The sequence below is a fragment of the Natator depressus genome, chromosome 3, assembly GCF_965152275.1.
Source record: "Natator depressus isolate rNatDep1 chromosome 3, rNatDep2.hap1, whole genome shotgun sequence".
In the NCBI taxonomy this organism is placed as follows: domain Eukaryota; kingdom Metazoa; phylum Chordata; order Testudines; family Cheloniidae; genus Natator; species Natator depressus.
Genome location: NC_134236.1, coordinates 178,357,858 through 178,605,948, shown reverse-complemented (window position 1 = coordinate 178,605,948; position 248,091 = coordinate 178,357,858). Strand labels below are relative to the sequence as shown.

Here is a 248,091-nt window from a genome sequence, read left to right as displayed (position 1 = left end):
TTAAACCTTGAGTCAAGTACTGTAGCTATCTTTAGAAATCTCACACTGGTACCTTCTTTCCGTTTTGCCAAATTTGCGGTGAAACGAACAACATGTGCTGTGTCGTCATCCGAGATTGCTATAACATGTAATATATGGCAGAATGAGGGTAAAATAGAGTCATACAGTTCTCCCCCAAGCTGTTCAGTCACAAATTATCTAACACATTTTTTTCTAATGAGTGTCATCAGCATGGAAGCATGTCCTCTGGAATGGTGGCCAAAGCATGAAGGGGCATATGAATGTTTAGCATATCTGGCATGTAAATACCTTGCAATGCTGGCTACAAAAGTGCCATGCAAACTCCTGTTCTCATTTTCAGGTGACACTGTACATAAGAAGCGGGCAGAATATCTCCCGTAAATGTAAACAAACTTGTTTTTCTTAGCGATTGGCTGAACAAGGGTGGACTTGTTGACTCTAAAGTTTTACATTGCTTTGTTTTTGAGTCCAGTTATGTAACAAAAAGAAATCTACATTTGTAAGTTGCACTTTCATAATAAAGAGATTGCACTACAGTACTGGTATGAGGTGAACTGAAAAAAACATGTCTCTTTCAGGGGGTTGGCTGACTTTGAATATCAGCTGCTGTTATTTTTAATTGGCTCAACCCTGTTGTGGGCTGGCCTTGGTAGCACCTTCAGTTCATGAATAGGGAATCTGCTTAATGCACATGTAGCTGAGTTGTAATTGCTTCTGTTCTTGTGGTGGGAAACTCTCAGACATCTTGAAAGGTAGAGTTTAACTCTTTCTTCTATCCATTCTGTTTTCTGAGATATCCCTTTTGTTCCCTCAGGGTTCAACAGGAGTTGAAATTCTGTTTCAAATGAGTCCAAACACTTCTATTTTCTGTGAAGGTCCTTCAGCTCTCAAAATAGTCTTTTTAAACTCAAAAGATTTTTAAAGTCTTTACACTTAAGTGATCATCAAAGAAGCTATCGTCTTTTTCTTTTTAGTAATCTTTGGAAAGTTCTTCTTGTCTTGCTGAGTTTGGTGAGGGGTTGCTTAGGCATTGCCAGATAACTAATGAATTTCAATATTTTTACACTCAAATGTCTTCTTACATTAGTAACCAGTTTAGAATCAAATGATCTTGCTATATTTGGACATCAAACATCTTACTATTCATACAACAATGAGGCAATTCTTATATGAAGGCTCTCATTTAGATATAAAATATTTGCAAATATCCATCTCAAAAGAAGCTATATCATTGTAAGCATTTGAGGAACAACAAAAGTTTTCACCTTTAAGTGGAAACATGAATTAGAAGTGTCGTCTACAAAACATTCCCTGACCAAAAATGTTCCCCTTAACCTTTGAAGAATAAAGTCTTTAGAGGGTTTATCAGTTTCAATAAGGATATTTCCAGAATTCTTTGTGTGAGTTTAAACTAGTGGTTTTTCTCTTTACTAAGAGAGGAGGGGTAAAAGAATCCCATTTTTAAGACTTTATATTAGTTGATAGCTCTGGTAGCATATCTTAAGCATCACTCCTCTTTAAAATATCCTGAAAAAAACAGGCTCACATTCTTTTACACAACAAGAACTCTTTCTAAAACAGAAATATCTTACAAAGTCTCTTTTCTTGAGATAAAGACCATATCTATACCAAACTGGTATCTCAGGGTATGTCTACACTACGGAATAAGGTCGAATTTATAGAAGTCGGTTTTTTAGAAATCGGTTTTATATATTCGAGTGTGTGTGTCCCCACAGAAGTGCATTAAGTGCATTAACTCGGCGGAGTGCTTCCACAGTACCAAGGCTAGAGTCGACTTCCGGAGCGTTGCACTGTGGGTAGCTATCCCACAGTTCCCGCAGTCTCCGCTGCCCATTGGAATTCTGGGTTGAGATCCCAATGCCTGATGGGGCTGAAACATTGTCGCGGGTGGTTCTGGGTACATATCGTCAGTCCCCCCCTTCCCTCCCTCCCTCCGTGAAAGCAAGGGCAGACAATTGTTTCGCGCCTTTTTTCCTGAGTTACCTGTGCGGACGCCATACCACCGCAAGCATGGAGCCCGCTCAGGTAACCGTCACCGTATGTCTCCTGGGTGCTGGCAGACGCGGCACGGCATTGCTACACAGTAGCAGCAACCCATTGCCTTGTGGCAGCAGACGGTACAATACGACTGGTAGCCGTCCTCGTCATGTCCGAGGTACTCCTGGTCGCCAGTGTGAGGTCGATCAGGAGCGCCTGGGCAGACATGGGCGCAGGGACTAAATTTTTAGTGACTTGACCAGGTCATGCTCTTTAGTCCGGCAGTCAGTCCTATTGAACCGTCTTATGGTGAGCAGGCAGGCAATATGTCCTTCTGCACCGTCTGCTGCCAGCCAAAGATGTAAAAGATAGATGGAGTGGATCAAAACAAGAAATAGACCAGATTTGTTTGTACTCATTTGCCTCCTCCCCTGTCTAGGGGAATCATTCCTCTAGGTCACACTGCAGTCACTCACAGAGAAGGTGCAGCGAGGTAGATCTAGCCATGTATCAATCAGAGGCCAGGCTAACCTCCTTGTTCCAATAAGAACAATAACTTAGGTGCACCATTTCTTATTGGAACCCTCCGTGAAGTCAACCCTGTAAGCCGTGTCCTCAGTCGCCCCTCCCTGCGTCAGAGCAACGGCAAACAATCGTGCATCTGAGTTGAGAGTGCTGTCCAGAGCAGTCACAATGGAGCACTCTGATTGGGCTAAAACATTGTCGCGGATGGTTCTGGGTACATATTGTCCGGCCCCCGTTCCCTCCCTCCCTCCATGAAGGCAAGGGCAGACAATTGTTTCACGCCTTTTTTCCTGAGTTACCTGTGCGGACGCCATACCACCGCAAGCATGGAGCCCGCTCAGGTAACCGTCACCGTATGTCTCCTGGGTGCTGGCAGACGCGGCACGGCATTGCTACACAGTAGCAGCAACCCATTGCCTTGTGGCAGCAGACGGTACAGTACGACTGGTAGCCGTCCTCGTCATGTCCGAGGTGTTCCTGGTCGCCAGTGTGAGGTCGATCAGGAGCGCCTGGGCAGACATGGGCGCAGGGACTAAATTTTTAGTGACTTGACCAGGTCATTTTTTTTAGTCCGGCAGTCAGTCCTATTGAACCGTCTTATGGTGAGCAGGCAGGCAATATGGATTGCTAGCAGTCCTATTGCACCGTCTTCTGCCGAGCAGCCATGAGATGTGGATGGCATGCAGTCCTTCTGCACCGTCTGCTGCTAGCCAAAGATGTAAAAGATAGATGGAGTGGATCAAAACAAGAAATAGACCAGATTTGTTTTGTACTCATTTGCCTTCTCCCCTGTCTAGGGGACTCATTCCTCTAGGTCACACTGCAGTCACGCACAGAGAAGGTGCAGCGAGGTAGATCTAGCCATGTATCAATCAGAGGCCAGGCTAACCTCCTTGTTCCAATAAGAACAATAACTTAGGTGCACCATTTCTTATTGGAACCCTCCGTGAAGTCAACCCTGTAAGCCGTGTCCTCAGTCGCCCCTCCCTGTGTCAGAGCAACGGCAAACAATCGTGCATCTGAGTTGAGTGTGCTGTCCAGAGCAGCCCAATGGAGCACTCTGATTGGGCTAAAACATTGTCGCGGGTGGTTCTGGGTACATATTGTCCGGCCCCCGTTCCCTCCCTCCCTCCGTGAAGGCAAGGGCAGACAATTGTTTCGCGCCTTTTTTCCTGAGTTACCTGTGCGGACGCCATACCACCGCAAGCATGGAGCCCGCTCAGGTAACCGTCACCGTATGTCTCCTGGGTGCTGGCAGACGCGGTACGGCATTGCTACACAGTAGCAGCAACCCATTGCCTTCTGGCAGCAGATGGTGCAGTATGACTGGTAGCCGTCCTCGTCATGTCCGAGGTGCTCCTGGCCACGTCGGCTGGGAGCGCCTGGGCAGACATGGGCGCAGGGACTAAATTTTTGGTGACTTGACCAGGTCATTCTCTTTAGTCCTGCAGTCAGTCGTATTGAACCGTCTAATGGTGAGCAGGCAGGCAATACGGATTGCTAGCAGTCGTATTGTACCATCTTCTGCCGGGCAGGCAAGAGATGACGATGGCTAGCAATCGTATTGTACCATCTTCTGCCGGGCAGGCAAGAGATGACGATGGCTAGCAATCGTACTGTGCCATCTTCTGCCAGGCAGGCAAGAGATGAGGATGGCTAGCAGTCGTACTGTGCCATCTTCTGCCGAGCAGCCATGAGATGTGGATGGCTTGCAGTCCTTCTGCACCGTCTGCTGCCAGCCAAAGATGTAAAAGATAGATGGAGTGGACCAAAACAAGAAATAGACCAGATTTGTTTTGTACTCATTTGCCTCCTCCCCTGTCTAGGGGACTCATTCCTCTAGGTCACACTGCAGTCACTCACAGAGAAGGTGCTGCGAGGTAGATCTAGCCATGTATCAATCAGAGGCCAGGCTAACCTCCTTGTTCCAATAAGAACAATAACTTAGGTGCACCATTTCTTATTGGAACCCTCCGTGAAGTCCTGCCTGAAATAGTCCTTGATGTAAAGCCACCCCCTTTGTGGATTTTAGCCTCCTGAAGCCAACCCTGTAAGCCGTGTCGTCAGTCGCCCCTCCCTCCGTCAGAGCAACGGCAGACAATCATTCCGCGCCTTTTTTCTGTGCGGACGCCATACCAAGGCAAGCATGGAGTCCGCTCAGCTCACTTTGGCAATTAGGAGCACATTAAACACCACACGCATTATCCAGCAGTATATGCAGCACCAGAACCTGGCAAAGCGCTACCGGGCGAGGAGGCGACGTCAGCGCGGTCACGTGAGTGGTCAGGACATGGACACAGATTTCTCTGAAAGCATGGGCCCTGCCAATGCATGCATAATGGTGCTAATGGGGCAGGTTCATGCTGTGGAACGCCGATTCTGGGCTCGGGAAACAAGCACAGACTGGTGGGACCGCATAGTGTTCCAGGTCTGGGACGATTCCCAGTGGCTGCGAAACTTTCGCATGCGTAAGGGCACTTTCATGGAACTTTGTGACTTGCTTTCCCCTGCCCTGAAGCGCATGAATACCAAGATGAGAGCAGCCCTCACAGTTGAGAAGCGAGTGGCGATAGCCCTGTGGAAGCTTGCAACGCCAGACAGCTACCGGTCAGTTGGGAATCAATTTGGAGTGGGCAAATCTACTGTTGGGGCTGCTGTGATGCAAGTAGCCCACGCAATCAAAGATCTGCTGATATCAAGGGTAGTGACCTTGGGAAATGTGCAGGTCATAGTGGATGGCTTTGCTGCAATGGGATTCCCTAACTGTGGTGGGGCCATAGACGGAACCCATATCCCTATCTTGGCACCGGAGCACCAGGCCGGCGAGTACATAAACCGCAAGGGGTACTTTTCAATAGTGCTGCAAGCTCTGGTGGATCACAAGGGACGTTTCACCAACATCAACGTGGGATGGCCGGGAAAGGTACATGACGCTCGCATCTTCAGGAACTCTGGTCTGTTTCAAAAGCTGCAGGAAGGGACTTTATTCCCAGACCAGAAAATAACTGTTGGTGATGTTGAAATGCCTATATGTATCCTTGGGGACCCAGCCTACCCCTTAATGCCATGGCTCATGAAGCCATACACAGGCAGCCTGGACAGCAGTCAGGAGCTGTTCAACCACAGGCTGAGCAAGTGCAGAATGGTGGTAGAATGTGCATTTGGACGTTTAAAGGCGCGCTGGCGCAGTTTACTGACTCGGTTAGACCTCAGCGAAACCAATATTCCCACTGTTATTACTGCTTGCTGTGTGCTCCACAATATCTGTGAGAGTAAGGGGGAGACGTTTATGGCGGGGTGGGAGGTTGAGGCAAATCGCCTGGCTGCTGGTTACGCGCAGCCAGACACCAGGGCGGTTAGAAGAGCACAGGAGGGTGCGGTACGCATCAGAGAGGCTTTGAAAACCAGTTTCATGACTGGCCAGGCTACGGTGTGAAAGTTCTATTTGTTTCTCCTTGATGAAACCCCCCGCCCCTTGGTTCACTCTACTTCCTTGTAAGCTAACCACCCTCCCCTCCTCCCTTTGATCACCTCTTGCAGAGGCAATAAAGTCATTGTTGCTTCACATTCATGCATTCTTTATTCATTCATCACACAAATAGGGGGATGACTACCAAGGTAGCCCAGGAGGGGTGGTGGAGGAGGGAAGGAAAATGCCACACAGCACTTTAAAAGTTTACAACTTTAAAATTTATTGAATGACAGCCTTCTTTTTTTGGGGCAATCCTCTGTGGTGGAGTGGCTGGTTGGCCGGTGGCCACCCCACCGCGTTCTTGGGCGTCTGGGTGTGGAGGCTATGGAACTTGGGGAGGAGGGCGGTTGGTTACACAGGGGCTGTAGTGGCAGTCTGTGCTCCAGCTGCCTTTGCTGCAGCTCAACCATACACTGGAGCATACTGGTTTGGTCCTCCAGCAGCCTCAGCATTGAATCCTGCCTCCTCTCATCACGCTGTCGCCACATTCGAGCTTCAGCCCTCTCTTCAGCCCGCCACTTACTCTCTTCAGCCCGCCACCTCTCCTCCTGGTCATTTTGTGCTTTCCTGCAGTCTGACATTATTTGCCTCCACGCATTCGTCTGTGCTCTGTCAGTGTGGGAGGACAGCATGAGCTCGGAGAACATTTCATCTCGAGTGCGTTTTTTTTTTCTTTCTAATCTTCACTAGCCTCTGGGAAGGAGAAGATCCTGTGATCATTGAAACACATGCAGCTGGTGGAGAAAAGAAAAGGGACAGCGGTATTTAAAAAGACACATTTTATAAAACACTGGCTACACTCTTTCAGGGTAAACCTTGCTGTTAACATTACATACATAGCACATGTGCTTTCGTTACAAGGTCGCATTTTGCCTCCCCCCACCGCGTGGCTACCCCCTCAACCCTCCCCCCTCCGTGTGGCTAACAGCGGGGAACATTTCTGTTCAGCCGCAGGCAAACAGCCCAGCAGGAATGGGCTCCTCTGAGTGTCCCCTGAAGAAAAGCACCCTATTTCAACCAGGTGACCATGGATTATATCTCACTCTCCTGAGGATAACACACGAACGGATGTTGCTTGAACGCCAGCAAACATACACTGCAATGCTTTGTTGTACAATGATTCCCGAGTACGTGTTACTGGCCTGGAGTGGTATAGTGTCCTACCATGAAGGACGCAATAAGTCTGCCCTCCCCAGAAACCTTTTGCAAAGGCTTTGGGAGTATATCCAGGAGAGCCGCGAATGCCAGGGCAAAGTAATCCTTTCACATGCTTGCTTTTAAACCATGTATAGTATTTTAAAAGGTACACTCACCGGAGGTCCCTTCTCCGCCTGCTGGGTCCAGGAGGCAGCCTTGGGTGGGTTCAGGGGGTACTGGCTCCAGGTCCAGGGTGAGAAACAGTTCCTGGCTGTCGGGAAAACCGGTTTCTCCGCTTGCTTGCTGTGAGCTATCTACAACCTCCTCCTCATCATCATCTTCTTCGTCCCCAAAACCTGCTTCCGTATTGCCTCCATCTCCATTGAAGGAGTCAAACAACACGGCTGGGGTAGTGGTGGCTGAACCCCCTAAAATGGCATGCAGCTCATCATAGAAGCGGCATGTTTGGGGCTCTGACCCATGTTTGGGGCTCTGAACGGAGCGGCCGTTCGCCTCTCTGGTTTTCTGGTAGGCTTGCCTCAGCTCCTTCAGTTTCACGCGGCACTGCTTCGGGTCCCTGTTATGGCCTCTGTCCTTCATGCCCTGGGAGATCTTGACAAAGGTTTTGGCATTTCGAAAACTGGAACGGAGTTCTGATAGCACGGATTCCTCTCCCCATACAGCGATCAGATCCCGTACCTCCCGTTCGGTCCATGCTGGAGCTCTTTTGCGATTCTGAGACTCCATCATGGTCACCTCTGCTGATGAGCTCTGCATGGTCACCTGCAGCTTGCCACGCTGGCCAAACAGGAAATGAGATTCAAAAGTTCGCGGTTCTTTTCCTGTCTACCTGGCCAGTGCATCTGAGTTGAGAGTGCTGTCCAGAGCGGTCAAAATGGAGCACTCTGGGATAGCTCCCGGAGGCCAATACCGTCGAATTGTGTCCACAGTACCCCAAATTCGACCCGGCAAGGCCGATTTAAGCGCTAATCCGCTTGTCAGGGGTGGAGTAAGGAAATCGATTTTAAGAGCCCTTTAAGTCGAAATAAAGGGCTTCATCGTGTGGACGGGTGCAGGTTTACATCGATTTAATGCTGCTAAATTCGACCTAAAGTCCTAGTGTAGACCAGGGCTTATAGAAGAGGGATGTGTCCTGTTCTTTGATAAAACACTTCTGTTGGTTTATGTGCCTTTTGATCAAAGCGTTTCTAGATTTGCCATACATTTACCATTTGCAATCAAAGGCTCTTAGTTACTGTGCTTTGTGTAGTATATTTAATAACACTTAGATATATCTTCTAAAACATAGTATAGAAAAAATAGTATAGAATGTTAAAAGCAAAATAGAAGTTATAAAGCTGCATTTCAGTGTCCTCTTCTTTGACACGTTTTGTCCTTTTCACTGGTTGACAGAAAGCAGATTTCCTAAAAGTTTTCCTTAATTGAACATTTAATATGATTAAATAAGCAATGAAAACATAATAATAATAATAGTAATCTCCAAAGATCCTGTATATGAAAATATAAGAGTCCCTTAAAATTCAAAAAAGAAAAGGAATACTTGTGGCACCTTAGAGACTAACCAGTTTATTTGAGCATGAGCTTTCGTGAGCTACAGCTCACTTCATCGGATGCATAGCATATTGTGGAAACTGCAGAAGACATTATATACACACAGAGACCATGAAACAAAACTTCCTCCCACCCCACTGTCCTGCTCGTAACAGCTTATCTAAAGTGATCATCAAGGAGGGCCATTTCCAGCACAAATCCAGGTTTTCTCAGTGAGTTTGTATGTGTGTCTGTGGGGGGGGGGGAAAGGGTGAGAAAACCTGGATTTGTGCTGGAAATGGCCCTCCTTGATGATCACTTTAGATAAGCTGTTACGAGCAGGACAGTGGGGTGGGAGGAAGTTTTGTTTCATGGTCTCTGTGTGTATATAATGTCTTCTGCAGTTTCCACAATATGCTATGCATCCGATGAAGTGAGCTGTAGCTCACGAAAGCTCATGCTCAAATAAACTGGTTAGTCTTTAAGGTGCCACAAGTACTCCTTTTCTTTTTTCTTTTTACGAATACAGACTAACACGGCTGTTACTCTGAAACCTTAAAATTCAGTAACGGCACAGGCAAGGTTTGTAATAACCTAACATTACAATAGCAAATTAGAATTTTATTAATAATCATTTTTGCATCTGTAGTGAGATTTATCCCCCACACAACCTATAAAGGGAATCAGTGTCTAAAGAAGACTCTGATATATTTATTTTCAAATCCCAGCCTATCCAGACTCTATGATGACGATGATTTGCAGTAAACAAACCAATTTCAATTTTACGTCTTGCAAGATTTGTAATATAAGCAATCCTATATTTTATGGGCTATCTACTCAGACTCCAGTTGGCAAAAACAGACTTGGTGACTCAATGAATAGTTATGGGTTTAATAAGTCTGAAGGTTTTTGTTTCATATATGAATGATAAGCAGCTGGGAGAAGCATAGAAAGCTTTATCAAGATGTTTAAAATCCTCAGTTCGTTTAGTGCTAAAATGTTAACCCTGTTTTTTTTTGTGTAGCTAGGCCACCTGGACTGTGTTGTACCTGGGCATATTAACAAGCTAACTGTGCACAGATGATTTACCAGACGAGATGATTTGGGGATGTAGCAGGGAACCTGAGTACTCAATATGGCTGCTTCAAATCAGGGGAATTTTTAAATGTGAAGATGGGCAGTGCTGGAGTTTTCAAAACTTGGCCTGCTCTGAGGACTCAGGCTGCCAGAGCATTGTCACTCTAGCTCCATGCTCAACCATTGGGCTTTTCATAAACCAGCTTTTCAAATGAAGCTATGATACCAAACACTTTTGCCAAATGCCACAATACCCCTTTTCTACTCTGGACCAAAAACATTTATTAAGCCAAGAAGGGTTTATGTGGTGACCAGTAGGTAATAGAAAAATCCACATAGACCCAGCAAATGTGCAGAACATCAAAAATACAAATAATTCTCAGATTGGTCAATCCCCCACCACACTATGCCTTCTCAGATTAGGTGAAGGGGAAATATTGCAGAAAAGGCATATACAGCAAATAATGGGCTATTGTAGCAAACTTTCACCCCAAAATACAATATATATTCTAAACATGTAAGATCACATTGGGAACTATCATTTTCCATCCATATTCCAGACTGACCCAAAGAACACCAGCCATGATTTTTAAAAATGGGTTCCTAAAGTTAGGCCCCCTAAATCCATATTTAATTCATGGGAGTTGCAGAGTGCTTGTCACTTTGTATAATAAAGCCATTTGTTTAGGTGATCAGACATGGGTTGCCCATTACCCAGTGGAGCATGGTCTTTGTCTGCTGAGATGAGGTTCCTTTTTCTGAATTTACTGAAGAAGAGGCTGCTCTCATAAAGTGTTATGGGGACATTCAACTGACTAGCAAACCTGAGAGGTAATCATTCCAAATAGGCCCAGGGACACATAGCACACTTTCAGTAGCACAGGGGTAATAAAAATAACCTTGTGAAGGATACACCGTGCACTTTCTTCCATGATAATGTCACAAAGGATGACTGTAGAATCTGCAGCAGCCATTCTGGACCCTCCCAGATAATTGTTAGGCCAGACACTGCAACACTGCTCCTTTTCATTCACCCACCTGTGTTTGTAGACACAGGTACAGTACATGGACTAGTGAAGATATTTGTTTCCCTCACCAGCTCCAGTTCCACCTTGACTTAAAATTGCAGTGGGAACGTGGAGAGGCAGAATGTAATTACCTGAACTGGAACTTGGCTAGAACACTAGAATTACCACCTCATTTTGAAAGTGCTTTAAGATTGCTGATGCTCACAAGTAGTCTGGACTTCTGTTTAACACCTCATGTGAAAGATGGCACCTCCAGCAGCACAGTGCCCCTACACACCAGGCTGGGACATGGGTTCCATTCAAATACTGCCCCAGTTGACAGTACTCGGTTCCTGAAGTCAGATAGGGTCACCGGATAAGGTGGTATGACTGCAGACCAAGAAAAAGTTTTGGGGTATTCAGTTGTACACCAGGGAGTTTGAGATCTACAAAACAGGTCAAATGGGGCTGGAGAGTACAAGGCCCATCAGAGAAGGATTTTACCTATATCTATAGCAGTGGTTCCCAAACTTGTTCTGCCGCTTGTGCAGGGAAAGCCCCTGGCGGGCCAGGCCAGTTTGTTTACCTGCCGCGTCCACAGGCTCAGCCGATCGCGGCTCCAAGTGGCCGCGGTTTGCTGCTCCAGGTCAATGGGAGCTGCTGGAAGTGGTGCGGGCCGAGGGATGTACTGGCTGCTGCTTCCAGCAGCTCCCATTGGCCTGGAGCAGTGAACCGCGGCCACTGGGAGCCGTGATCGGCCGAACCTGCGGACGCGGCAGGTAAACAAACCGGCCTGGCCCACCAGGGGCTTTCCCTGCACAAGTGGCGGAACAAGTTTGGGAACCACTGATCGACAGGTATATCACAGGGCCATATCTTGCATGTTTTTTTCATTTTGGTGAGGGATAGGAGCATAAACAGGAAAAAAAAGCTTATGTTTTAGAAAAAAATGAGTGTGTGTAACAGGGCATAGCAGGGCCCCCTTTGCTCATGCCTCTGCTCTGCTCCAGAAACCACTCAGAGACTTTCTGGTTCAGCAATCACCAGTGCAGTTTATTTACAGTGTGAAATCCCACCACCTTCTCACCATATACAGCATGGGAGTTTCAGTCTGAAGGACTTCCCAGCCTTTGCGGCCAGGAAAGAAGAGCTTCTACTCTCTAGTTTCCCCCTTTCTGTCTGTCTTGTCTGGCTTCCTTCCTCTGAGGCTTTTATGCAGCCTCAGGCTAATCAGGCTGGCAGCTGTTTCCCCCTTTCCAATCAGGAACAGGTTTCTCTAGGCAGCTCCAATATAACCCCTTTGATTGGAGCTCGTGTGACAGAGGGCTGGCTCAGGAGTCCCAGCCCAGCACCCTGATACAGTGCTATGATAAATTTTGTACAAAGTATACCTTGAGAGGTATCATTTGAGAACTCATAATTTGCTGATCATTATTGTCCTGGTAAAATATGTATGGCAACATAGCATGTAAAGTTATCAGATTCCTCTGTATGGTATTACTAAGACGTGTTCTAAGTCCGGTGGAGCAGCCACAAACCAGTTCCCCTGAGACAAAAGCTGGCACCTCAGCCAGGTATCAACAAAATCGAATGGACCATCATCTGGTTAAGTGGCCGTTCTTTGGTAGGAAAGAGGATGTGGGCAAAAATCTACATCTTGACAAAGAAACAGCTGGGGGCTCCCGTCCACACAGATTTTCCATCTCCTGAACCTCAGCTGGAGATGATTCTCAAAGAAGAGAGAGAACTGTAAGAAGGGAGTGCAGATGCCCCAAATTATCTCTCCCTTTCTCTCTACCCACAGAATCCATAACACCTGGAGAACAAAGGAAACCGCTTTGGACTGGGGGAGGGATGCTGACTGAAAGAATTTCAGCCACGAAGACTGCTGAAACACATGGTGAGAGAAACTTGGCTTTGAATTCACTTAGCTTGCTAAGTTAGGTATTAGTTGCATTTTATTTTTTATTGCAACCAGTTCCAACTTTTCTGTCTCATTACTGGTAATCACTTAAAATCTACCTTTCTGTAGTTAATAAACTTGTTTTGCTGATTTATCTAAACTACTGTGTTTAGATTGAAGTGTTTGGGAAAACTTCATTTGGGATAACAGGATTTGTGCACATCATTTTCTGTTAATAAAATTACGGACTTTATATGAGCTTGTATTGTCTAGGAAAGGACTGGACAGTACAAGATGTACCTTTCTGGGGAAAGTCTGGGACTGGAAATTTTCTGGTGTTACTCTGCAGTGTAATTCATGAGTGACTGCCTACAATATAACTAGGAGTAACTTACATGCTGGAGGCTGTGTGAGAGTAGGCCAGGAGTAGCAGTTATCACAGCAAAGCAGTGTAAAAGGCACCTCAGGTTGAAGAACTGAGGGGACACAGCTGTTTATCAGTCCAGATTGTACCCTGGGTAATGTCACAATAAGTGAGAAAATGTTTTGCACGTAAAGCAAAACTGGTGAAAAGCCAAGCATTTGCCAATTTCACATTGCCTGCAAATGTTTTGTGCAGCTCTAGTCTTGCAGCTTCTGGATGACAGTCTATCTTCAATCCTAGAATCACTTTAAGTCTATGGCCAATCAATCAATCTTTTTCTTACACTAGAAAATTTTGCAAACATATTCAAGTTTACCTATTAGCCAGGTGAAGTGCTTCTCTCCTGGGAGAAGAAACAGTTCATACATTTTGGTTACTTGTTGGCACTCTTCATAAGCTACCTATATAAAATACTAAAAGCTGGCAACAATGTTTGGAAGACAATGTTCTCCCTCCCAGAGAATAAATGACTGAGCAAAAACTAACAGGGTGCCAACATTCAGTGCTAAATTTAAGAAACTGTAACCCATATATTCTCCTGGTCCCCATCAGCTGTCAGATGACTCCATTATAATAGTAGATTCTTGATTTAATACATTCCATCTGAGAGGAGTTGTAATTTGAACTATTTAAATTCTCCATCAAGAATGGAAACTGTAATCAAGTCAGTAAGAGTTGACTGAAATACTTGATGAAATATGTCTCAAATATATTTCAAGATCCTGAAACACTAATGATGGCTTCTCTTTGTTGCTTTCAAGCAGAAATGGTGGGCTAATGTCATTAATGAGAATGAATCGAATAGCTTCACAATGCTGCAAAACGTATTAGCTGCCAGCCCACCTCCATTATGAACCATTCCTTTGGCAGCCCACGCTCTTTTGTGCTTGCTAGTTCTTTTGTGTAGCCTGAGCCCACACACAGCTCTAGTGGTTGTGGAAAGGGCAACATTTAAACTCCTAATTTTTCAGGAGCCAGTGGGTATAAAGAATCGAGGCCCTAATTGCTTTAAATGACCATACCTTCTTGTTCTTACTATGTTGCGTGTAAGGAGACAATGCAATCTTTAGCAAAATCCTAGCCAAGGTTTTCCCAAATTTTAATACTGTTTTGAGTGGCTGGACCTATGTCTATTTAAATCAAATGTTAGACAAACTTCCCTTTACTTTTCAATCTGACCCTTAGAATGAACATTATCATCCTTATGGTTTTAAACTGAAGAGGAGTAGATTTGGTTCCTATACCTCTCCTCTCCTACTTTGAGAGCAAGAACACCCCACCCCTATTTCTCTTTCTTCCTTTGAGCCAAACAATGTCTCTTACACCTCTGTAACCCTCCCCTTTCAAGAGGAGTAGACAAATATTGCTAGAGCATGCAGGGATGTAATCCGGAAGACCAAGGGACAATTGGAGTTGCAGCTAGCAAGGGATGGGAAAGGTAACAAGAAGGGTTTCTATACGTATGTTAGCAACAAGAAGAAGGTCAGGGAAAGTGTGGCACCCTTACTGAAAGATGGAGGCAACATAGTGACAGATGTGGAAAAAGCTGAAGTACTCAATGCTTTTTTTTTTTTTTGCCTCGGTCTTCACAGACAAGGTCAGCTCCCAGGTGCACTGGGCAACACAGTACAGTATGGGGGGAGGTGAGCAGCCGTCAGTGGTGAAAGAACAGGTTAAGGACTATTTAGAAAAGCGGGACGTGCACAAGTCCATGGGTCCAGATCTAATGCATCCAAGGGTGCTGAGGGAGTTGGCTGATGTGCTTGCAGAGCCATTGGCCATTATCTTTGAAAATTCATGGTGATAGGGGGAGGTCCCGGACGATTGGAAAAAGGCAAATATAGTGCCCATCTTTTAAAAAGGGAAAAAAGAGAACCAGGGGAACTACAGACCAGTCAGTCTCACTTCAGTCCCCCGCAAAATCATGGAGCAGGTCCTCAAAGAATCCATTTTGAAGCACTAGGAGGAGAGGAAGGTGATCAGGAACAGTCAACATGGATTCACCAAGGGCAAGTGTCAAGGTTCCTTCCCCACTCTGAACTCTAGGGTACAGATGTGGGGACCTGCATGAAAACCCCTTAAGCTTATTTTTACCAGCTTAGGTTAAACTTCCCCAAGGTACAAACTATTTTACCTTTTGCCCTTGTACTTTATTGCTGCCACCACCAAGCATCTAACAGATATATAACCGGGAAAGAGCCCGCTTGGAAACATCTTTCCCCCCAAAATCCTCCCCAAACCCTACACCCCCTTTCCTGGGGAAGGCTTGATAAAAATCCTCACCAATTTGCATAGGTGAACACAGACCCAAACCCTTGGATCTTAAGAACAATGAAAAAAGCAATCAGGTTCTTAAAAGAAGAATTTTAATAGAAGAAAAAGTAAAAGAATCACCTCTGTAAAATCAGGATGGTAAATACCTTACAGGGTAATCAGATTCAAAACATAGAGAATCCCTGTAGGCTAAACCTTAAGTTACAAAAAGACACAAAAACAGGAATATACATTCCATTCAGCACAGTTTATTTTCTCAGCCATTTAAACAAAACAGAATCTAACGCATATCTAGCTAGATTACTTACTAAGTTCTAAGACTCCATTCCTTTCTGTTCCCCGCAAAAGCATCACACAAACAGAGAGAACCTTTGTTTCTCCCTCCCTCCAGCTTTGAAAGTATCTTGTCTCCTCATTGGTCATTTTGGTCAGATGCCAGCGAGGTTATCCTAGCTTCTTAACCCTTTACAGTTGAAAGGGTTTTTCCTCTGGCCAGGAGGGATTTAAAGGTGTTTACCCTTCCCTTTATATTTATGACAGCAAGTCATGCCTGACCAACCTGATTGCCTTCTATGATGAGTTAACTGGCTCTGCGGATATGGGGAAAGCGTGGATGTGATATATGTTGACTTTAGCAAAGCTTTTGATACGGTCTCCCACAGTATTCTTGCCAGCAAGTTAAAGAAGTATGGATTGGATGAATGGACTATAAGGTGGATAGAAATCTGGCTACATTGTCGGGCTCAACGCAAAGTGATCAACAGCTCTATGTCTAGTTGGCAGCTGGTATCAAGCGGAGTGCCCCAGGAGTCGGTCCTGGGGCCGGTTTTGTTCAACATCTTTATCAATGATCTGGATGATGGGATGAATTGCACCCTTGACAAATTCGTAGATGACACTAAGCTGGGGGGAGAGGTAGATACACTGGAGGGTAGGGATAGAGTCCAGAGTGACCTAGACAAATTGGAGGATTGGGCCAAAAGAAATCTGATGAGGTTCAGCAAGGACAAGTGCAGAGTCTTGAACTTAGGAAGGAAGAATCTCATGCACTGCTATAGGCTGGGGACCAACTGGCTAAGCAGCAGTTCTGCAGAAAAGAACCTGGGGATTACAGTGGACGAGAAGCTGGATATGAGTCAGCAGTGTGCCCTCGTTGCCAAGAAGGCCAATGGCATATTGAGCTGTATTAGTAGGAGCATTGCCAGCAGATCGAGGGAAGTGATTATTCCCCTCTATTTGGCACTGGTGAGGCCACACCTGGAGTATTGCATCCAGTTTTGCTCCCCCCACTACAGAAGGGATGTGGACAAATTGGAGAGAGTCCAGCAGAGGGCAATGAAAATGATTAGGGGGCTGGGGCACATGACTTACGAGGAGAGGCTGCGGGAACTAGGGCTATTTAGTCTTCAGAAGAGAAGAGTGAGGGGGGATTTGATAGCAGCGTTCAACTACCTGAAGGGGGGCTCCAAAGAGGATGGAGCTCGGCTGTTCTCAGCAGTGACAGATGACAGAACAAGGAGGAATGGTCTCAAGTTGCAGGGGGAAAGGTCTAGGTTGGATATTAGGAAAAACTATTTCACTAGGAGGGTGGTGAAGCACTGGAATGGGTTACCTAGGGCCGTGGTGCAATCTCTATCCTTAGAGGTTTTTAAGGCCTAGCTTGACAAAGCCCTGGCTGGGATAATTTAGTTGGTGTTGGTCCTGCTTTGAGCAAGAGATTGGACTGGATGATCTCCTGAGGTTTCTTCCAACCCTAATATTCTATGATTCTATGTGAAAGATGTATCCCAGCTCCAACTGATTGCCAGCTTCAAGCTGCCAACCAAACTTAACTATCATCCTAGACTCCCAGCATGAACGCACTCTGTGATCCATTTCATTTCTTCTTTTTCCCTGGCCTGATCTTGCAACCTGTCTAAATTTGCCTTTGCTGATTTCCTGCCTGAGGGAGGTATTCAGCTGTGGAAGAAGACATGGCACAGCAGAAAGGCAGGCTGGAACTGAGGATCCTAGCAGGTGAGAGCAATGGCTGATCAGATCTCACTGTCTGGTCTCACTTCCCAGCAGCTAGAAATACTCTATTCTCCCACTTATCTATTCTTCCAAAATCACAGGAAAATAGCCAGGCCTTAAGATGTTACATACCTAATGATTAACCAGTTTGCTAAGAGTTAAAATAAAAAAGATCACCAACTTGATTCCAAAGGAACAGTGTGCTAGCTTGATGAACTCTGGCTTTTTTGTTTGGTGAGGGGGAAAAAAAGATTCCCCTGAATAACGTTTCTTGTAAAGGCTGTTTGATTGGTATCAGAGCTCATTTTTGTGGTCTGGATACTGGACGTAGGTATCTTGGACCTAAAGTTAGTTGAGTCTTTGATTCTGGAAAATAAAATAATGTTTGTGACAGGTTCCCCCCGGGGTGCCACTTAGAACTGAGATACCACTGAGCCCGCCTCTCCCACCAGCCTGGGTTCCTCTTACTCTGTGGTGCTGTGCCAGGCTCTCAAGCCCCCTTCCAGCACACACACAGGTAGAGACACACCCAGCTGCAGCTATATTCACACACATGCTGAGATCAGCTCTGAATGGGGGAGCTCAGCTAAGGAATTGCCCAGCACGCAAGTGCACACTATCCTCCAGATTGAAACCCAAAATTGCATAGTGTTGCGCTGCACAGAGAACTATACAGCGTAAGCTCATAAAATTCACCCTCTCCTCCATGTGGAGAGAGAGATGCAACAGCTTTCCGCCACAAGTATGATTTCCACACTGGTTTTTGAGACAAAACAAAACAAGTTTATTAACTACAAAAGATAGATTATAAGTGATAGCAAACAGATCAAAGCAGATTACCTTAGTAAATAAACAAAAGCCGCAAACTGATCTTAACACACTAGATAGGTAGGATATAAATCAGCAAATTGTCATCATGAGTGATACACAGGCTAGCAGATTCTTAAGGCTCAAGTTGCCTTGACTTTCCCAGGTTTTCATATGCAGGCTAAAAATCCTTCTAGCCTGGGACCATCACTTCCAACAGTTCAGTCTTTGTTCCTCAGGTGTTTCCAAGTGTGTTGTTGTAGGGAGAGTGAGGTCCCCCCATGATGTCATTTCCCCCCTTTTATATCTTCTCCCCACTTGCTGGAAAGCTCTTTCGCTGTGACTTGGGTCAAAGAGTTCCCATTGTGTAGTGTTATCACTGAGAGGTTTCTATTGTTTTCAGTTCCTGGAGTAATCCTTGTGCTTGTATGCATTTCCTCAATAAGCCATTAACATTGTTTGGCCTTTTTTTACTTGTCGTACCTGAAAGGCTGTTTGTGGGTGTTTTCAACCTCACGACATGTTTAGTAACACATATACAGCCTAACTTCACATACGACAATAGCACATACAATCCAATGAGATATTACTGTCTAGCAGATCAAGATTCTTAGAGTGACACCTCACAAGGCATACTTTGTATAAGATGTATCCTAATTACATGACAGTGCTGAATATTGGGGTATCAGGGTGTCACAATGTTATCCTTGTACAAATTGTCCTATTGTTCACAAGATGCTTACAATGTCAAGTCTTTCCACCATTGTAATGGAGTCCTGAACTGTGATTTAAATCCCTTCAGTCACTATGGCTGGTAAGGTTTATATTTAGGATTAATTACCAATCCAAAACTTCTGCCACCACCACAAACTAACTCACACCTTCTAATTCCTGTGGTTTAAGGCAAAATAATGTAATTTTTTCCATGTGCTTTTTTTCTTTCAGGGAAGATCAGTTCAAATTCTCACATATTATTTAACCACACTTTACTAACTAGGAGAACTTACTAGGCATGCTCAGAGGCCACCACCTGGATCAGGTCCCATTCAAAATCTGGCTGGAGAGCGTAGGAGGGCTATTCCCCATCTTATAACTTTTATCCCAGTGGTTAGAGCACTTTCCTGAGAAGTGGGAGACACAGGTTCAATTCTCGCCTCTCTGCCAGAGGGGGAGAATGACTGACTCTGCAGTCCAGTGGTTAGGGAACCCACCTGGCAGGTGGGAGACCCAGGCATGGCCTAAACTACAGAGTTAGGTCAACATAAGGCAGCTTACATCAATGTACCTATGTAAGTGTGGACACTAGAAAGGTGCTCCCGCCGATATAAGTCGCCCACTCAGTGGCAGATTTAGAGTTAGTGTAGCCCTGTGCACAGCTCCATTTTCAGGACCCCCCCCACCTCGGAACCCAGACAAGAAAAAGAACATTCTCTCATCCCCCTCCCCGCCCCCCCATTTTTCATTCTTTTTTTCGTCATCCTCATCCTATATTCTAAGTAATAGGAAGTAAATAAAAATAAAGTGAGGTACCTTGTTTGGGGCAGGGGGTTAGGGTGCAGGAGGGGGTGAGGGGTGCGGGCTCTAGGAGGAGGTTTGGGTGCGGGCTCTGGGTTGGGGCAGGGGGTTGGGTGTGGGAGGGAGCCTGGGGGGCAGGCTCTGGGAGGAAGTTTGGGTGTGGGCCTTGGGCTGGGGCAGGGGGTTGGGGGGCGGTGTTTACCTCAGGCGGCGCGGCTCCCAAAGCGACCAGCACACCCCTCTGGCAGCAGCTCCTAGGCAGGGGGGTTAGGGGTCTCCGCACACCATTGCCCGCAGGTGCCACCACCACAGCTCCCATTGGCCGCAGATCCCAGCCAATGGGAGCTGTGGAGTCAGCACTCGGGGCGGGAGTGGTGCAGTGCGGAGGGAGGGAGGCAGAGTGGGCAGGGAGCTGCCTTAGCCCTGCTGTGCTGCTGCTGGCACGTCTCTGCGTGTCCCTTGGAGGGAGGGGGGCAGCGGGTCTCCATGTGCTGCGGAGCTTCTGGGAGCGGCGCAGGGCCACCGGCCACAGCATGCAGGCAGCCTGCCTGCCTGAGCCCTGCTGCGCTGCCACATTTTGGGGAGGGGGCCCAGTGCCACCGCACAGTATGTTTAATGGTAAATCCGCTTCTGCGCCCACTATGTCAACCTAATAACTCCACCTCTGTGAGAGGCGCAGCACTTCCATCGATGAGTGGTGTGGAGAAAGTGAATAAGGAAAAGTTATTTCCTTGTTCCCATCATATAAGAACTAGGGGCCACCAAATGAAATTAATGGGTAGCAGGTTTAAAACAAATAAAAGGAAGTTCTTCTTCACTCAGCGCACAGTCAACCTGTGGAACTCCTTGCCTGAGGAGGTTGTGAAGGCTAGGACTATAACAGGGTTTAAAAGAGAACTGGATAAATTCATGGAAGTTAAGTCCATTAATGGCTATTAGCCAGGATGGGTAAGGAATGGTGTCCCTAGCCTCTGTTTGTCCGAGGGTGGAGATGGATGGCAGAAGAGAGATCATTGGCTCATTACCTGTTAAGTTCACTCCCTCTGGGGCACCTGGCATTGGCCACTGTCGGTATACAGGATACTGGGCTGGATGGACCTTTCGTCTGACCCAGTATGGCCATTCTTATGTTCTTAGTTAGGACGATGCAGTGTCAATATAGGCCCCAGGAAGATGTGGATTTTGAATTGAGACCTCCAATAAATTCTCCAGAAAAAAATGGAAGATCAGATTTGACATTACTGACATTTCTAAAATAAAAGGCAAGCAGGAAAAACGAACATTGAAAGAGAGAACCTTTCAGGCCTTCTTTACACATCCTACAGTAGGAAGAAAGAAAAGCATAACCCATTTAAAATTGGTCTGCAAAGGAAAATAAATTGTTATATTGAAGTGGGAAATTCACTGAGTTCTACTTTGCAACCATTATGTTGCAGAGTAGCTGGATAAAGATGGACAATTGGCTTGTCCAAGCTGAACAAATGTATCAGCCCATAGCATCCTACTTGGAGGGGTAGAGATGTAGACTGACATGATTTATAAAATCATTATAAATTATTTAAAATCTACATGCTTTTAGAAAAGGACTTTATTGGGGAGATGTAAAAAATTTAGTCTAACTGGGATCTGGAATTCCTGGCTGTTTGGCTGACATTGTGAAAGTGGGGCTACATCTATGTAAGTTTTTGCTGTTTTTATCCATCCTTGTTCAAACCCAGTAACAGAAATTATGGACATATTGTAAATAAAAATAAATTATGAAAAAAGCCTTTGTTCATTCTTTTCTAACAAGGAAATAACTCATTCCTGCAGTACAAATCTTTCCTCAGCACTCAGAAGCTGTGAAAATACTGTAATTTCCCAAAACTATAGTAGAATAAATGATACTTTCCATTTAACTATTACTTTCAGCTAAAATGGGCCTGGGTAGCAATAAACAAGATAAATGTGAGATATACATAACTTTCAGAAAGTCAGAAACTATAACACTTAAATGGCAGCTTCCTGCGTTAGGTGTCCCTCTCCCCTTGCCTAGAGGATAATGACTAAAAACAATCACTAAAACCTAAACTGTCACTAGCCACATCAGCACCAGCAACAAACACCTCTCACATAACTACATACCATTTCCTTGAGAGTAGGCTTTCCCCAAGACACTTGTGATTAATATGAGTTTGTCTGCACTTAGGGTGACTAAATTGACTGCAGATCACTCTCCCGTCGACTCCTGTACTCCACCGGATTGAGAAGAGTAAGGGTAGTCGACGGGAGAGCGTCTCCCGTTGACATTGCATAGTGTGGACCCTGCAGTAAGTAGATCTAAGCTACGTTGATTTGAGTTACACTATTCACGTAACTCAAATTGTGTAACTTAGATCGACTTTTCCCTTTAGAGTAGACAAGGCCTATAACTGCAGAAGAGGCCAACCTACAGGGAAGTGCTAATGAATTTTTTTTACTATAAGTAACAAGGATGAAATTTAGTTGTCAGATGGCAACTTTAATTATACTTGTTTTCTCCTCTTCCTTTCACTATGTCTCCTCTCTTAATTCCTGTTTCATCTATTCTGGCCACTTCCCTCCCTTTCAGCCTGTTTTTATACCTTTCTGCCCATTTGACTTCTCCTCTTCCAATACTTTTCCTTTCTTTTGGTCCATTTAAAAATTCTTCCATTTCTCCCCCCTCACCCCCATTACCACCAACATCAAAGATGGGATGAGGGAGATGAAGTGGAAGAATAGACCCCACTGTGGCTTCCCAGGTTTCCATTCTACATGATCTAATATGGGCCTATGTTTCCAAAGGAGCTCAGGGCCAAATCTTCAAGTGCTCAGCAATCAAAATTGAGACCAGATTGTCAAAAGAGCACAGAACCCATTTAGGCACCTAAATAAAGATCAGATTTTCCAAAAGTGCTCAGCATCCAGCAGTTGTAATGGACACCTATGGCCAAGTATTCAAATAGCTCAGTGCCCAACATGCTAAGCTCTTTTGAAATGCTGGTCCTGATGACTCAGGCCACATTACCAATTGCTCCCCTTCGCTGACGTTACATGCATATGGAAGCCTGCCATGTCATGAACTTGAGTGCATTAGCTGCCCCCTCATAGCCAGTCCTGGCTCCAAGAGGTCTGGGACAAGAGCCAGTGGAATTAGTATTGTCTGACACATTAGGCTGATGTGTCATAGGTTTGGTATCACAGCTATAGGGAATGAAGAAAGGAAATAGATACAAGAAATCATGTAGCATTTAAACAGGGACTTTGTGGATTTGAGATAAGCACAAAACAGGGGAAATTATGTGCAGACAGAGATCCTAGGTTTGTAACCATGTTGGAAGCAGTTTCAAACAGGTTACAGACAAACACAGTTGTAATAATACTTTCTGCAGTCACACATAACTTGATTACAAGCTGTGTTAGTAGAGTGTTCTAGAGCAGTGGTTCCCAAGCTTGTTCCGTCGCTTGTGCAGGGAAAGCCCCTGGCGGGCCGGGCCGGTTTGTTTACCTGCCGCGTCCGCAGGTTCGGCCGATCGCGGCTCCCAGTGGCCGCGGTTTGCTGCTCCAGGCCAATGGGAGCTGCTGGAAGCAGTGGCCAGTAAGTCCCTAAGCCCGCACCGCTGTAGCTCACGAAAGCTCATGCTCAAATAAATTGGTTAGTCTCTAAGGTGCCACAAGTACTCTTTTTCTTTTTGCGAATACAGACTAACACGGCTGCTACTCTGAAACCAGACACCAAACAGGCTCTATCAGTGGTTCTCAACCTATTTACCATTGTGGGCCACATATGCAGCTCTCTATGTGTTTTGTGGGCTGCATCCATACAATCTATATACTACAGGTATGGCCCTGAGGATGTCACATGGGCTGCAGCTCTGTGCTGATTGGGCCGCAAGTGGGTCGCGGGTTGAGAACTATATATTCATCCTAGCACATTACTGGGAGGATACCTGGAGTAGAATGTGCTATCTAGTCTATAATCAAACAGTAGCAATGGTGGAACTGCTAGTGTACACAGGGCTCAAGTATTTTTTACTATTGTGTCTACAGCTTCCTACAATTTTTTTTTCTGCAGAAATTTTCGAGTTTTGATCGAAAAATTAAATATCAAAAGTTTTCAGCTGAAAACCAAAAGATTTTGGCCAGAACATTTTGACAAAAAAACAAAAACAAACAAACCCCACACACAACCCCAACTTTTTCCCGCAGAAAGAAGATGCTATTATAGCTATTCATGAAAATTTTCTTTTAAGTCAAAAACTCAATTTTCCATCAAAAATGGTTTTGGTGGAAATTTGTCACCCAGTCTTAATTGTGTCATCTAACTTTGCTCTAAATTAGGCCATGCAGTGATAGAATCATTAGCCCTACTTAGTGCTCACATTGCTACCACAACACTATAGACTAGATACTATACACTCCACCATTCACCCTGTCAATAATTTGCTAGAGTGGACACAGCCTGTATTATATCAATTTTCCTTCATGGTTAGAGTTAGCATCGTTTATTTCCAGAATAGACAGGAAATTTTTAGACAACCATGCATACTAATAAAAATTGCTGTAGACTACTTCCTTACACTGCATGGGAAAAGGGCCCTTTCCCAAGAACAAATCTAAGGATCTGACTCTTAAGAGTTTTGTACGGAGTCTTATGAAACTTTAGGTGTGAATGTCTGCCATGCAGAACAATGATCTGGAAAATGTTGGAGACACATCAGAGAGCGAGTATACTCCTGAGGGAATTCTGCACCCAAAAAATAAAAATTCTGCACATAATATTTTAAAATTCTGCAAAATTCTTCAAATTTTATTTGTCAATAAATAAATGTGGAGGCTCCAGCACGGCAGTGCGAGCACGGGCGACTGGCTGCATGGAGGTGAGAGATCACCCTGCAGGCCCCCCCCTCCCGGACACGAACTCAGTGGTGAGGCTGCACCCAACCCTGACACAGCACAAGAGCTGGGGCTGCCCCAGAGGTCCATGTCCTGGGCAGGGTGGGGAGAGGGATACAGGGAGATCTCCCAGCTCCATGTAGCCAGTGGCCTGTGCTCCCCACTGCCATGCTGGAGCTACCACATTTATTTATTGACATAATTTGCAGAATTTTGAAATATTGTACACAGAATTGTTATTTTTTTGGCACAGAACTTTTAATTTTTTGGTGCAGAATTCCCTCAGGAGTAGCAGGTGAAGCAACTCATCAGGGTTAGTAGCCACGTGCCAGGCGCGGGTGGGCAGGCTCAGCATGGCAGGATCCAAGTGTGTAGGGGCTTAATGTGGAAGGATCCAGGTGTGGGGTGAGAGGGTTCTGGGGGGAGGGGGCAATCTGGGTGCAGGGAGCTCGGGGGGGGGGATTTCTGGCCTGGGTGCAGGGGTAATGGGGCACTGCAGGGGGGTCCAGATGAAGGTGGTTGGGGCTCAGTGGGGGGGTCTGGGTGTGGGGGGGTGGGGATTGGTAGGGGAGTCTGGGAGCTGGGAGAGTGGGGCTTGGAGGGGTGGGGGGCCAGGTGCTACTGTTTGGGGCTCACTGAAGTGGAGGACTGGGGGTGGGAAGCTCATGGGGTGGTCCAGGTGCATATGTGGTGAGGCTCATCAGGATGGGGGTTCAAGTGTGTGGGGCTCAGCAGAGAATCATCTGGGTGGAGGGGTGGGGGTCTGGATGCAGAGCATGGGGCTTGGCAGGGAGTGGTCTGGGTATGGAGGGTCCAAATGCACAGGGTTGGCTGGATGGGGGAGCAGCTCCCTGCACAGTGACCACTGCCCCCGTGGCTGAGGAGCGATGGGGGCAGGAAGCAGGGGGGAGGGTGCGGAGATGGAGGAGGTTTCTGGGAGTGGGTCTGACCTGGCCCCAACCCTGGCCGCTCCATGCAGAGGAAGTGTACTTTTCCCCCACCCCTAACCCAGCTGGGACTATCTGCTGAGCCTGGCATAGGGTAGGAGCCACCAACCAGGGTGAGACTGGGGAGGCTCGGGTGCGGGGAGTGGGACTTGGTGGGGTGTCTTGAAGGGGACTGCTCCAGATGAAGGGAATGAGGCTCAGCAGGGTTGGGGTTCAGGTGCAGGGGGCTTGGTGAAGTGGATTCTGGGGTATGAAGCTCGGTGGGGGGATCCAATGCATGGGGGTTGGATAGACGGGGTGGGCAGGGTCAGACCCATCACTGGTTGGGGTGTCCCTAGCCCCACCTCTGCCACAGTGATTTACCTTTCTGCCAGCTGCTCCAGGCACCCAAAATGACATGCCCGCACTGCTGGAGAGGGGCGTGTGACCACTCTTGTGGCTTCCCTTTGCTTCCCTATCAAAAAGTCATTTTTCTGCAGGGAAGCAAAGAAATCTGCACAGGACATTAATTCTGCACGTGCACAGTGGTGCAGAATCTGCCCGGGAGTAGTATATTTATATGACCCTGGGAAGACCAAAGAGCACAAAATACACTATTAAACCTGGTCTTCTTCTCTGGGTCCATCTTCTGGTGCACTGTTCAAAGACTACTAAAAATCACTTGAACTGTTTAAACTATCCACACTATCAAAAACTAGAACTACAACAAGCAAACAAGAAATCTGGTATAAAAAACCCACAAGACAATCTCTTTGAATGGGGTGAACAATCCCACACCTACATTGAGGGGACTGCATGAGGATTGAGGGGACTGCATGGTCTCTTATAACTACAGTTCCAAATGTTTGGTGCAACGAGAGTGAGAGGGCATTCACATGGTAGCAATGGCCACAGACATTGCCAAAGCTCAGCAGAATTGCAGGCTGTGGGGGTCACATTCTGCAACTGGCCACCTCAAATAACTTATTTTTGTCACTGCCGTAATCAGGATCACATCTGTTAAGAATGTGCCATTTTGATAGTCTGTTTTCAGAACAGAACTGTGTTTTAATCTTGGAGCTGCTACTGTGGCTCCACAATGAAGTTTTCTTCCTCTGTACACCAGCAGTCAATTCCATTGTGCACGTCCTCCTCCCCCCTTCAGGGTGCCACTTGGAACTGGGCTACCACTGAACCCACCTGAGGTACCAGCCTGGGCTCCCTTTACACTGTATTGCTGACGCAAGCCAGCCAAGCCCTCCCTCAGGCTTCAGATTGAACTTTACCAGCACACATACAGGTAGGGACACACCCAGCTGCAGCTATACACACACATGCTGAGATCAGCTCTGCATGGGATGACTCAGCTAAGGAATTGTCCAGTACTCAAGTGCACACCCCCTCTAGAGAGTAAGCCCAAAATTGCACTGTGTTGCGCTGTACAGAGAACTGTACAGCGTAAGTGCATGAAATTTGGCATCTTCCTCAATGTGGAGAGACATATATACAGCTTTCTGCCCCAAGTTATTTCCTCACAGACTGGTTTTAGACAAAACAAAACAAGTTTATTAACTACAAATGAAAGATTTTAAGTTTCAGAGTAGCAGCCATGTTAGTCTGTATTCGCAAAAAGAAAAGCAGTACTTGTGGCACCTTAGAGACTAACAAATTTATTTGAGCGTAAGCTTTCGTGAGCTACAGCTCAAATAAATTTGTTAGTCTCTAAGGTGCCACAAGTACTCCTTTTCTTTTTGCAAAATATTTTAAGTTATTATAAGTAAGGCTGCAAGTCTGTCATGGAAGTCATGGATTCCGTGACTTTCCATGACCTCTGTGACTTCTGCAGTGGCTGGTGCTGGCTCAGAGGCTGCCCAAGCCAGGCAACCCCTGAGCCAGCAGCAGGAGTTTGGATGTGTGGAAGGGGACTAGGGGCAGCGGACTGAAGGGTGTGTGGGGGTGCTTACCTCAGGGTGGGGAGCTCCCCCTGGCATGGCTTTGCAGCTCCTAGGCCGCAGAGGAGCCGGGGCGGAGGCCCTGCTACCGCAACTCCCATTGGCTGCAGTTCCTGGCCAATGGGAGCTGTGTAGCCAGCACTGGAGGTGGGATGGGAGCAACACATGGATGAGCCCACTCGCCCCTCCGCTGCCTAGGAGCTGCAGGGATGCGGAGCTGGGTAGGGAGCCCCTGCCGGGCCCACCAACCCTCCCCCTCCCCAGCACTAGCAGGGGTCCCGGGCCTCGCACCATGGCCTGGACCGCCCCTCCCCCCAGCACCGGGCCACCTCCCCCAGCACCTGTGGCACCCCCAACCACCACCCCCAGAGCACCCACGGCCCCCCACCCAAGTTTTAGTTAGGAGTCTATAGTAAGTTATGGACAGGTCACAGGCCGTGAATTTTTGTTTACTGCCTGTGACCTGTCCATGACTTTCTACTAAAAATATCTGTGACTAAAACATAGCCTTAATTATAAGGGATAGCAAACAGATCAAAGCAAATTATCTAGCAAATAAAACAAACAGGCAATCTAAGCTTAATATACTCAAGAAACTGGTTATAAGTAGCAAATTCTCACCCTAAATGTTTTAGGCAGATTGCAGAGATTCTTGAAGGCAAGCTGCCCTCGCTTGCAACTTGAAACTTCAGATATTCCATTCACAAGCTACACAGCCTTCTAGCCTGAGCTCAGTCTTTCTCCCCTAGTTCAGAGAACTAAAAGACTGAACTAGGGGAGAATCTCTGCCACTCCCCTGCCTTAAATAGTTTTTGCACATGGTGGGAATCCTTTGTCCCCCAGTGTGATTCCCACCTCCAGTTAGTGGAAAAATACTAGTATTATCATGGAGTCCAGTAACAGGTAACTTGGTCACATGACACTGCAGCCATAACTCAGAGGCTGTTTGTAGCATCCCCAGAAAGACTTCCCGGTGGGAGATTAGCATCTTCAAAGACCTATTGTTTTCCCTAATGGCCCTTCCCAATCAGCCATCCAAACTGATTGCATTCTGTCTAGTGGGCGTTCCCCAGGTGTAAACACATTTGTAATAGATGCATAGACAACATTCCTAACTTCAGATACAAAAATGGTACATGCATATAAATAGGACAATCATATTCAGTAAATCATAATCTTTCCAATGATCTCTCACATGACCCATCTTGCATAAAATACATCTTAGTTATGCCATAATCATATCATAACTATATCTCTATGAAGAATATGGGGGTGTATCATAGAATCTCAGGGTTGGAAGGGACCTCAGGAGGCCATCTAGTCCAACCCCCTGCTCAAAGCAGGACCAATCCCCAATTAAATCACCCCAGCCAGGGCTTTGTTAAGCTTGACCTTAAAAGCCTCTCAGGAAGGAGATTCCACCACCTCCCTAGGTAACCCATTCCAGTGCTTCACCACCCTCCTAGTGAAAAAGTTTTTCCTAATATCCAACCTAAATCTCCCCCACTGCAACTTGAGACCATTACTCCTTGTTCTATCATCTGCTACCACTGAGAACAGCCAGGATGTTTGGAACCCCCTTTCAGGTAGTTGAAAGCAGCTATCAAATCTCTCCTCATTCTTCTCTTCTGAAGAATAAATAATCCCAGTTCCCTCAGCCTCTCCTCATAAGTCATGTGCTCCAGCCCCCTAATCATTTTTGTTGCCCTCCACTGGACTCTTTCCAATTTTTCCACATCCTTCTTGTAGTGTGGGGCCCAAAACTGGACACAGTACTCCAGATGAAGCCTCACCAATGCCGAATAGAGGGGAAAGATCATGTCCCTCGATCTGCTGGCAATGCTCCTACTTATACAGCCCAAAATACTAAAAAGAAAAAAGAAAAGGAGTACTTGTGGCACCTTAGAGACTAACCAGTTTATGTGAGCATGAGCTTTCGTGAGCTACAGCTCACTTCATCGGATGCATAGCATATTGTGGAAACTGCAGAAGACATTATATACACACAGAGACCATGAAACAAAACTTCCTCCCACCCCACTGTCCTGCTCGTAACAGCTTATCTAAAGTGATCATCAAGGAGGGCCATTTCCAGCACAAATCCAGGTTTTCTCAGTGAGTTTGTATGTGTGTCTGTGGGGGGGGGGGGGAAAAGGGTGAGAAAACCTGGATTTGTGCTGGAAATGGCCCTCCTTGATGATCACTTTAGATAAGCTGTTACGAGCAGGACAGTGGGGTGGGAGGAAGTTTTGTTTCATGGTCTCTGTGTGTATATAATGTCTTCTGCAGTTTCCACAATATGCTATGCATCCGATGAAGTGAGCTGTAGCTCACGAAAGCTCATGCTCAAATAAACTGGTTAGTCTCTAAGGTGCCACAAGTACTCCTTTTCTTTTTTCTTTTTTCGAATACAGACTAACACGGCTGTTACTCTGAAGCCCAAAATACTGTTAGCCTTCTTGGCAACAAGGGCACATTGTTGACTCATATCCAGCTTCTCGTCCACTGTAACCCCTAGGTCCTTTTCTGCAGAACTGCTGCCTCGCCACTCAGTCCTTAGTCTGTAGCCATGCATGGGATTCTTCTGTCCTAAGTGCAAGGCTCTGCACTTGTCCTTGTTGAACCTCATCAGATTTCTTTTGGCCCAATCCTCTAATTTGTCTAGGTTCCTCTGTATCCTATCCCTACCCTCCAGCGTATCTACCAATCCTCCCAGTTTAGTGTAGTGCCACATCCATCTCCTCCTCCAAAGCAAGCCTGGTCTAACAAATTAGGTCGGTATAACTACATCACCCAGGGGTATGAAAAATCCACACACCTGAGCGATGCTGTTTTAACTGACCTAACCCCCAGCGTAGAGAGTGCTTGGTCAATGGGAGAATTCTCCTGTCGACCTAGCTACTGCCTCTCGGGAGGTGGATTACCTTCCTATACCAGTGGGAGAACCCATCCTGTCAGTGTAAGTAGCTTCTTCACTGAAGCGCTGCAGCTTTTTAAGTTTAGATTAGTCCTTAGGTAATACATTGCTGTCTTGCTAATTTCCCACAGACATAATGTACTGCTTTCATTTGAAGGGCCATCTTTGCTGATCTCTTCTCTCTCTCTCTATTCATATCTTTCCTTGACCTTGTCCTTCCTCAGTTACCAGTCTGACTTCATACCTCCTGTTATTGAAAGGACAGGTTACCGAGAAAAGGTGGCATGAATTTTAAAGAGGCCCTGTCAAGAAGTTTAGAGCCAGAATTTAAGAGATGTTACTATGAGATTTTACAAAAGCTTATATTAATGTTTTCATGATATTTTAAAAGAAATATTTAAATTAAAATATTTCCTTGAGATTTGGGGTAAAAATTTCAAAAGTGCCTTCAATGGGAGTTAGGTGCCAAGTCTGTGGTTTCCCTCTACAAGTGTTTAGCAACACAGGAGAAGCAGAAGTGGAAACAATAAGGGCCCAATCCAGAGCCTCTGGTAGTCAGTGGGAACATACACATTGACTTCAATGGGGTGCGGACTGGTGGAGGATGACAGTTTGTGACCCCCTGTGGAGTCACAACCCCCAGTTTGAGAACCCCTGGTTTAGAGGTCATGGTAGGAGAGCTGAGGAGCAATATGGAGTGAAAGATATGACACAGCAGAAATTCAGTGATGGAAAGGTCTGTGAAGAAGCAATGTTGAATAAAGATGAATGCAAGGAAGTGGCTGTGATTGTGGGTGGGAGAATAAATCCAAAGTTGCATGTAGAAAGGCAAAGTAATGGTGACAAGTTGGAGGTTAATGTGTCTGATAGGAAACAGCGTGAAACTGAAATCAATGAGGTTGAGGATGGGGGATTGAGAAGAGAGGAAGAAAGGTAGCAAGGTGTTCAAATTAAAGGATAACTAGGAGGGGACAGAGTTGAGGGTGGTAGTAAATGACAGCAACATGGAGATAGAAAGCTGAGAGGAGTCTGATGGAGTGGATTCAAAGAAAAAGGAGTGAAACAGAGAAAGGGAATGGTTGGAATCAGCATTGTGACAGGAGGAGATCTATGCCACGGGTACACTTTTTCTTGCTAGAAGCTTTGGCTTGTGGTACATGAGTGACAGAGAGGGCAGAATCCAATGTTTCAACATCTTTGATGTGTGAGGTGCAGGAAATAGACCAACAACATAATGGTGAAAAGCAAATTACATTTTTAAAAATTCCTCTTTTAATCATATAGGGCGACAGTCACACAGGTAAAAGATTCTTTTTGTGTATAAATGTCTGATTTTTATCTTCACAGTATTTAATTGACTTACTTATCTATTGCAACATTTTCTTGAGAAAAACAAGAACGTAGCCATTAAGATTTCAATGATGGCATTAAAATTCCTAAAAAAAAGATCTTCCAGGACAGTAAGATTAATAAATAAATAATGGGTGAGGTTCTGCCCTGCACTTGGAGTGAGAGCTAAGAGAAGTCCATAGCTGTGTACTGCTCAGAGCAGGAATAGGTGACAGTGGTAAAAACACCTGAGCTTTCTCTATAATAGTGCTTCCCTCTGTGCTAGACAAATAGTGTAAAAAGACTAAGGGCAGGTCTACACTACGGGGTTAAGTCGACCTAAGTTACGCAACTCCAGCTATGTTATTCACGTAGCTTAGACTGACTTACTGCGGTGTCTACACCATGCTGGATCGATGGGAGAAACTCTCCCATCAACTTACCTTACGCTTCTCGTTCCGGTGGAGTACCGGAGTCGATGGGAGAATGATCTGTGGTCAATATAGCACAGGGGTTCTCAAACTAGGGGTCGGGACCCCTCAGGGGGTCGCAGGGTTGTTACATGTGGGGTCATAGAATCATAGATTATATTAGGGCTGGTCACATCAGGAGGTCATCTAGTCCAATCCCCTGCGCAAAGCAAGACCAACACCAACTAAATCATCCCAGCCAGGGCTTTGTCAAGCCTTAAAAACCTCTAAGGAAGGAGATTCCACCACCTCCCTAGGTAACCCATTCTAGTGCTTCACCACCCTCTGAGTGAAATAGTATTTCCTAATATCCAACCTAGACCTTCCCCACTGCAACTTGAGATCATTGCTTCTTGTTCTGTCATCTGCCGCCACTGAGAACAGCCTAGCTCCATCCTTTTTGGAACCCCCCTTCAGGTAGTTGAAGGCTGCTCTCAATTTCCCCCCCGCCCCACTCTTCTCTTTCTGCAGACTAAATAACCCCAGTTCCCTCAGCCTCTCCTCGTAAGTCATGTGCCCCAGCCCCCTAATCATTTTCACTGCCCTCCGCTGGACTCTCTCCAATTTGTCCACATCCCTTCTGTAGTGGGGGGACCAAACTGCATGCAGTACTCCAGGTGTGGCCTCACCAGTGCTGAATAGAGGGGAATAATCACTTCCCTCAATCCGCTGGCAATGCTCCTACTAATACAGCTCAATATGCTGTTGGCCTTCTTGGCAACAAGGGCACACTGCTGACTCATATCCAGTTTCTCGCCCACTGTAATCCCCAGGTCCTTTTCTGCGGAACTGCTGCTTAGCCAGTCAGTCTCCAGCCTGTAGCGGTGCATGGGATTCTTCCTTCCTAAGTGCAGGACTCTGCACTTGTCCTTGTTGAACATCATCAGATTACTTTTGGTCCAATCCTGCAATTTGTCTTGGTCACTCTGGACCCTATCCCTACCCTCCAGCATATCTACCTCTTCCCCCAGCTTAGTGTTATCTGTGAACTTGCTGAGGGTGCAATTCATCCCGTCATCCAGATCATTAATGAAGATGTTGAACAAAACCGGCCCCAGGACCGACCTCTGGGGCACTCCACTTGATACCGGCTGCCAACTAGACATCGAGCCATTGTTCACTACCCGTTGAGCTCGACAATCTAGCCAGCCTTCTATCCACCTTATAGTCCATTCATCCAATCCATACTTCTTTAACTTGCTGGCAATACTGTGGGAGACCGTAACAAAAGCTTTGCTAAAGTCAAGATATATCACATATCCACAAAGCCTGTTATCTCATCATAGAAAGCAATCAAGTTGGTCAGGTATGACTTGCCCTTGGTGAATCCATGTTGAATGTTCCTGTTCATCTTCCTCTCCTCCAAGTGCTTCAAAATGGATTCCTCAGGGACCTGCTCCATGGTTTTGCCGGGGACTAAAGTGAGGCTCTAGATCCCCGATTTCTCTTTCTTCCCTTTTTTAAATATGGGCACTATATTAGCCTTTTCCCAATCGTCCGGGACCTCTCCCTATCGCTACGAATTTTCCAAGATAATGGCCAATGGTCACGAGCTGTCAGCCTCCATCCCAAACCCTGCTTTGCCTTCAGCATTTATAATGGTGTTAAATTAAAAAAACACTTTTTTGTATATTTATGAGGGGGGTCGCACTTAGAGGCTTTCTATGTGAAAGGGGTCACCAGTACAAAAGTTTGAGAACCACTGATTTAGCAGGTCTTCACTAGACCCACTAAATTTACCCCCGGTGGATTGATCGCCGTAGCGTCGATCCCCAGTAAGTGTAGACATGCCCTTACTGTAGTAAGGCCCTAATGTAAAGGTAGCTCAAAACAGTTACCACAGGAGGAGCACAATTGTCCTTGTCTTGCACCAAAAGGGGCATGGCCTGAATAAGTGGGCATGACCAAGTGATTTGTAAATTTCACTTATGCTGAGATACTTCAGAGCTGTAAAATTAGTATAGGGCAATCTTCTCTCTCAAACTGAAGTTAGTCTTGGGCTCCTTTAAATTCTCCATAAATCAGACACATAGGTGGTGTACCAGGAGACTGATACCCTGGCAGCTGTTCCTCAGCTCTTGCTTGCTGAAACAGTAAAAAATCAGGAACACATTGCTTAAAAAAAAAAAAAATAAGAGCATGCAGTCATTTCAAAACACCCTCCAAATTGCCTAAAGTTACTGCTATAAGGAATGCTGTCTTCATAAGACAGATGGTTCAGAGAATGACCTGACAGTGGTTTGAAGAGAGGTGCTGTAAATTTTTGTGAGAACAAGATTAACATCTCATGATGAGATGTTCAGGCACCAGAGGAAACACATGGAACACACCTTTCGTAAACTTCCCACAGCAGACTAAGTGAAGAGTGTCAATCCATGCATCGCATGGTGGAAAGCTGATAAGGCCAATGGACCTTAACAGAAGTCAAAGACATTTTGACCAAAGTGTAGGAGATAATTCTAGATAAAAGCGAAGAATGACCGTCTACTCCCTTTCGAGCTTCCCACCTGGAAAATACCTCCCACTTCATTGAACATTTATCTGGTTGTAGGCTTTCTGCTTTCTAATAGGATCTTTGACTTCAACATAATGCTTGCTCTGGTGTTCCCAGCAAATCAGAAGCAAAGCCATCAGCCTAAAAGATTTTGAATCTGGAGAAGATGAGAATGGAACACATGTTTCCAGCTAATCAACCAGATCACACACATTCTCTGATAGAGACGATAGCAGTGGGGAAGCCAAGGTGATAACAGTAGGTAGGAGGACAGCAGTCCACAAGGTCTCCATGAATCAGGAGGATCTCAGAGACAATGCATGAATGGAATAGATGCTGGTTCAGGGAAAGAACTAGTTAAAAGAGGAGGAGAAGGCGGCCTTACTGAGTCAGGTTACCAAGAAAACTCTACACAGGCATCAGGATCCATCCCTGAAAAGAACAAGACTGTCACAGCTAGTACCAGGGTCCTTAGCCTCTGAGGTCTAACTTTTGTCAGGAGGTGATTTGGTACCAAAGCCTGGGACACAGCACTTCAGCTTCTATTTAATATATTCATACAGTAAAACTAAAACTATCTCTATCCTGTCTTGCACTGAATTGCTGGTAGATGGCAGCAAATGACAGATTTTCGAACAAAGCCCGTTGCCAACTGTGTCCACATATCTATTCAGGGGACACCATCATAGGGCCTAATCACATCAGCCACACTATCAGAGGCTCATTCACCTGCACATCTACCAATGTGATATATGCCATCATGTGCCAGCAATGCCCCTCTCCCATGTACATTGGCCAAACTGGACAGTCTCTATGTAAAAGAATAAACACAAATCAGATGTCAAGAATTATAACATTCAAAAACCAGTCGGAGAACACTTCAATCTCTTTGGTCACTTGATTATAGACCTAAAAGGGGCAATTCTTCAACAAAAAAACTTCAAAAACAGACTCCAACGAGAGACTGCTGAATTGGAATTAATTTGCAAACTGGATACAATTAATTTAGGCTTGAATAAAGACTGGGAGTGAATGGGTCATTCCACAAAGTAAAACTATTTCCCCATGTTTATTCCCGCCCCCCCTCCCGCCTTGCTGTTCCTCAGACATTCTTGTCAACTGCTGGAAATGGCCCACCTTGATTATCACTACAAAAGGTTTTTCTTCCCCCCCCCACCCCCGCTCTCCTGCTAGTAATAGCTCACCTTATCTGATCACTCTCGTTACAGTGTGTATGGTAACACCCATTGTTTCATGTTCTCTGTGTACATAAATCTCCCCACTGTATTTTCCACTGAATGCATCCGATGAAGTGAGCTGTGGCTCACAAAAGCTTATGCTCAAATAAATTTGTTAGTCTCTAAGGTGCCACAAGTCCTCCTTTTCTTTTTGCGGATACAGACTAACACGGCTGCTACTCTGAAACCTGTGCTATATCAGGTTCTCCTTTTACATGACTGCAGAATCTTTGGTTCTCAAAACAAAACGGTGCTACCTTTGCATTAGCAAGAGATCTGAAATTTGTAAATGGATAGGTTTCAAATATGAAATACAACTCTTTAAATGTGTTTTATTCTCCAAGAAGTTTAAGTAGCCACTCCTGACTTTTCCCAACAAACCCCTTGACTAGGGCTGGATTTGTGGTAATTCTGGTGGTTTAGGAACAGCTACACCAGCTCTCCATCAGCTGATAACTCTCCAACACTAGTGGAATTCTCAGAGGACCAGATTTGGCTGCTTTCCAACCACTTCCTGCTACCAGAGTGATACTAACTGATTGGAACATAGGAGACTCTGACCTATAGTATGTATAGTTATTCACATATTGAACACTGAGTCTCATTCACAATCATGTTACATTACAAAAATTGTTGCACAGTCAGGGAAAACAATAAATTTTACTATAACACAATGGTATATAAGGCACAAATAAAAACGTAGGCAAATTGATTGCCTGGGTATCTAAATTAGCATGATTGGCAGAAAGTAATCAAACCTCATTCTGTTAAGGTGGGATTCACCATCTGGTACTATTACATGCAGTCTTAAGAATATATTTTTTATCATGCAATCAGCATACAGTCTTTAAAGAAGTTCTTGTATTGTTATTAGTTTTGTGATATAGTGTCTTTTTGAGGAAGCTATGGCAAATAGCAAGGGACTTTGCTCTCTGCTTTAATCTCTCTAACTCACTGGTGGGCAACTTGTGGCCCACAGGCAGCCCATCAAGATAATCTGATTGTGGGCCGCAAGACATTTTGCTGATGTTGACCGTCTGCAAGCATGACCCGCTGCAGCTCCCAGTGGCTGCGGTTCACTGTTCCCAGCCAATGGGAGCTGTGGGAAGTGGTAGCCAGCACATCCCTGCGGCCCACCACTTCCTGCAGCTCCCATTGGCTGGGAACAGCGAACTGCAGCCACTGGGAGCTGCGGAGGGACGTGCCTGCGGACGGTCAATGTCAGCAAATGTCTTGCGGCCCGCAGTCAGATTTCCCTGATGGGCCACATGCGGTCTGTGGGCTGCAGGTTGCCCACCACTGCTCTAACTAGAGTCACTTCTTGAGGGAGAGAAACCAGCCGGTTGTGTTTGAACTGAGCTCCATGAAAGAGGGGAGTGTATGCAAGCAGTTTGTGACTAACTCTGTTCAAGGGCTGCTGTATATAGTTTAAAATAAGCAAGCTGTACTAAGAATATGCCAAGACAGCACATCACTGATTTCTTCTCCCACAAGGCCCTGACGTCTACTACTGCTTCGTAGAGATGCAACAATACTGTGGCCTGTGGATCTCTGGGGTTCTGTAGAGAGATGGCTATTCATAAGGTGCTAGCTCTTGTTTCTACCTGCTAAATTGCATTAAAGAGACAAGGTGGGTGAGGTAACATCTGTTATTGTACTAACTTCTGTTGGTGAATGAGACAAGCTTTCTGTGTAAGCTCAAAAGTTTGTCTCACTCACTGGCAGAAGTTGGTCCAATAAAAGATATTACCTCACCCACCTTGTCTCTCTAATATCCTGGGACCGACACAACTACGTCAACACTGCATGCAAACTGCATTACAGATAGATATAAATACAGTACAATGTCAGAGTTACGAACACCTTGAGAATGGAGGTTGTTCGTAACTCTGAAATGTTCCTAATTCTGAACAAAATGTTATGGTTGTTCTTTCAAAAGTTTACAACTGAACATTGACTTAATACAGCTTTGAAACTTTACTATGCAGAAGAAAAATGCTGCTTTTAACCATTTTAATTTAAATTAAACAAGCACAGAAAGTTTCCTTACCTTGTCAAATTTTTTAAAACCTTTTTTTAGTTGTGTACGTTTAACACAGTACTGTACTGTATTTGCCTCTTTCTTTTTTTGGTCTCTGCTGCTGCCTGATTGCATACTTCCCATTCCAAATGAGGTGTGTAGTTGACTGGTCAGTAGGGCTGTCAATTAATTGCAGTTAACTCACACGATTAACTCAAAAAAATTTATCGCGATTAATCGCACTTATAACAATAGAATACCAATTTAAATGTATTAAATATTTTTGGATGTTTTTCTACATTTTAAATATTGATTTCAATTACAACACAGAATACAAAGTACAAAGAGCTCACTTTATATTATTATTTTTGATTACAAATATATGCACTGTAAAAATGATAAAATAAATAGTATTTTTCAATTCACCTCATACAAGTACTGAATTGCAATCTCTTTATTGTGAAAGTGTAACTTACAAATGCAGATTTTTTTTTTGGTTACATAACTACACTCAAAAACAAAACAGTGTAAAACTTTAGAGCCTACAAGTCCACTCAGTCCTACTTCTTATTCTGCCAATCACTAAGACAAACAAGTTTGTTTACATTGACTGGAGATAACTGCTATCTGCTTCTTATTTACAATGTCACCTAAAAGTGAGAACAGGCGTTTGCATGGCACTTTTGTAGCCGGCGTTGCAAGGTATTTACATGCCAGATATGCTAAACACCCATATGCCCCTTCCATGCTTTTGCTACCATTCCAGAGGACATGTTTCCATGCTGATGATGCCCGTTAAAATAATAATGTGTCAATTACCATTTGTGATTGTATTCCTTGTGGGGCGGGGGAGGGGAGAGGAGAGAAAGGTATGTCTCCTGCTCTGTTACACCCGCATTCTGCATATATTTCATGTTATAAGGGTCTTGGATGATGACCCTGTACATGTTCATTTTAAGAACACTTTCATGGCAGATTTGACAAAATGCAAAGAAGGTACTAATGTAAGATTTCTAAAAATATTACAGCACTTGACCCAAGGTTTAAGAATCTGAAGTGCCGTCCAAAATCTGAGAGGGACGAGGTGTGGAGCATGCTTTTAAAAGTCTTAAAAGAGCAACACTCTGATGTGGAAACTACAGAACCCAAACCACCAAAAAAGAAAATCAACCTTCTACTGGTGGCATCTGACTCAGATGATGAAAATGAATATGCGTCAATCCCCACTGCTTTGGATTGTTATCAAGCAGAGCCCATCATCAGCATGGAAGCATGTCCCCTGGAATAGTTGTTGAAGCACAAAGGGACATATGAACCTTTAGAGCATCTGGCATGTAAATATCTTGCAACGCCAGCTACAACAGTGCCATACGAATGCCTCTTCTCATTTTTAGGTGACATTGTAAGCAAGAAGCAGGCAGCATTATCTCCTGCAAATTGTAACCAACCTTGTTTGTCTGAGTGATTGGCTGACCAAGAAGTAGGACTGAGTGGACTTGTAGGTTCTAAAGTTTTACATTGTTTTATTTTTGAATGCAATTTTTTTGGTACATAATTCCGTATTTGTAAGTTCAACTTTCATTATAAAGAGATTGCACTACAGTACTTGAATGAGGTGAATTGAAAAATTTATTTTTTTTTGTTTTTTACAGTGCAAATATTTGTAATAAAAAATAAATATAAAGTGAGCACTTTACACTTTGTATTCTGTGTTGCAATTGAAATTAATATATTTGAAAATGTAGTTAACATCCAAAATATTTAAAATAAATGGATTCTATTGTTGTTCAACAGTGCGATTAATCGCAATTAATTTTTTTAATCATGACTTTTAATTGCTTGACAGCCCTACTGGTCAGTTAGTAACTCTGGTGTTCATAACTTTCTCTAAGGTTCTGCTGTACCTTAAATATTTTCCTAAAGTTATTTTCAATGTTAGCAATTAACACAGATATGTTACCTGATCACAAATGGAAAAGGACATGAGACTCTATAAAGGTGTGGTCCACCCAATGAAAAACAATTGAAGAGCCTGCCCCGAGTCTCCTTATTGACTAGAGAAGTTGAAAGGGTCTTTGCCCCAAGCCCCCTTGCTTCCTGGAGAGGCCAGGGAAGGGAGAGACTCCCCCATACATGCCCTTCCCAGGGGTCTCACACACAGTTATTTGCTGTGGCCTGCCAAGCTCCCCGTGCACCCCCCCATGCACCCCCTCAGGGTGGAGTGGGGGTGGGAGCGGGGGCAGCGGGGTGGGGGCTTTTGTGTCTTTACATGAAAAGGTGTCAGTGATGCAGCCCTCGGGCCAACGTACTAGTCCTAATGTGGTCCTTGTGGTGATTTGAGTTTGAGAGCCCTGCCCCATCCCAAATGTCCGCACATGGCCTGCCCTGACACTCCTCACCTTTTCCAGATGGGGGAGAGAGTTCTTCAGGGTGAACCCGAAGTTGTGTTGGGGGAGAGGACTTCCTGGGAGGGCCAGTGGGTCTCTCCCTCTCCTGGATGTCCTGGGGGGGGGGTTCTCCCGCTCCTTAGGGGGTTGTCTCTGGGGTCAACGGTTGGGGGAGAGTCCCCCAGGCTGGTTTGGGGGGAGGGCTCAATATTGGGAGATCTCTTCCCCTGCCGGCAGGGGGGGTCGAGGGGTGTCTCAGGAGTTAGGGGCCTCCCCCACCCCGGTCGGGGTGAACAGCCGCCCTCCCTGGGGGGGTCTCTCCGCGCGGGCTGTGCCCCGGTGCTCGGGCAGCGCTGGGGCGGGGCGCGTTCTCCCAGCTCCCCGCACCGGGCCTGGGCAGGGAGCTTCGGGCCCGGCACAGGCTCAGCCTGGCACGCGGCCGCTTTTCCAAGAAGCTTGAGCCCCGCGGGCTGCCGTCCAGGCCCCGCCAGCCGAGCCCAGGAGGTGAGGGCGGCGCGCCCCAGCTCCGTAGGTCCCGTGCACTCCCGCAGCGGGTCGGAGCAGGCCAGCTCCCTCGCCTGCACCCCGCCATGTCCGCCCTCGCCAAGGCCTCCGGCGCCCTCAAGTCGGTGGACTATGAAGTGTTTGGCCGGGTGCAGGGTAAGTGCGGGGGGCGGGCGGAGCGGCTCCTCGGCCGGAGGGGGGGCGGAGTGCACGATGCGGCTGGATGCGCATGCGCGAAGCTCCTGGGTCGGTCACTGCGCCAATGCACTTCGTTGGCTGGGGCCTCAGGCCCCTGCAGCAGGGAGCCCGGGGAGCAGGGGCTGGGTAGGGGGCCCCGCTCTTCCCACCCTCCCCCATGAGAGCGAGAGGGAGCGGGGGGTTCGGCCCCTAGTCTTTCCCTAGTGACGGGCAGGAGTGGCCTCAGCTGGGCAAACGTGTTAAAGTTCAGCATGCGACTGAGGTCAATGTGTGAAACAGGTCTTGTAAAGGTCCTGTTTGTGCTCGTTAAACGTGCATTATCCTTGGTGCATCTAGGCAGTAATCCTGCTCCTCCCATCCATATAATTTTTCCAGAGGGTTGCATAAATGGGAGGTGACTCTGGGAAGGAGTACGGTGGAAAGGGATCTGGGGAGTCGTAGTGGATCCCAAGCTAAATATGAGTCAAGAGTGTAACACTGTTGCAAAAAAAGCGAACATCATTCTGGGGTGTAGTCAGGGCCGTCCTTACCCATACGCAAGTACGCAGCTGCATAGGGCACCAGGAAATCTGGTGCCCCAAATTTCCTGATGCCCTGCACAGCTGCATGCTGCTCCAGCCCCTGCTCTGGCTCTTCCCCAGAACCCCTGCCCTGCTCCGCCCCACCCCTTCCCCGACCCTGCCCCCACTCCCCTGAGCTCAGCAGCCGGGCTGGGCCTGCACTCACCTGCAGCGGGAGTGCAGTGACCCGGCCCCAGCCGTGCCACCGGTGAGTGCTGGGGGTTGTTCCCCTCTGCCCCCCAAGCCAGCCCTGCTCCCCCTGCGGAGGCCTGGGGCCCACCTCCCCACCCACAGAGGCCTGGGGCCAGCCTCCCCGCTCCTCTCCCATGGAGGTCTGCCCCACCCCCGTGGATGGCTGCGTAGGGCCGCAGAATTGCTAGGGATAGCCCTGGATGTATTAGCAGGAGTGTTGTAAGCAAGACATGAGAAGTAATTCTTCAGCTCTACTCTGTACTGATTATGTCTCAGCTGGAGTATTGTGTCCAGTTCTGGGCACCACATTTCAGGAAAGATGTGGACATATTGGAGAAAGGCCAGAGAAGAGCAACAAAAACAATTAAAGGTCTAGAAAACATGACCTTTGAGGGAAAATTGAAAAAAATGGGTTTGTTTAGTCTGGAGAAGAGAAGACTGAGAGGGGACATGATCATAGTTTTCAAGTATGTAAAAGGTTGTTACAAGGAGGAGGGAGAAAATTTTTTTTTCTTAACCTCTGAGGATAGGAGAAGAAACAATGGGCTTAAATTGCATCAAGGGAGGTTTAGGTTGGACATTAGGAAAAACTTCCTAGTTGTCAGAGTGGTTAAGCACTGGAATAAATTGCCTAGGGATTCTCCATCATTGGAGATTTTTAAGAACAGGTTAGACAAACACCTGTCAGGATTGGTCTAGATAATACTTAGTCCTGCCGTGAGTGCAGGGGACTGGACTAGATGACCTCTCAAGCTCCCTTCCAGTTCTATGATTGTATAAAAGCTTCAAACTCTCTCCGAGTTTGAAATTTGAGTGCTTGAGTTTCACAGCCATACGCTGCCGAATGAGGAGGCTGGATTGTCTATGAAGAACAGAAGCTTTCCCAGAGATGTGCAATGGCGCCCCTTTACGATGAACTTGGAGGCAATGAAATTTCATGAGCAGTGATGCACCTTGAAAGCATCCTATTGATCGAAGCACCTTTTGCAAATTGTAGCTCCACCAATGGAGTAAAGTTGTTCGGGGAGGGAAAGGCTTTATCCTAAAAGAGGTCCACAGCATTAGTAATTAGGTGAACCGGCATAATAAACAGAAAAGTTTAAAGATGTTAAAAATTGATAATTAGAAGCGCACTGCTTTGAAGTGATTTCAGGAAGCCCGTGATATAGTTCTGTGGGGCAGACCTAGCTTATTCTAAGAAATAAGGATGTAATAAATGAAGTATGTAAATAAGTACAAAATGTACTTAAAATACTATATGGTCAAGTGTAGTCTAAATTATTTTTATTTTCATTCAGTGTGTGTGAAAGTTAGATAAGAGGTTCATAGAATATCAGGGTTGGAAGGGACCTCAAGAGGTCATCTAGTCCAACCCCCTGCTCAAAGCAGGACCAATCCCCAGGTTGATATCTTGAAGCAGATAAACCTAGAATGGAAGTTTCAGTTCTTCTTCAAGTGTGTGCTCATGTCGATTCCATTCCAGGTGTGTGCGTGCCCATGTGCACAGTTGTCGGAAACTTTTGTCTTAGCGTTATCTGTAGGGTTGGCTGTGGCGCCCCCTTGAGTGCCACATTCATGCGTTGGTATATTAGGCGCCGCTGACCCTACACCCTCTTAGTTCCTTCTTACTGCCTGTGGCAGTTGGTTGGAGTGCCTCATCTTGCCTTCAGCAAGAGTGTTAGCGGTTCTTCATAGTCCTTTGTTCTACCTAATCTGTACATAGTTAATAGTAGTTAGTCTTTGTAGTGTTAAGTTAGAGTACTTAGAGTCCCGGCTGGGACTTTGTCCCCAAGCGGGGCATGCCCCACTCTCCTGGCTCCAAACTGTGTGCGTCATGCAGCAGGTCAGTGTTGATCAGTGACCCCCCCACAACAGCTGCCTGAAGTGTTTGGGGGAAGCCCTTAGAAAGGTCAAGTGTCGCATTTGTAAGAGCTTCCGTCCTTGTACAGAAAAGGAGTGAGGCTTCAGTGTGAAGCGCACTGCCGGCACCAGGCTCCACCTGGTACTATTCCCCCTTGCTGGTGCCGAAGAACCCCCAGAAGAAGAGGAGCCCCTCGGCACCAAAGGGCAAGGGGGCTGTGGGCAAAGGACCTTTGTTAGGCCATACGCCCACTGTGGGGTTTCACAGGGGTACTGCTGAATTCAGACCCCCCAGCCTGGTCAGGGATCCACCCCTGACCCCGGGAAGTAGCAAAGGTCGCTGGCCTCTGCCAAGGCCATCAGGGCCCGAAGCAGTCCCGGTGGCCAAAGAGCAAAGCCAGCCGGCTTAGCAGGTGCCACACCAGGTGATTGTCTTGGCTATGACCCCAGCACCAAGGGGAAGCCTCACAGGAGGGCGGAGCACCCCTGATCACCGGACCTCAGGCACACATTCCCATCTCTGCGACCTCGGACACTGGAACCATAACGTGGCTCTCCAGCTAGACGACCCAGGTCCCTAATGCGCTCCCCGCCTACTAGGCGCTGGATGCCGGAGCCGCGATGCTGTTCCCCGTACCGCAGGTACCGGCGAACTTCCAGCCACAGGTTGCCTAGGCCCCGGTCACCCTCCCCCAGGCAGTCTCCAAGATGTGGGTCACCGTCCTGGAATGGCCGCTCAGAATCATAGCGCTGGTCCCAGTCGCCCTGGTACTGCTCCTCCAGCAGATGTCACTACTTGCCTTCACCTCGTAGATCACTGTCCGAAGTCAGCAGGCAAACCTAGGCCTCGACAGCTCCACCGTGATCGCTGGAGGGACAGTGGTGTGGGTCGGACCAAGAATTTAGCCTTTACCCCAATAAGGGAATTCTTCTTGACGTGGGAGACCATTGCAGCACTGACCACAGTGCCATCGCAGCAAGGGCAGTGGCCTACCCAGTGGCCATACTGGAACCCATGGGGAGTGCCGGTTATGCCGGTCACGTATTCCCAGCCCTCCCTGGCTGCCTCGGATAAGCCGGCCATGGCACCGCTGGCGCCACAGTCAGAACACGGTACCGAGGCAGATGCGGCACCAGCGCACCAGACCCCAGCACCAAAGGAGCCTTCCCCGGACAAGGAGGGGGAACATGCTCTTCCTCAAGCAGGACAGTCCTCGTCATCATCCCCTGATGAGGCGATGGCTGGGCCTTCCCACTCCAATAGTCCCCCGGATGACTTTAAGGAGCCTTAGGCCCTCCTTAATGGATGGCTGAAAACTTAAAGCTCCAGGTCAAGGAGGTCAAGGAGGAAGCCGACGACCTCTTCAATGTCATTTCGGCCACCACTCCTGCTCGGATCGCATTGCCCCTCCAACTGGGGGGTCCTTAAAATTGCCAGGTCACTGTGGCAAACCCCCTCTTCTATTCTGCGACCTCTAATAAGGTGGAAAAGAAATACTATGTCTTGCAAGGGGATTTGAATGTCTCTATACACATCCCCCTGCAGCATCACTTGTTGTGTCTGCAGTGAATGAAAGGTACAAACAGGGTCAAGTTAGCCGCACACCGAAGAACAAAGCGGCCAAAAGACTTGATTTGTTTGGCAGAAAAGTTTATTCGATGGCTAGCCTACAATTCAGGGTCTCTAATCACCAGGCCCTGCTGGGATGCTATAATTTCAATCTGTGGGACTTCCTGAATAAATTCAAAGAGGCCCTCCCACAAGATCATGCCCAGGAGTTTGCTGCGCTGGTGGACAAAGGCACGTTGGTCGCCGGGGGAGGGGATGTCCTCCAAATGGCCTGGGACACTACTGACTCGACAGCCAGGGTGGTCACATCTGCAGTGGCCATGAGATGCAGCAGTCCCCTGGGCTGTCCCAAGAGATGCAGGCCATGATCCAAGACCTCCCTTTCGAGGGTACCGGGGTCTTCTCCTAGCTCACGGACTCAAGGCTCCACGGCCTTGAAGACTCCCGAGCCCCTCCATTCCCTGGGCCTTCATACCCCGCAACAGTCTAGGAAGCCTTTCTGTCCTCTGCCTCCTCCCCATCAGCAGTCCAGGTCCTGGGGAACTCCAAGAGCAGGCTCCTGCAGGAGAAAGGATAAAGACCAGGGGCATAAGAAACGATACCTGTCATCTTCCTGCTTGGCTGCACAACCTGACCATCCCTGAGGCCAGGGAGGCTAAAAACAGTAGTTTTGAGGGTGCTCCTGAGCCAGTCTGATGGATCCATCCCTCCCCTTCCTCAACTGCCGCCGCCCTTTCTGGTCGGCCTGGTCCTGTATCACCTTGGACCGTTGGGTGCTCAGTACACTTTCGTCGAGCTATACCCTGCAGGTTATCACAAACCATCCCTCCCACCCCTCTTCCCCATCACTCTTCAGGGACCCTTCTCACAAGCAGCTCCTCGTTCAGGAGGTCAACAGCCTCCTCTGTCTGGGGGCAGTGGAGGAGGTCCCTTGGAACATGGAAGGAAAAGGGTTCTACTCCCGTTACTTCCTAATTCCGAAGGCAAAAGGGGGCCTCAGACCCATTCTGGACCTGCCTCAACAAGTCTCTCAAGAAGTTGAAGTTTCACATGTTCTCTCTGGCCTCTATCATCCCCTCCCTGGATCCGGGAGACTGGTACGCCACCCTCGATTTAAAGGATGCTTACTTCCATATTTCCATTTTTCTGGGGGCACCGGCGCTTCCTCCATTTCATGCTGGGACAGTGCCATTTCCAATTCATGGTGATGTCCTTTGGTCTCTGGTCAGCCCCAAGGGTGTTCTCAAAGTGCATAGTGCCGGTGGCTGCTTACCTGCAACATCAGGGAGTCCAAATTTATCCATACCTCGACAACTGTCTAATAAGGGGCCGGTCCCGAGACTAGGTGTGGAGGCATCTCGAGCTGGTCTGTTCCACCTGTCACGACCTGGGGCTGATAATAAACGAGCAAAAAGTCTAAAACCCCAGTGCAATGCATAGAATTTATTGAAGTGGTTCTCAATTCCATTCAGGCCAGGGCCTTCCTCCCTGAGACTTGGTTCCAAGCCAAGGTGGATCTCATCTTGTGTATACAAGCCCATCCGTTCATCACAACCCACACATGCTTGAAACTGTTGGGACACATGGCGGCCTGCACATACGTGGTCCGGCACACGCGGCTCCACCTCAGGCTGCTACAGGCTTATGGCTTATGTCCCCAACCAGCACAACCTGGATCGGGTGGTCAGAATTCCAGACAGTGTACTGTTATCTCTCACCTGGTGGCAAGATTCCACACTGCTATTGGAAGGAGTCCCTTTTGTGGCTCCGGCCGCACTGATGACCCTCGTCTCCGATGCTACGGACCTGGGGCGGGGAGCCCACCTGGGCGATTTCAGTATGCAAGGTCATTGGTTCAATTACAATTGCTCCTTGCATATCAACGCCAGGGAACTCAGGGCGGTTTGCCTGGCTTGCCAAGCCTTCCTACCTCATATACAGGGAAAAGTGGCTCAGGTACTTACAGACAACACAGCAGCTGTGTTCTATATCAACAAGCAAGGCAGAGCCAAGTCGACAGCCCTCTGTCAAGAAGCCCTCAGGCTCTGGGACCTCTGTCTGCAGTATGGTATACATCTCATTGCAGCGCACTTTTTAGGGGCCAAGAACGTCTTGGCAGATCGCCTCAGCAGGACCTTCTTGTCTCACCATGAGTGGTCCCTCCATCCAGAGGTGGTCAGATTCATCTTCCACAAGTGGGGAACTCACTGGTTGGACCTGTTTGCATCCAGGCAGAACAGGAAATGCCATGTCTTTTGCTCAATGAGAGGCTTGGATGGGGCGGGGGGCCCTGTCAGATACTTTTCTACTCCTGTGGTCGGGGGCTCTGATGTACGCCTTTCCTCCAGTGCTGTTGCTCCCCAGGGTCCTCTCAAAGATCAGGCAGGACAGAGCAAGAGTGATCCTCATAGCACTGGCTTGGCCACACCAGCACTGGTACAGCGTGCTGCTGGACCTTTCAGTGGCGATTACATTCCAGCTGCCTCTCAGGCCGGACTTGCTATCTCAAAACCACAGCAGTCTTTTGCACCCAAATCTGACGGCACTGCACCTGATGGCTTGGCTGCTGCATGGTTGAACGAGCGGGAGCAGCAGTTCTCGGCAGATGTTCAGCAGATCCTGTTGGGAAGTAGAAAGCCCTCTACCAGGGCAACCTACCTGGCCAAGTGGAAGTGGTTCACATGTTGGACCTCGGAGAAAGGCGTCTAACCCGAGCAGACCTCGTTGCATTCATTCTAGAATACCTTCTGCGTCTCAAGCTCCAGGGTTTGTACCTTTCATTGATCAAGGTCCACCTGTCAGCCATCTCAGCATTCCATCTGCCGCTTGAGGGCAGGTCTTTGCCCAGGACATTCCTCAAGGGCCTTTAGCACCTCTACCCACATGTCAAGGATACTGTTCCTCTGTGGGACTTGAAGCTGGTGCTGTCGTGGCTCACGGGTCCCCCTTTTGAGCCTTTGGCTTCCTGTTCTCTCCTTCTCTTGTCCTGGAAGGTTGCGTTCCTGGTCGTAGTGACTTCAGCCTGTCAGGTCTCGGAAATTTAGGCGCTCACCTCGGAACCGTGTTATATAGTTTTCTACAAGGACAAGGTACAGCTGAGATTACACCTGGCTTTCTGCCCAAGGTGGTCTCTCACTTTCATTCAAGCCAGGACATTTACTTACCGGTCTTCTTTTAGAAGTTGCATAAGTCAGAGGAGGAGAGTAGGCTGCGTGCCTTGGACGTTAGAAGGGCTCTAGTCTTCTACATTGACAGGACCAAGCCATTCCCTAAGTCTATGCAATTGTTCGTCGCAGTGGCTGACAGGATGAAAGGGCACCCTATATCCTCCCAAAGAATTGCCTCTTGGATCACCGCCTGCATTCACTTCTGCTATCATCAAGTGAAGGTGCTGCCCCCGGCGATTGTCACCACCCACTCAACCAGGGCACAGGCCTCTTTGGCAGCTTTTCTGGCCCAGGTGCCTATCCAGGACATCTGCAGGGTGACCACCTGGTCATCCATCCATATGTTTATGTCCCACTATGCACTGACCCAGCAGGCCCAGGACGATGCTAGCTTTGGTGGGGCAGTACTGCAAGCTGCGAAACCGTGAACTCTGAGCCTATCTCTGTAGATACTGCTTGTTAGTCATCTAGAATGGAATCAACATGAGCAAGCACTTGAAGAATTAAAAAACGGTTACCTTTCGTAACTGTTGTTCTTCGAGATGTTGCTCATGTCCATTCCATTATCCGCCCTCCTACCCCTCTGTCGGAATTGCAAGCAAGAAGGAACTGAGAGGGCACAGAGTCGGCGGCACCTAATATACCGATGCATGAGCGCGGCACTCAAGGGGGTGCCACAGCCAACCCTACAGATACAGCGAAGGCAAAAGTCTCTGACAACTCTGCATGTGGGCATGCCCATACCTATAATGGAATGGACATGAGCAACACATCTTGAAGAACAATAGTTACGAAAGGTAACTGTTTTTTCTGCATAATTTAACTAAGACAGCTTGACTAGAGAGGGGATGTTGGCAATAGTACAAGACAAACTACAAGGGCATTGCTTAAATTACATGAATATCTTTAGACAGAGAAGGTAGGTGAGGTAATATATTTTATTGGACCAACTTCTGTTGGTGAACAAGATAAGCTTTCAAGCTTACACAGATCTCTACTTCAGGTCTGGGAAAGGTACTCAGAGTACCACAGTTCAGTTGGTCAAATAAAAGATATTACCTCATCCACCTTGTCTCTCTAATACCTTGGGACAAACATAGCTATAGCAACACTGCAAACATGACTATCTTTGTAAGTTATCTGGCAAGTGCAGGTCTCCTGTTTGGTTCTGTTATATTGTAACTCTATTTAAAATACATTATTGTTAGCTGAAAGTATTGACAACTTGCTCAGATTGTCAGAATATGCACCACAGATAAATCAGCAATAGAGGATCAGCAAAACATTATTTAGTTCTGCGTTAAAATTTTTTATAAAAATCACAAACCATATTACCTGGCAGCTGATGGATCAAATTTACCATGGAAAAAATGGATATAATACCACTTACTTTGATGGAATTGTATCTACCTATACCAGTGATAAAGTTCGCCTGATATCTTTTTGATCATGCTTGAGTAGATGGTGTGAAGGAAGTCTATGGATTATATAGTTGTAAACAGGAATAAAAATACAAACATCATAAACTGAATGAGAGAGATCCATGTTACTGCTACTGGTTTGTACAATGTCTAGCTCAATGGGGGCTGATATTGGTAGGGGCCACTAAACACTGCTGTAATGCAAGCACATAAAAATAGAATTCTTGTTTGTTTGTTTAATGCATGATATAACTCTTATCTATCCTGCATAACTAAGGACTCAGTACTTTCTCCATGAAGGTATAAACTGACTCTGTTCAGATAGTGTTCTGTAGTTTTCTAAAAATAAATGCATAAAAGGTTATATATATTCTACTTATATATGTTCTCATACATAAGTTTAGCCACCTTAATTTTGTTGAGGGAGTAGGCCACCAGTTGGGTAGCTAAAAGCTTGGAAATATGTTTTTATAATATAGCATTTATTTCATACTTGGAGGCTCTTGACATTCTGCGTTCTCTAAAGATACTATCCATGCAGGATTTTGACTACAGATCTTACCTCCTTAGCAGAAGATGATGGAACTCTTCTAGTTTGTGAGTCTTGAGGGCAGAAGTAGTGGGATAGGGGATATGGCTTGCACTCTACTTGTCCTTGTGAGCCTTCTGAACATTCCACTCAGTTTCTTCAATGGTAGGCAAAGTTCACAGAAAGAAAATGCCAATTCTGGATGTTCAACATGAGGTGTTTATTTAAAAAATAAAAAAAGAGGAGGGGGGGCTCCTGAGATGAGATTTTCCTGCAGAAAAATTAAGTACATGATGAAAGAATCAAGGGGGCCTGGCTTATCTTCTACGTTCCTACGGTTGTCCTCAAGGATTAAAACCTGAAGCTCTAGGAGTGTTCTTCCGCTATATTGCTAAAAAGTTAAGGTTAGGGATAGAGAATCCTTCAAACTGATATATTCAGAGAAGCAGGATTACAAGTAAGACATTTTCTCTGTCATTATTTGTCCTAAGGAAGACCATAATAAGTAGGGCGGTACCAAATTAATGGCCATGAAAAACGCGTCATAGACTGTGAAATTTGGTCTCCCACCGTGAAATTTGGTCTTTTGTGTGCTTTTGCTCTGTACTCTACAGATTTCATGGGGGAGACCAGTGTTTCTCAAATTGGGGGTCCAGACCCAAAAGGGAGTCGCAGGGGGGTTGCAGGGTTATTTTAGGGGGATCATGGTATTGCCACCCTTTCTTCTGTGCTGCCTTCAGAGCTGGGTGGCCGTTGAGCGGTGGCTGTTCGCCGAGAGCCCAGCTCTGAAGGCGGCGCCTGGCCAGCAGCAGCAGCGCAGTAGTAAGGGTGGCAGTACCATACAACGCCATCCTTACTTCTGCGCTGCTGCTGGTGGCGGCTCTGCCTTCAGAGCTGGTCTCCCAGCCAGCAGCTGCTGCTCTCCAACAGCCCAGCTTTGAAGGCAGCACCGCCACCCGCAGCAGTGCAGACGTAAGGGTAGCAGTACCTCAACCCGCCTCTACAATAACCTTGTGACACCCTCCCTCCCCCAACTTCTTTTTGGGTCAGGACCTCTACAATTACAACACCGTGAAATTTCAACTTTAAATAGCTGAAATCATGAAATTTACAATTTTTAAAATCTGATGACCATGAAATTGACTAAAATGGACCGTGATTTTGGTAGGGCCCTAATAATAAGGTCAAAACATGTATGTATGTATGTATAAACCTAACTCCTAAGTCGCTATCTGTTTTTAGAAGTGTGATAAATAGGTATAACCATTCTTTAAAGTTTCATAGAAAATGACTAGAACAAACCTCTAGTACTCAGTTTAGTTTACAGACACACAAATTAGGTAAAGTTGTTAGCAATGGCATTAATTCTGATCAAATTAATCTCTTTTCTTTTCATTTTTTTCTAGGTGTTTGTTTCAGAATGGTAAGGCAGCGTGCAGTGTGCCAATTTTACATTACAACAGTGTAATATTTCCAATGCTAAAAATATCGTAGGAGGCCTATAGTAGAGTACAAAGGAATCCAGCTGGCGTTTTCAGTCCTTAGCTGGACAGTTAAGTATTGTGTGGTTTTATTGTTGTTTTTTTAAATCATAGGTTCTTTTTATAGTAGATACATGGTATAGAATAATCCTACTATTAAAGTAGAATTCTTTTAAGAAAAGTTTATTCATATTGATGTTATTGAATTTGTTTGTATCATAGTAATATCTAGAGCAGGGGTCTCAAACTCAAATGACCACGAGGGCCACATGAGGACTAGTACATTGGCCCGAGGGCCGCATCACTGACACCCCACCCTTGCTGCCCCTGGACTCCACCCCTTCCATGAGGCCCCGCCCCTACCCTGGCTCTTCCCACCCCTTCCCTGCCCCCATTCCAACCCCTTCCCCGAAATCCCCACTCCAACTCCGCCCCCTCCCTGCCCCCAGGGGGTGCAGGAGGGGTGCGGGGTGTGGTGGGGGCTCAGGGCAGGGAGTTGAGGTGCAGGAGGTGTGCAGCGTGCGGCAGGGGGCTCAGGGCAGGGAGTTGGGGTGTGGGGTGCAGGAGGGGTGAGGGGTGCGGCAGGGGTCAGGGTGCAGGGTGCAGCAGGGATTGCAGGAGGTGTGTAGGGTGAGGCAGGGGGCTCGGGGCAGGGGGTTGGGGTGCAGGAGGGGTTTGGGGGGGAGGGCTCCAGCCCGGCGCGCACCGGGAGCAGGGCAAGCTCCCTGCCTGCCTGCCTGCCCTGACCTGGTGCCACTCCGGGAAGCGGCCGGAACCTGGGGGAGTGGGGGCAGAGGGCTCTGTTTGTTGCCCTAGCCGCTCCTCCAGGTACCTCCCCCGAAGCTCCCATTGGCCGCGGTTCCCTGTTCCAGGCCAATGGGAGCTGCGGGGGGCGGTGCCTGGAAGCAAGGGCAACACACAGACCCCTATGCCCCCCCACCCCCAGGTTCCGGCCACTTCCCAGAGCGGCGCGGGGGCAGGGCAGGCAGGCAGGGAACCAGCCCTGCCCCTGGTGCACACTGCGCTGGAGCCACTCTAGGTAAGCCCTGGGGGGAAGCGGGGGGCACGGGGAGCTGGCAGGCCACAGAAAATAACCCTGTGGGCTGCGTTTTTGAGATCCCAATCTAGAGGCTTCAGTCATTGAATTTAAACATCATAAAGGCCTGACAATGTGTTGAATAGAAAACGTTAGTTTTGAGCTACTGAAGCAACGTGTATTCTCTTTTTATTTTTCTTCATGAAAATAAAAGTGCAGTGTTAATTCTTCAGAGAATTAAAGAAATGAATCTACAGTGCTTATGATTTTTTTTCTGACAGATGATGTCTAATAATCACATGATGTGGAAGTTTGGTCTCTGCAGCTCAGATCCCACCCAAGCTTCTCCACCAGTTCTGAACCTGCAGCAGGAGCATTACAATTCAAAAGAAAGGCAGAAACTCAGAAAACAAGAGGACACGTTTCACAGAGTGGAAATAGCTAGAATACTGTATTTTCTGAAAATATTGACCTATGTTTAATATTAAACATTAAGCTTTTTCAATATATGGTTATACTTGTAAAACAGCTGAAAGATGAAATGGCTGAAGGACTTAGAGTATAACATATGTCTTGAATTTAGTGACATCATTCATTCTACCCAGTCAGCTCTGGTCTATCCCAGGTACTCTGGGCTCCTGTGCTGAGTTGCCACTCCATCAGATATATGGTCCATTGCTTTATGCTAAGTTACTGTTAACTTGGAAGTGCGAATCTATGTCTGTGTGTGATTGAAAGTCATGACATCCTCCCATGCCTGCTTTATATTTAAGTGGAGAGAAGTGAGTATTGAGTGTTTTGTGTGAGGAAACAACGAGTCTATGCCTCTCTTATATTTTGATGCTTTATCTGCAGGCCAAATATAACCAAATAGACAATTTAAAAATTCTCTTTGTTACAGTTTAACAGATTTCAGAGTAACAGCCGTGTTAGTCTGTATTCGTAAAAAGAAAAAAGAAAAGGAGTACTTGTGGCACCTTAGAGACTAACCAGTTTATTTGAGCATGAGCTTTCGTGAGCTACAGCTCACTTCATCGGATGCTATGCATCCGATGAAGTGAGCTGTAGCTCACGAAAGCTCATGCTCAAATAAACTGGTTAGTTTAACAGATGCGACTGAAGACAGTAAAACACTGAAATTGTGCTGATAGTGTTTAAACAGGAACAGTTCTCCAGTAAACTAATCAATAATGACTTCATTCATAGCAGCCTAGGCCAGCCCAGTTGAGTGTATATGAAGTACACTAAAATGTAGTCCCCAGAGGCTAATAGCCAAATCTGAGTGCAGTATATGCAACTGGATAAAGATATATAAAGAGAGAGCCTCTATGCATACTCTGGTATATTAGTGTATTATTGAGCCACATGTAAAACAGAATGGAAAATTTTCAACTATATCTTTGAAAACTGCATTAAAGTTTACAATTGTGGTGAGTCTGACTATACTCTGCAGTGCAGCATGTAAACATGAAATGCATGCTTGCACACAGATTGTTTCTCCTCGATTGATTTAGAAAAGATGTAGACAGTTAAAATACCTGTGATATCTATATTTATACAACTGGTGTCTGAGAAGTAGACAAACATGTGTTGGTGAATATTGATTGACTTATTCCACCCAAAGAAGAAAGAGTAATTCTTAGCTGGATTTCAGAGAAGTGGACTTCCTATTCTGTGCAGTTTTGTGGTTTTAAAACATGTATATTTAAAGATACACATATGTTACTTAAGTTTGAGAGAGACAGATAATACAGAATGGCAAAACTTAAAAAATAGTGGAGATAAACTGAAGTGGCTGAAGCCAGCTCAGGAAGTGAATAAGTGACAAACAATCAGCATAAATTCACAATAATAATGTATTGCAAAAAGAGTCATATTAACAACCTGAACAATTAACTGGACTTCAATCTTTATTGCTACCACAATTCCCTCTTCTTCAAGTGTTTTGTTCTTCATTTACTTCTCAAGGCAAGTTGCTAATTATTTTGGCAGTTTGCTTGAAGATGGGATGTCACAGCTCCTTAAGGAAGTCTAACAAATTCAGAAGTGCTTTAACAAAAGATGAAGTTTTTACAGGCTTTTGTTTTTTGTTGCCAGTGTTATTTCTTCAAAATGGCAGCTATGGGGTGATGTGGAAGACCCTTGACCTCTGCACAAGATGATAACATATGTTGAAAATTCTTAAAATGGAGAGTGTAGATTTTTTGTCTTCTCCCCCAAATGGAACCATCAATAGGTTCTGACATAGCATGAGAAAACTATCCCAAAGAAGCTATACTGCTACTTGACTGATTGTCTGCAGTGTAACTTGGAAGTGGCGTCAAGGGATGATGTTATGATAAACACTGATAAGCACAAGGGGGATAAGTCTCACTTTCTTGTTGAAAAATTGTCTGCTTCTGCTGCAAGTCCAGAACCGGCAGGAAAATCCTGATGTTTGGGTAGGTGCATTAATATCTACAGATACTTTTTAGGAAGAGTTGGTTTTAAGAAAGTTGTGGAAGTGAAACTGGGGCTTTAAGACTACTCATGCACAACGTGTGTGTGTCATAACTGCTGGTGCTGAATATACTATGTGTATTTTTTGTTTTATTTTCCAAATCAGTACACAGAAGATGAAGCTAGGAAAATGGGAGTAGTTGGCTGGGTTAAAAATACCAGACAAGGGACTGTTACTGGCCAAGTTCAGGGCCCAGAAGATAAAGTAAATGCGATGTAAGTACTTCTGTGTCAATGTGTGTTAGCCTCATTAACCTGTCAAATTTGTTAAAATGATTCTGAAGAGAATGTAAAATTAGATTTAAGTATCAGTGACTTACTATAACAATAACAAATCACGGTTGTTAGAAACATGACATCTTGACTTCTGAGCAATAGTTAGCCTTCTGGTGTATGGGAGAACTGGGAAGAGGAGCAAAGAGGAATATTAAAAAATAGAAAAACAAAAAAGAGACTATGAAGTGGGAAAAACAAAAAATTAGAAGGAGGAAAACAGAATAGACAAATTAATAGGATCAGAAAGAAGGAAATGGACAATATCAGGAAAAAACCACCAATTGTGCCAGGACATAGGATGAGGGAAAATGGTATTGGTGTTGGGGAGGAATGTGTCTGCCTATATGTCCACTGTAAGTAGGGCCTTCCCCTCCAACAACAACAAAAAAGACTGGGGACCACTGCAATGTAATAGTATTTTCCATGGGTCTTCTGTGAGCGAGTGCCCTAAATGATACCATTTTTACCAAGATGTCTACCTCCAGCACTAAGCTCTGAGATACTATTTTAAATTTAAAACTTTTTAAAAAATTTAAAACTGTATGTTCTTGGTGACAAGTGCTAATCCTGTTAGCTTTCATACTGCTTGGATGAGTAAAATAGACTTACTTTTCCTCTGATTCTTAATAAATTATTATGAACAGAGTAGTAGATACCATTATATGGAGGTTGCCTAACCTCAGTATACAAACTTTTCTGACCTGTTTTTCAAGGATTCTAGTTCCTCCGTAAGTTGTAGCAGAACTTCACAATTTTCCAAAGGGTAGTCCTCATATCAGAGACTTGCCTTTTGTTGTCCACATGGAAATCCATTCAGATCTGGTTGAATTATAAGATGTCAAAATTGCCATTTGCAATCTGTATTATGCCCAGCAGAGGTTGCTGAAGGCTCTCTGCTAAAACTTTTCAAGATACCACATGTACGAGGCATGTTCCCCAGTATCTCGTTTTAGCATGGCACATGTAGCTGTGTCTCCAGATGGGAATCAGACAAAATAGATCCTCTTCCTTGTCCTACTTGCCCTGTCAAAGTACACATTGAGCTAGGGACATTTGCACCAGGCTAGGATCAAGGAGACCTTACACTCATGTTTTCTAACTGCTGTTGGTAATTCAGTTCCTTTCACAATACTTGTCATTGAGCAAGGCCTCATACCACCCTGAGAAGCAACAGAAGCTGAAAATAGAATACGGCAGACAAAAGTCTTATTTCATTAGCCACACTGCCTCTTTTTAAGAACCTCCCAAATCTATGTATCTGATTATGCTGTAGGTAAAATGAGGCTACTCATGCATATGTAATCATTGTTTCAGTATGTTGTGCATTTCCTAATAGGTGGTCCACAAATGATTACAGCCTACTCCTGCTGCCAGTTACTGGAGTTACTCCTTTCACTGTAGTGAGTGCCGACTGTGCTGAAGGTCCAGAGTTCAAACCCTGATGATGATGGATTGGGGGTGGATGAGTTACAGTTGCACATAATGTAATTTGCTTACCTCACACAGTTAAGTGACACTATTATAGTTTGGTATTACAGTAGTGCTTACTGCCCTCTACTGCGATTGGGTTCCTATTGTGATAGGCACTCTGCAAAAACATAGAGAGATTCCATATCCAGAAGAGTTTACAATCAAAGTAAGACAGAGAGATGACGTAACTTGCCTAAGGTCATATAGCAGATAAGTGACAAAATCCAGATTTTCTGAGTCCAACACCCTATCCCCTGGGCCACACTAACATTGCTACAGTTTTGTGGGGTTTGGGAGTGTTTTTACTTTTATATACTTGTCAAATGTGTGAGACATGACAGATGATACTGGTGTTGAGTTTAGTGATGGAAGACAAACCAAAAGAAGTCAGGTGTGTGTGTGTGTGTGAGATGGCAGTTGCTTGGTATAAAGAAAAAAGGAAGTTGTATTAGGCAAGGACAATGATTTAACAAAAGGCAGAGTCATGAATGGCAGAAAAAAGTCTGAAGGGAGTGTTCAGGAACTTGTTCATTATTGATGTTCAAAATTTTCTCAGGATGTTCTGGCATTTAAAACTAAACTGAGAACACTTGTTTGCTGCAGCTCAACAGAAATGGCTATCTCTGTTGCTCTCAACCCCTGGTTTAGGCAAGACCTAAAGGAAAAGGTTTTTAAAAAGAAAGATAGTTTCTGTGGCAAAAAAACCTGTCACTTCTGTCACATGTGCCCTTTAATTCAGAAACACCCTTGCTTCTCAAACAAGATTACCGTCCCCAAAGAGAAGCAGGTGATAACTCTCAAATTGGAAGATAAGGAAAGTGGACAAAGTGACTCCAAAAAGTGTTTGCTAGCTTATTGCAGAGTACTACCTACTGTAGATGTGTTTCATAGGAAACAATCGGATGGGTGGCAAGCTTCTTATTTTCCAGAGTGTGTGACAATATGCCACAAAATATTGCTCATCCATCGCATATTTTGGATAGACCTTTCCAGTGTTTTAACTCACATTTGCTATTGTGAAACATTTAAAAAGAAAACTACCTATTTTGCTCATTCCAGAAATGTGAAGTTCTTAAAGATTAAGCCAAATTATTTGTCATAGTTATTACTTAATTTATTCCACTTTCAGGGGCTTTCCTAACACATATAGTCAACATCTACATTTTGATATCTGTCCCTTTATGCAAGACAGTGTCATGCCAGTGGAGCTGAAATTTTGTATGGAAACTGCTATAATACACTTAACAAATGATATAATGCAGCTCTGATGGTATTTTATATGAGTTTCCGAGGTAAAGCTTATTACAGTAACTGTAGCTTGTTTTAGTTATGAGGCATTATGAAAGCAGTATATGATTGTACATACTTTATTTGCTGTAGCACCAAATCACAATAGGTAAAGTTGAAGACCTAGAGCTTGCCTACACACAAAAGTTGTACCACATAGAGGGGGAATAAGCTATACCAGGGTAAATCACCTTTATGTTGTTAAAACTGCATCCACACTAGAGGTTTTACTGGTATAATTTCAGTAAAAAAATCACACACACCCCCAACCAAAATAGTTATATGGTAGAAAAACTGTGTGTAGGCTTGGTCATAGCTTCAAACGTAATCCTACAGAAGCACAGACATTTCAAATTTTGATTTTATGTGCATTTCATTGTTATTAGTATTTTAATGTCAGGAGTATCAAAACCAAAAAAGTAGATACTTCTATAAATCATGGGCTGTTGTGGAACCATTTTAGTAGATTTTGATTGTGTACTTTAGGAAATATTTTGCATGGTTTTATGACACCGTAGCATATAACAACCATTGTTTCATTAGAAAGATTTGTGTAAAGATTTGTATAACAAAGTGTACTCTGGGTTGGGTGCATTATAGTGTAATGTTACTGTGACAAAGTTCCTCCTCTGCCTTGGTGGGTCCAGCGCTTATTGGCGGATTTGCTCGCCTCAGAGGTTCACAGCAGCCCTCAGTTTGACCACTTTCGTGGCTCAAATCTGCCGTTCACTCAGTTAGCCTCATCACTGGCCAGCATGGGGAAAAGGAAGAAGAACAATCCCCACAGTCTCTGCTGATCCACCTAGTGGATCGGGGAACAGGCCAGAGACCTTCCCCTCTGGTGGAACCCACAGTCCAGTTCAACTCCTCCAGTACCAAGTAGGGAGTTGCGGGGATGGGCGGAACCCGGGCCCGCCCTCTACTCCGGATTCCAGCCTAGGGACCTGTGGATTGCAGCTGTCTACAGTGGCTCCTGTAACAGCTGCGTGACAGCTACAACTCCCTGGGCTACTTCCCCATGGCCTCCTCCCAACACCTTCTTTATTCTTACCACAGGACCTTCCTCCTGATGTCTGATAATGCTTGTACTTCTCAGTCTTCCAGCAGTATGCCTTCTCACTCTCAGCTCCTAGTACCTCTTGCTCCAAGCTCCTATCACACGCACACCACAAACTGAAGTGAGCTCCGTTTTGAAACCCAGGTGCCCTATTAGCCTGCCTGTCTTAATTGATTCTGGCGGCTTCTTGATTGGCTGCAGGTGTTCTAATCAGCCTGTCTCCCTTAATTGTTTCCAGAAAGTTCCTGATTGTTCTGCAACCTTCCCTGTTACCTTACCCAGGGAAAAGGGACCTACTTAACCTGGGGCTAATATATCTGCCTTCTATCACTCTCCTGTAGCCATCTGGCCTGACCCTGTCACATTACTTATTAGGTAATTTGTAAAAAAGTAACTATACTGTATATATGCAGTTGTAGTTCTATCTGGTACTTATATTTTTAATTAAATTATTTAAATTAGGAGTATGTAGTGTAAGTAAATTATAGAGATATATACTAAAATTTTACATAGCCATATTGGATTTTGTATTTAACTCACATATGTATAAAAGGTACTTTGCCCTTTAGTTGCTTTTTAAACCTCTGTATCTTGACCTTATTTTCCTTTGATTAAATATCCAAATCACTAGTCGATGTTATGGAATAGCAAGGTTACATTTCTTGTTTTATTTTGGACATTTTTGAGGTACAAAGATAAAAACACTTTTTTCATTTGGTAAGCTGGTAGTTGTGGAGGTGTGTTCACTTCCTATAATGTAAAACCTTTGTACTTTTCCTAAACTTTTAAAAAATAGCATATAGGCTCAGCCTATATTAATTTTTAGCCTAAAGCAATGTGTTAAATTTTTTATATGTCCTTGAAGAATCATGATTTTTAAAAAATGGAACATTGGCAAACCGTTGTCTGTTGTAAATGTATTTTTTAATTCCTGTGAAATAGTTCTGTGAAGAAATAGGCTGAGGAACTTTCTAGGATGCTTGTTGAACTCATATTTTTTTAAAATGGTTTTCATACAATATGTATGATAAGAAATCAAAACATATAAATCTGGATTTCAAAAAAGGCCTGCAGTCTCTACCATCAGGAAATGAAAACTTCAAATGCTGCAATGTCTTTAAAAACATGGGTGTGGCTTTTCTTAAGGTTATGGAAATCTGGAATACAGCAGTGGCTGTCATCATTAGGAGCGCTGCCTGGAAGCACAGCAGTCCCTCTGTGTTGTTCCCAGGCCAGCTTTCAGGGACATTTTGTATGTGTGTTGTGTTTTCTTTTTCTCCTTCATTGCCTCATTCTTGTAATAAGGATGATGGACGGTGAAAGCTTTCTTTTGCAAATTGCATTACATCTAGCCAATTTGAGATGCAGCTTCTGACAACATTTTCTTTTATATGAATAGTTTAAAAACTATTGTTTTGTTAAAGTTAAATCTACTTTTTGCAAAGTAAAAGAAAACGGAAAAAGAATGTTACATTTCCTGATAAACCATTTAAATGTTGCATCTTTAGGGATTTAGGTGTGATTAACTAATATGACTGCATTATGCACAGTAACTATGGTTTTTGTCCTGGGGATTTAATGTCAAGTTGATTTTTTTGGGTTGCAAGATACATTTTTTTGGGGTTGCAGAGATTGTCCACATCTATATTAGCAATTTGTTTAACAGATGAACTTTGCACTTATTTTCATGAATAGTTTTGTTAGGTTAAATGTTGTTATAATTCAAATGTAATATTTAAGGGGTGATTGTGTAGCTAACTCACAGTGCTTTGCACTACTATGCAAGAGGCCTGGGTTTCATTTTCTATTCAGAGGCAGATTCTCTTTTCACATAAACTGGTGTAAATTTGGAGTATCTCCACTGAAGTCAGTAGAAATACTCTAAAATTTACACACAAGTGTAACTGCAAGCATAATTTGGCCCCTGATTATCTCCTATCCTGTCAGCTGCTAGTGGTCCTCAGAATGCAATTGGGAGAGGGAATGCTCTGTGCCACCTAATGTCACCGTGCCTCAGTGGGTCACAGCTGAGAATACCAGATTCAGGACAAACTGCTGAGAAATAGGGCAGACTCACCCCCGAACTGGTGGTTATTCTACCATCAGATATATGAAGCCAGTAACAAAAGTAAACTTCTGTCTCACCACACTGGTTAACAAGAAGTTAAAAATGCAGTCATCCTCGCCCTTGCTTCATCACCCAGACACTGGACTCTATGATGAGTGGTTATTGAAAACCAATTTCATCACATATAGGGTCCTCTAATCCCAAGATATCAGCCACATAGCCAGGTCAATATATAATTCAGATTTTACCCAATAATCACGCTGTTGCCAATTCTTTAGTATCTAATATCTAAAGGTTTATTTATAAGAGAAAAGAAAGAGGAGAGAGTTAAAATTTTTAAGGAAGTCATGTACATACAATCATTGTAAAGTTCTTGGATCAGGTTTGTAGGGCTGATGTTAAAGACTGCTGGCTTGTAAAGTCTTTGGTAACTTCCAAAAAATTGGACGCTCCTCAGTCCATAGTCAGTATGCTCTTTTTAGTGTTAGTCCAGAGATCAGAGCAGAAAAGAGGCAAAATGGAGATGGTTCCAGGGTTCTTTATACCTTCTCTCATATGGAGGGATTGCTCTCAGTCTTAGTTTGTGGAAAATTACGGGCACAAGATGGAGTCCAGGATCAAATGAGGAAGGTCTCACTGGATGGTGACAAGCTTCTTCTATGACTCATGAGAGCTAAGTGTTTTTTAATGGACCATCATCTTGAATAGCTCATTCACAATGTGCTTGCCAGACTAGATGTAAATTACCTGGTGGGTGTTACCCCAGAGCAAACACGTTTGAAACATAAATCTATATGAGCTAGTGAACAGGGGACTGCAAACAGGGGAGTCTGAGAGGGAGTTTGTGGGAGGGAGACGTAATATAATCACTATGATTAGGAAGGGCCGCATCGCCAGCGCTGCTCCTGTCTTCTCCACCTGCACCTGTATCCAGACAGACAACCCAACCCTGGATGCCTCTACCCAGATCCTGGTGTGGACTTGCAGAGACTGTTGCCTCCATTTCCTACTCACAGAAAGCCAGGCTGGGAGGACCTTCCAGTGTGAAAGGTGCCTGCTGGTGGAATCTCTCAGGAAGCAGGTGGGAAAGCTACAGGAGAAGGTGGCTAGGCTGAGCAGCATCTGTGCCCATGAGGAATTCCTTGAGAGTATTCATATGGAGGCATCCAAGGCTGAGGAAGCTATCCAGCTACAGAGGACTGCTGTCACACCACCGGGGGAAGAGGATATGGCTCTGTCACAGGGAGGACACTGGCCGCTGGTTACTTCTGACAGCAGGCAGTGCTCAACCCCTACTCCCAACTCACCCACCATGTTCATGGAAAACCGATATGCTGCCCTGGCAAGAAGTGATGAGGAATCACCTTCAGAGGTGGAGTAGGAGAAACCATGTACCCCCAAGACTGGGAGGATCTCAGCCACCACGCCCAGGAGGAAGCGTAGGGTAGTGGTGGTTGGTGACTCTTTTCTGAGGGGGACGGAGGCACCCATCTGTTGCCCTGACATGGCATCCCAGGTGGTATGCTGTCTGCCATGAGCCAGTATCTGAGACATTACAGAGGGATTGTTGAGGATCATCCAGCCCTCTGACTACTACTCCATGCTACTCATCCATGTGAGCACTATTGATACTGCAAGGTATGACCCTCAGCAGATCAGAAGTGACTACAAGGTTCTGGGAGTAAGGGTGAAGGAGTTGGGAGTGGAGGTGGTGTTCTCTTCGATCCTTCTGGTCAAGGGTCGGGGCCCAGGCAGAGACAGATGCCTCCTGGAGCTGAATCCCTGGCTGCGAAAATGGTGTCATCAGGGCTTCAGCTTCCTTGACCAAGGGATACTATTCCAGGAAAAAGGACTGCTAAGCAGAGATGGGATCCACCCGTTGAGGAAGGGGAAGGGTATATTTGGATCCAGACTGGCTAACTTAGTGAGGAGGGATTTAAACTAAGTTTGAAGGGGGCAGGTGACCAAAGCCCACAGGTAAGTAAAAAATATGGAGACCTGGGAGAAGGGTCGGAATTTGCGGGGAGCATGGGCTGTTACAGCAAGGATAAAAGAAAGACAAGACAGAACTGGGGCAGGGGCGAAATCGAATCAGTATCTTAGATGTCTGTATACTAATGCGAGAAGTATGGGGAATAAACAGGAAAAGCTAGAAATGCTAGTAAATAAACAGAACTATGACATAGTTGGCATCACAGAACATGGTGGGATAATACGCATAACTGGAATATTGGTATAGAAGGGTACAGCTTACTCAGGAAGGACAGGCAGGGAAAAAACGGTGGAGGTGTTGCCTTATGTATTAAAAATGTATACACTTGGACTGAGGTTGAGACAGACTTGTTGAAAGTCTCTGGGTAAAGATAATAGAGGTAAAAAACAAGGGTGATGTCAGGGTAGGGGTCTACTACAGACCACCTAACCAGGAAGAAGAGGTGGATGAGGCTTTTTTAAACAACTAACAAAATCATGCAAAGCACAGGACTTGGTGGTGATGGGGGACTTCAACTACTCAGACATCTGTTGGGAAAATAACAGAGCAGGGCACAGATTTTCCAGCAACTTCTTGGAATGTATTGGAGACAATCTTTTATTTCAGAAGATAAGACTCATAGACTTTAAGGTCAGAAGGGACCATTATGATCGTCTAGTCTGACCTCCTGCACAACGCAGGCCACAGAATCTCACCGACCCACTCCTGTAATAAACCCCTGACCTATGCCTTTAAACTCGTGGTTTAAAGACTTCAAGGTGCAGAGAATCCTCCAGCAAGTGACCCGTGCCCCATGCTGCAGAGGAACGCGAAAAACCCCCAGGGCCTCTGCCAATCTGCCCTGGAGGAAAATTCCTTCCCGACCCCAAATATGGCTATCAGCTAAACCCTGAGCATGTGGGCAAGACTTACCACTTCCTGATGCCCAGTTTATATCCATTTGTTCTTGTGTCCATATTGGTACTGAGCTTAAATAATTCCTCTCCCTCCCTGGTATTTATTCCTCTGATATATTTATAGAGGGCAAATCATATCTTCCCTCAGCCTTCTTTTGGTTAGGCTAAACAAGCCAAGCTGTTTGTCTCCTTTCGTATGACAGGCTTTCCATTTCTCGGATCATCCTAGTAGCCCTTCTCTGTACCTCTTCCAGTTTGAATTCATCCTTCTTAAATATGGGAGACCAGAACTCCACACAATATTCCAGATGAGGTCTCACCAGTGCCTTGTACAACGACACCAGCACCTCCTTATCTCTACTGGAAATACCTCGACTGATGCATCCCAAGACCGCATTAGCTTTTTTCATATCACATTGGTAACTCATAGTCATCCTGTGATTGACTAGTACTCCGAGGTCCTTCTCCTCCTCTGTTACTTCCAAGTGATGCATCCCCCAGTTTATAACAGAAATTCTTGTTATTAATCCCTAAATGCATGACCTTGCACTTTTCACCATTAAATTTCATCCTATTACTATTACTCCAGTTTACAAAGTCATCCAGATCTTCCTGTATGATATCCCAATCCTTCTCTGTATTGGCAATACCTCCCAGCTTTGTGACATCTGCAAACTTTATTAGCACATTCCCACTTTTTGTGCCAAGGTCAGTAATAAAAAGATTAAATAAGATTGGTCCCAAAACCAATCCCTGAGGAACTCCACTAGTAACCTCCTTCCAGCCTGACAGTTCACCTTTCAGTATGACTGGTTGTAGTCTCCCCTTTAACCAGTTCCTTATCCACCTTTCAATTTTCATATTGATCTCCATCTTTTCCAATGTAGCTAATAATTCCCCATGTGGAACCGTATCAAATGCCTTACTGAAATCAAGGTAAATTAGATCCTCTGCATTTCCTTTGTCTAAAAAATCTGTTACCTTCTCAAACAAGGAGATCAGGTTGGTTTGGCACGATCTACCTTTTGTAAAACCATGTTATATTTTGTCCCAATGACCATTGACCTCAGTGTCCTTAACTACTTTCTCCTTCAAAATTTTTTCCAAGACCTTGCATACTACAGATGTTAAACTAAAAGGCCTGTAGTTACCCGGATCACTTTTTTTTCCTTTCTTAAAAATAGGAACTATGTTAGCAATTCTCCAGTCATACGGTACACCCCTGAGTTTACAGATTCATTAAAAATTCTTGCTAATGGGCTTGCAATTCCATGTGCCAGTTCCTTTAATATTCTTGGATGAAGATTATCCGGGCCCCCTGATTTAGTCCCATTAAGCTGTTCGAGTTTGGTTTCTACCTTGGATGTGGTAATATCTACCTCCATATCCTCATTCCCATTTGTCATCCTACCATCCTATCCCTAAGCTCCTCATTAGCCTCATTAAAGACTGAGGCAAAGTATTTGTTTCAATATTGGGCCGTGCCTAAATGATCCTTAACCTCCACTCCATCCTCAGTGTTTAGCGGTCCCACTTCTTTCTTTGTTTTCTTCTTATTTATATGGCTATAGAACCTTTTACTGTTAGTTTTAATTCCCTTTGCAAGGTGCAACTCTACATGGCTTTTGGCCTTTCTCACTTTATCCCTACATGTTCTGACCTTAATAAGGTAGCTTTCCTTGCTAATCCCTCCCGTTTTTCACTCCTTGTAGGCTTTCTGCTTTTTCTTAATCACCTCTCTGAGATGCTTGCTCATCCAGCTTGGTCTACAACTCCTGCCTATGAGTTTTTTCCCCTTTCTTGGGATGCAGGCTTCTGATGGATAAAGCTACTAGGGGAGAGGCTGTTCTAGATTTGATTTTGACAAACAGGGAGGAACTAGTTGAGAATTTGAAAGTGGAAGGCAGCTTGGGTGAAAGTGATCATAAAATGGTAGAGTTCATGATTCTAAGGAATGGTAGGAGGAAGAAGAGCAAAATAAAGACAATGGATTTCAAGAAGGTAGATTTTAGCAAACTGGGGGAGTTGGTAGGTAAGATCCCATGGGAAGCAAGTCTAAGGGGGAAAACAATTGAAGACAGTTGGCAGTTTTTCAAAGAGACATTATTAAGGGCACAAGAGCAAACTATCCCACTTCACAGAAAAGATAGGAAGTATGGCAAGAGACCACCTTTGCTTAACCAGGAGATCAGAAAAGACTCCTTCAAAAAGTGGAAACTAGGTCAAATTACAAAAGATGAATATAAACAAATACAAGTAAATAGGGACAAAATTAGAAAAGCCAAGGCACAAAACAAGATCAAACTAGCTAGAGACATAAAGGGTAACAAGAAAACATTCTACAAATACGTTAGAAGCAAGAGGAAGACCAAGGAAAGGGTAGGTCCATTACTCAATGACGGGGGGATAATAATAACAGAAAATGTGATAATGGCAGAGGTGCTTCATGACTTTTGTTTCAGTTTTCACCAAGAAGGTTGGTGGTGATTGGATGTCTAACATAGTGAATGCCAGTGAAAATGAGGTAGGATCAGAGGCTAAAATAGGGAAAGAACAAGTTAAAAGTTACTTTGGCAAGTTAGATTTCTTCAAGTCACCAGACCCTGATAAAATGCATCCTAGAATACTCAAGGAGCTGATTGAGGAGATATCTGAGCCATTAGCGATTTGAAAAGTCATGGAAGATGGGAGAGATTCGAGAGGAGTGGAAAAGGGCAAATATAGTGCCAATCTTTAAAAAGGGAAATAAGGAAAACTCAAGGAACTACAGACCAGTCAACTTAACTTCTGTAGCCGGAAAGATAACGGAGCAAATAATTAAGCAATCAATTTGCAAACATCTAGAAGATAATAAGGTGATAAGTAACAGTCAGCATGGATTTGTCAAAAACAAATCTTGTCAAACCAACCTGATAGCTTTCTTTGAAAGGGTAACAAGCCTTGTGGATGGGGGGAAGTGGTATCATAGAATCATAGAATAACAGAGTTGGAAGGGACCTCTGGAGGCCATCTAGTCCAACCCCCTGCCCAGAGCAGGACCAATCCCAACTAAATCATCCCAGCCAGGGCTTTGTCAAGCCTGATCTTAAAAACTTCTAAGGAAGGGGATTCCACCACCTCCCTAGGTAACGCATTCCAGTGTTTCACCGCCCTCCTAGTGAAAAAGTTTTTCCTAATATCCAACCTAAACCTCCCCCACTGCAACTTGAGACCATTACTCCTCATTCTGTCATCTGCTACCACTGAGAACAGTCTAGATCCATCCTGTTTGGAACTCCCCTTTCACGTAGTTGAAAGCAGCTATCAAATCCCCCCCTCATTCTTCTCTTCCGTAGACTAAACAATCCCAGTTCCCTCAGCCTCTCCTCATAAGTCATGTGTTCCAGTCCCCTAATCATTTTTGTTACCCTCTGCTGGACTCTCTCCAATTTTTCCACACCCTTCTGGTAGTGTGGGGCCCAAAACTGGACACAGTACTCCAGATGAGGCCTCACCAATGTCGAATAGAGGGGAACGATCACGTCCCTCGATCTGCTGGAAATGCCCCTACTTATACACCCCAAAATGCCATTGGCCTTCTTGGCAACAAGGGCACACTGTTGACTCATATCCAGCTTCTCGTCCACTGTCACCCCTAGGTCCTTCTCTGCAGAACTGCTGCCTAGCCATTCGGTCCCTAGTCTGTAGCGGTGCATGGGATTCTTCCATCCTAAGTGCAGGACTCTGCACTTGTCCTTGTTGAACCTCATCAGATTTCTTTTGGCCCAATCCTCCAATTTGTCTAGGTCCCTCTGTATGCTATCCCTACCCTCCAGCATATCTACCACTCCTCCCAGTTTAGTGTCATCCGCAAACTTGCTGAGGGTGCAATCCACACCATCCTCCAGATCATTAATGAAGATATTGAACAAAACCGGCCCCAGGACCGACCCTTGGGGCACTCTGCTAGATACCGGCTGCCAACTAGACACGGAGCCATTGATCACTACCCGTTGAGCCCGACAATCTAGCCAACTTTCTACCCACCTTGTAGTGCATCCATCCAGCCCATACTTTAACTTGCTGACAAGAATACTGTGGGAGACCATGTCAAAAGCTTTGCTAAAGTCGAGGAATAACACGTCCACTGCTTTCCCTTCATCCACAGAACCAGTTATCTCATCATAGAAGGCAATTAGATTAGTCAGGCATGACTTTCCCTTGGTGAATCCATGCTGACTGTTCCTGATCACTTTCCTCTCATCTAAGTGCTTCAGAATTGATTCCTTGAGGACATGCTCCATGATTTTTCCGGGGACTGAGGTGAGGCTGACCGGCCTGTAGTTCCCAGGATCCTCCTTCTTCCCTTTTTAAAAGATGGGCACTACATTAGCCTTTTTCCAATCTTCCGGGACTTCCCCCAATCGCCATGAGTTTTCAAAGATAATGGCCAATGGCTCTGCAATCACATCCGCCAATTACTTTAGCACTCTCGGATGCAACACATCCAGCCCCATGGACTTGTGCACGTCCAGTTTTTCTAAATAGTCTCGAACCACTTTTTCCTTCACAGAGGGCTGGCCACCTCCTCCCCATGCTGTGCTGCCCAGTGCAGTAGTCTGGGAGCTGACCTTGTTCGTGAAGACAGAGGCAAAAAAAGCACTGAGTACGTTAGCTTTTTCCACATCCTTTGTCACTAGGTTGCCTCCCTCATTTAGTAAGGGGCCCACACTTTCCTTGGCTTTCTTCTTGTTGCCAACGTACCTGAAGAAACCCTTCTTGTTACTCTTAACATCCCTCGCTAGCTGCAACTCCAGGTGTGATTTAGCCTTCCTGATTCCATTCCTACATGCCCGAGCAATATTTATATACTCATCCCTGGTCATTTGTCCAATCTTCCACTTCTTGTAAGCCTCTTTTTTGTGTTTAAGATCAGCAAGGATTTCACTCTTAAGCCAAGCTGGTCGCCTGCCATATTTACTATTCTTTCCACACATCGGGATGGTTTGTCCTTGTAACCTCAATAAGGATTCTTTAAAATACAGCCAGCTCTCCTGGACTCCTTTCCCCCTCATGTTATTCTCCCAGGGGATCTTGCCCATCAGTTCCCTGGGGGAGTCAAAGTCTGTTTTTCTGAAGTCCAGGGTCCATATTCTGCTGCTTTCCTTTCTTCCTTGCGTCAGGATCCTGAACTCGACCATCTCATGGTCATTGCCTCCCAGGTTCCCGTCCACTTTTGCTTCCCCTACTAATTCTTCCCGGTTTGTGAGCAGCAGGTCAAGAAGAGCTCCACCCCTAGTTGGTTCCTCCAGCACTTACACCAGGAAATTGTCCCCTACAGTTTCCAAAAACTTCCTGGATTGTCTGTGCACCGCTGTATTGCTCTCCCAGCATATATCAGGATGATTGAAGTTGCCCGTGAGAACCAGGGCGTGCGATCTAGTAGCTTCTGCGACTTACCGGAAGAAAACCTCGTCCACCTCATCCCCCTGGTCCGGTGGTCTATAGCAGACTCCCACCACGACATCATCCTTGTTGCTCAGGCTTCTAAACTTAATCCAGAGACTCTCAGGTTTTTCTGCAGTTTCATACTTGAGCTCTGAGCAGTCATATTGCTCCCTTACATACAGTGGAACTCCCCCACCTTTTCTGGCATCCCTGTCCTTCCTGAACAGTTTATACCCATCCATGACAGTACTCCAGTCATGCGAGTTATCCCACCAAGTCTCCGTTATTCCAATCACATCATAATTCCCTGACTTTGCCAGGACCTCCCGTTCTCTCTGCTTGTTTCCCAGGCTTTGTGCATTTGTATATAGGCACTTGAGATAACCCGCTGATCGCCCCTCATTCTCAGTATGAGGCAGGAGCCCTCCCCTCTCACATGCTCCTGCTCATGCTTCCTCCCGGTATCCCGCTTCCCCACTTACCTCAGGGCTTTGGTCTCCTTCCCCCGGTGAACCTAGTTTAAAGCCCTCCTCACTAGGTTAGCCAGCCTGCTCGCGAAGATGCTCTTCCCTCTCTTCGTTAAGTGGAGCCCATCTCTGGTAGACGTGGTATATCTTGACTTTAGTAAAGCTTTTGATACCATCTCGCATGACCTTCTCATAAACTAGGGAAATGCAACCTAATGGAGCTACTATAAGGTGGGTGCAAAACTAGTTGGAAAACTGTTCCCAGAGAGTGTTTATCTGTGGTTCACAGTCATGCTGGAAGGGCATAACAAGTGGGGTCCCACAGGGATCAGTTCTGGGTCTGGTTCTGTTCAATATCTTCATCAGTGATTTAGATAATGGCTTAAAGAGTACACTTATAAAGTTTGCGGATGATACCAAACTGGGAGGGGTTGCAAGTGGCTTGGAGGATAGGATTAAAATTCAGATGATCTGGAGAAACTGGAGAAATGGTCTGAAGTAAATAGATTGGAATTCAATAAGGACAAATGCAAAGTACTCCATTTAGGAAGGACATCATTTGCACACATACAAAATGTGAAATGACTGCCTAGGAAGGAGTACTGTGGAAAGGGATCTGGGGGTCATAGTAGACCACAAGCTAAATATGAGTCAACAGTGTAACACTGTTGCAAAGAAAGCATACATCGTTTTGGGATGTATTAGCAGGAGTGTTGTAAGCAAGACACAAGAAGTAATTCTTCCGTTCTACTCTGCGCTGATTAGGCATCAACTGGAGTATAGTGTCCAGTTCTGAGCACCACATTTCAGGAAGGATGAGGACAAATTGCAGAAAGTCCAGAGAAGAGCAACAAAAATGATTAAAGATGTAGAAAACAGGACCTGTGAGGGAAGATTGAAAAAATTGGCTTTGTTTACTCTGGAGAAGAGAAGACTGAGGGGGGACATGATAACAGTTTTCAAGTACATAAAAGGTTGTTACAAGGAGGAGGGAGAAGGATTGTTCTTCTTAACCTCTGGGGACTGGACAAGAAGCAATGGGCTTAAATTGCATCAAGGGAGGTTTAGGTTGGACATTAGGAAAAAATTCCTAACTGTCAGGGTGGTTAAGCACTGGAATAAATTGCCTAGGGAGGTTGTGGAATCTCCATCATTGGAGATTTTTAAGAGCAGGTTAGACAAACAGCTGTCAGGGATGGTCTAGATAATACTTAGTCCTGCCATGCGTTCAGGGGACTGGACTAGATGACTTCTCGAGGTCCTTCCAGTCCTATGATTCTATATAGCCAATATTCATAACTTCAGATACAAAAATAATACATGCATATAAACAGATTCATCATACTCAGCCAATCATAACTTTTCCATTGACACCTTACACGACATGCTTTGTTCAAGATTTGTTGCAATTTTCTAACAGTGGCTGTATCAGTGATATGAACAGTCATGTTTCAATCATACAGCATGACACCTAATAGTGATTTTCTTCTAGTTAGTAAGTGGGTAGTATTGATAGAATTTGATGGCATCCTCATTCACTCCTAGGTCAGAAATATCGTGCATTTAGTATGGGACATCAACCCTGGAAGATTTAAAGGTGGGGAAAATGAGTCTGGTCCTGAAAGCTCTGACAGATTTACAGAAGACTCCAGTGGAAAAAGAAACCCATTGAGGTGTCATTCAATTCTGAATAGTGACAATAAATCCGAACTGTGACAGTAAAAAGAAAGCATTGTGGGCTTTCATGTTTATTGTGTTGTCTGTGATTTTCAGAGCAAATATACTCATTTTACAGGTGAGAAGTTGGTTTTCTAGCCGTCAGCCCTACAACTCCAATCTGGAAATCAAGCTGTGTTCTTTCTGGATTGTGTATCATCATATCTTAAGTGTATTGTAGTAAAATACAATATGAGCTATAAAACTTGAGGTAAAGAGTATTAAATTGGACCTCTGTTATCAATTCTGTGAGTGATGCATGAACCAAAAAAGAATTCACCTTACTCCCACAGCTGCATTGGCTCTGCTGTATTAAAAATATAAAAAGTAGTAAACTTGCTTTTGTCACGAAAGTAATCAGATATGACTTGGAATGTGCATGGGAAAGAGATCTGTGAAATAAGGAACAGCCATTTTTAAATAGTCCCTTTTCTGATCATAACTGCACATTAATGTAAAAAGAAAACATTAAAGTAATGCATTGTTGGCTTTTTTTCCAGAATTTTCAGCACTTTTTTTTTCAGGCCCCAAAGTCACATTCTCCTGGGCCTTTACACGTTACATGTTTTACAAATTAAGGTTTTTGACAAGTATTGTAAAAGAAAAGGAAAGAAAGAAATGCATACTTCTTCTTCAAGTGGGCTGACCATCTGAACCTGGAGGGACTTCCCCTAAAGGCATGGCTCCTTCATGGTTCCATCATAATGAACTAACCTGTTTTGAACAGGTTAAACACGTATTACTAAACAGTAGAAGACCAACCACATGCAATGCTTACCTTCAGAAATGGAAAAGATTCTACATATGGTGCCAAAACAAACAAAGTAATGCAGTTTCTGCTCCTTTGCCCATGATATTGGATTATATCTTGGAACTGAAAAAATCTGGGCTTTCCATTAGTTCAGTCAAAGTACATCTCACGGCTGTTGCCGCCTTCCCCCACAAGATTGATGGGGCATCGCTATTTGCACACCCAATTACCAAACGTTTTGCACACCCAATTACCAAGAACGTTTATCCCAAAGTACGCACACCCATGCCACCCTGGGACTTGAACCTAGTATTATGCTGCCTCACTGGGCCTCTGTTTGAACCCTTGACATTCTCTGACACACCTATCAATAAAGGTAGCATTCTTAGTGGCTATCACATCAGCTTGTCATGTGGGTGAGCTAGGGGCATATATACCCTAAACCAACATTTTCAAGGACAAGGTCACCTAAGACTTCATCCAAAATTCCTACCTTAAATATCTCTTCTTTCCACATAAATCAGCCAGTTCATCTCCCCTCATTCTTCCCCAAACCACACAAGAGTATACAAGATTCAGTACTACGCACTCCTGACATCAGGTGCGTGCTAGCATTTTACCTTTCTCAGGCTTTTCATTTCCACTACAGAACATTCTAAAGGCTCCACTATCTCTACACAAAGACTATCAAAATGGATCTCCGGGTGCATTCACCTCTGCTATCAACAAAAGAACCTAAAACCCCCACTGGGGATCAGAATTCACTCTACCCGATCCCTTTCAACTTCAGTAGCCTTTCTCAACAACATACTGATCATGGACATATGTAGAGCAGCCACTTGGGCCTCTGCACACACATTTATGAAACTATGCAAATGACCAGAGCTCAAGATCGGATGCACTGTTAGGTATAACAGTGATATCATCACTTACTCAAGCAACTCCGAAGCCCATTCCATCCAACCTGGGGCACTGCTCTACAATCACCTGAAGTGGAGCACCCAAAGGAACGTCACTTGAAGAAGGATCTTTAGCCAAATGGTTATCCTTCAGTATTGACCCTTATTGATCCAGTGGAGTTAACTCTTTAAATAAGTGTCTTTTATGACTCCTATAATTTTTTTATTAGATACAGTTTAAGATCATGATCCAAAGCCCATGGAGGTCAAAGAAAATATTCCAATTGACTTCAGTGGGCTTTGGATCAGGCCCAAAATCTTGAATTCCACCATACAGTAATACAGGAGGATGAATATAATTACTTACAGTCACTTTTATAGATAATGACCTTCTGTATACTTCATTCTGCCTAATATAAGTAGACTTATTTTTTCCTCGTTTTATTTTGTTATACTGTTCACTACTTTCCCATAGAGACTCAAGTGTATTACAATGAATAGATTGTACCATCTATTGAGTCTTAGTAGAATGAATTTTTTGTGATTCCTCTCTGAATATGAAATTAATATTTTTGGAACTCTGTTCTCCAGTATGCTATCTTCCATTGAATTCGTATGTCAATCTAGGACAGGAAGTGAAGGAAATTGCTATTGACTGATGAAGCTTTATTAAATTTTACAAGGAGCTCTGGTTTCTGATTTCCTCAGGAGAATGAGATAGGAGTGCTCCGCAGGCCTTGTGCTCAGTCCTTGTGGGGATGGAGCATCTTGCAGTTCTCTTTAGCTTTCTCTGGTGAAATTTAGGTTGTGTCACTGAATATTCCACTCAGCTTCCCAACCTGGAAAAAACAGGGAGGAATTTAGTTTTTTAGAACTCTAGAGGCCCCCAGAGGATCTAGTCATAAAAAGAATAAATCTTTCTTTTTGCACGTCCTCTCTCAGTCTTAGTTAAAGTTGATTGTAGTTCAGCAGAGATGAATACATCTAAGAAAAAAATTTAAATGCAAACATCAGCAAGTAGAAAGGTATGATAGCATATGGCACAAGAAGGAGGTTTGGGAGTTGTCATAAGTGTTAGAATCTTTATTCCAGTCTGGTGCTGCGAAGGAAGTAGATAGAATGCTGAGTAACATTCCTTTGGGAAATGGAGTACAATAAATCAAACAAAGTATAATTGCTGTCGTGCAAGACTGATCAGAAACACAATTTTTTGGTAAAAGGGTTAGATTTCTACCAAATCCATTTAAATTATGTAATATTTTTATATAAATTATGATCCATCTCTTCTAAATCCTAATCTCTGAAACAATAATCTGTATTTTGGGGTGTTAGTTCACTTCCTTTAAGTGCTCTGCTCTCTTTGAAGCATATGAGCAAGGTAAGAGAACCACTTAGAGGGACTAAGCTAGTAGATTCTGCAGTGTGAGAGTAGTGTAAGCAATGTTCCTAACCCATAGTGCAGAGGCTGGAATTGTGATAACAGAGAGAAAGGAAAATGAAGGGAAGGCACCTCAGAGAAATCTGTTTATGTGGATGAAGACTAAGCAGAAAAGGAAGGGAGAATAGTAGGAACACAGTGCGGTGAGGAAATGATTGATGGTCAGACAGCAAAAGGCAGAAAGAAATGAGAAGAGGAGGGAGGCAGGAGGAAAATGTGGCACAAGAGAAAGAAGATAGAGAAAGCAAGATGAAATGAGAGAAAAGATAAGAGAATGGGATGAGAGCTCAGACAAGAGACCAAGTGAGAGAGGATAAACAGGGGGAAAAAAGCAAAAAGGGGCAGAGGTGAGGGAGTTCAACCAGGCAAGCTGAGAACTTGAAACTAAGTGCCAAAGCACAGTTCTTCATTCCACCTTGGTAGACATATGGTTTGTGTAACAAAACAAATATTTGCAGTCCTAAGACTATGCAGAGGCAGTGACATTGTAACCCTGGGGTTGAATTCCTGTATACTGTTGGATGCTGAGATTCTAGAATAGGGAAATGCATGAGGAGGATAAACTCTTAGTTTAGCTAGATGTTGACCAGAGCCAGTATAGTGTTGGGAAGGAAGTTCTAAACTAAGGAGAGTTGGAGATCTGAATATCCCTTAACTTTCAGAGTCTGAGTGGGGTGAAAGCAACTTGGAGAAGATCTGGTTTGAATACCTGAGGACTAAATAATTGCTGGAAGGTCTGGGTGGCTAAAAACACCTATCTGTAGGTATTAAAGAGAGTTTTTCTTTTGTATTTAGGGGCTGAATGTGTATTGGATATTGGAGTCTGTTTCTTATTTGTATGTCTTTGTTCCTTGTCCATGTTTGTAAACATGAGTGTAAATACATTTCATATTTAATGTTATCCAATAAGTTGCTTAAAAGTGAAGGTGTACAAGGGGTACAATAGCTTTATTTGGTCTGCCTCTGAGAAACACTGCATTAAAGAAAGAAGCATGAGGGGAATTCATGGAGACACACTGTCCTGAGGAAATGAAGCACGTGCTGCTGGTGGTATAAAAACAAGTTATTAAAGAAACTGACCAAAAAGCATGTTAGACTCATAGACTTTGAGGTCACAACGGACTATTATGATCATCTAGTCTGACCATCTGCACATTGCAGGCCACAGAACCTCACCCAACAGCTACTGTAATAGACCCTTTACCTCTGGCTGAGTTACCAAAGTCCTCAAATCATGATTTAAAGACTTAAAGTTACAGAGAATCTGCCATTTACACTAGTTTAAACCTACAAGTGACCCTGTGCCCCATGATACAGTGCATGGTGAAAACCCCCCAAGGTCTCTACCAGTCTGACGTGGGGGAAGATTCCTTCCCAACTACAGATATGGCATTCAGTTAGACCCTGAGCATGTGGGCAAGACCCACCAGCGAGACACCTGGGAAAGAATTCTCCATAGCAACTCAGAGCCATCCCCATCTAGTGTCCCATCACCGGCCACTGGAGATATTTGCTGCTAGTAGTCGCGGATCAGCTACATGCCATTGTAGGCAGTCCCATCATACCATGCCTTCCATAAACTTATCAAGCTCAGTCTTGAAGCCAGTTAAGTTTTTTGCCCCCACTTGGAAGGCTGTTCCAGAACTTCACTTCTCTGAAGGTTAGAAACCTTTGTCCAATTTCAAGGCTAAACTTTGGTAGCTCCAAGTAGATATGTCTACTAGTATGTGCAAGAAATGTGCTTGTCTTTAAAGCTATAAATAGGTAGGCAGAAGATACAAGGGCATATCTAGATTTGTTTTTAGCTGAATGGAAATATGGCAACCATAAAATGTTCGCATAGGGTTTTTTATTGTACAGCCATGGACGGTGAGTATCAAAGGCCATGGGATGCTAAGCCGCCCCTAACCCAAGCTGTGACCCTGCCCACACTCTGCCCCGAGGCCCCGCTCTCACTACACCTCTCCCCTGAAGCTGGTGGAGGCTCAGCTCCAGCCAGTGGCCTGGAGCTCGGGCTCAGGCCTAGCCAGTGGCCCATGGTGGGGGATCAGGCTAGCCGGCGCAGCTGGGGAAGAGGTGGGAAGGCCTCGGGGCTCCGGCAGGCAGGGGGTGGGGCCTCGGGTGGAAGGAGTGGGCCAGGGGGGTTCACCCTCCGCCCATGTGCACAACAAAAGTGGGACAAATACAGCCATCTTTTCTATAGCTTCAAAGAGCCCTGCGTAATCAACCCAACCTGGTTTCACTGTGTAAACGGATGGGGTCCGAATGTGGGGAGAGCTGTTGATGCTGGGGATCCAGTCTTGTTTGGATGCACGTACTCACCTTTGTGGGTATTGGCTGTTCAGCCACTCTGGCTTGGGAGGAGGATACTGCCTTCTTTGTACATCTCCCCAGGGCCTGGTGTTGCTTTTTGGGCTGTGCATTAAGGTCTGGATTTGCTCCTAATGGCATGGAGATAATACCATTTCCCTAAAGGTGTGTTACCAAAAGTCTCTAGAATGACTTTTGAGTTTTCCTACTTTTAAAATGAGCACACAAAAACGCTGCTCTTGGATGTGTACACATTGCTCCAACTGAAAGGACAGGTCCAGTGAGGGTTCGAGGGAGACGACGACATCTCTGACCCTATGTGTTTCTGAAAAACACTCTCTGGTTGCTTAGGACATTTATTTTTATACATTTAAAATTTAAATTCTCCCACTGAAATGTCAGGATTTTCTCCATGGCATTTTTTGCCATTTGTATGATGCAGATATGGAAAATCCATTAAAATTAGTTATGAAAAAAGTCTTTGCAGTACCAGTGTAAAGGAGTTTCTCTTTACTTTTTTCCCTAATTTCTTATTAAATTTTAAAATGATGACATACAGAACAGGAAAGTTCATATAAAGAAACAAACTTTGAGACCAATGTGACAAATGGTTGCTCCTGCACAATGGCACTTCTCATGGGTGTAACTGCTTGCAGGATCAGGTCATTTAACAGAACTAAGTGAAAATAAACAACTGTTTTTTCAGGTCCCCATTACTACAAACTCTTGTGCATGTGCTTAATTTTAAACATGTGAGAAGACCCAGGGTATTCAGTTGGACGATTCATTTGCTTAAAGTTTAATATGTGTCCAAATCTTAGCAGGATTAGGGCTTTAGGGCTAAATTCCTCCCTGTTTTACACCCTGTGAGTGAAATCCTGGCCTTATTAAAATCAGTGGTGAAATTCCCAGGATTTTGCCCTGCATATCTTCGCTGAAATCTGTGGGATTAGCAGGGTGTGAATGAGGGCAGGATTTTGCCCTTCATACATTATTGTAGTTTGATCATCTGCATTTATTTTCTGAGAATTACATTTTAAAAAATTCTCAGAAGAAAAGGATTAAGTAATTTCTATATTTTCAGGGTAGTGTTTAAAAATGTACGTATTTTACAAATATATTTTAATTTACGTGGAAAACCTTACGAACCATTTCTAGAGGGTAATATACCAAAAAGTTATATCATTGGGTTAAATATTTGTGCAAAGTATCCTTGAAAATAAATATTTTTATTTATTTTTATTATTAGATAACAGCATTTTGTATGATATAAAAGGCATCTTTGTTTAACACTAGCTTTTATTGTAGTTATAGGTGCATTGGCAGGTTTATAGAAGTCTTGTACCTAAGACCCTGCTAATTGTACGTTGGTTCTTTTATTGAATAATGCCTACTTTTTAAACTCTAGGTAGAGCTTTTTTGTTTTGTAGATATTTGTACTTTTCACCTGTTCATGCTTCGTTTGAAATACTGTAAGGTATTTTTAGACTATTCTATAGAATCTCTTCTGTTAGTTAGGGGCTTTTTCCCCCACTGTATTTTATAGTCCTGTTCCCCCGTGTTATTACATGTCCACGTGGACAGCATACCATTACCCTTCGTCACGAAAAGCTTCATTTCACAGAGTTTTCACCTGTCATTGAGCCTGTGAATCAAGAATAGTAAGGTCACTTTCAAAGCCAAGTTAGACCTATAGCAGTGCATAACTGAGACACAATGTTATGCAGTATTAAAATAGATTGAAGGATTTCCTACCAGTCCAAAATATGTTATTTTAAAAAACGAAATAAAACATCTCTTGTTCCCTTTGCATAAAAGAGAACTGTATAAACACAATATTTTTCCTTTCAGTATCTTGTGATCCTTCTCCTTTATTCCTAAAATGAAGCTAAAGTCTTTATAGACATTGTAGTTGTTGCCATAGCAACTTACAGTGACAGAATAGTTATTCTTTTTCTATGTGGATTTTTTCAAGTTTGAATTCTAACATTACTCATTTGCAATTATTAATTTACAAAAAAGGAGTAAAGATTAGCATATGTGGATGGCTAAACTTAATTTTTAATAAATTCTATGACGCCTTGTTAAAGTAGGTTAAAGGAATTGACAGGCTCCTAAGAAGTAATACCTGAAATAGATCTGAGTGTTGGTTGAAAGCCACTGGTTATCGTTTTTATGAAGTGCCATACTTAAGCCATGAATGAGTTCCATCACCGTGTGCAAAATATTGAGTAAATAGTTTAAATCTAATCTCCAAATTTACGTAATATTAATTTTCCTAAATAAGGCAACATCTCCGGTATTAATTCAGACTCATATTCCTCATTTGTTTTAGTTGGAGGTGTAAAATGAAGTGAATGGAAATTCCAATGTATATTTTGAGGCATTTAGACATTTTTTCTTAGTTTTAGAAGGGCTATTTTTATCTTGAGCTCAGTCTAAGAACAGATAGACAATTATGGGAAGAGGACCAGTACTAAGGTATTTTATACACATCAGTTAAGTTTGCTGTAGGCCTGAAGGCAGAAATGGGACTTTAAATGGAATTTGTGTGGACAGGGGAGGGGCTGAAATGAGTATAGGAAGGTTGTATTTTACATAGGGAAGCACATGGACGGAGGCTCAGAGGTGATTGTTGAGAAGCTGACAAATGAGTGAATGAGGGTGGGAATGTAAATAGAATAAAGGGAGAAAGAGGTGTTGGTGGGGAGGGAGGGGAGACAAAGCAATTTGAGCTTGACCAGGGAGGATAAATAGGGTAATGTGATAAAGGATGGGAAACTACTTGATTCAAAAAGGGGAGTGAGTGACACAATCAAAACAACAGGCAAGGAAGAAGACTTTAGTGGCTATAATTTATGTGGACTGAAGGGGGGGGCAAATGTGTTTGTCTAGGAGGTCAGAAAGGAGGATATTTCAATAGTCAAGGTGTGATATAGAAAGGAACAGAATGATAGATTTGGTTCTGAGGATGGAAAGTAAAGGGTGGATTTTGAAGATGTTGAGGAAGAGAATCAGGGTCTGGAGATAGCCTGGCTGTGTGGGCAAAGGAGAGGGAGGGAGTAAAAATAATTTCCCAGTTGCGAGCTTGAATGACAGGGAAAACATCAATGGCATCAACAGAGATGATAGAAAAAGGGGGAGTGGCAGTGATAGATGGAGGAGGACGAGGTGCCACAAAAAGAGACGTTAGAGGAATAGTTGGAGAGACAGGCGAATCGGGAGAGGAGATATCTTATAAGCTCAGTGAGGATAACATGTCAAAAAGGAAAGGATGATCTACAGTGTCAAATGTAGCAAAGAGCATTTGGCAAGGAAAAGATTATATCGTCTTGTATAAGTACTTTTAAAGGACATTTTCAAGCAGATTGTGAGAAGCAATCTTATAATTTTGCAAAACTATATGCAATTGTCTTAAAATAGCCTTAGAGTTTACAGGTGTGTGTATCGTTTATTAAAATTATACTTTAAAAATTGGAAAAATACACCACAAATGATTTATTGAACATGTTTGCTGTTTACTGTACCCCATGAACCTGCAAACAAGTGAGCATCTTTTTGCTGTATTTTATACCCAAGTCAGAAAGGGATGGACTGAGATGAAAATAAGAGACAATCTGTAGTTGAGTGCAGAAGCATACAGACTTGAAAGAGAAGTTGCAAGTTATACTTGGTTTTCAGTTAAAATAATTCCATATTCATGCCTGCTGTTTATCACATGAAGCATAGGGAATGTGTTCATTGTATTTACCATTGATACTGAAAACTCATCTAGTTTTTACAGATTTTACGGGGTAATGAATATTTCCTGTACACACATTTTCCATAATGTTATGATAGTTTATTTACCAGCTTGTAGTGCACTGAACTATTATTTCATATTACGCTTCAACTATATATGGCTTGATAAGGAGTCAACATTCTACACTAGCATACAATAGATCTTGTTCCAGAATAACTTGGAAATTATATGGGATGAAGGAAGTGATGTTTTTGAAGGAAAAGGAAGGTGGAGGTTGAATACATGGTCTTTAAGCGTTCTTCATTTTGGCCCACACACCCCTTTCACGCAGGAAATTTGGGGGCCCCCACATGAGTGCTGGAACCTGGTTAGCAGTGGGGGGTCCACCGGCACCAGAACTGTGGCCATGCTCCTCCTCTTTCTCCTGGGGCCCTGCCCCCTGGCCATGCCAAAAGCCAGAGCCGGGCAGTGGTAAAAGCTGACCAGGGAGACTGGGCTGCTGTGGGGAACCCCAAACCCTCCACCTGCCCTGGGTGGAGGTTAGCGTGCCCAAGAGCAGCTCCCAGCCCGTGTCCCCATTCCCCAGGGCATGCCACTGCCAGTGGGCCCTAGGGGTGAAGGCTCTGGTTCAGCATCCTGTCCTCTCCCTGGGGCCCGCAGAAACGCTCTGCAGGGAGAGGAGGTCCTGCCCCAGCCTGGGAGGAATTGAGGAGCCCCGGGAAGGTTACAGGCAGCGAGGAGCCAAGAAGGAAGGACTCCTCAGGCATAGCTCCCGCTGCTTACTGGCCTGGCCTCAGTGGCTGCTTCATTCCACCTGGGCTCGCTCAGTGGCTATGTCCGGCTCCCGCTTCCAGGCTGCCCTGCTGGGTCTCACTATTGCCAAGCTGCCCCCCCTGCTGGCTGAGCTTTGTCCCCAAGGCAGCAACCATGTGAGGCACTGTTCCTCCTGTTGCCTTTGGCTCGAGGCTTGCAGTTGTGGGGGGCAATGCCATACAACACCCAAACTACACCCATGCTGCTGCTGTTCTGCGGCTGCCCAAGGCTACTGTGCCCATGTTAAAAAAGTGGGTGGGCATGACCCTCTCTGGCCCCCCGTGGTTCTGGCCCCCCCGGGATCCCAAGGTGTGGAGGGCCCAAATGTTCTTTGTGCCCAGGGCACCAATAAATCTTAATCCGCCTCTGCTTTCACACCCCACATAAGGACCAGCATTTTTCAGCTGAGGATCGCAAAGCATTTTACAACAGTCTAAATCTGGGTTCTGTTCCAAGCTCTGCAAGACTTTGGTTCTGTGGTCTTGGGCAAGTCATTTAGCCTTTGTGCTTCAGTTTCCCCAGTTAAAATGGAGATAATACTTACCTTATAGGGATGTTGCAAGAGTTAATTAATTAATTTTGTAAAGTGGTCCTCAGCTGAAAAATGTTGCAGAATTGTGAACTATTATTTTTTAGTAGTAGTCACCAGCTGAGCAAATAACATTTAGACCACCCCATTTCTATTTCAGAGTTAAAAGCAATTTGTACTATAAGGCTGAATCAGACTGTTCTGTAAACAATGGATAATGCAGCTGTTCATCTGGAAACTGGATTTAGAAAATTTCTCAGCTAATTAGAAGGGGTAAATGTTTTTTTTTTAACCCACACAGAACATCTTAAGATACTAATTTCAACAGTTAATAAATCTCTAAACCCCATTAACTAGTTTAAAGTTGAGAACTCCCTTAAGTTTTGAGAATTTATTTATATAAAATATTTATATAAAGCTTTTGCTGAACTTTCAAGTGGCAGATTTACAAGGCACAAATGTCAGTCAGGCTCCTAACTTCCACTGAAAGCCATTTGTGCCTCTGAAAAATCTTCTTTACAGTTGATACATTGCTGGGACCCAATGTAATGCTTCTGGGTCATGTTTTCAAAACATTCTGGAACCATTTGAAGATGTTTTGTTAGCACTCATACAGTAGGATGTAGATCAGTTCAAGGCCCTTACTGCTGCTGCTTGCAGGACAAAGATTGTCTCTGAAATATTTTGTGCAACAAATACACCCTTTGCCTAAATAGTAGTGAGCAACAGTTCAGTTTAAAATGTTGTTTTAAAGGAGTGATTCTTAATCAAATTTCTACCACAATAGTTGGATTCGGACGGTAGTTAGGTTAGTTCTACCGTTGGAAAAAGAGTAGACCTGAGAACTGTATGTTGCCTCCTTGGGACACGCTATAGAACCTATCTTTGACGAAGCTGCATGGGCATTTAAAGTACCACATAAAACAAGTAGCTTTTATTAATGTGAACATTCTAAATATGTTTGTCTGATAAAATATGCATTAGTTAGTTGTCTAGATCACAGAGTTACTTGCTGAGAAACCTGTTACATTGATCGAGACATAGGAATGAATAAGGATAAGCACTCACTATATATATCAGAACCAAATATATGGAAACCCTGTCCACAGCCTGCATGTATCAATTTGCAAAGTTTAAAAAACATAACAATAAAAAGCAATTAAGTTGTGCTGCTCTTACAGTGTTTCAGAAATATACCTATGGTACTTTCCATGTTGCTTTTCTGGTATAAGCTTAATGTTTTCTTTCTGAAGTCTGTAGGGTTTCTCCCCAAAAATGCAGATATAGGGATTCTTTGATTTTACCGTAACTGCTTGAAGTTAGTATAGAGTTGGAAACATAGGAAGATTGTGGTAGCGATGCTAATTCACTATTTGGAGTTCAGCCTGGAAGACACATCAGAAGGAGAGTTTGGGGTCTCTGACTCATTGACAGTGATACATGATACAGAAAAGAAAGCAAACAAGGAATCCCATATTCAGGTTGGAGTTTCTAGCCAATCCTTGTCTCTGAAGGGCATAAGAGATGAGAATTAGCAAATACTCCAACATGCTAGAGAGAAAACCAGTGTCAGTTTCCTGAGGCAACCATGTCCAGATGAGAATTTGATGGTAAAATGTCTATTTAGATGTAGGTGTACCTAAGTAGTACTGTAAAAGCGGCAAAGAGTCCTGTGGCACCTTATAGACTAACAGACGTATTGGAGCATAAGCTTTTGTGGGTGAATACCCACTTTGTCAGATGCAAGTGGGTCACCCACAAAAGCTTATGCTCCAATACATCTGTTAGTCTATAAGGTGCCACAGGATTCTTTACCGCTTTTACAGATCCGGACTAACATGGCTACCCCTCTGATACTAAGTGGTACTGCTAACTTTAAGTTGTTAGGTTGTACACTCTTGTGTATACTATATTATGTTAAAAGAAAAGGAGTACTTGTGGCACCTTAGAGACTAACCAATTTATTTGAGCATAAGCTTTCGTGAGCTACAGGTCACTTCATCGGATGCTCACGAAAGCTTATGCTCAAATAAATTGGTTAGTCTCTAAGGTGCCACAAGTATTCCTTTTCTTTTTGCAAATACAGACTAACACGGCTGTTACTCTGAAACCTATATTATGTTATTGTTTGACTGTGTTCTGCTCTTGTTTTATAATCCTCCCATGTTTCTTGCACATAGCTCATGAATAATAAACCTGATTTTTTTTTTTTTGGTGTTTGTGTCCCCTTTCTTGGTATCTGTTGTTTTATATTTCTGAGAACCAGTCATTAAATAGGGAGGGAACAAGCCTCAGGTGTCCACTTCTGAATTCTAAAGGATTAGAGGAGATTATCCTCAGCCAGAGACGTATTTTTAAATTCCCAGTAGAAAAGCAATATTAAGGTGGAGTTAAAGTTGAGTTTAAGGGGAAAAATCACAATAATGTTATCATTATTCCAAAAACAAGCATTATGAACCCAGGAAATTCAGAGTTAAGGTTAAATTGGTATAATTGGTACTGGAGTCCATGCACCTTGTATGAGACCAGGTGGAAACTCCTATCATTCAAAGTTGTTATATTTATTATGGATATAGTGACATAGATATGCATTTGTCTTTATAGAAATACAGAGATCTTACAATTTAAATATGCAACATACAGACAAAAGGTGAGAGGGAGGAAGGTATATCACTTAACATAAGACCTTGTTATATTTGTTCCTCTTTATATGGATGTATTTAGTCATTTAACTCTTAGACTTTTTACAGATCTGAGGCATTAGCTCCAGCAGAGGGGGCATTATATCCCTTCTCTGTGGTAGAGTTACAGCACCTCCTAGGGCTAACAATTGTCAATTTTTTTCTGATACAATCTGTGTTTAATGCTAAGACATTCAGTTTTACTGGGTGATTTTTGATTATCTGACTCTGGACAGATTTGGTTATTTTTATATTTCCCCCATAACTCCAGTCAGATCAAGAATTCTCACTGGCAGTTGCATAAAGTTCAGTGATCCTGGAACACTAAAGATGGAAATATTAATGCTTTAATACACACAATCCATTGTAAAGGGGAAAAAAAATCCTCTGAATCAGTCCATCAAGACTTAGGTACATATGCAAGAATTTTATATTATGTGTCTGAGAAAACATCAATAAATGCAAAAAAGTAAATATTAAATTACTATCCCAGTGTGGAGCTTTTGTTCAGACAGAAGTGCCAGTCCACAAGGCTTATAAGTTTCCACATTTTGGTTGTGGAGAAGTGGATTTCTCATGATACTAGAAGATTTGTCTAGAAGAGTGGGAGGGAGCCAAAAAAAAAGTGTGTGACTCCAAACAGCTTTTTGTTGCAGAGGACAAACTGAAATCTTTAAAGTCTTGGCAGCTGTGTTGTCATAGGAAAGCCTGCTGATAAAGATTATTTGTAAGGCTTAAAGGATAAAACAAATATAATTCAGAACAGTATATTCCACAACATTTACTTTTAAAAAATAAATAAAGCTTGATATTTAAAAATGTAAAAATGTATTTTCTAGTGTAAAGAAGTCAAGCAAAATCACAAACTCAAGGGCATTATTATTTGCCAGAAGAATAGCATGGGATTCCTTAACCTTTTATACACATAGCCTTTTGATTGATTAATACTTATGGAGAAATATAAGAAAATTATAAACAGTTCTTTCATGATTTCTACCGAGATCTGTAGTTTTCTAATAGCTGCAAGATGTAACATATTTCATCTGCTCTTAAGAATGTTTATTGGATTGCTGGTTGGCATTACCCACTCATGAAGAGTAGCATATGGTACAATGATTCTTAGTGTTTGTAGATATTTTTACCTGAGTGAAAATCATTGTTCTTAATTTAAGAGAATTTGCCTCCAAAAACAAGCTTTGTTTTTTTAAATTATATTAGTGGCATCTTTTCCAGGATCACAGAGCTGGTTTTGGTTATATATTTTATATAGAACTTATTGTATGTTGCCAAATCATAGGATGCTTTTTAAACAACATGACTATAAAGTGATAAAGTATGTTTCCATTCCAAAGAGTTACAGTATGTTAAAAATATCTAAGTAGTCAATATTTAATTTTCATTTAAAAAGCAAAAAAGGCAATGATTGCCTACATGTGCTGGTCAAGGTAAGCAGCATGAGAATCAAACTCCTATAGTCAATCCCATATTTATTGAAAGATTTGCCTTATACAACTTTATGGATTTTTACTCTTCCGGAAATATGTTTCCATAGACATAATGGAAATGTCACCCTCCCAAAACCCCTTAAAAAACAAGCAAGCAAACAAATAAAACCCCAGTTCACTCAAAGAAATCTCATTTCACAGCAAGGATTTAATGAAGACGGGGACCAATATCTGCAACTCCTCTCTGCTAAAGAGCTATCTTTAATTAAAGCACTCTGAGTCTAATCCAAAGCCCACTGAAGTCACTGGAAAGACACTTGTTGTTTTCAACAGGCTTTGGATTGGGCCCTGTGGGCCTGCTGTAAACCTCCATCAGCTGATAATAGTTTCCAAGGGACTGTCTGTCAGCTAGGGATTGCTAGAGCACGGCACATTCCTGCCATGCTCTCTGTCTGTCCCTGATACAGTCCCTAACTGGGTTTGAAAGCAGAGGAAAATGTGGCAGAGGAGCCAGTTATACTGGTCCACATCCAAGTGAAACAAAGGGAGCAGAATAGACCAAGGAATCTGAATTCTTTACCGTTTTTCACTAGCTAGGGTGACCAGACAGCAAGTGTGAAAAATCGGGACAGGGAGTGGGTGGTAATAGGAGCCTGTATAAGAAAAAGACCCAAAAATCAGGACTGTCCCTATAAAATCGGGACATCTGGTCACCCTATCACCAGTGCACAATTACTACATTGTTAACACTGTCAGGCTGGAAATCATATATATTATTTAAAAATATATTCTTACGTATGCTACAAATACCATCTTAAGAATATTAAACCTGAAGGATGGTAAAAATCTTACTTGCTGTTCCACGTTTATGATGTTTGTTTGCTTTTTATATTTAATTCAACTTCAACAATAGAAACAGGGCAGCCAGTTTCACTTATTTTTCTTGGTTTCACTTTCTACTTTATTCATTTCCTCTCTAAATTAAACAGTCCTATGTTTTGTTTCTATGTCATGATTAAGATATTCACCTGCAGCACAGTGCTAATGCATGAAAATAAACAGGGATATGATAGAGGTATATAAAATAATGAATGGTACAGGGAAAATAAATCACGTGTTCTCAGTTTACTCTTTCTCATAATACAGGAATGTGGGAATAGTCAATCGGATTGAAAGGCAACAAATTAAGTGATAGAAGGAAATACTTTTTCACACAATGTTTAATTAATGTGTGGAAATAAGGGCCACCAGATATTTTTGAAGCCAAGAGTTTAACAGGATTCAAAACAAGGATTAGACATTTATGTGGATAATAAGAACATAACAGTTACATAAGATAGGATAAAAATGTACAAGAATTACAACTATTTATGCTTTAGGTCATTAGCAAATGACTGTCTGTCTGGTGTTAGGAAGAAACGTCTATGGTTGGTCTATGGTGATTTTCTCTAGTATCAAGGCCTGCCCACTGCCGGAGAGAGGATACTGGACTAGAGGAAACTCTATTCTTAGCTGATATGGCGATTTCTGTTTTTCTAAATCTTAACAATAGTTTTCATTGAAAGAAAGCATTTTCATGTAATGTTTAGTTGTGTACAGCTTTTTTTTTTAAATACAAAAGTTAAATTTGTGTGAAAGTTTCTCCTTCTCTAACATATTTCTCAATTCTCTTCAGTTTGGGCCCAATCCTGCAAGGTACTGAGCTGAGCCATTGGGAGCTAAGGGTCCTTCACAGAGATGGACCCTTAATATTTAATCTTGTGACATATTACTAGGATTCATTCCTGATTACCATTTACCACCCACAAAAAAACCGAGGAGTACTTGTGGCACCTTAGAGACTAACAAATTTTTGGGCATAAGCTTTCGTGGGCTAAAACCCACTTCATTGGATGCATGCAGTGGAAAATACAGTAGGAAGGTATATATACACACACAGAGAACATGAAAAAATGGTTGTTGCCATACCAATTATAACGAGACTAATCAATTAAGGTGGGCTATTATCAGCAGAAGAAAAAAAACTTTTGTAGTGATAATCAGGATGGCCCATTTCAAACAGTTGACAAGAAGGTGTGAGTAACAGTAGGGGAAAAATTAGCATGGGGAAATAGTTTTTACTTTGTGTAATGACCCATCCACTCCCAGTCTCTATTCAAGCCTAATTTAATGGTGTCCAGTTTGCAAATTAATTCCAATTCTGCAGTTTCTCATTGGAGTCTGGTTTTGAAGGTTTTTTTGTTGGAAAATTGCAACTTTTAGGTCTGAAATTGAGTAACCAGGGAGGTTGAAGTGTTCTCTGACTGGTTTTTGAATGTTATAATTCTTGACATCTGATTTGTGTCCATTTATTCTTTTGCGTAGAGATTGTCCGGTTTGGCCAATGTACATGGCAGAGGGGCACTGCTGGCACATGATGGCATATGTCACATTGGTAGATGTGCAGGTGAACGAGCCTCTGATGGTGTGGCTGATGTGATTAGGTCCTATAATGGAGTCCCTTGAATAGATATGTGGACAGAGTTGGTAATATACCACCTTAATTGATTAGTCTTGTTACAGTTGGTATGGCAACACCCATTTTTTCATGTTCTCTGAGTATATATATATCTTCCTACTGTATTTTCCACTGCATGCATCCAATGAAGTGGGTTTTAGCGCACGAAAGCTTATGCCGAAATAAATTTGTTAGTCTCTAAGGTGCCACAAGCACTCCTCGGTTTTTTTGATGATACAGACTAACACAGCTACCACTCTGAAACCATTTACCACCCAGTTAGCATTTCTCAGAGGGAAGTGCTTTCTAAATCCTGGTGCCTTAATCTCTTAATATTAGAACACCATTCTTTTCATATATATTAACTGAAGAAAGCTTTGATTATCTAAATTCTATCTTCCATCAGAGAAATATAGTTCTTCCAGATGGAAAACTGCATTTTTATGGGGCTCATAATACTCCTTTCATATCCAACAGAAAGGACTGTTGTTTGCTGGGATGTATAAACAGCTGTAATATGCAAGAGCAAAAGCTGGATTGCCTTAAGGAGGCACTACTGAAAGGAATGTGATGGATGACAGCACTTTTCTGAAATTGGGGTAAATTGGCAGCTGCTTGGCCTGTGAAGGTTGTCATCAAATTCACTTTCTCTCTGGAAATTAAACTCTTTATGCTGCTTTATCAACAGCATCCATCCCCACTTCCTCCGTCACCCTACACATACCATCCATGCCACTCCTTAATCAGCCAGAGGGATTGCTCCTGAGCAATGGTGTTAAACTTCAGAGAGAGCAAAACACATGCTCACTGTTTCCTGTTGTTTGTCCCAGACAGGCATTCATGTGTTAAAGTCCGTTTATCATAAAACCTGTTGTCTACGCTAGATATGCTCAGTTTTTTAAAGAGCTGTACGCAAACAGGGTTACAGTGAGCCTGTGCAACAAACTGCATTACATTTGTCTGCTTTTCCAGATCTCTCTCTTATAGTATGACTTGTCATATTATCCCAATGCCCTCAGAAAATCTCAGTAGTAATCCTCACAACATGTTGTCTGAGACCTACCAGTGGGAGCAAAGCTGATCAAATGGAGTAGTCCTAGTGATGAACTCTGCTAACTCAGTCATTATTATTCCAGTAGTTGTTTCCAGTAGCTTTAATGAACTGTTTCTCCCTCTCACCTAGGAAAAATACTGAATATTGGCATGAATGAAATGAGGAAACTCGCTGCTCAATATTAAGAGCAGAGTAGTTAGCATGCTAAGAGTGACAGGTCATGAATCAAGGTCCTCTGAAGTAGAGAATCTAATTCACTTACACATTAGTCTACCTACTACCCCAGCACGTTTTCCTTGCTTAAAGTGCCTTCGTGATCATTAGCAGAGTGTCACAGAGTGGAAGTCTGGATCCTTCCCTTTAAGGCTAGAAAAGTGTATATTTTAAAAGAATAATACATATTCCTACTAAATAATAAACACAGATTCACTTGGCTGGTTATAAAGACAGAGGCTCAAATGAACCAGGGAATATAAAAAAGCCTCAAATTCCACCTTGTCAATAGCCTCTTGAAATATTTTCCTTTATTTTTTTAAAGTTCACTTGCCTTCCATATGGTTTTTCTGAAGGATTTAATAGCAAGAGACATGAAGGAAACAGAGGTTGAAGTACAGTTGTAAGTCTGTAGTTCTTCTAGCTTGATTAAGCTGTCTGATGTAGCTGTTTTGGATTTGTGGAAGAACAGAGTGCAGTCCCATCATTACGTAATGGTCTCTAGCAGATTAATAATTAAATTAATTGTCTGTGTCTCCTGCCCTTTAGGTCACATAATTAATAAATGCTTTAGAGGAATCAGTAGAGGAAAGAGGAAGGGAATTTAAAAGGGAAAAATTATAGCACAAAATTAAAAATTATTACTAAAAACACAGTGGGCTTAAATCTAAGTCCCTGCTCAAAGAGTGTAGGAGAGAGATGCCTTTCTGAGTAAGTTGAGTGATAAAATGTTTTTTTTCAAATTCCTTTAGAGGAATTTGATTAACTGGTATAAGTGGCTCTTGTATCTATATCAAGTGAGTGACCCTATAAGGATAGCTCCTCTGGTGTATGCTGACTGCTGGTTTAAACTATTACTGACTGGAATCTAATCTGGAAACTTGCAAACCCTTCTTCTGTGGGTGGGAGTTTCCAGGATAGGGCTGTTTTCCAATAATTTCAGAATTCAAATGCTGTATCCAAACTTTCCTTAAATAAACTAGCAGTATTAATGGAAAATCATTAACAAGAACATGATGAATTATATTTTATGATCCAGGTTCTGCTTGCTGACCTATGCATGTGATCTCTTAGCCAGGCATATAACTCCAGTGGGGCTCTCAACAGGCTTAGGTGGCTGCCTGCAAAGATCAATGTCCGGGCCCACATCTGTAAACACAGAAAGAGTATTTTTGACTCTATTTATTTACTGTACTTATTAGAGCACAAATATAATTTATGTTTGGTTTTTTTATTTAAAATTTTAATGGTGCTGGGTTTGATTCTTAGAACCCCAGAAATATTTTGTATATTTATATTTTCTTTGAAACAGATTGCTAAGGAATATTTTTGTAATCTGATATTTAAATCCCTATTACAAACATTAATTAAAGCTCGTAACGACCCTGTGAAGTAGCTAAATATGTGTTATTTCCATTTTCTAGATGGAGAAACTGAGACACAGAGAGGTTCATTATTTGAATTGCTAGTATCACACAGCAGATTTGTGGCAGAATTAGGAATAGAACAAGAAACTCCCGACTTCCAATCCCATGCTCTAATCACTAAACCACAACTCCTTCCTTAGCTACTTCATAGGGTTGTGAGGATTAGTTAGCTAATGTTGGTAAAACACTTGGAAGATTAAAAAAATTTTCTAGAAATCCTAAATATTATTACTACTATTAAAAATATATTGACTTAAGTTACACGATGTAACAACATGTTTATTCATCTGAAGCTTTCAGTAGTACATTGGTTTATCTGTATCAAATTAAATTATCTTTGCATTATTATATTAGCAGTGTATTGTCTGGGTTGTTTTGAGTAATGATAAGTTTGGTGTTTTGGTACATTTGGTACAAGTAAGAAAACTGTTTAGAAAAATACTATTTTCATGTGAAAGTGGGGGAAATAGACATAAGAGTGTGCTCTAGTTCAAATATACCAGAATGCCCTAACACTATTGGTTTCTCATAGTCCTCGTGATATGTCTTATTAATTTGTATTGCATTTAGTGCTTAAAGGCCCAACCAAAATCAGGGTATCGTAGTGCTAGGCACTGTACGAATTCATAAGAGACAGCCCCTGCCTCAAAGAGATTATAATCTAAATAGACAAGATGGACAAGGAGTGGGAGGTATAAATCTCATTTTACAGAGGGGGAACTGAAGCACAGAGAGATGAAATTAGTTGGCCAAGGTCACATAGCAAGTCTGTTGCATGCATGTGAATTCAATCCATATCGCCTGAATCCCAGTCTAGTTCCTTAAACACAGGATCATCCTTCCTTTCTTTGCACCTATCCTCAATTATATTAGAAAATATAAGCATTTATCTGTATTTGAATATCTATCCTGAAGAAACTGAATGCCTTTTTAATGGTCTTACATGTATAGTAAGTAACAGATATAATTCAGTTATGAACTGTATAAAGGGGTTATTTTTTATGTATACCAGATGGCAAATTTTTCATTTTCCTTGTTATCAAACACTAACAAGTCATAATAACAAATCTGATAATAGCATAGAGAATTTCATTTGTCTGATAGTGATGTGGACAGTATTGGGAGTAAATTCTGAACCACAGCAGTTTAGAATGGCACATATGAGCAGTTAATCATTTCAGTGAGTACTTGTAAACAGGGTCAGCTCAGCAGGCATTCAGGAGATCTCTTATGAAATGTGATACTGTCTTAATTAGCCTTTTTAAAGGGCCTTGGTGTAGAACCCAAACAGCAGTCAGGATTTATCTCTGCCGTGCAGTTGTCTGTACAGCAGATTTCTCACCGTTGGAAACCCCTATATAAGTTACCAACATTTGAAAAAACAAAATTCTCATCCTTTCCTGGCATTTTGAATGATGCCTAATACTCTATTAGTTATCCTTGTGCCTGCATTTAGGGGCAGCTTTTCATCATGTTTATGTTAATGAAAAGTCTGTTAAAATAATATTCAAGTGCGTTTTCAGATGGAGTTTAGCTATTGGCCCCAAGTCAAGTAGACCCCAAGAGAAGGATCAGGCCCTAAATGATGAATCATACAAGTTTTGAAAAGCTGAAAGTAAGTCACAGGCTTTGCCTCTTCCTTTGGGGGTGTGCTGTGGTGTATGTAAATAAAGTTACACATTATCTATCACTTAAAAACTTTCCAGCTGTCAGGGATGAATACCATGCCTGCTGGACCCAGCTTGACATCATGAAGCAGAGCATACTCCTCCTATGGTAATCATACTGCTATTGGTTGTCCTCCTCTGCCTCTCCATGCTTCTAAACCCCCGTACCATACGGGGTAGAAGGTGTGGAGGAGTTAGTGATTTTAGAGTGAAGTTCTGCATGGAAATATGTCTGGTCCCAAGGGGAGCACTCCATGAAGAGCATCTACTCCCTGCAGAAAACCATGGAAGAGGGGCAGTGCTACAGCAGGGTTTAAAAACAGATCTTTCTGCAATGGTTTAAATATTGTTTCCTGGCTAATATGAATACTGCATTCTGTGAACCTAATCCTGCAATGGGATCTTCATGGGTGGATCCTTACACCAGTGTGAAATCGAGTTGACTTTAGTGAGATTCTGCACAGGCATAAGGGCCCCATCCATGCTGATACCCATTGCAGGATCAGGGCATTTGTTTTCATGAACCATTGTAAAACTGTGTAAATAGAAACTAAAGGTATTTGCCTTAATCCGTTCATACTTGCTGTTCAAACCCAGTGCCATAGGAATGGTGAGATGTGCGGTGTGGGATATTGTATCTAGGACAAACTTTCCCATTCTTTCTGGTCATTCTGTGTGATAGACCATCTGACCCAATTAAAAAAAATGAAACAGAATTCTCAGAACACAGAAGACAAGAAATACCAACTCACTGTGATTAATGTAAGCCAGTGTTTCAAATGCTGCGAGTAGTTGCACAGAGTATTATTTGTTTGCAGCAGCAGTTTCCCCTAATAGGCAGCCAGTTGTTATTGGCCCCAGAATAGGCTCAAAGGACAGAGTCAGGAAGGACAGAGAATTTATAGTGCTTTCAATAATGCACTGATGTCAATAAAATAGTTTAGCCATATCTGATAGGAAGCAAGTGTTAATTTTAAACAGCTGCCTTTAGGTGGCAATAAGTTCTCTCATCTGCAGCTCCTAAAATGCAATCCAGAATAGTCATGTTCAGCAGGTCACAAGATTAGTTTAGGCAAATTCTCAAGTGAAACTTAGGAACAGTGAAATAAACACGAATAGAGGTGACAGAGCCTAGCCTGGGGGTGGAACACACAGTCCTTTCCAAGTTCAGGTTAATGCTGGTCATTTAAAGCATAGTAGACAATACCCCTTACCCCGTCTCTCAACCATTCCCTTTCTCTCAGAGTGAATCAACACTAAATATCAGTGGCTTTTGGAACCACTTTCAAGGTCACATCTAAATGCAGGACTCCAAAATGGCAGGGCTGTCTACCATCTATTCCCAGCTATCAGGGGAGGCACTGTGTTCCATGGTTCAAGTTTATGGAATAATGTTTCAGTTTTAACACCCTTAGTTGTAGGACCAATAACAACGTGTTGCTCTTGCCACATATTTAAAGAGAGCCAAGAGATATGCCTGGCAAGGTAATCTGGGGCTCTTACCTGGGTTTAAAATGCATACATTTAATACTCCTGAGGGCATTCTGCACCAAAAAAATTAAAAATTCTGCACAAAGTATTTTAAAATTCTGCAAAATTCTGTAAATTTTATTTGTCAAATAAATGTGGAGGCTCCAGCATGGCATTTGGGAGCACAGGCCACTGGCTGTACAGAGGTGGGAGATCACTGTGCAGCTCCCTCCTCCTTGGGACATAGATTCAGCGGTGAGGCTACACCCAACCTTGACACAGTGCAAAGACCGGGCCTGCCCCAGAAACACCCCAGGGCCCTGCCCCTCCGTGCCAGCTGCACCAGGTGTGGGCAGGCAGGCTCAGCAAGGCAGGATCCAAGTGAGAAGGGGCTTAGTGTAGGAGGACCTAGGTGTAGGTTGAGAGGGTTCTGTGTGGGACAATCTGGGTGTGGGTGATTCAGTGGGGGATCTGGGTGGGGGGGATCTGGATGCACAAGGGCTTGTTGGGGGGTTCTGGGTGCAATGGTAATGGGACTCTTCAGGGAGGTCCAGGAGAATGTGGTTGGGGCTCAGTGAGGGGGTGTCTCGGTGTGTGGGGGGGATAGAGCTCGGCAGGGGGTCTGGGTGTGGGGAGCTAAGTGGGGGTGGGGTTCAGATGCTGGGGGAGTGGGGCTCAGTAGGGTAGGGATCCAGGTACAGCTGATAGGGCCTCGGTAGGATGGGGGTGCGGGTGGCTCATTGGGGTGGTGCAGGAGCAGTGGGGTTTATCGGGGCAGTTCTGGGTGCAGGGGGGGTGAGGCTCAGCAGGAGGGTCTGGTTATGAGGGGGTCTGGATGCACAGGGGTTGGGTGGATGGGGGAGCATCTACCCTTACAGTGATCCCTCCCCCTGCACCTGCGGAGCGATGGGTGCAGGAAGCGCGGGGGGAGGGTCAGTTTGCAGAGCTTCCTACAGCAGCGGGAGGTATCTGGGGGTGGGTCTGACACAGTCCCAGATGCTGTGCAGGGGAAGAGGAAGTCCCGTCCTCCTCACCCCAGCTGCGACTAGCAGCTGAGCCTAGCGCGGGGTAGGAGGCACCAGGGGGGTCTTTCCCAGTCCCACCCTCTGCCCCACAGTGAGTTACCTCTCTGCTGGCTGCCCTGGGCATCCAGAACATACTTCTTGGGAGGGTCATATGACCGCTCTTGTGGCTTCTCTTTGCTTCCCCATCAGAAAGTCATTTTTCTGCAGGGAAGCAAAGAAATCTGTGGGGGACATAAATTCTGTGCGTGCACAGTGGCGCAGAATTCCCCCAGGAGTAATTTAAAGCAATGATTTGAGTCCACAATTTGAACAATATTAAATGAACATTCATCATGTTTATATTATATGTAATTTGACTGGCACTTGATGGTGATGTTGCACATAAAGGAAGAGATTGTTGCCCAGATTCTCTGGACCAGTCAGGTTGGGCTCAGCACAGGTGCAAGTTGGTTGTGAGAGACAAAAATGCCAGTTTTGCAGCTCCCTGATTCAGCCTACTCCTCAGTGCTAGGTAGAGCAGCCTGAAGGCTGCTGTATCTCACACTAGTTGGCAAATGGCACCCTGAGGCCATTACAGCAGACAAGGATCACCAAAGTATAAGGATGCCCCAGCCATGCCCTCGGCACCTGAGGCAAAGTAATGGTGTCAATATCAGCAATTCATCATCACCCAAAAAATTCTTCTACGCAGAGGAAATCCTCCCATGACAAATGAGGCCAGGGTTATGGCTGCTTTGTGCCACCAGAATGGGACCAGGTGACCAGAGGCCACTAGGAAATCACGCTGTATGAATTCAAACTATTTAGGCATGTACTGTATCTTTTAAAATAATTATATCAAATTAATAATTTTCCAATCAGCATAATCTCAGTAAGAGTATTTATTCTTTTAAGAAAAGACAGAGAGGGACATAAAAAAGCAATTTGTATCGGTTCTTGTTTTGTGTCCCCCACAATGTTGTAGAATAAGTTGTGTTCCAGTATTGTGAGTGCCTGCCAGTGTGTGTGTGATACATATAAGAGCAGAATCTAACCTTTCATTTTTAAAAAAATCAAGTTTCCAGCCTTCATGGTTGCAAAAATCACCATCCAAATATGAACCAAGGCAGTGCTGTCTTCATAAGTCTGCAGAGAGCATGAAACAGTAACTCTGAGAGGCATGTACTCCTCTACCCCCATGTAATCTAATTGGGATGTTTACTCTAAAGTGTGCTGGTGACATTTTAAATATCAGGACTATTTTAAAGTGCCTTGGGTTTCAGTGAGTTGAAAGCGGCTAAAGAAATATCAAATACGATTAATAGTAATAAATGCAGCAAAATTGTTACACTAAATGTCTGCATAATAAGAAGCAAAATACAAACATTTGTAATTTGATTAGTAAACTGTTCCATTTATTATTTATTATTTTGCAGCACATAGGGCTCCTTACAGTTAAAATAGAAAGACTGGTCTCTGGCCAGAAGAGCTAACACTATAGATGTGAGTTGGTGAGTGAAGGTAATAACAATAGGGAGGGGAGAAGAATGTCATGGGTAACAATAGGTATGTGCATATCTTTGTGTACTCTCTCTCTCTCTCTCTCTCTCTCTATATATATATATATATATATATAGTATATATATGTATAATTTATATCATAATTATTGACTCATTTGGGGCCATTGCAGAAGATGTGAATGCAAAGAAAGGACTTGGATAAACAGAGGGTAGTAGCTTGGTAGACCATCATTGGGAGTGTGTTCCAGGAGTTAGGAGGCAGTCTGGAAAAAAGCACAGAGATGATTTTAGGAGACAAATGACCTCAATTATTCCATTTCCCCTCTTATTCTCAAGGGGGGCGTATGTGGGAGAGGGGGAATGAGGGTGAGCATGGGATCAGAAGGAAATAGAGAAGTACGTTTATCTCTGCAATGAGACTGGCATAATTGAAGACATAATAAGTGTAAGAGTATATTGGAGCCAGATTGTTTAGTTCTTCTTTGAGTGCTTGCTAATGTTGATTCCATTCTAGGTGTGTGCGTGTCCACGTGCACAGTTGTCAGTATTTTTTGCCTTAGTTGTATCCATAGGACTGGCTATGTCGCCCTCTGGAGTGCTGTGCTCATGCGCTGGTATATTAGGCGCTGCCAGCCCTATGCCCTCTCAGTTCCTCCTTACTGCCCTTAATGGTGGGTCAGAGAGCCTTCCCCTTGCCTTACAAGTGGATAGCGGTTTTTCCAGCACCTCTTGCCTTCTCTTTGTACATAGTTGCTGATAGTAGTTAATTAGTAATTAGCTGCTGAGTTGTTAGTGTTAGTTTAGCACTCTAGAGTCCCAGCAGAGACTTTGCCCCAGGGTAGGGCATGCCCCGGTCCCTGGGTTTCAAGCCTTGGTCAGCTTGCAACAGGCCTATGCCTGTCAGCGCCCCCCATAGCAGCTGTCTAAAGTGCTTGGAAGAGTCACACTTAAAAGATAGGTGTCAAATTTGTAAAAATTTTTGGCCCAGGACTCAAAAGGAGCACAACATTCGTTTAAGCCTTCCCACTCCGATTCTATGCCTAGCACCTCAGTGTCAGTGAGGAGCACACTGCCAGCCCCAAGTTCTGCCTGGCACAGTTCCCCTTCACCAGTGCCTAAGAAGCACCTGAAAAAGCGAGGTTGCCCGGCACCGAGCAAGGAGGGACAAGGGGTGTTGGGCAAAAGACCCAGTTCTGGCCACCCGTCTACCCCGGAGACTCAAGGTGGTATCTCTTTGGCTGGTCACCACAGCTCCCCCAAGGATCCGACTACGATTCCTGGGAGCGGCAGGGGACCACGGCATCTAGTTGTGCCTTTGACGCCCAAGCCCCTGCAGGCAGCTAGGGGCCCAAGAGCCCTTCCGGTACCATCACCACCGTGTACAGCGCTTGTTACGACTAAGGCGCCCCAGTCCAAAGGCAAGGTAGCCAGGGGACCACATCAGATAGCAGTGAAACGCCATTGGTCCCCGTAGCAGAGGCATTGTTCCCCAACTCCACAACCAAGATCCCTGACTCAGCAACCCCGGTCTACGGCTAGACAGCCCAGGTCGCCGGCACCGTGCTCGTGGTCTCCACTGACGTGGTGCAGGTCGCCCGCAGCGAGGCGTCGGTCTCTGTACACTTGGCACCGATACTCCTCTTGCCAGCTGATTCCCGGATGCAGGTCTCCATCAGTACATAGACCCCCGCCGGTGCAGGACTGCTCTCCACCGCAGTACCGATCCCCACATCCCTGGCACCAGTCTACGAAGGGGCATCAATCTCCACACTCAAGGCACCCGGTCCCCGGCACCTAGGGTCATCCTCCAGATGGCCCATGGCTCCACTTTGGTCACCGGAAAGGGACTCATCAGGGTTGGAGCGGGACTTTAGCCCCTTGTCACGGCAGCAGCAACCATCATGGGCACCTGAGACTGGCTCAGCTTCTGCGGTGGCGGCATGGCAGCAGAGCCAGTGGCCAGCCCAAAGACCCTGTTGGAATGCATGGGGCATGCCAATGATGCCACTGCCCTTCTCGCACCATTTCTCCCAGGCTGCTTTGGAGAAGCAACCACCCACACCGTCGGCTCTGGACGCGGTGCACAACACGGACTCTGACACTGGGGTAGAGGTGCGGGTACCCACTCCAAGGGAGCCCTCCCCTGTGACAGGGGACAGTGTCCCCTGCCCCCCCCCCCCGTGGTACAGTCCTCATTTTCGTCACCTGAGGAGACGGTAGCGGTACCCTCACATGCCAGCCTGCCTGATGACTTTAAGGAACACCAAGCCCTGCTTACAAAGGTGGCATCTAACTTGAGCTTGGAGGTGGAGGAACTGGCAGAACAGTTGGACAACCAGTTCGATGTCCTAACTGCGGCAACCCCATCACGTGTGGTGCTGCCTGTCCCTGAGGGGGTACTAAAAATAGCCAAAGCCCTGTGGCAAACTCCTTCCTCTATTTTTCCTGCCTCCAGACGGGCAGAAAACAAATATTTCATCTCAGCTAAGGGGTTTGGATATTTGTATACCCATCTACCCCCAGGGTTGCTAGTCATATCGATGGCCAATAAGAGGGGCAGGCAAGGGCAAGTAAGTTCCACACCAAAGAACAAAGATGCTAGGAAGCTGGATCTTTTTGGATGTAAAGTTTATTCGACAGCCAGCCTTCAGTTTCAAGTATTGAAAAAAATAGCCTTGTTGGGGAGATATAATTTTAATTTGTGGAACTCCCTTAAAAAGTTGAAAGACTCCTTGCCTCCGGACATGGGCCAGGTGCTCACTACCATCCTGGAGGAGGGCACCACTGGAGCCAGGGACTCTCTCCAGATGGCCTGGGATGCAGCCGATTATGTGGCTAGGGTCGTCACCTTTGCCACCGTTCCTGGCTCCAGCCCTTGGGTCTGTTCCAGGAAATGCAGTCCTCCATCCAGGACCTTCTGTTCGAGGATAATGGGCTCTTTTTTGGAACAGACGGATGCGAGGCTGCATGGACTCAAGGATTCTCGAGCCACACTTTGCTTGCTGAGCCTTCAGATGTCGCAAACAGCGAGGAAACAGTTCTGCCTGCCCCCGGCTCCTCTCAGCAAGGCTTCTTAGGAGAAAAGAAAGAGACAGAGCAATATTGCAAGCCCCATGACTGTGAACTGAGAACCCACCTCCAGGGATACTACTTGTGAGTCACCTGGAATGGAATCCACATGAGCAAGCACACAAAGAAGCAAAAACGGCTACCTACCTTTTCGTAACTGTTGTTCTTCGAGATGTGTTGCTCATGTCCATTCCATTATCCACCTTCCTACCCCTCTGTTGGAGTTGCTGGCAAGAAGGAACTGAGAGGGCGTAGGGCCGGCAGCGCCTAATATACTGGCGCATGAGCGCAGCACTCCAGAGGGTGCCACAGCCAGCCCTATGGATACCACTAAAATTCTGACAACTTTGCACATGGGCGTGCACGCACCTAGAGTGGAATGGGTATGAGCAACACATTTCATAGAACAGTTATGAAAAAGTAGGTAACCATTTTTATGAAGCTTTATAGCTGGGGAAAGCTAGAAAGTAAATAGAAAGATGGTACCAGGATGTGGTCTGATCCTGCCTTCTAGCACCACAGAAACTGTCCTAGACTGCATTGTCTATGGATCCATTGTGCCATTTATTTGAATTTTTTCCACTAACAGCCTTACAGTCCCATGCAATAGAACTATTTACAACATCCTCTGTACTTCCGGACCTGAGAGGTCCAGAGATTTCCATTCCCTGTAGGCTCTAAGAGACTGGGTTTAGCCAACCCTGTTCCTCTATCCTGTGGTATTTGCTTCCCGAGCTGCTGTATCAGCCTCAAGCTGATGGGCTAATTGGCTCATCCAACCCACCATCCTGGTTAGCTAATTACCTGTAATTACCTCAGTCAGCTTTCTGTGGGGGAATTAAAGAGTGATCAGGTGCAGGCTTACCTGTTAACTCCCTGCACTCTGCAACAAAAGGAAATTTACTTTTAGGTGAGTAATTATAAGGACGTAATTGATTAAAAAAATCTGCTAGTGTCATGAGGATCCTCAATGACCACTCTTCAGACATTTTTGTACCATTTAAATCAATGGCAGCTTTGCCTGAGTAAGTGTTCAGTGATCAGGCCCTTTCTGAGAGCGTTACCAACTCTCACAATTTTTTCATGACTCTTGTAATATCTCATGATTTTCTTAAAAGCCCCAGTTCTTGGAATGACGTTATACTAGGATCTTGGCTTTCATTTAGTTTCTAGCCCTTCTGATTGCAAAGAAAAGCTGAAAACATGAACACCAAAGCCTCAGAAGGCAAATAAAAAGAACCCCAACCTTATTTTGTTTAAATCTCATGGGTTGTTGTTTTTTTTTTTTAGCCAATCTCATGATTTTTTGGCACTAGACTCATGATTTGAACTCTTGGAATTGGCGGTACTATTTACTGAAAGAGGAACATGTATACTTACTGTGAATGGGTTCCAGCAACTTAGAATGTTTTCTTGTTCTGTGCCATTTCTGTCCAGAGCCATAGCAAGATGATCAGAACTCTGTTGTTCCTAACATCTTTTGACACCTTTTTAGGGCTAGTAAATAAAAGGGTCGACAGTGAGTAAAGGAGATAATATGTGTTCAGTATTAAGTCATCTAAAATTATGTTTAGGGAATAACAATCCTGACTCACGGTTTTTTTTGTTTTAAATTAGACCCTGTGTAATTCTTGAGTTAATGTTTAGATTTATGAGGGTTGTTTTTTTAAAGTAGTTTTGACTGAATTTTGAATTGTTCTTCTGGGATGTAATGAGGCCAGTTCAGCAAGTGCTGCCAAACCTAAAGCTGCAGGGAGGAGGCAGGATGAACTGATAGTGTAATGTTTACTGCTCATGCACCAGTATAGTATGGTGTGGAATATATACTGATTCATGATTTGAGCTCTAGGTAGATACTTAAGTCCTCAGAGGGAAAAATACATGCACCACTTGTGGACACATTTTTGCCTCATCTACCCAGTGGGATTTAACTACAACCATTACACATGTACACAGCACCTGGCATAGTTCTGAAGTATTGTAGGTAGGAGAAGATTGCACAAAAAATCATGGAGGTGGGGAGAGGGCTCAAAGGAATGGCTTTGCAACAGAGTTCAGATCACCTTAATTTCCTGGTTACTGTTTACCCGAGGAAGTGCTTATGGGTAAAATTGTTCCTTTATTAATAAAATCCAGCTGAATATATTTAAAATAAAAATATTTTAAAAGAGTTAAATGATATCCCTTAAATTAGGTGAGGTTGTGATTATTGAAATTATCGTGTGATCATCTGATTGAACAGTTAATTATGGTTATTTTTTTTTCTCATGTAGACCCAGCCAGATATAGAAACTAAAGCCAGGACTTTAAAAGCAGATAACCTTTATTCTTCTTAATTCTAATAAATGGGAAAAAATATTATCCTCCTTCCTTCCCCACACTAACATTATTTTGCACTGTAGAAATCTTTGACATCAAAATGGCACCCTGCAGCACCTTTCTCCCAGGCTGTCTAGAAATAATTTTATTTATGGCATTCGGGGTTGTTTTCAGCCTATAGTTGTTACATACAAAATCTCCTTTGATTTTCCACGCTTAATTTCTGGACCTTTCTTTAGAATGCAAATCATAAATGGTTATCTGTGTATATACAGCATCCTGATGTTAGTGGAGATCTGTGAGCATGGGAGCTACTGTACATGGAGAATCAGAGAAAATCAGTCAGAGCCATACTGATCTGGTTCAAAAAATTAACTTTATAAGTAGGGCTGTTGATTAATCGCAGTTAACTCACATGATTAACTCAACAAAATTAATCGCGTTTAAAAAAATTAATCATGATTAATTGCAGTTTTAATCACACTTAAACAATAGAATACCATTTGAAATTTATTAAATATTTTGGATGTTTTTCTACATTTTCAAATATATTGATTTCAATTACAACACAGACTACAAAGTGTATAGTACTCACTATTTTATTTTTATTACAAATATTAGCACTGTAAAAATAAAAGATAGTATTTTTCAATTCACTTAATATAAGTACTGTAGTGCAGTCTCTTTACCATGAAAGTTGAACTTACAAATGTAGAATTAAGTACAAAAAATAACTGCATTCAAAAATAAAACAATGTAAAACTTTAGAGCCTACCTGTCCACTCAGTCCTATTTCTTGTTCAGCCAAACACTCACACAAACAAGTTTGTTTACATTTGCGGGAGATAATGCTGCCCGCTTCTTATTTACAATGTCCCCTGAATGTGAAAACAGATGTTAGCATGGCACTTTTGTACCTGGCATTGCAAGGTATTTATGTGCCAGATATGCTAACCATTTGTATGTCCCTTCATGCTTTAGCCACCATTCCAGAAGATATGCTTCCATGCTGATGATGCTCGTTAAAAAAAAAGCGCTAATTAAATTTCGAACTGAAGTCTTTGGGGGAGAATTGTATATCTCCTGCTCTGTGTTTTACCCACATTCTGCCATATATTTCATATTATAGCAGTCTCGGATGATGACTCAGCATGTTGTTCGTTTTAAGAAAACTTTCACTACAGATTTGACAAAACTCAAAGAAGGTACCAATGTGAGTTTTCTAAAAATAGCTACATCACTCGACCCAAGATTTAAGAATCTGAAGTGTTTTCTAAAATCTGATCAGGATGAGGTGTCGAGCATGCTTTCAGAAGTCTTAAAAGAGCAACACTCCGATGCGGAAACTATAGAACCCAAACCACCAAAAAAGAAAATCAGCCTTCTGTTCGTGGCATCTGACTCAGACAATGAAAATGAATATGTGTTGGTTTGCACTGCTTTGGATTGTTATCAAGCAAGACCCATCATCAGTAAGGACGCATGTCCTCTGGAATGGTGGTTAAATCCTGAAGGGACAGATGAATCTTTAGGGCATCTGGCATGTAAATATCTTGCAATGTGCAATCAATTTTTTTAATCACATGACAGTCCTATTTATAAGACATTACTTTTGCAGCTGTTTAGGTCACTTCATCAACTCTATGTAGCTTTCAGAGTGTGCAAGGCTTCTTAGCTGGAGTCAGTTCTCATTCTATACATATAGGGAATTTGCTCCCAAGATCTGGCAAATACACAAGAGAACAGTGGTTAGATGTTGATAGATGTTTGACTGTGTGTGTGTGTGTGTGTGTGTGTGTGTGTATTCCCTCTGTGTGCCGCCCCAGCCCTGCGCAGACCCAATGAGTGAACCACCCAATGACCACAAGATCATTCGCTAAAGGACGAAGGCACCCAGCCAGGTTTATTGTCGACAAAACATGGTACTAGTATCCTGAAGACTCTACCGGACCACTAATACATGTATGCCCATAACAATGGACCAGCTCAGTGAACGGCAGGACTTTCCATTCCTCCCTAAGGCTAGACAAAGATATGCCCTCTGAGATACATCTTTATACCCTGATACAAAAAGTTAGGACTGCCCTTTTGACATAGTTAGTTACTGCCCTCTGTCACTATTTATCACCCATCATTTTGTACATGTTGGTTCAATCAAAACATCTCTACTATGTACTGTCATCCTGACCTTATCTTTTAGGAGGAGTCAGTGTGTTCCTGTTATCCTTGGGGAATGTTTTTGTACCATCCTTGATATCGGGATGTTCTGGTACCACTTGATATCAGGATGTGTTTGCATGAGTACTCTGTGACGAGCACTTCTTAGGAATATGCATTTCTGCAGTATCAGTCCTGTTCTTGCCAGATTCTGTGAGTAGCTCAGGCCTCATACCAGGCCTCTGATACAAGGGCTTATGTCCCAGGCTCTCTTCCTACTACAAGAACCAAGATTAATGTTGGGTTTGTATACGTGAGTAATTTTTCACCATTTCTCTTGTTTCCAAAGTAGTTATCCTGGATGGAGAGCAAGGGTTTATTATCTGATTTGTGTTAACTGACATTTATCCAGTTAGTTTCATATTGTTGTAGCGTTAGTAGAGGAAAAGGTTTACAAAAGTCATGTTTTTTTCTCAGTTTGTGCTCCCTTGCACGGATCCCAGGTTCCTAGGGGAACAAAATTGGGTATATCTGGAGTTGGCAAAGTTTTTGCTGTTGAGTAATCTCTTTTTAAATTTTTCTTTAAAACGTTGTAGGATTTAAATTAAATAGCCAAGAAACTGTTTTCTGGTAGACTTGCAGTGTGTAAATATAGTTAATGTCAGAAAAGTTTTACATCTTTTAGCATGTGGGCTCAGTTTTCTGCTCTGTACCCTTTGAAAAATGGCACTGAAAGTATTTGTTTATTTGATTTACTAAATGCGCTTATGATTTCTAGGTCAAATACTGTAGTCATTACACACTTTTTACTCATCAACCAAAACTCCCATACTATAGAGTCATCAAGTGTTTTCCTGAGTAAAAACATAAGGATTTGATTGCATATGCAATATTAGAAACACATTAATTAAGCTGTCAGTTTAATGGTTGAAAAATTGAGTCAATGTCAAACAAAGAAATCAAAATCATTTGCCCTAAAAATAAGAAATCTAACCCCCCCCCTACACATCACTCATTCAGGCAAAAAGCATAATTAAATATCTAGGGCATCAGGGAATAACGAAAGAACTAACAATTTTGGTTTCTTGCAGACCAGCAGGAGGAGCGAGTTCCAGAGTCGAGGGATGATAATTTAAAGTGTTGGGGGTAGTTTTTGTGTTTGTGTGTGGGGGTGTGTGTGTGCATGCCTGTGCGCATGCAACAGTACAACCAGCTGATTGAAAACCTCAAAGAAAAAGAGAAGTGATCCATTAATATATTTGTTTAAACAGCCAATTTGCTCTTAGAGGTTTAAAAAAAAACCTTAACTGAGTTGGCTGAACCAGCTTCCTGATGGTTAGTCCTCAGTCTAACTCTTAAGGGGATTACCCAAAAAGAAAAGAATGAACATTATTGAATAGCAATTTCAGAAAATAACAGCATGTATATTTTTCCAAAAAACACCCAAAACATAAAATATTTTATATTATTTTTATTTGTTTGATTTTTTTAAAAAGAGCTTGTCTTTATACTAGGTATTTCTATGAAAGGTAAAACAACAATGAAAGTAGAAAATATTGAGCTCAGATTAGAAGGCCAGATGCTTATGTCTTTACTTGTGTTGAACAGTACTTTTTTTAACTCAGTGGATAGAATAAGGGGCTACACAGTACAAGTAAGTGTATTGGAATCTGGCCCTTAGTGAATGAGGGTATAGTCAGTGGTGAGCTGGAGCCAGTTCGCACCCATTCGCGCGAACCCCACAGTTGTTAAATTTTGAAGCCGGTTTAGAACCGGTTGTTAGAGGGGTGGGCAAACTGTGGCCTGCAGACCACATGCAGCCGGCGGGACCGTCCTTTCCATCCCACCTGAGCTCTCAGCTGGGGAAGCTCCCCTGAGAATTTTTACTCACCCAGCAGCACTCCGGGCCTTCGGCAGCACTTCAGCGGCGGGTCCCTCACTCGCTCCGGGCCTTCAGCGGCACTTCAGCGGCAGGTCCTTCAGTGCCGCCGAAGACCCGGAGCGACTGAAGGACGTGCCACCAAAGTGCCACCAAAGACCCGGAGCGACTGAAGGAACCGGTTCTTCAGCTTCTGGCAGCTCATCACTGGATATAGTGAATAATAATGCACATGGTATATTTGACTTAACAGGATTGTACTGTTTCACCTACCCATTTAAATCAATGTGAATGCATTTATATATGCTGGTAAGGCAAGCAAAAAATAATGCATCATATAGGGTTTTCATTTTAGATGTAAACTAATATTTGCAACTAAAGGTCTGCCAGATAGAAAACAAACTTGTAGTAAAAATTAAATCTATTTAAATCCAACAAAATATTTCTCACAGGGGTCCTGGTTTCCATGTCAGCCCACCCACTGGGCTCCTGTTTCAACTACTATATGCAGTGTTGTAGCCATGTTGGTCCCAGCATATCAGAGAGACAAGGTGGGGGAGGTAATATATTTTATTGGGCCAGCTTCAGTTAGTGGGAGGGACAAACTTTCAGGCTTCACAGAGCTCTGAAGAAGACCCATAAAAGATATTACCTCACCCATGTTGTCTCACATTACTACTAGTCAATTTCTCATTTCAGTGTGGACTTTCTGTGGGTGGCATAAGAAATAAATAGCCTTTTAAAACTTCACAACTAGTTCCTGTAATCCTTACCCAAGCAAAACTACTAGTGAAGTCAGACTATTTCTCATGTGGGTCCTTAGAATATTAATTTAAAGTTTTTTGCCAGTCATTACTAAAAATAAAAATAAAGCTTAAATCCAAGTCCATAGTTTGTAATTTGCTTGACCATGTTCATTCTTTTCAACTTTCAACTAGTTGTGAAACAAGATCCTTAGCATCCTTGTAGAGGGGAAAATACCAAAAACCCTGATCACAATAACATTTAATTTTTAAAAAAAGGAACTACACAAGAATGAGGACATTAATTAGATGGAAATTAAAAAGAGCAGTCACAAGGGTAAAATGTCTACAAGTAGCATGGAGATTTCTTAAAAACACCATAATATAGGCTCTATACCCCTAATCAAAAAAGACAAAGAGGACCAAAAGAATGCCACCATAACTAAACAGCAGAGTGATGGAGGCTGTTAGAGGCAAAAAGGCATCCTTTAAAATTTGGAAGTCAAATCCTAAAACTTCCACCCAACATGCAGCAGAAGTCCAAAAGGCTAACAGTATGTAAGGGGCTATTAGAAAAGTGATAGAAAATAGGAAAGAAAATATAATTCCACTATATTAATCTATTCTGTGGCCAGTTCTGGTCACCCCATCTAAAAAAGGATATAGTAGAATGAGAAAAGTTTCAGAGAAGGTCAACTAAGATGATCCAGGGTATGAAATGGCTTCCATAAAAGGAGAGACTAAAAAGATTAGGGCAGTTCAGCTCAGAAGAGAGATGACTAAAGGGGATATGATAGAGGGCTATAAAATTATAAATGATGTGGAAAGAGCAAATAGAGAAGAACCAGGGGTCACGCGATGAAATTAATAGGCAGCAAGTTTAATACAAAGAGGAAGTCCTTTGTAACACAATGCACATCTAATCTGTGGAATACATTTCCAGTGGATGTCGTGATGGCCAAAAGTATAATTGGGTTAAAAAAAGACCTGGATAAATTCATGGATGGGGGGTCCATCAATGACCATTAGCCAAGTTGGTCAGGGATGCAACCCCATGGTTGAAGTGACCCTAAACCTCTGACTACTGGAAGCTTGAAGTGGAAGACAGCAGAGTATCCCTCCATAATTGCTTTGTTCCCTACACTTTGCCTGAAGCTCTGGTATGAGCCACTGTTGGAGACAGGAAACTGGGCAGGATGGACCATGGTCTGACCCAACATGGCAGGTCTTATATTTTTATGTTAAGATTTTTTGGACTCAGAAAATATTTTTTCATGCATAAAAATAAAAATAATTTTCATCGCTTTCTATAGGCATTCAAGCCATCTCTGTATTATTTATTAGGATGCTTTTTTTAAAAACTGTGGCTACAAAGTAGGCATTTTATTAACTGTGTGTCCATTACTGGTTTTGTGGATTGTTTGTGGGTTTTTTAGGCATATACTATCAGCCTTTAATTTGGTGAAAAGCATCTGCTTTCCAATTTTTACACCGAATTTGAGCCATAGTGTATTTAAACATTCTAATTGTGTTTACATAGTGTTCAGTCACACTGCAGAAAATACCAGCCAAACAAGGCTCTCAAACATGAGTGGGGACTCAAATAAAGGGGTAGTCAGCTGTCCTTTCAGAAATTCAGTATACTTAATCCAAACTGGCTTTAGGAGAAAATGCAACGGCTACAGGGCCAAATCTTAGTATTAAAACAGTTAAAAAGACATCACATGAATCATAAGCAGGTTGAGAGTTGTAATATGACTGCACTTCGGTCAGTTAGCCTTTAAAAGAAATCCTAAGACGTTGGGAATTATTTCCTGTGAAAATTACTCACATCTAATTGAATCTCCTCTCAGTATGCTTGAGTTAACTTCCAAATAGACAGGAATTCTTTATAATATAATTATTCCTCAGCTTGCAGTTTAAAAAGTCCCAGACTACATATAAAGTGCTAAATGGGAGTAGTAAGTGTTCAGAACCTTTCAAGGTTTGGGCCAACTTTGCATTTATATAGTAAAATCCTTCATCCCAAGTATATTAAAAGAAACTGTAATTATGCTGAAAGACCCCCTCCAAATCATAGTTTTTAATATTTAGTACAGATAAAACAAAGATGAAACTAATAGAAAATCCACAGTCCTTGAGGGAACTGAAAGTTCTAAGAGTAAAACTTCTGGAAGGTTTTGCCAGTTTTCTGATTATATTTGCAGTTTTATTCTGCCAGTTACTGAGAACTCCTCACCCCGAGGTTTATTAAATTATTTGGCAGACATCTGATACTGTTTCGACAATGTTGTTAACAGCCTCATTCATTCTAAGGTGTATAAATCCATTTAATCTCTCTTTAAGAAAGACCATTCATAGAATTTTACTCTTTTGTCCAGGTTGTTGCTAAGGTGTGGTCAAAGATCTGTCATGAGATCTGAAATATAGTTACCAAATAGTATGCTACTATCAATAAAAAGAAACAATGGGAAAAATAAGTATAATTAAGCTGCCTTTAAATTGCTAAAAATAACAAAAATAGTTAGTCATTAACGTATTACCCTTTTGTTTCATCTGCTTTAATCCATCATCACAAAATAGAGTAAAACAACCAAAAACTCATTACTAGGCCTTAAATCAAGGTTAGTAATTCTTCAGATCACAGTAGTCAACACTAATCACAAATCATCCTTCATGTGTTTTGACAGTTTAGGCCCAAAACATTGATCATTTTCTCCTCCTCTCTCAGCAAAAAACACTACTGCTATTTTTTTGTGTGAAGGTCAGAGAGTTATGCACACAGGCATACTCCTTCTTTCCAAACCCGCAGATCTAGTATTCCTGAATCCAAAGTTGAGGTTTTAAAAGCTCAGTTTATAAGCTCATTGATTTAATGGGGGAACATAACTGTCAAAAATACCTCAGAATTGTTTTATGGCCCTTGGTAGCTGTATAACTACTAGTTCCAAACAACAATCATTCCTGCTGTGCTTGTCAAAACCTTTCTGCAAGACAAATAGCTTCATGTTTAAGTGCCCATTTGCACGTACAGTTCCTCATTTTGGGTGCACGTATGTGGGATTTAGTGGGTACATCTGTTGAGCACATTTTTGGACATTTGTCCCTTATCTGTCTGGGACTATAAAGTGAGTTTTTTACCTGATGCCACTGAAGGAGTAAACAGACCTGCTGAGCATGCTGCTTCTCTGTCCTTTTTACCACTTATATCCTAAATGTAGTAAAATGCATGCAAATCAAATGTATCAGTGCTTAACAAGGAAAAATACTTCTTGCTGACATGACTGAAAACAAATGGAAAATTCAGGACAAAATCAGAGGCAAGGAGGGAGAGGGGAAAAAAAAGGAAACCAGTTCTACAAACTTGCACATACTGAGGTGGGAAAATCAGAATCAAGAGTAAATAAAATGGCCAGGAAAATCTCTGCCAGATTGACAATGGTGTTGGACACTATGCTGGAAAAAATGGAAAGTAGTATTGACATAATGGGTGAGAAATTGTCAACTTATTATTGAAGGACATTGCAGTCATGGAATAAAACTTCTCAAACTTAAAGCATGTGTCAAACTGAAGTTATAAAATAATGATGTCAAGATTACACATCTGTTTTACTGTTAGTTTACAAAAGCAAAAAAATAGGAATGATTAAATCTGTACAATGAAAAATACTGAGAGAGACAAAATTTTGTCATGGAAGTTTCCAAGATACTAGCAGGAGGAAAAACCTACAGACTGATATAAAAGAGAAAACATACAACAGCTGTGTAGATTGTAGTATCACAGGGATTGGATTTAAAAAAATCAAGGACTAATTACTCAGAGGGAGAGCTATATGGAGCTTTGGATCTATAATAAGAGACCTCTAATCATCCCACCAACCAAAAAAAAATCCAGCACTCTTCCAAGAGACTAGCTTGTCTCCACAGGTAAACATCTAAATACAAAATTACAAAACCCCCTTTAAATAGGAAAAAAACCCCAATGTTACAGATGTGATCCAGAATGGGTTAAAAGGGCAAGTTAACAAAATATATACAAACTCCTTGGTTAGTCAGAGGAACACTCAGAGGAAAATAGCAGTTACAACATATGCACTAAATGACAGTGAAAGTAAACCTTGTGTTCACTTAGCATAGATTGCCTCCTTCGATCATGGGGTTATGTGTGCTAAGGAACATATGAGCCGTGTGTAGGGATCTCTTACAGCCTCTCCTCAGATCCCTTTCCCACATATAAACCAAATGAACTCAAGATTCTTAGTATTGGTAAATAATTCAGATAAGAAATGGCTACTGCTGAATTTGGAACAATAGAGACTCGCTGTTTTGAGAGGAATCCTGCAAGTGGCACAGAAGTGTCAGTATAGTGAAAAGTTGTTAGTAACAGGTTACCAATTATTAATTATAATGGAAGTGCCAACAGTATACTTGGCACTGTAGAAGGCACAAAAGAAAACATGATCCCTTCCTTGACACAGATTTTGCCTGGTTCCTGTATGGGTGCATGTGACAGGTTAGATCACACAGAACCCCTTTGGGACTGCCAACTGATGTGCTGAGACTACTTCTAACCCGTTTTCCCTGCCAGCTTGGGACTCCAGAACCTTGCCTGTTTGAGCCAGACACGCTAGCCTGCTGCAAACACAGACCCAGGTCTGAACCATGTCCCCTAAAAGTTGCAAGCTTAACTGAAAACAGTTAACTGAAAACAAAAAGCTTATACAGGGTAAACTCATAAATTGTTCGCCCTCTATAACACTGATAGAGAGATATGCATAGCTGTTTCCCCTCCCACCCCGTATTAATACATACATAAAAAGTGATTTTATTAAATACAAAAAGTGGGATTTAAGTGGTTCCAAGTAATAAAAGACAGAACAAAGTGAATTACCAAGCAAAATAAAATAAAACATGCAAGTCTAGCCCTAATACATTTAAGAAACTGAACACAGATAAAATCTCACCCTCAGATGTTTCAATAAGCTTCTATCACAGACTGGACACCTTCCTAGTCTGGGCACAATGCTTTCCCCTGATACAGCCCTTATTCCAGCTCAGGTGGTAGCTAGGGGATTTCTCATGATTGCAGCCCCCTTTGTTCTGTGCCACTCCCTTATATATCTTTTGCACGAGGCGGGAATCCTTTGTCCCTCTCTGGGTTCTCACCTCTCCTTCTAAATGGAAAAGCACCAGGTTAAAGATGGATTCCAGTTCAGGTGACATGGTCACATGTCACTGTAAGACTCCAAGCCCTCATTCCTCCCAGCCTGACTCACAGGAAGGCCTGCAAGCAAACAGAGCCATCCACAGTCAGTTGTCCTGGTTGATGGGAGCCATCAAGATTCCAAACCACCATTAATGGCCCACACTTTGCATAACTACAGTAGGACCTCAGAGTTATATTTCATATTTCTAATTTCAGATACAAGAGTGATACATTTATACAAATAGGAGGACCACACTCAGTAGATTATAAGCTTTGTAATGATACCTTACAAGAGACCTTTTGCATGAAGCATATCCCAGTTACATTATATTCACACTCATTAGCATATTTTCATAAAATCATATAGAGTGCAATGTCACAGTGCATATGGGGAAAAGAGGGCACAGTATCCTCTTCTCCCTTTGTATCCCCTGTACACTGGCTTGGTACATAGGGAGTCTTTGCCACATATGAGGGTTCTGCAGATTTAGCTCTCTGGTTAGCACTTGTCTCTGTAAAATGGGTGGCAAGGAGGAGAGCTATGGCCAGGCTCTTCCCTTCTCCATTGGCTATGAAATGGATGAATGTGGAGGGGAGTGTACACTGCACCTTCTTCTGGAGCTCTTGGATGCAGAGTGCCTCTCCAAAGCAGGGCCGATGGTACTCGTATACTGGGGCATAGCCACTCTTTACCAACCACAGGGTTGTGCTTAATATCACAACTTAGGGCTCAGTTCAAAAAGGAGTTTTCTGTCTAAATCCGTGTCTCATCTGTCAGCATAAAACAATACAAATACAATATATTATTATTGCTGTGCTGCTGTTATGCTAAATTGTTATAACCCACAACTGAAACGGAGGCCTGTACAACAGAGACAATGCTACACACGTATACAATTTAGAATTTTGTTAGAGAATATAACTGTAAGCGTGTGTGACCGTCCCTTCGCAACCATGCCTTCTCACAGTCTGGTCTGCTAGAGTTCTCTCAAAAACAAAGAAAGAGGGAATTAGGGGTACTCAGTAGGCCTCGGCCTTCAAGCAGGGTGGTGCTGCAAACAGTCTGGGCTCTGGCCTGCAGGCCAGCAGAACTGTAGCAGTTTATGTGCCCATCCTTCAAGTAAGGCGGGGCAGCAAACAGTCTGGGCTCTGGCCTGCAGTCAGGCCAAGCTGCAGCCCTAGCACAGTTTATGGGGCCCCAGCAGAGATGAGCACCAAGCATACTCTATGGGGCTAGGGTTGCCAACTTTCTAATTGCAGAAAACCGAACACCCTTGCCCTGCCCCTCCCCTGCTCTGAGGCTCTGCCCCTGCCCTGCCCCTTCTCCAAGGCCCTGCTCCCACTCACTCCCACCTTCCTCTGCTGCTCGCTCTCCCCCACCCTCACTTTCACCGGGCTGGGACGGGGTTGGGGTGCAGGAGGTGTTGAGGGCTCCAGCTGAGGGAGCAGGCTCTGGGGTGGGGCTGGGATGAGGGATTTAGGGTGCAGGAGGGGGCTCTGGGCTGGGGCCAAGGGGTTCAGAGTATGGGAAGGGGCTCAGGGCTCGGGCAGGGGGTGAGGGTGTGGGCTCTGGGCGACACTTACCTTAGGCGGCTCCCAGAAGCAGCTGGCGTGTCCAGCTCCTAGGCAGAGGGCCCAGGGGGCCGTGCGCACTGCCTGTGCCTGCAGGTGCCACCCCCACAGCTCCCATTGGCCATGGCTCTCAGCCAATGGGAGCTACACAGCCAGTGCTCAGGGTGGGGGCAGTGCACACAGGCCCCATGGTCACCTGCGCACCTAGGAGCCAAACATGCTAGCCACTTCTGGGAGCCACATGGAACCAGGGCAGACAGGGAGCCTGCCTTAGCCCCCTGTGCCACCAACTGGACTTTTAGCGACCCAGTCATCAATGCTGACCAGAGCCACCAGGGTCCCTTTTTGACTGGACATTCCAGTTGAAAACCAGATGCCTGGCAACCCTATGTGGGGCTCCAGCAGGGGTGCCTGAGGAGCACAGGCCTCCTGGCCTAAGGAGGGGGAGTACTGCCACCCCAGAGGTGGGGTGGCAGGGGTAGTGGGATGTGGACCCACCCAACTCCACTGCATCCCAGCCCAGGGCCCTAGCACCCAAGGGGGAGTCATCCTCAGTCTCTCCGGGATACACTGCCAAAGGTAGCAGTAGCAGCTCCTCAGCGTCGGGAGTGGCAGGGTTCTCTGGAAGCTCATGCAGGTCCTCGGGGCAGCAGCAGTTCTCCTTCGCGTCCCACTCCAGCAGCAGGGAAGAAGGGTCTGTCTCCTTCGGCAGCTCCCTCTCAACTGAGCTGCTGGGCTGGCTGTTTTACTTCCTCTTTCCTGTCTTGCCCCTCTGCTTCCGGTATGCGAGGGGTGGCCCTCCTAGTTCCACCCATCAAGCGCCTCGTGGCATTCCCTCCGCATCCGCCTCTGAGGGAGACCACACCTCCTCGCTACACTCCCTAACAATACCTTATTTTATATGCAAATAGATGTGGGTAAATTAATTGCATTAAAATTAATTGCAAGACTCAGGCTGACTTCAGTGGATTCGGGATTTCATCCTGTGCGCACAAATTAGGCAGTGTGAAAGTGTATCGTTTGGCTCATGCTAACATTGTATGTATAAAATTATAGGTGGCTCCTGTGTTTAAAAAACAACAAAACAAAACCAAAAAATGCTAAAAGTGTTAAGCAATGGAGTTGTATGTTTCCATTCCTTGGTCTTGATGTAAGTAACAATGATCGTTGTATTTAAATGTCATGCCCATTGCATCGTTTTTTGTATTTTCCTTGAATATCAACAACAAAGAAACACTCAATGTCCATTACCATTTTCAGGGTGTTTTATGAGTATGGAAGCTGGGAAAAGTAAATCTCTAGTTGTGAGAAGCATGGATATACAGCTGCGACTATTATTAGCAAATCTCACTAAACTGTATCAAAATTCACAGAAGCAGATCTGATATTTAAAATGAATTCTTAGAGTGCTTTCTAGGTACTGGTAATCTTAGAGATTTCCAAATATAAATCCTGGTCCCCACTGCGACCAGATGTAAAGAAAATTCACAAGATGTATATAATGTGCATTGACAAGTGATAAAGCGACTATGTGGTCATAATTAAGAAATTTCAAGGTCTCACACAGTGAGTTCTCTCCAGGAGAGTTACAAAAGACTAGCGATATTGTGTGTGTTGCTATGTGGTAAGTCATTATTGTCGCTTTGTTAGAGGGATATTCTGTGCAAAATATACCAGACTTAAAAACAAAAACAAAAAATCCAAAAGGAAGGGGAGGAAACACACAAATACAGTTGACTTAAAACTGCATATTATCAAATCTAGTATCCTGAATCTTGTCTTAATTTTACAGATGTGAAAGGTTTCTTTTAAACATTTTCAGCACATGAGATGTACGGATGATGTAATTATATATGGCAGAATCAGGCATAACATGACAGAAACCTAGTAAAAGTTCTGAGAGGACTACTTGATGATAATGTATTAATCAGCTAGGATAGTTATGAATTTGGTGGAACTGTGAGCATGTGAACAGGTCCGTGCAGCTGGAGTAATGTTGATTTTTACAGTCATTAAATACAGTCACTAATATTTTCACCAGCTACTTGCAGATTCCCTGAATATCTGTTCGATATCTCAACTGAACATCACACTAAATAGTCTGTGTACAGGCAAGGTAGCCATTTGCCCAGCTTAAGTAACATGATGTGGTATGTAAGACTCTGAATGGGAAACTCTGCTGCATGGGAACTTAAATAAGAATCTTCTTGGCCATAAGATTTAGGCTTCCTTGTAATCGTTTCTAAAAACACCATAGAGTTGAAACATGGGGAAATGTCTATGTTTTAAAGCGCTATAATTTTTAAACTAATGTAATCATCCTACTTTGTTTGCTGTATAGAACGTGTAGTTCTCTGTTTTCACACTAGATGTCAATCTACTTGCATATGTAGCAGGTAGTGTGCATTCTAGATTTTTCTTTCACTCAGTGGACTGTCTGCTATTTCCCCCCTAATTTGGAAAGGGATTTAGATCAGTATGCAGAGCAAGGGTTGAATCAGAATTTAGAATATGCATCTTTGCTGGCTAATATTGAATATGATGTCACTTTTTAGCAAGACAGCTGTCACCAGTAGTTGGTTCAGAATTGCAAAATGTAATTAAAGTATTTTCAGTAAAGTTGGTTGGAGAATTTTGATTAAAAATTAAATTTCAGCATGAAATGGAAATTAAATTTTGAAAATTTTTTGTGAACTTATTTTTCCATTTTCTGACCAGCTGTAATTTTCAATTTCATGTTGAAATCTATTCCTGATAACTTCTTCTTGCTATGTGAACACAAAGAATGATAAGATGAGCAAAATGGACAAATCTCTATTAACAGTGTCCTGTTGGCCTCAGAAAATCTTGGGTTTTCAAGAACAAATTCTGGATTCTCATAAGAACGTAAAACTGGCCATGCTGGGTCAGACCAATGGTCCATCTAACCCAGTATCCATCTTCCAATAGTGGCCAGTGCCAGCTGCTTCAGAGGGAATGAACAGAATGGGCAATTATCGAGTGATCCATCCCCCGTTGTTCAATCCCATCTTCTGGCAGTCAGAGGTTTAGGGACACGCAGAACATGGGGTTGCATCCCTGACCATCTTGGCTAATGCCATTGATGGACTTATTCTCCATTAATTTATCTAATTCTTTTTTGAACCCAGTTATACTTTTGATTTTTCACAACATAATCTGGCAATGAGTTCCACAGTTTGACTGTGCATTGTGTAAAGAAGTACTTCCTTATGTTTGTTTTAAACCTGCTGCCTATTAATTTCATTTGTGACTTCTGGTTCTTGTGTTATGTGAAGGGGTAAATAGCACTTCCTTATTCACTTTCTTCATGCCATTTGTGATTTTATAGACATCTTGCATACTCCCCCTCAGTCATCTCTTTTCTAAGAAGAACAACCCCAGTCTGTTTAATCTCTCCTCAGATGGAAGCTGTTCCATAGTCCTAATAATTGGTGTTACCCATCTCTGTACTTTTTCCAATTCTAATATATCTTTTTTGAGATGTTGGGTGATGATTCAACAGCATGAAAGCCTGGCTAGTTGGTATCTTTATGATGATAGACATGTTACCCCAGCTCTCTGTTCTGCCCCTATTGGCAAACGGCCTGTTCGACGGACTAAGGGAGCTGGGGCTGGGATGCAGCTGAGGGTGTGACTGGGGCCGGGAGCGGGATCGAGGCTGGGGGCGGGGCGTGGGGAGTGGAGCCACAGCTGGGCTCGCAGCCAGGTGCAGCTCTACTCCTCGCCTTGCCCCAGCCTCGGCCCCAGGCCAGGAACGAAACCATGGCCAGCAGCTGGGGTCTGGCGTGGGGCCGGGAGCGGAGCCGCACTGAGACTGGGGACAGGGACAGGCATGGGGCTGGAAGCCAGGGACGCAGCTGGGGGCGGGACCAGAGCAGCACTGGGGGGCGGGGAGGGGCTAGGTGGCGCTCCCTCCCTGCCCCATGGGGGCTGGCCTGAGCCCCATTGCACCTCCCAGACGTTCCTCCATGCCCCCCTAGAGGGTCGAGCCCCACACTTTGAGGACCTCTGATACAGTACTTTTCATTTCAACACTGGCAAATGTCTATCAAGAGCATTTTAAATTAGCAAAACAAGTCAAAACATTAACTGTTAACATTAATTAATTTACTGTAAGAATGGCATGGCATGGTGTATTCCCACCCTCACTTCTGCGCTGCTGCACCCAGCCCCCCCACCCAGAGACTGCTTCTAGCCCCTCCCCAGACTGCCTCCCCAGCCAGGGAATGCCCCCCTCCATGACCTAACCCCCCTGGACTGTTCCCCATGTACTGGCTGTATCCTTGTTTCCGTGTCCCAGTCCCCTGTACCCCCCTCCCTACGCCTGCTGGTCTTCTACCTTGACTGTACGTAGGTCAGCCGTGCAGCCTGCCCTGCCTGCCAGCCACTGCGATCCCAATGCTGGGGAGTCTGCTCCAACCAGGGTCACTGGACCGACCCACCGTCCTGCGGGGTGGGGGAGATGCTAAGCATCCTGGCCTCCCCCGCTGCTGCTAGGCCCGATCCTGCCAGGGAAGGGCAGGGCTTATGCTGGCCCCAATTCTGCGCCACCCATTTTTGCACCCCCCCACCAGCTCTGCACCTGGAACAGGTGCCCCTCCTGCCATGCCCTAGTTAGAGTCCTGAGGATGTCACGTGGGCTGCAGCTGTGTGCTGATTGGGCCACAAGTGGCCCACAGGCCACAGGTTGAGAACCACTGCAACAGATCTATATTCATCGGATCTGATGAAGTGAGCTGTAGCTCACGAAAGCTTATGCTCAAATAAATTTGTTAGTCTCTAAGGTGCCACAAGTACTCCTTTTCTTTTTAAGTATTTTCTGTGGGAGCATTTGCTCAATTACCTTAAAATTCATGATTTTTCAAATTTTTCTTTGAATAGATCTTGCATATTCCACTGTGTATCAGAGTGCCTACCCGCTGGCTGATGTCACAGTCTTCTATTGCCATGGTCCATTGCGAGCTGAAGTCCACCCTTTCTTCCCCCAGCTCCAAAACAAAAATATAAGATGAGCTTCAACCTGTGTATTTCAAAAAGGACATCAGGGATTTAAAGTCTTGAAACAGCATTGTTTGTCTAGTGATTAGCATGCAAAACCTTTATTGCTGTTACCAGAGCTGTGACAGTCAGCGTCCAGACACCCAAGGGGAGAACAGCCAGTTTGAACCCCAAAAAATAACCGTTAAAGCAACTGATTGAATACTGTATTATCATACTATAAAAGTATATTGAGTAAGGTCTTTTATTAAAGGTCATAATATTCTGAACTCAGTGGTCTTTATGAGATACATACACAGACTGTGGTTATGAATTTATGTATTCATGTATATAGAATGCTTATAATTTGTGGTACAGTCAGGCCGGGTGGGTTGCCTCCCCAAAGAGATGAGCCTAGCTCCAAGCACCTAGCGATGTACAACCCAGGAAAAGACAAATGATGAGCCATTAGAGTTAATGGGAAGACACTGAGACATGCTAGCAAGAATTTTCCCACCCTGAATAACCATGAGTCACCATGCCAGGAGCGGTTGGGGGGAGTGAGGGGGGGCGGGATGAAGAAGAAAAGGAAAAAGCCCTTTTAAAAATGAGGCTTGAAACTGAAATTTGTATTCAGAAACTGAGGGACAGTTACTTGGTGAGTGCTGGATCCTTGCTATGGCTAGGGGTATGCTGGGAAACTGTGCAAAGGCAATAGGTAACTTGTATTAGAAAAGAGATTTTATCTAATGTAGAAGAGTAAAGGCCGTGTCTTTATTTTCTGTCTCACTTGTATATATTTGCTTTCCCTGCTAATTCATGTTTGAACCTGTGGTTTTTCTATTATATAAACCTGTTGTTTATTTTTACCCCAAGCAGTCTCTGTTGTGCAAATTGTGTGGAGCTTGGGTTCCAAAGTGAGTTGGTAACCAGGGGGCTGGTTTCATGCCTCTGAGGATGATGAACCAGAGAGGAATGGTCTGAGTGTCTGGTATTTAAGAACTCAGGGAGGATGGATTTGGTGAGACTGAGGAAGGGCTGTTGGTGCCACCCTGCATGGAGTAAGTAAGCTGGTATAAGCCAAGGTGAGAGCATGTGCTTGTGGGCAGGTTACTGGTGTCAGGGATCTGAGCCAGAGCAACACAGCATTAAGGTACCCCAAGGCTGCAGGGCAGGTAGTGACAGAACCCTTTACTGTTCTGGATGACCCCCAAAATGTCACAATAGCCAATCAGCTTGGGTGACCAAAGCGAATGAATAGAGTAACTTTCAGAAGACTGTAAAGGATCTCAACACATAAAGGAAAAGGAAGTTGTCATTATTTAATATTTATAGTGCAATAACATCCAGAAGCTCCAATGAGGACCCGGGCCGCTTATGCTAGGCACTGTACAAACTTATGCAATGATCCTCTCCCAAGAAGTTTACAGTATTTAAAACATGCAGACACAATGTCTGCTTCATAGTTTTCAATGTAAATATTATTAAATTGTGATTTGCAACAAAATTCTCAGTTAGGCACTTCAAAGTGATTAAGCATCACAAAGATTGTGGGCCTGATTCTTATTTACACTAACGGACTGCAAATTACATTTGCAATCACTTTAAGGCCTCTTCACAGAGTCAGTGTACAAAGTCACTTTAGTTTAATTGGGCCATATATAGATAAAAGGTAGATATAAATATACCCCAAGCAGTCTCTGTTGTGCAAATTGTGTGGAGCATGGCCATTAAAAGTCCAGTCGGCGGCGCAGCAGGACTAAGGCAAGATCCCTGCCTGCCGTGGCTTCGTGCGGCTCCCAGAAGTGGTGGCATGTCCCCCCTCTGGATCCTAGGCATACAGGCAGCCAGCTCCGCAAGCACCAGCTCCGCAACTCCCATTGGCCACTTTTCTTGGCCAATGGGAGCTGCGGGGGTGGCACCTGCGGACAGGGTAGCATGCAGAGCCACCTGGATGCACCTCCACATAGGAGCCAAAGTGGGGACATGCTGCTGCTTCCAGGAGCTGCCAGAGGTAAGCACCACCAGGAGCCTGCACCCCGACCCCCTCCGGTGCCCCAACCCCCTGCCCCAACCCTGAGCCCCCTCCTGCCCTCTGAACCCCTGGATCCCAGCCCAGAGCACCCTCCTGCACCCCAAACCCCTCATCCCCAGCCCCACCCCAGAGCACCCCCAGCTGGAGCCCTCACAGCCCAATGCCCCAACCTCCTACCTCAGCCCTGATCCCTCCTTCCCTCTGAACTCCTGGGTCCCAGCCTGGAGCACCCTCCTACACTCCTGTCAAGGTTCCTTCCCCACTCTGAACTCTAGGGTACAGATGTGGGGACCTGCATGAAAGACCCCCTAAGCTTATTTTCACCAGCTTAGGTTAAAAACTTCCCCAAGGTACAAACTTTGCCTTGTCCTTGAACCCTATGCTGCCACCACCAAGCATGTTAAACAAAGAACAGGGAAAGAGCCCACTTGGAGACATCTTCCCCCAAAATATCCCCCCCCCCAAGCCCTACACCCCCTTTCCTAGGGAAGGCTTGATAACAATCCTCACCAATTTGTACAGGTGAACACAGACCCAAACCCTTGGATCTTAAGAACAATGAAAAATCAATCAGGTTCTTAAAAGAAGAATTTTAATTAAAGAAAAGGTAAAAGAATCACCTCTGTAAAATCAGGATGGTAAATACCTTAAAGGGTAATCAGATTCAAAACATAGAGAATCCCTCTACGCAAAACCTTAAGTTATAAAAAGACACAAAAACAGAAATATGTATTCCATCCAGCATAGTTTATTTTACCAGCCATTAAACAAAAGAAAATTTAACACATTTCTAGCTAGATTACTTACTAACTAACAGAAGTTCTGAGACTGCATTCCTGATCTGTTCCCAGCAAAAGCATCACACAGACAGACCAAACCCTTTGTTTCCCCCCCCCCCCACCTGATATGAAAGTATCTTGTCTCCTCATTGGTCATTTTGGGTCAGGTGCCAGCGAGGTTATCCTAGCTTCTTAACCCTTTACAGGTGAAAGGGTTTTGCCTCTGGCCAGGAGGGATTTTATAGCACTGTATACAGAAAAGTGGTTACCCTTCCCTTTATTTTTATGACAACTCCAAACCCCTCATCCATGGCCCCACCCCAGAGCCCGCACCCCCAGCCCTCACCCCCTCTCACACCCCAGCCCCTTGAGCCAGCCCGGTGAAAATGAGCAAGTGAGTGAGGGTGGGGCGAGAGAGTGACAGAGGGAGGGGAGATGGACTGAGCAGGTGGCAGAGCCTTAGAGAAGGCGCAGGGCCTCAAAGGAGGGAAGGGGCAGGGGTGTTCAGTTTTGTACAGATAGAAAGTTGGCAACCCTAGGTGTAGGAGATTGGGCTGAATCTGTAATGACCCTATGACACACCCTAAAAGGTGCTTTTTTGAATAAATCCCTGATATCAGCTTGCTTACTTGTCTTCTGCTTCTTCTGCATAAAAGTAGAGCGCAGAATGTGCAATGCATAACCTCCTGGGCAGAATACTAGTCCTGGTTACTAGATTGAAGATTTGTATTGAGAGATATCAGAAATGCCGCTTAATAGAGATTTCTGGTTGATAAAGTGCCGGATAACACAGCTTTTACTATAGTGAGATTTTTCACAAGAACTGGGGTGAGATTCTGTGCTGTGTCACTAAGATACACAACAGAACTCACAGTGTAGGAAAAACGGTCTTCAGTAGTGCCTGTGCCGGGGAACTCTACCCTTGCTGTAATTGGGGACTTAGGGCCCCTTTATGCCACCCTGGCCCTCTTACCCAGTGCAAAGAGGCCAATGTAGGGGTGAGAGTACCCCTGGTCCTTATTTAGGTGCTAAAATGGGAGCTGAGCGCTTTTGAAAATTTTGCTCCACCTGTGTGCATGCTGAGCACGTGAAAATCTGGCACTGTGTTACTGGTTTAATGGCCTGGTCCCACAAAAGGACTTATTGTACACATTGCAACACTGAGGGCCCTAAACATTCTCAGTCTCTGATCCAATTGTTATTTAATTAAACTGGAATGACTTCAACAAGAGAGACCTGTATCAGAATATCCATTACTCAGTAGTTAGGGCACTTGCCTGAGAGATGGGAAACCCATTTGCAAATCCAGTCTTCATATGAGGCAGAGTGGTACAGGGGGCTGTCTCCCACATTCCAGGTGCATACTGTAACCACTGGGCTAACAGCTGTCTTCTCTCACTCTTGCTTTTCTTCCCTCCCCACAGCTGTCTTATGTGGAGTTACGCTCTGAACATGCCTACTGGATTGAGCCTCACAGGGAAGAAAGGTGGAGAAATGCCTATCTTCGCCTGGTTTGAAGATTGTGCTGGGGCTGAGGTGTGAGATAGGCATCAGGACACCTGCCTGAGGCAGCAGTAGGCATGCCCAGAAGCAGAAATGTAGGTGCCTATGGAACTTTTACAGCAAAAGCTTAGGCACCGAGTGAGTTTAGGTGCCTACAGGTTTAGGTGGCAGCCCAGCAGGAGTTTTGTGGATCACAGTGATACCTAAAACTCAATCCCATTGAGCCTTAATCTCATTCTCAGGTGTGCTGTGGAGATGGTTTTCTCAGCCTCTGGGGAGAAAGAGAAATCTTGCATCGCTCAATGGAAACGCTTCTAGCTGCTAAGGAGTGGTGTTAGTTTTGTTTCAGGCCTATCTTTCCTTCAGAGACTAAGATCAGATACACCTGAAGACTGTGAAAGTTTGGATACGGGTACTTACTTATTCAGACTTTGCACTTTGAGCCAATCTCTGTTGTGAGCCAACGCTCACTGCCAGAATGATGGTGGCTGCACTGCAAGTTAAATCTAGTACAGAGGGTATATAGCAGAGTAAAATGGAGTAATCTGCAGGCCTCTCACAGAGATATGTAGACTCTAATTTTTGGAAGGGGGAAAAAAAGAAGAATGTAAAGGTCATTTAAGCATTATCACTTTTCTCTCTTGTCTGAGAGTGACAGATTAGTCCTTCCTAGCAAATGCACCATTTAGTATCTTAACAGCATGGTACATTGCACATCCTAAAATGGATTGAACTATTCTCAGAGCTTTTCATCCACTACTTCCAGCAGAGAGTATGTGCGTGCACGTATTAGAGAAGAGAAGCAAGAGTCAGAATTCATTAAAGAAAGACAATACTACTCAAAATCCTGCCTACAAAGTTCATTTTCTCACCAAGAATTTTTAAACCTTTCTTTTTTTGAAATGCTGATTGTAATAGGTTAGCTTTTGTTAAAAGGTTAAGGAGTGTGGCATCTGAGAAGATCTTTGGGAGGTAACAAGGTGTTTGTGTCAAGGTTTCAGTAAAAACATTGCATTTTTCAGTGTATTTTGTTTAAATGAGGCAGTAAGTTGACAGTTTATGGACACCCTTTGTGAAGGCAAATCTCTATAGGACCATCAGTCAGATACCTCCAAACTTCCTCTTCCTATCTTCCCCCTCCCATTTGGTTTAGAACATTAGTGATATACATAACTGACTTTGTCCAAGCTTTTCATTAACTGCTGGCATTTTTAACAGCAGGGCGGTTAGACCTGTTTTCAAGGGACTTGCATGACACAGTGTTAAAAATGCCAGTCTCTGCACCTGGAATACTCTACTGGTGCTATCAATTCCAGAAGACCAAGGATTATACTTTGACCTGTAATTTCCAGCTCGAGGAGACAAACTTACATTAGCTCTGATCAAGCTGCAGTGTAGAAGTGTAGCCGCGATGTCATGAGGGACAGGCGGGGCTAGCCACGCCACGTACAAGCCCATCTGAAATGCTAGGTATGTAATTGGGTAGCTAGGGCCTCCTGCCACCTATGCTGCTGCAGCTGCATTGCTATTTTTAGTGCACTAGCTCAATCAGAGCTAGCACAAGTATATCTACTCAAGCTGGAAATTACACCCTCAGCTTGAAGTATAGATATATCCTTGGGCTCCTAACATCAACAACCCGGCATTAGTAATAGTAGGACATTTTTAGAAAATGTTCCTAGTGTGGAGAGGGCCATAGTGCAAGAAATGCTTTCCCTGGAGTGTCTCCACCCAACTGGAAGCAGATAGACAAGAAATCGCCAAAAAATAAAAAAAAGCCACTTGCCATGAGATTTCTTGTGCAAGTTTGGAGATTCAGATAGAATCTAAATAACAATATTTGCTTGTCTGTCTGACTTGAACCACCAAGCCTTTAGAGGTTTGCTTATTTCTGTGTCTTCACAATAAAAAATTTAGAATTGCATTTCAGTGTCAGGACTTTAAAAACTGTTCATTATTCCAGCTTGCATCTAAAATTCAGTCTCTACTCGCACCTGTAAATAGTATTTATCATGAAATTAGCAATAAAAGTTCCATCAAATGCTACTATGAAAATTCAGTACCTTATAATTATGCTGTAATTATGTACACTTAAGGTACGCAAACAACCTTAACTCTGCCCTGTAGTGAGGCCATAATATAACCATATAATGATTAAGGTATTTTAGTGCTGTTGTTCCACAATAGACAAAACTAATTTTGAAGACACAATAGAGTTTGTTCTTTTTTTTATGCCTTTCCATACCTCAATATATTTGAATTTCTTTTAAATGTAATCCTGACTCTGAATTTCCTGGGTTTATAATGATTGGTTTGGGTTAATTACAACATCCCTGTAATATACTTATTCTTAAATTGCTGATATTTACCTTTAGCCTTATCTGTATCTTAATATAGCTTTTTGTCTAAGAATTTCCGTGGCTTTTTAATAGTTATTAAAAATGTCATGTATGTCTAATGATTTGAAGATATGTTGTATAAACCTTAAATCAGGTAAACAGATTTTTTTACAAGCAAATTTACGAGTACACCAGGGCAGTTCAAAGCAAGCAGAGAGTACTGTTGAATATGACTCTTAATTTCAAATTTACTTATTGGTTTAGGGGGTTGAGTAATAGAAATTGGCACTATGTAAAGGCTTATGTTTCTGCACTTTAAGGGCTTCCTCTTAACTATGCTCCCATCTCAGCTCCCCTGATAATACTACCTCAGTGCACAGCAGAGCAAAGGCAGAGTGACATTGGAGTCCTTCCAGCCACTGACACCCAAGTTAATGTGCACACAGAATATTTAAAGTGCAATGACATAGACCAAATATTCTACAGGTAAGGACTTTTGACAAATGTGTCCAGTCTCTCTCATAACATTAGTTCATTACAGTGAATGGGATAGTTGGATGCAAATAAGCTGTAGAAGAAAGTTGGTGATTGTAACCTTAGAGATTAGGACCAGTGTCCCTAATTACTTGAGCTGCTGATCTGACTCTGTGTGTAGCCTATATAATCATAACACTTAGATACAACAACAGTAATAACTTAGCTTGATTATAACCCACATTCTTTAACTATAACCCATGCACAAGATTTCAAAGAATTATAACTCTACAGAAAGCTTGAAGAGTCTGTGTTACTCAGTTATTAAAATAATTTGAGATTAAAGAAAGACCAACATGGATACTAAATTTATTAAAGAATTTAATTTTAAATAACTTTAACTCATCAATTTATTAATGGATTTGCTTGTAAACTCTCAGAAAATTCATTCTATACTCAGAGAGAAAGTGCTGTAAATTTGGAAAGGATATATTATATTTTTCATACATAACAGAGGTTTAATTCCCACTTTAAATGTAAAGTGGAACTCAACTATAGAGCTTCAACTGGTGCCTTGAGTATTATTATTATTCATTATGTGAACAGCATCCAAAATTTTGGAAGGTGCCTCACAAGCCAAAAAGTCAGACATTATCCTTGTTCCAAAGAGCATAGAACCTAGACTATACGCATATCGCACAAGAAAAGAGGAAAAAAACAAGTAAAAATGTGGGGGAATGAGGAAGTACAGAGCTATATAAATAAAATCATGCAGTGACTTGGTTGGTTTATATATGCTCCTTGGTGTCTAATTTATATATATATATATACAATTTTAACAAGTTCATTTCCTGGCAGAAGTTCCATAACTTCATGACTTTCATGACCTCATACTCATAGTAGTAACCATTATGCTCAGTAGTAAGTTTTGCAGAATTGTGCCCTAAATTACACCAACAAAAAGAGTTCTAAGATATAATATGCCGCATTGCTGGATGAATATCAAAGCTGTGCAGTTTTTTTATTTAAATCATATTTCTTGTTGTGTTTTATTTTATCTGTGGAGTTTAAATTTCTACCTATGTTATATCTGTAGCATTTATTATCTTACACTAGCTGTCTCTTGGAATATCTTTATATAATATCTTGGTGTGACTAGTTCAGGGACCAATAACTCTGTCAAAGTGATGCCTTCTGATTACTTAACAGGTTTGAACTACAAAGCTGAATACTTAAAATACTCCTGAGGCACCATTCTGGCACTGTTATAGGTGCCCTGAACTAACCTCACAGAGATATAAAAGAAACCAGTTGTGAATAGAAAATGTCTGGAAAGAGAAATGAAACTTTCCTCTTGACAGTTTAAGGCTAAATAACACAGTAGTTGTGGATTTTTGTTTTGTTTTAGCAGTAATCCCTGGTACCCACGAATACTAATCAGAATACCAGCAGATTGAAACCATTGCACTGAGATATCCTTTTGAGAAAGAGAGTCTTTTAGGAACTCAGTCGCTCATAATGCCAACTCATCAGTGTTTCTGGAATTACTACCACATTTCCAGAGGTACCTGAACATTTCAGAAATGCTTCTATTCACCTCCTCGCATAAACCCTCCCGTGTACTTACTGCTCATGGTATGTTGAGGGTTTATGTATTCTTCTGTTATAAGAAGGTTTGACTTGGAGCAGAGATCCCTATGTTAAAATATTTAAATAAAGAAATGGGGAGAAAATCCTGCCACTGTTGAATTCACTGGCAAAAATTCCCATTGACTTCAGTGTGCCCAGAGTTTCACCCATTTGATTAATAAGTGTGGGGAGGAGACAGTGAAAGTTAAAATAGTTTCCATATCAAACATTTACCATTTGATCCTTGTTTGTGAGATTCCTAAAAAAACTGTATGCAAACATTTTCAAGTGATATAATAAATACATTAAAAAACTTTAGCAAGTTTGGGCCCAATGCTACAAACACTTAGATATGTGAGTAACACTTTATTAATGTTACTAGACCTATGGAGCTCAATGAGTAACTCATGCATGAGTATTTGGAGGACTGGGCCCATAGGCCCCGATTCATCAAGGTGCTGAAGCATTTGCCTAACTTCAAGCATGTCAGTAATCCCATTGATTTAGACACTAGATATGCACTGAATGCTGCAAAGTCTCCTCCAGAGCCCTTTCTCATTCACTGCCTGCCTTACAAAGATATGCCTGGTAAGGTTTCAGAAAAGAAGTGATAATGTATTGTATAATGTATTGTATTATGTGACAAATAATATGTGACGTTATCCTTAAAGGGCTTGATCCAAATCTTTTGGGAGTTTTTCCATTGACTTCAGTAGGCTTTGAATCTGGTCTAAAGACTGCATCATAATGCAGATGCAACGGGGGGAAACGTAAGGTTGCATATGCACTGTTGGGCATTTTCTAACTTTTGAGTGCTGAATGGTACCTGTAATGTTCTCTCAAAATAGAAATTCTTCATTTTTTATAAAGAAATTCCACTTCTGTAACTATTTGGCTATAGCCACCCCTACAATGGCTGGTTCTGTAAAAGTTGCTGCTGCATAGCTCTGCCTCATTCGTTATTAATGTTACTCTCTGAGGCACTTCAGACCCCTTCAGATCACCCCTCCAGGTAAGGAATCTACAGGCTCACCAGGGTTTCTTTTTGGTTGACCAAAGGGAATGTAGTAGGAAGAAAGCCTGAGACATAAGCCCTTGTATCAGAGGCCTGGTGTGAGGCAGGACCTGCTCACAGAATTTGGCAAGAATAGGGCTGAAATTGCAAAAATACACATTTCTAAGAAGTGCTACTCACAAAGTACTCTTGCAAACATATCCCGATATTAAGCGGTACCAGAACATTACGATATCAAGGATGGTACAAAAACATTCCCCAAGGATAACAGGAACACACTAACCCCTCCTAAAAGATAAGGTCAGGATAACAGTGCATAATAGAGATGTTTTAATTAAACCAACATGTACAAGGTGATGGATAATAACTAGCCATGTCAGAGGGCAGTAACTAACTATGTCAGAGGGGCAGTACTGTCTTGTTTATATCGGGGTATAAAGATGTATCTCAAAGGGAGTATTTTTGTTTGGCCTAGGGAGGAATGGAAAGTCCTGCCATTCACTGAGCTGGTCCATTGTTACAGGCTTACGTGTATTAGTGGCCTGGTAGAGTCTGTGGGATACTAGTACCATGCTTCGTCAACAATAAACCTGGCTGGGTGCCTTCATCCTTAACGGATCTTGTGGTCATTGGGAGGTTTCCTTGAGGTCTGCCATGCCACTTATCTGCGCAGGGCTGGGGCAGCACACAAAGGGAACATGCACATGCAGCCAGACATCTATCAACATCTAACCACAGGGGAACACTATTGAATGATCTGTGGTGCTGCCTCTGCTGTTCTGTCAGCTCCTTCTAGCCTAGAGGGCGAGTGTAAAAATCATGTTGGCCACATTCCATGGATGCCTACCACAAAAATCTCTTTTGAACACATGATTCATCTAAAATAAATTTGTCAAAAAAGACCAAATATTAGAAAATCCAAGTAGCAGATATTCATAAAGCTATTCATGCAAATTACATTTCCACTTTCAAAAACTGAAATTGTTTTAACCCATAGCAGACAGCACAGTGCAGTTTCATCATTACTTGAAAAGATTTCTGTCAGGAGTTAAGAGTTTTGTGTTCGCAAGCAAACAGCGGTGCTTTTGAAATTCACTGATATGTCTGTTAATAACATGTAATTTCTTTGCACTTGGAATCCTTCAATTTACTAATTGCTTAAAATGTTTAATATGCTTTTTGAACCTCTCCAGGTGTTTATATCTCTTTAACCAGCACAGTGCTGCCAGATATTTCTTCATCAAGAATTGAATCTGTGGATCTGCACCCTTTGGAGCATTTCACTTGGTGCCATGAACTTGGAACCATCTAGAAATCAATTACTATTGCAGCTACATGTGTTATACCAATAAAATAAAAACCAGCAGGATCTTATTAAAGGGAAAAAGGCAAAATACCACATTTATTGTGAATACAGAAAGAATCATAGTAAGCAGTTAGTTATAGCTATAACATTCCATTCAATCTCATATTTATTCACACATTCATTCATACAAACACACACACACAGGTTCTGCAAGGTTGTTATCATAGTTACCAGCCTTAGAGATGCTCATGCCAAGCCACTGGCCAGGTGGCCTGGACATGAGGAGGGAGCAGGGCCTTGTCAGATGCTCATCTGATGCTCCTGGAAGGTGGTTTGCAGAATCAGACCCCAAAGTTTTCACTTTTTAGAGTCTATTTTTATAGGAATTTCTTCCTATGCCAGTCTGTGGGAATTGCTTCATCATGCTGTTGCTGAATCAATCAGCAGATAGCACATTCCTGACGGCTCCCTGCTGCTAGATGTTATCTTGTTCTTTGGTTCTCCCATTCTTGAGGCTGTTGGGTGGATTCCAGTCTGCCCTCTGGGGGTCCTCTGGTTATTTCCACTTGACGCCTTCTTCAGCCGATGGACACTGGATTCTTAGGCTGGCACCTCCCTGATCATTCAGTTATTATCCACACCAAGCATCCATCCACATACGTCCTCTATCTCTATTTTAATCACAATTGTTAATACAACAAAAGGGCGGGGAGTCTCTGGGTGCTGTTTCTGTTGTTAGAGTATTGCTTTGAGTCTCTCTCTCTGTGAATTGCTTTGAGAACAGACTCTGTCTTAGAATGTACTAACACAATTAGCAGCTTGCAAGTTTCACACAGAGAGGGAGAGAAACAGTACCAAAAACCAAGAGACCTCTTCATTAGTAATACCCTGGAATTTAAACTATGGGGAATCAAACTCATTTGTGATTTTAATACAGAACTTCTTTAATATGATCCAACACATGAATGACTCTACTCAGACCCAAGCAGACCCAGCAGATGCCACATAATTCATTATAGACAGTGTTTCTCTCTCACAGTGCTGATCTAAGTGTTCTCTGTTGTGACTTTGAGCTTGGAGAATCAGCAATCTATGTGCCATTCTCTACCGCAGACCTTCATTGCTGGTCTCAGTTCCATCTATGATTGGGTCTGAGTCTCATCCTGGAGGCTCTCAGATTCATGAGTCCACTCTTGAGCCTATGTCCGACTCCCAAAGAAGGGCTCATTCATCATCACCTGACACTTCAGCTATAGATTCTCCAGATTACCCTGGGGATGTTTTGCCTTACAGTTCCGCCATTATGGGGTTCCACTGCAAGTCTGTTATCCTTATGGGTTTTATACATGGTTATCTTATGTTTAACCATGTAGGGACCACCCAGTTGCAAGATTATCTGTAAAGCCACCTAGATCTCCACCTCAAATGTTTGAGGGAGAGGTCCTCTTTTGAAGGGATTCATATCCACCATTGCTCATATAGATTATGATCTCTCTAAGAGACAGTGAAGAGGGAAGAGATGATGAGGGAAGATGCTGATGACTGTCAGGGTGCCCCTGTAAGTTTGTTCCCTCTTTCTTCAGTTTTGCTCTTACTACGCTCATCAGTCCTATTTGTCCTTTCTTATTCACTCTCATTTCTCTGACCCTTGGCAGCTCTTTGCCACATTTGATTCTGTTTAAAAACACTTCCTCTTGTGTTCCCTTCCTTCTCTCTGCCCAGGATCTACTCCCTCTTCTGGCCTCTAGAACTGTGGACAAGCTTGGGAAAAAGAGAGGTATGCCTGGTGCATCTTTTTAACACAGTGATTCCTGACTGCCAAAATTGCCCCTTGGTTCCACTGGCAGTCAGCGTAAACTAGATCAGCCTTCATGCAGCTCTAAATTGTGTTGTGGTACAGATTAGGGCCAAGACAGCTCTAAGATCAGTGAGAGGCCACTTTTGTACACCTACTTCTGACCTGTGCCAAATGCTTCTTGGGTGCAGCTCAGGATATAGGTCAGTATGTGCGTCTGTTTACCCAACCAAGCTCCTGTGAGAACAGTCATGGTTCTTCACTTTAAACCTAGTGGCTTTGTGCACTGTATATGGCTTATAGTAAGGCAACATAACGATTCACACCTCTTAGATCTCTCTTGCTCACAGCAGAAGTAATTTTTGCTGAGATGGTGCATAGTGTCCAGTGCTAGGGTTGGCAAGTTATATATTAGTATGTATGAGGTCTACTCCCCTTGTCCCCTGAATTATATCTCTCCACCAGCTTGTTTCTGAAACCCTAAAGAATTTCTGCATGTGTTTCAGAAACAGAATTAAGTTGGCTATCTTCCACCAAGCACCCTGCTGCTGCCTGGCTTTGTCTATATGTTTTCTATTTGGTACATACATGCACTACCACTGCCATCAATAATTCGACTTTATTTGGTAGAAATGCACAGCATGCCTTTTCTGATAAATGTATGTGCTTTTGAATTCTGTGAGAGGAGAGAAAACCTGTGGTTCCCATATTCAGTTATCAAATACAATTGACCTTTTGGTACATATAGGACATATTTGCTACTATTGGAGTCAGACAGAACCAGCCTTAGCATTTTGGGCTGTCCTCCCGCTCCTCAAACATAACCTGTACAGAGCAGATCTAAGGATTAGCAACATGATAAACTGAAGACTAAATTGGCTGTTTTACAATTTGTGTATAAGTGGGGGAATCTTTAGATTCCCCTCGGCTTCCTGCTGCATTTTGGTCATTAAAAAAATTGTTTTACTGCTGCTGATGCAAAGTAGTAGCTATTAATATTTAATTGAATTAGGCCCTGCCAAGTCCTAGCTGTGATCATGTAATTTGCCTTGTCTAGATTAAAAAGGGTGTTTCCTCTTCATGTCCATGTTTGGTTTCTTTGTCTAAGTAGCTAAATCCAAACCTTGCACATCTACTTACTTAAGGCACTTACTATGTCAATCAAGTATGCCATAAATATCCTACCAGCAGCATAGATACTTTTGTAATGAATCAAGCTCTAGAATTATAAAGTCCTGTAAATTAACACCTGAAGAGGACATTAGTTAAGTGGATTCTAACCCTTCATAACTATGTTCTGTATCTGTTACTTGAACTCATCCTTAAAAGATTTCACAGATGATGCACTGTTAACAGTAATCACTGGAATGGAAATGGGTGCAGTATTTATTAATTTCTGGCTTTGTCTCGTAAGCTTAAGAATTTTACATCATGAATAAAAGCATAAAATTATAATACTATTGTCACATTCTGGGTGCAGTCTAGACTAGTGAGGGGTTGTGTCCGCCTGCCCTGTAATCCTGAATGCCTTGAATGCACTGCTTCTATGGCTCACAACCTGGACACCAGCAGCCAGCCTACGAGCCTGCAGTACATGTGCACAGTACATCCCTGGATTAGCAACACTAACTCCAGCAGTCTGCCTTCAGCATACCAGCCCCACCCTGGCTTCCACCTGCTTGGTTACTACTTTCAGATTGACCCCAATACACTCCCAGTCCTGAATTTTCCCGAAACTGTGTGCCCTGAAGAGTCCAGCTCTCTCCTGGAACACTGAGATACTTTAAAGAGACAAAAGCAAATTACAGTTTATTGACTTAACAGGGGTAAATATACCCTTCCCTTCAAGCACAGCACTGAATTGGTTTATTGTAAAAATAAAACAAGTTTATTAACAAAAGGACATATGCTAAGTGATACCAAGTAGAAGGATTCAGAGTAACAGCCGTGTTAGTCTGTATTCGCAAAAAGAAAAGGAGTACTTGTGGCACCTTAGAGACTAACCAATTTATTTGAGCATAAGCTTTCTGTAGCTCACGAAAGCTTATGCTCAAATAAATTGGTTAGTCTCTAAGGTGCCACAAGTACTCCTTTTCTTTTTGCAAGTAGAAGGAATAAAGTTAGAAAGGGTTACAAACAAACAAAAGTAAAAATATGCTTTCTAATGGCTAAGACCCAATTTAACAAGCTACAGTCTTTGCTTAGGGTAGTTCCCTTATGAATCTTCCATTACCAAAGACTTCAGTCACTTTGTTGAAGGACTCATTTTTCTCAGCGTGCAAGAGCTCTGGCCCCTTGTGCCAGTCTAGTGATGGATAACTTACAAGTTCTCTTTCCTTGCTTATACAGCATCTTCCAAACTTCAATTACCTTGTTTCAAGAGGCAGGATGGTCTCGTGCTGTTCCTCCCTTCCTGTGATCTTCTCATCCCTCTGCTGATTTGAATATAATTGGGGCTCTTATTGTTTCTGGTCACACCTTGCTTAATTTCATTAGAGACAGGTAGATAGCCTCTTCCCTCCAATCTGGGAGGGAACCTCTTTCTCCCTGTGTTTGGTCACAGACTTTAAAACATAATATCATTAAATATCTATATTTCCTCATGTAGTGTTAATACATACATTTCACAGTGATATGAATCACCAGTGTGTCATTAGCTTTCATAAAAGACCTTATTTGATACACTTTTATAATACAGTAATATTGTATACAATCAGTTGATTCTATTGCTTATCATTTGAGGTTCAGACCCCCTGTCTTTACAACCCAGATAAAGTTTCTCTTTCTCCTGGGATGTAGACACCATGGTTTGTCCTCCCCCACTTATTAGCTTGATAGCTTTGTTTACCTTCTATGTAAATGGACTTTCATTGTTTCTGCCTGAAGACCAAGGTGGTCAGAAAAGCAAATACACATTCCTTTGTTTGCCTTAGACTGTGCTTATGCATTGCTTGCCAAGCACATGTTAAGAATATGATTCTAGCACATATTCATAACAGGGCAGCTGTAAATTGCATCAGCTAGCTACATATTCATAACACCCTGTGCATACATCATACAAGAATATTAATGATCAGTGAGTTATTAGTTTTCCAATATCATCTTGCATGCCCCTTTTTAGATACAGATTATGACAACAGTGTGCTAGGTATAGTGAGTATGTCAGGCTTAATGACTCAGAGTAGTGAACCACAAATGGACCTCTATGTCACAACCATGAAAACAAAAGAAAAATTATGGGAATAAACACCTTCAAGATAGAATGGAAATGTCTAAAAACCATTCCTGCTCTGCTTCGCAAAAAGAAAAAAAATAAGAGCATTTAAGGAGTAATGGACTCAGGACAGAGTCAGGTTATATTTCTTTTATGACACAGTATCTGCATGAAGAGGCAACATTACATAAATAAATAAAGGCTGTTCTTCCAGTAGGAATACAAAGGAAAATGATGTAATCAGAGCAGAACACTTTTACCACAATAATAAAGCACTTGCATTATAAACTTACTTTTAGAGGTTTGTAACTGAGCCACAAAATATTTTTGCTGGATTATAACTTCCTGTACTAGGTTTTAAGACAGAAAAGATTTCCTTTTCAAAATAAATGAGAATTCTTTTTGCCATTTTGAATTATAGAGGGGAATGTTATGATCCCATACAACAAAAATGGATGGAAATTTTTAAAGTTATATTTTTCAGGCAACTTGTGCATAGTATAGATTATTCTCTTACTTTAGATGTTATGTTTGTTCTGCAAAAGAAGGGAACAATAGGGCTGAATTAAGAATGTCATGGCAACCAGTTTAGAATGTCATTGCTTTTATTAGTTTGTAATTCAGCTTTATTATTTTAAGATTGTTGTACAGTATACATGGTTGAGATTTTTTTACAGTAGTGCAGGGCAGTTAGTCATATATTTTACTTTAATTTTAATGGAAGATGTGTAGCTAAATCCCCTGAATTTCTATGAAAATATACATCTATGAATAGAGTACAGTTATACACTAAATAGTTTATAGCATTATGTAGGTATAGAATAACGCCTATTAACAGAATCAGCATTATTCAACCCCATTATCTAATGAACTGCCAGCACAAGTTCCTCTTGACTGGTTCCTCTTGCCTATTGACTTATGATTATCAGGGCTTCCAATTTTCCTGCTACATGTGGTGGGGCCCACACAGTTCAGATATTTGGGTATGTACTCTGTGGGTCAGAAAAAAAGGATGGTCACCTGATTAAGGTAATGGACTGAGACTCCAGCTCTGGGTTCATTTGTTGGCTCTGTCACAGACCTTCTCTGTGACCTTAGGCAAGTATCTTAATGTCTGTGCCTCATTTTCCCATCTGTAAATTGGGTTTAGTAATCCTTCCTTTCTCCCATGCTGTGTCTGTCTTGTCTTGTAAGATTTTCAGGGCAGTGACTGTTTTCTTATATGCATATGTATTGCTTTGCACAATGGAGTCTAATCTCAGTTGGGGCTTCTAGATGCTACTGCAATACAAATAATAGATCACAGTCTTCATGTCTGACCCTTCTGCTGCTCAGGAGGGGAAGGTGCAAAGGATGCTTTAAGCCACTTTCACATTTCCTCTGCTCTGGGGCTGCCAATACCACAGGGCAGTTCTAAGTTGCACCAGCTAGCTACAACTTGGAACTTGGACAGCTGACTTGGGAGGAGTAAACAAATATTGCTCAAGCATGCAGGGGTGTAATCAGGAAGGCCAAAGCACAATTGGAGTTGCAGCTAGCAAGGGATGTGAAGGGTAACAAGAAGGGTTTCTACAGGTATGTTAGCAACAAGAAGAAGGTCAGGAAAGTATGGGACCCTTACTGAATGGGAGGCGGGAGGTAAACTAGTGACAGATGATGTGGAAAAAGCTGAAGTACTCAATGCTTTTTTTGCCTTGGTCTTCACAGACAAGGTCAGCTCCCAGACTTTTGCACTAGGCAACACAGTACGGGGAGGAGGTGAGCAGCCCTCAGTGGTGAAAGAAGAGGTTAAGGACTATTTAGAAAAGCTGGACATGTACAAGTCCATGGGGCTGGATGCAATGCATCCAAGGGTGCTAAGGGAGTTGGCTGATGTGGTTGCAGAGCCATTGGCCATTATCTTTGAAAACTCGTGGCGATCAGGACGATTGGAAAAAGGCAAATATAGTGCTCATCTTTAAAAAAGGGAAGAAGGAGAATCTGGGGAACTACAGCCTCACCTCTGTCCCTGGAAAAATCATGGAGCAGATCCTCAAGGAATCCATTTTGAAGCACTTGGATGCATAGGTGGCGAGATATATGGGCCCATGGCGCCTGTGCTCCACCAATATTCAGGAACTTGGGCCCGGCTCCACCAATGTTTGGACGTATATTTAATCAGAGCCGTCCTGTCCATAGGAAGGACCAGGACATCCGCCCCAGGCCCTGCGCTTTGGGGGGCCCCACACTTCAGGAGGATGTGGGGTCCAGGGCAGCCTGGGGGGCTAGGAGGGGGCCTAGTGCCGGCAGCAGCATGGCTCTTTTTCTGACTTGGTGATTCTTAATACGTAATTCAGAGACAAGAAGAACATATCTACTAAAAGGGAATTCCTTGGTGTTGTCTTTTGGTTCTTACTTTTGTTAAGAATATTTCTGTCTTAAATAAAAAAGTATGATTGACTCAAAAACATTGGAAAATATTTTTAATGCAGGATTTCTACACCTTCCACAGAAAATCATTTAAATAAAATCTTTGGGGTATATTTTCCTTTAAGCATGCAAATATTTGCTTGTGTAATTCCCCATGCATCAAAATGAGAATATTACTCTTTTACAATATTCTCTAGACTTTTAGTGAGGCATATTAGTGTTGCCTTTTGCAGAGCACAGTATTTGCAGAGGCAACCTAGTGACAGAGGATGTGGAAAAACCTAATGTACTCAATGCTTTTTTTGCCTCTGTTTTCACTAACAAGGTCAGCTCCCAGACTGCTGCGCTGGGCATCACAGAATGGGGAAGAGATGGCCAGCCCTCTGTGGAGATAGAGGTGGTTAGGGACTATTTAGAAAAGCTGGACATGCACAAGTCCATGGGGCCGGACGAGTTACATCCGAGAGTGCTGAAGGAATTGGCGGCTGTGATTGCAGAGCCCTTGGCCATTATCTTTGAAAACTCGTGGCGAACGGGGGAAGTCCCGGATGACTGGAAAAAGGCTAATGTAGTGCCAATCTTTAAAAAAGGGAAGAAGGAGGATCCTGGGAACTACAGGCCAGTCAGCCTCACCTCAGTCCCTGGAAAAATCATGGAGCAGGTCCTCAAAGAATCAATCCTGAAGCACTTACATGAGAGGAAAGTGATCAGGAACAGTCAGCATGGGTTCACCAAGGGAAGGTCATGCCTGACTAATCTAATCGCCTTTTATGATGAGATTACTGGTTCTGTGGATGAAGGGAAAGCAGTGGATGTATTGTTTCTTGACTTTAGCAAAGCTTTTGACACGGTCTCCCACAGTATTCTTGTCAGCAAGTTAAGGAAGTATGGGCTAGATGAATGCACTATAAGGTGGGTAGAAAGCTGGCTAGATTGTCGGGCTCAACGGGTAGTGATCAATGGCTCCATGTCTAGTTGGCAGCCGGTGTCAAGTGGAGTGCCCCAGGGGTCGGTCCTGGGGCCGGTTTTGTTCAATATCTTCATAAATGATCTGGAGGATGGTGTGGATTGCACTCTCAGCAAATTTGCAGATGATACTAAACTGGGAGGAGTGGTAGATACGCTGGAGGGGAGGGATAGGATACAGAAGGACCTAGACAAATTGGAGGATTGGGCCAAAAGAAATCTGATGAGGTTCAATAAGGATAAGTGCAGGGTCCTGCACTTAGGATGGAAGAATCCAATGCACCGCTACAGACTAGGGACCGAATGGCTAGGCAGCAGTTCTGCGGAAAAGGACCTAGGGGTGACAGTGGACGAGAAGCTGGATATGAGTCAACAGTGTGCCCTTGTTGCCAAGAAGGCCAATGGCATTTTGGGATGTATAAGTAGGGGCATAGCGAGCAGATCGAGGGATGTGATCGTTCCCCTCTATTCGACACTGGTGAGGCCTCATCTGGAGTACTGTGTCCAGTTTTGGGCCCCACACTACAAGAAGGATGTGGATAAATTGGAGAGAGTCCAGCGAAGGGCAACAAAAATGATTAGGGGTCTAGAGCACATGACTTATGAAGAGAGGCTGAGGGAGCTGGGATTGTTTAGTCTGCAGAAGAGAAGAATGAGGGGGGATTTGATAGCTGCTTTCAACTACCTGAAAGGGGGTTCCAAAGAGGATGGCTCTAGACTGTTCTCAATGGTAGCAGATGACAGAACGAGGAGTAATGGTCTCAAGTTGCAATGGGGGAGGTTTAGATTGGATATTAGGAAAAACTTTTTCACTAAGAGGGTGGTGAAACACTGGAATGCGTTACCTAGGGAGGTGGTAGAATCTCCTTCCTTAGAGGTTTTTAAGGTCAGGCTTGACAAAGCCCTGGCTGGGATGATTTAACTGGGAATTGGTCCTGCTTTGAGCAGGGGGTTGGACTAGATGACCTTCTGGGGTCCCTTCCAACCCTGATATTCTATGATTCTATGATTCTATGATTATTGACCAACTGACCTCAAACATAATTTTAGCAACTGTATCCCTTTAGGAGTTTGCTCTCATTATCTGTTTATGTGACTAGAGGGACAGAGTGAGGACACTTATGAAAGGGAAAGCAAAACAGTGAACATTTAAAAGATTCATTTCCTACATTTGCCTGGGAGAAAGTAGTTTTATTTTCATTTATTCATTCATACACAACTAGACTGATGCTGACTGTTGACCCATTTATCCAAACCGCTGTTTGATCTAGTATCTGGAAAGTTGCTTATATACACACACAAGGTAATTAAGGGCAGTTTCAAACAAGCAATCAAAAATCTGGAATATACTATAAATCAGAGGGACTTAATCTTGTGCTCTAGTGGGGACTAATCCCACATTTAAAATACTATGCATAGTTCTGGTTATTTGCCATATCAATTGTATCTTTTTTTAAGGAAAAGTACAGCCAAGAGTCACCAGAATGACCCAAGGACTTGAAATTCTTTGACAAACAAAATCTTTATTCTTTTGTTCATTGTCATTAAAAATCTATTCTTTAGTTCTTCAGTTCAGCATACAAAATTTCTTCTGTCATGAATGAGGAATTGAGACAGGATATTTTATGACACACAAAATATTGTATGACCTGCAACTTTATTTATTTTAACAAGTTTGTTATTAGTAATGGTATAGCTATTTAGTCCTTGCCATGCCAAATTAAAATTTTATTTCCAAACCAGCTAGCATATCCTCCCTGCAGGATCCAAAACCACTGTCAAGTCAATGAGGCCCTGATCCCTATTATTAAGTCTCTCTGCTACACTCTTTGTCCCAGCAGTCATTTAATGGGCCCTCCTCCAGGGAGCATAGTCCTCTGTACAGATTGGTAAAATGCACCACAGAGAGTTTCTGTGAACTTAGTGACAGGAAGGTGTTACTTATCAGCTCTGCATTCTTGGGGAACCAGGGCGCAGTACCCAGCCTGTCTGACTCACAAAAGACCTCCCCCACCCAGCCTCTGCTTGAACCAAAGCCAACCAGAAGAAAGACTTATAAAAAGCAATGAAAAGGCAGTGGAAGACACACCTAAACCCCTCTGGACAAGGGTAAAAGGATTAAAGAAACTCCCCTAGCCTCATTTGCATCGAAGATGGGACAGGGAGTCATCTCCATGGGCATAGAGAATGGAGAACAGAGACTCCAAGGCAAGAACCACACGGAACTCTGCATCAGTTCCAGTGGGACTTCATCTTCTCCTGACCGATTGTGCTGGGGGCTCTGCCTGTCTCCAGCACTCCGGACCCTCTGGGAACCCCAATTGATTCAAGCTTCTTGGAGTGGTGAGAACCCAGCTCTCTCTCTCTCTCTAGGTATAGCCTTCTGACCCTGACGTGTGTGCTCAGTTATAGTTTTCTAAACCTGACTTTTATAATCAAGTTGAAGTTAGATTTAATATTATAACTGGTTTGTTTGGCTCCTCTTGTATGGTTATTACCTGGCAATAAATAACTTTCATGGTTAAGCTGGTTGCTTCTCTCTCTCTCTCTCCTCCCTACCACGGGTGTTTTTTGGCTTCCCCATTTGCTCTGCAGCAACATTCCTCGTACCTAAGCTAAAGATCCCTGCAGTGCCCAAAAATCCTGTGGGGTTTGCTCATCAAGTGGGTTACTACCAGAACAATTGTAACGTGAACATGGGGTTAGAGACATGCTGAACCTGTGGCATATGAGCATGGCAGCTTAGAAGTGCCGTTCGACCCAGCCTGCCGAGTCCAAGGGCATATAAGGGTGGCAGATTGAAAGTGCTGCTCAGCCCAGCCCGGTGCCCATGGCATGTGAGGGAGACAGCTTGGAGGTGCTGCTCGACCCAGCCCACTGACTCCAGGGACATATAAGGTGTCAGCTTGGGAGTGCTGATTAACCTGGTCCTCTCAGACATGCTCTGTTAATGTCTCTGTGTGTGTGTTCGTCTGATTCTGGGGCTGGAGGAACCCAGCCCTGGGGAATCTAGGTCCTGCAGGAGAGCTCCACTGGGAGGGAACTTGCAGCAGGGAGAAGTAGAGCTCCGTATGAGACCATGACACAAACAGTACATAAATAGAATTACAGAACCCAGAAGAGTAACCCTAATAAATGAGCATACCCCAAAGTAAGGGGCACATCTGGTAACAAGGGGATGGGTGTCTTACTTATTACAATCCCACCTCAATGAAACCAACTTTCTCCCTAATCATACCCAGGGTTGCAATGGTGGGCTAGAAATGCTGCATATCCCTGTGGAGTGTGTGCCCTTCTCCCTGCAGCTGGGGTTGTATCCTCTTCCCCCGACCCCAACTTCTGGGGCAAGAGCCCAGAGTGGGGCAAACTAGACCGTAGAGGGATAGGGCCAGGGTAACCTGCCCTACCAGCAACAGGTCTCTGTCCACAGGCCCCAGCTGCAGGGTGCCTATGCTTGGTGGGGGGAGCCAGTTTCAGGCCAGGTGGCCCTTTCCCTCCCAGATGCAGAGCGTCCTCTGAGTTGGTCGGTGTTGAGCCTGTGCTGGGGGCTCTAGATGGCAGGTCTGTGTGGAGGGAGCTGGGGACACTGCAGCTAAGACCAGGCAGGGTAGCACGGGGGCCATTGCTGTCAGGAGCCCAGGAAAGAGCCAGAGATGGGTGATATTAAAAGCTGGGTGAGACCAGCTGGACAGTATGGACCCCCTGCCTGGTGAGAACAGGTAGAGGAGGTGGGCATGGGACAGGCTCTGTGGGCTGTCACCCTTCTCCCAAATCTCCCCATTACACCCCAGCTCCCGCTTTCCCCCGACCCTGCTGGTACTCAGCTGCCCCAGGGCTCCTCACCTCCCCCTACATCTTTTGTAGTGACCTCTGCTACCTGGCTCGAGTTACCTGCCAAGTAACAGAGGTCACTACAAAAGGTGTATGTGGAGCTTAGGCCTCCTCCATAGGAAAATTCTAGCTGCACCCATGATCACACCCCTCTAACACATTTTGCCAAACTGCACAGACAAACCCACTGTCTCACCTCAGTGAAACCAACTTTGTCCCTAACATATATAGACAGATTTCAGAGACAGAGATACAGTTGTGTGCAGTGGTGTAGTGGATCTAGAACATGCCAGAACACTGTTCTGCACTTTTGCGAGGTCATGCTGTGCAGAGGATGCCATTTTGCTATACAAAATGGCATCCTCCATGTGGCGTGAGGTCACACTGGCAGGGGCAGGGTCACACCGTTCCAGTACCTGCAAATTCAGGACTACACCACTGGTTGTGTGGATGAAAGCCGTAGCAGAGCAGGTTTTGAGCAGTGGTGGTGAGGGGTGATGGGTCATTGATGGTGCCACCATCAGTTATATCTATTGGCTTGAAAAGGCCCCACGTGTACACCTAAAGTCTGATGGGGGGGAAGTCTACCTCCCCTCCCATTGGTTCCATCACTGAGATTGAATTATCAGGTAGAAAATCTACTGTAATCATCCTTTCTAAAGACTGTGGTGAACAGATATCATCTATCCTAACATAGGTTTGGCAGAATTAGAATTTTTGTATAATTTCTGTGGATAATATTGGTTTATTTTTAAGATTTTTCAATCTATTTAAATTTTCACAGTTGTGCAAAATAATGGGTTTTAAACTTTTTTTATTTTTATTGATTTAAATTTTCACAGTTGCAAGAAATTTAAATTTTCACAGTTGCAGACCATGGGAGGGTCAGACAATTATTTAATGACAGTAAATGTAGCGATTCAAAAAGTTAAAGCTTTAAAACTTAAAATACAAATGGTTACTATCACGTTTTAAAATAGCCAATGTAAATAGCCTTCAATCAAACTGTAGTTCTCAAGCAGCATTTTTCTTACTTTGTCTATCTGTGAATTTTGATTATTATCGATGGAAATATTTTTTCATCAGTTTGTCTGTGTATGGTCAAACCGATGTTTACTGACATTTACTGATAAAAATCTAACCCATTTATGCCTAACCATAAAGTTATTCAGAAATATCTATTCAACTACCTGATGTGCTCCCACTTGAGGGGTCTGGTTTTTACTTCAGGGTTCATTATATCATCTGCTCTGCTGGTTACATATAAGAAAATCAGTTGGCCTGGTACATAACTGCATTAGAAAAAACTTATTATAGGCAAGGATGGTAGCACAGCAAGGTTGCCCAACACTTCCCTTTATAAAACCTTGTGTTCAATTGCTTATAATTTTGCAAATGTAAATGGTTTGGGTTGAAATTTTCCATGTCAGTTGCCTATCTCATGCTGAATTATTTTAGAAAATTTCAGCAAAAATGGTTCAACAATTCTAGGGAAAAATTCATTGTTTTGCCCCTGTTAAAATAAATCTGGTAACCTTTTTTCAAAATGCTCCAGTGCCCCACTCTTTGAAGCAAGGATTTGAAATTTTGCAGTAGGGTGAGTATTGTGTCAGGGATTTGCCTTTTGCTATTCCAGTGAAAATCTGTTGAAATTTGGCCAAGTTATAAACCTTTGGAAAAAACAACAACACATTTTGCATTTCAGGAGAGGCTTCTTTGATTTTAGCAGCTAAAATCTTTGAAGATTCCATCCTCACTGAGCATCCCTGAGCCTCTCCTAGCTCCTAGTGCTGACTACTCCGCACATGTGCCAACCCCACAGAATGTCTGAGCATGCTGTTTGGGCAAGGAGAGGGTGGGGAGGGGCAGCTGGAACTGGTCAGGTAAGAAGACTGGGACTGGGAGATGGGAGAGAGTAAACTAGGACAAGGGAGATGGTGGGAAGGGGCAGAAGGACAAGGAGCCAGTTGACTGGGGGTAGGACTGAAAACAGATGAGGAGGTTGGTGGGGGTGGGACTAGCTGGACTAGGAGACTAGAACTAGAAACCAGTGGGGAGATAACAATGGTGGTGGGAAGATAAGACAGATATGACAATGAATTGGGGTGTGGGTGGAGAACTGGGACTGGCTGGGCAAAGAGACTGGGACAAAGACCCAAGGAGGTGGGGGAGAGGGGGATTATGAGATGGGAGACTGAGACTGGTTGTGGACTATAGAGAGGGAGACTGGGTGCTGCTGGCAGGGAGGGGAGAGAGAGATCGGACTAGTAGCCAGAAGGGGGAAAGTGGAACTGGCTAGGCAAGGAGAGTGGGACTGGGTGTAGGGAGGGGGATAGACTGGGATGAGAAGAGACTAGGACTCGGACAGTGAGCCCAGAGGGCAAGACTAGGACTGGCTGGCCAAAGAGTCTGGGATTAGGATGAGATTAGGAGGCTGGGATTGGATAGGCAAGGAGAATGAGAATGGGACTTGGACAAGTTGGAGGGGATGGGGCAGAAGGGGTCAATTTGGGGGTAAACCACAGGAGTCTGTGTCCACTAGAATACATGCCCCTCCAAAGCGTGGAATGGAACCTAAGATCCTTGAGTCTCACCATTCCACTGCTATCAGCAAATATATGTGAAACCATGTCAAGGCAGATTCCCCACTCTGGCACTCTGAGTGCAGAAGGTGGGGGCCTGCAAGGATTTTAAAAATTAATACTGGCCACTCCAGGCTTGTATTAAACTCTCAAGTTTACTGCTTTTCTCTGACCTTGGATGGATAGATGCTGCCTCCACTCAAGTGCAAAAAATCCCTTTTAGAACCCAGGAAGGTGCACTTGGGAATTCCTTCCTGTGGGGTACCCTCAAGCTCTTTCACCCTCCCCCCCTTCCCCCCCCAGGGAAGAGCTGAGAAAGAAAACAAAGGAAATCAGCTGTTGCCACCAGCTAATTAAACAACAAATGCACAAACCTCTTAGGGACACAAAAATCCAATCCTGTTCTTTAAAAAGGGTACATTTTATTAAAAACAAAAAGAAAGAAAATACATCTGGAACTTAGGCTTTTTGCTAGGTTTAGAAAAAAACAATTACAGGGATTGAGCATCAAGAATAGCTTCTTGGAGTCCAGCTTAAAGGTTACAAGCAAACCAAAAGCACCTGGGGTTAGTACAGAGGAGTCCACAAGCGAATAAGAAATAAAAGAAATAACCCTAATCACGTCTTCCTAGACATTTCCTGATCTACTTACATATCTGGGGTTTCAGATGAGTAGTTTCTCGGTATGATCTGATGATTTTCATACCTGGCACAAGCTTTTACAGCATAGTTCCAGCTCTGTCCCTGCTTTCTGGGAGAACACCACCGACAGACAAAGGGAAATTTTTTTCCCAATTTTAAAAAGTTCTAGCCTTCCCATTGGCTCTTTTGGTCAGGTGCCCACTCCCTTTCTTTTACCTATGGACTTTTTAACCCTTTACAAGTAAAGCAAGTAGAGAACAGCTACTAACAGGATTTTACAGCTAACTGGCTGGCTGGGTGTCCATAAAAGGGAGCTACCCCCACCCCCCTTCATTTATCACAAACTCACTAGCAAAGTATGTGTGTCATCCCCCTCTAGTGCTGGTCCATATAAGAGGATGACAACTGACTAGTGCTATCTATTACTCCATTAGCTCAAGTGGCAGAGGTCTATAAGATGCATCTAAAGGTTCCAAACATGCTGATGAACCATGTGGTGTCAATATGATGACACATGATGGAATTTTGTTTTCTTTTTTAAAAACCTAGGAAATTATGCACAAAAAAGTATATTAAAAGAATATTCTTAGTGTTGAAAAGTCATGCATTCAAAGTTTAGGCAACCTTAATTCTTATATTTCCTAACTTTTGAACACTTGACTTTACAACCTTAATAATGTTCTTTTAACATAGTTTTCTGTGTGTAATACGAACATATAAATTGAGACGGTGCCTATATTAAACTGTTTCTCAGCCAGCAGAAGGGATTATGCTGGGAGCAGTTTGTTAAAAAAAAGTACAGGATTTGGCTCCTGGCCTGTTTTAACTCAAGAGTTGTGTTTATCATTATTTCATATTCCTCTCAGTGTAATCTCTTGACTATGACTTTGACTTCTTTTAGAGTAAAAGGTCAAAATCATATTTTGCTTAAAAACTTAGAAGTCATGATGGTGTCACAGAAAACAATGGAGCTCTGATACTGTTTGCTTTTTCCCCTAACTCCTCTTTTTTTCTGAGAGGTGAACACTCTTTATTTGCTGTAAATTATACTGTATGATCCTGAATTTCATTGCAGCTGTTGTAATTTAAAATTCACATTTAACTGACAGAGCTGATGTAAATGTTGTTTCTGGATACATACATTTTATTTTTTACTTATTGAAAATGCATAGGCTGTAGCATACTTTAAGTCATATACAATGTGTGATAGCACAGAATCGCTTTGACTAAGCCCTGGTCTACACTATGAGTTTAGGTCGAATTTAGCAATGTTAGGTTGATTTAACCCTGCACCCGTCTACACAACCAAGTCTGTTTTGTTGACTTAAAGGGCTCTTAAAATATATTTCTGTACTCCTCCCTGGCGAGGGGAGCAGCGCTAAAATCGACCTCGCTGGGTCAAATTTGGGGTAGTGTGGACTCAATTCGACATTATTGGCCTCTGGGAGCTATCCCAGAGTGCTCCATTGTGACCGCTCTGGACAGCACTCTCAACTCAGAAACTCATTCCAAAAGATGAAATGCCAATATATTTGCCAAAATGCCAAAATGCCAATATATTTGCCAAAATCTCCAAGGGCATGATGGACAGAGGCTACAACAGGGACACACAGCAGTGCCATGTGAAAGTTAAGGAGCTGAGGCAAGCCTACCAAAAAACAAAGTCGCTCTGGGTCAGAGCCCCATACATGCAGCTTCTATGATGAGCTGCATGCAATTCTAGGGGGAGCCCCTACCAATTCCCCACCACTGTCCGTGGACACCTGCAAGGAGGGAGTCTCACGCAACAAGGATGAGGATTTTGTGGATGAGGAAGATGAGGAGGAGGTTGAGGATAGCACAAGCAGGCAAGAGGAGAATTCCTTCTCCCTGGCAGCCAGGAACTGTTCATCACCCTGGAGCCAATATCCTCCCAACCCTCCCAAGGCGGGCTCCCGGACCATGAAGCTGGAGAAGGCACCTCTGGTGAGTGTACCTTTGTAAATATAATACAGGGTTTAAAAGCAAGTGTCAAGTGTGTTTAATGATTCATTTGTCCTGAAGACTTGGGATGCATTCGCAGCCCGTATAGCTATTGGAAAAGTCTGTTAACGTGTCTGGGTATGGAACGGAAATCCTCCAGGGACATCTCCATGAAGCTCTCCTGGAGGTACTCTCTGTGTTAGCCTCAGGGGAGTGATATCATTCATGGTCACCTGGTTGAAATACGGGAAATTTGTTTAAGGGGACATTCAAAGGTGCCCGTTCCTGCTGGGCTGTTTGCCTTTGGCTGACAGGGATCTTCCCTGATACTAATCACATGGTGGAGGGGGAGGGGTGAAGCGATCATCTCAGAGAAAGGGTTGGGGGGGTTGGGTTGTGCTGCACATTCACCCTAAAACCGAAGCTCCTCCTTTTAAATGGCCCACATGTTATGAAGGTTGAAGAAGCTGAAACCCTTTGCCTTACCATGACTGCCTGCAAGCCAAATTCTGTTGCCCAGCCGAGCGTGTGTGATGTCTCACACCAAACCAGCAGGCACTCAATTTAAGAGGCAAAATGCAACCTTGTACCAAAAGCACATGTGCTATGTAATGTGAATCGCTTGATTCAGTGTTAAATAGTCTTTCCTTTGTTCTCTAAAATGTATCTTTTTAAATACTACACTCCCTTTTTATCCCCTTGCAGGTGCAAATGTTTCTACGCTCCCCCATCATCTCCGTCTCAGAGGCTAGCGCAGATTAGGAGGCAAAAAAAAAACGCACTTGTGATTGGTTTCAGAGTAACAGCCGTGTTAGTCTGTATTCGCAAAAAGAAAAGGAGTACTTGTGGCACCTTAGAGACTAACCAATTTATTTGAGCATAAGCTTTCGTGAGCTACAGCTCACTTCATCGGATGCATACTGTGGAAAGTGTAGAAGATCTTTTTATATACACACAAAGCATGAAAAAATACCTCCTCCCACCCCACTCTGCTGCTGGTAATAGCTTATCTAAAGTGATCACTCTCCTTACAATGTGTATGATAATCAAGTTGGGCCATTTCCAGCACAAATCCAGGTTTTCTCACCCCCCCCACCCCCACACAAACCCACTCTCCTGCTGGTAATAGCTTATCTAAAGTGACCACTCTCCTTACAATGTGTATGATAATCAAGGTGGGCCATTTCCAGCACAAATCCAGGGTTTAACACGAACGTCTGGGGGGGGGGGTAGGAAAAAACAAGGGGAAATAGGTTACCTTGCATAATGACTTAGCCACTCCAAGTCTCTATTCAAGCCTAAGTTAATTGTATGCAATTTGCAAATGAATTCCAATTCAACAGTTTCTCGCTAGAGTCTGGATTTGAAGTTTTTTTGTTTTAATATTGCGACCTTTAGGTCTGAGATCGAGTGACCAGAGAGATTGAAGTGTTCTCCGACTGGTTTATGAATGTTATAATTCTTGACATCTGATTTGTGTCCATTTATTCTTTTACGTAGAGACTGTCCAGTTTGACCAATGTACATGGCAGAGAGGCATTGCTGGCACATGATGGCATATATCACATTGGTGGATGTGCAGGTGAACGAGCCTCTGATAGTGTGGCTGATGTTATTAGGCCCTGTGATGGTGTCCCCTTAATAGATATGTGGGCATAGTTGGCAACGGGCTTTGTTGCAAGGATAGGTTCCTGGGTTAGTGGTTCTGTTGCGTGGTATGTGGTTGCTGGTGAGTATTTGCTTCAGGTTGGGGGGCTGTCTGTAGGCAAGGGCTGGCCTGTCTCCCAAGATTTGTGAGAGTGTTGGGTCATCCTTCAGGATAGGTTGTAGATCCCTAATAATGCGTTGGAGGGGTTTTAGTTGGGGGCTGAAGGTGACGGCTAGTGGCGTAATAGAGACTTGGAGTGGCTAAGTCATTATGCAAGGTAACCTGTTTCCCCTTGTTTTTTCCTACCCCCTCCCCCCCTCAGACGTTCGTGTTAAACCCTGGATTTGTGCTGGAAATGGCCCACCTTGATTATCATACACATTGTAAGGAGAGTGGTCACTTTAGATAAGCTATTACCAGCAGGAGAGTGGGTTTGTGTGTGGGGGGGGGGTGAGAAAACCTGGATTTGTGCTGGAAATGGCCCAACTTGATTATCATACACATTGTAAGGAGAGTGATCACTTTAGATAAGCTATTACCAGCAGCAGAGTGGGGTGGGAGGAGGTATTTTTTCATGCTTTGTGTGTATATAAAAAGATCTTTTACACTTTCCACAGTATGCATCCGATGAAGTGAGCTGTAGCTCACGAAAGCTTATTCTCAAATAAATTGGTTAGTCTCTAAGGTGCCACAAGTACTCCTTTTCTTTTTGCACTTGTGATTAAATGTTCTCAGAGCTCATGCAGTCCTCCCGCACTGAAAGAGCTCAGCAGAACGCATGGAGGCAAACAATGGCAGAGTCCAGGAAAGTATTAAATTGATGAGAGGAGGGAGGAGCGCGATGAGAGGAAGGAGGATGCAATGCTGAGGCTAATGGGAGAGCAAAGTGACATGCTCGGGCATCTGGTGGAGCTGCAGGAAAAGTAGCAGGAGCACAGACCACCGCTGCAGCCCCTGTATAATTGCCTGCCCTCCTCCCCAAGTTCCATATCCTCCTCACCCAGATGCCCAACAATGCGGCGGGGGGGGAGGGAGGGAGGCTACGGGCACCCAGCCACTCCACCCCAGAGGATTGCCCAAGCAACAGAAGGCTAACATTCAATAAGTTTTGAACTGTAGTGTGGCCTTGTCCTTCCCGCCTCTCCTCATCCACCACCCCACCCGGTGCTTCCCTCCTCACCCACCCCTCCCGGGCTACCTTGTGAGTTTTGTGAGTTTTGTGAGTTTTACCTATTTTTTGAGTTTTTGTGAGTTTTACCTATTTGTGTGATGAATTAATAAATAATTAATAAATATATAATGTAATATATATATATAATATATATATATTATATATATATTATATATTATATATAATATATTATATATAATATATATTATATATATATATTATATATATATTATATATTATTATATATAATAATATATAATATATATATAATATATAATATATATTAAATAAATAATTAATAAGTCACTTATTAATAAATTAATAAGTTTTGTGAGTTTTGTGAGTTTTACCTATTTTTTGAGTTTTTGTGAGTTTTACCTATTTGTGTGATGAATTAATAAAGAATACATGATTTTGAAACAATAATGACTTATTGTATCTGAAAGTGGTGATCGAAGTGGGGAGGTCAGTTGGCTTACAGGGAAGTAGAGTCAACCCAGGGGGTGGGTTTTCATTAAGGAGAAGCAAACAGAACTGTCACAACATAGTCTGGCCAGTCATGAAACTGGTTTTCAAAGCCTCTCTGATGCGCAGGGCGCCCAGCTCTGCTCTTCTAATCGCCCTGGTGTCTGGCTGCATGTAATCGTCTGCCAGGTGATTTGCCTCAACCTCCCACCCTGCCATAAACGTCTCCTCCTTACTCTCACAGATATTGTGGAGCACACAGCAAGCAGAAATAACAATGGGAATATAGGTTGCACTGAGGTCTAACCGAGTCAGTAAATTGTGCCAGCAAGCTTTTAAACATCCAAATGTACATTCTACCACCATTCTGCACTTGCTCAGCCTATAGTTGAACAGTTCCTTACTACTGTCCAGGGTGCCTGTGTACAGCTCCATGAGCCATGGCATTAAGGGATAGGCTGGGTCCCCAACGATAACTGTAGGCATTTCAACATCTCCAACGGTAATTTTCTGGTCTGGGAAGTAAGTTCTTTCCTGCAGCTGTTCAAACAGAGTAGAGTTCCTGAAGACGCGAGCATCATGCACCTTTCCCGGCCATCCACGTTGATGTCGGTGAAACGTCCCTTGTGATCCATCAGTGCTTGCAGCACCATTGAAAAGTACCCCTTGTGGTTTACGTACTGGCTGCCAAGGTGGTCCGGTCCCAAGATAGGGATATGCGTTCCATCTATCGCCTCACCAGTTAGGGAACTCCATTGCAGCAAAGCCATCCACTATGATCTGCACATTTCCCAGAGTCACTACCCTTGATAGCAGCAGCTCAGTGATTGCGTTGGCTACTTGCATCACAGCAGCCCCCACAGTAGATTTGCCCACTCCAAATTGATTCCTGACTGACCGGTAGCTGTCTGGCGTTGCAAACTTCCAGAGGGCTATCGTCACTCGCTTCTCAACTGTGAGGGCTGCTCTCATCTTGGTATTCCTGCACTTCAGGGCAGGGGAAAGCAAGTCACAAAGTTCCATGAAAGTGCCCTTACGCATGCGAAAGTTTTGCAGCCACTGGGAATTGTCCCAGACCTGCAAAACTATGCGGTCCCACCAGTCTGTGCTTGTTTCCCAGGCCCAGAATTGGCGTTCCATTGCAGGAACCTGCCCCATTAGCACCATGATGCCCACATTGCCAGGGCCAGTACTTTGAGAGCAGTCTGTGTCTATGTTCTCATCACTAGCGTGATCGCATTGTCGTCGCCTCCTCACCTGCTTTTGCAGGTTCTGCGCATACTGCAGGATAATGCAGAAGGTGTTTACAATGCTCACAACAGCAGCGGTGAGCTGAGCGGGCTCCATGCTTGCCGTGGTATATCATCTGCAGGAAAGCAGAGTTGCAGCGGAAGCGGTGGATGATGATGGATGCCACGAGAGTAGATATTTATATAGAATGATGAGAAGACCTGCGAGGTGGATTCATGGCACCAGGAGAGCAGAGTTTCAGCAGAAGCAGTTCTACTGCTAGGACTGTTAGCAGTCCTACTGCACCATCTGCTGACAGCAGTATGGCGTCTGCACGGAAATAAGGCGCGAAATGATTGTCTGCCGTTGCTTTCACGGAGGGAGGGGCGACAGACGACATGTACACCAAACCACCCGCAACAATGTTTTTGCCCCATCAGGCATTGGGAGCTTAACCCAGAATTCCAATGGGCAGCGGAGACTGCTGGAACTGTGGGATAGCTACCCACAGTGCAATGCTCCGAAAGTCGACACTAGCCATGGTACTGTGGACGCACTCCACCGACTTAATGCGCTTAGTGGGGACACACACACAATCGACTGTATAAAATTGCTTCCAAAAAATCGACTTCTATAAATTCAACCTAACTTTAACCCCTTAGTGTTTCAAGTTGGTCAAGAACTGTTGTCATCCAAAACAATTTCCTCTGATGGTTATGAGATGTCATAATTTTTCCCCAAAATGATTGATTTTATGTTATTCTCCTGATTTTTATTTTTTGCAAAAAAGAAAAAAACATTTTGTATTCTCTGTGTATTTATGCTCTAGAAAACAGCCAAGCAAAATCTTTCTACCAGGGTATATTACAGTGCATCTCCTGAGAGGCTTTATTTCATAAAATCCCGTCAATCTTAAATACATGCTTTTTAGAATAAAAACAATGGAACTCTTGGTGATGGCAGCACTAAGTAACTGAAAACTTATTTTGAAATTAGCTATTCCAAACAGTTTTATTCCTTTACTTCCTTGAGAAACTGGTAACTTTGTGGATTTGTCTCAAATTTCATCTCAAGATAAATGCCAGCAGAGTTGAAAATCAGGAATGTTATAGCAAACACGAGCCACAAAGAGCCAAATCCTGCACACAGCCACATTCCTCCTTCCCCAACCCCCCACAAAAACAACATTGCATGCATGGAAGGCTCTAAATACAGCATAGCTGCTGTGATTCAGTTCTGCAGGAAGGGCACGCAGCACAAGGGGCATTCACAGGCCAGAGCTGTTACTTCATGTCAGCACAAAAGTGGTGGAGTGCAGCTCTGGGGACCTGACCAGTTGCTCTGTGGCTATGCAAATTTGCTAGCCAACAACCCCCCTCTCCCCCCCTCCCCCGCAAAAAAAACCCAAACAGAATGAAGGAGACCCAGCTCTTGCAGCAGAGTGGTTCTGTTGGTGCTCCATAACATGTCCTGGGGAGATGGGGAATGATTCCAGCTCCCCCCTGATTTACGCCTTTGTGAAGGCCCATTTACTCAAGTTTTCTGAAAGGATCCACAATTTATCTCAAAATACCAAGCCAACCAAGAGCTCTGCTCCACAACTTGTAATCCTCAGGAGTTCATGAACTAACACAGTGAGCAACAATACTGGTCCATGTTTGTAGTTATTAATGTGGCACTGCTAGATTAGGTCCAAAATGTAGGTTTTATAAAACATTTTATTACAAATGTTTATTCATAACTTTTTTTAAAAAATCATTGAAAACAGCTTTTAAAAAAATGAAATGATTCCTAGCATTGTTTGTAAGTCCGTGGCACTTACATAGTGCTTTACATTTTCAGTTCAAAGTCAGTACAAATATTAACTACTTAATCACGGCAGCAGTGTGAAGCTGGTTAGAAACTGATTTTACTGACCACGATGAGTGAAATCTGGAAAAGGAAACAAATGGCATAAGTTATGAAAAACAAATGAGATTTTTGGCAGCCAAGTGAAGCTTCAGGGAAGAGGAATAGTAAAGGCCAACATTTGTGTAAAATGTGTGGGTATTGGTATAAGTACAAGAGTAGGCGTTTTCCCTACTCTTAAAAGAACAGTTACCATCATGAAAGTCCCAGAGGCTGCTGTAGAAATAAATCATAACTTGAAAAATTTATAATTTCTGGGAATTAAGGGGGAGATTTCCTGCTCTGGAGTTGGAGAATACAGAATGGTTGGGGCCTTTTTTTCAGTTTGCCTTGGGAATCACTACTTGCTCATATACAGAGATCTCTGATCCCCACATGTCTCTCCATTGACTTAAAGAGTTTATTTCATATAGCAATGACTTCTGGATATTAACCCCATCAGTCCCAACAAACACAGTCTAGCTTCTCTGAGCAAAACCCAAACTCAAAATACCTATAAAGCCTGCCTGTATCAAGCAGAAATCAGAGCTTTTGTTGCTTCCTGTTTGGAAAGTGGACCAGCCATTTTAGTCCATCCCTAAACCTCCTGCAGAATAGCCTAGAGGAGAATGGTGCCGAGCTCTGGGACCAGCATGTTATTGGATTGGTTCAATACTACAACCACTTGTCATCTGCAAACATTAATGTACTGGCTCCTAAACACCCTTCCTCCACATCACCTCACAGGCCACCACGGCTCACTGATGAGCTATGTCAGATGAAGTGTGAAGGCAAGAGATTAAAATGCTACTGGTACAAGACATGATAGAGTCAATAATACAAATATGTGATACTATAAGCATGAGATATAAATCATGTAAAAAACAGTAGTGGGCCACTGAGGACTTTCTAGCAGCTGTTGACTTACTTTATGTTGCTCATTGTGGTGTGTTTCTTTCCGTATTTTACAGTAACTTGTTAAAATAGTTTTATATCTTCTTTGAACTTGGAAATAGGGACCCAATCCTCTCTCATTGTTCTCAGTGGAGGTTTTGCTATTGACTTCAGTGGAAGCAGGATCTGACCTGGAGTTAAATTGGTTTTGACTGTAGTTTCTGAGACTATTTAAGGGGTATTTCCCTCTCAGTACAGAACATACTGCTGAAGGACAAAAGCTAATGAGAAGCTATGAAACTGCACAAAAGCAGGGGTGGAATTAGGGCGGGATATGAGCACAATGTAGTAGCAATAAAATTCTTATAAAAAGTTAGTAAACCTGTGTTTTTGCACCTATTAATTTCAGGTAATATATAGCGATCCCACATATGTCTGAGTACAGGGTAGCTCAGGCTTTTCAGTCTTGGCTCTTTTCCAGTTTTGATTCCTTTTATATCACAGCTGCAGACTAAGAAGAAAGCTTCTTCTGTAGACAAGTGGTCCAGGAGACAGACTCAGAGTAATAAAAAAACATTTATATTACAGCACCCACCTGCTGTTAATGCTTTGCCGTTTCATTTTTAAAGACTGAAGGAAACAGAGATTGACTCTCAAGTGAAATGTATTGGACTTTATTTCAACAAACATAAAGAGCCTTAAAAATACACAGCAGCTATTAAATCAGAATATGTCAGCCAAAATTATTCTTAAAATACATTGTTATGCTCTGATAACCTCTTTAAACAGCTTGTAGGTTTGAAGTTCAACTTACATTTAATTCTTTTCATAATGATGGTTCACAGGCAACAATGGCAGACTTTGCCTTAGGGAAACTCATAGCAATATTGCTTCTCACACAAATGCGTCATTTTACCTGTGTGCCTACTAATAATAGAAATTAGAGAAACAGGACCATTTGAGATGATAAAAATCAGATTTCAGTGATGTGTGTCAGTGGGGAAGCTAGTGAGCAACCTGAATAGTTCTGAATCAAAACTCTATGGCTCTTTATTAGAGCTCTCAGTTGAAATGACTAAGACATCCTCCAGCAGAGTAGTTTGCAGTCATGACTTGAAAGACGCCTTTAAATATTACAAATACTAAGCACCTATCTAGATAGTGTGTGATCTCTTACTTGCTCAGATTCAAAAATTGCTTGTGACAATTGAACTGATATCCTTGTGGAAGCTGTAAGACCATCAGAGTTAAGCAGCCTTGATATTAGGTCTTTTAAGAATGCTCACTCTTACATACATGGAGCTATACATAATATCCATATGAAATAAATACTAAATTGTGGTGAACATATAAAATATTAACTCTTTAAGGTGTAAAAAGAACATGGACCTAGATTGTCTCTTACACAGAAAATTTCTTTCCCCTGCCAGCAGGCTCAGTCCAATTTCTGTACTTCCATAGGCTCAGACAATAGGGAGAGCATGCTGCAGAGCTGGCACCCACATCTGCTAGATCTGGGTCCCTTCTGCTCACAGTCAGTATGTAACTGTGGGATCACTGGAGTTAAATGCTTGTTTTTATTATTAGAGAGACAGGATGGGTGAGGTAATATCTTTTATTGGACCAACTTCTGTTTGTGTGAGAGAGACAAGCTTTTGAGTTTACACAGAGCTCTTCGGGTCTAGGAAATGGAGTCGAGAGTGTCACAGCTAAATACAAGGTGGAACAGATTGTTTAGCATAAGTAGTTAACACATATTTCAAGGAACCATTCAAGGTGAAACAACGAGGAGTCCTTGTGGTACCTTAGAGACTAACAAATTTATTTGGGCATAAGTTTTCATGGGCTAAAACCCACTTCATCTGTTGCATGGAGTGAAAAATACAGTAAGCGGTATATATATTACAGCATATGAAAAGATGGGAGTTGCCTTACCAAGTGGGGGGTCAGTGCTAATGAGGCCAGTTCAATCAAGGTGACCCCTCACTTGGTAAGGCAACTTAGTTTTCCTTGACTAAATTAGTCATAGGGATCTTAGTTATGTGATTTAAACACACCCACTTTTTAATGTTCTTTGACATGTGCTAATCAGCCAGCATCCAGATGTCAGAGCTGTCTTTTCTTTTCCTACAGTTTGGATTGGTACAGTAACTAATGGCATAAAAACTCCTCATTTCAAACGTCTTTCTGTCTTTTGTGATTTAATAGGCTCAATGTGAAAAATAATTTTTAATCAGACTTCATGAAATGACAGTATAGCCTGTGACAAAGTCTGGCTGGACAGCTGTAAGACAGTGGGTGGCAAGCCCCTTCTTAGACCTAGAATGATAAAATCCCTTTTTCCTAGAAGCTAAGAAGGGGCTACCTTGGGTCAGCTAGGGACACTTGAGTCCAATTAAGGGCTGCCTGAGATCTTTCAAAACTCTTCCTCCAGTGAGAGGGAGTCGAGACAAGCTGCTGCAGGGCTAGTGGTAACAGGGAGAAAGGCTGCCCTAGGGTGAATGGCTGCTCTCCTCCCTACAGGGAAAGCTACGTAAACTGACTGCCTGAGTAGGGTAAGGACTGACACCTCAGGGCCAATAACAAAGTCAAACACCCTCAGAGTGTGAGCAGGGAGGAGGAGAGAAAAAGGTATTCCTCTTTGTTTTATGTTGGAACTAGTTTCTTCTTCTGTTTGGTGGAGGGGCACTCCTTGGGCCTGCCCCAAAACTGTTGGGAAATAAACCCCCAAGTGGGAGAATAAACACCATCCAGAGTGGGGCTGACTTATCCCAGGCCCCCAGCACCAGAGGGGGAAAGCCAAACCCCTTTTTCAGTCTGCAGTATGAGTCTAAGTCTTACCTTAAGTTAGCAAATGTGCTAGAAAGGGAAGGAGCACAGGAAGTAGGGTGACCAGGTGTCCAGTTTTGACCAGAACACCTGGTCAAAAAGGGACCCTGGCGGCTCCGGTGAGCACCGTCGACTGGGCTATTAAAAGTCCGGTCGGTGGTGCTGCGGTGCTAAGGCAGGCTAGTCCCTATCTGTCCTAGCTGGCACCGCACTGTGCCCTGGAAGCGGCCAGCAGGTCTGTGACCTAGGAGGAAGGGCCACCTGCTCCGAAAACTGGCCAACTGAAGGTGTGGGGGCGGTGCCTGCGGGCAAGAGTGGCACGTGGAACCTCCTGACCCCCCCGCCTAGGACCCAGACCTGCTGGTTGTTTTCGGGGCGCCTGCAGCGCGTTGCCAGGACAGGCAGGCAGCCTGCCTTAGCCCCCCTGCTGCGCCACTGACCAGGAGCTGCCTGAGGTAAGCCCATGCCCCAACCCTGTGCCCCAACCCCCTATCCCAGTCCTGAACCCCCCCCCCCCACAAACCCAGAGCTGTCTCCTGAACCCCAAACCCCTCATCCCTGGCCCCAGCCCAGAGCCCTCACCCCGACTGCACCCATCCCCCTGCTCCAGCCCAGAGCTCCCTCCCACATCCTGAACCCCTCATCCCCAGCCCCAGCCCAAAGCCCTCAGTCCCTCCTGCACCCCAACCCCCTGCCTCAACTCACAGCCCCTCCCACACTCAAAATCCCTTGTCCCCACCCCTCAGCCTGGAGCCCACTCCTGCATCCCAAACCCCTCATCCCTGGCCACAGCCCAGAGCCAGTACCCCCAGCCCAGAGCCCTCAACCCCTCCCATACCCCAACCCCCTGCCTCAACCCACAGCCCCCTCCTGCACTCCGAATCCCTCGGCCCCAGCCTGGAGCCCCCTCCTGAACCCCAAACCTTTCATCCCCAGCCCCACCCCAGAGCCCACACTCCCATCTGGAGCCCTCATCCCCTCCTGCACCCCAACCCCCTGCCCCAGTCCAGTGAAAGTGAGTGAGGGTGGGGGAAAGCGAGCCACTGAAGGAGGAAGAATGTAATGAGTGTGGGGGGGCACGGGGAAGGGGTGGAGCTAGGGTGTTGGGTTTTGTGTGACTAGAAAGTTGACAACCCTAACAGGAAGTTTCTTTCTCCTGGTAGCCCCAACAGTGTCCTTTTGCAGCAGGAGCGCATGAAGCACTCCTAGGGCCTGATTCTCGGTTGCCCGATGCCTCATGTAGTCATTTAGACTAGTGCAATGTGGGTGTAAAACACTACCATTCTCAGTGAACTCTTGTGGTAATGAATTTCACAGATTGACTATGCGTTGTGTAAAAACATCACTTTAACACTACCTAATTTTCTGCAAACGTAGTTTGCTTTTTAAGATCTCAGTGAGATCTGTGAAACAAGCCAAATTTGGAGTTTGTTGCTGAAGCTGTTTAAGCAGAACAAAATCTCTGACAAGAACATATGGGGAAAATGCTTTTTTTCTGCTCACATATCAAGAATAGGTCAACCAATTTTGTTCAAACTTTACAAAAATAACATTTAGGCTCTGCAGTGGGTATCAGAACAGAGCAAGTTGTTCTCAGGTTTAAAGTTCCTTCTAGCTGAGAAATTGCTCCCTTTTGATTGTGAATTAATAGATACGGTCTTTCAATATGGGTCAAATGTGTCTAATGAAGCAGGTTTCTAAGGAATGTGTATGTAATGGACTACATTCTCTCCTGATGTGAATGGATGCAGCTCCATTGAAACCAACAAAGCTATGCTAATTGACACCAGTAGAAAATTTGGTTCAGTATTCGTAACATATACAGTATGTGATGAACACATAGAAGTCGTATTTCTCATAACATTATAAATAGATATGTGACATCTAAATAGGTATGTATAATCTTGCTGTTTATTCAGTACTCTCAGGATGTCACACCTAATTTATATCCCTTCCATGTCAAAGACTCTGCTCATTTGCCCTTGTTGTTGACATTACTTTCAAATTGTACCTCAAAAAATTCCTCACTGGATAGTCTATAGAGAAGTGCCAACCATAACTGCAGGAAGATCTGACTGAACCCCCCACCCCATCTCCCAATGAGAGCATACTTCAGTTTCCATGCCCACCCAGTTCTTGGCCTCTCTCCTTGGATTGTCAATTGGTCCAAGTTGTGATTGTATTTTTTGTTTTCCTTTCACTCACTAAGGTGACCTAGTCCCAGACTTGTGACTCTGCTTTGTAGTGGTGTGGTCATCCTGATAAAATGTGTCAAAATTGTATTTCACCTCCAGGGAGTAATGTACTTTCTCTCTCTCTGCCACTTCCCCTTCCCTTCTCCATATATACAGTATAATGTGCTATATGTTTGGATAGCCATATACACATACACACTTACATAATGCCCTTTGATCCCAACCTAGCATTTTCTGTTGCTAACAATTTTTTTTTTTAATACAGTACAGTAGGCATGGTAATTTAAAATTACCCTGACCCACTTTCACTGATCGGATGCATCAGTTTCCATGGCAGCAGCAGTAGAGGGAACTTTAGTTTCAAAGGCTCTGTAGACAGATGCATTCTCCTTCAACAGGCTTCAGGTCCACACAGTTTAGAGCACAGTTTTGTAAATCACTTTATAAAGTTGCTAGGCTCAGTGTATTTTGGAGATCCTTGAACGCTGTTCTGCATGCTCTCCTTCTCCTCCAAGCAATTAATAATTCTCCCCAAGCCTCTCTCTTGGGACCTCTCAACCATTCCAGATTTCTCTAATGCTTTGCATTTGAGAGCCTGTGTTCCCCAGTTTACTTCCCATGAGATGTCCCTGACTGCTTCGCTCCCTCCTGCTACTTTCTTCACACCAACACTGGATCCTCTCAGCTTTATCCCCAGATTCGTCTTTTGTTAGCAGACTCAATATCCTATGCCACTGAGCCAGGGGAAGGGAGAGACGGAGGATTGCTCTGAGGCATAGCTTTTGGGGCAGTTTATGTGGGGCCTATAAGTTATTTCCCATCCTTAACCCACCACTACTGCTGACCCAGCTGGTATGTGTGATTTGCACTGCGCCTGCCTCCTCTGCTCTACTTTATATAAAACCTAAAGAATCTGTGGAGGAGGCAGAGGAAATAATGCATGGCAGCTGGCTTAGCAGTGTCTTTGGTCTAGTAACAGCTCAGACTCCAGCAGTCTTGCTGCATTCAGTGTAGGTGTTGACTCAAATGTGAAGATGTCTAGGCCCATGAGAAGCACTGCCCTTCTGGCCAGGAAATCTAAATTAGTGCCTTGCAGGTGTAAGCAGAATCAGGATGAGCTCCACCCTGACATCTGGTGGTGAGGTGTGGCAAGTTGTGGAAAAGAACTTCAGGGGCTGATCTCATTTGCATAGGCACACCCACCCCGCCTAGAAGAATAAATTGTTGCATAGGCACACCCACCCCGCCTAGAAGAATAAATTGTTATTACCCTGACTATGGGAACTGTGCTTGGAACTGTACTGGGCCTTTTGTTATGATGGAGGGACTCGCCATCAACTAAGCAGCACTTGCTAGGCAAGGGACATGGGTTCCAAAATTCTGTGAATAGAGAGAGGCTGGGGACAAGTGTTGATGCTTGGTGGTATGGGCCTCTTGGTGAGGGCCTTATATGGTAATTGCACTTCCTCCTCTCTTCACTGTGGAATATCAGAGCTAATTTTGATTCCATTAGGAGTCTAGTTACAGACTGCTGAGCTCACTTTGGGCTAATGGTGCACCAGCACTGAGGCTCCCCAACTACAAGCTGAATTCACCTAAGAGCTGAAATCACTGAGTGTTATGTTAAGTAGTGGGGGAGCCTGAAGATCTATTGTGGAGCAGTTTGCAAGGAGTGCTGGAGTGCCTTGTGGACAGGCTGGTGGAGCAGTTCATAGGATGGCGGGAGCTGCTTGTGGGCCGCAGAGCCAAGCCGAGCGAAGCACCTGTCGTGGCTGGAGTAGGGAGGTCGGGGCTCCTCCAGTCACCGGGGGGCCCTCAGGGGTCTTCCTGTTATGGGGGGGCACGGTTTGGGGCTCTGGCATGCGGGGGGCAGGGCCTCAGGCAAAAGGGACGTGGTGAGCTATCTAGCCTACCCAAGGTGGGGGTTCACCTGCCACCCATGTTAACATGAAAGAGGCAATCACACCTAGGTAGCCCTTTCTAAAGCCTGGAGTCCCCAACCCTTTGTGCTTAGATCACCTTCAAAACCTGGTTCCATTTCATTTAACTGGGGTGACCATATTTTCATTCTGAATATAGGACACCTGGTAAAATTACTCATATTCAAGTGAATTCAATGGCAATCCATCAGAACTATACAGTAAAAACGTTCAAATTAACATCAGGTTGACTGAGCCCCTGTTAAAAAGAAATACTGAGTAGTTGGATTCTTTTTATTTACCTTCTTATCTTTAAGGTTCACATGGAGAGATCACACACACACACTCCCATACACCTCTCTCACACGGGGAGTGGTGATCGACTGACCCGACCCTCCCTGCCGTGTGCTCTCAGCCCTTCATGTCTGGCTGGGCCACTGGTCCAGAGTTGCCTCTCCTGGTACCTAGCGCTGCGTCTTCCCGAGGCAACACGTGGCGAGGGGGGGCCATGCAGGGTCACATGCCCTCCCTCCCCAGATTTCCTTCAGGATTCACACCAGAATGTGGCCAGCAGCAGCCTTTCGGCACTGTGTGGGAGGGAAGGGATGGGAGCTGCTTCCAGCCAAAGGGGCGGAGGGGCGGGCGAATGACCTGGCCCGTGTCTTTGCAGAGCTCATCTCTTCTCCCCCCATCCCCATGGCTGGAAGCAGCTTTTTCCTTCCTGCCCGCACAGTGTTGAAAGGCAGCTAACACCTCCAGGCTGCTGCTGGCCACCAACATAACCCAGCCGCCTCCTGTCCCCCAACTACAGTGCAGGCAGGAAGGGGTTAAGCCCTAAGGATGCATTGTGCACTAGGGCCCAGGGAACCTGACTGCAGGGGCTTCAGTGAACCCGGCCAGAGAGGTGGCTCAGCAGGGGAGGGTACCTAGAGGACAGGACAGAGCAACCCCACGCTTCCTAGGGGCAGGACCCAGGGTGGGGCATGGGGTGAAGAGGGTGCTAAGTTCCTCCCTCGGGGGCTGCTGTGAAGGGCGCAAACAGGCTGGAAATTGCTTCCCCACCACCACTCCAGCGCTTAGCTGAGGGGTGGAGAGGATTCCCCGTGCCAGCGCTGTGGGGGGCTTTGTCATATGCAGGGCTCGGCTCCTCCTGGCCAGCGCCCCGAGCCAGAGTGTCTTGGGCTTTCTGGGGCACCGGCCCAGCCTGAGGCAGTGGGGGAAGGGAGGAGCCTGCCAGCCAGGCTGCTGGTGAGCTCAGCGCTCCAATCAGGAGCTGGTTCTCTGCACAGTGCTGGGAGTGGGATGCGTCCTGCCGGGGGGATATGGAGGAGCAGCGGGGCTGGGGGGTGAAGGGGCAAAGCAAGGAGAGGACAGCAAGAGGAGGAGCACGTAAAGGGAAGCAGAGGCGACATGTAGCCAGCCGCCACCTGGCGCCTGCCTGCACTCACCAGCCACCGCAGCTTGCACTGTGCAGCCGATGCCAGCTGGAAATGGGACGGGGGGTGGGGCCCTGGTGGCCGAGAGCTGGCATGCAGCAAGGGCTGCACTCATGGACCAGCGGGGGGAGCAGCCGGCCCTGCGTGCTGCAACTTCACCCCACCATCAGCCTTGCACACCCACCCCCATCATCGGCCACTGGACCGCCCCCCACTCGCCGCTGGTGGGTGGGTGCCTGGCGAGCCGTGATCCAGCCAGCAACAGGAACCGCCAGTACTGATGGTGGGGGAGGGGGAGAGACAAATATGGTTAAATACTGTAAATATTGTAAAAATCAGTCTGGGTATGGAAATGCCTTCATGCTTGTTTCATCATGGGACAGATGCACTATGTATATATCTGAAATTTTACCTGCCCACAACCTCTCCCACATTTGATAGATTCATTTTCTTTTTAATTGTAAGTGACCATAGGATTCCTGAAAGATGCTAGGCTGCAAGCCCTGGAGAAGCCATTTGTCCCTGGAGCAAGTACAAAACATGCAGCTGAAATGTAAATGTTCCCCCCTCCTGCGGTGTTCATTGATCACTAAGTGTTTAAAGTGCTTGCAAGAGCTTTGCTTTATTCTATGTCTGGTTCCAATTGGCCGTGCATGACACTAAGAGGTTCATAGCATCATGGGCGCTGACTTCCCCTCTGCCCTGTGGGTGCTTGACCCCACCCCCTGGTCCCGCCCCTACCCGGCCTCTGGCCCCACCCCGGCACCATCCTCGCCCCACCCCCATTCCACCCCTTCCCCAAAGTCCCCACCCCACCCCACCCTGCCTTTTCTCACCCCAGCCCCGCCCCCTTCCTGCCCCCATTCCAACGCCTTTCCTCCAAGTCCCTGCCCCGCCTCTTCTCCATCTCCTCCCCTGAGCGTGCTGTGTTCCCACTCCTCCCCCTCCCTCCTGGAAAGTCCTAAGCTCCTCCAAACAGCTGTTAGGTGGTGTGGGGGCAGGAAGCGCTGGGAGGGAGGGAGAGGAGCAGGGACGTGGCGCGCTGTTGGGGGAAGGAGGTGAGGAGAGAGGAGCTTGGCTACTGGTAGGTGCAGAGCACCCCGCTAATTTGTCCCCACGGAGTCAGTGCCTATGCATAGCATGCTGCCCAGACTCTGTGTCTGGGATACACAGCCCTTGCAGGCAGTCCCCAATATCACAACTCCTACCACTCCATAAGCATGTTTCAAACCATTTCCAGAAGACCACCTAAAGGCATAAGAGGGAAGTTTGACCTCCATACTGTATGCCTCTGAGTCCACCAGTAGTGTTCTTTTTTGTTATGTGGACACCACCAACTCCTCTCACATGGGCCATGGATCAGCCATGAGCCCTTACTGATCTAGCCTGGACTTGAACCAGAGACTTAGATATAAAAGGCTACATAACCCATTGCCATACCTTGGAGATATTGCCTTTGGATCAGTGTTCTAGTACAAACTGAGTTCTAACAACACACTAATAACATACATCAATTCCATTAGCTTATTGCAAATCATGATTTTGTGCATTAACCACATGCCAGGGACAGATGTGTAAAGTTTCACTCCACTGCTATTTTGAAAATTTGTCTATTGTCCGCAAACTTTGTGCCTTCACTGTTCATCGTAACAATATAAGAACGGCCATACTGTGTCAGACCAAAGGTCCATCTAGCCCAGTATCCTGTTTTCCAGCAGTGGCCAATATCAGGTGCCCCAGAGGGAATGAACAGAACAGGTAATCATCAAGTGATCCATCCCCTGTTGCCCATTCCCAGCTTCTGGCAAACAGAGACTAGGGGCACTATCCCTGTCCATCCTGGCTAATAGCCATTGATGGACCTATCCTCCATGAATTTATCTAGTTCTTTTTTGAACCCCGTTATAGTCTTGGCCTTCACAACATCCTCTGACAAAGAGTTCCACACGTTGACGGTGCGTTGTGTGAAGAGATACTTCCTTTTGTTTGTTTTAAACCTGCTGCCTATTCATTTCATTTGGTGATGCCCCAGTTCTTGTGTTCTGAGAAAGAGTAAATAACACTTCCTTATTTATTTTCTCCAAACCCGTCATGATTTTATAGACCTCCATCATATCCCCCCTTAGTCATCTCTTTTCCAAGCTGAAAATTCCCAATCTTATTAATCTCTCCTTGTACTCCTTGAAGTCTTTAAACTACAATTTGAGGACTTCAATAGCTCAGACATAGGTGAGAGGTTTTTCGCAGGAGTGGGTGGGTAAGATTCTGTGGCCTGCGTTGTGCAGGAGGTCGGACTAGATGATCATAATGGTCCCTTCTGACCTTAGTATCTATGAAAATGTACGAAAGCTCTTCCATACCCATAATAATTTGTGTTGCCCTTTTCTGAACCTTTTCCAATTCCAATATATCTTTTTTGAGAAGAGGCGACCACATTTGCATGCAGTATTCAAGATGTGGGTGTACCACTGATTTATATAGAGGCAATATGATATTTTCTGCCTTATTATCTATCTCTTTCTTAATGATTCCCAACATTGTTAGCTTTTTGACTGCCGCTGCACATTGAGTGGATGATTTCAGATTACGATCAACAATGACTCCAAGATCTCTTTCTTGAGTGGTAACAGCTAATTTAGAAAAAAAAAAACCACCACCATTTTATATGTATAGTTGGGATTATGTTTTCCAATATGCATTACTTTGCATTTATCAACATTGAATTTCATCTGCTATTTTGTTGCCTAGTCACCCAGTTTTGTGAGATCCCTTTGTAGCTCTTCGCAGTCTACCATGGACTTAACTATCTTGAGTAACTTTGTATCATGTGCTAATTTTGCCACCTCACCGTTTACCCCTTTTTCCAGATCATTTATGAATATGTTGAATAGGACTGGTCCCAGAACAGACCCTTGTGAAACACTACTATTTATCTCTCTCCATTCTGAAAACTGACCATTTATTCCTACCATTTGTTTCCTATCTTTTAGCCAGTTACCAATCCATGAGAGGACCTTCCCTCTTATCCCAGGACAGCTTACTTTCCTTAAGAGCCTTTGGTGAGGGACCTTTCAAAGACTTTCTGAAAATCTTAAATACACTATATCCAATGGATCCCCCTTGTCCACATGCTTGTTGATGCCCTCAAAGAATTCTAGTAGATTTGTGAGGCACGATTTCCCTTTACAAAAATCATGTTGACTCTTCCTCAACAAATTATGTTCATCTATGGGTCTGACAATTTTGTTCTTTACTATAGTTTCAACCTGTTTGCCCGGTACTGAAGTCAGGCTTACCGGCCTGTAATTGCCAGGGTCACCTCTGGAGCCCTTTTTAAAAATAGGCATCACATTAAATCCGCTTCTGTAGCAAATGACTGGAGGATAGCTAAATGATAGGTTACAAATTACAGTTATTAGTTCTGCAATTTCACATTTGAGTTCCTTCAGAACTCTTGATGAATAGCATCTGGGTCCCGGTGACTTATTACTGTTTAGTTTATCAATTTGTTCCAAAATCTCCTCTAATGACACCTCAATCTGGGACAGTTCCTCAGATTTGTCACCTAAAAAGAATGGCTCCAGTTTGGGAATCTCCCTCACATCCTCAGCCATGAAGACTGATATAAAGAATTCATTTAGTTTCTCCGCAATGACCTTATTATCCTTAGTGTTCCCATGGGCGGTGGGTATCAGAGGCTGGGGAAGGCTGTGCCCGGCAGGGGCGCAGAAGGGGCAGAGTCTAGGGCAGAAGGGGTGGGGCTGAGGGCTAGCCTCCCCCAGCCGGCGAGTCACGCACCACCCATAAGTGCTCCTTTAGCATCTCAATTAGCCAGAGGCCCCACTGGTTGTTTAGCAGGCTTCCTGCTTCTGGTGTACTTAAACAGAAATTTGCTATTATTTTTGGTCTTTGGCTAGCTGTTCTTCAAATTCTTTTTTGGCCTTCCTCATATTTTTGCACTTCACTTGCCAGAGTTTATGCTCCTTTCTATTTTCCTCAGTAGGATTTAACTGCCATCCTCTTTTCCAGTTCATTAATGAATACGTTGAATAGCACAGGCCCCAGTACAGAACCCCAGCGTTCCCCTGTCTCCATTGTGAAAGCTGATCATTTATTGCTAATCTTTGTTTCCTATGTTTCAACCACTTACTGATCCATGAGAGAACCTTCCCTGTTATCCCATGGCTACTTAGTTTGTTTAAGAGTCTGTGATGATGGACCTTGTCAAAGGCTTTCTGAAAATCCAAGTACCAGTCAATACAGTGATCACCCTTATCCACATGCTTGCTGACTCCCTCAAAAAATTTGAATAAATTAATGAGGTATGACTTCTCATTATAAAAACTGTGTTGAGTCTTCCCCCATCAAATCATGATTATCTGTATTTCTATTCTTTACTATAATTTCAACCAATGTCTCCAGTACTGAAGTTAGGCTCACTGGCTTGTAACTGCCAGGATCTCTTCTGGAGCCATTTGAAAAATTGGCATTACATTAACTACCTTCTAAAGTCATCTGGTACAGATGCTGATTTCAGTGATAGATTACATATTACCAATAAGAACGAGGAGTACTTGTGGCACCTTAGAGACTAACAAATTTATTTGGGCATAATCTTTCATGGGCTAAAACCAACTTCATCAGATGCATGCAGTGGAAAATACAGTAGGAAGATGTTCTGTGTGTGTGTGTGTATATATATATATATCTTCCTACTGTATTTTCCACTGCATGCATCCAATGAAGTTGGTTTTAGCCCACGAAAGATTATGCCCAAATAAATTTGTTAGTCTCTAAGGTGCCACAAGTACTCCTCGTTCTTTTTGCTGATATGGACTAACACGGCTACCACTCTGAAACATATTACCAATAGTAATTCTGCAATTTTATATTTGAGTTCCTTCAGAAGTCTTGGGTGAATAACATCAGGTCCTTGTGACTTATTATGGCTCAGTTTATCAATTTGTTCTAAAACCTCTTCTATTGCCATCAATTTGGGACATAATACATGGTATTTGTACATAAATTTCACAATGATACTAATAACCAGTGTGACACTAGCTTTCATTTGAGGACTCATATGACGTTCTTTGGTGAACCAGAGAGTACATAACACAATCTGGATTTTCCTGTAACCCCCTTGGCAATGGTCATTAAGAGGTTTTGGGGTCATAATGTTCATAATTGGTGATCTTACTGGAATCCACTGAAGCTTTTGGTCACCACGTGATCGCTGGCTATGTAGCAGTATTCCTTGGTAAACACATTTTAATTCATTGGTCTTCCATCCTATTAAATGTGACATGTCCATATCAAGAAAGTTGCTAAAACCAAAGCAGTGTTGATGGAGATGGTTGGTGGCTTTAGCTATGAACAATCTCATTGTGAATCTTGTCCTGTCACTTAATATGGAGCAGCTGACAAAGACTATGAGAATTGTAAACACCAAGTGGCCACTCCTCAGCCTTCCTGTTTCACTGCCATACAATAAAGGTGGTGTAACCAAGGCTCTATAGATCTGCAGCTTCATAGCAAGTTTGATGTTATAATTGCCACAGAGGCCACTGAAAGGGCTAAAGCATGGCAGCAGCTGCTGCTACACAAGTGTCCACGTCTTTCAGGTATCCTCCAGCACTCATCTTTGATGCTGCCCTAGTATTTGACAGTTGCCATCTGCTCACTATTCCATCTGGATACGTTAATACTGAGCTGGTTGTAATCTGGAGTTGGAGACTGTGATAGTAATAACCAGGGACTTAGTTTTATCTGCATTAATAACCAGATCCATGTGCGCTGCTTCTTGCCCAATCAGACTGGCCATGAGCTCCAGCAGTTCACCAAACTATACAATATACATGTTATCAATTCTCTTTCCATTTTTAAAGTCCCTTTGAAAATATTCCCCTCCCCCCACCCCACACACACACCTTATTCTATTATTCTTGCTACACATTTGCATTACTGTGTGTCTTTCTACAAAGCACTTTGATACTAGTCAAAACTGTTTTACAAATGAATACAGGATATTATACTATGTATTATAGTTACATATAAAGGGTTTGAAGGAGGTCTTAAAAAAATAAAATCAAAGATTCTGTACACTTCATATGTCTGACAATTGTAGGGATTCCCAGGGTCTGTTCCCTAGATTTTTGTGAATTTTAATTAAAGCTAGGTGGCATGGCAAAGAGCTGAAAGAACAAATGGTTATTTTTAAAAAAATAACTAACAATACCACTGGATTTTTAAATGAAGCATAGCAGATAGGAAGGTCCTACAGAGTCCTCCTCTGGACACCAAAACCTATGCATTATAAGCACTGGTTCAAAGTAAATTTTTCAAGGTTTATGCAGGGTGGCAGTGTGAAGAAGTTGTGACCACACTGGAGTCACACAACTAACAACCCACATAGCTCCTTGGGAACAATCTCTTTGGGGTCTAAATCTGTGTAAACATTTAGTAGAGATTGGATATTAATTTGATCTACAATAAACAGTTATAGACCAAATCAAAGCTTGTGTCCTCACAGACAGTTCCTTCTGAACACACATACTCCTCCCTAGTTCTGTGTGGTATTTTGTAAGGGACCTTTCCCTTTCCACTTAGCCTTGCTTGAGTCTTCCTATAAGGGTGTTTCTATCTTGGATGCATGCTTCACTAACCCACCAAGTGCATTCTTACAGCTCCTAAAGTTATATCTCAAAACACTTGAGCTCTAGGCACATATTTGCTTTCATAACTAACCTTTAGAACTAGAGATTCCTAACTAACCAGGAATCTGTACACTAGCCCACAAGGATAACGTTTAGTTGTCCAGGGCCAGGCCATTAATACAAGCTTTTATTTAACCATTTTAGTGGCAACACTGAATTGTTTCTGCAGCTGTAATACAAGTAATAGAAAACTCCTTTCTTGTTCCATACAGCCAGCAAAGGTCTCTGAGGCACTTTCAGATATTACATTGAATTGTCAGAAATTCAACATAAAAAGATCTATCAGCACTTTTCCCAGGTTCTTGATAGGGCTATAATAAAACGTGGCCTATGTCCCAGGTGTATTTCATGCGTTGGTTCAAGTTCTAAAGCCTCCATGGATTTGTGGTTCTTGTGGTGGAGATATCAAGATAAGTCTCAGTCACGGCCGGCTCCAGGCACCAGCGAAGGAAGCAGGTGCCTAGGGAGGCCCATAGAAAGGGGCGGCACTCCGTCCGTCATCGGGGCGGCACATCCGCGTCTTCAGTGGCAATTCGGCGGTGGGCCCTGCAGTCCCTCTCTTCCTCTTCAGTGGCACTTCGGCAGCAGCTCAATGAGTCTTTTTGTTTTGTTTTGTTTTTTTCCTTCGCTGCTTGGGGCGGCAAAAAGGCTGGAGCTGGCCCTGGTCTCAGTGCAAGAATATTTTATTTGTGTAATGCTGAGTGTAACTTTCAGTAAAACTAATCAACAATTTAATTGCTTTAGCTCTTCAAATTCATATTGAATTGAATAAAATCTTATATTTTAACTGCTTTGTTAAGTGAACAATTACTTAATTAAGACAGTCTTAGTCATGAATAAAAATGTATGTAAAATGCATTCCTCTTTAGATGCAGTACACAGAAAATGAATTCTACTTTTTTATTGCATTTGCTTTAGTAGATTGTATTATGATCTAGAATCTTGAGAAATTATTTGATCTTTGTAGAGCCATTCTAGTAGTAAAACCCAACATGATTATTAAATCTCACATCAGTTATTTGCATTATTTTCATATCTGTAAGTTCCTAAAAAATAGTCAATCACCTATCTTTATATCCTGTTAGTGCACACACAGGATGTACTGTATTTTGTGGAGCAGAGGTATTCATTTTTAGACAAAAAGCACAATACTATACAATGTGTAGCCTGAAGCTCTGGCTAAAGCCAGCTTACACTTTACAAGAGTTTGCTGTAACTGGTACTGTGACGGGTTCCCCCCTGGATGGGTGCCACCTGGAACTGGGGTACCACTGAGCCCTGTGACCCACCAGCCTGGGCTCCCTCTCACACTGTGCTGCTGTGACAAGCTGCAGACCCACTCCCAGTCCTACACTTCCACCAGCATTCACACAGGCAGGGACACACCCAGCTGCAGTTACATGCAGGCTCTCTGACCAGACACTGCATGAACCAACAATACAGAGGCTACAGCCAAGATAAACCAGGTACGCAGCCCCCCACTGGAGTATAAACCCCAAAATTATACCATCTTGCACTGCACAGGGAACTGCACAGCATGAGCTCATAGAGTTCATCCCTCCCTCAATGTGGAGAAGAAATGCAACAGGCCCCTGAGCTAAGACTCCCAAGCACTTCACTCCAAATTTACTGGCTTAGATTAAAGCATAAAATAAGTTTATTAATTCCAAAAAGATAGATTTTAATTGATTATAAGTGATATCAAACAGATCAAAGCAGATTACCTAGCAAATAAACAAAAAATGCAGACTAAACTTAACATACTAGATAGATTGGATATGAATTAGCAGTTTCTCACCCTGACTGCTGGGGTACAAGCAGGCTTGCAGATTCTTAAGGAACAAGCTGTACTTGCTTTACAGCTTGGAATCCTCACGTTTTTCATATGCAAGCTAGAGATCCCTTCAGCCAGGGTCCAGCACTTCCCCAGTTCAGTCTTTATTCCTCAGGTATTTCCAGGAGTCTTCTTGTGGGGGAGTGAAGAGCAACAGATGATGTCACTCCCTGCCTCATATAGCTTTAGCATATGGCAGGAACCCTTTGTCCCAAACTCAGTTTGTAGAAAAACACTGACACCCCAAAATGTCCAGAGTCATGTGGCCTGGTCACATGACTTTGTGGAGTCATAGCAGCCATTACTTACAGGCTGTCTGGAGTACTCTCAGGAAGGCTTACCAGGTGGGGCATAAGCATCTCCTAAGGCCTATTGTTTTCCCTAATGGCTCATTACCCTGAATAGGCCTTTCCCAACCAGCTAGCTAGACTGAAAACATCTTGCCTAGTGAGCATTACCCAACTGTAACTACATTTGAAATACAGATACATAGTCAATATTCATAACTTCAGATAGAAAAATGATACATGCATACAAATAGGATAAAAATATTCAGTGAATAATAACTTTTCCAATGACATCTCATGTGATCTGTTTTGCATAAAGTGCATCATAATTATGCTATAATCATATTATAATAATATCATGAAGAATATGGCATGCAGTGTCAAAGTACCTCATGGCAAGGTAAAAAAAACCAACCAAACAAACAAATAAAAATACTTTAACAAATTTTATTCTCTCAAATAAATAAGATAAATTAAACCCTTAGGAAGTTTAAGTGTTGATAAATCATTTCAGATCCATTTACTGTGAGTGATGCTGAGAAGGATGATAATTTAGAAAAACTTTTCTGCACCATATTTGTACAGTGTATTGTGAAAACAGAAATTTGGAAAGGTTTGCTCATTCTTATCTGGAACAAAGAATTAACTAAAGGCCAGATTCTGCCACTCTTACTCACGCTGAGTAGTATCTTACTCCAGGAGTAGTCCTATTAATTTCAGTGTCATTTGGAGGAAAAACAATGTGTTTATGTAATTAAAGACTGTTCATTATGCACATGCATGCAAGGGCAGAATTAATGTTGCACAGACAGCCTAAATTCTGGCATTTCCTAACTTTTTAATACTTGACTTTGCAACTCAATAATGTTCTCTTAATGTAGTTTGTATGCTGTTTGATTTAAGGTTTCTCTGACCCACTCAAACATTCCAGGGTATTATAATCCCAGGGTATTTTTCCAGTCCCAGGTGACTGGAAAAAGGCTAACGTAGTGCCAATCTTTAAAAAAGGGAAGAAGGAGGATCCTGGGAACTACAGGCCAGTCAGCCTCACCTCAGTCCCCGGAAAAATCATGGAGCAGGTCCTCAAGGAATCAATCCTGAAGCACTTACACGAGAGGAAAGTGATCAGGAACAGTCAGCATGGATTCACCAAGGGAAGGTCATGCCTGACTAATCTAATCGCCTTCTATGATGAGATTACTGATTCTGTGGATGAAGGGAAAGCAGTGGATGTATTGTTTCTTGACTTTAGCAAAGCTTTTGACACGGTCTCCCACAGTATTCTTGTCAGCAAGTTAAAGAAGTATGGGCTGGATGAATGTACTATAAGGTGGGTAGAAAGTTGGCTAGATTGTCGGGCTCAACGGGTAGTGATCAATGGCTCCATGTCTAGTTGGCAGCCGGTGTCAAGTGGAGTGCTCCAGGGGTCGGTCCTGGGGCCGGTTTTGTTCAATATCTTCATAAATGATCTGGAGGATGGTGTGGATTGCACTCTCAGCAAATTTGCGGATGATACTAAACTGGGAGGAGTGGTAGATACGCTGGAGGGCAGAGATAGGATACAGAGGGACCTAGACAAATTGGAGGATTGGGCCAAAAGAAACCTGATGAGGTTCAATAAGGATAAGTGCAGGGTCCTGCACTTAGGACAGAAGAACCCAATGCACAGCTACAGACTAGGGACCGAATGGCTAGGCAGCAGTTCTGCGGAAAAGGACCTAGGGGTTAGAGAAGCTGGATATGAGTCAGCAGTGTGCCCTTGTTGCCAAGAAGGCCAATGGCATATTGGGATGTATAAGTAGGGGCATAGCGAGCAGATCGAGGGACGTGATCGTTCCCCTCTATTCGACATTGGTGAGGCCTCATCTGGAGTACTGTGTCCAGTTTTGGGCCCCACACTACAAGAAGGATGTGGATAAATTGGAGAGAGTCCAGCGAAGGGCAACAAAAATGATTAGGGGCCTGGAACACATGACTTATGAGGAGAGGCTGAGGGAACTGGGATTGTTTAGTCTGCAGAAGAGAAGAATGAGGGGGGATTTGATAGCTGCTTTCAACTACCTGAGAGGTGGTTCCAGAGAGGATGGTTCTAGACTATTCTCAGTGGTAGAAGAGGACAGGACAAGGAGTAATGGTCTCAAGTTGCAGTGGGGGAGGTTTAGGTTGGATATTAGGAAAAACTTTTTCACTAGGAGGGTGGTGAAACACTGGAATGTGTTACCTAGGGAGGTGGTAGAATCTCCTTCCTTGGAAGTTTTTAAGTTCAGGCTTGACAAAGCCTTGGCTGGGATGATTTGATTGGGGATTGGTCCTGCTTTGAGCAGGGGGTTGGACTAGATGACCTCCTGAGGTCCCTTCCAACCCTGATATTCTATGATTCTATGATAATCCTTTCTTGTTACTGTTTTTTTTAATTGTATATAGTCCTCGGGTGCTTGCAATGAGTACTCTATTAACTTTGTAAACACATACGATTATAATGAATGACATAATTAAAATAGGTAAAACTGAGTACTCATTTTAATAAGAAAAGGAGTACTTGTGGCACCGTAGAGACTAACAAATTTATTTGAGCATAAGCTTTCGTGAGCTACAGCTCACTTCAGCTTATGCTCAAATAAATTTGTTAGTCTCTAAGGTGCCACAAGTCCTCGTTTTCTTTTTTGCGGATACAGATTAACACGGCTGCTACTCTGAAACCTGTCATTTTAATAATACACCCTTAAGGAGCCTACTTCAGCTGAAATTTTGTTCAGAGTCTAGATTTAATTGTATGTAATATTCTACAATGTATTTTGAAACACTGACAATTTTATTTACTATTTAAATAGTTTTATCTTACTTGTAAAGAGAAAAGGGGAAAAACAGCTGAGGGAGATAACAACATATTTGGAAACCATTTATCAGGACTAATTTCCGCATTGAAAAGCTGAACTTCATAAGCCCTTTAAATAGAAAGCACAACAGAAGAGCAAATGCCACTCGTGCAGTTCATTTTATTCTAACATACTTTTATTTTTATTTTGTTTTTCAGGAAGGCCTGGCTGAGTAAAGTTGGAAGTCCCAGTTCTCGCATAGACCGAACCAACTTTTTTAATGAGAAGGAGATCTCCAGGCTTGATTTCTCAGGATTTAGCACGAGATACTAATGGAGGAAGAAATCTTTAAGCACAAAATTATAATGCTTCAGCTGCATAGTAATTTCTGTGCCTCCGTGAAATAGCATGACAGCACTTTTTTTATGTCTGCTTCTTACTAAAGTATAAAAATACCCCTTTTACATAATGTAGGGCTGTCAGTTACTGTATCAGAAATTTCACAATGTGAATCTTTACCAACATTGCCAATCTGTATAGAATTTACTTAGAAGGAAGTATAAAGAAATCAATAAAAATATACAAAATCAGAAAATTCTAGTGCACAGTGAAATTTGTAAGACATGATCATGAAGAACCTAGTCTTTGCCCAATAAAATATTTGATTTATATAGATTAAAAAACAAACAATTAAAAAACAACTTACATTTCACTGTGACATAATTAAAAATGTTTAACTACGTTAAGTAATCTTTAAACAGGATCACAGCAACATTCAGTAGTATATCCTATATGCTATGAATTGTAAACTTCTCTTGTATTATTTGTAATAATTAGTTAATGCTGTAGCAAGTGTTCTAAAATAAATGTATTTTGCCTTATAAAATGTACCCAGCCAAGTCTGATTAAAAACTTTCCATAATGATGTCTGGGTAGCTCAAGATAAGGGATTTGGAGATATATAGTCTTTCATAGATCTTTTGTCCAATCCCAACCAGGATCAATATTGATTAAGTTACTTCCATCTGATTTCTTCATGGTGACCTATATGATATGAGTTGATGGCTTTAGTCTCATAGCTAATGGCCAGGCATTTGCATCACAAAAATCACCACTAACTAGGGTTATCACTTAAGACCTGATCCTGCACAGACTTAACCAAGTACGTCATATTGAGCACTGGTAGTCCCACTGAAGTGAATGCTTAAAGTTAAGCACTTGGATAAGTCTTTTTTGATATTTAAGGCAAAGAGGCCAAGAAATACATCATTACAGAGGCTGAACTTCCTCAATCCTAGATATGGTCCTGCCAAATCAGGAGTAAAGCATACTGGCAGGCTTTGTGTGGAAACTTACACTGCCATCTCCACTGGCTGATCCATACATGTTCTAGAGATATATAGAGTCAGTCCTGATGGCATTGATACACCACCATCCTCAAGCATTAAATTCATTTTTTAAATTTCATAACACAGCATATTTGAGATTGGCTATCACGTGAACCACAAGATGTATATAGAACTTTGTATTTCTGCCGACAACCAGATTTATTTTCAGTGGGTCTTTTGTACATAAGTCTCTGAAGATTTCATTCTCGTATTACAAGAGTTATTTATAGATTATTATTGTTCAAACTACACACGGCTTTTGTAATTATCCACAAGCACTCTTTGTTGAAGTCATAATGAATAATCCTTGTTCAATTCAAACTGTAAATGGCAAAGACCAAGTGTAATATCAGTTCAACAGCTGAAACATCCTCTGTCTGATGAGTATATCTTGCATTTCCAAGGCCTAAAAGATTTACAACTTCTATGACAATACCTATTACACTGATACACCACACAGGCCAAAGCATTTTCAGCTGGATTGCTTTATTATTGTGTTAAGTAAAGTTATGGAGAGAAAGGCAGAGAGCAGAAAGGACAGTAGATACACATGGAAATGAGCTACAGTTGAAATTAAGGTCCTGATCCTGCAATTGCATCTGTCAAGGCTGATTCCCCGCTCTGGCACTTCAAGTGCAGAAGTTGGGGGCCCGCAAGGACTCTAAAAATTAATTCTGGCCACTCCAGGCTTGTATTAAACTTCCAAGGTTACAGCTTTTCTCTGACCTTGGCTTGGTAGATGCTGACACCACCCGAGTACAAAACCCCTTTGACAGTCCAGGAAGGCACACTTAGGAATTCCTTCCTGTGGGGTACCCTCAAGTCCTTTCACACCCCCGCCTCTGGGGAAGAGCTGAGAAGAAAAACAAAGGAAATAAGCTGTTGCCACCAGCTAATTAAACAACATGTATATAAACCTCTTAGGACACAAAAATCCAATTCTGTTCTTAAAAAAAGGTACATTTTATTAAAAAAACAAAAGAAAGAAAATAGGGGAACTTAGGCTATTGCTAGATTTAAAAAAAGCAAATACAAGAATTAAGCATCAAGAATAGTTTCTTGAGGTCCAGATTAAAGGTAACAAGCAAAACAAAAGAACCTGGGGTTAGCACACAGAAGTCCACAAGCCATAAAAAAATAAAAGGGGATAAACCTGATCGCACCTTCCTAGACATTTCCTGATCTCCTTACATATCTGGGAAAAATTTATTTGAGCATAAGCTTTCGTGAGCTACAGCTCACCTCATCGGATGCATTCAGTGGAAAATACAGTGAGGAGATTTATATACATAGAGAACATGAAACAATGGGTGTTACCATACACTGTAATGAGAGTGATCACTTAAGGTGAGCTATTACCAGCAGGAGCGGGGGGGAAACCTCTTGTAGTGATAATCAAGGTGGGCCATTTCCAGCAGTTGACAAGAACGTCTGAGGAACAGTGAGGGGTGGGGGAATAAACACAGGGAAATAGTTTTACTTTGTGTAATGACCCATCCACTCCCAGTCTTTATTCAAGCCTAAGTTAATTGTATCCAGTTTGCAAATTAATTCCAATTCAGCAGTCTCTCGTTGGAGTCTGTTTTTGAAGGTTTTTTTTTTTTTAAGAATTGCAACTTTTAGGTCTTACTAAAGTATAAAAATACTTTATCGAGTGACCAAAGAGATTGAAGTGTTCTCCGACTGGTTTTTGAATGTTATAATTCTTGATGTTTGATTTGTGTCCATTTATTCTTTTACGTAGAGACTGTCCAGTTTGACCAACATACATGGCAGAGGGGCATTGCTGGCACATGATGGCATATATCACATTGGTAGATGTGCAGGTGAATGAGCCTCTGATAGTGTGGCTGATGTGATTAGGTCCTACGATGGTGTCCCCTGAATAGATATGTGGACACAGTTAGCAACAGGCTTTGTTGCAAGGATAGGTTCCTGGGTTAGTGGTTCTGTTGTGTGGTTGCTGGTGAGTATTTGCTTCAGGTTGGGGGGCTGTCTGTAGGCAAGGACTGGCCTGTCTCCCAAGATCTGTGAGAGCGATGGGTCATCCTTCAGGATAGGTTGTAGATCCTTGATGATGCTTTGGAGAGGTTTTAGTTGGGGGCTGAAGGTGATGGCTAGTGGCGTTCTGTTATTTTCTTTGTTGGGCCTGTCCTGTAGTAGGTGACTTCTGGGTACTCTTCTGGCTCTGTCAATCTGTTTCTTCACTTCAGCCGGTGGGTATTGTAGTTGTAAGAGTGCTTGATAGAGATCTTGTAGGTGTTTGTCTCTGTCTGAGGGGTTGGAGCAAATGTGGTTGTATCGTAGAGCTTGGCTGTAGACAGTGGATCGTGTGGTGTGGTCTGGATGAAAGCTAGAGGCACGTAGGTAGGTATAGCGGTCACCAGGTTTCCGGTATAGGGTGGTGTTTATGTGACCATCACTTATTAGCACCATAGTGTCCAGGAAGTGGATCTCTTGTGCGGACTGGTCTAGGCTGAGGTTGATGGTGAGATGGAAATTGTTGAAATCATGGTGGAATTCCTCAAGGATCGTGTGGTGTGGTCTGGATGAAAGCTGGAGGCCTGTAGGTAGGCATAGCGGTATTGCCCCATGTTTATTCCCGCCCCGCTGTTCCTCAGACGTTCTTGTCAACTGCTGGAAATGGCCCACCTTGATTGTTACTACAAAAGGTTTCCCCCCCTCCCCCCGCTCTTCTGCTGGTAATAGCTCACCTTACCTGATCACTCTTCTTACAGTGTGTATGGTAACACCCATTGTTTCATGTTCTCTGTGTATATAAAGCTCCCCACTGTATTTTCCACTGAATGCATCCGATGAAGTAAGCTGTAGCTCATGAAAGCTTACGCTCAGATAAATTTGTTAGTCTCTAAGGTGCCACAAGTCCTCCTTTTCTTTTTAGATTAGATTAGGTTAGATTGGATACATAGAGTTCAAGAGCCTACCCCAGTTTTCCTCGCTATTCCATTCACTCGTATAAAAAAATTATAAGGCTTGATTTTTAGAGCTTCGGAGCACCCAAAAACTCCATCACTGGGCCATGGGTTCTCAGCAGCTCTGAAAATCCAGAAAGTAGATATTGGCTGAGTACATATAACTTAAAAAAATCTCCATACCCTGAAAACTGGTACTATTTAAATGGTGTTAGAACTGTTTTAAAGTCTGTCCTCCCTACTTATAAGTTACAGCAAAGTTCTCTTCAAAGTGTTAATTTTCTTCACATAATTCTGTCTCTAGTTCTATTTGTGTTCTTTCACAATGGGTTAATGTATGCACCATGAAACTCTAAGGACTAAAATAAAAAATAAATTATGAGCCCTGTGTTAATGAAAATGGGAGCATCCTGCTAAATAGCCAACACACACACACAAACATATGTATATGCAGAGAGATTTTTGTATGCACAATGTAGCTCAGGGAGTATTCTCATTACTAAAGTATAAACACTTGAAAGGAGAGGGTGCAAATGGAAATGCTGACCAGTCATGTTAGCCATAGATGTGCATATGGCACTATTAATACTTCCAATACAGAGATAATATTGATATACAGGATTAGGGAATAACAAACACCATTAAGCTGTGCACTCAAAATGAGAAAGCATTTTAGCAGATGGAAGATGGATTAATCTTCTATTATGCTGCTTATTGTCAGTCCTTACTGTGTACTATTATCAGAGGTAATATGAATATTATGTTACACCTAATCAGTCTTCAGCCATGTTACACAGAAAAGCATGATGGTATTCACTGGCATACTTTCTCTTACGTGACACCAATCTGTCACTTGTTATTTTCCTGATGTCCTTTGGAGCTGCCTTTCCCAGCATTCTTTATTCTTAGGATACTGTATGCGTGTTTGCTGGTAGAATCTTCTTACTAGACAGAGAGAACCAGATCAGTCAAAACAGCTTACTGATTAATACATAGCTGCACAGCACTACAAGCTGAAAAGTACTGTGGATACTGATTTGAGAGGGACGTTGGCATGTACTGAAAGAAAAGCGGAAACAGATCTAAAGGGGCCATAATTCAAAAACTATTGCATGCTGTACAGAATAGCAATACTGTACTTAGCATTCCTTTACCACTGGGCATATTCAAAGCACTACACAAACATTATTAACTAATTAATCCTCACCACACCCTAACCCTACCATTTACTGTAGGGGTCAGAAGTGGTTCTATTATTCCTACCTCAGAATTAGAATATATTGCACAGATGCAGACATAACTGAATAAGGTTTACCATGCAAGGTCACGGTAGAAGAACGCTATTTTGGCTAAAATAGCTGTTCTCAAAGGATGATGCAGTAGCTGGTTTTCTGGACCATGGGATCTTGCTAGTTTTTAAAATTATATAAATATCCAAGTCTGGTCAGAATGAATTCCTGGGTACTTGAGAACATGTTAACAGTCTGATTCCACAATTAGGGAGACTGCTTCTACTACCAATATTTTATATTTATATATATAGTGCCTTGTATTCCAAATCAATAAACTACAAACCAGCTTTGAAATGCAGCCACCTCTGGAATGGAGCATAGCAGCCATCTGGTATGTCGGCCATGGAAAATCCCATGGTGCTTTTTTAAAGAGTGGGTATTTGCCCCAATGTCCTTGGCCACAATTTCCCATTCTCCTCACACTAGACAACATTTATGAAGGGGATTAGGAAATGTTGTCTAAGGACACTGGGGCTAATACCTGCTCTTTAAAAAGCAAAATGGGATCTTCCATGACTATGCAAACCATCAGGTATCAATTGAAAGACTCCCATGCGTAAACTGTATGGTACGTGATTCATTTTCCTCTGAAGGATGGAGACCTTGTTGACATTTCCATCTGTGTTTGGTGAGAAGAATTCAGTCATTTCTCTTGGATGTGTACCTTGCCACAATTACTGATGTCTCCTTGACACTTGATTGGATTCTTGTACTTGCTCAGAAGTAGAACTGGCCGGAGAACAACAATTCCATTGTGTGACTACTTTTTATTTTCTTACATATGTTTTTTGTTCCACACTGGAATGAAAAAAAAACTTTTTGAACATTTTCATGAAATAGAATTGTGTCAACTTGTCCATTTTTGGATGGAAATTATCAGGTTTTTTATTCCTCTCTGTCTCTCGTCAGAGGCGATCAGCTATTCCACCCTACACCTCAGAAACCTTCCCGTTGAAGATTCTGCTGCAATCAGTAAGTCTCAAAAAAAGTTTCAGCTTTGCCAGAACAGCATATTTTGATAAAAATATATTTAGTCAAAATGTTCCAACCTGCTGTACTCAGAAGCTATAGCTGCTTTGGCTTGTAGTGGCCTGAATGCTTAGTAGAGTTGAGAGTACGTTACACCAATGCTCAATAGACTTTCCTATTGGCTTTCAGGTGTAATTCAAGCTGGCAGTATTAAGCGTTAGCTCCCTAAGCAACTGCTTTTACACCTGTGACAGTGGCACTGACATTGGCTGATTTGCTCTTACTAACATTGCTAAGATTCAATACTTCAGGGCCATTTTCAGTTGAAGGCTCTCAAATGCTAGACTCTGTTCCTTCTTTGCTCCAACAGAGCGGGAGTGTGTTAACCTTCAGGGCATGGTGCAAAGCCCAGCTTTTTATTCTGAATTTTACCTGTGGGATGAAAGGGGGAGTTACATTTATTCCAATATTTGTTATGGGGCAAATTTGTATTACACAACATTAAACTATGTTCCTTATCAGAGCGATTTCCGATTACTATGACTATTAGTCTCTGCACATGCTCAAGGCAGTATTTTTAAAATGAAAATAAATACATAGAAACACTAGGGTTAAAAAAAAGGCAACTAAGCATTTAAAATTTGTCTTTTCTCCTGTGTGTTTTCCTTTGCTTTACCGACCAGCTGTGCACACGTGGTGCACACTTAACCTGACTGCACTGCCAACAGTATAAATGTCATACAAATAGAGCATAAAGGCAACCAATAAGTGAAGAGCACTGCTATAACAGTTGCGGAGCAGTGGAGCTGCTAGAAAGGCTGGAAGCAGCAGACTTACTACAGGGCTTGACTAACCTTTCTGTTTGCCCTTTCTAACTTTTCTTTCCAGTTACTCCGGTGAAGAGGATAAAATGTGTGTTACTAATCAACAGGAGTAAATGGTCTAGGGAATAGAGCACACCACCGACTAGAAACTGAAGGCAGAAGACTACATTCTGCCCTACTGCCCTGAGGGCAATGGGGTTGCACAGATATAAATGACAGCAGAATTTTCCCCACTGTATTTAACCTAATGCTGTTTGTGCAGCTGTAAAACAACAAGAATTAATTGGCCTTTATGTCAAGCATGGAAATAGTTCATATTTTAGAACAATCTGAAAGGTTCAAAGCTCCTGGCCTCCCTTTACACAGGGTGGCCAGTCTTGCAAGCAGTCCCTGCAGCTTCATAGAGCTCTGATGACTTTAAGTTTCTTGGCCGAAAGAAAGCGCAGTGAAACTAAACACTTTACTGGTCTAGTTCATCTAGTAGAGTATTAGAAAGCAGAACCAGACTTGTCCTGCAGTCCCTAGTTGAGCAAAATCACTGGGAGTTTTGCCTCAACAAAGAATACAGAATCCAAGTCAGTGTTCTCAACCTGCAGCTCCATCAGCACACAACTGTGGCCCATGTAATATCCACAGGGCCATAAATAGGGCAGGGCAGGAGGGGCACCTGTCCCAGGCACAGAGCTGGGGGGGGAGGGGAAATGGGGTGGTGCAGGATCAAGCCCAGCATCAGCCCCCATCAGGATCAGGCCCATCAGTGTCAGCCTCCCAGGGTGCTCAGCGCCCCACCCCCAACAGGTTTGCGGTGACCTTGGCTGAAGCAGGCTCCCCAGCAGGCACCCCCAGCAGGGCAGGGTGCATGGCTGAATATCTGCAGCCAAGGTAGGAGACCAGCAGGCACTGGGAGGAGGGTGCAGGGGGCTGGGGCATGGGGATGAGGATGCAGCTGGTGCATGGGAGACAGACTCTAGGTGGGGTACTGGTGGCTGGAGGCAGTCCCTGGATGGGGGGGGGGCTCCATACTGCAGCACAATCCCTGGATGAGGGAAGGCTTTAAGGGGGTTGGGTGCTGAACTGGGGGGCAGTCCCTAGGTAGGGGGCTGGGTGCTGGAGAGGGCAGTTCCTTGCAGGGGCTGTTCTGTCCTGAAGAGGGCATCCTGTCTATGTAGGGCAGACACATGTGCCAGCCCAGTGTTGGGGAGTCTGAATACTGGGAAGACAGTCCCAGGGGGGTTGTGTGATGGGGGTATTCCCTGGCCAGGGGCAGTCTGGGGAGGGGCTGGGTGCATGGGGGGCAGCCCTTGGCTGGGGGCCTAGGTGCATGGGGTGACTGGGGACAGTCCCTGGCTGGGGGGGGGCAGCCTTTGGCTGGGGGTTTACCCTGCACCAGGCAGGGCTCCCCGTCTTTGCAGGCAGGTTCTGTAGCCGCGCTCTCCGGGCGCTCAGCCCAGCTGCACTGCTAACAGTGGCACGGAAGTGAGGGTGGGACTACACCATGCCATGCCATTCTTACAGTAAAATAATTAATTTTAACAGTTAATGTTTTGACTTATTTTGCTAATTTAAAATGCTTTCGGTAGACATTTGCCAGTGTTGAAATGAAAGGTACTATCTCGATTTGAATGGCAGTGCTGTCATATATCAAAGCCTTTTTTATTTTTTTGGTAGATGTACAGATAGTATATATAGGGTTGCCAGGCGTCCGGTTTTCAACTGGAATGCAGCGTCGAAAAGGGACCCTGGTGGCTTTAGTCAGCACTGCTGATTGGGCTGCTAAAAGTCCGGTCAGCGGTGCAGCGGGGCTAAGGCAGGCTCCCTGCCTGCCCTGACTCTGCACGGTTCCTGGGAGCAGCCAGCATGTCCGACTCTGAGGCACAAGGGTGACCATGGGGGCTCTGCGTGCTGCCTTCGCCCCAAGTGCCGTCTCCGCAGCTCCCATTGGCCAGGAATCATGACCAATAGGAGCTGCAGGCATGGGCAGTGTGCAGAGCCCACTGGCCACCCCTGTGCCTAGGAACTTCAGGGACATGCCACCTGGCCGGAGCCTGCACCCTGAACACCCTCTTATACCCTAACTCCCTCCCAGAGCCCACACCCCTCCCCTCCCATACCACAACTCCCAGCCCTGAGCCCCCTCCTGTACACCACACCTCCTCCTGCACCCCAACTTCCTGCCTCAGCCCAGAGCCCCTTCCTGCACCCCAAACCCCGCATCCCTGGCCCCACCCCAGAGTCCACACCCCCAGCCAGAGTCCTCACCTCCTACCGTACCCCAATCCCCTGCTCCAGCCCAATGAAAGTGAGTGAGGGTGGGGGAGAGCAAGCAACAGAGGGAGGGGGGATGGAGTGAGTAGGGGTGGGGCCTTGGAGAAGGGGCAGGGCAGGAGAGGGGCCTCAGGGAAGGGGTCTAGCAGGGGTGTTCAGTTTTGTGTAATTAGAAAGTTGGCAACCCTAATGATATATATTGTGTGGATGCAGCCCACATAACACACAGAGAGCTGCATATGAGGCCCACAATGCTAAATAGGTTAAGAACCACAGAGCAAACCCTTTTCAGGCTCCAGTGCTACAAGTTGCTCTATACCTGTGGACCTCTTGAAATTATTTCAGAGAAATTATTTAAAGAATTAAGGTTGGCCTTGTGAAGAAGTGTAGTACCCCTTTAAGGGACATGCTGGAGCCTACTACCAAAACAGCCTGGGTGTAATCAAGGAAGCCCCTCTCCCACCCTAAGTTGTGTCTATCTAAACAGGAAAAGGAAGTGGATTAAGAGAGGGTGTTAATGGCTATGTAGGTTGCCTGGTCTGCTTGTGTTCTCCAATGGGACTAGCCTGAGTGAGCCCAGAGATTTTTGCTTGCTGACTCTCAGTTTAGGAGCTATGAACCAGGGCTCTGAGGTCAGGGCCTTATGAATGCTAAGATTGCTCCTTCTCTGAGACCTGCTTAAAGGGCACATTGTTTTGTTTTGGCTTCCCCTTTACATGCCTTTAATCAGAAGATGTGTCTTTTAAAGGTGTCTTTGTTCTCTTAGCTAAGAAACTTGCAAGCTCTGATTTCTTTTTTTTAAATTATTTTCTTGCCTGGCTGACTTCCTTTTCCTAAAATCATCATTTTCCTAAAACAACTGTAATTTGTAAAAAGAAAAGAGCAAAGGAGCTTGCTGGTGCAGTCCCCTCTTCCCCTATCATGATGCCATGCAAGTTTACGCTAAAGTTATCTATCGAATGTCTTCTACATAAAACCATCATGTGTACATGAAGAGAGTCTTAGGCCTAGGCATTATAAATACCATGGAAATGGAACTATTACTACCTCCACAGAAAAAAGCTCTCTCCAGGACCAGGCTGGGGTTGCTAGAAAGGAAGCAAACAGTGGGTGCCTTGCACATACCTAGGCTGTGGAGACTGGACTTATATTTATTCATGCCTTACATTTCCATGGTGACTTTCTTGTTTCTACTATTTCCAAACATACAGTGGTTCAATCAAGGCAGATTTGGTGTGACATTTGTAACTGAAACAGTGGATGCTCAGAAGGATATCTGTGTATCTGAAATCTACACTTATTTCCAGGTCATGAGAATTTCATTCAACATCATGACATTGCCATTACTCTGTTGAAGGAGGGGAGGTTGAAATTGGGCCAAAAGGTGAGCCTTTTATCATTTTAACCAAGTGGCAAATAAAATCAGTTTAATGAACCTCAGTCAAGATGAATAATATATAATTACAAACAAATGTAGGTGTTCTATCTGGGGAATTAGAAAAAGTGTGATCTTGTAAATCACTCTGCCTGAAACTCAGTTTAAAACGATAGAATAAATGTCTTCCTCCTCACAGACATATTACTGACTGCTAGATTATACTGCCTGCATAATGCATTTAAGTAATCAGCATTATGGTATTCAGGCTATGGCTTTACTGTGTTAAATAGTGCCTAAAGTCCTATTCATCTTCTGTGTCACTCATTGTTTTGAGTACACATTGCCATTTAGTCATCATTTTGTTTTGAAAGCGTCAGCAAACTTAGATAACTGCACAGGTTTTGGCTCGTCATTGGGTTTTAACTGCATCTGCAGAATTTTTCATCTGCGTAATTCCTAGCTAATGCACATAGAGATATTTCTGATAGGTAAAAGCAAGATGCTACAGTTATAATACCTTCTTAATCTAGAGATGTGCCATATAATCAACACATTGTATTTTCCTCCTGAATAACTGACATAGTTAAACTGTCCATTCATGCATAAGTTATACAGTTAAGCACCGTTTTAACCCTGGGAATGTTATGACTCTAGTTGTGTCTGAATTGGAGGAAAACACCATTACAAAATACCAGTGATAAATGATAGCACATTACAAGGACCTTATAATAAGCCCTAAGTGTTCACTGAGTGTGATATGCCCAGAACACTGAGAGGACTGTATCTCTTATTAGTTTCTCTTTCTTTAATTGTATATGCTATATTGATCCCTCCCTGCCTACTTCAACAACATCTCCAGTGGCTTTGCTCCTGGGAATATCTTCTCCAGCTCAAGAATGCCTTGAAGACAGTCTTACTAAGACCCTCTTCTCAAGCTAGCCCTCTTACCATATTTTGTTCCTGCTGCTCACCCTTTCAACCCAGGGCCCAATTTTGAATGGTGTTGATCACCTGCAGCTCCCATTGATGTCAGGTAGAATTGTGGGTGTTCAGTACTTCTGAAAATCCTGCCCCACCTGTCTTATTGCTCTATCCACCCCACCTGTGCATCACCTAACATTTTGTTTTGCCTCCTCCCCCTGAACCCTTCCTAGGAGTGCCTTCTTTCTAGGTACACAATCCCAGATCTCTGTTCCCACTGCTTAACTAAACAACCCCATAACCTGCACCAACTTGTTGATGAGCACACTTTAAGATAGAAGATAGCTCCTGTCCACCAGTTTGTTTACAATGGGTTGCACGATAGGCCAGGTGGGCTTTGGTGGTTAACTTGGTGCTATGACAAATGTTAGGGCTTGTCTACACTGGCACTTTACAGCGCTGCAACTTTCTCGCTCAGGGGTGTGAAAAAACACCCTCCTGAGTGCTGCAAGTTTTCAGCGCTGTAACATGCCAGTATATACGGTGCACCAGCTCTGGAAGCCATGCTCCCAGCGCTGGTAGCTACGCCCCTCGTGGAGCTCCCTCCCAGTGCTGTGCCATGACTACACAAGCCACGTTAAAACGCTGCCGCGGCTTTGTGGAGTCATCTCAGTTCTTGAGGCAATACAAATGCAGAACAGTCCCTGCCCCTGAACGTGCTTTTTCCCTCTGAAGTAAATGGCAAAACTTCAATTAAATTCAATGGAACATAGGAATTGCCTTCAGGGCAGGGACTCTTCTGCATTTATATTGCAGCCTCTCTGCTGAGTGGTAACAGAGGTCAGGGCCTTGCAGGTCAGCTTCCCCTTGGAGGAGAAATCTTTTACATGGATTTTGAATATATTCTTAGCACAGCTTGTTTGGTTTACATTACATACACCAGTCCTTGAACAGAGATGGTTAGATGCAGCCTGCAGGCAATCCCCTCTTTTGGCAATCTCAGCCAAAACACCAACATCTGGTTCTCAGGGAGCAAGTCTCCCTCAAGAACTTTAATTAGACAGACTAAAGCTATGTCTATACTACAGCCTATGTTGGCAAAACTTATGTCACTCAGGGGGTGTGAATAATCCACCCCCTTGAGTGACACAAGTTACACCAACATAAGTGTTCATGTGCACACCGTTATGTTGGTGGGAAAGCGTCTCCTGCTGATGTAGCATATGCCACTTTCGGAGGTGTTTTTTTTATGCTGACAGGCAAGCTCTCTCCCTTTGGCCTAGATCGTCTTCACCAGATGTGCTGCAGCGATGCAGCTGTATCAGTACAGCTGCTCCACTGTATGTATAGACTTACCTGTGGCAGAGTGTAAACTCCCTCACTGCTTGCCAGAGCTGCCCTGAAGAACCAGCATCAGAAAACCAACAACATACTTTTTAGTCTGACTGAAAACTTGCTTGCACAGCAAGAAAAGAGCTTGGGGTTTAATTGTTTTCTGGCACAGGCATCAAAGTAACAAATCAGGATGGAACACAAAACAGGTCTAGTAACAAATAAATGCCACCAAAGAAATTAGTAGCATAGCAGAAAAATAACCATCAGACAAAACAATGCTGTCTAAATGTAATTAAAATAGAAATTTTAAGCCTAGATTCAAAAGAACTGGAAGAATCAGTTGTACAGATGTCCTACAGGACATGTCTTATTGGTATTTAAAGCACATAGCATGGGTTTTTTTTCTCATACTAATAAGAAAAGAGTTCCAATAAATTGGTCCCAAGCGAGCAGTAGAACAATATCATGAAAGGGCCCATGGAATTTGGGGGGAAGTAACATCGGGTGGGCTTTTCCAAATGTGAATTAGCAGCACAAACGAGGAATTTTAAATGAGCCTAAGGGAGTTAGGTGCCTACATATCATTGAAACTTAATGACATTTGGGTGCCTAACTCTCTTAGGCTCATTTAACCCCCCAAACTCTCAACGGAACTTGTATACCTAAATCACTTACGTGCGTCTGAAAATCCCATTCTTAATCTCTGTGCTTCAGTTTCACTATCTGCCCAAAGGGGTTGATACTTTTTATTTACATCATACATGTACTCCGAGGCGTAATTTGTTTGTAAATTTCATTGAGATCCCTGAATGGAGACAATATTGAAATGCAAAATTTCATGAAAACATGAACTAGAAAGCTGGGTTTCTGATCAATTCAATAAGAAAAAATTGCAAGATCTGGCAGTGAAGCTGATAAGAGATATAAATGATAAATTGTGATGCAGGACGAAATAACTTCAGGAAACTAGGAAGTAAATTGAGAGTAAATTACTGAAACAGCAAAAAAAAAAAATCAATTGTATGCATATTTAGACTCTGAAAGCTCTGATACATCCAGCTAGATAGATATAAGGGCAAATAGCCTCAGAGAATTTCAGCAAAAAAGAATGCATAAGTGACAGTCAAAATGCATAAGACTTAATTAAGGCAGCAAAAATAAAGAAAATAACAACAGATCCAGGGCCTACAGCTATCTGATAAGTTACTTGGGATAAAGTCCTGCTAATAAATAGCCTGAAGTAATCAATTACAAGAACTCAAACAAATATTAACAAAGACAGAAACAATCTTACCGCTGCCTAGTGAAAAAATAGGTAAACAAATCTAATGTGAACTGCAGTCCCTATGTTTCCATATTACACTGGACACCTGCCCACTTCCTCACACACACCTCCTCTTCTCACCCTTTCCCCCAGCTGGTAGTCTATCTATGGATAGATATGATTGCTGAGGTCTCCCCCTTTCTCCTTCCTCTGCTGCAACTCAATGAAAAGTGTGTTGGTGAGAACTGAGGTATATGCCCCTCCATCTCACTCCTTTCTCTTTTCTCTCCTTCTGGGATCCCCATCTTCCTCAGTGAGATTGAGACATCAAAGGAAAGTCAGCCAGTCACTCTTTCTCTCTGTCTCTGGTTGGCCTTAACTAGTGGCTGTTGTTAGGGTTGCCAACCCTCCCAGTTTCACCAGGAGTCTCCCAGAATTAGGCTCTATCTCCCGGAGGCTACAGAAGCCAAACTTGGGAGATTTTAGGCCACTAGAAGTCCGGCAGCGCAGAGGAGCCAAGGCAGGCTTCCTACCTGCCCTGGCTCTGCACCGCTTCCAGAGGCAGCAGGCACATCCCTGCAGCCTCTGGAAGGGGGGGGCAAGAGGGGCTCCACATGCTGCCCCCTTCCCGAGTGCCAACTCTGCAGCTCCCATTGGCCGGGAGCTGTGGGGGCAGTGCCTGCAGGCAGGGGCAGTGCGTGGAGCTCCCAGCTCTCTACCAGGGGCCGCAGGGACATTTCAGCTGCTTCTGGGAGTGGCGTGGGGCCAGGCCAGGCAGGGAGCCTGCCTTAGCCCTGCTGCCCCACCACCTGGGAGGTGCCCAAGGTAAGCACCACCTGGTTGGAGCCCACACCTCTCACCCCCTCCCAACCCCCAGCCCCACCCCTGAGCTCCCCCCTGGAGCCACCACCCCAAACCCCCTACTGCACCCTGAACTGCCTCCCACACCCCAACCCCCAGCCCTGAGCCCCCCTCCCGGAGCCAGCACCCCAAACCCCCCTACTGCATGCCAAACCCCACATCCTACCCCCTTCCCCAGCTTTGAGCCCCCTCCCACACCCCAACCCCCCTGCCACAGCCCTGAGCCCCCTCCTCCACCCAAACTCCCTCCCAGAGCCCAAGACCAGTAATACCTAAACCATATAGAGAGGCAAGTGACAGCTTGCCACCCAGAAACTTGATTTGGATTCAGACTCAGAGACAGGATTTTACCTGGCCACACCATATCTTATATAGAGGGGTAGGTTGTACTTCTGCAACACCCACTTTTCTTTCTACTGGTATAATTTACATATGTCTGACTCAACATTCCAAAAAATGACTGGTCCTTTGGGACTGGGAGTAACCTGAATATTGTTCTCTGATTTTTGGTTTAAAGTGCCGATCTATCATATAGCCCAGCTTGCCTGGTTGGCAAGATAGACTGGTGTGATCAAGGGGACTGTCTGTGACTCCCTGATAAAACTTTTAGAGTGCTTTCGGAGTTTACACCTGTTACTGGGTTGGTGAAATCTAATTGTAGACCACACAACCAGTTTGGAGTTTCTGCCCTGCTTTTCGACTTTCTACCCTGAGGTTGGCACTCATGGCTGTAAGCCACACCACAGAGTGTGACAGAGTTTGGGTGTGGGGGATTAGAAAGCCCTGAAATCAGATGGGAGTTCTCAGACCCTGGTAGCTTATTACACATGATGGAAATGTGGATAACTACAACATATCATTCCAAAAGACAGAACGTTCAGCACTCTCAGGCTTCTTTCAGCTCTTTGGCACTTCTTCCCCCTCCCCACTTAAAGTTTAACAACCCAACTGCCTGTGCCAAGGCACTTCTCTTCCCACCAACTTTCACTCAAGTCCCTTGAGTCTGAGGTCAGCCAGAATGTTACAGTCTGCAAATTCCCAGAAGCCCTTGCAGCTCTCTCCTTTCCTTCTGGGACTTGCCTCTGAATTTTATTTCAAGCATCACAGCTGATCAGGATGCAGCTTCTTTTATAATGCTGCTCCAGGCACAGCTTCGGGGGGGGGGGGGGTTGGTTGTTTGTTTTGGCTTTTTTCCCTTCCTTCCTCTCTTCTAGCTGCTCAGCTGTAGCTGGCGGCAACAGTAGGTGGCTTTGGCATCTCACTGTAATGTAGTCAGGGCTTCTCTATGGAGTTCCTGCTTTTATTGCTACAATCTAGTGCAAAGCCAGTGCTGGGCTTAAGCAGACTAAGCAATTGCTTCGGGTCCCTAGCAGCTCAAAGGGGGCCCCTATTCACTTATTATGTGTTGGGGGGGGAAGAAATATTCTTGCTTAGGGCCCCCAATGGGCCACTGCCACTGATCCAGAGGGTATTTGGAGTGGAGGTGAAGTATGTTCTCTGACAGTGTAAGGCCATAGGGGATTCTCTTAACCAGTCATGCAGAAAAGAGAAAGTGTTGTAAAATGCAAGTTGGAGGTGGAGATAGGGTTAACTTCACTGATCTTAAAGTGTGCTCTCCCTTCACGTTAAAGTCCTTTCCTGCATAGGAATATTTAAAACAGTCTTTATTTCCACACCGGTCTTTGTAGCTTTAGCTGGTGGCTCCAGGAAAATGCTGGGATATAACAGCCCTAGTTGTACCAGTGCTGCTCCTTCCCACATTCAGTGGCACGGAGCACATTCTCCTTCTCCCAGGCTGAGACCTTGTGGAGCAAGTTTCATCCAGGGGAAAATTGTAAGGGACAAATTATAAATCCGGTAAACACCAAGTTTACAGGGAAAGTGATGACATGGCCATCGCTACAGCAGCACATGTGCCACAACTCTAATTATGTAAATATAAGGAGTAGTTTTGGGTAATAAGTCTGGAAGTGATGAGTTGAGTGAGCACTGTTTGCAATGGCACACAAGGAGGAGTCAACCTTTCCAGCTATTTGAAACTAGTGAAGCTAATGTTTACTGACTAGAGCTAGTTCACTTCTGTACGGAAGTCTTTGTGTAAAAGTTTGTTTGATTTTTTTCTAGAGGAAGATAATGATTTAATCAATCAAATAGTTCCTCTCACTATAAACAAACATTTAACATAAACATTTTTTTAAAAAATCCTATACACACATGGAAAGGAAAAATGAAGCTTTTGAATTGACCAATCAGTTTAAACTGGTTTAAGGACATAGGCAGGTTAATTTAGGAGATCTGTAGTCTACTTTTCTTGGATTAAAATTAAATCAATGTTATCCCTTTCTTAACCCACTTTGTGGTAACTAAATGCAGTGTTACCTGTTACCTAATTTTAGTTTCAGGGAGATCTCTCAATTTAAAAGAATGAAAAATCCTTCTCTAGATAACTCCTAAAATCCAATTGTTCTTGAAAGGATTTATAGTAAACAATTGGAAAACCAGGTGTCCCACCTCATTACTATCATCCTTTCTCCTTAGGAAGTAATCTCTGTATCAGCCTAACCAGAATATCCAAAACCTTTCATAAAACAACCATCAAAAGTTCTTAATTTAATTTTAACTCATGGTTAAAAACCACAATTGAAATAAATGTCTCTTCTCCATTAGTCAAGTTCCTGAATTCATACAATGTGCAGATTTACAATTTCCAGAATTGACATTTTTAATTTTCGGAGAGGAAGGCAGACAAACTTGAACGTCCTCATTTTAAAAAAAGGCAGATAATTCAAAAAGTAGGTGTTGTGTTGTTATCACCCACCAGTAACAGGCAATTGAAGGGCTTTGGAAAATGGTTTTCAGCTCTGGGCTCCCTTGAACTGCTGTTGAAATAAGTTAGTTCAGAGAGCCCTTTTCAACCGCAGCTCTTGCGGGGCTTTATAAAACTGACCGAGGATTATTATCGGGGATGGAACGGGAAAACGTTTTGTTTATACTGTTTTTTAAACAGCTTTCAATACCAGCTCGGGGAACCTGTTCAGTTTCTGGACCTACTTATGCTCTGGCCAGCCCAGCGCTTTCTGTTTTTGGCAGGTCTGATCTGACCGGGGCTTTGCCTGCACTGGAGAAATCTGCCAAACAATCCCCTCCGGACGCACTGGGGAGCCGGGGGGACTCCCCGTGCAAACCCGGCTGCAGCACCTGGCGGCGGGGGAGGCGGGCAGGCCCGATTCGAACGCCGCCACTAACGCGGCTGGCCGCAGACCCCGGGCGAGACGGGCTCGGCCGGCCCCGCCAGCGGAGCCAGCGGGGCGGGGGCTCCCCCGGGGGAGACTCAAGAGCCGCCCTCCCCCCGCGTCTCCTGGCAACCACGCGGCAACAGAACAGGCGGGCTGGGGCAGCGCTGCCGCCGCCTTCGGAGCGTCGCCCGCGCGCCCGCTGCCCCTGCGGTCCGCCCCCGCGTAGTCCCCGCGCCTGCCTGCTGCGCCCCCACAACACCTCTTGCTGCCCCCTGCGTGCTCCCGCCCCTTCCCCTCTGCCCCACGCTCTCAAGTGCGTCCACCCTCCCCCACGCGCACCCTCTGTCTGCTCCTGCCTCCACGTGCATCCCCTTCACCCCCCCTCACCCCCTGCGCACCCCCTCTTCCCCACGGCACCCAGCGCCGGACGCCAGGGGACAGCATGCACTGCAGGAAGAAGGCGCCCCCGCACCCGCTGTAAGTGCTGCGTTTGCTGCGGGCTCTCTGGCTGTGCAAGGCCCAGGCTCTAATCCTTGCAACCACAGGGGGCCAGCCCTGAGGGACAGTCCCTGCAGAAACCTGGCGCTGAGTGGGTGCTGGAGGAGTTAGCACCTGGTCCTGTGCTATTGGGTGTTGTTCTGCCATGGGCTCAGCACCCTCTGCTCAGGGCCCTGGGGACTGAGCCCTTAACAACCGTCTGTCCCCAGGGCCTGAGACTGCCAGCCTTCGCTTACCTGAGGAGCCACCATTCCCGCAGTCTTCTGATTGGGAGCCAAGTATTCCTCCAATAAGTAAATACTTGCAGGAATGGGATCTAAGTCTTTAGCTGAACTGCTTGATCTTTCTATCTCACTGCACCCTGTGCTATGTACCTACAATCGTGTGCACCTTGGGAGGCTGTAGACACATAATGCCACACTGGATCAGATTAATGGTCCATCTAGCCCAGTATCCTTTAGGGAAATGAAGAGATCGTGATGTATCCTATGTCATCCAGTCCCAGCTTCTGGCAGTCAGGTTTAGAGACACCCATAGCATGGGGTTGTGTCCCTGACCATCTTGGCTAACAGCCATTGATAGATCTATCCTTCAGGAACTTACCCAGTTCTTTTTTGAACCTAGTTATGCTTTTGGCCTTCACAACAACCCCTGGCGATGAATTTCACTGGTTAATTGTGTGTGAAAAACTAGTTTCTTATGTTTGTTTTAAAACTTCATTGGGTGACCTCTGGTTCTTGTGTTATGTGAAAGGGTAAACAACACTTCCCTATTCACTTTCTCCACACCCTTCATGATTTTATAGCTGTTTATCATATTTCTCCGTAGTCATTTATTTTCCAAGCAAACACTTCCAAGCTTTTTAATCTCTCCTTATGTGGAAGCTGTTCCATAACCCTAATCATTGTTGTTGCCCCTCTCTATACTTTTTCCAATTCTAATACATCCTTTTTAAGATGGTGCAACCAGAACTGCACACAGTTTTCAAGGTGTTTAGTTTTATATTGTGGCATTACGATACTTTCTGTCTTATTATCTATCCCCCTTCTAATGGTCCCTAGCATTCTGTTCACTTTTTTGACTGCTGCTGCACATTGAGCGGATGTTTTCAGAGAACAATCCACGATACTCCAAGATCTTTCTTGAGTAGTAACAACTAATTTAGACCCATTATTTTATATGCATAGTTGGGATTATGTTTTCTAGCATGCATTACTTTGCATTTATCAACATTGAATTTCATCTGCCATTTTGTTGCCAAGTCTCCCAGTTCTGTGAAATCTGTTTGGAACTCTTCACAGTCAGCTTAGGACAGGGGCGGGCAAACTTTTTGGCCTGAGGGCTGCATCGGGTTTCTGAAATTGTATGGAGGGCTGGTTAGGGGAGGCTATGCCTCCCCAAACAGCCAGGCATGGCCCAGCCCCTGCCCCCTATCCAACCCCCCCCGCTTCTTGTCCCCTGATGGCCCCCCCGGATCTCCTGCCCCATCCAATGCCCCCTGTTCCCTGACAGCCCCCCTGGGGACCCCTGCCCCATCCACCCCCCTGCTCTCTGTCCCCGGACCGCCTCCAGACCCCCCCACCCCTAATTGACCCCTGCCGCCCTATCCAACCCCCACTCCTTCCTGACTGCCCCCCCAGGACCCCTGCCCCCAGTCAACCCCCCTGTTCTCTGCCCTCTGACCGACCTGATCCCTATCCACACCCCCGGCCCCTGACAACCCACTGAACTCCCCTGTCCTCTATCCAACCTCCCTGCCCCCTTATCGCGCTGCCTGGAGCACAGGTGGCTGATGGCGCGGCAGCACCATGATAGGCAGCCGCTCCGTGCAGCACAGAGCACCGGGTCAGGCCAGGCTCTGCAGCTGCACTGCCCCAGGAGTTCGCAGCCCCGCCACCCAGAGCATTGTGCCGGCGGAGCAGTGAGCGGAGGCTGCGGGGGAGGGGGAACAGCAGGGGAGGGGCCGGGGGGCTAGTCTCCTGGGCCAGGAGCTCAGGGGCCGGACCGGATGTGGCCCGCGGGCCGTAGTTTTCCCACCTCTGGCTTAGGATGTAAGAATTTTGAGTACTTTAGTATCATCTGCAAACTTTACCACCTCATTGTTTATATCCCCTTTTCCAGATCATTTATGAATGTGTTGAATAGGACCGGTCCCATTACAGATCCTTGCAGGTCCCTGCTATTTACCTCTTTCCGTTGTGAAAACTGATCATTTATTCTTGCCCTGAGTTTCCTATCTTTTAACCAATGACTGATCCATGAAAGGACCTTCCCTCTGACCTCATGACGGCTTACTTTGCTTAAGAGCCTTTGGTGTGGGATGTTATCAAAGGCTTTCTGAAAGTCCAAGTACACTGTATCCACTGGATCGCCTTGTCCACATTTGTTGACAGCCTCAGAGAATTCTAATAGATTGGTGAGGCATGATGTCTCTTTACAAAATTCATGTTGACTCTTCCCAAACATATTGCGTTTATCTATGTCTGATAATTCTATTCTTTACTATAGATTCAACTAATTTGCCTGGTACTGAAGTTAGGCTTACCAGCCTGTAATTGCCAAGATTGCCTCTGGAGCCTTATTTAAAAATCAGTGTTACATTAGCTATCCTCTAGTCATCTGATACAGAGACTGATTTAAGCGGTAGGTTACATACCACAGTTACTAGTTCTGCAATTTCTTCAGAACTCTTGGGTCGATGCTATCTGGTACTGGTGACTTATTGCTGTTTAATTTATCGGTTTGTTCCAAAACCTCTTCTACTGATGCCTCTGTCTGGTTCAGTTCCTCAGATTTGTCACCTGAAAACAATGGCTCAGGTGTGGGAGTCTCCTTCACATCCTCTGCAGTGAAGACGAATGCAAAGAATTCCTTTAGCTTCTCTGCAACAGCTTGTCTTCCTTGAGTGCTCCTTTATCTCTTTGACTGTCTCATAGCCCCACTGATTGTTGGCAGGCTGCCTGTTTCTGATGTCCTTACAAAAACTAACAGCAAAAACATTTTTATCTTTTGCTAGTTGCTCTTCGTCCTTTTTTGGCTTACCTAATTATGCTTTTACACTCTCTTAGGTCTTATGGTCTGAAGGTTTATGTTTCTTTTTATTTTCCTCAGTAGGATTTTACTAGAATTTTAAAAGGATGTCTTTTTGCCTCTAAACGCCTCTTTTATTCTGCTGCTTAGCCATGGTGGCTTTTTTTGTGTGTTATGTTTTTTTGTTTTTTTTTTTAATTTGGGGGGGTATACATTTCATTTGAGCCACAATTATGGTATTTTTAAATAGTTTCCATGCAGCTTGCAGGCATTTCACCCTTCTGACTGTTCCTTTTAATTTCCATTGTTGTATGCAGTGTTGTATCTGTGTTGGTTCCAGGATATTGGAGAGACAAGGTAAGTGAGGTAATATCTTTTATTGGACCAAATTCTGTTGGTGAACAAGACAAGCTTTGAAGCTACACTGAGATCTTCTTCAGGTCTGCAAAAGGTATTCTGGGCCCTGGTGTACGCTACAGAATTAGGGCTAGTGTACGCTGGCAATGCTAAAGCACTGCCGCAGCACCGCTTTAACGTGGCTTGTGTGGTTGTGGCGCAGCTCTCTCCCAGTGCTCTACAAAACCCACCTCCAAGAGGGCCGTAGCTACCAGCACTGGGAGCTGTGCTGTCTACACTGGCACTTTACAGCGCTGAAACTTGCTGCGTTCAGGGGAGTGTTGTTTCACACCCCTGAGCGAGAAAGTTGTAGCGCTGTAAATTGCCAGTGTAGACAAGCCCTTAGGTCAACGTAAACTGCCTTGCATTGACTTAACTGTGTAGTGTCTTCACTAAAATTTCACTCCCACCGACATAACTTGCCCACTACACTGATTTAATAACGTCACTGCCACAAGAGGTATACAGTCAATTTTGATGTAATTAGACCAGGAGTGGGAAACTATGGTGCATCTGGCCCGCCTGACGTTTTAATCCGGCCCTCAAGCTTCCGTCGGGGAGTGGGGTCCAGGGCGTGCCCTGCTCCAGTGCTCTAGCTGGGGAATGAGATCGGAGGTTGGCCCTGTACCGCGTGGCTCCCAGAAACAGCGGCATGTTCCTCCTCCGGCTCCTACACATAGGGGCACCCAGGGGGCTCTGCACACTGCACCTGCCCCAAGTGCTGCCCCCACAGCTCCCATTGGCCAGGAACCACAGCCAATGGGAGCTGCAGGGGTGGCGCCTGCGGACAGGGCAGTGTGCAGAGCCACCTGGCTGCACCTCCACCTAGGAGCCAGAGGGGGGACATGCTGCTGCTTGAGGTAAGCGCTGCCCGGAGCCTGCGCCCCTAACGCTCTCCCAAACCCCAACCCCTTGCCCCAGCCCTGATCCCCCTCCCACCCTCCGAACCCCTCTGTCCCAGCCTGGAGCAACCTCCTGCACCCCCAACGCCTCATCCCCAGCTGGACTCCTCCTCCACCCACACCCCAATCCCCAGCCCCTGAACACCTCATTTCTGGCCCCACCCCAGAGCCCGCACTGCAACCCCTAATTTTGTGTGCATTCATGCCCTGCCATACAATTTCCATACCCAGATGTGGCCCTCAGGCCAAAAAGTTTGCCCATCCCTGAGTTAGACTGACATCAACTGTTGCTGGCTTTCAGAAGCTGTCCCACAGTGCCCTACACCGACAATTCAGTCGGTGAAAGTGCTCCGCCTGAGGACACGCACTGCCAACACAAGGAGCAAAGTGTAGACATGCACAAGTAATGTAATTACTGCAGTAACTGTATGCTGGCGTAAATTAGGTTGGTTTATTTTTGTAGTGTAGACTTGCCCTGAGCATCACAGCTAAATACAAGGTGGAACAGATTGTTTAGCATCGGTAGTTAGTACATATTCCAAGGGACCATTCAAGATGAAGTTATTCGGCCACTCCACTTTGAATGGTCCCTTAGAATACATGCTATCTACCTATGCTAAACAATCTGTTCCACCTTGTATTAGCTATGATGCTCACATTTCCCAGACCAGAAGAAGAGCTCTGTATAGCTCAAAATCTTCTCTCTCTCTCTCTCACCAACAGAAGTTGGTCCAATAAAAGATATTACCTCACCTACCTTGTCTCTCTAATATCCTGGGATATCCTGCCAAGTGCTGCTACAGGTAAAAGTTACTTTTTCTTTGGTAACTTTTCCAGTCCAATAAAATATCTTGAAATAAAGACTATTGTATTAGTGAACAGAAATGACGTTGAGCATAAAATGAGATTGTAAACTCTTCAGAGAGCTGAAGTCAATGGAAAATTGTCATTTGTGTCTTTCTACTATGTGTTTGTACAGCTTCCCCACAATAGGGTCCTTATCCTGATCAGGCCTCCAGGCGTTACCATCATGCTAATAACTTTATTATTAATGTTTGTATACAAAAGTATCTTGTCAGAGACAAGGCTCCTCAATGACTCCTTACTTGTTAATTGCTCTGAATCCAGCAATTATTAGAATGAGATAAATGATTGATATCCATTGGTAGTATTATGTGGTAGATTATTTCCTGTTAATGACTTGAAGCTATTGCATAAATAAGTCATTTCTTCCTATGGTCTATGGATAAGTTTGTTCTGAGGAAGGCCCTTTTTGTGGAAACACTAGCTATACCTTTTATGTTAATTATCAGTTCTATTTATTTATTTTTCTAATAAAGTATTTATTCACTTTATTCATTATTCACATAGAAATACTTCTGAGATAGTCTGGTTTTTTTTAATTGGGGTGCTGTTTTCTTTGTAATTTGAATATTTAACTATTTATTCCATTTTATGAAATGGAGACAAGCCTGAATGAGAGATTGCAAGAGAAATTTTATTGAGTGTCATTAATGTGCAAATGATATTGTCAGCTGTGATCAGAGATAACGTCCCCGAAGGCAGAGTATAAAGACAGGAGTAGGAGACTAAGAACAGATCCCTTGGGGACACCAGCTGAGAGAGGATGTAGGAAAAAAAGGTTATTATCCTAGTATGATGTGAAAGATTTATTAGATAAGTTGGAAGAAACGCATTGGAGATCCAGTCAGAAAAAACATGTGTGCCAAGGTGATAGAGATGTGAGGGATCCACAGTGTCAAAAGGAGCTAATAAGTCAAAGAAGATAAGAAGAAAAGTGAGATATTGGGAATTAGCTACAAGTAAGTCATTAATAATTCTAGGGAGGATTGTGTTGGTAGAATGTCCAGGGCAAAAACTGGATTTTGAAGGATCAGGAATAGAATGCTGGGCATTGTGAGGAAGAATTTGAGACACTGCAGCCCAGCCCAAGAATTTAGAATGTGAAATGGTCTTGAGCTCTCATTGTCAAGGAAGCTACATCCATAAGTCTGATATAAGTTTATTTAAAGGGGATCAGAGTCCTGGGATGCCAACTCACATTGTAACAGCCCAGTCAGCAGAAGCTATTTGTACAGCCTCATCCTGATTTCACCTACACAGGTATTTATCATGAGTAACACCAGTGAAGAGAGTAGATATGTTAGTGCAAAAGTAGTGAGAGAGATCCTAATCAGGATGTAGGGTTAAACTCTGCTGTCCTTTATGACCATGTGAATGTAGAGTAACTCCATTGAAATCAGTTTTATTCTGGATTTGGAAAGTAGTGAGTGAAATCAGAATCAGACCAACTAAGTTATTAGCAGGTATTTTATTATCCTCTTCTATGTGATATAACTATTATACTATCAACAAATATTGGTATATATGTATGGAAATAATCATCTCTTTGTCATGTTATGTCTTTCAGCCCAAATACTTATAGAATATTTAATATTGATATACCAGAAGTAAACATGAAAATAGAAAAGGTCAATGGTGAATATATACCTAAAAAGAATAAACAGTCTTTCCAGCACTCATATTTACCAGAGTGGCGCAATAATCCCCAACCACGTTATGCAAAATTAATTAACACCAACGTAAGGTTCTTAAATGAACCAATATACTATATGGAAACAGAAGGCACAATGGCTAAAAAGGTAGGACCATTTTGCATTATCTTTCAAATTAAGGTCATATTCTAAATAATATGTACATGTATGTTGTATAAAAGAACTCCATTAACTAATGCTAAGGATCTAAATGAATCCCTCACTCGTAAGGAAATAGAGTATTACGCCTTAAAATCTCTGCTTAACTTACTCTTTTGTGCCTAGGTTTTGCAGCATATATGCCATGTAAAATCATCCACTGTGTGAGGATATTTGTATTAGCCAGGCACAAAGAGGCAAGTTAGCTAAACTCTGATTGTCCTTGCTTTGTAAGTTTAAGTCATATTCTTGGATTTACTTTAGCACACTGTAGTTTGTAATTTAATTTGATTCTTTTTGTGTACTAGTATGAAAAGAGAACAGTGATTCTTAGAAAGGGTGTTTGTATATCACATTTCTGTGGCTACATCTACACTTGTGGCGGCATGCAGAGTGCAGACACTGCATGCCCAGCTAGTGCAGGTATAAATAGCAGTATAGACAGTGAGACATGGCTTAGAGCAGGGGTCTCAAACACGCGGCCCACGGGCCACATTTGGCCTGCAGAGTTATTTGCTGCAGCCCGCCAAGCTCCCCGTCCCCTCCCCCCTGGAGTTATTTCCTGTGGCCGCCAAGATCCCCTCACCCCCGCCCACAGCGCGCCGCATCCCCGCTCCTCTGCCTACCTCCAGGAGCTTCCCGCCACCAAACAGCTGTTTGGTGGTGCTTAGTGCTTTCCAGGAGGGAGGGGGGAGGAGTGGGGAGCTGTATGCTCAGGGGAGGAGGTGAGGCAGGGGCGGGGGGGCGACTCCATGCTTGGAGCCTTTCTCTGTTGCCTCCCTCTTGCAGGAGCCTTTCCTTGACACAGTGGGGGGTGAGAGAGAAGAATTTCAGTGCAGGACAGAAGAAGAAGGGGGAGAAAGATGCTGGATGTCAATGGGGTCATATCAATCAAACTTCAGACTCGGCTGACTTTCTCCTATTTAGGAGTCAGAATGTGCTAAGCAATAGTGGAAGTAGGTGGGGGAGTTGAAAACTTGTGGAGGACTGAAAGAGACTTGGAGAAGCATTCTATCGGTACTTGCTTTATTACCTAAGTGTTTGGATAGACATACATTTTTCTTCCCTTTGACTTTAAAGCATCATTGGTGGCCAAGTGGGGAACCATGTGTATATCATTATAGTCCACCTTACGACAGACAAAGCACTCAAAGAAATGATTTCCAGAAGCCAACCTGTACATTGTCTTCTCCAACTAAATACAGCAGTAAACTACAGCCTTCCTGTGGAATAGGTAAGAACCTATAGGGAAGCTCCCCCCCCCCCCCCCCCGCCAAGTCAGGTGTAGTTTTTCTCTATATTCAGAATACAGGTAGTTCAGGTACTTTTGTATGGGATCTTTTGCTGTCTGACTTTCAATCAAGTTTTGATCTCAGTTGCACCAGTGTATATTTGGAGTAACTCCATTAAAGTCTGTTGAGTTAGTCTGGATTTACAACGGTGCAACTAAGAGCTGAGTCTCTATCTAATTATCCATCCATATTTCTTGCACTTATCATTATGATGTCTGAACACTTGGTAAATGTCCATTTAAGAACAACCACTGTATATAATGCATACAAATACTTGCTATTGGCTCCCCCTCTTCTTCAGTTTGCAAACAAATTCTTTCAGATTATACAAATTATGGAAATGTCTAATTTTTAAATATAGCTGGAGCTGAATTGCAAACAGTCCTTGAACTATTCCCATCAGTTGCAAATGTATTTGGTATTCATAATTGTTCTCCAGATATTTTGGATGAATACTTTGATCAGAAAGAAGCTGTTTGCTCTGACTATTCTCCCTTTGTTTTGTGGTTGGTCACCTAAGTGGTGGTCTTTCTACTCATTGAATGTTCTTTTGTTCAAAAGGTTCAGTCAAGTCAAGAGTGAATAAGATTGAAAATTGTTTGAGCTGTGCCCCAAAATAGGTGTAAAGTAACTCCCTTACCTTTCTACAACACAGCTGGAGGAACAAAGTAATAAAAGGAAGCCTTCGCCAAATTTGTTAAAACTGCCCAAGTGGGAGCTGAACTTCCATCATGCAGTGTTATAATAGTGACTGGAACTTCAGGATTCTTACCCTCCATAAAATCAAAGAGAGGCATGAGGCAACCAGCAGTACGCATATATGTGGTAGGGGCCTGGAGCGAGCTAACTGGCCATGATATCTGCATTAGTAATACTCTCATGCCTGGATCTCTCTACATGCTCTGTAGAACTGGGTACCAGCAAGCAGAGATGCCTTCATGCTACTGTGATTAAAGTCACTTATTTTTACTGTGATAATTCACGCAATAGCAGCTGCATTTTCTGATTCCATACATATTTCTTCAAAGGGGGCAACTGGTCCTCAGACCAACACCCTTGTTGGATATGCCAGGATCGAAGGGATTGCTGCTTACCACTTTATGGTATCCAAGAATACTGCAATGAGAAGAACTTAGCAGCAGTCATGAAGAATAGTAGTGTCCGTGTACTACTGATGAGTTGCATGGTTCTCCACCAAAAAATGATTGATCACTTTAGTGACTATTTAAATGTCAGAAAACCTGACAGAACAAAACAAAGCATTTTCTGTTTAACAACCCAGCATTTTTCTTCTACCAACATTGGTACAGTTAGTGAAATATAAAAATATATGGCCCAGATGCTCTGCTGTACTGAGTTCCCACACGCCAACAGCGAGCCTAGACATGGACAATTTTTAACATGTGGCAAGGGGACTACCCAGTTGGAGAGTTTAACTAGTTCCTGTTCTCTATGCAGCCTGAGCAGCACAAAGGGAGTAGAACAAGCCAGAGAATCTTAGGTTTATGTAGTGCTGAAAAACTCCAAAGCATTGTAGATATTATATGCATAGGCATCACTTCTCCACCTGGCATTAAAAATGGGAACAGGGGCAAGCACAGCTTGCCTTCTCTCTCAAAAGCAGAGGAAAAACTCCCTCTCTTTGGTTTAGCTTGAGGCAGTGTTGCACACTTGGGGCTCGCTCTCCTCTTTGGTTGGTGAGGGGGACTCAGTCAGCAGGAGAATCTGAAGTCAGAGCAGTAGGAGCTGGTATTTGGCTGGGCAGAATCTGGTGCTCCCAATCTTTTTGGCAGCCCATGCAGTAGCAACAGCACCTGAGGGAAGAAGGTGTCCCAGTTCCCTATAAAAAGAACGGGAGTACTTGTGGCACCTTAGAGACTAACAAATTTATTAGAGCATAAAGGTTACTGTGTATAGTTTAGCTTGTGTGATGGAATATCTGAGAACAGAGTCTCTACTGCATACAGCTTCTTCTGAGAGCTGAGAGGACTGTCAGGGAGCCATTTAGAGCTCTCCCCAGCACAAGTTAGAAGCAGCCTGGGGAGCTGCTCAGATTTGCACCACCCAACTATGATCCCCCATGACTAGCTGGAGACTGCCTGAGCTTCCCAGCCCAAGGCCGGGAACTTGTGGGAATTTTCCGCTCCCAGGTGGTGCAAAGGGACCGGATCAGGACAGAGAATCTGCCCCATTGCATTAGCAAAACACTAAAACAACTTATACTTTGTTCAGTTCCAAGTGGTATTGTCCAAATGCAAATATTAAATGAAAAATGAAGGGTTTTTTTTATTATTAAGATGCTCAACTCTTAAGTGTAAGAAAAACAACTAAAGGCAACAGAGCTTAGATTAAATGTTTGATTGTGGGCCCTGCTTCATCTGCTTTTTGTCTCTCCAAAGTGGCCCTAAGCTTGGTGGGTCTGGTCCTTGGAAAATCTCCCCTCTGAGGTCATTGGGTGGGGCAGAGCTGCTACAGCAGCTCCTGTGTAACTCTCTCATCCCCAGCTGCCAGTGTGGGGAGGGGGCATAATTGGAGCCCAGGAATGTGATTGCGGTTCCCCTGTGTGCTGGTGATCCCCAGATGCTGTAACAGCTCCTTGGGGCCATTGGTAGCTGGCACAAGTTAGAGTAGCCTCAGTCTACAATAAGCTTTGCCAAGGGCCCAGTTTGGTGCATAACAGTCCCAGGATCAAAGGAGTGTAAAGGGCACCATTGTGCCCCTCTGTCCCTTCAGTTGCACGGAGTATTGCTCATCTGCAACTGAAGGTCTGGCCCTGAAAGACAGATACAATAACTAGTCTATAAGAATGTTCATACCAATTAAATCTTTTCATCTAATCATTCGTTCATCAACCCACTTAATTAGCCATGGACTCTGGTATTTCAGCTATGCTATGCCTTGCCAAAAATGAAAGTGTTCTTTGTGTAGTACGCCACCCAACAACTGTCTGGCTGCTATCCCTGTAAAATCAACAAATATTTCTCATGAAACAGAGCTGTGTCTACTGGAAAACAATTATTCACTTCTGTTTTTTTAAACCAAGATGAGTTAAAGGCCATATTCTTTTCATCCTGTGCAGTCAGCATTTGATATATCAAATGCAAGTTGGCTTCTCAGCTCTCTTTCAGGTTTCATTTGACTCATGACACACACTTCATATACACAGAGAAATCACATTTGCTAGAATGTGGTTTGGTAATACATCAGAGAGGTAGCCGGGTTAGTCTATATCCACAAAAACAACGACAACAACAACGAGGAGTCTGGTGGCACCGTAAAGACTAACAGATTTATTTGGGCATAAGCTTCTTCCATGCATCTGAAGAAGTGGGGTTTTTTACCCACTAAAGCTTATGCCCAAATAAATCTGTTAGTCTTTACAGTGCCACCAGACTCCTCATTGTTTGGTAATATAATCTCTCTATTAAAAAAGATAGATTTGTAAGATTGAAAATGATGTATTTTAATAGCATAAATGAAATAGTACAGTAAGTTGGAGGTAGTGATGAGTCAAATCTGCAAACCACATCTCATGTGGTATAAATGGGCCTGGCTCCGTTGGTTTTAATTGATCTGCAGTAATTTACATAGGCTCTGGATCTGGCCCTCTACAACCAAACCAAGGAATACACTGAGATAATCATGCTCTGTTTTTACCAACAAAGTGCCTGATTTTGCAACCCCTACTCTCATTGGGTAGGAATTTCTTGCTCACTTCAATGGTAGTAGTCTTATGAGTAAGTGCTGGCCAACGTGAATAAGGTTTGCAGAATCTAGCCTGTAAATGTTTATTGACAAGTTTATTTTAAGCAGTGACTTCTGTAGAGGAAAACACAGGGGAGTAATTCTCAAAGAAGTATAGGGCAGATTAGCTGTATGGCTCCCACTGAGGTAAAGACCTCTTTTTGCCACTGTGAAAACAGTCATCCATGGCTGGACATCAGCTTAGGCAGTATACATATTAAAAACTTTTCTGTGTTAACAGAGTTACCAAAAAATAGATTCAAAGCATTTGTCAGACATGACAGGGCACTCTGCCTATTTTGGTCATGCAGCACATTCTTTCCTATTACTGTTCTGGGGGCTTAATCCTGCATTTAGATGTGCTCTCACAACTCCCATTTACTTGTATGGAAGTGTTGGATGTGTGACAGTGGGCAGAATTTGATTCTGTAGTTTGATTACAGTAGCGCCTACAGACCCCAACTAACATTTGGGCTCTATTGTGCTAAGTGCTGTACAGACAAATAGTTAGAAACCGCCCCTGCCTTAAAAGAGTTTGCAGTCTAAATAGATAAGACCAAGGAAGTACTGTTTTCCCTATTTTACACATAGGGAACTGAAACGAGAGATGAAGGGACAGATTTACAATGGTATTTAGGCACATAAAGATCCATATAGATGCCTAGTGGGATTTACAGAAGCACCTAAGCAGGGTAGGGCCTAACTCCCATTGAAAGACATAGGATGAGGGACCTAACCTGCTCAGATACCTTTTTTTTAAATTCCACTAGGTGCATATCTGTTTCATTAGGACCAGATTTACAAAAGTATTTAGGCACCTAAGTGACTTGCCCATGATCTCACAGGAAGTCTGTGGCAGAGCTGGGAATGGAGCCAAGGTCTCCTGAATCCCAGTCCACCCTTGTTGGTGTTCTTGCCATTGTTTCAATTGGTGCTAAGTGTTCCCCTTCCTCCTCCCCTCATTATGTTCTACTTTTCAAAATTTTAGAAAGAGCAAAAATGAATTCAATAGTTGTGTGTTAGACCTCGTCTACACTACCAAGTTTTGTCAACAAAGGTTATGTCGACACTCAAAAATCGGAATGTCATGTTCACACTCACTCCTTCTGTTGGCAGAGGGCATCCACAGTTGGAGCACTATCATTGACAGTGTGTGCAATTCACTGTGGGTACCTATCCCACAGTCCAGCTTGACACCTTCTGTCGCTAGGTGTTGCGATCCGCTCCGCCTTCCTACAGCACATCTTGGGACAGGACTCAATGTCCCATGATGCACTGCTTTCTGTCCCAGCACTCCATGGGCTTCCAGCATTTTGTGGCATTTTTCAACTGCCCTTCTTTGCTGTGCACCCCGGCATCTTTGTGAGAAGGGATGGATCCCTCACTGCTCTCATGTGCTCTGGTAACTGTCATGAAGACATTGTGGATGGTTAATCATAAAGGTCCTAACTTTAAAAAGACTCCCAGTCGCCTGACATGCTGCATGATATGGATAGGAAGAACTTTAGATTGCTTTTGGTATTCAGAGAACAGCTGGATAGGGTAGACCATTGCTTTTGGGCTCAGGAAACGAGCACTGAATGATGGGATCATATTGTCATGCAGGTGTGGGATGATGAGCAATGGCTACAGAACTTTCAGATGCAGAAAGCCACCTTCCTGGAACAGTGTGCAGAGCTCGCCCCAGCACTGTGGCGCAAGGACGTTATAATGAGAGCTCCATCCTATCAGTAGAGAAGTGTGTGGCAATCGCTGTGTGGAAGCTGGCAACTCCAGACGGCTACTGATCAGTCGAGAATCAATTTGGAGTCGGGAAGTTGACCGTTGAGGCTGTGTTAATGCAAGTGTGCAGGGCAATAAATTACATCCTGGTACGAAGGACTGTGACTCTGGGAAATGTGCATGAAATAGTGAACGAGTTTGCAGAAATGGATTTTCCTAACTGTGGAGGGGTGATAGATGGCAAACACATTCCAATTTTGGCACCAGATCACCTTGCGTTGGAATACATCAATAGGAAGGGGTACTTCTCCATGGAGTTGCAGGCACTTGTGGATCACTATGCGTGTTTCACTGACATCAGCATGGGGTGGTCCGGGAAGGTGCATGATGCATGCGTCTTTGGGAACACTGGCCTGTATAGAAAGCTATAAGCGGGGACTTTTTCTCCAAACCAGAAGATTAGTGGGGGATGTTGAAATGCCCATAGTAATCCTGGGAGACCTGGCATACCCTTTACAGCCGTGGTTTATGAAACCTTACACGGGAAATCTGGACAGCAGTAAGGAGCGGTTCAGCAACAGACTGAGTAGGTGCCTGATGACAGCTGAATGTTCCTTTGGCAGATTAAAGCCGCGCTGGCGATGCCTTCATGGCAGGTTAGACTTTAATGAGGATAGTATTCCCAGTGTCATAGCCACGTGTAGTATGTTGTATAATCTCTGTGAAGCTAAGGGTGAAAGGTTTGCTCAGGGGTGGAGTGTTGAGGCAGACTGCTTGGCTGCTGATTTTGAACAGCCAGATACTAGATAGCTAGAGGAGCCCAGAGGGGGACAATTCAAATCAGGGAGGCTTTGAGGCAACACTTTGAAAATGAGAAGCAGTAATATATATCTCCCTGATTGGTGCTGCAATGTTACATTACATGTAGTTTTCCTAGGAAGTAATGGTGACATTTGGGCCTTACGTTCCAGCAAGCACATGAATAAACTGCCTGAGTATATATTGGTAGTGCCTGCTATCTCAATTTGTACAAAACAAATAAAGATGAGTTACCATTCAAAAACTTTGCTTTTATTGCACAAAAAACAGCGCGTGCGCGCGCACACACACACACACACACACAAAGATGCTTGGTGGGAAAGAAGGAACCAGGGAAAGGCAGACTTTCAGAGCTGTATGTAGATCCAGCTATCATTGTGAAAGTTGTCTGAGTGGAGGGAAGGGGAAACCAAGAAGTCCCAGAAAGTAGAAAGGAATTTGCAGACAGAGTTTGGGGGGTGAAGGTGGCATGGAAAAGAGTTCTGAATGTGCTGCAGGGGAGGACTTCAGCATCTGCATTTACTCGTCTGTTACTTTAATCATCCGCTCCATAGCATCCTTAACAAACTCCTGATTCTCTTTTCTGTCCTGCCGTTCAGTTTCCCTGCACTCCCTGTGTTCCCTTTTCTCTGCATTGGAGCAGTGCAGTACCTCCTGGAACATGTCATCTTTGCTGCGTTGTGGGCGCCTTTTTATCTGGCAGAAATGCGTGGCTGATGTGTGGGGAGTGTCCTGAAGGCCACATCTGCCAAAGCACAAGGGACAATACACAGAAGCAGGATTGTTAAATTCACGCACAGCTTTGAAACATTTCAGTTAAATACACCTTTTGCAACATAATAATCACTTTCTCACCGACCTTTGGCAAGCACATATCTCTGCAAACACCCAAAGCATGGTGAGTGTTGGTAGGTGAGTGGGGGCGCTCCACATGGGGAAAAGAACATGCACTCTGCAAGGATTGTGGTACAGCTGATCAAGGAAAAAATTCTAAAGTTCTCCCACACTTTTCCCCAGGTGGGGGTCATTCTAGCAGATATCTCACTGCTAAGGGTAAGCAGGGAAACCAGAGTACATCTACTCCATGCTTGTGGCTTCCGCTCTGCTCCCTATGCTGCACTCCTGTGTGCCTCTTTGGTCCCTGTAGAAGTGATTGCTGAATGGCACAGGAAAGTTTCCTACAATGGGGGAAGGAACAAACTGCTCTGCCATGGAACCTGCGGCAGAGGATTACCGAGTACCTCCAGGAAGCTTTCCTGGAGATCTCTCTGGAGGATTCCTGTGAGATCTCGGCGTGCATCAACACCCTGTTCTGCTGTACCAATTAGCTACACAGGGAAATATCCAGCTCACAGAAACACAGCCAGCATCCCACATTTCTATGCCCTGAACCCACCTCCGCACTACACAAGCCACATCCACTTACCAGGAGTCTCATCTTCTGCTTCTTGCTCGTCGGAGAGCAACTCCTGAGACTGGCTAGACACCTCTGGAGTGGAGAACAGTTCCTGGCTGCCTGCCCCACCAGGTGACCCCGCTGGGAGCTGCACATCGTCCTCTAACTCCACTTCTTGATCAGTTACTTAGTCTCTGGGTTAGGTCCTCTTTCCACCACCTTCGGGCCTTCCGAAGTAGCTACGGGGCTCTTGGCGATGGAGGTGGGGTTGCCACAAAGGATAAGGTGGCGACCCCACCTCCATCGCCATTTCTCCTTATAGAACTGGTCGGTCTTAGCTGCAGCACCAGAGTGACGGTTTGCCTCCCTTACCTTATGATACGCCTGCCTGAGCTCCTTTATCTTCACTGTGTACTGCAGCGTGTCCCGATCATAGCCCTCGCACAAGCCTTGGGAAATGTGCCCGTAGGTATCCCAAATCCTATGGCTCAAGCGCAGCTGTGACTGACCAGCCTCCTCTCCATATACTGAGCGGATCCAACAGCTCTGTAGTGGTCCAAGCAGGAGAGCGTTTGCTGCTATAATCTGCCGTGGTCACCTGGGAAGACCTCTCCATGCCGAGCCAACAGGAAATAGAATTTCAAAAATCCCCAGGGCTTCTAAGGGGGAGGGGCGGATGGTCGTTTACTTGGCTGCAGGGCAGCGGAGTTCAAATTGCTGACCAGAGCAGTCACGATGGATATTGTGGGACACCTCCTGAAAGCTAATTAAAGCGATGAAATCAAGCGTGGTGTCTACACTGGCACTTTGTCGACAAAAATTTAGAGGAAAAAGACTTATGTCTCTTGTTGGGATGGTTGTATTTTGTCACCAGAACAGGGTATTTTTGCTGACCAAAGTCACATTGGAGGGTGTATACCTTCACTGTTTTGTCGACAAAAGGCAGCTTTTGTCGACAAAACGTTAGTGTAGACAAAGCCTTAGTGAGTGAATATAGTACAAAGTCTTGAGGTAGTAGATTTTGGGTAATATTAACTTTTTCAGAAGCGCCTAAAAGTGACTGAAGAGCAAAAGTCCACTTTCAAAAGTGGCTTAGCCATTCGGTAGCCAAAGTCCCATGGAAAGTCATCCTTTATTGCATGACTGTTTGTTGCGCTGTCTGCCATACTGCTCTGTCTGCCATTACTGCTGGGCTATGCTTCTACCTTGTCTTCAGTCAAATGAAAAACACACTTCTATGAGGCTCACAAGAAATGAATTTAGAATTTGAAACAAAACAAAATACTGAGCCATCCCCACAATTGGATTGGGGCAAAAATTGGGGATTGGTCCTGCTTCAAGCAGGGGGTTGGACTAGATGACCTCCTGAGGTCCCTTCCAACCCTAACCTTCTATGATTTCACAGTACTTCCTGAGTGAAATCGGGGCCCTATTGAAATCAATGGAAAAACACTCCTTGACCTCAGTAGAGTCAGGCTTTCATCCCTTATCCTGCATGGGCCCAGTTCTGAGCTCACACCACTGTCAATCAAGAATAACTCCACTGAATGCAACAGAGTTACTACTGGTGTGAATGGGTTCAGCACCAGGCACTACAAATCTTCTCTTTTACACTGTAAACTTTTTGGGGTAAAGGCTGCCTTTGTTTCTTGTACTATAGTGCTGAGCATCATGTTTGAGTTAAACAATTTTAAAAAATCAGATTTCCCTGTCTTTTTATCACAAGGATTTGTCCTTGCATTAGCAGCTTCTGCTCCCTTTTATATACAGACTAAACACAAGGATGTCTGTATTAGCAATGCTTTAACAATAGAAGGTTTGCTGATTCTCTAGTCCATTACACAGGTTTTATATCAGTGTAAATTCATTAAAGCCAATGGAGTAACACTGCCATCGCACCAGTGTCACAGAGTGGAGGCTTGGCCCCAATATTTATTACTGAACTTTCTCTCCTACCCCCTTCACTTGTCAAGGTGCTTGATGTGTAGGGGCTCCCTTTAGTCCCAACTTTGAAAAGCAGCTGGCAGAGCCTCACTGTGTAACCCTCAAAGAGCAGGGTGGGAAGCCAACACTTCAGCCACTGTCACTACTGAAAAAAGAAAAGGAGTACTTGTGGCACCTTGGAGATGAACAAATTTATTTAAGCATAACCTTTTGTGAGCTACAGCTCACTTCATCGGATGCATGCAATAGAAAATACAGTGAGCTGTAGCTTACGAAAGCTTATGCTCAAATAAATTTGTTCGTCTCTAAGGTGCCACAAGTACTCCTTTTCTTTTTGCGGATACAGACTACCACGGCTGCTACTCTGAAACCTGTCACTACTGAGGTTGTTGTATTAAGCAGCAGAGCACCACCGGAGCTGGTGCATGGAATGCAATCTTCTGCTAGAGAGAGGGTCAGGTGAGGTAGGGCATTTAATGTGGCCTGAAGAGCCAGTGCTGGCAGAAAACTCTCTCCTTCCTGGGGAGTGCCAGTACCTCTGCTTCTCCCCATAGGTGGATCTAGAGTTCTGCCTTCAGCATACTCCTCCGGTATACTGAAATACAAATAATGAAACAGTTTATTTTGGATGATTGATTGTGGAGATATTGCTCACAAACCCAGATCATCTCATTTCACTTCCTGCCATTCCATTAATAAGGAAAGTGATGGTTTCCATGCGTTGGCATGTTTGCCGTTTTGAGGTTGAGCCAGTTGTCTTTTGGCATTCAGGCTTCTGTAAGTGATGGAAGATTATACCTTGGAATTGGTGTCTTAAATGGCTCAATTCCTTAAAAGGTTATAAATGCTGAGATATTCTCTGGGAAGTAATGTACGGTTCCTTTCTGTTTGACTTTACAGAGATAAAAAATAGTGGGGGATTTTTATGTGTATCTCAGTTTTGCCACCTAAAAGAATAATAATAAAAAAGCTAGTGTATTCCTATGTGCTACATAATTGCACTGACTGTTGCCTGTCAAGACTTGTAAGGATCCTCCTTCTTACACCGCCCCCTACAGCCATTTCAGCAGCTAAGGTAGTTGACGACAGTGATTTTGGCTGTAATTTATAACTTTGGAGCTAATTTGTCCTATTCGTGAGTTTTGTGTACACCTATTTACACTTGCTGGGGATCTGGCTCAAAGACTCCATCAAATGACTGTCAGGCATGTTATATTAGGATAGCTCACAAACCCAGAAAAGTAGGTGGTTTAGTATTCTAAAACTTTGTCGAGGCATTTTACAAGGGCAGTATCTGACCACCTTACAGAAATACTATAGTCATCATCATGGCCCTTATCCCGCTTACAAACATGCAAAAGAGCTACTTACCTGCTTAAAGTTAAGCATATCTGTGTTTGTGGGACCAGGTCACATGTTGCTAAATTACAAGCGAGTCTTAAGTTTGGTTCTCTTCTCTTCTGTCACATGAAGACAAAAATTGGGATTATTATTATATTGAAATATCAGGGGGTAGCCGTGCTGGTCTGTATCCACAAAAAAAGAGTTGCATCTGAAGAAGTGAGGTTTTTACCCACAAAAGCTTATGCTCAAATAAATCTGTTAGTCTTTAAGGTGCCACCGGACTCCTTGTTGTTTTTATTATATTGAGTTTTCTACTGGAATATTATATAATTTATTATGAGTGTTCTTCTGTTATCTAATATTCCATGAAAAAACGCATGAACTAATATTACTGTCTTGAATTTATTTACTTATTATGCTGAACCAAATTATTTGTGAATAATTCATCAATTTACAGAAATAATTTGTGAATATTTGACAAACATTATTGATCACTTATAGAGGTGGTCAAATACTGAGAAAAATGTTCACCAATTTATTTGAGGATTGACAAGAAAAAAAATCAGTGGAGATATTCATTATAATTATTTGGCCAATTCAAATTCTACCTTATCACTAGAAAATGCCACTCTTCAGGGTTCCAAGAAAAATATTCCACCCATATTTAATTGACCAGAAATTAAACATTGAGAGAATATTTTTTTTATTTTGCAAGAAATTCTACAGGGAACTAATATAACCTTTCCTCAGTTGTAACAACAACACAATCTACAGAATTAAAAATGTTGTTGTTGTTCACAGCTTCTAGCACATTTGGTATGAATATGCTTCTGCTATTTTATATTCTAGTAAAAAACTCATGAACTAATGTAATTCTTTATATAAGTTTATTTTTCAGTCTTACCATAAAATCTTCATTCATAGAATTCCCAGATCCAGTTACGAAGCACTGAAAGTGGAAGCTAGATATGCAGTTCATACCGATATTCTTTACCTGAACAGATTGCTGGTGCACAGAAAATAGCATAACACCTTGTAGTGTGCCCCAGTCAATTTTAAAATCATGGGATCTGAGGATAGCTACAAATGTATCTGTGGTGCCTGTAGTGAGGCATTGTGGGCTCCCTCTGACCCAGAAGGGGAGGAACCACCCTCTGTGCCCAGGTGGGTGGAGCCCGACCTGCCTCATCCCTCCCACTGGAAGTGGATAGGCGGGACAGGAAGTATAAAAGGTGGAGACTCTAACTCAGTTGGGTCTGGAACAGTGAGGGAGATAGATGCATCCTGCTTGCTCCAGGCTGCTGACTTTGCTGCTGAGCCCAGAGATGCCCTGCTTGCAGAGGAACCCCTTGGGGTGGCAGCTTCCCCACTGTAGGCCAGGTGGCTGGTGTTAGCCTACCATCTGCCACAACTAGGATGACAGGCTATTTGCTAGCTCTACCCTGCTTGAGGGCTGGAGCCCATAGACTGGTGTTTGCTCTGCCCCTGCCTAGGGCCCAGAGCCTATAGACTGTTGGTGTTTGCTCTGCCCCTGCCTAAGGGCCCAGAGCCTATAGACTATTTGGGGTTCAGCCCCACTAGACCAGTCGGGATTCTAACTCCTGGTCTGCCAATTTCCACTGATACTAGGCAGCGATCATGACGGTGTAGTGAGGCAGTGTGGCCTCCCTCTGACCCAGAAGGGGAGAGAGGACTGCAACACCACTACATGCCCCACAAATATATTACGGACACTTCAGTGCATATTTTTGCAATTTTCCTAAGGTAACATTTCCAGGCTTCTTAAGTGAAATGTATCAGAAAAATAATGGTAATATTTCTATAGCTCTTTTCACCCAAAATCTTCTATGCGCCTTACAACCACGACAATTCACAAAGCTTCACAACATTTCTGTAGGGAAGGTAGGTATCATTACTCCCCCTTTGTGGATAGGGAAACTGAGGCACAATAGGTTACCTATCCTACGCAAAGTCACACAGCAAAGCAGCAACCAAGCAAGACTCCCAGTCCCGAGTTTTAATCACTGGAAACTGCTCCCTCAAATAGTGCAATTGATGCCTCTTCAGAATCTTTTGAGTGCTAACTTGCCACTTTTAACATATCAGCAAAATGTAATACTATTAGCTTGTGCCAGAACAATGTACTGCTAAATGCTAGCTGGATCCTAAACCTCCGGTAACTAAAGACTAGTTGAAAGAGTTTGCAACTTGCAAAAAGACTGGAAGATTAATTTTACAAAGTGATCTGCATATTCATCTAAACTTGATATATCTGGCATCAAAGCACTTAAACATAGACTCAAAATCCACCTTATGCTGATCTTGCAGAACACATTATTGACTTCCGTTTCCATGTCTACTCAGTGATTTATCTTGTTTCCTCAAATATGATTCTACCAAAAGACAGTAAGTTATCATCTTTGTGCCTGATTTGCCCTTTGTCTCTGTATGGTGCCCATGAACACTTTGTACACTGTGCTCATGTACTCTGAGTTAGGGTGAATGTATTGATGTATTCATTGGTGTACTGACATTTTTGAGTACAATTTCCTCAGTGTATTTATGTGAGTTTTAGTGCTCATGACCAGTGCCCTGCTGACAGCACTGAAGACTCAATTTCTCCGTTTATCCCCAGAACAGACACAGCATGGGCAACATAAGCATAAACTTGTTCACACTCCCCTGATAGTGTGCTTGAGCAATGATGAGAAGGGACCATCTCTAGGGCGGAGAGGATCGTTCAGCCCCCATTGCCCCCTTTATTCCTTGCCTGCCCTCTTTACTGTTTTCCTTTTAATGATTAAAGGCCCAATCCAGCTCCCTCCAAAGTCCATGGGAGTCTTTCCATTGGTGTTAGAAGGAGTTGATCAGGCCCCTTATTGTTGTGAAACTTCTGTATCATTCTGTTTTATCATACAGTTATGAATTTAAAATATTTTTAAAATATCCTCCATATGTGCTGTGCTCTCTTATGAGTATATCCAAGTAAAAACTGGATGAAATAGAAGATGGAACATTAGCAACTTTAAACATCTTGGCACAATGGGAAAATATTGGGTTCTGTTCCCAGCTTTCCACTGACTTGATGTGCAACAAAGATCTTAGCCAGCTCACCACTCTGCCTCAGTTTCCTCATCTGTAAAATGTTGATAATGATCCACACCTTCCTTTGCAAAGCTATTTGAGATCATGAAGCAAAAAGTACTGTAGAAGAGCTAAGTTATCGATAGGTAGGGCCAATTAACCAGTTGTCTTTAAATTTTTCTTAACACAAAGAATAAAATCATTTTTAACTTATACCCTTTAAGAAGAATTGAATTTCCACCAAATTTAGGCCTTGATACTGTAGTGAAGTTCATATCTGCCCATATGGTTCAAGTCACATGATAAAGGTCTTTATTGTAAAGATAAGATTTCAGTTCTGATCCCATATTCAGTGTTTATTTTCAAAATATGTGTCCTAACTGCTGCAGCAATTTAGATCTGTTAACACTGTGCAAATGAAAGCACATGTGGTCTACATTTTTCAAAGGTGACTAGTGATTTTGGGTGCCCAGTTTGGGATACCTTTAAGGAGCCTGATTTGCAGAAAGCATGAAGCATTTGTTCCCGGAAAATCAGGCCCCTTTGAAGTGTATCAAGTTGGGCACTCAAAATCAGTAGTCCTATTTGAAAATTTAGGGTGTGTTTAATTGAATTATGCTTTAAAATTATGTATTTGTACTGTACATATGCAGCATATTTCAGTATAGCATTTTAGTCTGTGTCATGAAGTAGTAACTGCAAAATTTATTCCAATTAGCTTGGACAGAAAACTGTCATCTGGATTGAAAACTGGCTAAAAGATTTTAAATAAAGAGTAAAATTAAATGGCAATATATCAAATTATGCGCAAGTGTCTAAACAGCTACCCTGAGATCTGTGTGAGATCTGGTCTTGCTACTCTGGTGCATAGGACGAGTTTACACCATGCACCATTTTTTTAGAAAGTGCTGCCTGCTTCCTGGATGTGCCAGGCCCACTCTGTGTTTCAGAGTGAAGAGGGGCAGGTCCATTTTTTCACCCCCTTATGGGGACTCACAAGGGGAGGAAGGCTTCTTTGCATTCACTCCTGACACCCACCCACAGGCAAGCCAGTTGCAATGTGCCCAAGATTGTTCTTGTGATACAGAAGGATATAATATTAAAAAGTCCCAAGTGAAGTTAAGTGCTCGGAACTGTATTGTCAGGAACACTCCTGTATGTACTAGGTGATCTAACAGGCGTTTTCTATATCTCACTTTGATAATTCTTATACTCAGAATGCCCTTCCAATTTCTATTTGTCTGGCTTCCATTGTCTCCTCATCCAAATCACTCATTTAAAAACCAAAATACTTACGCAGCATTGCCTATGAAGAATGAGTTCGTTTCCACTCCAAAAAGCCTTTGAATCAACATGATGTATGTATGCATGTAAAACTGAGTGTCCATACAGTCATGTAACTGATCCATGTCCCTCTTTGCCCCTCCCTTTCCTGGTATATGTTACATCTTCACTTGTCTGTCAAGCCCATCGCTTATTTTTTAAGCAATTCAGGACAGGCATCTGTCTTTTTTTTCTTTTGTGTTTCTGTGCAACATCTAGTACACTTGTGAGTGCTGTACAACATGAGGCCACGCAATACATCTTTGCCCTGACTTTACAACAATATTGGGTTTTTTTCCCCAGTTCCACTTGCAATTCCTAGAACATCAACAAGTCTTCCAACAATTTTACAGGAGCGGACCTCCTTTATTCATCAGTACAATGCCAGAAAATCTCCTAATGAACCCATCCGAGGAAAGGTAAGACAATGTGCATCCTGTATGATTAATAGCGTGCAGGAAGCTGGAGGAGTAAGTTTATTCACAAACTTCCGACTAACTGTTTTAAAAGTAAGAAATACTGTTACAGGCTTTAGAATTGCCAGGACTTAATATTAATGACACTTTTTAATATAACTTAAACATTTCATTCTGTGTTTATGTGCATCATAACACCGTGGTTTCCAGCACCTATAATAATAGATAAATGCCCTAATGATATATGACACAGTTTGGATTTCCAATAGGTCTGTGTCTGCTCTCACTTACATCTGAGGTCAGTGGAGTAAAAATAATGTGGGATCAAAACCAGGCCCAATGTGTATTTTGAAGCCATTCCATAAGTAAATATCCAAAAGTTTTGTCAGTCTTTGTTGCCTACAAGTTTTTTGTGTGTGTTTCTTACAAATCAATAATTAACTGTGTAGGGGCCTGATCCAAAAGCAATTGAAATCAGTGGAAAGACTTCCATTGACTCCGGTAGGCTTTGAATCAGGCCCAAAATACAGAATTCCATTCTTGGAAACATATTGTTTGTTCCCACTTCTGTTTATAAAAAAGAGAACCTTTCTGTGCGACCCTAATGGACAAAGTCGTTTGGGTTGCAATCATAAATCTCCTGGCCTACAAAAGCAGCAGTTTAGAATTGTATCCATAGCAACCCATGTAGCAAGAAATAAAATCTGATATGATTAGACTTACACAGGAGAGCCATATGCAAGTCACACACTCAGAGTGACAGAATGGTTGTGAACCAGAGAAAATAAGATGCATTTTTTCTTTTATTTGTTGTTTCTCTCCAAGTTTTCCTGCTGTGCCCCATTTCATGAATAAAAAAGGCTAACAGGCCAGACAGTATACCATTGCCTGTAGCTATTGGGAGGGGACCTAGGCTGATGGCCAGTAGAGAGACCAAGAAACAAGTGGATGTTTTGCCAGCACTTGAGCTAATAAATGAACTCAGATCACAGCTGCATTTACTAACTGCTTATGCTCCCCTGGTTAATGTCAACCTTGTTTCCCTTTCCAGCGACATGGAGCTTTTGTGTGGACAGAGATAAAACCAGTGAGTGGGCCAATAGTTCCTCAGGGAACAGAAGTATTCCTGAGTGCTAGAGGGTCATGCTCACTGGAACAGGCAAAAACAGAGAAAGGAAACTCAGTGGAAAGCCAAATGACCTCACCCACTCTCTGCCTGCACAATTCCCAGGAGACATTAGGCTGTGAAACTCACTTATCAAAACCAGACGTCAGAGAAGCAGCCAAGGCATATCCCAGAATCCCTGTGAGAGGACAGAAGAGTTCAGACATTTCTCAGGCAACTGAGGTGGATGTTATCCGTCCTGCTGAGGAAGAGTCTTTATGTCCAGCAATGAAAGGTCCTCTGGATAAATCTCTGGATGGGTTACCTCCCACACATAAAAACATATGAATCACTGAGATCACCATCAGTCACTAAAATGAAGAGAGCCTAGAATCACTGTGCAAGCTAATGCATTTGCTTGGTCTAATATCAATAATACTAAACACAAGCTAACAATTCACTGGTGTCAGCGAGAACACAGTACTCCTTTGACAAAACAACAGCTGCACTGTACTTTGATGTTTGTCGAAAACTATATGCCTATAAGAATTATGGGGTGGGTTTGTTTTTTTTTTAAGGTGGAATTGATTTCCTTGTTAGGCTGAACACAATCATCTTGATTATATATATTCTGTACTAAGTCTGATTTTGAGTTAATTAACACTTTCGGGTCTGGAAGTGATTATGATTCTTGAGAATGTACTTTTTTTTCAGTAATAGAAACACCAGTTATAGTGTTTGGTTTTATTGCTGATTGCTGTTTTTTTAACATATATAGTTGTGACATGCATTATCTCCTTGGATGCTGCAGTGTGGAGTATGATTTCACACACCATATGGTGTCAGCTTGTGATAAATGGAAACCATTATGCTTCCATAGGAAACAATGGCAGTCAAGAGAGACAATTTGCTGTAGCCCACAGGAATGCAAAAATAATGTGTGTTGCCACTCTGAACAGCTAACAAGGACAACTTTGAAGTAAACCCTTTCTTTCTTTTTGGGAGCAAGGAGGACAGGTATTTTCTTCCAGACTTGTGCTGCTGTTCTTGTTTGAATGTGTTTCACATCAAAAATGCAGAAGAGATCTTAATTACTGTATGCTTTTCCCCAATACTAGAGAAAAACCATTAATCCAGAGACTGATGGGTACATTTTTACTGATTGGACTATTTCCCTATTTTTTTAGGGAAACACAGAAAGTTTAGGCTTCAGTTATAACCTACAATTATTCATCAAACAGTGAAGCAAGTTATTACCTGTAGCTCTTAAACAGCTCCTCTTGTATACCGGAGAGGTTAATGCATGCATTTTACTTCAGTGAGAGCAATAAAAGTTTGATTTCCAACTTTCTGTTCTGAGAAGATATTATAACAATGTTACATGTTCTATATGTTCTCTTCACAAAGAATAATAGCAAAAACCTGGGAAAATATTCTTTGGAACTTATTTTGAAACAATATTTACCAAGGATTGGGCAGGTCCCATATATTATAGCTAAAAAGTTAAAATGAACTTAATATATATAGTGCTGATTACTTGTTTTTGCTTGAGCTGAGACTTCAGGAACCAAATTTGGTCTTCAGATATGCATTCACAACTTCCACTGATGTTAGTGGCAGCTGTATACAATATGGGAAGCAGAGTCTGGCTCTTTAATGTACATGCTAGCTGTAGTAGTTACATGTAATTCAGAACCCACCATCATTAATATATTAATAACATATTGACATTAGTGGACATACAGTTGTGACCAATAGGTAAATATCTATCATAATATAATTATATTATAATTTTGTTTGTCTTAATTCTATTCATTACATCTTTTGATTGTCAGTTCACTACAAATGAACAGTTCATCATATAAGCAAAGTGTGGGTGTAGGAAATTAGTTAGAAACGAACAAATGGGGTAAAACTGAAACATTTTCTAAAAATGCTAATACAGAAGCGTCAGCTGCTGGACTGCAGTACAGCCACTCTGGGCTACGCTGCCAGTGGTTTTTAGCTATAAAGGAAGCATGTCCAGCACCAGAAGGATCACCCAAGTACAAAACATATGTTCAAATAGAGTGCAGCCATCATAGAAACTCCTTAAATCATTGCCCTTCTTGTTACTGGCATAGGGAATGGGGCTAGAGGGGAAAAAAGCATGGCCAGAATACCCCTACACTGCATTACCTTTGGCTGCTATTTCAACTTCTTCAAACCACTAGTAGGCAAAGCAGATTAGAGCCAGCAGGTAGCTGGTTAAACAATCATAGCTACTTTGTAAAGTGCTTTGAGATCTACTGACAAAAAGCAGTATGTAAGTTGGTATTTTTTTAATTATTATTTATTATTCTGGAGGGAAAAACTTTGCATACCTGACACAGCTCTAACCAATGCTCAAGCTTCTTCTGGACAGTTTTTCACATGAAACAACAGAAGTCTGGCATCATATTAAATTAGCTATTTCCGTAACACAGGAATTTTCAAAACAAAAACTTTGTTACTTTACAGCTAAATTTACTAAGGGCCATTTGAGAGGTCCCATTAAACACAGCCATTAAGAAACAAAACACAAACATTAAAAAGAATGGAAAAACATACAAAGATTACGTAAATTCTGGCGCTAGCCTAACCTCGAAATCGCACATGCATATGTGGGTATCCAGATACACCATGAAACAGAAAACTTAGTGATCAGTACACAAACCAACTTAATTTTGCCACTTCACAAGCCCCTCTACTTAAAAGCTTGAATACCTTATCCATAAAAAACTGTAAAATGTCTGGCCATACAACCACATACTATCCAAAACATCAATGATATTTTAAAACCAAAGTCTAGCTGCATCTATTTCTATCAATCAAAGTTTCTGTAACCTGCATCAATTGCAGTCTGAGTAAATTAATTCCATATACCCTTAATTAGGTAAATAATCATTAGAGGCAAAGATATTCTTGCATCATATTATAAAACAGTTTCCATTATATTAAAACAGGACTGTTTGTGTCAAAACAAACCATCAAACTTGATACACAGAACAAATAGTGTGTTTGTGTATATAGATATATTAACAGGTTTCAGAGTAGCAGCTGAGTTAAGTCTGTATTTGCAAAAAGAAAAGGAGCACTGGTGGCACCTTAGAGACTAGCCAATTTATTTGAGCTCAAATAAATTGGTTAGTCTCTAAGGTGCCATCAGTACTCCTTATAGATATATTAAATTATCCAAATATATAATACTAAAATGGTAAAGGATATAGTCAAAGGAAAGACCATCGTTAACTGAAGTAATTAACAGTTCTACTCAATTTACACACAACAGTGGAGCTAGAAATACATAATTTTGTATATATATAGTTCACTAACACCTGAGTACTTGTATTTTATATTCTTTCTGATGAATTCTTCCATCTGAGAGCTACCTTTTGAATATATTAAACTTGTTCTAAGTTTCTTTTGTGGATTTGCTCTAGCCATCTTGCTCCTTTGACCATGTACATTCTGCTGTGCAATTTGGGACTTCTACCATCTGCCCACAGTTCATTATCTGTGCATTGAACACTTGTTGCTTTAACAAATTTCTTTCCCGTTAATGATACTTTTTATTTGTCTCAAGCATTAGTGAAAGCATTTTACTAGCTATTATACATACGGAAAAGAATATTGTTTTGTTTAACTGGAAATTGTCTTTAAATTTATTTTATAAATACTTTGAAAATATCTCTTCTTTCCATCAAAGTTACCCATTGCCATTCATACGATAGAATAATAGATAAACACCAATTTAAAAGAGCAATAACTGGGTCCATGGCATCAGGACAATAGATTGGTCTGAAAAAGATGGGAACCATCTATTTGCTAAATTACCCACTGCAATACACCAGAGCTGATATATGGGACAATTTTACCTAATGCACTGAGCTTGTTCCCATTTGAGCCAATGGCAAAACTTCCATTGACTTCAAAAGGTGCCACACTGGGCTATAGGAAGCTAAATCTTAACTATCAACACTAGTATAAAATGTAGAAAGCGGCTGGGATGGGGTGAGTTCCTCACACTAGCTCTATAAGAGTTGGGTTGGCAGGGTGAGCCCATTCAGCTAATTAGGCTGCAAATAGGAGAGTTTTAGGCAGGAGGCAGCTCGTTGGAACAAGGCTCACTTTTGCAGGAACAGGCGGGACCTAGAAAGTCAGATAGTGGACCAACAGACTAGGCGGCTGGGAAGGGTAACAGGAAGGCAGACAACAGTCACTCTAGGGGTATGTCTACACTACGAAATGAGGTCGAATTTATAGAGTCGATTTTTAGAAAGCGATTTTACACAGTTGATTGTGTGTGTTCCCACTAAGTGCATTAAGTCAGCGGAGTGCGTCCACAGTACCGAGGCTAGCATCGACTTTCGGAGCGTTGCACTGTGGGTAGCTATCCCACAGTCTCCGCCGCCCATTGGAATTCTGGGTTAAGCTCCCAATGCCTGATGGGGCAAAAACATTGTCGCGGGTGGTTTTGAGTACATGTCGTCAGTTGCCCCGCCCTCCGTGAAAGCAACGGCAGACAATCATTTTGCGCTTTTTTCCATGCGGGCGCCATACTGTTCTCAGCAGACGGTGCAGTAGGACTTCTGTCATCATCGAACCACCACTTCTGCTGTCACTCTGCTCTCCTGCTCTTGTCTCGATAGCAAATTTCTCCATGTTGTCTCTCATGGGCTCCCGCTTCCGCTGCAACTCTGCTCTTCTGCTCTCATGAATCCATCTCGCAGGTTGTCAGCCACTGCTTCTGCTGTCACTCTGCTCTCCTGCTCTCCTGGTGGTCTCGCAGGGCTGCTTCTGCTGCAACTCTGCTCGGCTGCTCTTGTCTCGCCATAACACGGCAAGCGTGCAGCCCGCTCAGCTGTTGTGTCTTGGCAGCAGACGGTGTAGTAGGTCTGCAAACCATCGTCATTGAACAACTGCTTCTGCTGCCACTCTGCTCTCCTGCAGATGCCATACCATGGCAAGCATGGAGCCCGCTCAGATCACCGCGACAGTTATGAGCATTGTAAACACCACGCGCGTTATCCAGCAGTATGTGCAGAACCAGAACCTGCAAAAGCAGGCGAGGAGGCGATGGCAATGCGGTGACGAGACTGATGAGGACATGGACACAGACTTCTCTCAAAGCATGGGCCCTGGCAGTTTGGCCATCCTGGTGGCAATGGGGTAGGCTCATGCCGTGGAACGCCAGTTCTGGGCCCGTGAAACAAGCATAGCCTGGTGGGACCGCATAGTGTTGCAGGTCTGGGATGATTCCCAGTGGCTGCAAAACTTTCGCATGTGTAAGGACACTTTCATGGAACTTTGTGACTTGCTTTCCCCTGCCCTGAAGTGCAAGGATACCAAGATGAGAGCAGCCCTCACAGTTCACAATCAAGTGGCAATAGCCCTCTGGAAGCTTGCAATGCCAGACAGCTACTGGTTATTTGGGAATCAATTTGGAGTGGGCAAATCTACTGTGGGGGCTGCTGTGATCCAAGTAGCCAACGCGATCACTGATGTTCTGCTATCAAGGGTAGTGACTCTGGGAAATGTGCAGGTCATAGTGGATGGCTTTGCTGCAATGGGATTCCCTAACTGTGGTGGGGCGACAGACGGAACGCATATCCCTATCTTGGCACCGGACCACCAAGGCAGCCAGTACATAAACCAAAAGGGGTACTTTTCAATGGTGCTGCAAGCACTGGTGGATCACAAGGGACGTTTCACCAACATCAACATGAGATGGCCGGGAAAGGTACATGATGCTCACATTTTCAGGAACTCTGGTCTGTATGAACAGCTGCAGCAAGGGACTTACTTTCCAGACCAAAATATAACCATTGAGGATGTTGAAATGCCTATAGTTATCCTTGGGGACCCAGCCTACCCCTTATTGCCCTGGCTCATGAAGCTGTACACAGGCAGCCTGGACAGTAGTCAGGAGCAGTTCAACTACAGGCTGAGGAAGTGCAGAATGGTGGTAGAATGTGCATTTGGACATTTAAAAGCATGGTGGCGCAGTTTACTGTCTCAGTTAGACCTCAGTGAAACCAATATTCCCATTGTTATTTCTGCTTGCTGTGTGCTCCACAATCTCTGTGAGAGTATGGGGGAGACATTTATGGCGGGGTGGGAAGTTGAGGCAAATCGCCTGGCCGTTGATTATGTGCAGCGAGACACCAGGGCGGTTAGAAGAGCACAGCAGGGCGCGCTGCGCATCAGAGAAGCTTTGAAAACCAGTTTCATGGCTGACCAGGCTACGGTGTGACAGTTCTGTTTGTTTCTCCTTGATGAAAACCCGCCCCCTTGGTTCACTCTACTTCCCTGTAAGCCAACTGCCCTCCCCTCCCCCTTTGATCACTGCTTGCAGAGGCAATAAAGTCATTGTTGTTTCAAATTCATGCATTCTTTATTAATTCATCACACAAATAGGGGGATAACTGCCAAGATAGCCCGGGTGGGGGAAAGCAGTGGGGGGGGCGGGGGAGGAGGGAAGGACAAGGCCACACTGCACTTCAAGAGTTATTGAATGCCAGCCTTCTGTTGCTTGGGCAGTGTTCTGGGGTGGAGTGGTTGGGTGCCTGGAGCGCCGCCCCTGCCTCCCCCCACGGCGTTCTTGGGCGTCTGGGTGAGGAGGCTATGGAACTTGGGGACGAGGGTGGTTGGTTACACAGGGGCTGCAGTGGCGGTCTGTGCCTTTCCTGCACCACAACCGTACGCCGGAGCATATCAGTTTGATCCTCCAGTAGCCTCAGCATTGCATCCTGCCTCCTCTCATCACGCTGCTGCCACCTCTCCTCTTGCTCCAGCCAGCTATCCTCTCGCGCATCCCTCCTGTCCTCACATTCATTTTGTGCTTTCCTGGACTCTGCCATTGTTTGCCTCCACTCATTTTGCTGGGCTCTTTCAGTTTGGGTGGACTGCATGAGCTCAGAGAACATTTCATCACAAGTGCATTTTTTTTTGCCTTCTTATCTGCGCTAGCCTCTGGGACGGAGATGCTAGTCACAGCCTTGAAACATTTGCAGCTGTGGGAGGGAAAAAAAGGGAGATTAAAACTGAAAAAGACACATTGGCCATTTAAAAGGAGGGGCTGATGTTTTCAGGTTAACGTCCAGCACAAACCCAACTAAACCCCCCCCACACCCAATTCTCTGGGATGATCACTTCACCCCTCCCCCCACCATGTGGCTAACAGTGGGAATGGTTTCTTTTCAGCCACAGGCAAACAGCCCAACAGGAACGGCCACCTCTGAATGTCCCCTGAATAAAATTACCCTATTTCAACCAGGTGACGATGAATGATATCACTATCCTGAGGATAACACAGAGAGATAAAGAATGGATGTTGCTTGAATGCCAGCAAACACCAGGACCCATGCTGCCATGCTTTCTTATGCAATGATTCCAGACTACATGCTACCGGCCTGCCGTGGTAAAGTGTCTACCATGGAGGACACAATAAGGCTGCCCTCCCCAGAAACCTTTTGCAAAGGCTTTGGGAGTACCTCCAGGACACCTTCATTGAGATGTCCCTGGAGGATTTCCGCCCCATCCCCAGACACGTTAACAGACTTTTCCGGTAGCTGTACTGGCCGCTAATGCATCTGAAGTCTTCAGGGCAAAGTAATCATTAAACATGCTTGCTTTTAAACCGTGTATTATATTTACAAAGGTACACTAACCAGAACTGCCTTCTCCGCCTTCAAGGTCCAGAAGCCCGGGTTGGGAGGGTATTTGATCCAGGGTGATAAACAGTTCCTGGCTTTCGGGGAGAACGGTTTCTCCACTTGCCTGGTGTGCGCGGTCATCAACCTTCCCCTCCTCATCATCTTCCTCATCCCCCAAATCCTCATCCCTGTTGCGTGAGACTCCCCCTTGCAGGAGTCCACGTACAGGGGTGGGGCAGTGGTAGGGGCACCCGCTAGAATTGCATGTAGCTCATCATAGAAGTGGCATGTCTGGGGCTCTGACCCCAAGCAAGCATTTGCTTCTTGGGTTATTTGGTAGGCTTGCCTAAGCTCCTTAAGTTTCACGTGGCACTGCTGCGGGTCCCTCTGATAGCCTCTGTCCTTCATGCCCTTGGAGATGTTTTCAAATATTTTGGCATTTCATCTTTTGGAACAGAGTTCCGATAGCACGGATTCGTCTCCCCATACAGCAGTCAGATCCAGTACCTCCCTTTCGGTCCATGCTGGAGCTCTTTTGCATTTCTGGGACTCCATGGTCACCTCTTCTGATGAGATCTGCATGGTCACATGTGCTGATCAGCTTGCGACACTGGCCAAACAGGAAATGAAATTCAAAAGTTCCCGGGGCTTTTCCTGTCTACCTGGCCAGTGCATCCGAGTTCAGAGTGCTGTCCAGAGCGGTCACAATGGAGCACTGTGGGATAGCTCCTGGAGGCCAATACCATCAAATTGTGTCCACACTAACCCAAATTCGACCCGGCAAAGTTGATTTCAGCACTAATCCCCTCGTCGGGGAGGAGTACAGAAATCGATTTTAGGAGCCCATTAAGTCGACAAAAATGGCTTCATTGTGTGGACGGGTGCAGGGTTAAATCGATCTAACACTGCTAAATTCGACCTAAATTCATAGTGTAGACCAGGGCAAGGAAGAGAGAGAAGCGTTTTGGAGCTGGTACACCCAGAGAGAGAAGGGGAACCAGCGTGGTAGGAAGCAGTCCAGGGAACGAGCAGTGGGGGCAGAGAGGCAGCCCAGTGCTGCTGAGCTGAGGTTCCCTGAACTGGAACCCACAGAAGAGGATTGGTCCGGGTTCCCCTACCAGCTACCAAGCGTGTGGCAAAGAACAGAGGCAGTGAATGGGAGGACTGTTAGGACTACTGATGGACTGTACCATGGAAGGGGGCATGATGAAAGAGAGCCAGGAAAAGCACAAGGGTCCGAGCCAAGAGAAAAGAAGAGGTCGGGGCCCATAAGGAGCCCAGAAAAATGGCCGAGAAGCCCAAGAGGGAGATAAAGATGTGAGGTGAAACCGGGAGGAGGATTTTATAGGTCTTTATCACATCTCTCCTTAGTCATCTCTTTTCCAAGCGAATAGCCCCAGTCTTTTAAATCTCTCCTTACATGGAAGCTGTTCCATAACCCTAATAATTTTTGTTGCCCCTCTCTGTACTTTTTCTAATTCTAATACATCCTTTTTTAAGATGGTGCAACCAGAACTGCACACAGTTTTCAAGGTGTTTAGATTTATATTGTGGCATTACGATACTTTCTGTCTTATTATCTATCCCCCTTCTAATGGTCCCTAACATTCTGTTCACTTTTTTGACTGCTGCTGCACATTGAGCAGATGTTTTCAGAGAACAATCCACGATGACTCCAAGATCTTTCTTGAGTGGTAACAACTAATTTAGACTCCGTTATTTTATATGCAAAGTTGGGATTATGTTTTCCAATGTGCATTACTTTGCATTTATCAACATTGAATTTCATCTGCCATTTTGTTGCCCAGTCACCCAGTTCTGTGAAATCTGTTTGTAACTCTTCACAGTCAATGTGGGATGTAACTACCTTGAGTAATTTAGTATTATCTGTAAACTTTACCACCTCATTGTTTATACCCCATTTCCCAGATAATTTATGAATATGTTGAATAGGACCAGTCCCATTATAGATCCTTGCAGGTCCCTGCTATTTACCTCTTGCCATTGTGAAAACTGACCAGCCTGTGCTGCTTCCCACAGCTCCCATTGGCCGGGAATGGCAAACCGCAGCTACTGGGAGCTGCGGGCAGTTGTGCCTGTGGACAGTCGTTGTAAACAAACTGTCTCGCAGCCCACCAGCGGATTAACCTGATGGGCTGCATATGGCCCGTGGGCCACAGGTTACCCACCACTGCTCTGGACCTTATCCCTACCCTCCAGCATATCTACCTCTCCCCCCATCTTAGTGTCATCCGTAAACTTGCTGAGGGTGCAAGTCATCTTATCATCCGGATCATTAATGAAGATGCTGAACAAAACCAGCCCCAGGACCAACCCCTGGGGCACTCCTCTTGATACCGGCTGCCAACTAGACATCAAACTGTTGATCACTACCCATTGAGCCCAACGATCTAACCAGCTTTCGATCCACCTTACAGTCCATTCATCCAATCCATACTTCTTTAACTTGCTGGCAAGAATACTGTGGGAGACCATATCAAAAGCTTTGCTAAAGTCAAGGACAGTCTGCCACTCATGATCAGGAACTTGAGACAAGAGAGGGATGACCTGAGAGCCCAGCTGTGGCAGGTGAAGGGTAGGTGATTCAGAGTGAGAGAATACCTACTCACCCCTGGGCTGCTGTCTTGCGGGGGAGGTGTATGAAGAGGTGAGCTCTCCATATTGGCCCTGCAAGAGCTGGGTTGGGCAGGTAGGCCCATTCAGCTAATGAGGCTGCTAACAGGGGAGCTTTAGGCTGGAGGCAGCTGGTTGGAGAGAGGTTCACCTGCGCAGAAACAGGCAGGACCTAGAAAGCCAGGTAGTGGACCTGCAGACTAGGCAGCTGGGAAGGGTAACAGGAAGGCAGACAGCAGTCTCTCTCTGGGAAGAGGGAGAAGGGTTTTGGAGCTGGTACACTCCGAGATAGAGAAGGGGAACCTGCATGGTTGGAATCAATCATAGAATCATAGAATATCAGAGTTGGAAGGGACCTCAGAAGGTCATCTAGTCCAAACCCCTGCTCAAAGCAGGGCCAATCCCCAATTTTTGCCCCAGATCCCTACCCAGTTCCGTGTGTCCCTGCAGCTCCTAGGGGGACGGGTGGCTGGGGGGGCTCCTTGCGCTGCTCCCGCCACAAGCGCCAGCTCCGCAGCTCCCATTGGCTGGGGACCGCAGCCAATGGGAGCTGCAGGGGAGGCACTTGTTGGGTGCAGGCAGCACGTGGAGCCACCTGGCCCCTCCGCCTAGCAGCTGCAGGGACATGCCCGTGGGAGTCAGGGAGCCCCCCACCATGAGGTAAGTGCCATGCTGCACCCCAATGCCCTGCCCCTAGCCCTGAGCCCCCTCCCACAACCAAACTGCTGCTGCCGCCCCAGGGGCTGGCAAGACAGCACCAGCCACTGCAGAAGTCACTGAGGTCATGGAAAGTCCGAATCTGTGACTTTCCATGATCTCCATAACAGACACACAGCTTTATTTATGCTTACTGTGAGGCCCAAATCCTCCCATCCAGCACAGAGATCAAATTCTGGTGATCAGTGGCAGGTGAAAGGGAAGGAATACTCACCAAATAGAGTGGCTGCCACTGCAATAGTGGCTCCTGTGGCCTGGCTCTAATGCACCCTATCTCAAGTAGGCTCCTCCTACCCTGCTCCTTCCCAGTGTGCTGGTATTCAGGAAGCTTCCAAAGAGCAGAGCTGCACACCATGCCGAGGTCATACACCCCCTGTAGAGCCCCCATTAAATCCTGTCCCCCCGCCCCCTGATGCAAATGAACCAGAGGGAGTAGGATTTGCTCCTGTATAAAATGTCTCATGATAGCTAAAATAGTGTTTGACCAAAAACCCCTGACATTGGTGACCCAGCTCTGGTGAGACCAGATCTGCAACTAGGAAATTAATTTATAGGAACAATCAGTTTGTTGAAATTGTGTAAGTTTGAAAGTAACTGTATTACAAGCTAGCGAGCATATGAAACTGGATACTAGCTGAAACCTCCCTGTCACAGGACAGAAAAAACCAAAATGTTAATAAGCACCTGCGACAAATCTTCCTCCTCTTCCTGCCTGTCCTCTCGCTTCTCTAACATAGTGTCTTCTGTACATCCGTGAGCAGAGCTACTGGAATGACCAGTTAAATGTTAAATTAAACATTCCCCCAAATTATTATTTGTATTAGTGTATCACCTAGAAGTCCGAGTCACGTGGTAGGCACCGAACAAACACAGAACAAAAAGACAGTCCCTGCCCCAAGAAGTTACTATCCAAGAGTACATCTACAATGCAGCTGGGAGGTGTGATTCCCAGCCTGGGTAAACAGACATGCTAGCTCTGCTTGACCAAGCATGCTAAAAATTGCAGCATGGCCATGACTGATAGGTGGTAGCTTGGACTAGCCACCCAAGTACAATCCCATCCGATCCCTTGGGTACGTACTCGGGGGGCTAGCCTCAGCTGCTGCCCTGGCCACCACAGTCATACTGCTATTTTTAGCACATTAGCTTGAGTGGAGCTAGTGTATGTATGTCTCCCCAAGGTGGGAATCAGATTTAAGATACAGGAGTTGGACGATGTAAGACAAGATGGCATAACAATCAACACAAAAGTTTTGGTGTATGGGCTAAGATTTGTGAACTATTGAATTTTTTTTCCTTGTCTCCATGGCATAAAAGCAAGTCAGACTCACTCACAGGTGTTCTAAGATTTGCTGATGGGAGCCATTCTTTTGTTACACTTCTTTCTCTCTCTCTCTGGATTGATCCCTCATCTAAACCTGTGTTCTACATTGAGGTCTCCACGTTTGTACCCACAACAAGCATCTCAGCTTGTCAACTCTCTCATCCTCTTCCAGCTCCTAGTCTCCCTTCCACCCTCCCCATCTCATTCAGTCACTCTCTCTGGTTCCCACCCTTCTGAATCTAAGTAAGCTGTTTTCTGTATCCTGAAGAAATCCTCACTTGACCCCATGCCTCCCTTCTTTATTGTCCCATGACATTTTTCCCCTTTATCTCCAAGTTCTTTGAATGGGCTAGCTATGCTCAGGGCTCTGATTTCCTCTCCTTCAACTCCTTCCTAGATCCACTCCACTCTGGATTCCACCATCTCTCTGCCACTGAAACTGCGCTCATAAACTCACTAATGCCGCCTTCCTTCATAACTCTAAGGCTCTCTGTTTCATACTTCTCATTAATCTGTCTGCTTTTGACACTGTCAGATGCTCACTTTGACGCTGTCATTTCCTGGTTCTTTTACTGTAGCAACCTGTATGAAACTTGGAGGTAGGAGCACAGTTTGTAGGAAGGAAGAGTTTGCAGTCAGTCTGTGTGCAAATGGCTGGAATGTCACTGCAGTAGCTTTGTAAATAGTTCTCTTAATTTAGAAACCTTTTGATTTTACAACCATGGATTCCTTTGATAGTATTAACCAGCATGCAGTACATGAAACACTTCCTATGTTATTGATTGTCATCTTCTTTAGCATTACCTCTAATAGGTTTTCTTTTCCTCCTTTGCTCCCAACTGAAACAGGCTCTGCACTGAATGAGGAACCAGTGTAAGAGTGAAGCAGGTGGGTGATGTTCTTAAGATGGCTGTGCTGCTAAGAAGGAGGAATAATAACAATGGAAGCCATAATGCCATTATGACATGTCTGTGATGTCAATCCCCTCTGAACAGGTGCTTACCAATGACGTTGCTACATTTTTCACTGATCTCATATTGCTGACATACTAGCAACCTACCCCCCACCCCCATCTGTGCAGCTTCATGAGAAAAAGTAATACAGCCTTGTAGCTATTCCATGGAGCCCCCTTTGCACTGGGGGACCCAGGTTAACCACAGCTAGGAGGGATCCCTACTAGCATAGCTGCACTGCACCAGCCATGGCTCCAGTGTCCCAGGCTCTCTGCAATTTTGTAGTGATCTGTTCATTCCTCCTGTTTTGAGACTAGGCCTCCTGACTCATTCAAGGTGGGTGGGTGGGGAAATCCCAGGCCATAATGATACAACAAAGAACTCTTCAAAGGGATCCCCATGGAGCTTTCTGCCCCCTTAGCACTCTCCCAGGAGTTTCAGCATGGGGTGTATATGGAAGTGATTTGGCCCCATGTTATGTAGTTAATAAATGCCTCTGCAAAGCAAGGTTTGATGTTAGATTTTTTTTAAAACAATCAGATGCTTCATGAGGAGCCAGAGACTCCAAAATATGAAGAGAATCCTTTATAGTATGTACTGACATGTTGGGAGATACGCACAATGAATACTAAACCACAGAAGTTCCTAGTGTTGCTGCCCAGAATCTGCACTTGAGTCTCCAATATGTGCAGTGACTTTTGGAGGCATTGTAAGGAGCTCTACCATGAGGAATTACCATAGAAGCTCTTGTTACAATCTATCTGGGTCACTGATCTGTGAACTAAAAATTCTTCCAGGCAGCAGTAAGAAGACAAAAGGAGCCACAATGTTCTCACAGGTCAACAGCTCAAGCTTGAATTAATTGAATCACCCATGCTGGTGTAGTGGAGGGTGCAAATTACCCCTTACATTAGCAGGAAAGGCTGCATCTGGGATGGGGGACAGGATTGACTCATGGGAGGAATCAGGCAGCATTTACATCCCCACCTTTCTATGGCTCAAACAGAAAGGCAGCATTAGACTGAGTCTGGCCTTGACTCATGCTGCTTTAGCAAGAGAGAACAAAAAACAAATGAGCAAGTGTCAGCTCATGACTCCAACTTTAACTGTACTAGTCTGTAATTTTGTGTTTTCCAGGTCTCTGCTGTTGCCTTAAGGGTCTGTTTGCAGAGTTCTTGTAGCTGTGTTGGTCCCAGGATATTGGAGAGACAAGCTTGTCTCTTTCACCAACAGAAGTTGGTCCAATAAAAGATATTACCTCAGGAGGGGCTGCTCGTTTATGCAATTAAATAAATCTCCTTGTGTCAGGTAAAGTGTGATGTTGTAACCTGCTAGGATTCTCTGGAGATTTTTTAAAAATATTGGCTATAAGAGAATCAATGACTATTTTGAGGTCCAGTTACTGCCTCCACACTTCTGCCTGCCTGAGTCCCAGCAGAAGCTTCTTCAATAGACCGCTGGGGATGCAGGTGGATTCGCTCTTCCTGGTGCAGAAAGGTGCAAATTCCACTTCCCAGTGCCAGGTGGGTCTGCTGTTCTCTGGAGAGATTAACCCTTAGGGGGAAGGCAAGTGATGTGTCCAGTGGCCCTGTTAGTGGAGCTACAGTGTTGCTGCACTGTATGAGTACAGCCCCTAGTCACTGGTCAGACTTCCATCCCTGATATCATCACTCACTGTTAGGTTTGCACTTACAGCCTGCAGGACCCAGCTAGAAGGACAGTGCACTGACACCAACCTCTCCCAGGGCAGAGTTCTAGCAGCCGGAGCCCTGTGCCTTGGTTTGGTTGGTGGAAGACTGCATAAATCTGCAGAGAATTTAGCTTGCAGTAAGTATGGTCCAGCCACAAAATGGGGAGATGGGGACTTGGCTATGGCTTTTTTAAGTGTCTGGCTGCCATGAACATTCACTGGAAAACTCAGTGATGGTTCTGTAGGCTCACTTGCTTTCTTTCCTCCTCCTCCACCCCCAGAAGGTAAAAGGAGGCAGTTGTCAACCAGGTTTTGAATTTTGCGGGGGAAGGGGTTGCACGCTTTTTTAATGTTCAGTTTCTAGAAGAGTGTTGAGGGGGACTGGATGACACAGGGATAGAGAGCCTTTCACTTGTACGTCTCTGGTTCAGATGTGGCTTAGGAGGATAGCTAGAGGAGTCATTGCCATCTGAAAGCTGTTTACCTCTCTGTGAAACGTAAATGGGTCCGTCTAGTTCCTGATGGACGAGCGTCCACACATTAAGAGCATTGCTCTTGTTGGCATTTTCAGCAGGGAGGTGGAGGAATGGATGAGCTATGGAAACTGAAATACCACCTCAGGCTGTGAGGTCATCCCTGCACCAGATAAGGAAAATATCAAACCCATCTCAGTGCCTTGTTAATGTTTAACAGCGTGTATGAAATTAAATATATTTTCTTGAACTACTATATCTCAGAGATTTCCCATTTTAATCAAAACCACAAATCTCAATAGACCAGAATATCACTGAACAGCTTAAAGTCTATTCTTCTGAACTCAACTGAGAAGTCATTCACGGTGATGGCAGATGTCTCTCCTTCCCTAAAACAAATGCCAAAACAGGTGAAATCCATAAACTCATGGCTTATTACCAAGAATGATAAGTTGATCCAGCTAATCAGCAGTTATGTGAATGGTACCCTGCCCCAGGCTTTGTTTTGCAAAACTACTGCTTTGGGCCAAGCAAGACCAGCCACCACTCATATGGAGCAGGTAATGCTTTACCTCTCTCCCTAGGCATGGTCACTTACGAAGAGCTATGAAGCAGCCGGTGATGTCAGTATCCAAGAGTTACATCTGGTAGTCATTTTACGTGCTCACTTAAGCTGCAGTACCCTTGCATTTCGTAACATATGGAGTGGTGTTGTCGGTGTGCATTGGGTGATGGATGTTAAAAATTTTTAATAAAACCTCAGTTATTAGTATGAACAGAAGACACTTTGGAGTAGAAGTCAAAATATTCTGTAATGAATCTTTTTCAGTAGATTTTTAATTATGAGCTAGCTCCAATTCCCATTAAAGTCCATGGAGAGGCTCCCATTACTTTAGTGGGGCTTGGCCCAGGTCCTATAACAGTATCACACGTTCTGATCACGCCTCAGGATTGTGGTTTTCATCTGATCTCACGTTAGCTTCATTGTGAAGTGAATGGTTACAGTATAGGGAAAACCCTGAGGAATGTCGTCTCAGCTCAACGCAGAGATGTAGTTTCCATTTGTAGTAATGGGGGCGGTCAGGCTAAAACTCCAATCTTTGAATTAAGAATATAGCCCGGTAGGGATGGTTTTTTGGTCCGGAGTGATGGTCCTGAAACAATGATCCATGGAGATTCCTAATATATCTTTCCAATGTCTGTAATTGCTGCTGTTGTGAACAGGAAGGGAAGAGGTTTGTGTCGTCACGAATAGGAGGGGGAAAATCCATGAGACATCCTCTCTATTAAGCTGTGGTCTTGACTGTGGAAAAAGTTTGGGACCTTCTAATGTAGAGTACTGGAAATATATTTTAATGGGTTAATTAATGTATTAGAGCTACCCCCATCCAAGAAAATAGTTTCATTTAGTCCAAATCCTCTCCAAATGCTGCTTAATACATTTGGCTTCTGTTAAACCACATTTATTTACCCTAATGCAGAATGTACCAGGGTATTTTCCCCTAAATCAGAAACCTGTTGCATCATTGTTGAAGACTGGGGCTAGTACAAGCAGAAGCAATATTATTTTTAATCTTTATTGATTTACTAAAAAAATAAAGCAAATATACTTTAATCTCAGAATCTTTGAGGCAGTGCAGTCTAGAGTTCAGGGAACTGGACCGGAACTCAAGTGCGCTAGGCTCTATGCCTAGCACTGGCACTGACCTGCTGTTTGACCTTCACCTTCACCTCTCTGTGCTTCCTTTTTCCTTTCCACCCTTTGTCTGGGCCATCTGTAAGAGCTCTGCAGCAGGGAGAGATTATTATGGGTTTGTCTAATACGCATCTTATTATGGGTTTGTCTAATACAATGAAGCCCTGATCTCAGCTGGAGTTGCTAGGTACTGTCCTCATACAAAGCATAAATAATACTAGAAATCATTAGAAGGATTGCTCAATACAAAAGAGCTATAAGAGTCAATAAAAATATTAGTTAACTAGCAAGGTACAACACAGGCAATTCAAACAATATGTATCCCACGGGTGAGTGAACCTCTGAATAACTGCTGGATAAGAAAAGTGTCTCATTATTCTTTTCATTTCCTTCTCTGCCAAAAACTCCTCAGAACTTAATTTCTCCCTCTGCAGAGTACTAATAATGCGCATAAATGCCCAGAAAGTGTCTCTCAGGATCATAGCTTCTCGCCATGATCAACAATGAATATTAAGCTGAGGTGAATAAATTTGGCCTGAGACACATGGTTTAGTCCTTTCTAACCAATTGGCTGACATAACCATGTCTGTTATGAGTGAAGTCACTCTGTTTGATCCTGTTTTGTATCCTATTCAGGAGTTTTATTGTGCAGACAGATAAGTCACCTTCAAAAGTTTATTCATGTGTTGTCTAGGTTTGTTAGCATTATTGAAATAAATTATACCTTATGGAACAAAATCTAATCTCTAAAAATAAAGGTCCAAATTTGCAATCTTTCCCCTGAGGTTACTTAAAGAAAACCCAACAAAAACCCAACACTTCCTAGACATTTCTATTCCTGTGTGCTTGAGCTAAAAACACAAATAATTTGTCCACTTCCCCACAGGGGTATAATATAGGAGCATTTGGCTAGGGCTCCTATGTATGTCAGAGTAAAATATGAGCATGAGTACGTGATGTGGCTTATTATAAGGAGGAGTATATATACATGCTCATGAGGAATTGGTTCATCACCTTGAATTTTATAAACAGCAGGCATGCCTATTTTGTTAAATAAACACTGAGGCTGAAAGCAAAAGCCCAGCATCCAGCCTGAGTAGCTGGGCCATGTGCTGGATGAGATGGAACTCCCCAACCTCCTGTTTCAGGGAGGCTTCTCCAGTGAACATGAAGAGATATGCTTGGCAGTGGATCTCCCTCCCCTGGTTCATCCTTATCCAGCACATTCCCCTATCGTCTCCCCTTCCTCTACCCCACATCCAGTCCCTCCCTTGAACAATGGGACCACACTGGTTCTGCAGCTCAGGTCCCCTCTGTGTCCATGGAGGAGGAAGTGAGATGTCCCCCAGAATGCCCAAAATGGCAGAATAAAGGAGCATGGGCCCACCAAAGACTGGAATCTGCCTACTTTGGTATTTAGCCGAGGGTTTTGCATGGCAATCAAATGGAAATGATTTATGATCAATTCCAGGCACTTGGATGCTGTTCCCCACGGAGCTATAAGAGTAAATGCTTAACAGGAGACCCAGTTGAGGTCAACATCAATCATTGCCTATGATTTTGACTTCACTTTCACTAAAGATGCAAGTGAAACTCCCTGGCCTTTGAAATACCATTAAGAATTTGGCTACAGGAACAAATCTGTGGCCACATAAGACTTCATGGTATTTTTTTATTCTGTATATCATGGTCATGTTGATCTTCACTGCAGCAGGGGTGATCATAATATGCAGGTCCTCTGGCTCCAAAAGGAGAACCTCTTGACTGAAGGAGAACCTTCACAGGGCCTAGGGCACATAGTTGAGCCGTTCTAATTCCATCCAATTGAGGGCAGTGGGAAACACACACACACACTAGCCAGTTCATTGGCAAGCACTTTATGGGATGATTTAATTTCAGATATGAAACATTCACATTTTAGATTGTTTCCACTTCTGCCTGGATCCGAATAAGACATTCTCCAAAACATCAGCCCCATTCTTCAGGAAGAGGACTTTAATAAAACCCCCCAAAACAGCATCTTCCTGGCAATGAGGATTTCATACCACTGGAGTTTCTTCCCCACTCAGTGATTAACAATAAGGACTCAATCACTCTGCTCCTATAGAAATCTAGGGCAGTCTTACTTCAATGAGAAGCTAGGCTTAAGCCCCTAGTCTTATCTTCAAAGATTTATAAATTCATATCTTATCCTTCAAGGCTTTCTTCAGGTATAATCTGCTGCCACTCTGCCATAGAGAGACCTTCCTCCCTGGAGTGAAGATCACTAGGCTTCCTGACCATGCCCAGTGAAATATGCAGGTGGGATTAAAGTGACTCACTGCAGATGCTATAGGTCACTGTGGGTGGAAAGGAAGTCTTGGGCTCTAAGCAAAAGTCAGTGAGCTTCTGAAGTGTCCAGTCATTGGTGTTTTAAATATGCTGTGTATGGTGCACTCTCTTGAAATGTCAGACTGATGGCCTTGGAGATTGCAGTCCCCAGTTCAGGAAGCTTTTACAGGCAGGGACTATGCCTTCACTACTGTTGGACGCACATTGTGGCCACAAGTGGGGAATAATAATAAATTACTAAATCAGTTCCCATCCACTGAAGTCACTACGCAGTAATTACAGTTAAACAATCTGTGGGACAGGGTGGTTTGCCTGTTTTCTAAGAACACTGTAATCAAAATAGCATCATATTTTAATAGCTATTTTCAAATACAATGAAGAAAAAAATCCTAGAAAGTAAGGCTTCTCTTTTCTCTTGCACAGAACAACTCTACCTTGTAGCACCATAGTGTTGTTGTCTTCTCAGGATAACAGGAGCCCTTAGCACCCTGGCCTCTGGTTCACAAATCCTTGTCTGCATTCAACCTTGCTTCACTTTGGGCTTTCCACCAGCAGAAGCCACTGGAGGAAGGTTCTGTTGGTGCAAGGCAGCCTCCACCAGGAGCTTTCAGGGGGCCCAGCAAAGCCTGACAAATGACCAGTAGGTAGCATAGCCAGAGCACGTGCAGATTCAGCATGTTGCCTCCACTGGCAAGTTATCTATAAACATCTCAGCATGGACAAAACCTGCGTCCTTCAGCGTAAGCCCAGCAACCCTTTGCGTCCCCTTGGCTGAACCTCTCCTTCCCCTCCCTGCACATAGCAGACCCTGCTAGGGCAGGGTGTGGAATCTAGCACTATGTTTATCTAAGAAAGGCTTGTGGTGAACTAGGAAAACAGAAGAGTATGGACAGTAATATAAAGTAATGGCCCTGTGCGGTATAACATTTTGCTCAGCTGAAGTTTTTAATTAGGAAACAAGCGTATCACCATTTTTACTACAGATGTAGTGTTTGCTTTTTTTAACCCATTGTCAGCATAGCTCCAGCCATACAGAATTACAGAAATAAACAGGAATTTTAATTAACTAAATATAATTAATTGATTAAATCATTCACTGTTATAATGGATTTATATAATGCTGTTTGGAAACCTCTGAGTGCTTCACACAGTTATACACTATATGCGTACAAATTTACACAACTGACATTGTCAATAGTCTTTTCTTACATGATTTATTAGTATTACATATTAATGTAGTGAAGTCAGGATGCCCTGACATCGCCACAATAAGTTATCCTGGCCTCATTGACCTCTCTGACCATTGGAGAGGAATAGTTTGTGGAAATTTTGATTTTACCTAAAGTCTGGTTGAACCAATCCTTTTTGCAGAGAGGAAGGATAGCCTTCTGGGTAACGCACTCAACTGGGACTCAAAAAATTTGGTTTTAACAGCTGGCCCTGAGCAGCAGCCTTCCTGTGTGACCTTGGGCCAGTCATTTAATTTATCTGTGCCTCAGCAAACCATCTGCAAAACAGGGATAACACTTCCCTCGCTCACACGTTGTTGTGAGGATAAATTTATCCATGGTTGTAAGGCCCTCAGGTACTATGGTAACGGGGGCAACATTAGTAGTACATAGAAAGATTGTGCAAGATACATACCTCGCTTTCACTGGTTATGCTGCAAATCTGCTGATATTTTAGAGTGTTAAATAGAGCCAATGGGTTAATAAATGTCTCTGAATCTTCTAAAAATGCTGCCTTCTGATCTCCTAGGTTACAGAAAGAGCTTATGTCACTAATTGGTCAATCAGTGTGCAGCGCTACGAGTGACGTGAATGAGTCTGGAGCATATGCAATTATAGATTATGAGATCTGCAAAGACGGCAGCAAGAATGAAGGGGTGTTCATGCTGCTCCAGTCAATCAAGGATCACTGTGTCTAATCAAGATGTTGGTAGAAATGGGAGACTTGGGCCAGTTGTGGAATTGCTTTGGAGACTGTATAATGTAAATCACTGTTTTGATCAGGCCTTTGCTATGATTAACAGTGTAGAAAAATCCCCATGAAATGCCAGTTTTGCTTCATACACACATACTGCTGTATTCCTCCTTTGCACTGAGGAGTTTTAGCAGATGTCCTTGGATCACTATTATGCTTTCTTGGTAATGAAGAAAAATAACGAGTCAGTTAATTAAGTCTGAATGACATTGTAAATCCTGTTGCAGAACATAAAGCAGCTTCACTTTTTATTTTCCTTTCTACATCCCTGGCTCATGCACTGTTCACCAAAGTAAAGAAAAAGGTACATGTTTGAAAGCACCCTGTATAATAATTTAAAGAATTATGGAGAACTGTTGATCACAATAGACAAACCGGTCCAGTGGTTTTTTGCAGCTTCTATAAAAGAAGTTTCCATTTTGTTTATTAGCAAAAAACCAAATGCTCGCACTTGGTCAAATACTCCATATAAAGCACGTTTGGTATGTGAGTGTTTGTTCAAACAGCTGTTTGAATCTGAGCACATTTGTGCCCCTTTTTATTCCGACTTTGCAGACATTCGCATATGTGGGATTATATCACCCAAATGTTCAGGGAATGGCTGTTATTCCTATCCGTACCTGTGTTTGAAAGCACAGTGATATGGGAAACATGCCTGTGCTGGGGTTTATATACGCTCCCCCCCTCCACAAGGAGAGGGAAGGGCCATTGCACTTCCTTTTGCAGAAGGAAAAACACTTGCCTCACCCCAGAGGGAGTGCATGAGCTGTCCGTTCTGGAGAGCGAGGCTGGCAGTAGGATCCATTAAGGAAACAGGTTTTTTGAACAAAGTGTTAAAATAATGGGAGAAGATCCTATCTTGCCTGGACCTAGAGGACCTCTGCCAATAGGCACAGAGGGTCTACTTTGGACTCCCAGGGCTGTTGTTCTAGGGCCCCTGGAGAAACAAGGAAGTTTGGGAGTTGATTGTAACAGGATAGCTTGCCCTGTGGGCTGCAGAGCCAGGGGGCTAAGCCAACCCTGATTACAAGATGAGCCCCACCTGAGAGGAATCAAGTGTTCCCTGTATAAACGGAGCCTTCAGGGAACAAGAAGGCACCTGGCTGAAGATGCAGGAGGAGGCTGCTGGTCCACAGAACTAGGAGGGAAGAGAAATAGTGATGGCAGATTTAATGGATGATACTGAAGCTAGTTTAGAAAATGTTTATAGGGATGGCAGAAAAACTGGTTACAGGTTAGGAAAAAGAAAAGGGTGGATCTGCTTGACTCAGAAGGAGGACAGGAATGAGCAGTGGAGAAAACTTTATAATTGTGAAATCACTGGCAAAAGATATGAAGATGGGGGATATTAATCCCTGGGGAGTAGCAGAGTGGGTCAGAAAATGTGCTAGTGATGTAGAAAGAGCTAGGAAATTACAAGATGGCAATTTATTAGTTGAATGTACAAACCAAGAACAAATGGGGAAACTACTTATGACCTAAGGTTCTAGGAAAACTGAAGGTAAGCTCTCAGCTGCCCAAATTTCTGACAGAAACAAGAGGAGTAGATTATGGTGTCCTGCCTGAAATGACTAAGGTGAAATAAAGCAAGAAATAGGTGATAAGGTGACTTATGCTAAGTGGCTAGCCAGCTGGAGAGGAGGTGAAAGAAAGCCCTCAACATTGGTTGGAGTCACATGTAAAGGAGAGTGTGTGCCAATCAGCATGACAATAAGGTACCACATTTGCTGGATAAACTTTATCTTCATCCCACTTTGAGATGCTACAGATATAAAGGGGAAAATGAGGTGCAGGAAGTGTGGCAGACAGCATTCCTATGACAACTATGTGGAAGAGGCAACATTAAAGTGTAGCAACAGGGGAGAGAAACATAGTTCAGCATATGGGGGAATGTACCTTAGCAAAGCAGGCTAGGGAAATAGAAAAGAACCCCTAAAATCACTAATAACATATGCAGACGCTGTTAAATTAAATTAACATCAAATTAAAAAGGAGGAAGAAAGGAAGCCCAAAAAGAAATAACAAAATAATGGAAAGGATGTTATGAGTGATATGGGTGATAACAGAGATGACATACCATTTATGGAGAAAGAGGTTAATAGCATTTATGATTGAAGCAATAAAATGCACATCTCAGACAGAAAAAAGAAAATTACAATTACAGCAGCTGAAAAGTACTTACAAGTTACCAGCCTAACAGTAGAATGATTCCATGCTTTCTTAAACAAAGAAAGTTAATTGAAACAAAGATGGTTAATTGAATAGTGGTGACAATTTTTGGTTGGAATGCACACAGCCTGATAGCTCATGGGCAGGAGTCAAATTAAAATATTGTTTATGAAAACTAATCCTGACATATGCATTCAAGAGACATGGCATCTAGGAAATCTAGACTATAGAGTCCCTGGTGGATATAGGCTGGATAGAGAAGTAGGAAGGGGTGTATTTTCATTAAGGAGAATTTAAATTATTTTGAAGTAGAGATGAAAAGGTTTAATATTGAGTATAATACTATTGAGATGCCAATGCAAAATAATTCTATGTAACTAAGAATATATAACATGTACAATCCATGCAGAAAACTAGTGTCCAAGGAACTGAAAGAGATAATTGCAGGTATCACAAGCCGGCATATAATATGTGGAGATCTAAACAGCCATAACAGATTGTGGGGTGGTAGGAAAATTAATAATAATGGAAAATGTCCAGAACAATTCATTGATAAAAATAACTTAGTAATTCTGAATGATGGAGCACCTACCAGGTTTAATGCAGCTGATGGAAGTTTCTCCTGTCTAGACCTGGGAATAGCAAGCAAATGTAGCTGGGAAATCTCTAAAGAGGAGGGAATGGGAAAGGACACTTCCCAATGCTCATTATATGTCAAGCAAAGGGTAATATTGAAGACACTGTCTCCCTACCTGGGATCTAAAAAAAGCTGTTTGGGAACTCTTTACAAACAAAAAGTTTGGAATATGTAAATGAGGGCACTGAGGAGTTCTGTAGTAATATTACAAAGTGAATTATAAAGACGGCAAGCCAAGCTATACCTAGGATACTGACTTATCCTAAAGATAGGAGATGTGTACCATGATGGAATATGTGTGTAAAATAGCAACTAAAGAAAGGAATAAGGCATATAAGCAAGCAAAAAATATGATGAATAATGAGGACTTAGTGGAATATAAAAGTAGTAAGGCAGTTGGTCAAAGAACTATAAACAGGGTAAAAAGAAAAAGCTGGAGAAAATACTGTGGAAGAATTAATGAAGATTGGAGGTGTATAGGTGACTAGGAAAACGAATGACATATGGCGTAAGAGCTTTATCGTGGAAGGCCATGGAGAAAGATGCTTCAATGTAAGAAGCGGAAACTCTGGCAGAAATGTCTGAGAATTAATAATGATGAGAATCAGAGTATAGAGATCCGTGAGAGGAAAAGAAAATCATTGAAGAAAACTGAGATATTGGAGAGGTGGGAGGAAGATGGGGAAACTATTTTAAATGAAAACTGTGGTATGAGGGAACTTCACAAAGCTATAATAAAGAGCAAAAATTCTGTTTCCCGGCAAGTGTGGTGTAAGCTTTGAAATGCTTTAACTCCTAGCCAAAGGGAGGCTGAGGGTGGTACTAATATTGTATAATAGCATATAGGGGGAAAAGGTGAGATGCCAATGGACTGGAAGCATGTGGTGATTGTTCCAGTAAGGAAACCAAGCAAGCTGTGATCAAGAATTGATGCATGTAGGCCAATTGCCCTTATAGCATGTGTGATAAATTAAGTGGGTGGGGGAAGCTCCCTTTTATGGACACCCAGACAGCCAATAGCTAGAAAATCCCTCTTGGTAGCTATTCTCTACTTGCTTTACCTGTAAAGGGTTAAAAAGTCTGACTGCATGCATAGGTAAAGGGAAGTGAGTGGGCACCTGGCCAAAAGAGCTAATGGGAAGGCTAGAACTTTTTAAAATTGAAACAAGACTCCCCTTTAGTCTGTCTGTCTGGTTGTTCTCTCCAGAGAGGAGACCCAGAGCAGCAATGCTGTAAGAAACTTGTGCCAGGTATGAAAAATGATCAAATCATACCTAGAAACCACTCATTTGAAACCACAGGTATGTAAGTAGATCAAGAAATGTCTAGGAAGACGCGATTAGGTTTATCTCTTTTTATTTCTGTAAGGCTTGTGGACTCCTCTGTGCTAACCCCAGGTGCTTTTGTTTTGCTTGTAACCTTTAAGCTGGAAAGTTATTTTGATGCTTAATCCATATGATTAAATCTTTTTTTTTTTTAAATCTAGCAATAGTCTGAGTTTTTAGATGTATTTTCTTTCTTTTTGTTTTTAATAAAATTTACATTTTTTTAAGAACAGGATTGGATTTTGTGTCCTAAGAGGTTTGTGCACATTGTTTAATTAGCTGGTGGCAACAGCTGATTTTTCTTTGTTTTCTTTCTCAGCTCTTCACCTGGGGGGAGGGAGGAAGGGGCTTGAGGCTACCCCACAGGAAGGAATTCCCAAGTGCTCCTTCCTGGGTTCTCAAAGGGGTGAGGGGGTTACACTTGGATGGTGGCAGCCACTAGCAATCCAAGGTCGGAGAAAAGCTGTATCCTTGGAAGTTTAATATAAGCCTGGAGTGGCCAGTATTAATTTTTAGAATCCTTGCAGGCCCCCACCTTCTGCACTCAAAGTGTCAGAGAGGAGAATCAGCCTTGACAGCATGTCTGGATAAAGCCATGGGAAAATGGTAACTGAGAGATGGGTTTCATACTTAGACAGAATTAGATTCAGCATGCAGAGTAGGTTTAGGAGGAGGAGGAGCGTGATCATATTGTAAAGATAGAAAACTAAGGAATTCATGATAGTAGCTTTTCTGGATATTCAAAAGCTTATGTATGATATGAAAAGAGGGCTTAGGAATAAAAGGAAGAATGTATAGGTGGATAAGGGATTCCTTAAGTAAAAGAATTATGCAGGTCAGAATAAGGAAAGCCTACAACAGTGTATATATACACTTATAAAGGGAACCCCAAAGGGAAGTGTCATGATAAATGATTTTCCAAAGGATGATGAGTGCAGGAATGGGCATCAATTTATTTGCGGATGACTGTGTCATATGGGCCAAAACACAAATGCTGAAATAGCTGCTAAAAGAGTATCATAGAAGATTAGGGTTGGAAGAGACCTCAGGAGGTCATCCAGTCCAAGCCCCTGCTCAAAGCAGGACCAACACCAATTAAATCATCCTAGCCAGGGCTTTGTCAAACCAGGCCTTAATAACCTCTAAGGATGGAGATTCTACCACCTCCCTAGGTAACCCATTCCAGTGCTTCACCACCCTCCTAGTGAAATAGTGTTTCCATGTTACCTAATATCCAACCTCAACCTCCCCCACTGCAACTTGAGACCATTGCTTCTTGTTCTGTTATCTGCCACCACTGAGAACAGCCTATCTCCATCCTCGTTGGAACCCCCCTTCAGTTAGTTGAAGGCTGCTATCAAATCCCCTCTCACTCTTCTCTTCTGCAGACTAAACAAGCCCTGTTCCCTCAGCCTCTCCTTGTAAGTCATGTGCCCCAGCCCCATAATCATTTTTGTTGCCCTCTGCTGGACTCGCTCCAATATGTCAATGTCCCTTCTGTAGTGGGGGGACCAAAACTGGATACAATACTCCAGGGGTGGCCTCACCTGTGCCAAATAGAGGGTAGTAATCACTTCCCTCAATCTGCTGGCAATGCTCCTACAAATACAGCCCAATATGCCGTTGGCCTTCTTGGCAACAAGGACACACTGCTGACTCATATCCAGCTTCTCATCCACTGTAATCCCCAGGTCCTTTTCTGCAGAACTGCTGCTTAGCCAGTTGGTCCCCAGCCTGTAGGAAGGGATTCTTCCTTCCTAAGTGCAGCACTCTGCAATTGTCCTTGTTGAACCTCATCAGATTTCTTTTGGCCCAATCCTCCAATTTGTCTAAGTCACTCTGGACCCTATCCCTACCCTCCAGCGTATCTACCTCTCTCTCAATTTTAGTGTCATCTGCGAACTTGCTGAGGGTGCAATTCATCTCATCATCCAGATAATTAATAAAGATGTTGAACAAAACTGGCCCCAGGACCAACCCCTGGGGTACTCTGCTTGATACCGGCTGCCAACTGACATCAAGCCATTGATCACTACCCGCTGAGCCCAACAATCTAGCCAGCTTTCTATCTACCTTATAGTCCATTCATCCAGTCCATACTTCTTTAACTTGCTGGCAAGAATACTGTGAAGCTCTAAGGAGTGTGTGTAATGAGGAAAATTAGGGGCTTTAAAGTCTCAATTGACAAAACTAAGGGAATGATGTTCACAAAAAAGAAAATTTCAAAAAAATTATAAATGGTATGCAAATGGACTGCAAATAAGTACAGTTAAAAGCTTCAAATGTTTAGGCGTTTGACATTTGGAAGAATCACACTGAAAATATTAGAGAAAAGACAGAATGAACTTACTTTAAAATGACAGGTTTCAGAGTAGCAGCCGTGTTAGTCTGTATTCACAAAAAGAAAAGGAGGACTTGTGGCACCTTAGAGACTAACCAATTTATTTGAGCATAAGCTTTCATGAGCTACAGCTCACTTCATCGTCCGATGAAGTTAGTCTCTAAGGTGCCACAAGTACTCCTTTTCTTCTTATTTTAAAAGTATTTCTAGAACTCCTTGGGGTATGGCTAAGAAAGCAGTGGTAATGCTATACAGAACATTAACAAGACCAGTTATTGAGTATGGCGGCCAGGCTTTCAGTTTTCAATCAAAAACAAATTTGAGAAAGCTTGACTCAATCCACACACAGTTGTTGTGAATTGGATGTGATGCCTTCATCGGGGCTTTGGAGCAGAGCCTGGAGCTGGAGCGTGGAGCAGCTCCGGAGCAGTGGAGCTGCAGGTTTTTGCGTGGCTCCAAAGCCCTGGCCTTCCTCATAATACTTGCTGTGTATACTGCAGATAACTGCAGG

General features: G+C 43.7%; 2 protein-coding genes across 3 annotated transcripts; both read left to right on the top strand.

Moving 5' to 3' along the window:
• The first annotated feature begins 40,705 nt into the window (after window positions 1-40,705).
• ACYP2 (acylphosphatase 2) lies at window positions 40,706-176,134 on the top strand. The gene is made up of 4 exons (XM_074949402.1): window positions 40,706-41,013; window positions 51,761-51,777; window positions 55,477-55,586; window positions 175,455-176,134. Exons 1-4 carry the CDS (start codon window positions 40,944-40,946, stop codon window positions 175,567-175,569), a joined length of 312 nt encoding a protein of 103 aa, XP_074805503.1. The 5' UTR covers window positions 40,706-40,943; the 3' UTR covers window positions 175,570-176,134.
• An 18,169-nt stretch (window positions 176,135-194,303) lies between these two features.
• On the top strand, window positions 194,304-221,057 carry CIMIP6 (ciliary microtubule inner protein 6). Of its 2 annotated transcripts, none has more exons than XM_074947144.1 (5): window positions 194,304-194,379; window positions 201,160-201,391; window positions 202,523-202,676; window positions 218,414-218,529; window positions 219,578-221,057. In XM_074947144.1, the coding sequence occupies exons 1-5, from the start codon at window positions 194,345-194,347 to the stop codon at window positions 219,977-219,979; spliced, it is 939 nt and encodes a 312-aa protein (XP_074803245.1). In that variant the 5' UTR covers window positions 194,304-194,344; the 3' UTR covers window positions 219,980-221,057. The 2 variants fall into 2 exon arrangements, with proteins under 2 accessions (XP_074803245.1, XP_074803246.1); XM_074947145.1 differs by lacking the exon at window positions 194,304-194,379 and adding an exon at window positions 199,446-199,531 and having other exon boundaries at window positions 219,578-221,054.
• The last annotated feature ends 27,034 nt before the right edge of the window (window positions 221,058-248,091 follow it).

Bases quoted from the DNA above. Each gene is read 5' to 3' on its own strand.
- ACYP2 (XM_074949402.1), top strand. From the start codon at position 40,944: ATGTCCGCCCTCGCCAAGGCCTCCGGCGCCCTCAAGTCGGTGGACTAT. The intron at 55,587-175,454 runs GTAAGTACTTCT...TTTGTTTTTCAG, and splicing joins GAAGATAAAGTAAATGCGAT to GAAGGCCTGGCTGAGTAAAG.
- CIMIP6 (XM_074947144.1), top strand. From the start codon at position 194,345: ATGCACTGCAGGAAGAAGGCGCCCCCGCACCCGCT. The intron at 201,392-202,522 runs GTAGGACCATTT...TTGACTTTAAAG, and splicing joins AAGGCACAATGGCTAAAAAG to CATCATTGGTGGCCAAGTGG. The intron at 202,677-218,413 runs GTAAGAACCTAT...TTTTTTCCCCAG, and splicing joins ACAGCCTTCCTGTGGAATAG to TTCCACTTGCAATTCCTAGA.